Genomic DNA, 288,358 nt, shown 5'->3' with positions numbered 1-288,358 from the left:
CCCAAACTCTCTGGTTCCAGCTTCTCAAATGTGAGAACTCGCGGCTTTTTTCCCTGCACCAGTTTAAATTTGAGTTTAAATCCCGTAAAATATATGGGTTTATACTTTTTTTTAAAAAAATGTATAAGAGCTGAATGGTTCTGTTATGTGATATATCTTAACTCAGACAGGCTTTAAAGACAAACGGGTGTATTAGGAACATTTATTAGAGACACACACACACACACACACACACACACACACAGTCACAGGGCAAGGCTCTCTTTTCCTGTGTCCAACTTCTGTAACAACAACCACGTCCAAACAGCGAGTACCGGTACGAAACACGTTTCCTCAAACAAGACTCCAAAGATGAATTGGATGTGTTGTAATGTAAATGTAAACAAACGTCCTCTCTTCCTGTTCTCAACATCTGCTGTAGCAACAACAAACACAGACGCATTCAGATGAACGTCACCAGTTAACATGGTCGCGTGTTAATCCGAAACAAAAGCCAACAACGGTCGGCCATAACTCCCTCCCTACAGGATCTGGTTGTCGAACAAAGTTAATCATCATGTGTTGTATATCACGGGAGTGCCTTGTGCCAAGTGACTGTTGGTAACACTTCAATGAAGACCGGCCAAATAGGTGAAGTATTAAGCAAGTTAACGCTAACGCTAATTTAGCAAACATTGGCTTCAGGCCTATTAACTTGAAGTTGGATCTAGTATCTTAAGAATCCACGAAGGCAGTTATCAAATACATTCACACAAGAGTCTTTGTCAGTGTCGATGGTGAAATTAAACAATACAAGACAGTGAAATGGGAAGCTGTCAAGATGCCCCCTTCAAAGAAAACCGAACAAGACTGACAGTCACCCATTAGCTAACTAGCGAACAGCTAATAAACTGTCAAAAATGAACACAAGCCTTTGACAGTATTAGCAAGGGTTATACGGTGGCTAGTTTAATATCACGCACTTACTAGCTATCGGTAGTGCAGGTGCGAAATGCTGCAATAAAATGTTCGCTGAATGGAATATGGTCAGAGAGATTTACCTGAATGCGACTTTGTTTACAAATGTGCTGCTGGTCGGTCATACAGTTTTGTTTATCCAATAAACGCGGGCATGCGCGGATGGTTCCTCTTCTTCTTCTTCTTCGGCTGCACCCGAATGTTCGGATTTCACTGCACTTGCAGACTCGCAGACTTTGTGGACGCGTTCGTGGGAAGTCTTCCGGGTAGTTGCAGCCCACTATTTATCAAGCTTGCAAGGGCTCTTGAGTGGTCTGTGTGCACACTTCCCGAGAGTCCGCTAGAGGAGCAGACTAAACCGTACTTCAGTGATTTAATTATCCACAATTCAAATCAATACGGTCGTGAATTCTGTAGAACTGTCTTCCCTTTCCATCTTCCTCTGCAACGAATCCTTCACTACTTTCCTTTATTAATAACTTGGCCTCGCCTGGCCATATCATATATATTTAAATTAATGCAGGGTTGTCAAACTCATTTTATTTCAGAACCACACACAGCCCAAGTTGATTTCAAGTGGGCCGACCCAGTAAAATCATAGCATAATAAACTATAAATAAAGACAACTTCAAAATGTTTCCTTTTGTTTTAGCGCAAAAAAAGTACAAGTATATTCCAAAAATGTTCACATTTAAAGATAAATCTTTTTACAAAACATTATTGACAACCTGAAATTTCTAAAGAAAAATAAGTGCAATTTCAAAAATATTATGCCTCAGTTTATCATTTACACGTGCATTACAACTTCCAGATCACAGTGTACAAAGGCACAATGCATTTAGTCACATGTATCTGGGACTGAACAATATAGAATTTTACTTTATGATCAAAACAACTTGTCAAGATCTAGAAATTATTTTAAATTAACATTAATTTCCACACCACACCATACAAACTAAAGTGGGAATTATTAAGGAAGAAGGTTGAAAGTCCCCCTGCCTTGTGTAAATGTATACAATTTATAAAACAAACAAACAAACAAACAAAAAACATAAAAGTTGTGGCAATGTATTAATAATGGGGTTCCATCAAACCAAACTCTTTTGTACACTCTAAAAACAAATGCCTTGTTTAAAAAAAGAAAAAAAAAAGAAAAGAAAAAAAAGAAATAAAAAATGCAACAGTGCATCTTTATTATGTTATGACATCTTCTAGTGAAATTAAATTCAACCAATGCACTACTTACAGTTAGGGGAATAAGCCTTTTCTCTACAATCATTTTACATTTTTTAATTATAAATTACCACTTACTTAATAATTAGTAGCACAAACACAACTAGTTTTCAGTATTAATTCAAATTATTTCCAAGTGTTATATACTTAATTACCATAACTATGAACAGACATTTTTAAGTTGAAAAGGATTTAAAAATGAAGTTGCTCCAATTACATTTTCTTCAGTACCTTTTAGCTTTTTCATGTTAGTGTTCATGTAGCTTTTAAGAAATCAATTAAAAATAATAGCAGAAGTGTTAAGACAGTTAACTTTTTTTTTTTGCACTATAGTTGTGTTGTACTATATTTGAACACACGATTTTAAAATCTTGAAGGCTTTTAAATATTTAAAACCACAGTGCCAAAGGTGTAAAATGTGTAACATCTTGTTAACTCCAATTTTAAAATTATTTTATAAAACACTTGTAAACATTTTCTGAAACTATTTTAATTTTGCAGACAAGATTATGCAGCTATGCCACATTACTTCATATTACAGCACCTTAGTTAAAGAGGAACAACTCCTAAATCTGTGTGAACTCAGAAATGACCCACTATTGTTGATTGGCATTTCATTTCAAGTGAAGTCACTCTCCATAGAGGTCACTTGGAACCAAAAAACAGTCAAAAGGTTGGCCAGTTAAGCCCAGTTGGGTAAAAAAAAACCAGTTGTAACAAAATTCAGGGCTGCCTGAAGATGGAGAAATCAATCAAAAAACGCACTTAATTGGTTGCCAAACAATCAATATCATTGCTTTACATTTAAAAAGTACGGAAAAAAAAAAACATACCTGTGTTGCATCAAATAATGCAGGCCAGTGCTCCATGAAGTCCCTGATTGCAGGGGCCTCATAAATGATTTCTTTCCTGCGAAGAGAAAACGTCTTGGCCATTTTCTCAACATCTACCTGGCAATTATCCCATTTCGTCACTTCATGTAAGTCCACTCTCTCTTCCTCCGAACTCCCACTGGTTTCACCCTTAGGATGAGGAGGTAGATCATTTACTTAAGCCTTTTAAGGCTTTAAAATGTTTAGCAGGAGCCAGCTTCACCACAATTTCTGGACAGCCAACACCTCGAAGTTTGGATCTGAAGTTGTTCATTTTGTATTCATCCATAACATCCATTGAAAGATCCTCGTCCTTTGAGGCAGGCATATTTTTTGATCAGGGCCTCTGCTACTTGACTAAGTTGTGCACTTGATGGATAAGCAGTGTACTCATAAATGCCCTCAGCTAATCTTCCAAGAATGTCTGAAAGTAGTGAGAGGAGATCTTTGGTACGGAAAAGAGTACCAGAATAACTGAACTTTTTCATCGCCTGATTGAAGCAGAATCTACGCATCGGAAGAAAAATGGGGGATTGCAAATTCTGAGGGTCAACCCTTTGTCTGCTGGGCTAGGCTTTTCCTCATCAGTCCTGGAGAAATAGGCAATGTGTCATGGGAGGACACAGATGAACAGGCATCATCAGAAGGCTGGACAGAGCCATCAGTAGACTGAAAAGAACCATTAATGTTGCTTGAGAAAGAACTGTCTACGTCTGTTAAGGTCAAAGTTACAATAGGGGGTTCCTGGATATACACAACCTTGATAGTGCCCTTATCCATGATGGCAGTTGTCGAAAACAAAGTGAAAAGGTCATTACCAAACTCAGCATCCTTACAATGCGAACAGAAATCCCCAGAACTAAATGAAGTTCTCCAACTGTTCCAGGGATTCTAGAAGCTAATGTCAGTTTCTGGACATCATGGTCTGAAAGTATCGCCCAGAGATGGGCCGGTTGTGACATTAATCAATTTGTTAATACACAAACTGTCAATAAGTACCATAATTACAAAAGTCAGGAAAAATAGTTTTCCCCAGAGTTGAATAAACTTCGCACAGTGCCAGGCCAACACAACTTCTATTTTTTTGTTTATTTATTCCTTTAATGTGAAACATTAAGGCCACATAACCAATAACAGAGATCAACCATAACAACAGTTATGGTTCCAGTACTGTATCCAGTACTGTATTTGTGTCATGTACATCTTTTTATATCAGCTCATTACAGTAAAAGCAATCCTTTGGTTATTAGAGCACCCTGTAAGTGTTTCTCCAAAACTGGCCTACTGTATTTTGCTCCAGCAATCACATGTCAAGATTTAACACATTGTTGGCTATTTGGATACGTGTCTCACCATGGAATTTAGCTTGCAGTGCTCCCTGGATATCTTGTCATAGCACAATAACATCTACAGCAGGCAGTTATGTGACCTGTAAAACAGATTTCACAACACTGGGATCATGCTGGTTATATGCAACCATTAGCTGATGCTTCATGGAAAGTGACAGCAGAATATTTCAAAAGCTGTGGGTGTGCCTGACAACACGCTTAAAAAAGCTGTGTTTGCCTTCAAACCGCATAGTCCACAGTAACAATATTAGACCATAGGCCCTGATCATCTGCAGAGATCCTCATGGATATTCATATCCCGGACAAGCCCCGAGTTGTTACGACCAGGGCCAAGGGGAAACCCTGGCGCAACATCCAAATGAGACTCCCCTCTTCCTGTCCCCTGAGCAAAGCATTTTTAAAAGTTTTATTCAAAAACACATCTTGCACACAATCAAACATGCTTTCAGTTTGGCTGACAGAAGAGAGCCCACAGGAGCTGCAGAGCCAACCTTTAAACCCCTGGCTTCTAGGCTGGAACCAGTCAGCTCCCTGGATAACATACAATCAAACAGACCTGCAACCAATCACACACACACACACACACACACACACACACACACACATACTTACTTATGTCCACTTTGAGGGCGCACATTTCAACACCCCCCCTTAGAGGACACCACTTTCTGAATGGTTTAGAGAGATGCTGGCAAGTGGAATATATCACTGGGAGTCTCCAGATTATGAAAATCACTTGAGATTTTAGTTTTAAACATCTTTTGTCCATACAGAATTTTTACCTTGAGATTGAGGACAAATAATTTTAATGTCACATTTGGGGTCTTCAGCTATACACAAATACACAGACTGATAAATGTCACCTTTGGGTGCCTAACTTTCCTTTGGGGACATGACTCATTAAATGTTATTATTTGCATGCACGTTCAGCTATGTTCAGTGAGGAGACTATGTTATAATGAAATATAAAATTCAATCTTTGATCAAGTAACATTGGTCTCGAGTAGCTTCTGAGATATCTAAAGAAAACACATTAAACTCAAAGTAAACCCCAAATTATCTCATACAGAAGAAAGAAGTAGTAATTATAACTAGAATGTTCCTCCCGCTCCCTGTATAATGTTACATAAAGTCATCTCCTGTGTTCATATTTGTGGTTTAAATTCTTGCAGAATTGAAATTCAGACATCTGTGAGCTTGTGCCCCATTATTATATTATATTATCAATAGCAATCACACTACAGTATCAGTGCATCTGCTTTGCGTTGGGCCAAAGAATGCCCCTTAGCCGTGATATTATCCCAACACCCTGTCGTGAGCTATTGTATAATTAACACACCTGACTGCCCATCAGAAAAGAGTACTCACCCAGACCATGTAATAATGCAGATTAAGAGGTAGATTGAATATGTCATAGTTACACCACACTGAAAATCTGCATGAAATAATTATACACCAAACAGACTTGCGTTTGTTAACTTGTGTTTTAGTAACATAATGCATGGACATCATGTACAAGTGCCACACAGCTCAAATGGAATGTCCTTGAAAATTATAGGTTGCCACAGACTTGGCTAGCTTTCAAATGAATGCATCTGGACAACAGTCAGTTAACATACTTCTTAGACTAGACTAGTAGACTAGAGAATGTTCAGAGAAACAATTTCTTGGACTCGCTAGCAACATGATAATAGCAGGTTGTGCTCCAAACTACAACCAAAAAGATTAGCTATATGAAAAGAAAGAAAGAAAGAAAGAAAGAAAGAAAGAAAGAAAAAATAAAGAAAGAAGGGCTTCGGGCATAAACAAATTTAACATTAGCCTCTAAAATAAGATAACAGATACACTTCACACAGGTATACTTCAAAAAAAATAGCTAGCATGAGTCCTGAGAACAAGCCTTGCTCTTCAAGGCAGTGATCCGATTTCGAACATAATTTTTCACTCCAGTCCAGTTTCGGTTTTTGAGTGCATAGGGTTCTGCACTAATACACCGAATGCAGTCGACCTTTTGAGGTACCTTGCATGTGTGGATGAAGTGCTTCATATGTCTTTCAGTTGCATGTACCTCACTGTCTTCCCACTTACGTTTGGAGTTACCTCTGTTGTCTGCAAAGAAAAGATACAGGTGTCAATATTCCATTACTAAAAACATTTTTTGGAGTCCATCCAAAAATGCATTCACAACCTCTGCTTTCTTTTAGTACTCCTGTTCAAAGTGCAAGGACAACACCAAGGTAAACTGATCAAAAATAGAAGACCATGAATGCTAGATATTGCTACATAGTTTTTAAAAAAAAATTATTTAAACACAATCCAAATAGGCATCCCCGTTAAATTTGTTAAAAAAAAAAAAAAAAGCAGGCTCTCTGCTCCACCAACATTAGCCAGAGAAATTAGTGCCTTTTTGGGAGCAGAGCTCAGGTCCTGATGATGTCATATACTGTACAGACATGGACAGAAAGAAAAATCTTCACGATACTGACTGATGACTCTTAGGGGTTATGCCTCTATTCATAGAATCTGGAGTTCAAAGTGTTATAGTGTTACTACTTAAACTTAAGATTCTTCTCTAAACTCACTTGTTAGCTGCATTTGTAAACAGATATTTTGGTATCAAACAACTTTTTAACAGAATGTTTACTTTTAGATTGAGAACAAATCATTTTAATGTCACTTTTGAGATCTTCAGCTGTACGCAAATGCACAAACTGGTAAAAGTCACCTGTGGGTGGTTAACTTTCCTGTTAGGGACAAGAGTCATTAAATGTTATCATCTGCATGCACTTTAAGCTACAGTATGTTTAGTAAGGAGAGTATGATCTAATATGAATATGAGGTTCAGCTTTTGATTGTAACATAACGCTGCTCTACAGAGAATGCAGTGTAGATTCTGCCATAGTGCCCTTTCTTTAGGCTATCAAGGACAGACAAGTTGTCTGTTAGTGCAGTGGGCAGACACATTTATGTTATAGGTAGTTAGCAAGACCAGCAGTGAAGCGTGGTAAACAGTGGTAATGTCTGGGCGTGTTAAATTTATGGAGGGTCCCTCGCTTATCCCCGACTCTGGCTGCTTAAAGTAGAGAGTGGGACTTTGGGGAGCTGAGGCGCAAATCAATTAGCAGTGGTGCTGCGCTGCTGTTGAATGCATACAACATTAGGGGAAACACTGTGACTGTGTCCTGAGTTAATAACTACAGACTTAACAATAACAATAACAAGTTTTACCTCGAATCAATGAGGTCGAGACAGCCACATTTTTAGTTGGCAAACCCCATCAGCATCGGAGCTGGGAGGTGCCAGGAGGGACAGCTAGGAGAAACATTAGCTGCAGCAGCTGCTTAGCTAAAGCAGTCAAACATGCTGCATTGCTTCAGATTTATCGAACGTTGTATTTGTGTTTCATGAGGTTGCTGGTGTAATATGTTTTAGACATATATTGCATTTTGCTGCATTTTCATTAAATTTTGTAAAGTGAACCCACAATTTTGAACATTTTGCCCTGTCAGCCATGACTGGGGAGCACAGAATGTAAAAACAGGTGTCAGCTGCTCGCTGACATCAGGTGCCATTTTCTGCTGGAAAAGGAAACCGGATAAAATAAATATCTGATCAACCTTGATACAGCTGAAATTTAAAGACATATTGAGATAAAGATGCTGCATGACCCCATTTAGGCATGAGTAGCATGTGTATGTTTGGAACGACCCCAAAAGTGTTATTATTATTGTTATTCATATGATTATTAATATTATCAGTAATAATAATGATAATTAGAAGAAGGAGAATAATTTTCTATCTATTATAGAAAATTTAGTGTGCAAAAAAAATACATATCAAGAAAATAAAAGACAGTACAAAGGAAACTAAAACTCAAGTAAAATCAGGAAAGTATGTTTTAAGAAAGGACATAAAGGTGATCTCTGATTCAGCAAGGAATTTGTAAAAAAACAAAAAAAACAGGGCCAAAAAGTAATATAATAAAAATAAATGATAATTATCATTATAATAACCTGTATTTATAGAGCACTCTTCTAAATCCATGTTACAAAGTGTTTCATAAAGGCAGCAAAATTACTTTTATCAGATAGCCTTTCTTGATTATTATTACTACTTACTTGATGATTGTATTACTTTTATTTTGATGCCTTTATGAAGAAATGTCTCACATTGATTAAGAAGACTGCTCTATTAATAAAGAGGATAATGGTGATAATGATAATAATAATTATAATCATTATTATCATTTTATTATTACTTCTGGGGTCATTCCAAACACACACACACACGCTACTCATACCTAACTGGGGACATTCATCTATATATAATGTCAAAACATCAGTATGTAAGTCTGTCAGTGCTTTAGGAGACATTCCAAACAAAGATCATTGTCCTTACAGTATGCTAATACTTGGGCTGTCATAAGAGAAATACTGGACAATAATAGATACTAATATAAAAGGATTCAGCAGTGGTTTAGGTGGCAGGCAGACACACCCAACAATAAAAAATCAGAAAATACAAGCGGAAGGCAGGCTCTCTGTGTACACACACACTGTCATACAGGAATGAATGAGTAGGACCATTTTTGGAGAAATGTTCTACTATATCAGTAAAGAAATTCTTGCTCAACAGGTCTTTAAGTAGTATTTTATAAACTGGTCCCTACCTGTGGTCTGTCACTTTCTTCCACAATTGGCTGGCTAACATCAGGTGCCAGTTGCTGCTGGAAAAGGAAAAAAAAATGTATTTACTATTTTTATTACTTTTGGGGTCATTCCAAACACACACACACACATGCTACTCATACCTAATTGGGGACATTCATCTATGTATAATGTCAAAACACAATTATGTAAGTCTGTCAGTACTTTAGGAGACGTTCCAAACACAGATCATTGTCCTTACAGTCCATTACTACTTGGGCTGTCATAAGAAAAACACTGGACAATAATACATACTAATATAAAAGGATTCAGCAGTGGTTTAGGTGGCAGGCAGACACACCCAACACTTAAAAATAAGAAAATACAGGAGGAAGGCAGGCTCTCTGTGGACACACACACTGTCACACAGGAATGAATGAGTAGGACCATTTTTAGAGAAATTTTATGCTATTTCAATAAAGAAATTCTTGCTCAACAGGTCTTTAAGTAGTATTTTATAAACTGGTCCCTACCTGAGGTCTGTCACTTTCTTCCACAGACAGCTGGCTAAGATCAGGTGCCAATTGCTGCTGGAAAAGGGGGGAAAAAAAACGTATTTACTATTTTTATTACTTTTGGGGTCATTCTACACTCACACATGCTACACATACCTAATTGGGGACAGTCATCTATGTATGATGTCAAAACACCAGTATGTCAGTCTAAAAGTACTTTTGGGGTCATTCTACACTCACACACACGCTACTCATACCTAATTGGGGACATTCATCTATGTATGATGTCAAAACAACAGTATGTAAGTCTGTCAGTACTTTAGGAGACATTCCAAACAAAGATCATTGTCCTTGTAGTCCATTACTACTTGGGCTGTCATATGAGAAACACTGGGCAGTAATACATACTAATATAAAAGGATTCAGCAGGGGTTTAGGTGGCAGGCATAGACCCCCAACACCAAGAAATAAGAAAATACAGGCGGAAGGCAGGCTCTCTGTGGACACACACACTGTCACACAGGAATGAATGAGTAGGACCATTTTTAGAGAAATTTTCTGCTATTTCAATAAAGAAATTCTTGCTCAACAGGTCTTTAAGTAGTATTTTATAAACTGGTCCCTACCTGAGGTCTGTCACTTTCTTCCACAGACAGCTGGCTAAGATCAGGTGCCAATTGCTGCTGGAAAAGGGGGGGAAAAAAACGTATTTACTATTTTTATTACTTTTGGGGTCATTCTACACTCACACATGCTACACATACCTAATTGGGGACAGTCATCTATGTATGATGTCAAAACACCAGTATGTCAGTCTAAAAGTACTTTTGGGGTCATTCTACACTCACACACACGCTACTCATACCTAATTGGGGACATTCATCTATGTATGATGTCAAAACAACAGTATGTAAGTCTGTCAGTACTTTAGGAGACATTCCAAACAAAGATCATTGTCCTTGTAGTCCATTACTACTTGGGCTGTCATATGAGAAACACTGGGCAGTAATACATACTAATATAAAAGGATTCAGCAGGGGTTTAGGTGGCAGGCATAGACCCCCAACACCAAGAAATAAGAAAATACAGGAGGAAGGCAGGCTCTCTGTGGACACACACACTGTCACACAGGAATGAATGAGTAGGACCATTTTTGGAGAAATTTTCTGCTATTTCAGTAAAGAAGTTCTTGCTCAACTTGTCTTTAAGTAGTATTTTATAAACTGGTCCCTACCTGAGGTCTGTTGCTTTCTTCCTCAATTGTCTGGCTAACATCAATTGCTGCTGTAAAAGAAAAAAAAAATATTTTTATACATTTTGCGTCATTCCAAACACACACACACGCTACTCATACCTAATTGGGGACATTCATCTATGTATAATGTCAAAACACCAGTATGTAAGTCTGTCAGTACTTTAGGAGACATTCCAAACAAAGATCATTGTCCTTGTAGTCCATTACTACTTGGGCTGTCATATGAGAAACACTGGGCAGTAATACATACTAATATAAAAGGATTCAGCAGGGGTTTAGGTGGCAGGCATAGACCCCCAACACCAAGAAATAAGAAAATACAGGAGGAAGGCAGGCTCTCTGTGGACACACACACTGTCACACAGGAATGAATGAGTAGGACCATTTTTGGAGAAATTTTCTGCTATTTCAGTAAAGAAGTTCTTGCTCAACTTGTCTTTAAGTAGTATTTTATAAACTGGTCCCTACCTGAGGTCTGTTGCTTTCTTCCTCAATTGTCTGGCTAACATCAATTGCTGCTGTAAAAGAAAAAAAAAATATTTTTATACATTTTGCGTCATTCCAAACACACACACATGCTACTCATACCTAATTGGGGACATTCATCTATGTATAATGTCAAAACACCAGTATGTAAATCCGTCAGTACTTTAGGACATGTTCCAAACACACATCATTATCCTTAGTGTCCATTACTACTTGGGCTGTCATAAGAGAAACACTGGACAGTAATACCAACTCTGAAACCCACTGAGTACTACACTGAAAACAAATACCTTACAAAGTATAAGAGATTAAGTAGTACTTTATAAACTGGCCCCTACCTGAGGTCTGTCCCTGATATCAGGTGTCAGCTGCTCGCTAACATCAGGTGTCAGCTGTTCACTGACATCAGGTATCAGCTGTCCGTTGACATCAGGTGCCATTTTCTGCTGGAAACCAGAAAAAAATTAAAACAATCATAATATAGGTAAAATCTCAAGACACATTGAGATCAGCTTCATCTGAAAATGACAAAAACAACTATTATCAACATTAAACAAATTGTACCTGTCTGCGCCAAGGTCAGTCTGAATCCCCATAATTGTAAGTTATTTCTTCACCTGGGGCGATGTCTCTTAGGGCAAACAGGCAAAGATGTAGAATCCCACCAACATCAATAGCTTTTACCACGGTATTCAAGCACAAAATCTCCTTGGTTGAAAACCTCCACAGCAAGCAGTACTCGACCTTTAAAATTAGAAAAAAAAAACATCACGTGCCTTACATTCTAAAACCAGCTGTTGTAGACTTGACAAACTGAGTTGCAGGCGACAACATCAGCTGGTTTGAGTCAGATGAAGCGGGCCAGATCACACCACTGCAATGTTTACCTGCAGTGTTCTAAAATGGTTTCGTTTTGTTGCAAATCTTTGGGCTGAACTGGGCTTAAAACACCAAAGTCACACAAGAACACTAACTAATCGCTTGAGGCAGTGGCAAACTAGCGACTCCCATGTTCTGCAAGGTAAAAGACTTTAACTAAATATAACCATAATGGCTCTAAAAAGTTGTCTAACCCAGCTTTAAAATGTTAAAAGCAAATCCACACTGCCAGTATGAAGTAGCCTTGTGTAATTGAGATACGCATAGGAAGCAGTGATGAATTTTGAATTTACATTGTGTAATTCAACATTATTATTAACAGGCTCTGTACAACTGACACAAACACTACTTGCAAAATGTAAGAACTTACCTTTGTATGGGTTGATAAAATGCTCTGTGAGACCAGCCTTGTCAGTTTTCAGTTTAATGTGTTGTTCGGCATCCTGTTGAGGACCGACCCGTCTCAACCAGCCATATCATCTGTTTGACAGAATATTTCACGTATAATTAACATATGTGAGCCACCCAGTTAAGCCAACATACATTTTTTAGTTTCCTTTATACCAGGATGTAATTTTTATACTGATAGCTTAGTCACAAACTAATGCAGGCTTTTTACCCTCATAATCAAATCTCTTAAGTAGCAAATGCAGTGGATTTACCGGGAGGAAACCTGTTGTGATCCTAAGTGTGTAGCTCAAGGTGTTTACCCTTCCCTCACACACACTTGTTATTTTATTATGCACACAATAATAAATCTGTATATATAATAAATCATATTCCTAGCATCAAAATACTGAGTGAAGTTTAGAAAGAATTTAGAATGCTGACATCAGTCAGTATTTGTCAAATTTTAAGATACTGGCACAATAAGTTAAACAGTTAAATGACTGGGGACAGAGCAGATTGAAATATCGCTTTCTACATATTTACATATCTATTCACGTTGAACAGGTATATTGATAAAGCACTGGCATTTTTCTCCTGAAGATGTATTGCACTTACAGTAAAGAGCATAGTATGAGGAGATCCTCTCCTCTCTGTGTCTGAACTGTCAGCCCTGACAGAGAGGAGCAGAGAGGATGTAGCTTAAGGAACTACACCAAAACAATAAAAAAGTACATATAAAAGAACCAATTGTGTCAGAGGTTATAATTACTACTGTCTTTAATAACTTGGCCCAGGTGACCATTTAATATCATGTTAAGGTGTCCATCCTACCACTCCCTGCTAACTAATCTCAGGACAAGCAATTCCTGAAATTTAGCAACCCAGCTAATTTTACCTTGTCTTGTTGGTGGGTTGCTGCAGTCCAGTTATTCTCATGTTTGATAAGGCTATCCATCACCAGAACAACTTGCTAAGGCTTGTTTTCTACCCAGCTTACTTTGCAAGAGTGTAACTAGCTAGCTAACGCTAGTTAGCTCTGTGGATAAATAACAATTTATCTCCACCAACTCCACAGAAAATGGTCAGTTTAACGCTTTTCTATAAGTTCACTGTCATAACATGACTGGATGAACCACATGGCATAAAAACCTGATACATTTTCAAAAACGTAAAGTTTGCTTACCTTAAAGGCAGCTCCTCATGGCATCTTCCTGCTGTCCATCTGCAGCATGCAGCTCATGCATCCACCTAATGGGGGGGCGGGGCTCGTGCACCTCATGTAGGAGGTGGGGGTTGGGATAAACTTCACTTTTATCTTTCTATCATGACCACTTTCTTTTAGTTGATTTTGGATTGATCAATTTATTGAATGAGTTTGTAATTTGTGTTTAGTTTATAAATATTCAACAGTGACTATAAGATATGAATGAATGAATGAATGAATAAATGAATAAATAAATAAATAAATAAATAAATAAATAAATAAATAGTATATTACATAGGTACACCTTGTGTGTCCATTGCGATGGCAAAACTGGGTAGGGAACAGCAAGTGTGCCCTAGTGAGTCCTATCTCCTTAATGACAGATCTTCCTCTTGCTGACTGATCACTGATGATTCCCCCATTGGAGGCCTGGATGCTAATCCCATATGTTAATATCATGCACATGTGCACTGATGAAATGATGATGATGATTTTACCTGTACCTACTTTCACATAGCACATAGCCTACTGTATGTATACTGACTAGCTATTCAAATTTGCCATGTACAATTTCTAATCAATTTTTCGAATCAATTCAATTCAAATTAAAGCATTTATTGTTATATGCACAGTTAAAACCAAGTTTTAAACCCTGTGCAGTTAAATTCTTACTTTGCCTTTCACTCTGAATGCCATTCAAAATACAATAAAATAAATGAAAATATTTGGAGAGATAAAGAAAGAAAAGTATCCAAAGAACACTATAGTCTGTGTACAATATATACTTTACAATATCTATATACATTATACAGTAACAGCAACTAATATCTGTGCAAAGTCTGTCCTGGCAAAATCTGTCTGTGATTGTGCAGTACGTGTGGAATTGTTTGCAAAGTGAAGCTTCCTGTATGGTGAGGTGGGTTAAAGGGACAGTGGATTATAGCTACTGATCAGTCTGATGGCCTGAGGATAAAACCTGTCCCTCAGCCTAGAGGTCCTGCATCTTTTGTACCTTCTGTCAGAGGGCATACACGTGAAAAGGTTGTGTTGTGGTTTGGTGGAGTCTGTGATGATGATGTCCTGCAGAGATGGTAGGGGCACCCTGACAATCCTCTCAGCAGTTTTCACCTCTCTGCAAGCAGTTGCGGTCCATGTCGATGCAGTTCCCATACCGCACAGGTATGCAGCTGGTCAGCTCTCTGATGCAACTGTATAAGCTGCTGTTCTTCTTCTCTAACTATCAATACATAGTTTCTAATACACCTGTTGAATCACCTTACAGTATATATCTGATCATGGTAACAGCCAACAGTCTCTGTGTTGTGTTTTGATGTTGATGTGGGACTAATGGCTCACAGTTGGCGAGTTAACTCTAACAAAGAAGCACAATGTCCAATTGTGCTCCAATCAACAGCTCCAATGTCGATGTCCAATTACACAAAGACACTACTGATACAGATGGATAAGTACACATAGATAATTGCTCTGGATGTCAGTACAGCTACTGTCTATCTCAGATAGGTTATGAATATTTACAGGTTTTCATTTAACATTATAAAGTGGAGAGCTCATACCAAGCAATCTAACTGGTTGTTAGCCTTGATATAACACCTGTATATCATGGCAATAACATCTAATTCCTTTACACAATTCAGTATCACTCCATGTTGTTTAACCCTGTCTGCAGTGTTGGAGGAGGCTCCTGGGTGGCGGGCCAACAGGACTAACAACGGAGCTAGCAGGGTTGATAAAGTCAGGTGTTGTGTGGAGCAACACAACCAGAGCTTGCCGTCATGAGCCTTCTCATGCTGCTGGACAGGGACAAACTCTGCTGCAGTTGCTGAGACTATGCTAGTCTGCAGCTAAAGTTATCTGGAGTGGCCGTGATATCTTATGTATCTTAGTGGCAACACCTCTCTAGAGACACCCTGTCTGTAACAGCAGAACAGTCAACACAAGCCATTGTGCTTTATATAATTACTAGTGACAAATACACTTGATTGATTGACTGATAACACAGGTTATGAGGTTGGGTTGACTGCAGGGATAATGTTAAACTGGCAGGCTAGGCTAGGATAAGCTAGTTTAAATAGGAATCTGTCCATCATTTTAATATTGCAATACTTGGTAACCATTTGTTAAAGCAACAGCTGTCTTCAGGCCGTCATAAATTGGGATTATATCCCAGCTAAGGGGGGTTGTTCGACCTAATGCAAAAATTTTGCTGTAAGGAATAGTAACCATTTAAAAATCAAATGATGTATTTAATGTAACTTGCAAGAGGCAAATGTTACACTGAGAATCTTCATGACATGCCAAACCTCCTCAGTCTCCTTAGAAAGTATAACCACTGTGGTGTTTTCCTGACCAGCTGGGTGATGTCATCTGTCCAGGTTAGGTCATCAGTGATGTGTGACAGTGACAATCCAGCCAGTGACTGTGGTGTTGTTAGCCAATTTCAGGATAATGTTGTCCTTGTGTGAGGCAACAATGTCATAGGTGAGCAGTGTGTAGAGCTTTGGCTGAGTCCTTGTGGGGTGTCAGTATTCATCATCACATTGTTTGAGGTTAGATTTCCTCACTGGCAATTTCAGAGAGTGTGGGTTTTATGCCAAAGTTGTAGAGTTGGTTTGTGAGTTTGTGGGGGAAGAGGTAGATACTGTAGGGGGTCCAGTGACTCAGGTATATTACTCTGAATGTGGGTAAGAACCACTCCCTCCAAACACTTCATTATGATTGAAGTGAGTGCAACCGGCCTGTTGTCATTCACACAAGGGACTGGGCTCCTGTTGGGGACTGGGATGGTGGTGGTGCTTTTAAAGCAGGTTAGGTCTGTGGCCGGTGCAAGGGACAGGTTAAAAACGGAGGTGAATACTGATACCCCAAGGTTCATCCACATCTGTATTGCTAAACACATACCCTATAGGCTTAAAAACATATTTCAAGCTTGAGAACTGCATCTGCCATATAAAGATTCATATACCATTTGTATCTATTCATGTACATCTAGTGTAGTTATTATGACATTGAATTTATCTCTTTTGCTTCACATACATTTTTTTGTTAAATCTATAACAAACCATTATATGAATTACTATTTGTCCTAGAGCATCTGGGTCCATGTGAGAACCTTTAAAAACACAGCTAACTAACTGTGATTTATGAATGATTTACCGTCAGTGCCATTTATGCATACCAGCTGCAATGCTTGGTAGGTTTTGGAGAAGTAGGCTGACCATGGTAATGGTAGACACATGCTGCCGATACCTTGCAATGCATAGGAATATACAGTTACTCAACTAATTATGCTAACATTGGGTACGCAGAAGTGTGTGACAAGGATTAGGAATTCTAATTTCCTAAGTAGCTCCACAATTCCACTGAACATGAGCAAAGGTTACATACATGCTATTGTAGACACAAAAGGGGCTGAAATGGACATGTTCATTTATAGTATAACTATAACTCTCTCTCTCTCCATATATATATATATATATATATATATATATATATATATATATATATATATATATATATATATATATATATATATATATGTGTGCATATATGTGTATGTATATGTATATGTATATATATATATATATATATATATATATATATATATATATATATGTGTGCATATATGTGTATGTATATGTATGTATATATATATATATATATATATATATATATATATATATATATATATATATATATATATATATATATATATATGCGAGTGTGTATCATTTATACATATATATACATATGTGTATATATATATATAGATATATATCATAAATGTATAAATCTTTAATCATGCAAATACAGGCTACCTATAGCTCTTGACTTTCATCTATCTATCTATCTATCTATCTATCTATCTATCTATCTATCTATCTATCTATCTCTTTATTATCAGGCAAAATACAAGCCACCTATTAGCTCTCTATATGCCAATTCACATAGTGTTAGCATGTAGCGCTAGCATTAGCATGCTAGCGAACTCATTTTAACAGATTGTATCTATCTATCTATCTTATCAGGCAAAATGCAGGCTACCTATAGCGCTTGGCTGGCTTATCTATCTATCTATCTATCTATCTATCTATCTATCTATCTATCTATCTATCTATCTATCTATCCATATATCTTTATGATCGGGCAAAATGTGGACCGCCTATAGGGTCCTAGACAATTCCACACACTTCCACTAGGGGCAATGTAGAGGGATACACAGATTGGGTGGGGGGGTGGAGGGGGGGGCACACACACACACAGAAAATCTGAAATAAATCACTTTTAGGGACTAAGGAGATTTTTTGAAAAAAACACATTTTGGAGCGTGCTGAATGCAACTGAATTGAAATCTAATTGGGGACGGTGGTTTTGGTCCCCAAAGGCAAAGGCGTCCCCAAACAACTGGTGTGTGTGCTGGTGAAAGTCCCCAATCTAGACTTAAGTAAGAGCACACACACACACACACACACACACACACACACTCAGGTAACAGAGAGTGTTATTCAAGTAGAGAGACAAACACATACAACAGAAATGTTTATACGAGCTCTAGGGTCGTAACAAAGTATCCTTTACTTGTAACTGTTTTTTTAAAAAAAAAAAAAAATAATTTACTTCTAACTGTTTTTTTTTATATACAATGTCAACTGTTAATTGTTTGTTTACAATTCTAATTGCTGTCTGTATGTTGTGAGTGTAACTGTGTAATTTTTTGCTGCCTCTTGGCCAGGACTGCCTTGAAAAAAAGGTTTTAAATCTCAATGGGACTATGCTGGTTAAATAAAGGTGAAATAAATAAACTAAAAAAATAACATCTTTGCAGTACTTACAGGCATATGTAATCCAAACTTCATCAAGCAAAAGAAAGTGATGAACTTGCATGCTCGTTACGGCCACCATGCTGCTAGATAAAGGGTCTATGTTTATACTTGTCCACAAAGGGGTGCCAAACCACCCCAAAAGACACCAACACATTAATTGTTGCAAAACAAGATTGTTTAATGGCACACACACACACACACACACACACACACACACACACACACACACACACACACACACACACACACACACACACACACACACACACACACACAGATGGCAGCAGGGTGAACAGACTGTTGCTGGGGTGGGTATTGTCTTTCAGTATCCTTTGGGCTCTGAGCAGACACCTCACTTCACTGATGTTGCTAATGCTCTGGGATAGCATGAACAGTGTGAACAGGAGGGAGCTAAGCACACAGCCGTGGGGGACTCAGGTGTTGAGCACTAATGTAGAGGAGGCGCAACAGCAAATCCATTCAAAGGGTGGGATGTTGTTACATTTTCCAGTCATTTATGTGGGTGAGCCCGTATCGAATGCTGGGCTGAAATCAACGAACGGCAATCTCATGTAGCTGTTGTTACTGTCAGGTGTGTAATTTTCTACTAAATCATCGAGTGCTGTAGCTACCAATGTCTACACCGAAGTCTTGCCTTCAGTGTTAATGGAGGATTATAACCACATGAGGAGGCACAGACATTCTATAATTTCTCACAAATTACACACAGATTTATTTAAACTCAGTTTCAAAGTGAGTTGATTCAAATTAAACTTCTTTCTTTACAAGAAAAATTCAAATTTTTTAAAACCAAGCACGAGTATGTTTATTTTCATTTGTTTACTTGCAGATACTGATATTTCTACCACAAAAATAACTATTAGGTTACAGATGCACTGAATTGGAAGACAGGATTTATTTTCTTCTCTGCTTGGTACGATAAATCAAATAAAAATAAATATGAATAACCATAATTTCCTGTGTCAACAAAAAGCTTCCACATTGGCACTGTCTTCACATTTGACTAAATGAAACTTGACAAAATATCACTGAAATTTTGCAAATTAGATAATTAAATTTATTACACAGTCAACTTAATATCTCAATTAAACTATTGCACAGTCTCCACATTTGAATCACAATATAAATTAAACTATTTGGCACAGTCTCTAGCTTTCAGAATATGAACGTAAGTACTGTAGATTCTCAATGTTTCAATCAAACTAAATATCAAACTATTTCAGTCCGCATATCATGGTGTGGTCTCTGAACTAAATTTTTTTTGGGGAAAGTGAGAGGTGGGTTCTTTTTGAGGAACAGTATCATATCTGCATACTCAGCTGTGAGCAGCCTGTTTCTGCTTTCATTTGTGACACTGAGATGAACAGCCTTTCACTGTTAACACTACTGCATGGTGCTGAAAGGTATCTGCATGCCATTTTAGCCAGAGTAGCGACCACACTTTGTTAACCATCCAGTATTGCCATAGTTTGTCTTAGCAAGAAACTGTGGTCTCTCCAGGCTATGTCTTTAATTGTGCAGTGCAACCCACTGCAGCTCTGCCCAGTGATTCATCATATATACTGTCCAGACTGCAATTGGCCTGGTTGTCTCGCAGGTGGTTCATGCAGGTCATGATCCTCCTGCTCGTCCTCTTCTCCAGGCAGTCTCAGCAAGTCAAGCATCAGCATCTCTTTGGCAGTTGCAGCATTGGTGGGGCACAAAGTCACACACAGACAGACACAGTCACACAGTCACACAAAGCCACACAGAGACACACACAGTCACACACAAAGACTCGCACAGTCACACAGAGACACACACACACACAGCCATATACAAAGACTCACACAGTCACACAGAGACACACACAGTCACACAGTCACACAGAGACACACACACACAGTCACACATAGAGTCACAGACACACACACACACAGACACACACACACACACACACACACACACACACACACACACACACACACACACACAGACTCATCTGGGATCGAGTATCGTAGTGATGCTGTAGAGTGGGTTTTCCTCCACATCGGAAAATCACTTCAAGCTAAGGTTTCCCTCATAGTTTTGATCCCATGGTCGTCATCAGTCTCCTTTGTCAGAAATCTGTGCAGCACATTGACCGCCTCAATGACATCAGCGGCCATGACATCTGAAGAACTAACTTTTCGTGTTAACTCCTCGAACGGACCCAGAACAGTTAGTGTCTTCTCCAGCAGTGTCCACTGGTGAGCCATGAGAGTATCAGGGAATTCATATTTGGACACAAATATTTCCCAGGGCCTCTATCATTTAAAAGACACACTTTAAAAAGTACTATTCCAGGGGGTCTGTACATCTTGCTAGAGTCAATTGGCAGGCTGGATGATCTGTAACTGAATGTCTTCAGGGTGGAAGTAGGCTAGTGCCGAATGTTTAAAATGTCCAACTGTTTTGTGCCCAGTTGCCACCACATCGGCAACACTCCTCTGTGACAATAGGCCCTCACGAACCTTCAGCTGGAGAGTGTGAGTGGTACAAGGTAGGCTGGGGAGTTCAGCATCACTCATGGGCTTTATCATATTTTTTGCATTGTCTTGAAACACAACATGGACCCACCCCAGGTCTGCTACCGAAAGCACCCACTATGGCTCGGCTAGTATATGAGCACCGGACCGGCTTTGCATGTGGTATGACTTGATGAAGCGTGAACTCATCATCAATCCACTGTGCCATTAAACTGAGCAGAGACTTTGGGCGGACACTGCTGGTCCAAATGTCTGCTGTGAAACTGAAGGCTGAAACTCCATGCACCAGGGCGCTAACATGTTTTATTACACCGTCAAACAGTTTTGGCAACATAGCATCCGTGATGTAGTGGCGACTAGGGATTTCATATAGCGGTTCTAGTGTCCTGAGAAGAAGATGAAATCCTATATTTTCTATAGCCAACAGTGGCTGGTCATCCAGAGCAATATAATGAGTTAGAGCCTATATTTTAACTGCCCGTGTCTCCTGCCATTTTCTCTCACTTTTGTGAAACCTACGTTAATGTTGGCTGTTGTGGTCTTGCGGTCTTATACTCAGCTTTATGATGCATCTTCAGATGTTTTGTCAAATTACTGGTAAAAGACATGCTTACCTTTCCTCCCTTTGACACTTTAGCAGCAAAAAGCTTGTAGTCTGCCTTGCCTGTCGTCGTCCCTTATCTTGAAATAGGTCCACACTGCTGACATGGTCCTTGCTTTCCTATGCCGCCAGTTCAACTTTCTCCTAACCACGCTGATTCAGGTTCGCTCGACATCTCCCCTGGACACTTAAATCTGAAATAACAACAAGAAATGACAAGCCACCCTCTGATCGCAGTCTTCAGTTTCATGCAATGTAAGGCCTGATGCAATAAAGTGGTATTCATTGAGTTAATGTTGTGGTATCGGTGAATTTATATGATATGAATTTATATGAGTGCAGTATCGGCCCGATACCCAATACCAGTATCGGTATTGGTTCATCCCTAAAATACACTTGATTATACATATAGACATTAGACATATTCAATAGACAATACCATCATCATTATTGAAATTTGGTCTTGTTTTAACTTTCCAATTAATTGTTTAGCCTAGCCATCTCAGAAGATAATGGGAAATGGGCATCACAGTTGAACAGAACCATGGACGATGTCTTGTAATTTCAAAAATATTAAGTTTACAATAAAATAAAATTAGGAAAGTATGAGAAGCTGTAACCAGGTAGTGTCATTTTCATTTGAAAAATTACTGAATGTGATAACTGGAAGTATGTACAGAACATGTATTCACAGATTACATGTCCTTTTTGACCTCACTGCAGTTTAAGTGACTTCTTATTCTAAGTGTCTCTGATGAGCTCCAGCCTGTTGTTCAAATCAGCAGCTGCCTTATTAGCTTGTGATTTGTCAAAACGCTAAGTTGCAGCTCTTGTCATTTCCATGGGTCATACAAGTAGGCAGCGCTTGTGTCAGAGGGAGTATCTGAGCAAATCAGCAGATCCCTGAGTGTTGTCTGAGTGTTTGCACAACGAGTGGGATGGAAAGCGATGTGAGTGCATTTATTTCTTCACCTTCACTTACAGGATCAAGGTCATGATGCCCTCCTCCTGCACAGAGAAAAGCCTGTGCAGCTGTGTTTATGGTCACAAGTATGTCATGTATGTATGTAGCTTTTTATCCATACACTTTTTGAATGGATTATGGGAATTTACAGCCACAAACCAAGTGCTAGGAAATGTCATGTCTTTGCACAGCAACAGATCATCTGCTCACACACATCTAGTATATTTACGTGAACTGAAATGTGAACTGAAATGTTTCCACTTCAACTGAGCGCCATGACTTTGGACTGTGGCAGAACACCATAACATGTAAAGGAAACCCACATGAACTCATGGAGAAGATGCCAACACAGAGGCCAGGATAAAACCAAACTATAGTCAACTTTGCTGCTGTTCTCTCGGGGATGTCTTCCTTGAAAGCATAGTGTTGTGCTTAAAGCACTATAACAACTCAACTTCCATGTTTGAGGTTCTTCGACAACAGTGGCAAGTAGAGCCTTTTCTGTGCTTTTTGAAACCAGGGTACTGATGCGTGTGGGAGTGAAATAGTTTTGAATTCAGCAATAAATTTCAGGATTTGAGAGGAGGGTAAAAGTCATATGAGGGACAGTTCTCCTAGCCTGAGGTGTTAACATGACAGTAGATAGGATCTAAAGTGCTGTAAAAAGAGAAACTGCTGGCTCTAATATTGATGCCCTTTGATTCCCATGGTTCTTTGCTGGTCAATCATTTCCATCTTGAATGCAATTATGTTGCTTAGGAGCGTGTATTAAATAGCCAGTTAAGGTTATTCCTTCCTGTATGGTGCTGACATCTACATATGATGCCTTTGAGTTTTTTTTTTTTTTTTTACCACGCTGTAAAACCATGCTATGCCATATACACTCTAACAGAATGTATCTGACCATTGTTAAACATTAATCTTATCAAATAACCATCTTCCTCACCTGCTCTAACACTGTTAGCGACATTACTTCTTCGCAAACAAATAATGCAATTGTAAAGGGTAAAAAAAAAAATGTCAGTACATGTATTAAAAACATGGCATAAGAAGGTGTTTAAAAAGTCATAGAGACTGCAGTTTGGTTCTTGATAATAGTGCAATTCACATTTAAATATTTTAAATATGCTTAAAAATGCTAAATGTTAAAAAACAGACACCCCTCTATGCTTGTTTTTATTTTTATTATGTCTCAAATAGTGAGTAAATTAAAATTTCATAGTGCTCTACTTGTTAATGCAATACTAAGACAGGTCACTAGATGGAACATAGCGCTGGGGAGGAATTTGAAATGTTTAGAGGCACATGCCACAGAATAAATCCTGCAGTCAAGCTGAACGCAAGCCACGGATTTCTGCCTCATTGTTTGTACATACAGGTGGGTTAATATTCCTCAAACCCAGATGCATGTACCCCAGTATAAGGGATAACATTGTTGTAAAACCTGTGTGTATATTTAAAGTTGAGACGTTTTGCAGTAATCTATGGAAATAGAAATGTTTAGCTTTATACTGCCATTCTTGGCTAGCGGATCTGTTGCTAATGAGATGGTTAACATACGCAGGACAATAAAATTGCTTAAAGACAAAAGGGCTTTGTTTTGTTTGTTAACCAGTCGTGAAGGATGAATGCAGATGTTCTTTGGCTCTGTTTTCCTGTATATTTGTGTGAGTTGCGATGCAGTAACTTAAGAAGATACGTGAACACACTGTTTTGTTATAATGTAGCCTGAGTAATAGTAAAAAAAAAAAAATACATGTATAACATGTAGTACAGCTGATGAACACATTTGGACATTCATTTTCTATATTTCATGGTGCTGTTGTTTTCAACGTATTGTGGCGAGCTTGCTGGGAAGAAAGTCTTTGACTTCAGCGCAGACCCTGTGCAACTCACACAGCATTGTTTCAGGATCGCACCTTTATTCAAACCTTGGACACAAACACTTGATGAACATCACCACCCGCTGTATCATACTCAGTCATGGTGGCACACTGCAAAATCTCTGTCTGTGCCAATTAAACATCATGCATCCTCAGAACACAAAAGCTCAACAACATTAACACTCAGAACATGAACAGAGAGCACCAAAACAAAACATATCTGGAAGACAACAATCTCATGAGCACTTGAGAATTCGCTCCCATGAGTCTTTGTGCCATCAGCGCTCACCATCCGCAATCGGTACTCCTCCAGTCACCACATCGTCCCCACCTGAGGGGTCAGTCGTCCCCGACAGTGGATTGGGCAAAAGGGCGATAGGGTGAGAGTCTGTCTTGGTGCAGCACCACCACACATCCCAGGCCAGGCAGGGGTACCTGGAAAACCACAGCCGGTTCACTACTTCACCAGGCCCCTGCCAGTGGCTCTGAAGCTTTGGGGAGACGCCCTGCTTGCAAACAGGACAATACATCCATACCTTGTCTCCTGGTGTGAAGGCCCGCCCCCGGCACTGTGTGTCGTAGGCCCTCCTCTGCCGTAGTGATGGGAATGGCACTTTTTACTGTACTAAATCTCTAGAATTAGTTCATTAAAATGATTAATTCAAAAGATTTGTTCACCGAATCGTTCAGTTCTCTCCAACTCCCTGAACTGATAAGCAGCCAAATGATCCATCATTCAGTTAATAATTCAGCCATGAGGTTCACATTCACTTACTGAGGGACGGTGTGTTCAGGGACTATAGTACACAATCATTCGCAGGAGACGCAGTGCTGCTCTGAGTGGTATACCCCCTCCCCCCCGAGGCGGTGGAGGGTCTTGGAGTTCCCATAGTGTCCTGCCCCCACCGAGACGTGGACAATTTGCAGAACTTGGCCACTCTCCATCTCCCTCCTGCTGTGACAGGACAGGACAGCTCCAACCCCCACGTTGCCACTAACCACATGGCCCAGGAACTCGGTCTCTCTTGTCAGCAGGTGGCACTTGGCAGGATTCAACCACAGCCCTGCCGGCCGGATGGAGGTAAGTGCATCTCACAGGTTAAACAGGGCCCTGTCATTAGCATGCACCAGCAGGTTGTCGAGGTACACAATGCAGTGGCTGTGGGGTACATCTGCCAGCACCCTCTCCATCAGCCACTCAAAAGTAGCTGGTGCATTGCAGAGCCCAAATGGCATGGCACCGAACTGCCATAGCCCTTGCCCGATGGTGAAGACAGTCTTTGGTCTTGCGTCAGGGGCCAGCTCCACCTCCAAGTAGCCACTGCACAGGTCAAGAGAGCTGAACCAGCTGGACCAGCCAAGTCTTCATTTCCGGTGGCGAAGATCTCCACAAAGTCATCACGGAGGCATTTTAACTGGTGGCATTGCTGAGAGTCGAGGCTGTCCCAACTACACTGCCATAAATTATGTACTGCTGCAATTGTCTCAGCTGAGGGAAGTGGGGGGGGGCTATTGTTGTTTGGTGGTTGGAGCGTTGATCCTAGGCCCCTTTCCTCCCCCCCCGACTGGACTGGAGAGCCATGGTCTCCATGCCAAGGCTGATGGTTGCCTTCATCACATCAACACAGGCTGGTCGCCTGGGTGGTGTATGCCAATGCTGAGACTGGGGGGATGGGGGCTGAACTTGGGAGACTTCCTCAACCTTCTCCCCGTAGTCGGTCATCCTGATGTGCGGTTGGGGGATGGGGGGACTCTGTTGGCCAGGCCGCGGCGTGGAGATCACAACCTCAACCCATTCAGCTTCACAGAGAGCCTCACTTAGGGTTTGGGGCATGGCCACAACCGCTCTGGGGTGAGCCCCTACAGAAAAGCATGGAGGGTAAGCTCCTCTTGGGCGGCTGCAGGGAACCATGGATATCCATGTTGAGCATGCAGCGAAGGTGCCCAGGCTCTCTCCTTCTTGGCGGCAACAGTTGGCCAGGTACTCCCTGCTTTGGTTGGCGAAAGGTCGTCATCCAAATCACCTATCCACTGCCCTGCTCTTCTGATATATTTAGATGTGCTTGGCTGTAGCCAGCTACTCTTAGCTAATCAGCTCATGGCAACCTACTGAGCAGGCATTCATTTCCCAACAGAAACTCGACTCTTATAGGACAGGCCAGGGCTTGCTTGTTAGCATGCTACCTTCAGTAGACTTCAGTAGTAGAAGCTTTGAACAGAGTAAATGAGCAACTTGGTGTTTCTGTCGGCCATCTTGGGTTCACTCTTTTTTTATCCACTTGCACTTGCTTTGCAGTGGGTGGTAGTGTATGAGATGATGCAATAGCGTCCACTGAAGTGGTTGATGCACTATGCCATCAAAACTTATGCATATACAAGAAAACAGCTTTTAAAATAGCTGTACACTATAGTGACCTCTATGCATGAAAAGTGTATGCTGTGTCAGATTGCTGTCCTCTGTAGGTCAGTTCTCTTTTTCCAATAAACTTCACCACTTCCAACACCTGCCATCTCTTCCTCAGAATTTGGGAACCATGTAGCAGGCTGGCTATATCTGATTTAGATGCCCTCAAAACATATGCCTCGGCACAACCTCTGTGGATGTTTCTTCTTCATGTTCCTCAACTGTTTGAGTTATATGACTTTAGTCCTGCATTCCACTTATGAAGGGATTGCTTACAGTGGGTTTTGCAACACAGAGTATGGTTCCCTTCACAGTAGGTTTGCCACTTTCTGTCTGTGCCATCTTTGTGTTTAAAAACTCGCTGCACTGTCAGGTATTTTGTCTTCTTCTGAGGGTGGTAGAAAAACAAACCTCTAGGCTGTGACTGTCTGACTTGGGGTGCTTAAAGTAATTTAAAGGTCCAATATTATACTGTTTTTCATCAATTTCACATAGCTGTCAGAGGTCCAACAACATTGTATTTGATATGAATTGCCCCAAACCCATCCGTGGTCCTGAATTTCAGCTGTCTAAAAGTCGCTCAAATGAGCTCTACTGAGTTCTATTGAGAGCAGGCTGTTTCTGTGCCTGCACCTTTAAATTCTGTATATATATGTATCGCTATGGCTCGCAGAGATGCTTGGGTTAAACCATACCAGTTTGACCCAGAATTGGACCCAGAAGGAGAGGCCCCCGAAGAAGTACAGACTCTGTAGCTGCAGCAGGACGTTTCAGAATGGTTAGTGTGTCTGAATGATGTTAGTTTGTTCTATGTGTTGTTACAGTTACTACCATGTAGCTAATGGCTAACAGCTAGCGAAAGCTGTGTTTGCAGTAGAGTTCCGCAGCTCAGTGAATATCATTACTGCGGGACTCTACTGCACTTGTTCCCCTCAACAAGGAGGCTTCTCGGGTAGTGAGTTTTGTTTATCTTTTCAGACAAATCCGGCAACAATATCAAATGTTTGATACCTCGAAATATGTGCTGGGACCCTGTTTCCAGTGTTGCTGAAGTTTGGTGCTGTTCTGAGCATTATTTGTGGCTTTTTGATAGCGATTTATACTTGGACCCATTTGCTGCAGTGTATTGTTGTTGAGCGGTCATTTCTGAGGATGCTAAAACTACATAAGCTAGCGGTCCGCAAACTTTATCTCGCGAGGGGGGGTCCTACTTGGTGTCAAGGTGTGTTAGAACATGGATTAAACATACACCGGAATATCCCTTTAAGCAGGTTTCCTTACTTGTCCAGCTGAAAAGCAGCTAACTCTGGGTTACTCTTGAGTCCTTGCAAATCCTGCTGCTCCCTCCACCTCTGAAATGAAGCTCCGATATTTATCCTAGATTTCTTTCTGGCTTGGTCCAATTATTTGTTTTTACATTGCTTTTCTTTTTCAGTCTACTTATTTCTTCTCTTTGACGTGGGGCAGTGATGTTGCATTTTTCTGCTGTTGCCTGTCCACCATTGTTTACAGTTTGAGTTTGAACTTGAACCTATCTGACCAGGTGAGTGTAGGAACTGCACCTACACGGGGGAGGGGGGCTGCTAGCAGCGTAAGCGTGCCCCTTGGCTCTGATTGGTTGTGTTGATCTGGGAGCGGTGGATTCTTGCAGATCAAATTACAGCCACTGGGTGGACCCACAGACTTAATTTTTACACAGCTGACCTCTATCTTATTCTATTGTCAGATCGTAATGATCAATAGACAATAGCAATAATGACAATAATGACAATAATGATCGTAATGAACAATTTTAGCAAATATATAAAAAAAAGAAAATAGTTACAGACTACAGCTTTAACCATGACCTTGCCAGAGTATTCAACAAGGAGCTAGCTCTGTCGCTTCTGGCACATAGACCTATTGACTGTGCCATCGAGCTCTTCCCTGGTGCCTCTCTCCCCCCCAGCCACCTATACAACTTTCCAACAAAGGGGCGGCGACATTTGAAAAGTACATCAATGACTCCCTTACAATCGCTTTTTTCTAATGTGTACCGTGTGGTCTTTGCAGCACATTTTCTAAATGCTGTGCATGTGTTGTCAAGTTGATGAAGCTGTTTTCTTAATTTTCTTGTGTCCTATCTTTTTGCATGTGTTTTTTAAGTTGTAGTGCTGTGAGCTCTCAGGCCCACCGTAATAATCTGTCCTGCTTTTACTTTTTGAATGATGTGTATGAAAAGTCCTGACTAGTAAAATAGGATGCAACTACAAAAAACAATTACCTCTTATGTTCTCGGGTTGTGAAACGCTCCAGGTTACAGGTAGTGCAATTGAAATAGAGCTGTTATCATAGTCATAGGAAAGACTTAATTGTTACTGTATAACATCAAGTTAGATAAATTTCAGGGATATCCATTTGTATCTATTTAGTAAGCACAAGTGATTGTGAATCAATTTCACAATGCCAGAGCCCCAAAAAATGACCTCCAGCAGGCTACTGGTGTGCATGTTTCTGACCAAACTGTTATAAATAGACTCTGTGTCCACATCCTCTAGTCAGACCTTCATTCACAGCCCAGCACTGTGCAACTTGACTGCCATTTGTAAGAGAAACTTGTGCCCCTGACCTAACCACACACCTCCCTGCAGTTTCTGGTGTGGTACAACTTAATATATGAACAACTTAGGCCACCTCTTCCTTTTCATGACCTGGATTTCACATCTTACTGTGAAGTCCAATGGGTATTAGGAGCCCCTATAAAACCCCACAGAAACTGTTGACCCAGTTACTTATAGAAATGTCTGTACATTATTGTCCAGGTTGTACTTGGTCATGAAATAACATTTGTACTTAATAAACAGGGATCCATGTCACAATTATCTTCTGAACAAAGGACATGAAAATGAATTCATAGCTTATAGCACTTGATCTTTTTTTTATCAGCAGATTTGCTCTGTTTGCACAAATATCATTTGGATAAAATGGATTAAATGAGGCTATAAATATAATGTAATCTCAGGTCCCCAAGCTGGCATAGTGGGACACTGGTATTGACATTCCGCTGAGCTGATTTCATTAAATCTATAACAAATTGCAGTGCATATCCACCCCAGCCTCATTTTGATGCACAAGAATGGCCCTGAAAGAGGGCTGAAAATGTGGGACAAGTCAGTGTTGACTTTTTGACTTCTAATCGGAATTAAATGTCTGTAAATACAGGATTTATGTTTCAGCTTTATAGAATGAGAAAAAAAAAATGAAAACATGGCCAGTGTGTTTTGTGTGCCTGATTTCACCAGGCAGGCAGTTGTCATGCCAAGGGGTAGTAACCATGAAAACCCACATATTGTGCATTTTGCTAATTCCGTTACTCTGTGATGTGGAATCATTTGGCGCAAAGCATACGATTGGTGTAAAGCAGCATAACAGGCAGAGGGGAGGATTGCACCAGACTTAGAGGTTCTTGTCTCTAGGAAGGAATGCTGCTGTAGTGCTCTCATTGGCAGAGCCATGAAGATCCTAGGGGGTTGTGGGGAGTGCAGTGGGGGTTCGTGTGTTGGGGGATGGGGAAAAGAGGGGTGGGGAAAGCATGGGGGAAAGATGAAAAACAAGCCGTGGTTTCTCCTGCTTCGTTACAGCTAATATCCAGGCAACTGTAATTAAAGCTGCCAGTTTGTAGCATTTCTTTAAAGTTCTGCCATCGGAGTCTTCGCAGACTCTGTCTCATTACTACACCACTGCAAAGTACGCTAAATCCTTGTCTGCCATTAAAAAACAAGCATTTAATAAATAATCCCAGAAGAATATACTGACTAAACTGTAGCTTTAATTTTCATTTTGAAATTATACTAATAGTATACTAAAGTATACTCTGTAAAACTATTCAGGGGACCTGGAATATTCAGTGCAATAACAGTGAAAAAACAAAAAAATGCTACAAGTATGCATCAATAAGAAAACAAGATAGAAGTCAAAAAGGAGTCTGATCATACAGAGAGATTACTTCATTAATCTTGCAGCAACACATTAAATCCTTTGTCAAGCTTTGTTGAATTACGACAAGATCAAAACACCCAACTGCTTGGGTTATGTTGATGGTGAACGCCAGTATTCACTGGTGGGGCTGCTGAGCTGCACAGACCAGCTACTGTAGGAGGTACACATGTTCATCAAAGCAGAGGCAGCTTCAGCCTTCCATCTATTTCTAGTCTATCAAGGGTCAAAAAGTCTTAGAACAATGTGAATCTTGCACTTGTTTAGAATATAATACTATTTCAGTTTTGCAATTGAAGTGAAAAGTTGAGTCTTTGCAAACTGTGAATTTCAGAATATCTTAGTGCTTGTTACATTTACATGAAAGGCATTTAGCTTTTGCTTTAATGACAACATGCACTTAAGATGGCATGGATTTCACAAGTTTGTGTGAAACCTGACGACTCATTAAAATTAATTCCAACATGATTTCACAGTGTTCCACTAAAATAATTGTGATGTCCTAGAATGCTTGTCTTACTCAGTATTCAATAATCCTCATAAGTGTTCGAAGTGGTTGAGGTCAGCTGACTGAGGAGTCCACGACAGTCAGGAATCCTTGGTTTTCTTTGGTCTTCAAGCAGTTCTGTTAAAGCTTTTAGGGTTGTTTGGAGTCATACCTGCTTCTGAAGTCGAACATAAGATAACATAAGATGCATGGAAAAACTTGAAATCTTAAAAACCTGAGAATGGAGTTATTACGGCACAGTGCAGAGAGGGGTAATGTCATACAAGGAAAGTGAATGGCCCTGCGAAGCAACTGAAGTCACCTGTACACTGCAGTTCTATAGATGGGCCAGAGGCTCAGAAGCAATTAGCTCTGGATTAGTTACAGTGGTAGAATTATTGCATATGACAGTGGCAGTGGAAGACAGTGCAACTCTAAAAATGTCTCACTGGCTTCCCAGACGAAAAATATCTGTTCCTGTTGTATCTCAATGCATCCTCACGCATTATCATCAAGATACTGAACACACATTTATAAGAGGTAATCAAATTTACTATGGATTTTTCCATAGATGGTTGATCTGATATGACCTTTCACTAATTAGTTCCTTTGTTATTTGATTAATTTACAGTTGACCATATCTTGGAACTATGTATCAGATATAAATGCAGTCAGATCCTGCATTGTGGGTCCCAAAGAGCTGACAGCTGTGGATTCATAGACACAGCTAGCTTTGCCTTTACAACATCAACATCACATCAGCATCTGTAAAAACATGCATCCAAAAAAACCCATCCCCATCAAGTTAAAACTGCAAAAGCTGTAAAAACTGAAAAGTAGACCTGCCAGAAAATATTAACTGAGATTAAACCTTTGCAAAGAAATAAATAAATGCAGTAGGTACCAGCAAAACAGCAGCGCCTGGATGTAGGCTGTGCAAAATTAAATAGGTTGAAACCAACTGAAAATTGAGTCCATACAAAGTTTATCCAAGTAAAATTAGTAATAAAGTTTCCTGGAGCAAAAACCTGCCGTCTTTATGAAAAACAGATGAACAGATTGAAACCAATTTCTGCAAAACGAGTTAATTTAAAGTGCAAAAAAAAAACCTTCTCTATTCTCTATGAAAAGAGATGTGCAGTTGAATGTTACAAATGCTTTAAGTCTAGTTTCAAAAAGAGTAACCAGGCCTCAGTGAGTCTGTCTGTTTGTCTGTGTGTGTGTGTTTTTTTTTTTTTTTAATTATTTTGCTTTCCGAAGTTGTTGTAATCTGTAATCTAATGGCCAGGGGACGAAAGAGTTTCCAGAGGTACTTTAAATGTCAGTTATTTGTCGTTTCCTCAGTCCTCACCCCTTTGTTTGAACAAGAAGTCGTTCCTGTCTGCCATCTTGCAGGCCATCACAATTCTGTTATTTGTGCTCTGAAGATCCAGGATCCAGGATCCGGGAGCGACCTCTGAGAATTGAGGACATGCAGGAGCTGCCTTCATGGAAGTCTTTACCCCCTTGGTTATTGATTGGACACTGCAGTGGATCAGACTGATCTGACACATCACAGCATGACTGGAGTTTCAACCCCGAGTGAAGATAGATAACAGATTAAACTGTCACCATCAAGTTCTATATTAGTTTGTTTTCTGGCTCTCCAGTGAGTTAGAATGAGTCAGCCTGACTGTAGGAGAACAGAAGGACCACAAACAACTCACTTCTTTTATTAGAAACATTTTTTATTTTCATGATCTGTTTTAAACACACAAGACTGATCATTCCTGAGTGTCAGGTTTCATACATTGCATTTCAGTTTTGAAATGTTCTGAAACATTTAGCCTAAAAATAGCTTTCAGTGTCCAGAAGACACCATAATCACATTCTGCTTTAAATTAAGATTTAATCAGAATATGACTCAATGTAGAGGCAAATAATGAAAAAATATAAAATATTATGTATTATACATAAATTCTGCAAGTTGAAATGGTTCCCGTGCCTCCGTGCTGAAACAGTACACAGTGTAATTACACAGGACACAGTATAAATCAGACTGCAACTTGTTCTTCATGCGCAGCTGTTTGTTAAACAGGTAACAGACAGAAAATCACAGACCGAGTTTGAACGATAAGGTTGTAGGTTTACAACAAAAAAAAATCCAGATCCAAGTTTCTGCATCGCATCCCGATATGTCCAGTGAGTGATGAAGCTGTGATAATGAAACTGGAACTGAACTCAAACCACAAAACCAGACAGCAAAGCAGATACATATCCAGCTTTTAGATTTTCTCCTTCGAAGATATTTAAACTGGTATGAAGTACAAGATTGGTTGTAACGTGTGTGTCTCTCCGTTGACAGAGCTGTTAAAATGTAAATATATATAAATAATGCAATTTTTGCCATTAATTCATTTGACGTCTCTACAGATGTTAAGCCGACTGACAGCTGATCCAGCTGTGATGAGCTGAAGCCGTAATCAGAAATGGACATCTGGATGTGGTCCAGGTGGAGAACAGTTTGTCCAAGGTCCTTCTCTCTGTCACTGTCACCACTGTGTCCAGCATAGTTGTGTAAGAGTAAGATGAGATGATAAGACAGGATGTTCCTTTATTGATCCCCCTTAGGATACATTTGCGGGTAACACAGCAATACAGAGGGAAGGTAGCAGCACAAGAGTAAGTCTCAAAAATAGAGACAATAATAAAGAAGTATAGGAAGAATAACTATTTGATAACAATTTGAATAGAAAAATAATAAAACTATTAGAACAAAGATAAACATACTATATACAGTAACTGTCCTTGTATGTACATAACTTGTGCAAGATAATAAATGTGCCTGTGCAAATGTAGAGTTTCTGAGACAATAAATAACAACAAGAACAGTCTTTGTGACAGTGTCAGTGGTTGAGTCCTTAATCAGTGGAAAAAGGAGGTGTTGGGAGCTATGGTGTTGGTGTTGTGTAGTCTGAGCCCCACAAGCGATTGTGGCACATGGTTGGATGAGTCTGTGGCTGAACGTGCTCCTGAGTTGCCTCAGCTTGGCGTATAAATGTTGAGAGGGATTGTTCATTATATCTTGCAGCTTTCCTCTCATCCTCCTCTTTGTCACCACCTCCACGCTGTCCAGTTTCATCCCCACCACAGAGCTGGCTTTCCACACCAGTTTGTTCAGCTTGATGGCAACACCCCTCCAAATGCCACCTCCCCAGCACAGCGCTGCAAAAAATATGACACAGACTGATAGAACATTTGTAGCAGCCTAGTGCAGGCATTGAAAGACCTGAGCCTCGTCAGCATGCTCTGTCCCTTCGTGTAGCTCCACTTGTGAGTAGCCACGGCCCATTGTTGTCCTGCACATTGTTGGTTGCTGCACACTTGTTTGTTAAGATTTAACTAGATTTAACTGCCTATCTTCGTTAATACTTATGTACAAGAAGCCTAGTGCTGGAGTTAGAAAAAAAAGATAAAAAAAAGTTAAAAATAGGAAAGAAGGGTCAGAAGCAGCTGTGTCAGGCTGCCATTCACTGTGGTTATCCATCGATTCATGGATAAACCAACATATTTTGACTGATTCAGTAAGATGGACACCCTTACCCTTACTGGATCACTGGCCCTATACTTACAAAGCACCTGATTTCTCACCTCTATATGACAAACCCCAATTCCAATGAAGTTAGGACATTGTGTAAAATGTAAATAAATACAGAATTTAATGTTCAAGCTGATAAACTTTATGATTTTTTTTGCAAAATTCACTTTCGCATGTTTACCACTGTGTTACATCACCTTTCCTTATAAACGTCCCATATTATGAAAAACTCACCATCCGTGCTTTTTTGAGTGAGATACAGATTTCTGCCGGTGTCTCCCTGCAGTTTCCAGATGAGCAAGTCAAATTCGGACTGGTATCCGACGTCACTGGCTAGAACATTTGAATATTCCCACCCGCCACCCCCTCCCATCAGAGCATACGTACGGTGTATTGGCTAGAAAGATGAGCACACAATACGCCATCGTGTCCCAGCCACAGAGGACAGAAAAGCGGCATGAATTTAATTCATTTTTGAAGGTAACGTCCCATGTAATTTTCATGTTAACAAGTAAAAGATAGTAAATTATAACCAATATGAGATAGAGGAAGCAGTTATGTACTTTCCATCATAACAGTGTTGCGATAAATTAACAGTATTTATGTGAATAAAAGCTCACTGCGCTATTCCCCCCAGATGTAAAGGTCCGTAGTTAAATGAGTGACAAAAGTTAGACTGCAAAATGACAACCATGTCTGCCCAGTATTCACACTTAATTGTGGTATTTCCATCCAGCAGATGTTCTCTGGTTCTGTAGGCATTTGTTCACAATTGCCACAGGAACACCTGTTTTTAAGCAGAATTTGTATTATTCATTGGAAACTATGATAGCTAATCAATCACGTCGCGTTGTTGAGGGATGTCCTGTCATGGGTTTTTTGTCTTGTGAATTTCATGTTTTATTTTGAAAAGTAACTCTCCTCTGGTTTCAGGTCACTTGCCCTTCCTCTTGTGTCACCGGTCTGACGTCATCCCTAATGCTTGATTGTTTCCACCTGTGCTCCCCTCCCTCATGTGTAAAAAGTCGTTGTCTTCCCCTGTCTGCGTTGCCAGAGTATTTCGTTTGTCCTGTCGAATACGTCCAGCCTTATTCATAGCCTTGTATCAAGTTAAGTATTGCCATGCTTTATTTTCTGTTTTGTATACCTCTGAAGAAGAGTTGAGTTTTTTGAGTTGTATTTTCTTGGTCGACCTTTAGTTTTCAGTTAAGTAATTGGAATAGTGTTTGAGTTATAGTTGTAGTATAGAGAGAGTAGTTAAGTTTGCTAGCCTGTGAGCTTTTTCCTCTGTGAGTGATTTTGATTTATTAAATTTTCATAGCATTAGTTTTAAGTTCAGTGTAGTTTTCTTCTTTCCTTCTACAGGAGCGTTTTTTGTTCATTCTGTATTCTTGTTGTCTCATCTTGTCCTCTGGACCCAAAGATTTTCATAGCCTATTTGTTTATCATTCTGTCTGAAGGGATACAAATCCTGAAAATAAAACCTTTCATTTCTTTTGCCTATCTGCATCTGAGTCCTCTCTTTTTGCCGAGCCTGACAGTTGTTTCTTTTGTAATATATTTAAAGTTTATAAACCGTTGTAACTGGTTAAAAAAATAATACTGCTGGTAGAGAGGTGATGGGAGGCAACTGTGACTTACTGAAAACTACAGCTGAAAATTGCTGGCAGGTTGAAAATGCGAGCAGGTTCTCAACTGACTTACCTGGCTACATAAAGGTACATTTGAAAGAATAAATAACATGGGGTTACGCTTGTCTCTAGTAATGGCAATTACTAAATTGCATCCGCGTTACTGCAACTGAACACCAGTAAACACCAGCTGAGGTCAGGGTTAGGGTTAGGGTTAAGCTTAATAATGTAAACACTGGAGGCAGGAGAGGGGGGGCTGTTATCTGTAACAACATGTAGGAGACGGCCAGTAAGCTTTCGTTAGTCTATGCCAGCGGTACTCAAATACAAATCTTGTATCTTGTCTCTTCAAAATTCCTATGCTTCGTCTCATAATGTTGTTTCAAATTGGAAATCATCACCACAGTTATAGTCTCCTGGCATATTACGCATATGGGTCTTGTGCTGTTTGGAGGGAGAATGAATGCAAATTTTTCAGTCCATTTGTCTTGAATTGCCGATATTCACTATCCACTTTTGAATTTGTGAATTTGGAACACACCATTTTCGTGCAATTTAGGCTCCTGTCAATATGCGAACTGCTCCAAAAACAAAAGTGAAAGTTAAAAATTGTACTTGCAGCAGCGAGTGACCCATCTGTCTGTGTATCATTGGCATGGAGACAATTCCCGGCATACTTGTGCCGACCCAACCAAAACACATGGTGAAGGAATAATAGTTCGGGGGCCACAAATAGGTGTTGAGGACCACTGGTCTATGCAGTAACATAAAAGTAATGTTGAGGTAACAATCTTAACTACTAACCACTGAGAAACACCCATGTTCATTCTTGGCTGCTGACTTTCTTCTGGAGCCTCCTCTTGTTCTGGGTCGGACTCCGGCTCTAACATGTACGGTTCCACAGCAACCTGTTGTCTGGCTGCCATTTCTCCCACAAACTCAACTGCTGTCATGGTCACATGATGCCGCACTCATGTTTTCCATGAGGCAGGAAGAGGTGGGCGGCACAAATACCGTCTTTGGGCAGCATACGCGGTATCTCATTGGCATTTAAAGGGGAAAGGCACTCAAACTGGCCACCTAGAGCAAGGCTGTGAACTGGTGTTTCAAGAACCCTGCCGTGCTCAATCCTTCTGCTTTTTATGACTAAAGCATGTTACTAAGATTACATTTAGACATCAAGGAACCATGTCAAGAAGCAGTAATGAGCATGATATGGGACCTTTAACAACACCCAAAAAGCATTTGGGAACTGAGGACATTAATTGTTGAAGTGTTGTAAGTGAAATTTTTACCCATTCTTGCTGGAATGTACAACTTCAGTTGCTCAACATTCTGGGGTCTCCACTGTCGTATTTTGCACTTCATAATGCACCTCTTATTTTCAGTGGGAGACAGGTCTGGACTGCAGGCAGGCCAGTCTAGTACCCACACTCTTTTACTGCAAAGCCATGCTGTTGTAACATGTGCAGAATGTGACTTGGCATTGTCTTGCTGAAATAAGCAGGGATGTCCCTGAAAAAGACGTTGCTTGGATGGCAGTATATGTTGCTCCAAAACCTGTATGTACCTTTCAGCATTTAGGGTGCCTTCACAGATGTGCAAGTTAACCATGCCATGGGCACTAATACACCCCCATACTATCACAGATGCTAGCTTTTGAACTTCGAACTGATAACAATCTTGATGGTCCTTTTTGTCTTTGGCCAGGAAGACACAACGTCTATGATTTTCAAAAACTATTTGAAATTTGGACTCGTCATCCCAACTTCATTGGATTTGGGTTTGTATTATCAAACTACATCTACAACAATGAAATACTATTGCACACTTTATCATCACATATCTTGTGGAGATCATGTCACCCGAGAGTTCACGATCCAAGTAGTTGGCACATCAGTGGGTATGTCACATGAGAGGTTAGTGCAAGAATCACTGGCAGAACAGCACCTACTGATCATGGTGTGGTTTTGGACAGAATTGAATTCTAGATCTTTGAATTTGTTCTGGGTCCTAACCATGCTTCAGTGTGAACAATGACCTGGAGACAAAGTAAACTCCAAATTATCTGCTCACAATGCATGGATGTGTGAGCATGCATGCTGTCTCTGAATCTATAAGGTCAATGACTTAGCACTTTTCCTCATTAGTGAATGACAGGGGGACCAGTGCAGCTGGTGATGTGCAATTAAAAATGCTTTTCTGACATTGTGTTGTGCACAAAAATTGCATGTCGCAATGTTCTGTCTACTGTACTAGCTAAAATAGTACCCACCAAACAGCTTGAAGTCGTCTGATCACCTCACCCCTTGCACAATGGAGGGCGCCATGAAGCCCAGAAGGCAACACAAAGTGTCCATCAGCGCTACCCCATAAGCCTTCAAAGGTCCTTCCTGAGTATCTCTGATAGCACTTTGTTTGAGCCTTGGGTCTTAGGCTGTTATTAAAGATACACTGGTGAGAGGTTCACAGTCTTCAGCTACCAGCAACTGTCCTATACATATGCATGTGATTGTTAGCTTTGGCTATAAGGGAATTTGCCTTTCGGTATGCTGCACACTTAATGATAGATAATAGCTAGTGCGATTAGAAGATGAATAGCTTTCAACAGTGCTGAGATGGCTTCCCCATGTGTCACAGGTGTGCCATTCATTCTATGAAAACCTCTTGTTTCCATTTGTTACTGTTTACATTGCAGACTGTACACAATTAAACGCTTGCTAGTTTACATGCTGCAGTTTAAGCTTTGATTTCTACAAGCTGTGCTGAGCATGGCTAGGTGAGTTTAATCGTTTGGACTGTTGTAAATGTGTTATCTGGTAGTAACTGTATGATTGCATAACCTACTTGGTTGCCTGTAGAGATCCATCTACACACAGAGTGAGATCTGTTGTTATTGGCTGACTATGTATATTTTCACATGGATTCAGAAACCCATCTGTGGCCTCAAGACAGTCAGTTGGCGATCCATCTACAGGTATCACCATCCGCATTTCTTGGTTAACAGTGTTGCAAAGTTAGATTCTAAGTTCTGGTGCTGAGAGTACAACTTTGTGACCTGTTTTTCTAGCCTGTGTGAGTACAAACCTGGGGCTAGTGAAGAGGGCATGTATTTGATGAGATATATGCTTGAGCGTCCAATCATTACCTTTACTCCCACATACAAATGAAATGGTTTAGCATAGTCAGGGTTTCCTAGTGCTGGAGCTGTCTGCATGTCTGTTTTAAGGCACTGAAAGGCACCTTCTGTGTCCGTTGTCCACTTTAATTCAGTGGAGGCCTTTGTTTGACCTGCTGCTGGGATTAGACCTCACAGTGGGGCTGCTTTGATTGCATAATCGCAAATCAACAAACGACTATACCCCACCATCCCCAGGGAGACAAAATTTGTCCAACTGTTTGTGGTTTAGGAGCTTTGAATATAGCCTTAATTTGTGAGGGTGCTTTGCTCCTTTTGTTTCCATGTAGCTGTCTGCCTAGAAACTTAACCTTGGTTTGGCAGAACTGTAGTTTGGCTTTACATATTTTATGTTACTCTCTCACACTGTCCTTTGCAGGGATTACATGTCAGGAGATCGTCTACGTACTGAATCACTGTACTTGCCACATTTATGTGTTGCAAGTCACTGGATAATACTTTGTGGAGGGGCTATTAACATAGCCTTATGCTAGCCGTGTGTACGTTTATTGTTGACCTTGGTAAGTAAATGCAAACAGATATGGTGAGTCTGGATGCATTCTTACACTGAAAAATGCAGAACACAAATCAGTCACCGTGTACTATTGAGCTTTCTTGTTGCACGTTTGTCTCCCTCTGTCTGCCAGTGTTATTTCTCCCCTGTGCTCCCACTCGTTATCTCACCTGCCCTCTTCCCTCCTCTCTCTCCTCACCTGCTCCTCGTCCCCTCATCAGCGTGTCTGTGTATTTAAGCCCAGGGGAGGTACACGAGCAGGACTCACCCCTTGTTTCCACCAGATATGTGGCCAGTCCAGCTCCGCCTTGTCACATCTCCGCTACTGCAGTGGAGCTGATCTAGACGAGGTTTCACAGTGTTAACTTCCACTGGGTCCACTGCACTATGTACCTGCTCCGTCCCAGCTCCGGCAGTCTGTAGCGGATACACAGGACTTCTATTTAGGATGCCGGAGAAATTCAACCGAATTCGGCACCGAGCAGACTGGAAGTCACGCACTGAAACAACAACATAATGTAGCCTGGTGAAATCAGAATAACACAGAAACAGAAACACACAAACTATTATTTGTGTTTTTTTTCTGTGTTTTTTATTCTTAATACTCTTCAAAAGGGAGAGTAGTTTTAAATTAACAAACAAAAATGGACAACTTAAGGCAGAGTCTCATTTCAAAACTCATTATTTCACCTGTCTTGGTAAATGATATTCCTGACTGAAATGCATTAACCCTTCACATGAAGTGACTAAAGTCCTCAGTTGACTTAGGCTGTATCTAGTGCATTATTTCAGTTTAACACAACAATGACAAAACATGAATGGTGGCTCTTCTGTTGAACAGAATAAAAGAAAATAAACAAAATCCAGTTATTTCAACAAAATATGAAACGATGATGCATTAAAATGAAATGAAATTATACAGTACAGAAATATACACTTCATCTATGTGCTAACTCAGGTGCACATTATGTGGCAACAGGCCATCAAGTCCATGCAGCCCTACAAAACAAAAATAAACATTATTCTCAGTAAAATGCACAACTATTGAAAGTTGTCCAGCATGAACAATATCAAAATGTAACTCTGTAAATTGAATTTACAATACTTTCAATTTGTATTAGCCTTGCCTACCTCTTAATTATTTACTCCCTGACAGAGCACATGTACCCAAAATCTGTAAACATCCGAACAACTACGTTGCTATCTGTGGTAAACATTACATGTTATACTTTTATATCATCTCAAAAATGCTTATCTGTCAGCCGTTTCATACAGAAAATAACATTTTAAATCTATTTACCCACTCGAAAAACAGCCAACAGCCTTCCAGTAAACAGGTGAGTCTCTCTTAACAGATGCTGCTCATTACTGCCCGTTTCTAGTCCGCGATTCACGCAGTTGATCCTCTCTAGAACACCTTGTAACAGTCAATTATTGAATGTAGCGCCATTAGGTGGCGCCTCCTTTTGTTTAGTAGATAATGTAACCTGTACCTAGGAAAAGAGTAGATGTACTTCAGTTCCACCATGTGTAAAGATGCCGCCAGTGGAGATAAGACCCCTTTTTATTTTATTTTATTTTGTGATGTGGTGTAGGATCCTCGGCCTGTGTTCATCAGTGCATATATGCATGTAATAACTATTGCCATAGCGACCTGGCTTGGTATGGTCTGTGTAGTGGAATAAAAGTACGTGCGGAAACTCCACATGTGGCCTGCTGTGTCTTTAAGCTAATTGGAGCTGAAAGCAGACCATAACTTCACCACCCATGTCACAACCTCACAGTCTAGGGCACAGTGTCTTCTAGTGGCTTTAGTGTGAACTTTGTTCTTTCCACTTTAATAACTATAATAACGTCAGGCAAATTTTCAAAATAAAACACTCCGTGTTGATGCCAGCACAAAAATCACAAAGAGACAAATACAAGCTCTTCTACTAATCCTTTGGAACACTTTGTGTTGTTGTATTTAAAACACATACTTATAAATGCGGTAGTGAGCGATTATGAAATTATTGCGGGAACTCGCGACTCCAGCTGTCTGGCAGTGCTGTGCTGTTGCCAGACTCAAAACACAGCTGGTGGGGTTTGCCGGATGGTGGAGCAAAACCTGACCGAAGCCGGAACGCAGTGGACATGCACGTAGTGAAATCGTGGCGTGACAACTACCCAGTAAAAGATTTGGTTGAGGAAAAAAACGCACTAGTGGTAAAAGCCTAAAGTTAGCTAAGGTATAAAACCAGTGACAAGGAGAGAGACAAGGTAAAAAGAAAAGCATAAACAGGAAGCAGCGTCATTTTTTTTCACCATTAAAAATGCCCGCGGCCTATTACCGCAGTGTGAAAGAAAGGAGCCCCTTGTCCACAGTCTTGCCTTGTAATCCAGTTGAGTATTGCCAAGTTTTATTTTCTGATATTGTTCTCTTTGGTTGATAGAATTTTGTTTTCTAAAGTTTCTGGTTAGAGTTTGATTTTCAGTTTAGGTGTTTGATAGCCTTTTATTTCCTCCGTGTGGAGCGCCTTTTGTTGTACCTTTTGTATTATTCAGAAGAGAAATTTTCATAGCCTGTGTGCAGACCTCTTCGGAGAGATTTTGTTTTCCATTAAAGTTTTATAGCCTAGAAATTAAGATCAGTGTAGATTCCTCCTTCGGGAGCGTTTTCCGTTCTTTATGTTTTATGTCTTATGTCTTTATGTTTGTCTTGTCTGTTTGCCATAGTGTTTCATGGTGTTTGATTTGTCAATTCATACTGAAGAGTTGCAATTCAGCAAATAAAACCTGACATTACATCTGCTATTCTGCATCTGAGTCCTCTCTCCTTGTCCGAGCCTGACACCTGCATTATATCATTATATCATTATTATAATGTGAACATATTGCAATATGTCATTCAACCATCCAGTACTTACAATACAATCATCGAATGGCACAAACAATTTAATAAGATAAATAACTAGAGAGGGCAAGTTCTGAAGAACCTGCCAAGAATATATGAAAAATATGGAATATTTTAAAGTTTTTTGAAGAACTGATACTAGATGTGCATTGTTGTCTTTCAACACTTTGAATAATGCCTGGAATATATAAAAAGGCTTCTTTATTTCTCACTAACTGGAGGCTAACTCACTATAATGTCACTAAGGTTGACTATTGGCTTGGTTTCCCCATCAGCAGCTTTATTTTTGTAATATAATGTAACACCTAGTAGTCACATATACTTCTCTCTTCAGATGCACTTCAGTGATGCAACAGCAAATGCTCCTGTCCTCACCTCAGATAAGTCCAGTGATGCATCTTCTACTGTCTCCTCCATGTCAGCACAATGAGGTTAAAACTCATTAAAACCTTTCTGAGATCTTCTATGGGACAAGACCATCTCATTAGAGGAAATCGTGTGGTCTCTCATCAGATGTCTGATTTATTTCTGTGATATAGTTTTTTGTGCAATAGTCTTATTCATATTATATTTGTAAATGTGCACTGATGTCTTTAATATTATATTTTTATGCATACCTCATTTATTCTAAATGTATATTGTATTTACATGTATTATATATGATATATTAGTAACTAATATATTTGTTTTATCCCATTCTTTCTTTACTTCCATTTCATTTCTAGAATAAAGAATGATGAATAATGAAATTCTAACTAATCCTGTTGGGGAGTCAGGAGTTTTAAATTGAAGAATTTTATGTCATACTAAGTGTAATTGTAACTAATTGTGCAAGTTAAGAGAGAGATACATGTATTGTTTCTGGTGCATCGCTGCAGGTAGTGTAATTCGTGTTTTCCCCATTAGACGTATTTCACCTATCTGCATCCCACTAGCTATTAATCCGAATGCTTTTTCTTATGACAGGTCCTGCCTGATCCACTGACTGAGGTCCGTGCATCACTAACACATGGGGATGCAGCTCTCTCTCCCCCCCCCCCCCCCCCCCTTTCCATATGCAATCAAACAGAATTGTCGATGGCCGGCACAGATGATTGTGAAATCAGTGAGCAGAGGGTCCAATAACCATGGACCACATACCTGTCCCTCACTGAAGAGAAGTGCTGCTGTTTGATTTAAGTGCTCCAGGTCCTGGCGCACCTGGCTCTTAATGGGAATGGGAGATGACACTTGGAGTGGCTTAATTTATTTCATGCCCAGAATAATTAGCATGATCCGGTTGAAACTTAAAAGACTGAAGTTATGAAACTACTTGGTTGTTTGGCAAAGCTGAACAGCTCTGCATGCACAACTTGTTACATCAGCTGACATATATGTTTCAAGCTGTACCCATACAGCATTGTCTTGCCATTCACTCTGTGTGAGGGCTGAAGGTCTGCATTTCACCAACCAACACACTTTGCAAACACTTTGCATTTCAGTATCAATGATTTTTTCTGTTCCAGCAATTTCAAAACCAAACCTACATCCTTGGTCTTAAGTGCGCTCCAGAACAAATAGCACCCCATCCCTGGTAATGTAACTTGTAATTGCTCTCTTCTTGAGCCACACTTTTCAAACGCTTTGCACTTCAGTGTCTGTAATTTCCTCTGTACCCACCAATATCAAAACCAAACTAACGTCCTTTGTCTAAATATAGCCTTTTTGCACAAACCGCCTTACTTTGAGCCCAAATTATCATTTTTATTGCTATTGTTGGCCAGTATTTACTTCTAAGCCTTGGATTTTGATTATTATCAAATTATGAATATAGATGACAGAATTTCTTAATGAGGCTGTGTGACAAACTTTAGACTTATGAATCAGCCAGGCTATTGGTTGATATCAGTCTGTTTCAGATATGTAATTTCTCTATATTTCGGATGATAAACTTATTTTTACTCTGTAAAAATATCAAAATAGCTCCATATAAATCTGCATAAAATATCCAGTTACAAGCTTTTGAACAAAACTAATGTTTAAAGGAAATTTCAAAGATAAAGTCATGGCCCTGTTTAACACCACCCGCCCGCCGGCGGGCGATTGCAGATAACTGACTGTTTTCTACACTGCGCAGTGACGTAACTCGCTTCAGCTTTCATCATTACGGACATACTATACGTCGTTGGAAAGGGTAGAATCTCAGCAATTCATTCATCCAGTTGATTTTGCAGAAATCATGAGCACTAAACCATAAATCATTTATATTTACCAGCATAGTAAACGTGAGATACAAGAAACGCACGGCGACTCCCTACCTTTGACGCGGCCATAAAGCCGTAATATGTGTCCGATCCTCAATTATTTATATTCCAGTTGTCCGTAAGAATCCACTGATCAAAAGCATCGCAATGGTTTTTCATAAAATTATTCCAGGTTGTGAATATCGTCCTGTAAAGTCCATTTGTTTACCGTCTACCGACTTTGTTTGTCAAATAAAATCCAGACTTCGCCGGCCGTATGTTTATTTTCTCTAGTTCCTGTATTGTGTTGTTGGGTGTGCTTGTTTTCATCACTTTACTGGCTACAAAACAAAAGTGTCCCCATCTTTTTCCGTTCAGTTTTCACCCCAGCACAGCCCGTGAAGTACATGGAGCGCTCCTTGTTTAAAGGGCCAATCGGCTTTGTCTACTGTTATTTGCCGCCTTAGTACAGGGATAGCGTTTTGGCTATCAACATGTCAATCACTCAGGCTTCTAGCCAATTATTTTACCTTTCCAACGATGGTAGGCGTGCCCAGGTCCGTTTTGTACGAGCCGAGGAATATCGCTGCGTCTGGCAGCTAGCGGGCTAACTTTGCGCAGCAGACGCACTCGCAGCGGACATTTAAATTTTAATGGACGGCAGTTTTCACAGTTTACAATGGTGAAATCCACAAAAAACACTAAATATGTCCGAGAAGAAGACCTGGAATGGATCATGGCATCATCTGATGAAACTGTAGACAGTGAGTAGGACTCTGAGAGAGAGGAGATGTTTGCTAAGGGCCTCGACGACATCTTAGATCGGTGAGTACCGTTATCATTGATGATGTTTGATTTATTTATTTAGCCATGAGTGAAATTTGAATGAAAGTTAGTGGGAAGGGGTTCTTATGCTTACAGTGAACAGTCCAGTATACATTAGCATTTCATAAATGACGCTAAATGTTTAGGGCCCCAGGGGCTAATTAGCCTAGCTAGCTAGCTAGCCTCAACTACTCAACCAAAGCTATGTAATCCTTGTAATTCTGTCCTATGATGTAATTCTCTTTGAGCCTCTAATTCCTTTTTATTTAGATTTTTTTTTTTTATCAAGCTTGTAAACAAATTGAATTAGATCTTTTTCACTGACCGGACACTGGGAATATTCCCCCAATTCAATTATTCTGTTTATGTACGGTTACTTTCCTGATGTTTTTGTGTAATATGTAATATCATATATCTGTGTTTATTTATTTCCTATGTAAATAGCACCCTATTGAATTGCATTTATATATTTTTTCATTATATTTGGTAACATTTGTGCATTGCATTGTGTTTTGTAGGTCACAGTCTGAAGACAGTGACGTGGATTGGGAGCCTGAAAGTGAGACAGTCAGACGCCCAACCCCCTCTCCTGCTGAAGGCGGTCATCAGAAGTGCCAACGATCCTCCTCTGCATCCACCAGTGCTACCTCCCCCGCTGCGCACATACAGTATTAGTATATTGAAAGATAATAAAAGCCTTGTTTGAAATTCACTTCAGTATGTCATTTTTGTATAATGGTTACTATTCTGTAGTGTCTTGTCGCATGACAATATCTCAATATGGCCACCTAGAAGTGTGTGGAAACCCCTCCGACCACCCATCAAATGAATGTGTGAAAACATTATGTTTTGAATCATGGAGGAAGGCTTTATAGTCACCAAAATGCTTCAGTAATGTTTCCAGTGTCACAGAAGTGAGAAAAAGCATTTGGCACAATTTGGCCATTTGGAGACGTTTTGGAGAGGTTTGTGGACGCCAGTGACACCACAAACTAAAAACTCCATAACTCCCATAAGGTTAGGCCTAGAAGTCTGAAATTTCATCCAGGTGTAGTTGACAAGATGTAGAAGGTATGTGGTATATTGCCATATGCCTTACCTAAAGCACATCTGAGTTATTGTTATTCAAAAATGACCTATTTTTTTCGAAGAAAAAAAAATGTTTTAGAGCCATGTTTGAACTGATGTCATTTAGGTTGTGTGTATGGTACATGCTGGGTAAGCACATTGTCAGAAACTAGAGGTTCTCAGCTTTCAAGTGAAGTATCATACATCCATCTGGGACTTGTAGTTGTTGTGTTATAAGCTTTTCCATTTGGGTATGCTAATTAGGCGAAAATTACCAACAAAGGTGGGTGCGAAGGGGTTAAATTGAGTCATTTGTTGTGTGTATCAAGTGTCAGTGGAGAGTTTTAGTACCAATGATATTTTTCACCAATGACCAGAAATATTTCTGGGGGGAACTTAGAGTTTTTGGCATTTAATGGTAATGTATAAACAAACTGAATCACTTCAAATCAGAGTCATCCAGGGAGACAGGTAGTTAGGTCCGGCTATTACTCAATAGCATTGTGTTTGTTTGAATGAATCCCAAGAGGTTTCTCTTATGTTGTTGATACCAAATTAAATCCTCTTTTTGGGGTGTGCCGACAGACAGCTTCAAGTGGGACGGGGTTAAAAGCAGGGACCCCCCTTGCTTTGAACCCCCAATCTGGTTATTGGCTCTGAGCCAATGAAGTGGAAGACAATGGAGAGCTCGGGATGAAGCTAAAGGCCAGTTTCAGTTGTAACCTCTGCCTGACTGAACTCATTTCAGGGATGATTTGCTTTGACTGATATGAGCTGCTTGGATTACTGTTGGGTCTCTTTGTTCCTGCTTGGGGAAGGGGTCACAACAAGCTCCAGAGAGCTTAGCAGCACCACAAAACATGCCCTTTGACAGATTTAAATTTTAACACCACGGCTGTTGCTCATATCTGTACCCTGCACACTATTTTGAATAATCTGCTTGACTTCAGAGGAGCAGAGAAAGATCTGCTTCCCTTAACTCAAACAGGAACATCCCTGCGTTGAATGCTCATTTCTTCCCACAGATAAAAGAGAGTTGCTTTACATGGAAATTGTTGTTTGTGTGCTGGAGCCCAAGATTGCATAATTGTTTAGTTTTACAAGGGCAAATCAACCTTTTCATGTATATCAACCTAGTCCCTGATCCTTTTCACCCTGGACAGAGACAGTGTTCCAGTTTTCCACAACTTAGAAATGTGATAGTTGATTTCTTGTTCTACTCAACAATAGCGGAGATTTAAATACATAACGACATATTCTCTGTTCTCCCTCACCGCCATCACCTTGTTACTCCATAATGCTCCCTGCAATAACATTTGCGTTTTTAAATTGGATGTGCTTGGCTTGGTCCTGCAGCCCCCCTGCCACTGCCCCACATCAAATGCTAACCCCCGCCAATAAGCCCCCCTCGCTAAACACTGAGGAGCAACTGGAAATGTGTTGGAGAGGGACAGGGACTGATGAAACAGTACAGAGCACAATCAGATCACAGTAAACCCAGAACCATTACATTATATTAATTCTCTTTCAAGTCAAGGAAATTACAAAACTAAAAGTTGTGTGGCTCTGAGAGGCTGCAATGCAGAGTACATCCCTTTAATACAAAGATGTTGTACTTTTTGTCCCATAAACCATTGCGAATAATTCCTTTCCATTAACTACCAGCTCATAAACACTAGTGCAAGTTATTTTGACCCCTTTGGACACTTTTCCTTTTCCTTCCTTCCTTTATAAACAGCGTTATTTTTTTCAGTAATGGGTAATCTAAATAATTATTATTTCCATTGTTACAATGCTGTTTCAACTAGTGGTAACAGAGCCACCTCCGGCTGGCTTTTTTGCTTCACCAGCAACAACAAACTCTGCCTCGGCATTCAAGAAAGATGGCGTACGAAGAGCGAGACAAAGCTACATCTTTGTACATTTCGTATATGGTTTACATGATAATCATACAAACTAGATGCGCAAAGGCGCTCTTGTTTGCAGTAATTTTGGAGGAGAGATGCCGCCACCACCATCGTTGCTGGCGTCATCGCCGTCCGTTTACTTCCAGCTCACAGCCCTGGAAAAAAAATCTCGAGCCTGCACAAAACGCAAAATTTGAATCCAATCTGATGGAACGTATATATGCAGGAGTAATGCGACTATCAATCGAATAACCAAGGGGTTTTAATTCAACTATAAGAAATCCAATCCGGTCCATTTTAGTAAGACTGAGGTGTATACATACATTTTAAAAATCTGATCATAGTCGGTATAACCCAGTAATTTAGTCTTCTTGAGTGTCATGTAAACGCACAGAATGGACCTGCAAAGTTGTTTTTTGTTTTTTTTTCTTTGGTGAGGGAGAGGGGAGGGGTAAGACAACTGCATTAGTGATGATGATTGGCTAAGGTAGATTAAGAGTTCACAAGTCAATTGGCGGCAGTGTTCAGTTTACACACAACCCACACTCACACACACAGCAGCCTCACACGCACAAACTAGCAGAGGTAAGCTGCAGCAACGGCGAGTCCGGAGGGAAAGTTGAGGTTTTCACAGTGGAAGTACAGACACTTTAATATCCTTGAGGTAAAAGGCAAGAATGTACATGTGAAGTGTACATCATGTCCCTGAGCAAAGTGTTTGTCCACGTCCATTGTAAGCAACTCTAATCTAATGAAGCTTCTCTCAACAGCACAGGCTTCTCTAAAACTAGTGGTGAAAAACACCATTGTTGACACTGTTGATGATGATAGAGGGCCAGTTGTGGCTAACGTGAGCTCTGATTTTGTTAGATGAAAAAAAAAAAGTAATACCTTACTAAGTAATTCTGAAAAGTTTTTCCCTGAAGCCCCTGTTTGAACTATGTATTTATTTATTATTTATTTTACTTTTCCTTGATTATTTTTTATTATTATTTATCGTGGTGTGGTGTGCACAAGCAAAGACATGGATGGAGACAGAGAAGCAATTCAAATGGTATTTGAAAATTATTTGGTAATAAGATGAAAATCATCGTTTCTATCCTTACGTTATGGCAGTGGCACTGAATTAAGATGGAACTGTAGTAATGGAAACAGTAAAAACTCTTTTGTGTGCTGCTGTCAGCCTTTGAGAGCCTGAAGGGTTTTACTACATGCCTCACTGTGATGTACTGTTACAAGCACAATGCACATCATAGCTGGAGCTTTTGAAGCAATTAAATTAATGTGTTGTGCAAAATTTGTATTAGCTGTGATTTGCACCCCTGTGCCTGTTGATCAGGAACCATCAGAGACGAGACTTTTGCTGTGTGTGAGTTTGTACTAGCGTCTCCATTATTCTGCCTCTGCTTGGATTTGCTCTACTTATGCAGCCCTATTATTCAATTACTTAAAACCCTCTCTCTGACTCTATGCTCTGGATGGGAGTTGAGAGGCAACGGAGTTCCAACGATAATTAGATAATCACCCATGACCGCAGTTCTAGGTATGTGTTATAAACACAACCACAAGAAGTGTTCCCAACTGAAGGCTTAGAAGAAGTGCTTGTTTTTGTCTCTTTTTTGAGATTTTTGTGCTGGTGTCAACACTGAGTGCTTTAGTTTTGAAAATGAACCTGATGTTATGTTGTTGTTTTGGTATGTGACTTCCTGTTTGCTCTGTGCTTGATACAGTCTACTAGTGCTACCAGCTAAGTCCAAGTCACCCAGAGAGCCCACTCTAGCCAGCCATTCGTCACCACATGCTCACCTGCCTGTCTTAGTCAATTCCCTTTTGTTCAAATGAACCTTTAGTTTTTGCAAGACTCCTAGTGTCTCTGCATTTGGGTCCAACGGAAAACCAAAACCTCACAGAGTGCTGGTGTCTGTTGTTTCCATGTTTAGTCAGTCTGTTGTGGTTAAACAAAGGGGACCCAAAAGCAGACACACAGGCAGACAAGTAATTTATAAAGAAAGCAAAATTTAATAACAAGCGTTTAAAATCAAAATCCATAAAATACAAACACCAAACATAAAAGCTAAGTACAAAGTATAACCAGAAAAGGCAAAGTAGAAATCGGGAATAGCACAGGAATTGCCAGGAACACACGACGGGGAGATGAGAATGGGAGACACAGGAACACATGGTTAAGACTGAAGAGAACAGACAAACTGACAGAGAGGGGAATAAAGGACTTAAATACACTGATAGAACCAGGGGCGGTTCTAGACAAATTTTACTGGGGGGGCCAGTGTCAGGGGGGCACATTTAAAAATGGAAACAAATGATATTCAGACATTAAATACTTTGATTTAGCTTTACATTAAAATCATACAAATGTTTATTTTGTACATAAATAGTGCATTGATTGAAACAATGAGGTAGGGCCATCAAAAATGAGAAATTAAATAAAGGACAATGCTTCTGTTTTTTTTCCTCCATTATTTTTATCGAAATGCAACAGCCAAGGCTGATAAAGTTACATGGTTAACGTCACAACATTGTGTAGATTTAGCTAAGATACTGACATTCAGATAATTGTTTTTGCTTCGATGAGTTTGCTTCAATATTTAAACATAGCAAGACCAGACATTTACAAACTTGATTTTCTTATCGGAGTGAGGAACAACAGTAAGACGGTTACGTGCAACAAATTACTTTATGAGATGAAATCATTTTGCTTACCTTCGCCTCTTGCAACAAGACCTTAGAAGATCCTCTCTTCAAAACTTCTTGCTGCTGTTCTCATTCTCATTTCGCACCCGGCAACGCAGTGTTTGGATGCACTGGTCTAAATGCATTGGTCTAATTACTTTGTGTAGAATGCTGAGTCACAGTAGTTCTATTTTTGGCAATAGCGCATATAGCCCCCCATGTAGAACTGCCACTGGATAGAACCCAGGTGAGTAGCAAAAGGGCTGGGAAAATGGACAAAGGGAGGAAGTAGAAAGTAAGACATGACACAGCAGGAAATAACTTCAAAATAAAACAGGAAATAACAACGTAAATCTATTTGTGAGTATTTTTTAAATCAATTCAAGAGACTTTCTCAGTTCTAACTAACTGGAGAGAAGCTGGCAGGCTTTCAAACTCTGTGTGGGAGTGTTCTTACAGAGTATTAAAGGACACGTGTGAGCGCTGAGTTTCAAGGTCATTAGGGCCACACATTGCAGGACTGAGTTCTCCGTTCACACCCGTCCTCACCTAGCGTTAGTAACCAACATGAAGGCCGGTTTGACTGAAGACAGACCGGACACGTATTTGGTGGAATTTAGCCGTCATGATGCTAGTCATTAGAGAAGCTTTTCATCACATATTTTTTAACTGATATTAAATTAATTCTGAAACAATCTTTTTTTTTTTTTTAGGTATTATCTTATCTTAATTTTAAACGATTTATGCAGTTGTGTCCATTCAGGTTTGTGTTTACATGTGTGTTCACGATTCTGGCTAGAATTCTCAACCAAAGTATCACACCAGCTGGTTAGCTGTCGACAGAGCCCTAATTTGTTGCGGGGTCCACTTCGAGCAGCGGGTGAAATGTTCCTTTATTAAGCTAATGGCTGTGAAATGACTGAAGGGGCCTGGGGGAATTGGGAAAACTGTGGAGTGCCAGAGTTCAGGGAGGGAGGAGTCTGGAATGCGGTGGTCATCAGGGTTGGCAGCAGGGGGAGAGTACACATGCTGTGGCCACTCTGCCATAAGGGGATGACGAGCCACCGACAGTTTGCAAATCACTGCTTACGATATTGATTGAAATTAAACACAGGGTTTGTTCATATGCATAAACAAGATGTTTACATTTTATACACATTTGTTATTTGGTTTAGTGATTGGTGTAATGGAATAGTGATTTAATCTAGTCACCACTTTGGAAAGAAAATCTTTGATCATAACTCATGAACGCAGTTTTCATATTAGAATTGCAGTACAAGGGGGGGATGAATAACTTCAAGGGACACATTTTAAAGCTATGAATGGATTACACTTTTACACACTATAGCACATTTTATCAACTATATCAAAAAAACGCACCCCCTGTATGTGGTGCGTTTCACTTAATAAGTTATACGTGTTGAACAAAGCAAAGCAGAGACGATGGGCTAGAAACAGGCCGTGAACTTTTTTGTTTGCTTGTTTTTGCCACATGCCGTAAAGCAGTACATATAGTGTTGCTCATACGCAGGCTGACAATTAAAACAGGATCATGCCACATCTCCCCCTTTAAAACTTGGGGTAACATGGAGCAGTGTCACTAATTCTGAACACTTACAATACCTATGAAATGTGCTCTCGAGAACAGCCTGACATTTGTTGTCCACTTTCACCATAGTGCCCTTTTTTCCCTTTTGACCATCAAGTGCCTTATCTGTCCCTGTTTTTTCATGTTGTGCCAACAGCAAAACAACATAAACATATTTTTCAAACAAACAGTCCTAGTCTGCAAGGTATGGGTAGACTACCACTCCCTTATGGAATGGGAAGAGGATTATTTTGCCCTGTGTTGTTCTGCGTTCCTTCTAACTGGTAAGTTAACATGACAGCGGGTTTCATAACACATCCTGAGCATGTCGTCATGACTTTGGGTGATGATGTTGCACCAGCAGTCTTTGTGTCAAAAGTTCCAGGGCTTTGAATCCTTTGGGTGACAACACTGCTGTCTGGCAGAGTGGGGTCTGTCTCAGGTTGAGTCTCCACATTTCACTTGAAAATCTGTTGTTGCTGTTCCGCAGCTTCACCAGCTGTGAATATCTGGCCATATCTGATTCAAAATACTAAACAGTGTTTGGTTTTATACATTTCATGTCATGGTTTTGAGAGAGGGTGAGGACAAAAATGCAGCAACACAAGGGAGACAGGCAGGATGAGGAACTAAAGATAAGCTTTTAATGGAAAGGAAGGAAAAAGACGTGTAAAAAGGCAGAAGCAGACACTGGAGGAAACAGGCTCAGGTAAAACACGGGAAAGACACAGGAGAAACATATCAATCTGACAAAGACATCACGTGGCACAAAGACTACACACACACACACACACACACACACACACACACACACACACACACACACACACACACACAAGCGCTAATGAGGGGATGAAGTGGAGTTGGAGCGAGGCAGGGAAAGGACAGGTGAGGGAAAAGAATGGAAAAACACTAGAAGGACATGTTAGGCCTGCATATATTCATAAATAATATCTTCTGCATCAGGCTTTTTAATCAGGAAAAAGGAGGATTCTTAAAAATACTGATTTTGAGAAATCAAAAGTTGTTCAGGACAGTAGTCAGAAGTAGCCAGATAACCCACAACTCTGAGCAAGGGATGTGAGTGCATCTATTATATCAACCTCAAACATTATCCCTCCACCATTTAAACATTATTTTTTTTTATTGACTCACTGGCATTCAGTGTTAGGAGAATATTTATCTCTACTCTGTATTTCCACCATTTTTTCCTCCTAAGGAAACTCCTAAGGCTCTTAAAAGTCCTTCTCCCTACACTTAACACATTTTTACCTAAGGAGCTCACTTAGGGGCTAAGATGCTTTCTGAGTAACTTTCTTTTTGTTCAGAAGGATCTCGTCTTAATTTTAAGGAATCAATCTTAGAAAATGTCATAACTCTAAGATTTTCTTTTTAGAAATTCATCAGTCATAGTCATTTTTTTTTGCTGTTGTCAAGTTTGAGTTTCAAATAGATTTTAATTAAGGCGAGGCAGTTTTATTTGTATAGTACATTACATCCACCAAGGCAACTCATGTGCTGCACAGGATGAACATACAGCAACAGTGAAAGATTCAAAGGTGCAAAAGTACAGGCTGGAAAAACAAGAGACACAGAATTTAACAGTTAACTTGTGCAGCTTAAATCACTGGATGATGAGTGAATAAATACCACCATATTCACATTTTCATTGAGGGCATTTAGCAGACGCTTTTGTCCAAAGCAACTTACGATAAGTACATTTGTCACAAGAAAGAAACCAAAACATATCACCATCAATAGAGAAAAAAAGAAAAAAATAGTCAAGCCCTCATCTTAAGATTGTAGCTGCTATTTATCAAGGATACATTAGGTGCATATCCTTTTTTTTAAATATACTTTTGGGGCAGGGAGGGAGCTATGTCATGTGGGGTTGAGGTGAAGTCTGAATAAATGAGTCTTAAGTATTTTTGCAGATGATGTAGGGTATTTCCGCTGTGCTGACATTGGTTGAGAGTTTGTTCCACCCCTGATTTGCCAAAACAGAGAGAAGTCGCGACTTAACTGAGTGGGCTTTGTTTGCTCTCAGTGATGGCGGTACCACCGGCCAGCTGATGTAGTAGAGTGACGTGCTCACGCTGGGGCGTGTGGTCTGACCAGTGTTTGGAGGTAGACGGGTGCAGTACTGTTGATGGCCTTGACGGCCAGCGCCATCGTCTTGAATCCGATGTGAGCTGCAACAGGAAGCCAGTGGAGGTAACGGAGGAAGGGGGTCACATGGGAGAAACTGGGTAGATTGAAAACACGGCACGCTGTAACATTCCGGATATGCTGCAGTGGTAAAGTCGCAGGCTGGGAGTCCAGCCCAGTTACGTCCTTCGTGAGAAAAGCCTGGAGCCTGTGGATGTTGTAGATGGCAAATCTGCAGGATTGGGCCACAGCAGTGATGTTGGGTGCGCAGGACAGTCTGTCGTCAAGGTTTACATCCAGGTTCCTCCCCGTCAACAAAGCCAATACCATAACATCAGCGACAATGACTGACAGGTCAATGAGAAGGCAGTCTTTCCCCGGGACGAAGAGGGGTTCAGTTTTGTTAAGTCTGAGTTTTAGGTGATGCGCAGCTGTCCAAGCAGAGATGTCTTCCAGACATTCCGAGATGCGCATTGTAACATTGGTGTTGGAGGAGGATTGGGGAAAAGAGAGGAATAGTTGGGTGTTGTCTGCATAACGGAGGTAAGACAATCCATGTGATGTGATGACAGAGTCTAGTGATCTAGTGTATAGTAAAAAACAGAAGCTATCCTAATACTGAGCCTTGAGGGACACCAGTTTCCAGAAAGCAGGGTTTGCACAAGGAGCCATTCAATGTGACCTGAAAGGTGCAGTTTGTCAGGTATGATGTGAACCAGGTTAGAGTCAGCAATGCCAAATTCAGCTGAGTGGAGAAGAGGATTTGGTGGTTGACTGTGTCAGTTGTGCAATATTAAGATGCACAATCCAATTAAATAAAATAAGCAAAAAAACGAAAAACAAAAAAACCCCAAAAAAACAAATTAAATAAAGGGCAGTTTAAGAGGTAAGCTAATAGGATTTGTTGTAAGCTATAATAGGTTGGAGTGGGCAGTGTAAAATTGGCAGATTTTTAGCTTTGATTTTAAATCAGTCAGAGTCGAGCTTGTCTAATATAATCAGGGAGGTTAAGTGCTGCAAAATGCTGGTTCGCTATGCTTGTGTTCTGACTGGGACAACCAGTAGCATTCTCCCAGATGACGGTTTTAGGAAGTTCATGTGGCACAAGCGCGACAGAGCCAAGGACTGATTTTTGGAAGAGCAGCAAGAATTTGAGGTCAATCCTCGGAGGGAGAGGAAGAGGTGGAGAACGGTGTCAGGATAGGTGTAATATGGTTGTATTTCTTAGTTTTTCATTAGGACCCTGGCAGTGACATTCTGAATAAGTTTACGTGGCTGAGTTGATTGTGAACAAACCATTACAATAATCCAATCTACTGAAGGAACGATTAAAGGCATGGATAATTCTTCCTCCCTTTTACAGTACTCCTCTGATTCTTGACAATATTTTTTGAATGGTAGTAAGCAGACAAGGAGACTGTCTAAGATACTGGCAAGATTTCTGACTTGACTCTTTGAAGTGAGTGATAGGGAGGGACAGCAAGAGATGAATTTAGCTTCCAATTAGTTGGAGAGAATTTTCACCTCATGTGTTCATTGACTTGTTTAATGTAGTTACCAACACTGTGGTTTGGCATGCTTTAAAGACACAGAAAACTACCTCCACAACCTCATCCTTTTGCCAAATGAGGAATTTACATTTTCCGTAGCAGTTTTTGTCTATCGACTTGATCGAGTGTTGTTATTTTCTGCCCCATCGAGCTCCCTGGTGTGACAAGGGAATGAGCGAAGAGTGAGAAGGAAGGGGGGGTTGGAGAGGGTAGACGTGTGTACAGACAGAGAGAGAGCGAGGGAGAGGGAGAGAGAGAGAGAGAGAGAGAGAGAGAGAGAGAGAGAGAGAGAGGGAGAGGGAGGGAGGGAGAGGAGGGAGGCACTGCATCAACCCGACATACAGCAGCAGCAGCAGGCTAGGCTTAGGGATCTATTGTTCCCTGTTTTTTTTATTACTGACAGACCCCGCTGTCCCTCATTAAGGATCTAAGAGAGAAAGGCGAAACAGAGAGGACGAGGAGAGCAAAAGGAGCCCTCTGCCCCGTCCGCCCGGGATTACCTCTTCTCGGATGCACTGGTGTGGACAAAGCAGAAAGCACACACTTCAGTCTAGCTCTTTACCGCGTGGCCAGGGTTGCTTTTCTCCCCCTTCGCTGCATTGGGAACTACAGTACTTGACGTGCGGTGGCCATGGGGCTGGCCGGCAGAGCCGTGGGGATGCTGGGGGTTTCAAGAGGAGCCCCGCTCCTCTCTCTCTGGAGGATAGCGCTGCTCTTTCTCTTCATCTGGGAGCTGGATGCACAAACTGCAGTGGAAACTAAACCCTTGTACATCTGGCAAACAGGTATGGTCCATCCTGTCCACTCTTTCCCCACCTTGCGGGGGGGGGGGGGATGGATGTCCCATTCACTGCCACTCTTGCAGTCTTGATGAAATATTAATGTGCAAATGTTTGTGTACAAAACTGCGAGAGGGAAAGCTGGTGAACTTGCTTAAAGTGTTCTTTTTTTGTGTTTCTTTTTTTTCATTTATTTGCATTGATTGTTTTGCTCACTTATTATGATTTCATCATAACGTCCTGCGAAGAAACAGAACGTTCATTTAATGCAAAAGTTCCTCGGCCTTGTTCCTTGCAGACATGCATGTGGCAGAGGTTGATGCATTGGAGCCATCTTGCTACCGTGTAGTGGGGTAACATATTTACTGCAGTCCCTGAGGTGAATGTCTCTTTACCCCCAGACTGGGAGTTAGAGGAGCGGCCTGTGCTGGCCGTCCCCTGTTCTGCCGAGGCAGCTGGGACTCCTCGGCTGCCTTGCTCCGCTATTAGACTCATTTATCACAGTTTGACATGAGTGCAATTGATGAAATGGTGTGTGCGCTGGAGCTGCATGTGGCTCAAGCGGGGTAAATACAAGCACGCTGCAGAGGAGACGACAAAAGCACACTATAGTAGTTTAATACTAATGCAGGTCTTTGATTTGTAAATAAGTAAGCCAGCGGTGGAGGTTGATGACTTGCACCAGTGTGTTGTGAGTATAGTAGCTTCACAGCATAGGCAGCTGTAAGTAATAGGAGGCTCCCTGCTGCTGCTGTTTTGGGTGGTGCCTCTCACCAGTCAAGACTCATTCACTGTGAGAGAGCAGCACATGGTCAGAAGGACACAATACTGATGCATGGCTGAGCGAGCAGAGTGAAGGAGGGGGGAGATGGAGGAGAAGTGACGAGAGCAGGAGTTGGGGGATGGATCTCCCCGACCCATCGGGACAGGAGTGCCCCTGGATGCAGCTGGGGATCAATGTTCTGCTCACCACTGTCTAATCCCTCTCTGTTTTGCTGGATCAATGTACTGGTTACACTGGGATCCTGCAACCCCGCAACCAGTAGGAGCTGATCAATGGGTATAGTCCTGTCAATGCAGCTCAGCCTGTGTGCGATCAATGCAGGCTTTGGGTGGAGTCTGAAATGTGATCTATACATGTTAATAATCTTTTTTTTGTAAAACCCTAGTGTACAGAGTGCAATTAAAGCCCTCATAGCCCAACTGAAATTAAAAGTGTTAAATGAGTGTTTGCTAAGAAATCAGCTTATGCTCATGATGTTTGGTTTAAATTGGAGACTTTGATTAAAGTTGTAATTACCATGTATAAATAGAAACCTAATATTTATGTCTTTATATAAACTGCATCCCCTACACTGGTGTTGATGGAATTTTGCTACCACTGGCAAATGATCATAACTGATTTGAGGGGTGAAATGTGTTTGTGGGTAGCAACTAAAATAGTTCAACACTTTTGAATTGTATATTTATTTGCCCAATGTTTTGATTACCATAAGGAAGAAATTTGATTAATGAATGAATGAATTATTTCTCTTATTGACGGCATCCCCCACATTGATGTAGCACAGGCAGCTTGCATTGATACCATTACAATCAATGGTATAATTCTTTGGGAGAAATATCTGTGTTGCTGGGCAATGAAAATAGTTAATCCATTAGTCCATAAGCAGTTTTGTGTTAGTTTCCGCTATTTTTCAAGTGGACTGGTGTTACCCGATGCCTGACTCCATTGTTTTGACTGATCATTTGCCATTACCACATCATCATTTACGATGACGCTAGAGTGTTCAGGAACTGCTGATGACTCAGAAGCTAACATTAGCTGGGTGCAATACTAACCTAAATATTGAAAGTTGTAAAGGGACACATTGTTAAAGATGGAAAGCCAAACTGTGCAGACTAACATATAACTAACACTAACATATAACACATAACATATGTACATTACATTCCCAATAATAGTTAAGCTATTATATGTATATATATAAAATAATGCAATGTGTTTAAAGCAACAGCATGCATATTTATATTAAATGCTGCATCCATTTTTTCATTCCTGTGAGAGCAAAATTTAGCAGTTGAGTGGAACTGAGGGCTTATTGACTGGGGACCCATTCAGGACCAAAACCTAAATTTACAATTAACATTACATTTGGTCACGGAATACCAGGCAATTCAATCCAAAACACCTTACAAATCGGACAAACCCCCTTCATATTCTCTTTCAATGAACCTTAGATGATACTGGTTGTCTAACTGTTGTTTACCAGCTTCATTGTTCCCAACCAGTGCAACGGAATGGAAATCCTATGGTATTATGTGCAGTACCTCCCACCGTGTTAATGCACGGAGGAGATTAAGGGTAGAGAAACCAGAGCAGATTGGCCAGACAAAGTTAACCTAGATACGATATAGACATGTTTATGTATGAGTGTATCTCTTCTTGGCTTAAGTGTGTCGGCACTTGGCTCCCTGATGCTGGTTTGGCTCGCTGACAGGACGGCAGCGATGCCAACATGAATGGCACTGAACCGTCTTTGCATGTTGGTGTATTCTCGTCTTTGATGTGCAGTTTTTTTTGGTGAGGGCCTGCCTCCCTGTCGGAGCTGCGATCTTTCACCTCATGCTTGACACAACAATGCAGGCAGCTTTTTTACACCTTGGCACCTCACGTCTGGGAGGGAGAGGCAGGAGAAACAAGGCTTTTTTTGGACTTTTTGGAAAAGGAGGTTCTTTTGTGGAGTCTAATATATATTTTTGCCATGACAGTTTTGCTAAATCCACACGCAGCTGGTACAGATAGGTGGTTGAAATTAGCCACAGGAGTAATATGGGGGGGTGGAGTCTCAAGAGACTGCTGTTCCCAGCAATATGTGCAGATGCGCCAAGAGTATGATTTTACTAAATGCACGGTGGAAATATTAGTATTTAATCCATTTAATCATTCCCCTGGAGTACTTCCAAAGCGGATGTGTAACCAGGCCAAACATGCTAAACGAAACAGATGTCGGAGTCAGGGTCATGTGTGTCACATTACTTCCCTATGAAACTTACATATGTATGGAATTTCATCGCAGTGTGTAATCTGGCACCGTGTCTGATGTTTTTTGGCAGATGACTTGCTTGTATTGTCTTAGAGTTTGGAACACAGAGGCCACAGACAGATGGTCGAGGATTAGACTCTCGCTCTTCTCTGGTTTAGCATGTAGTTCTCTTGGGTTTCATGGAGTCTACTTGAAAACTCCTCCATCAGACACATTTCCAGCCTAATATGCGTTTTCCACGTTGCTCGTCCTCATTCAAGAATCTGGGGATAGACACGTATATAGGATACAAGACATCTCAGCTTCACTGGAAAGTCCATTTCGGTACACAGAAAGCGTAAAGCTTCCACATCATACTAGTGTGAATTAATTGCAAATACATTAAGGTGGTCACAGCTAAAAAGGGAACACCATGCTTTTGAAGCACTCACTGTTTCACTGAGTGGTTTTGGAACATTACAGTCAAGATGAACGTGTCAGAACCACTGACTGCATGAGGAGAGACAGAGGCATTGAAAGAGCAACAGAAAGCAAGCTGTCATGGGCAAGTGTGTGTGTGTGTGTGTGTGTGTGTGTGTGTGTGTGTGTGTGTGTGTGTGTGTGTGTGTGAGAGAGAGAGAGAGAGAGAGAGAGAGAGAGAGAAGGGGCATCCATATATTTAAAAAAAGGTGAGAAGTGAGCAACTTTGTTTGACATTGTGTATAATTAATGAAATTCACTACTTAGATAGGAATGAGGGATTTTTGATATTCAGCAACAATTATGAGAGGATGCTAAACAGAATGTGCTGATGGGTCTAGAAGGGACAGTAGTTGGGTTTTACACAAACCCCAAGACACACTTATTTGAAAAGGAAAACAAAGAGGAACTGAATTATAACCTGGACAAACAATTCTTGTCCGATATTCTGACTGCTCTAGTTACTCACAATGTTGGACTCCATTGCCGCAATGTAACTGTGTGTTCTGAATTCCACAATAACTTTGCTTTTAACAATTTCATCAAAATTAGAAGGGACGATAGCCAAACATACAAAAGTAAGTAATGAATGAGAATTATCCTTTACAATCCACTTTAAACAGCTCAAGGACTGAACCTCCCAAGGCAGCCACAGATCTTTTGCATACAGATGCAACAACTAAACAAGTCCTTAAGTTTTCTGAAAGCACTAGCCCCATTCACACTGCCATTTGGATGCGGGGATCCTGCGCCAGTTCCTTGCCTCCACCTCCTTGTGAATGGCGCTGATACACCTCTGGAGGTAGTATCAGAGGCGTGTCATTTGGCAACGTTATATGACCCAACAACAGTAACGTTGTAACTGTAACTGTCTTAACTGGCAACTTGCATGAAAATAGATTCTGCAGATATATGAGGAGAAGCGTCTGTCCTCCCGGCCGTCCTACCAACTCTTCGTCACATTTCTGCCCAAAAAACAGCATCTGTCACCGGCAGAAAAAATTTACTCACAGAGTGTTTGTGTAGAAAAAAATCACTGCAACGGTCAGCCCAACCGACCGAGATTTCAGTGAACTTTTGCCCAGAAAACAGCCTCCATCCCCGCGAGTGAGTCAGACAGCATTCAGTTTACTGATGGCGATTATGTAATGACACAGGATGTTTGGTGGGTCAGGACCTCAACCACTACACATTATAACAGCATCCAAATGATAATAAACTATCTGTGTGTTTAGACTGACAGGAGGACACTGGGGAAACACCTTGAAAACACACAGACCACACACAGAACCGTCATGCCTCTTTAGGAGGTGCAGCGCTGCTTGACTCTGTGTGAATGACCAATGGCGGAGAATTAGCAAACCACCATAGTGGCAATAATGTGTCTTCTCTGTGTGAAATAGGCCAGTGAAAACTAGGGCTAACCCAAAAGCTTGAAAGCCTCAAAGCTTCTACTATTACTATGGTAATCAAAGTCGAAATCAGTTCTCAAATGCTTCATCATTTATTCATTTATCTATTTATTTATTACAGAGAAAGCAGTTGTGTCTCCTGCACTGTAGAAGAGGCAAAGGAGATATATAGAGGGAGAAATGGTTTTTAGTCTTGTTTTATACTTATACAGTTCATATTAGCATGAAGCTAGCCAGACTGATCATTTTTACTCCAAGTACCACCATATGTGCTTCAGCTGAGCTGCTCAACACTGATGTCTTCCCTCGATCCTCATATCTCATTTGTAAATAATGGCTGCAAGATTAAGGAAGGAATAAAAACTTGCCCTCCCATTTTGCAGGCATTCAGACATAAAATCTTATAAATAACAGTGATTGTTCAGGTTTCCAACAGTCCTGAAAAACAGTTTTTGGCGTTGTATACTATACTGTATACAGGGTGCACTTGTTGGTCTTTTCAACACAGCAAACCATCTAGCGTACACCATGGGGCAGGACACTTCCTGGTACAATGGAAGACAACAAAGGTCTCTGCCAAGTCGCAATGACTGATGGTAATTGGTGGGGCAGCTCGCCTGTCCAGACCCAGTCAGCTTCAGAGAGACGAATGAATGGAGGCTTTTTAGGTCTGCATATACCACACACACACAAAACAACACAATGTCTTGTCCTCATGCAGCGTGCCGCTCTGTTCAAGTCCTGTGCTGCAGATGCTTTGACCATATGGCATACAAAAGAAAGAAGAGGCTTCAAATCACATGACCTGCTCTTTGTTCTTCCTCCAGTGTCCCCTTAGAATCATCCCCCCAGCACACACACGCACACACACACACACACACACACACACACACACACACACCACCACCCACCCCCCCCCTCAAGGTGACCTATAACCTCAGAGCTGAGAAGAGCGTAAAGCTATCAACTCTGTCTTCACCAGAAAATTATGATTTTTCTTTGCCCAAAAACATCGAGTCTCCTATTTTTATAGCAATACTGTTAATCTGCTACGCTTTGCAATGACAGATGTTGTCTTGTCATGTACACCTTGTTGTGCAAACTATAGTCTAACTGGTGTCTCTCAGAAGAAAAGGCTCAAGTGGTGTGCTGTTGTTACGGCACCACAAGACCTCAAATGGAGGAGACTGAGTTGGATAACTGGGCTAACTTTGGTACCAGAGACCATTGTACACATCCAATCTCCTATTAGCAGGTCACCTTGGGTACTTAGTGGAAATGAAAGTCATACTGCACTGAAAAAAAAACACTACCAAAAAAACATTAACTACATTTTGAGGTTGCATTTTTATTTTCCCAACTCTTCATAAAAGCCATGACTCTTGGATGTATTTAGATCATATTTTGCAACTTGGAAAAAAATCTACCCCACACCTATCTGGATTTATCTCTCTACATGACTTACAATGATAAAACTGATAGCCTATCAATCCCCTCATTTTGCTCTCCTAACATGTCTGACTGTTTTGATAAAACTCTCATGTGTGCGGCAGCATGTGCGGCTAAGGAGGACAAAACCTGTTTTAAGTGTAGCTGATGTCGAGCACTCCCTTTCAGTAAAAACATATGGATGTTCGCAAGTGATTAAAAGGCATTCGTTGTTTTGAACAGACACTTGAGCGTCAGATTGGCCTGCGCAGACAGAGCTGGAGTGCTATCAAGGCATGATGGAGGCAGGTGAAATTATTTCTGTTTTTCCTGGGATTCATCAAGTGCCAAATTGCTGCCATTATTCTGTGTGGGTTTGAGGAAGCTGCTTCCAGCTGTTCCATTCTGCCTGGCAGGTGGATGCGGGGAGGGATATGTGTGTGTTTGTGTGTGTGAGTGAGAGAGAGTGTTTGTACACTCAGGTGCCTGTACACACCAGTACTCCACAGGACTCAGTGCTGTGTCTTTGTCTCCCCCGCAGCCGTCTGCTGTCTTGAATCGTCCCTGTAATCCCCATTAACACCAACACTCTGTTATTTCTGCTTTTTTTGTGCTTGATGAGTAAAAACAAAAAAAAGGATGATCAGATACTTTAGAAACTCAAAGCCCTAACAAAAGCAGACTGACAGTGCAATTCATCTAGCACCCACCTCCTTGCTATTTTATTCTGTTTCTTTTATTTCTCACTCATACAAACGGCTACAGCAACTCCCATTCACTTAAACACACACACACATGCATGAACATGTGCACACACACACACACACACACACACACACACACACACACACACACACACACACACACACACACACACACACACACAGGCCTTGTGCTGAAAGTGTGTTCATGTGTGTGTGGCGTGCCTCATTACTCCCAGTGAAAGGGTTGACAGTGGGGGAGGAGTAAACTGTCAGCATCCCACCTACAGGCACTGGACATGGAGAGGCTAAGTAATTACATGGAAGTGGGGTTTGTTCAGTCCATGTGTGACTCCACTGCATGTCCACCACCTTGTCCGTTAACTGACAAAAGGTGAGCACAAACAAAATACACTTTGACTGACTGACACTGGCCTACTATTAGCAACAGTAAATGTCTCAAGAGCACATTCACCATATCCAACATATGACAGCAACATGGATGGCACATGGATATGCAATAAAAATCAAGGTAAATGTGGCACATGAATTTTAGGGACCAAAAGAACTCACAAAACACAACATAAACACTCAGATATGTTACAGAATAAGGAAGCACTAAAATAGCCCAATATCCTTAACTAATGTGAGTCCTGTAAAGTAAACAGAGTTCACTCCTTTGGGAGCACGAATGTACTAAATTACAAGGAAATCTGAACATTTAGAAATTTTGGCCTCATTGTTTGTACCAAAGGAACAGTTGGGGGATTGTCAGTAATATTAGGATTCACAATTTGGCAACCATGAATATCCCAAGCAAAATAAAAGAGTAGACTTTTTTAGTTCAACAATAGCTGCAGTCTAAAAGGCCCTTAAGTTTTGATGTGCTAGTCACGGATACATTTTAACATGATTGTGGCAGTACAGGAAATGTCAAGGGAATCACCAAAATCTTCAACCCAATTTTGTAAATGTCGGAAACGTATCTTTTAGGGCACCATTTAGCTCAGTTGGTAGAGCGGGCATCCCATGTACAGAGGCCTTTTCCTCACTGCAGCAGCTCCGAGTTCATGTCCCGGCCTGTGGCACTTTGCTGCGTGTCACTCCACTCGCTCTCATTTTATGTTGTTACTGAGCTGTGCTTATGGTCTGGTTAGGTTTAGGCACAGAATACTTGGTTGGGCATAGGAAAAGATCATGTTTTGGTTAAAAATACCTGTTTTCGTCACCACTAACACAACTAGAAATGTCCCAACGTCTTGCCAAAAATATCAGAATACACAGCTGCAAAATTTCCTGATGTCTTGTCTTGTGGTTTTCACGCTTACAGACGGTGAACCACATCTTAGACAGTGGTCACCAGCTTAGCAGCAGTTGAGCTGTATTACCACCAGCTTCCCCTCCACCTTAACACAGAAAAAAAGGGTTAACCCCCCCCCCCCCCGAAAATCTTACAACATTTTATTCTACCGACTGGACTTAATTTTTTTCAGGGTCATCCTCAAGGGACCATGAAAATATACAACAAATTTCATATTCATCTGGCCAGAAGTTTTGGTGATATCTCATTTTCAACCGAAGTGTTGCATGGACAGACGGAACAACTTCTCCATCCTTAGGCCACACTGACAACAGAGAAAAATCACTTGGTGAGTGGATGAGAAATCACCTACTACCTTAAGATTTTTATTTGATAATATTGACTAAGGCTTGGTAGGTTTAGCAAAGTCCTTATGATTCAATCTCTGGGGGCCATGGACCTCTGAATACATTATATAATGGTTACAGTATATAATGGTCTGAATGGTATTTCCAGTTTGACCCTCTATTTCCTTGATTTTCAGTCACTATAATCACTATAATAGTTGTCAGAGAAATTTGTTGAATCAAATTCACCAAAAACCATCAGCACTACTATCAAAAAGGTTTCTTTACCATCAGTGGTTTACCATCAGTAGTCAGTGGTCCAGAACAATACCAGTGCAGCTAACCACATTACAGTGATTAGTGATGACTTCCTGCTCTGAGATAAACCCCTGTTTCCCTCTGGCTAACTCATGCTCCCTGTGTGGCTGCATTAGCCCTGGGAAACGTGCTGGAGGATTGGCCTAAGCAGCATAAAGAGCTTTTCATCAACCTGCTTCTTCCTCTCCATGCCATGCCCTATTAGCACTCACCTCCAACTAACCCTCACCTTACATATGACATGAACACCCAGTCACTTTGCTTTCTCTTGGGTCATGTTAATTCTTAACATCAATTGCAAAAGTGATTCATATGAGCATTTTCCTTACCTACCTATCTTATCTGTCACAACAGTATGGGTTTGCTTAAGGTTAAAGTTGGACAAAGATTGGTAGTCATGGTTAAAACAAACTAATGCTGACTGCTGGTGGTAATGTGTGCAGGTAAGTTTCTGTCACCATAATTTCTTTTGGGTTATTAGAGGAAATTTACAGTTATTGGTAACAGTGCTCAGCCACATGATATATTGTCTTTAATGAAGGAATCATGCAGTAGGAAGCAATCAGACGTTAGTATGCAAAAACTGCGAAAACTATCTCCACACTGTGAGACTTTGCTGGCAGATCCTCAAATGACACACACATTGCGATATGGTGGATAGTACTGTTTTAGCTCTGTGTGATGTGTTATAAATAGCCAAGGCACTGACACAAGCAGAGATTCATGCTCGGGCAGTCAAGACTGTGCTGATAAACAAATACTATGGAAAGCACACATACAAGACAAGCAACCACACTCACAGAAAATCAGTGAGAGAGGAATAAAACAAACATGATTGATTGATTCACAGTTCAATTCGCCTTTATAAATGAAAGACCCCATTTTTTAATGGAGCGGAAATCCAAAAAGGTTTTGTATGGGTCATTGTGGACATTCATGCTCCCAGAAAATTAACCTTTTCTGAGTATGTTCAAACTTAAACGGTACAAACCCTGTCTGATTGAATGACCCCATGATCTTTCCCTGAGTGCCACCATCTGCACAAATGGTACATTTTTGGACTGTACACTCTCCAACAAAAAGCGATACTCTATAGTATAGCAACTTCTACTTTCCAACACTTTGCTGTTGTGGTGTGTCATGTACACTGTGTTCCAGCATGTTGGGGGGTTCAGACTTTGCTTTGAACTCAATTAAATTTAATGCAGTGAAGAGCAAGACGCAGAGACAGATGAAAAGATATGAGATGCAAAATATTTCTTCTTTATATCAGCAAACACCATCAGCCCCCCCTAAATAACAGCACTTTTAACTAGAGTCATCAATGTATTATTCATCAGGTCTTGGAGGCAGCGGCTCCCTGGAAGACACAAACACAGTTTCACCAGTCATCCTTGGCCTAATGAGGCCCTGAGGAGGCCACTGAAGTCAAAACACAGCCAGAGCCCAGCGAGTGAGCTTTCTGTTTCACGGTCAAAAGAGACACACTCACCCTTTAATAAATGATCCTGCAGTGGTAAATCTAAAAGGAAGAGACATACTCTCTCCTCTGGATGAGAGGTCAAATTCAGGTCCAAAGTATAAAATATCTGCTGGATCTCTGTCACAGCAGTGCGTCTTTTTGCAGAATCTCACCATTCACTGATAGCCCATTACATCAGCTAACTGAGAGCATGTTGTTGAGACAAACTATCTATCTATATATATATATATATATATATATATATATATATATATATATATATATATATATATATATATATATATATATATATATATATATATATATATATACACATACATTTCTATGAGTCACCACAGAGAGGCTGTTTATGAATCAGATGACTGTGATACAGTACAGTTCATTAAATGTTTCTTACAAACATTTTTTTAATGTATCGAGAGGATTTGAAAAGTAATTAACATGAATTTCTGCTCCTTACTTACAACCTACTACCTACAAGCTTTTCTGCTCCACTTTAGAGCTCTGGTGAAAGTGGTACAGTCATTTGATTCACTGATATCCTTGCCAGAGAAGATATTTGTGGTACGGTTCTCATTTTAACCTGTTAAGCCAATTTCCTCATGCCTACTGTTGCTTCTCAGAATGTGAAGCACATGTAGACTGACTACATGTCACTAGCTTTAAGGTATTACCTGGAGGGTAGCAGTGGTTGTCTACAGCTATGGATCCATGAGTAGTGCTTGTGATGATGTTAGCAATTATTCGATGAAATTCATTGAGCCTTACCTAGTTTAGGCTAAATTGTAAAGGTGTTCCAGTAGTACAAGAAAGTGCAATGTTTCTGAAAAGTAAGCGTTATTTCTGTCATTAACATAATAATACTAAAATGGAAACACCATTGGATAGATTTATTTTTTTATTTTCTAACAGTTTGTCCATATAATTACATTTGAAATAAACCCTGCACGAAATGAACAGTTGCAATCCTTGAATAATTTGGAAAACATTACATTTGGATTTATGCTAATATGTTATTTAAACATAACAAAAACACGTTTTCTTTCTTATTTTTCCTTTTTTCATTTCTTCTTCTTCTTCTTCTTTTTTTATTGCAGTTTTTCCAGAATTTTTTTATTAAATCAAAGATAACTTAATGTAATAAATCTTGCACCGAGCTAACAAATGAAATCCTTGCATAGATTTGTACTTTATTACTTGCCAGACATGTGGCAGTGACTCTGCTCTCATAGCCAAGCCACAATTGCTCTGATGGAGGTCACAGTTCAAACCCTAAGTACAGCTTCAAGACAGGCGTCAGCAAGCTGGGACCTGTACTCACATTTATTGAAGTTCACCGTCAGGAAAAATTTCTCACAAAGATAAACGCTTCCAGTAAGGCACATTACCTAAATTAACACTTTTAACACAGCTTTGGGAAGGATAGAGGGAGTTACCTCCAAAATTGTTCAGTCATGTCTGCTTTTCCTTGTGCCTCTCTGAAGTTATTTTAAGCTCACAAACATAGCAACTCTTCTGTCACCTCAAATTTGTCATTAATACTACTTGAAAATGGTTAGCTGTGCTTTGAGACAATAATGTATTGTATCAGTGGAATATTATCAAGAAAATAGGAGGGGTTATACAGCTGCTTTTCTTGGGACACATTTGTACAAGATTTCTGTATTTACTTAGGTCTCCTGGATATGATGCCAAGATGTCGATCTAAAACTTGAGCTCAACTGAAAAAGGTAGACCTGACATCATTATAATTTTGTTATTGTGTGATCATGTCAAAATGCTAAGTAAGGTGAAGTTCAGCTTATTCATGCAGTGAAGGGTCCCAGAATGAATAAGCTGATTGGTCCACCTTTCTGTGAGCATATGTTTTTAAAACATTTGGTTGAAAGCTCAAGACAAGTTTCTCCTCATAAGTAGAGTGTATTATCATTAGCCGCAAACTCTCTATAGTATTACTGCTCTTTTTACATCTTACCCAGCTTTCCTTCCAGCCTCATGGCCCTCAACTATCCACATTGCTTCTTCTGTGCACTGTCCAGCCTGTCTGCTAACGTCAGAGAGCCAACATTATGTCTGCCAATCCTTCCTACCTATTTAATTTGACCGCGCTATAAAGGATCTCTGACGTGCTTGTGTTTGTGTGTCTGGAGTGACATTCCCTGGTGTGTCTGTTTCGCACCACTGGCCAGCAAAATAATGGCTCGCCTGTTACTCTAACACACTGACACCACAACCATTGACAAGTACACATTTATGACAATGTAACCACACATCTCCAAACTCCTGCCTGTTTCTGTGTACCCTCTCTGCACACACACACACACACACACACACACACACGCACACACACAGAGAAAGAAGAAATTATTCTTTCGACATCATCATTTATTGCCAGTGTGTTCAACAGAAGGTCACAGACCAACAAGAGCGCTACCTTCTCAAATCTGTAATTTGTTAGCCTCTTGAAGTGCTAATGGCACGCAAACATGACAGCTGGATTTGTTAAAGCACAAACTGGTAACTGTCTTTCTGTCTATGTTTGCAGCTTGTGATGACAGCTGTAAAGTTAGAGTGCACTGAGTGTGGTCATTTGGCTGTTCTCCACATAGATAACATCTCTCTGTGTAAAGATTCACACAGAGCAGCACTGCTGCTTGAGGACATAAATAGATACTTGCCCTTCCATCAAAATGTGATTTTTTTAACCAAGATCCTTTTGGCATCGGCTGGCTTGTAGTGAAGTCTGCAATGGTAACTTCAATGCTGATGAGATAACTTGCTGTCTACACCATCAACAATCTATGAAACATGACAGGTTAGTGAGTCAGTCAAAGTCAGCAAGATGTACCATAATAACACTGGCAGTGAGTTTTGAAGTATTTTACACACACACACACACACACACACACACACACACACACACACACACACACACACACATTTTTGCATAGAAACAGGTTCTGTGTTCCATTTTACAGCACAAAGAGTATTGTGGAAACAGCCTCTTCTATCTGTATTAGATAATGGCAATATTATTTAATGACATCTCTATCCTATAAAATCTAGATGCTGTCTATCTCTCTCTATTACTGATGATTCCTGAGGCATCCGTCATTGTGTCTTGTATCAGGGGAGGTGGGATGGCCCACCCCCTTTGTCAGATTAGATCAGCCCTTTTATCTATATTGATCTATGAGGGTCTACTTCACAAATTGCCACCCTGTGCAGTATCAGTCCTTTGCCAAAGAAATTATACTCAAACACCAGGGGTTTGGAAATTTGTGAGAACCAGATTTTTTTTTTCTGTGGAGCTGTGATCTGTTGATACCTGTGCTGTTACCTTTTTGTCTGGAGAAAAAAAAAAATCCACAGTCAGATTTCTACTCATGTCTTCCCCTCCATTTTTTCTGAATGTATTTCCTTTTTAGGGGTAGTATATATTCAGTGATACGTAAAAAACACAATTGTGTTTGGCCTCGACATGTGTCAGCTCTTCAGAAAAACAGAAATTCGATGCCCAGATAGACGCTCGTGTAAAGCCTTTGGTTGCCACTGGCTACTGCCGAGAGTAAAAAATCCAGGTAGAGGCAGTAACGTAGTGACGTCAGTGACATGACACAGGGCAGCAGAACATTAACCTTCGGGTGATGTCACTGCAGCGTCAATGGACAGTTTGTTGGAGTGTAACCTGCGTGTCAGAATAGTTGTCTCAACACTACATACTGTAGACCTGCTCTATGAGGATTCTTTTTCTTTATATGTGGCAGCATTGGCCCACTGCAGGCTGCTGTATTTGATGAGCCTGGGTTGAGAATGGACAGTGCAATTTTAATCAACATGTGGTCAAGCCAATCGCATAAGAATGTATTTCATTAACATATGCAAATGTACCACATTTACATTTTTTTTTTTTATTCATTTATTATTTATGTGAAAAAATCCAATCAAAGCCAACAATTGTATTTCCTTTTTGCTATTACAATGTGTAATTCACTCTGAATTTGGCATGAGACGCTCAATCTTTTTCTTGCTTTTGCTAATACATGCATCATTTAAACTTACATAAAATCTTTGTACCATCTGAAGGTAATATCTAGTGGGATGTTTATTTCAGAGGTTTTCTGGCTCTCCTATGAACACTGTTGGGAAAATGACCAAATTCAACACCAATGTCAAATAATTAAGAATGTCAGCATACATACATGTTCGAAAGGGGATAAATAAATAAAGGTTAGAGTTGGGACACAGCAGTGAAAAAGAATGTAGGGTATTAAATCAGATCCTACTCTTCCTCTCCTTCACTCTTGGAAAACTGCTGCTGTTGTCACAGTCTAACAGGGATGACAGATGACATTGTACATAATGGTTTACCTGTGGTGGAGACAAAAGATATACTGATAATTAAAATAATTGAAATAATAATAGCGGGATGTAATAATATTTTAGGGGAATTCACCTAAAACTCACATAAGTTGAAAATGATTTGTCTCAGATCTTTCTCAAGATGATTTCATGAGTCTACATTTAAATTGCAGCACAAAATGTGATAACAGCAAATGAAGAGCAAATGGCCTTATTGTAATTAGCTTGCTGCAGTGTGCCATTAGCATGGACAGGGTCTCTTCATTTGTTCCTCTGGCTCCTCCCACTGTGCCGCTCGGCCCGGCCTCATTAAGAAAAACTGAGCATCAGCAGGAAGTCCATGGATTGAAGCAGTTGGGGGCTGGCCTCCCCAGGACTCTCACACCCCTAAATATTCTACTGTGTTGTTACCAGGTTGGACATAGAGCTGCTGCAGCATTTATGCTAAATCCGCAGTGACTGCAGAGAGGGGGAGATAAAGGGAAGAGGATAGGTTTGGGTGGGTCAGTGACTACTTTTGATCTTTTCCCCACTGATAAAGACTAGACTTAATGCAGAAATCTTCTGACTGACTGGCATTTAAAGCCAAACTGGCAGGAACTGCTCAGTTTAACAGAAAGGGGAGCTTATTACCAAAACCTGTCCTAATAACACTCACACTTCAGTATGTCTTAAGAGTTAAAAAAATACAGATATTTACGTTTTGATATCTTTGGGGCTACTATTAACATTGATACTTTAGATTAATGAAAATCTGATAACCATATCCTCAAATAAACGTAGCATAAACCAATATTTATATACTCCCCAGGAAAAAAAAAAATAAAAATTGCTGGCTCCTCACTCCCATAAGTCTGTATTGTGTAGCGCTTGCTCATATAGACAACATTGATACCTTCACCCCAATTTCTTTTCACTGCTCTCAGGTGCTGCTGTTTTGACGACCGTGGTGGCTTTGGCACAGATCTGTTTGTTAAAGCTTTGTCTTCACATAGATTTATTTTGCTATGTTGACATAATCTCACTGTGTGTGTGTGTGAGCTCACCACCAAGATTGCACCTTTAGACTACCATCACCCTCTATTGTCATATTTGTAACCGTATTTTGATTGTGGTAAAGCCAGAGATGTTTTTCCACATCGTGGACAATAAAGTTGTAACCTAACCATGTCTCTGGACTCAACCGGTGTATGGTTTTAATTGGTTCAGAGACTTTGAGTTATTTTAGAGAGGAGCTGTAAAGGGCGGTAGCTGCAGGCTACATTCAGATACAGCACATAGGAGACATAGGCTTGAGACCAGAGCACTGGGACAAGTTATGTTGTGATTATATTTTCTTGTGAATGCGACTATTATGTGCATGCACCAAGTAATTCTTATTGTGAAACTAAGATAAACACGTCTTCTTAAGCCTTTCCTCTGTCTGACCTGCTTTTAGGTTGTGACCTCTTGTGGCTATAGAGAAGGTCAGATGAGTAAAGAGCGAAAAGCCCAGAAAGCAAGGATGTTGAGCTGAATGGATGGGTTAAACAAACAGGACATTTATTCAGGAAACTATTGTTTATGTCCCAAATAATGGTGATTTCTTATTTGAATTAGTATTGTGTTAGTAGTCATAGTATTAATGTAGTAGTGGTAGTAACGTACATAACTTACCAGGCGCTCCTCATCAGAAAGATTGTATTGGTTGGATAGGCAGCCATCCCGAACGACTATAGTAGTTATTATTGCTGCAAAGGAGTAAGTGAGGAGATAGATGGTTCGGCCAAACAAACACAGGGGACTGCTGTTCATTTCCAGTGTGAAAGCATAAGTCAACAGTTCTTTTAACTTACATAACCTACACTTAAGCTGGTAGGCTGGTAGGCTAGTAGGGTAGTAGGCTGGTAGGCTGGTTGGCTGGTGGGCTGCAACAATCATAGTGGTTTGGGTATTGTTAAAATTCAGAAAAGATGGTTATGCCAAATACATAATGGTAAATGCTCACTTTTTAGATGAACAATGGATCACACAACCATGTGTTTTGTTGCTCATAATGATGATGCCAAAGACAGTTTTTCTCCAACTCTGCAGTTTCCTGCAGCTACACAGAGCATTTTAGCCTCTTTCAGTGTATTATTTTGGTATTCTGCCTTATAAATGGTCAATTCTCACAGTTCTCATCAACCTTATTTGTAGCAGGAGAAGGCTGCGTTTTTAATGAGAAAGCTTCAATAAATCCAGTCAAGTGTACCTGCCCAGCACCAAAGAGCTGCTTCATTGTTTGATTTAACCCAGCAAACTGCATTAGACACTATTCATTCTGCAATTTTGTAAGAAATTACTGGTATTTTTCAAAACTAATAAACACACCGACCAGTCCTATTGAACTCTATGCATTACATGCTTTACAGCCCCTATGTGCTGTAAGAGGAGCTTGTGTAAACAGAATGTATGAGCAGCTTTTCATCAGTTCCTTTCCAGGCAGATTGTGTTTTGCCCGGGGGTTCAATGAATATTCCATCCAAGAAAGTGTATCCACAAACAGTAGCAACACAGATTGTGTTGGCTCCTTTAAAGCCCTTACAGCATCTCGGCTTGTTTTAATGGTAACATAACTTTGTTAAAGCTACACAGGCCAAAGAAAATAAAATTGCTGATGTGCACAGATACTGCACATGAGACCATATATAATGATAATGAAATTAACTGAGAATTACTCTGTATTTAAGAGGTTAAAGGTTTTGCACCATCTCTGACTGCCACTGTCTTTTTTAAAATATTTTAACTTTAAAATATTCATAGTACTTTTCAAGTCTTTTTCAATCCTTCTGAATGTTATATACAAACAGAACGTTAAATATTCTAAAAATATTCATACATACGTACATTCAACAATAGCCATAGATCTAATTGTTCCTTTTTGTCATCGAAAATGGGCAGCAATTCTGGATTTTGTTTAGAATTAACTGTCAAACATCTCTAAACTAAAGGTTAGTTTGCGCTTTCAGTTTACTACAGTGTTCCAAATGACAAAAACCTGGAAAGGAAAGAACCTCACCAAAGTCACCGGAGATGAATATTCAGGTGAAAACCTGTCAAAGCCAGCGAACACAAATTAAGTTAGGCTTTTAACATAGTTAACAGTCAGACTCCAGCTATCAACAAAGTTGGATGTTTTGGCAACGATAAACAAGCTGAATAACACCGCTGATATGAAGTTCGCTGGACTTAATCAGCCTCTCCCAACTCTACCGTCCCTATCTGATGACTGTCAATGAGTTTCCCTAACTGAGGCTGCCACTGAATCACATATGAGGTGATTTGAGGAGCTGGAGCAGTAGCTTACCATCACAACCTAACCAGCAACTAGCTTGAATCAAAAAACTGGAGGCCCAATCCCAGAGAAGGTTGAATGTGTAGCCATTTTACCTATTGGCAGAGGAACATTTTGACCCACCAATCAAAGTGGGCAGTGCCCACCAGACCATACTTTTCTCCAGTCTTTCAGCTAAAATACCTTAACACTAATTTTGTGGGTGATGTTGATGACTCCAAACATTGGGCTAGCATGAAGGCTGTTCTCAGAGACCGTAATGTTATGTGAGACAGGAGAAAGCAAATGTTCCAAAGAAGGGTTACCGGAAATAGATAGAATGTTGGCAAATTTGTGCGAAACAAATTTGTCATACTGCCCTATATTACCATGGAAACCAAAATTCTTATAAAAGTTTTGGCTAACAGACTAAAAAAAACACATGTTCAAGTATTTATCTCAACCAAACCCTGCTTTAAGACTGTTATTTCAGAAAAAAGTTACATGGATTTTTTTTTCCTATTGCTCATTTGCAGCCACATTTTCTGAAGCTTTTGGCAAGTGTTCGGAGCCTGACTCACTCATTGCTATTCTTGAAGCACTATTTCCTTGTATCATGCAAATATGTATGAAAAAAACAGCTGTTTTTTTTGTATGATGATTGCAAAAAAGTTAATCCTGTGTGTGTGTGTGTGGAAAATGGAAGCTCCACCCATGTATAATAAGTGCTTGTAAAAATGTCTAACACATCCAGACAGAGATTTTATGATGAAAACAGAGGAGATGTGTTTGGTAAGATCTGCTATACTATACAGAGAGTTTTTTTCAGGGCAAAGACTTAATGTTCCGTGTCTACTGTGAAACACTTAACTGTACATACTGCTCGTTCTATACTCTTTTCTTTTTTTTTTTTCCTTTTTTTTTTTTTTTTTAAAAAGAGAAGCTTCCTTGAATTTATTTTACTTGTGACTATGGTTATTGTTGCTGATACCCTCTGGATGTGTGAAGAGCTAGTGATGGCTGTGAAATAAATGTGCAGTCTTTCCAAATACTAACCATGGGAAGAACCAGTGTGAATACGGCAGCTAGATTGAGATTTTCCTTCAGTCCTGTTAATATCTTGACCACTGAGGAATGACCGCATTATTAGTCAATTAGTCATTGTTCTTTATTGCTATTTCCAAAATTGAGTACTTCACAAGTTCTTTGGGACTAAGCTGAAGAGCAGAATGTTGTTTTTACAGGTTGTGCAATAACAAAAGAAAGAACCAAAGTGGTGCACTTTGCCCTTGCCCTGCCTCCAGCCTGCCCGCTTAGAGGCTTGATGTATAGAATAGAATAGAATAGAATAGAATAGAATAGAATAGAATAGAATAGAATCACTCCATTGATCCCAGACTGAGAAATTATTTTGTTACAGCAGCGGTGGATAGATGAACATCTGTGATGTATCCTAAATTTAAATTGTACCTCAAATTGCTTTGACATTTTTGGATGACAAAGGATGACATCTATGATTTACTCTCGTCATATTTGTTCCTCCATATAACCACACTGGGTTGATCTTTTGATGCCATGCAAGACATCTGCTCATAACATGGCATGCGGTAGATTCTTACACATACAGATAACACTTTGAATGTTTTAATTGACTGATTCCATGCTGCGCAGATAACAGTTCAGTAATACATAATGAATACTTATTTGAAACACATTTTGCTCTCCGCTTAACAAAGACACTGTTGTAATGGTGTTATAGATCTCAGAAAAAATAAAGGGAAGCAAAACAGAGAGTGACAGTGTCTTGCTGTGAAAAGCGATTGACCAAATGGGGTGTCAGTGTGATTGTGGCTTACTGACTCACTGGATTGCACCATGGGTTTATGTATGTTTCTGCATTTATGTGTTTTCATGTGCTTTGTCTTTGTGTTAACCAGTGATTAACATGTTTTGTGCATGCAGTTTTCCAACAACAGGTTCAATTTGGTTTAAGACACGCAGTATTTTATTATCATATTTCCTTTTACAAAGGTCCTGTGGGAGTCCTCAGGTTTCCATTATTCCCAGCCAGGTGAATATCACTGCAGGGCAAGGCAATAATTCCCAAGTCTGCACAGTAAATTATACTTTAACATTAAATATTAATGCCAGTTATTGTCTGACAATGGTGCCGTCTATAAGATAGATGTACTCATGGAGCCCAGATTTGTCATTTTACATTCTGGGTGTCAGCAGTGTGTCAGCACAAGTTTTCAGGGCAGAATGAACAACTGAAATCCCCAATTGTATTAACAGTCTTGTAGGAGTAACAATATAGAAGAACCTTATTGATTTATACAATTTTCTCTTTATCTTTGGTGCTATTGTGATCTGTTTGTTCGCTCATCTATACGAAGTGATGTTTTGTGTGTTTTTAGAGATGAACAAAGGTTTCTTCTTCTTGGTTTTGTTTTATTTGGCATTACACATGTATCCAAGGGGACTTCAGCATACTAAAAATAAACCTCTGCTCTTACTAGTGTACACAGTTGAATGTGAAGTCTACAAAAAATATGCCTCTTTTCAATTAGCGCTGAATGAAATAAGCCATTAACCAATTAGTCAATCAACAGAAAACAAATTAATTTTGATGAGTCTTTTATCAAGGAAAAATGCCAAGTATTCTCATTTTATTCTAATGTTTGGGTAGATCAAACAACTAGATGTCATTGGCTACAGCCCTAATTTCAGCACCATGTTGCTACTAGAACTTTGAAAAGCAGATGTCCTGGTGGAATAGTGATTTTTTTAGCTGTGGAGACATTACTGTATGTTTTGGATTCTGAACAAGATTACAAATAACATAAATAACTATAGAAACAGAGACTTATTATTCTTTGAATAATCATCTGGTATTGGCCTGATTTGTAAGACTTGATTTCAGCACCAGGAGCTGTCCAGAGGAGTCTAGGGTTACTTTGCAGTTCTAATTCATATGAAAGTTATTGAATATTAGAGAGTAAATTAAGGCCATTTTCAGAGGAATTTGTACAGCCTTACACCTTCACACATATACAGTATTTACAGTCGATTTATGAAAAAAGTTTTTATGACGATAATAATGTGAAAATGTAGTCAGATTTCATTGCTGGCTCAAATCATGTTAATTGACAGCCAGGATTAGTTTGGGATTTGCAAACCCTTGTGATGTGCTTAACCTTTATGTTATGTGCAAATGTGACCATACAATTGTTCCTCCAGTCTGCATTCTAAGGAACTCTAAGGAATGGAAGCATCAAATACGGATATACTTCACAGAGCTACTGTACTGAAACACACGTTTACTCAGTGCTGCATGTGAAAATCATGTACATATAACAGCAAAGAAAGAGCTTCCAAACAACTAGTGATTGAAATTCTTTATTGTGTTTTGTAAATCAGGACATTATTGATAAAAAGATATATAAATGTCTATAAATGTTTTGATTTGGCTCTTTTGGAGCAGTACTCATCATCCCATGACTTGAAGACAAAGCGTATCAGGGCTGGTCAGTGCTTTATCCTGGTCCTCAATGCTATCCATGTGGAAGCTTTCAGAATATAAAAATGTCTGAGTAGAGGTGCCAGAGAGCCGGTATACTGTAGGACATCTGCTTTAGCTGGTCGGAATTCTAATGTATTAGCATTTGATTTTTTTTTTTTTAATTGGATACAATTAACAATTTTCATAAATGTCAGTATTGATAGATGGCTCATATTCAGCCCTATCTATTTTTCACTACTGGAAGTACTTTTGACATTCGCAGCTACTCCCAGAGGTTCATTGTCAATATTGATGATAAGAGTGATAATTGTGTTGTTAAGGTGGTAGTAGGCGGATTTTGTAGTTGGCTTTATATGGCTGTTTAATTTGAGTCCACCAAGATTTCTGGCTTGATTTGTAGATGATATGGTCATAAATTCAAGATAAGCACTGCCATGATGTTTGGGGCCAAAAACAATCATGTCAGTTTTCCCTGTGTTCAGTTGCAGAAAATTCTGTTCCAAAAAAACTCTTGATCTGTTGATCGTCCACCTGGGTTGAAAGAAAATAGAATTTTTAATTAATATGCTAATATATAATAATGCAGTGATGTTGAGTTAACCATTTGGTTTATTTGAAATATTAAATGTAAAAAATGAGAAAGCAATTGACCAAAAATATTATTTGAAGTGTAAAAGTTGTATAAGTTGTGTTAACATAGCTACCAATCACTTTACATAAACTGTAGTACAGATCACATCAGGGTTCTGGACTATGGAAAGTAGTCTATGTAATGGCCACAAGGTGCTGGAAGCCATACTGCTGTGTATCTGTTAGCACCCCTGCTCAGTACATCCCCCTGCATAGCTGCAGCCTTTCACATATCCACACTAATTTTCCACCTTCATTAGGCCAAGCACAACTGTGCACATTAATATTTCAAAGAAGCCATACCCTAATTTGAATAAATGTATACACAGTGGTCAGCATGACTCATTTGAAGACATGCACATGCCGTGCAGGAGATGAATGTTGGTGAAGATACCGCTGAACAAATGAACAATTAAGCTTTCATCTAATAATAATGTTCAAGACTGTGAGATGAATGATAAAGCTAAATATATCATTGGCAACGCATCATAACCAAGATCCCTCTGAGTCCATGGTGGGCTAATCAACACCCCCCTCATCCCACCACCTCCCCATCCTAACACCCCATCTCCCCATCCTCCTAGCCCCCCCCCCCCCCACACCTCTCCATCCTCCCACCCTCACCTCCATAAAGCGCTCCCTTAGGTGCCACTGTACCCCATCTGCTCTGTTTGCTGCAATTAGCCTGAGCAGGAGGAGATGGTGCAGAAGCACGAGGTCATTTGCTTATTTTCCCAGAGTGATTTTGTCATTATCTTTCATATTCTCTTTTATATACCTTGCCAATAATACTCTGTGCATGCACATGAATTCCAAATGTGACAGTCATGTATGTATTGAATAGTTCACAGGCTTCCCCAACCTTTTATTTAAATAGACATGAACAGATGTGTTGTGGTAAGACAGATACACTGTAAACAAGCTGTATACTGCTGTATACCTTCATGCTGTGAACTATTCCAAATTATTTAAATCTATCATTCAATCGCTTTTTTGTTATTATTTCAAGCATTCACCTCATAGATGATGCTTATATTTTAATAATAATATAATAATAATAAAACCCTTATTGATATAATGCCTAAATCTCCAATAATAATTCCTTTAAAGTCAGTCTTTAACAGGGGCTGAATGAAAGATTTTTCATTAAGGGATGTAATCTCTTTGCCATCCTTTTCTCTTCTAACTGTACGTTTGGCTGCTCTACCACTTTTTGTTTCTGTTATGTGTTTGTATGTTTCTGCTGATGTAGTCTACCAACCAGTCTTGGCTCTTCCCAGTTCTTGCAGTCACCTGACTCACTGAATCATGATATGGACACAGCCAGCAGACTATTTAGAAAAATAAGTTGTTTTGCATTCATTCATTTCATCATTTCAGCACATACACACTAAATTAATGTGTTTGATTTGATTAAAAATGTATAGCACAGACAGGACGAGGCCACAGTTAATGGGGTTTTGGAGGTCCCCTAGAGGGCGGAGATCCCAAGGCACTGACCCAATTGGTCCCATGGTTAATCTGTGCTTGCACTGAGGTATCAGTGTTCTAAATGGAATGCACCCTAATTGCACACATTGTAAATTTTTACACAGAAGTAATTCAACCCAATCGCCAGAATAAATGATGGCAATGTCCATTTCAGCCAACCATGGATATGGTGAAACTTATCCTTATGAAACTTGTCTTATGTTGCAACTATATGTTTTCTTTTATTTCAATTTAAAATGTTATGTTATGACAACATTGTGTTCATGATTTGGTTAGGTTTGGACTAAAAAAAACACTTCATCAGTGTTGGGTAAATATTATGTTTTGGCCTATCTGATTCTGTCAGCACAAACAAAGCTGGAGACATCTCCTTAAAAACATACAGTTGTGTTGGCATGTACCTGGCTGTAAATGTCCTTCTATCATGTCTAAAATATCCCAATTTTGTCGCGACAGACACACCTTGAAATTCTCCTGGCATTTCGTTAAAACCATTCAGTGGTTTCATGCTTACAAATGTTGAAACACCGCCTCCCGCAAGTCAGGAGCTAGATGTGAAATGTGAATGTGACATGACACTTATTGTAGAAATGTTTTTTGCTTGCAATGCATTCTAGCACATGTATGTAGGCTATGCAACTTTATGGAACTCTAATGACCCAACAATCTCTGTCAAGACACCACACAGTGTGGAATTTCTTGCCTCAGTAAACCACAATTCCCATCAACACTGACTGGGATATTCACATAATACATGCAGCTAAAATACGGTCTTTCCTAACCCTAACAAGTGATTTTTGTGCCTTAAGAAAACGTGTAAGTGGTTTTGCTGAGACATGTACATTGCATTGCATTTATTCTGATGGTCAGGTTTACTGAAAACATCCATAGGTAATACTCATTGCATAAACCTGAGCATGTGGCCAAGAAAGTCCATGTACACAGTCGACATTTTAGTATTTAGTCCATGACAGGAAGCTCTGCTGATTATGATGATATATTCAATATAGTGATATATTGAGAATATTCGATTGAAAAAGAAAAGGAGGCTGTTCCTTTTAAGTCAGCTGAAAAATGTGGTGTTTCCAGCAATGGTTTGGAGCTGTTTTATTGAGCAGCAATAGAGAGCATCCTCACCCCTACAGTAACTATCTGGATCGGAAATCTGTCAGCAAAGGGTGAGAGACGGTTGAATAAGGTGGTGCCTACTCTATTAAAAAAAAAAAAAAAAAAAAAAGGACTTTTCCCACCCAGCAATAAGTTTTTTTCAACCACCACATTTCCGAAAAGCACATATCCTGAAGCCGTCTGCCTCCTTAACAATCTGAATTCACCCCAGGACGCTTACTTAGTAGGTCTTAAATTTTGGGCAGGTACCATGCACTTAAGGCACTTGATGCACTTTATCTAGTGGGTCATTGGTAGTGTGGCTATTCCCTTTTATGGATGCTAGTATGTGTGTGTGTGTGTGTGTGTGTGTGTGTGTGTGTGTGTGTGTGTGTGTGTGTGTGTGTGTGTGTGTGTGTGTGTGTGTGTGTGTGTGTGTGCCTGCGTGCGTGTGTTTGTATTTTATGAGTGCATGGTTCACTTGTCTGTGTTTTATTGAGCTCACCGACACTAATTCTATTCAATTATGTTGATAGGGCATTAAGTAAAATCTTTAAACAAGCAAACAAACAAACAAAAAACAGCAAGGTAGGAGGCAAAAGGAATACTTTGTTTCCTATATGGTGAATGAAAACAGTATTTGATTTGTAGAAAAGACAGTCGGAGCAGCAGTAGTGAATATTACATGACTGTTGTGAACTCACGATATTAAGAATTGTGGAAATGTCACATGCTTCTTATTGGTTCATGGCATCTAGTCACTAATATATCTTGATCTTCAAGTGTAGCCTCCATCCATTTCCTGCCTGCCATTCTATTGACCTTGTTATTGATTGAAAATGACACCCTCTGTCTTTTCCATGCACCCTAGTTAATAATTCATAGGTGATATCACACAAAAAACACATGCTAAGGCTTAGTTATAGCCGAGGATAAACCTCTTTTGGTATGGTTATTAATATCTCGACCGTATTCGGAGCAGATTCTTCAGAGCTGCTGGCCAGCACATGGAAATGTTTTTTTTGTTTTGCCAGGGGATTGGAGTACATGTGAGAAGCTCTTCTCTAGTTGCTATGGAGCTTTTATTCTGCTTTTGCTCTTACCACTTATAGTTTTTTAAATGTATTCACCAGTTCTCTACATGATGGCACACAACCACATGCAGAGGTAAGTGGCAGTGCTAGTAGTAAGCAGAGTGATTTTATTCAATGTTTAAGTGGACGCAGCTTTAAAAAGGACTTGAAGCTCATTACAACTTGAACTAATTCTGCCCGGTAACTGAAGTGTTTTTTTTAGAGTCCACTGTTGTTTACTATAGACGCGATTTACACGCTGACAAATTGTGCTACATGTGTATTCATACGAAGCTAGTGTGTACGTGTGTGTGTGGACTCCCCTCCCCCACATGTCAGTATGTAGCGTCTTTTGAAGAACATGCCCCACAGGCTGGCTGGCAGACAAAGACAGGGGATGACAGCTCTCCCCCAATGATGGTGGCACATGGTGACCAATTATGTTTGCTTTTGGTTATACCATACTGTACATACCACAAACACACACGCAGTGTGGGCATATACACAATGCAATACAGAATGTGACTGTTGTGTAGACAGCAGGACATTTTAAAATTATATGAATAGAAATAAAGGGTGATAAAGATACAGTCATACACCCATCTATTTCATCAAAGCATAACTTGCCATTGACATATATATATGTATATGCATATGTATACTTTGATCCTTAAATACATCTGTAAATACATATATATATATATATATATATATATATATATATATATATATATATATATATATATATATATATATATATATATATATATATATATGAGGCAACTTTTAAGTTTCTTGGTATAAAATCAGATCAGTTGTATCTCAGATAGTGATAACTGGGACAATCAAGACCACTCACTGAATCTGAATAATAATCATAACATTTAAAAGTACTATAATTTTTAGTGATGACTGATTTGTAGTTTTCCACTATGTAATCACATCTGACAGAAGATATCATGCGTGTGGATCAGCACTTGACTGCTGTGTAGCCTAGCTAGAATGTGGGACAGGAAACAGTTGTCTAAAAGTAACTATACCTTATCAGTTTTGTTGATATGTGTAATCAAATTATCTCAAATATTTACAAAATGTTCAAGTTTAGAGAAATCCACATGTTTGCTCAAGGTGCATTTCATTTGGCCTGTCTGCGAATAAAATTAAACATCAAATCAATAACACTTTAAACTTTGATTACTGGTGAAGATTTTGGCTTGAGTCATGTCAGATTTTCATCTACATTTGTGGTTGTTGAATAGTGTGTTCACCAACAGCGAAGATAGTTTGACTGAAGGATAATGTGTCTTTATTGTTTATTTAATGTACTTACTTAGTAAGTAGGGGAAGAGAAGTAGAGGAAGAATGAAGATTGTCTATGTTTATTTACTTATTTTTTTATTTATTTATTATTTTCCTTTCCTTTCCCTCTCCTTTTTTTATATTTACACACACACACACGCACGCACACACACACACACACACACACACACACACACACACACACACACACACACACACACACACACACACACACACACACACACACACTCTCTGACACTTAAACAGCCAGTGTCATTGCATTTCATTTGGGTTCATCACCATCCAGGAACAACACAACCTGATGCCTGCTTTGAATAATTCATCAGTTACAGTATGCTGCCAGACATTGACTGGAACAGGGGACAACTTTAGAGCAGGAGGACTGTGCTGGCAGCGGCTGGGCAGAGCTGCAAATGAGGTCTAATTTCTGCCATATTATACTTCAAGGTTCCTTCAAGGAAGCTGCTCTCCTACTTAAGTTACACACAGAAGAGCATCAGTGCTTTTTTTGTATTTGGGCAATAACTGTTAAAAAGGGGCTTTTTACTCCTGCCAAGGTTGTTGATAAGAACCTTAAGATAGTGTGTGCCTGAAAATATTCAACAAGGTGTTATATTTAACTTTACTGGAAAAACAACAACAACAACAAAAAACATTGTGTGTCATTAAAAAAGGAAGTAATGATCTCTCTGTCCAACTGTATAAACTGATTTATCAACCATGAAATGCATGATGTGATTGTTACTGGTAGACTGATTTACACAGCAAGTGCATTTTGTGTGTGCTCACTGACACAGTGGCCTTGATCCTTAAAGCTGATGATATGAGGCAAGGCGGTGTGTGTGTGTGAGTGTGTGTGTGTGTGTGTGTGTGTGTGTGTGTGTGTGTGTGTGTGTGTGTGTGTGCACCAATTTTATTCCTGTCATAGTAGGGAAGACTCTAAACAGAATTTTACTAACTGACACTGTAGCCCTCAACTTAAACCCTGGACAATAATACTACTTATAATCATATTACACTATTGCTCTTAGTGCTAACACAACTACTAAAACCTATCCATTCATCTGGCCGAAATGATTTATGTCAAGTAAAGTGATTTCAATCGGATTTCTGAAGCATTCTAAAGTATGTTTCTTTAGTTAAAACTACCCAAGGAACGCAAACTCTGTCCAGCATTACTGACTGTCTCCACACCTGGACAGACAGAAGGGATCATTACACTACGTAATTCTCGGCCTTACTGTCCACTACTAAAACATCAGTTGCCGCTGTCCTGTGCAGGACTTTGCCATCATTTACAAGCTAAATGATTCCTGTTTGTCAGCCTCTATTTGCCCAACTTGGCAGAAGTCATCAAATACCATGTCCCAAAATATCAGGAAAGTTCATTTTAATAACCTTATCTATGTAACTCCAGAGCCCCACCTTGCTGCTGTAAACCCTGCATTGAGATGTCTTGGTTCTGACTGATTCATGGTTAAAGAAGTATGTTCTGATGTGGCAATAAATGATTACAATGCAATAGAGAGAAGCAGGAGGGAAGGAGGAGTGGCGATATATCTAAAATCCTGTTTTTCTGTCTTTGTTTATAAATGTTGATGTGTTCATGTGATTTCAAAGAGTATGCTATAGACCCACTCAATTTGGAAAGTGCCCATGATCGATTGATTTCTCTAGTATTAATAATGTTGGATTGATGGGTTGATTGATTGATTAACTGATTAACTGACAAAGAGCCCAAGGCGTTGATCCATTCCCCAAATCCCCCATATCCCAATCTGACAAGCATTTGTGAGATGTGCAGGAACAAGTCTGATCTACAGGATACAAAGCAGGTGGTTAAAATGCTGGGGCTGATTAGCGTATAAGGCCTTTGTATCTTTTCAACAATTCTATACAACATGGAATCTATGGAGCAAATAATTAAATATATATATATATATATATATATTTAAATTAAATTAAATTAAAATGAAATTCAGTAAAATAAAAAAAAACAAAAAATCCAGCTCTTCCTTCATCCAGTACAACTACTACATTTAAAATTAATTATCGTAGGCTTCAGTCACAGGAGGAAAGAATCATATTTGTAATCAAATTTCACACACAAAGGAAAAACAGCCCAAGGGAGCACTAAACAGAGGGAAAACACAAAATGATTTGCCTTCTCCCTTGTTAGGTGATAACCGATAGCCTGTCAAACATAAACAATGAAATATTCCTACTTCAGGCCCTCTCAGCATTCACCTTTTCACACTTTCACTAATCACTGGAGTTCAAAGGAAGCTAAAAGCTCCATCAGCTCCATCTTTACAAATCCTCTCATTTTTAGGTTGTTGAAGAAGTCTGATATACACCCGGAGAGTCATGGAATTGTAAATGACTTCAAAGCACATTTCCATTCAGACACGCTCTTCACACTTGAAATGGCTGTTCTTGGTGTCGTATCTGAGCCCCTGGGTGCTGCTGCTCTCCACCCGTGCAGGGAATCCCCTCATATCATTGTCTCCACCCTGCTGTGCACACTGCGCCAAACTGCCCTTACCTCCACCTAGCAGGCAGACGAGCTGCTCTGATGAATATTCAGAGCTTTTAAGGAGGGGTTTAATGTTGATTCAGAGCAACTAAGGCACAGTGGGCTCATTTTGGTGACCTTGTCGTACAGTAACTGATCATTGGTATTCAAAGCACAGAGGACGGACACTTCTATCTGCCTCATTGTTGACAGTTATAATGAACCCCTGTCAAACAAACCTGTACAATCTCATTGATCACTCTTTTCTTGATTTAAAATTTATATTATTACTTTTCATTTTACTCTGTTGGAGCAGTAATTACACTCCACGTATTTATGATGTAATCTCTTGCCTTCTAACATCATAATCATTGCAAATTCTCATGGAAAGCCAACCAGTGTGAGCTGAATCAAAATAAAGTGAGTCCACTCCTCTAACCTTGCTTACCAGTGACACTTAGCGAAATGATTCAGCTAGATAGGGATGTGGTTTTGTTTACTATTTCTCAATAATAAAGTAGAGATCATTTCTCTCAAACCGTGATATACTGTAGTGGTGATGAACATCATGAACTATTACTGCTCTCTGCATTAAACTGAAGAGGTGTTTGTCTACATATTAGCAGAATTATAATAGAGAGGGGGAAGGCATAGAAATGTTTTTTGGAAGCAACACTTCCGTCTGAGGTAAGAGAATTTACAGCAAATTCTCAAATTGGGGCAGAGTCTTCAAATTGATTTCCATCAGTCTTAGATGCTGTGTTCAGGGCCAGTCTGGTATCAAGCTGTGTTCATTCTCAGCCTGCTAAACCCGGCTGAGCTAAGCCATGTTGCCCATGGTAACTTCCCCTGTGATCTAAAGTCTTTATCCATGCAAACTCTAATGCCACTCTACGGATAACTGAGCCATGAGCTACTGAGCTAATGGCCGCTAGCCACAGCCAAGGATGGCTGGCAAGGACAAGCAGTAGCTGGTCACTACACTGATATGCTGGCTCCCCATATAGTATTACCGATTACACCTTAGAGGGCTCAAGTACCCGGTATAGGATTTTAGTGGAAAACATCTGTAGGGGATGTTTAGTCTCAATGACCATTTATATTTGTGTCCCAAACTGCCAATGTACTAACTGTACAAACTGTACAGACATTATTCTTAAGTGGCAACAGACTCCGAGAGCAATGTGGAAAATAAATAGTGATTTCATATTTCCTTTGAAGGACTGCCATTAAAGTCGACATTACAGAGATCTTTTTAATCCTAGAGAATCCCTGATCCTGGTTTTATCTTGTTATGAGCTTTAATGATGACCACTCATGATCTCGCTAAAACCTTTGGCCTGAAAGACTGAGTAGTACTCCAACTGGTCTCAGTACTACTGTTCTTTATCATCTGTGCTCTCTGAATGTCATGGAAGGGCTCTGATGAATGCCTATGGGATGAACAGAATATTTGACTTTAAGAACAGTTTAGAATAAATACTTCTCAGCAATGTTGTGAATCATATATGACCCAAATGATCTCATACCTAAATAACAAACAAGGCTGTTTGTCTTTGCCTGCCAAAAATCCACATTTTCTGAACGGTCTCTTTTATGGTGTGATTAAGTTAGTACTTGGTTGAGGTTAGGTTAAAACCGTTTTCTATGTAATGTCATGCTTCTAAGAGTAAACAGTCATCATTCACATAACCACACAACTGTATGGCTACATATTGGTAAATTCTGTACAACCCTGAATTGTGAAAAACATTGCATTTCACAGGTTTGTTTGTGCCCCATTGTGACCATGGGCCCTACTTAGATGGTCTATAGCACATGGTTTATGGCGTGCTTGTGCATTTAGGGCATGTCCAAGTCCATTTTACTAGTTAAATGGCAGTTAATCTCATAGTCATGGATGGGTTTTGGGCAGATCATAAATGAAACCAATTCAAGTGTTGTCTCCCATTCTCCCTTTAAACCCAGGTGCACCAGGACCTGGCATGTTACAAAGTGGCACTGGTCTTGGCTGAGGGACTGTATGCGATCCTCGGCTGCTGGACCCTCTGCCCTGTTAATTTGCAATAATCTGTTCCATCAACAACTCTGTTTGACTGCAGTTGAAACAATACACTGATGTTAAACTGAGGAGGAGGAGGAGTGTTGCTGCTCCCCTCTCTGTGTGCAAAACTCTCAGCCTGTGGGTCGGGTGGGAGGGGTCATCATCCTGATCAATAACAGTTGGGAGGAGTAACTAAATAGTTTTTGTAGTGAATATTAACCAAACAGGGACTGTGTGATTAAACAATATTTGAAATTTCCAGCCACCTGCATAAAAAAGAAAAGGGGGAGATACAGTATTTATATCTTATGATCTTCACATGTAGCATTTGTGTGTATAGTAAGTTTACATTACAGCTCACTTAGCTCAGCTTTAGCAAAGCCACAGTATCTGGTAAGCAGTCACATGGCACTAACATTACAGTTTGCGTCGTCATTAGTTACACTAAAGATATGTTTTAGTAAACAGACAGTGCTAGATGTTACTTAGTAGTACATGCTGTGAGTTCATCTTTTAACTCATTTACAGTTGTCTCCAGTATTAGGAGACAGCCGTCTCCAGTGTTGTTCTCAGGTAGAAATGTGACATAGAGTCGGTAAGACAGACAGGATGACAAACTTTTCCGGGTATAACTGCTGTATGTTTTCCTCATGTAAGTTGCCAAAGACACAACCAGTTACTAAGTTACTGTTGTTGTTTTTTTTCTTCTTTTCTTTTAATGTTGCTTTGTGGGTCATTTCTCTTTTATTTGATGAGTGAAGGATCTGTTTAGTTGTCCGACTGTGAACACCATCATTTGAAAACCCCCCCGCGCTGCGTATCAGAGCTGCAGCCAAATTTCCCCCCTCTTCACATCTGAAACTTTCACACAGAGGAGGATATGGAGAATCAGCACATGATTCCCACACTCAAAGGGCAAGATGAATAGGGCTAGTGACTCAGTATCTTCCCTCAGGGCAGGTGAACTTATTACAAGAAGAGAGTAAGTAGCCTACACTTGGCTGCTTAGCAGTAGATATCTCTGCAATACAGAGCATAGGCATCTTGGATATAACACCAGATCTGTTTTCACACTCAGTTGATAGGGTTAGTTAATTTTTTTTTTAATGTTTCAAACTAAAACCATGTCCAGATCTTACAATACCACCTTTAAGGTCACTGACCAAAAGTCTTTTCGGTTTTGTGGGAGAAAGTGTTTGACAGAAAACAAACTCGGTCTCTTTGAAAGTCGGTGTGCTTCACTTCCATCCATCAAACTGATTACCACATTCTTACAATACATCATACAAAAAGCCATCTGGACTATGTTGATTTTCTCTTTGGTGTGTGATATGGGCAACAATTTACATACTTGACAGTATGGAACTGAATATTAGATGTATGTTGGACTGTTTTATCAAATCTAATCTTATTTTAAGTCAGCTATACTGCAAAATATTTGACAAAGGCTACTGTAAAACGTTTGATCAAAAGGCACCATACTGTTAGCCCTTCTGACACAAAGCTTCTTGTTGTCTTTATCTACATCTTAAGGTTTAATCCATATTCACATCCGATGTAGAGATGCTTAAACTTAATCCGCTGCTGCTGATCCTCCTAATCCTAGTCCTAATTTATGCCTTGTTAGTGCTACAAATCAGAATTTGTATCAGAATTTTCTCTGTATCTTCTTGTCCTTTGGTTAAAAGGAACATTTTCATCCCACTTTGAAAGAACAATAGTAAGGTCAGCTAAGTGTCATCAACAGATTAGTCAACTCCTAGGTCTGATTTAAATTGATGTATGAGGATGTCTTTGTGGGCTTGATTATCCCTGTCTTTTGATCCAAACAGATTTCCCCGGATTGCGTCTCATCTATTTGTGCCTTGCTGCGACACCGTCTGTACAACCCCTACAGTCAACAATGTATTATTCTTGCTGTGGGCTGGTGCCGATAGTTTAAATGCAACCGTGTTTTATTATCTTCTTGCATCCTGACAGGGAGGAGTAGCAATTTCCTGGGTAATGCAGCTTGTCAGGAAGAACGGAGTGGTGGCCACGAGTTAAATTAAAGAGGAGTCAGATTCTGATGACAGATAATACAAGACCTGAATGTGCTTTATTTACATACAAGTATAGCTTACATCCTGATGAGATAAAGGAAAGAATGGATACCCCCTAAGTCTTACTGCTTATATTTTCGATATACAAGATCCAGGTTGTCAGATAACCTTGATTTCAAAAAGTTGCAATAAAAAATCTGTAGTGAGTTGATGAACAGAAGTTTATCCAGCTTCTCACTCTCTCTGTACAACATCTCTGCCTGGGAGGCCACATGGTTAGTGAGGACATCTTTTTTGTTTTGGTCTCTGTCTGGACAGCTAAGGTGACAACCTCACTGGGAAGACTTCAGAAAAACCCTACCTGGTTGACATTTTTGATTGATTGCCTTTGTGGGGTGTTAGCAATTTCATTAGGTTTTGGCAAGAAAACTACTTAGTGTGGTTTGGAAAACATTATGGTTTGGCTTAAAATAAGAGTGTTACTTATGCAACTTCAGCAACAAATGTACATGATATATGGTGTACATTACTATTGCATTTGACTGCAGTTATGTTGTTGCATGTGATATATCTTTAATCACATTTTTAAAAGCCAAGCTGGCCTTTTTTCTCTGCACCCAGTTTTATGCTAAGCCAGGCAAAATACATCCTGTCTTTTATTCTTAAGACACACATAAGAATATCATGAGACACAGAATCAATCAATCTCATTCTCATAAAGAAAGCAAATAAGCACAATTTCCCACATGTTGTACTATTCCTTTGTCTTTAAGTTCTAAATTTATAAGTGACGATTTGCTTGATTTGCTACCAAATATGACACCACTCTCATGTGTTCTTACTACCATTAAGACATTTTCTTTCTTTCTTTCTTTCTTTCTTTCTTTCTTTCTTTCTTTCTTTCTTTCTTTCTTTCTTTCTTTCTTTCTTTCTTTCTTTCTTTCTTTCTTCCTTCCCCCTTCCTAAACAATCTGCTGTAATCTGATGGATGGTAAATGTACAGCTCTTAAGAAACTCTTGGCCTCCAGTGATTCATATTTGTTAATCTCATGAGCAGTTCATGCACACTGAAACACAATGTGTGGAAGGTATCTGAAAGGATCATTTTCCCCATTCCTTTGCACTTCCTGTAGATCTTGTGTCAGTGAAACAGCGTGTCCAGAGGAATAACAGCTTGTTTTTTCAGGTTTGAAAGTATGTTGGTTTGTTCAGCTATGGCTGTAACTGCACATCATGACAATCTAGTTCTTTCAAAATTAAAATGTAAAACCAAAAATGAAACCACAATGTTAAAATGGACAATTAAGTTCATTAAAAGCAACATTTGTGTTGTGCTGACTTTGAGTTTTTCCTCCAAGTGGAGTTAAGTAAAGTTAAAATATTTGGTTATTAAAGTTTGAATTATCAAAATTTTCACTAAAATAAGTGGTATACGGCATGCTTAATGTATCGAGTCAGACTCATTACCATGAACAATGGCCCTTGGGTCTCTTTTTGTGTAACTAGCTCTGACCCTGAATCTGACCCTGACCCATTGAATATTGAATATTGAAGCAATAGTCAACATAATATTGCATTTTCAAATTACACTTGCCACATAATACCTGTTCTTGTCTGGCAATACACTTGTGGTTTTCAGTTGAGACTGTGCCCCTCAATTGCCAGAATTGCCTCAAAACCCAAAACTCAAAACAGTTGAGCTGCACTGTGGCACTGCATTGAGGGAAGGGCTTTTTGAATGCAGATTGATGGGTGAGAACGAGCCGGAAGAGCAGGGCATGGACTGAAACCACTGTTGGCATTTCCAATGCAGCCAAGCAGAGTCACATAATCAGATAAGGACAAGTGGATTAGTGCCAGTCCTGACTGCAAAGCTGGTGACAACAGCCTCAGCCACCAAGCTTCTCCAACACACACACACACACACACACACCCTGGCTCTCTTCTTCTGTCCGTTGTTTTCTTCACCACACACTATCCTTTCTCCGTCATCCTCAGGGACTGTACTTCACCATGTTTCCAAACCAAATCCAATCATGTTAGCTTCTCCACTCCCTGGTCTTGGTTGACTAATGCCTTTTCATCTAAAGGGCAGATTTTCGCGAAAAAGTCACCCCGCTGTCTCGTCTTCGATGCCATTCATCGTCTTCCACTCCACACACCCCCTACATGCATCCTCATCATCCTCCTTCTCTTCCCCCGAGGCCACTATTTCTTTTCAGATCAACTTCAGCACAGCCAGGCCCTCAGGTGTCTTGATAAGGTCAGGCACCACTCAAAGCATGATGGTTTCTTCATATTTCTCCACTGCTTGGTGATCATCTATCAGCACCACAACACCCTTTTCCCTTTTTTTGGCCAAAACATGTCACACAGGGGAGGGGAGATCAGCCTGTATTCACTGTTAGGATTTTTTTTTTATTTTTATTTTTTTTTTATCAGCAGCTATTATTATTTCTTAGATTCCTACCACAGGCAGGCTAAATAGTATTTCAGTTCCTTAGTTTTACTTCTTATCATTTATTTCTGTAACTGCCAGTTAAAGCGGGACATGAAAAAATTCAGGACAATTTAATTTCTAAAGAGGAACACCTGATAGGGGCTTTCTATTCACAACATTCTCTTTGTCAAAACACCTGTGTTTTCCTCCTGTGTTAACAATGTGATGAGAACAAACAGTTCCTGCCCACCTCCGTCGCACAATTGCCGCTCACTGAAGTGAACAACAAACGAGAAATTCTTAACAGCTGGGGGACTGGCGGTTTCTAGGGTAGTGGTGGAGGCTTGGAGAAGAGGTTGGATAGCCGGCGAGATAGCAGTTGCTGCCATTAGGGGAAACAAACAGGGAGTGATTGTCTTCAGTAGAGCTCAAGCTGTCACAGCAGACATGGTCAGCTGGTGTGTTAATGGTGCACAGGCCTGAACGTGGGGTTAGAGAGATAGCTGGTGCCTGTAATGGGGTGTTCCTACATGTACTTACCACTATAAGCCATGAAGCCACAAAAACAGCAATAATCTAACCTGAAAAAAAAAACACTTAACACCCTGTGGATGTATGATCAGCAGCATGTTACGATACCAGCCCTCTGTAACCTCTAACCAAGGGCCATTGACTATTTGTAGCAAATGGACAGATAGTTCAACTATGTCCCTTGTGGGAGTAAATTAGGTTAGTTAATTCTGCTTGTAGAACTTATCAGTCCTTTATTAACAGAAACATCTACTTGAAATATGTGTTAATGCATCAATAAAATCCTGACATATAAAATAACAAGGAGATTGGGGTGTTGGTGTTGGCATGGTATCAGTGGAGTGCCTTTAAAGCATGAGTGGCACAAGAAAGTTTTTACACAGTTTCTTATTGTCCTATAAGAGCATACATTTCTTTCAGAGCAGGTATTAAGATCCGTCCTAAGTGATCTGATTGCAGGTACACAGCTCTAATTCTGTAAGTTCACACCTGGCTTTAACATGTGATGACAACATTAGTTTCACAATGTTTATTAAGGTTCTCCTCAACATCTCAGGTGGATGGTTATTTAAAAGAGAACCAGGGGACATTCTACATAAGACCTTTCTCTGTAATCCATCTGCCTGTTGTTGTGGTTTATTCTTGCTCAGATAGCAGTTGAGTATGCAGTCCTTCAGTGTGGGTAAGGGTTAGGTTAGGCTCTGGACTGCTTTTCTTAACCTGGGACCATGACTGTTGCCAAGTCCGTAAGCCCCTTTTCGTCTTATTGGTTTATGGAGTTCAAAGACCGCATGTAATTCCTCAAAACCTCAAATCAGAAGAGTTACTCAAACTCAGGCAGTGTTGATCTTGGGCAAAGCAGGTCCGGGATTGTTCAGGATGAGGGACAGAGCAAGCCCAGGAGAAGACATCAGCTGGACACTAGGTTAGAACAGTTGGCGACAAGGCAGCAATCTTAGCAGTAGTATATGTTTGTTCTCTTGTGTGGCTTTAGTGTTGTTGGGTTAGCAGTTTGTAATACTTAAAATCACTCAGGATAAATGTATTCTCTTCTGGCCTCAGTCACTCTGGCATGTTCAGTCAGATAACCATCGTCTGTTTTGACTTAGTAGTGCAGTGGCATGAAATAGACTTGTCTGTTTGTGTTTGCTTTTTGATGACTGTATTGGTGCCACACTGATGAGTTACAAGGAGCAGACAACTCTCTGCCCTCTGCGACTCTTCTAAGAGCAGTCAGCATATCAGAAAACTCAATAAGTGAATGTAAACAAACCTCCAGTTAATACAAATAAATATATCAGTTGTAAAATTTTTGTGACATATGTCTTCATTAGGTCAATGCCTAATGACTACATATGAGAAGTTTGTGACCTTTGTTAGTGACACTACAGCAGTGGTGCAGTACAACTGTATTTCTGTAGCTGCCATTAAGTGTGTGTGTTAATAGCAGAATGATTTGCCCATTGCTCATTTACAGAAAACTCTATCAATCTAATTACATTAATGTTCCAATCCTATATAACATTGTAGGAGCAGAGGATTCAGTTTATTTCTCCTGGGCCTACGTCAAGACGGCTTGTCTTCCTTTTCTTGATTGCAAAACTAGTAGATTTTTACACAGCCTGAAATTGTCTGCTGGATGTTTTCTTGTGATTTAGATTGTGAATGTTTTATTTTTTGTAGTATAGTTAATACTCTGCACATTTCAAGTCAATATACCACTCCTTTGCATTTTCACATATCCCGGTGAAAGTACTTGGACACTTAATTACCTCCACAGTTGAACTTTATTCTCCCTCCTTTCCTCTTTTTCAGAGTTATGCCACTGACAATCTTAAAGGTCAGGGTAAGCCAAAAAAAAAAATGGATTTAAGACTGAAAGGGCTGTAACCAAGAATAATTTACAGTGCCTATAAAAAGTGTAAAGTATAAAAGTATCACCTGAATATAATTTGTCTTTTTGACAAAAAAAACGTACAAAAAAATTGTTACGTCAACGTGAAAGCAGATTTCTACAGAGCAATGCTAATTAATAAAAAAGCATGTAATGTAAAAAAAAAAGTTCTATATTATTTTCTAGCATAGATATTAATCATCTTTAAAGTGATTCAACAAATTGATGTAGCAGTCTCACAACTGGAGAAAATGGAAATCACCTGATTGTAGTGAATGTGTCTCAAGTGATTGTAGTATGAAGACACCTGTGTCTGAAGGTCCAGTCACTGTTAATCGGTACTCCTGGCTACATTTACACCATGAAGACAAAAGAACTCTTCAGTTAAATCCATGATTAAGAAATGGAAGGAACATGGTACATGTGTAAATCTCCCTAGAGCAAGTTGTCCTCACAAACTGAGTGACTGTGCAAGTGGGAGACTAGTGAGGGAGGCCACCAAGACACCTACTGTATGACTCATGTGAAGGAGTTAAAAGTTGAGCTGGGAGAGACTCGGCATACAAAAACTGTTGCCCCGGTTCTTAACCAGTCAAAGCTTTATGGGAGAGTGGCAAATAGAAATCCACTGTTGAATAAAGCTCATTAAATCTCATCTTGAGTTCACCCAGAGGCATGTGGGAAATTTCAAGGTCAAGTGGAAGAAGGTTCTTTGGTCTGATGAGACCAAAATTGAGCTTTTTGGCGATCAGACACCAGACCCTAACCCCACCAGACCACATGGTGTTGGCAGCATTATGCTGTAGGGATGCTTCTCTGCAGCAGGCCCTGGAAGGTTTGTAGATTAGATTAGTTTAGATGAGATTAGATGAGATTAGATTAGGTTAGGTTAGATTCAACTTTATTGTCATTGTGCACAGCACAAGTACAGAGATGATGAAATGGAGTCCAACGGGTAGAGGGTAAGATGAATGCAGCATAATATAGGGAAATATTGGAGGACAACCTGATTCAGTCTGCAAAGGAACTACAGTTTGGGAAATGATTTATTTTATCAGCTAGACAGTGACCTAATAACTACACAGGAATGTTTGAAGACAACAAGGTGAATGTTCTTGAGTTGTTCAGTCAAAGCCCAGACTTAAAACCAATAGAGAATGTGTGGCTTGACTTGAAAAGGGCTGTTCATGCCCGATGCCCATGCAACCTGACAGAGATTGAAAAGTTTTGCAAAAAAAAGAATTGAGTAAAATTGCAGTGTGCAAGCCTGATTGAGATCTAATCAGTCAGACTGCTGTGATTGAAGAGAAATGTGCATCTGCTAAATACTGACTTGAAGGGGTGAATTCTAGTCACATCTGACAAACCTTTACACAAAAAAATCAGATCACTTTGACCCATCCAAACTTCAAATCCCGGCACCATGCCTTGTGCTAACTGAAAGGTCAACATCAAAAATAATCATCTTGGGGCCAATATCTTTTCAGACTTTTAAGGCAATCCATCCAGTAGTTAATTTTGGTCTGAACCAGAGTGGACTTACTTACTGACAACATTCTTATGTGCCACGATGATAACTTGTAAATGTGAAAGCATATCTTACATGATTGATTGTTGGTTTTTGGCCATGCAATCATTTAAGATCTTGATCTAAATATACTTTTGCTTAAGAAATGCAGATCTTTTAAAGTACAGTGTGTAATATATGGAGTATTTAGTGGCATCTAGCAGCGAGGACTGCAACACTCCCTTGATTGCCATTTTCAAGGTGTCACAGGAAAAAAAAAACATTATTGGCGACACATCTCAAAAAATATTCCTGCATTTCAAAATGATAAGCATTTATATTTCATATGAGCTTATTCATTTGTGCTCGCGCCCTCCAAGAACTCCCACTCCCCAAACTAGCTTACTTTCATTTTTAAAAGTTGCATCCGATCTGCCGACAGTCAGAAAATGGATCCTGAAGTGTTGAAAAAAAGGCTAGCAAGTGGAGATAGTAGTCGACAATACCTCAACGCAACCCTGAAAATCTGATGTTTGGGAGAAATTTGAAGTTATCGTATGTGTCTAATTTTCCTTTGGGTGCAGGTCGGACGTCGGTATCAATTTATAGCAGGTCGGCTCGGGTTTGGAATGTAATTTGTGCTACTGGGGTCAGATGCGATTTTAGGTACAGGTGGATGCGGGTTTGCAAAATATGACCAGTGCTGGATTCTGACTTACGGCTATGCGCTGTCACGGCTCCACCACTGCAGCGGACCTGCTCTGTCCCAGCTCTGGCAGTCCAGTCCCTGCTGGAGCAGATAGGCAAGGCTTTTCAACAAAGAAATAAATACAAGCACTTCTTCTAATAGTTCAGTTAGGAAAACTTGTTGTGTTTATAATGCATACCTATAACTGTGGCTGCGCGTGATTATATAATCATTGCGGAAACTCCTCGGTCTTGCAATTCTAACTGTCTGGCAATGCTGTGGATTAAAATCGCAGCCAGTGGGGGTTGTGGGACGACTGATGAAGGAGCAAAACCGTACTGGAGCGGGAACATAATGGACATGCATCCAGGGGAATCTTAGAGTTAGACTGCATTGGCTATCAAGTATCAAACCAGACCAGCAATTAATCGATGACCACTCTACTTCCTGAGCCGCAGCCATACAATGTTTTACTAAACAGGTGAAACAAATAACTGATATAGAAGAGGTGTTCCCATCATAAAGTTTCAAAATTGAACTTAATATTCAATACCAATTTGGATCTTTTGTGCATGAATGAACAGCATAATTGATATCAGCAGATCTAAAATGGATTCAGTCCATATGGATGTGTCGATAAGAATTTCACAAATACAACAAGAGATGGCTGCTGCACATGCAGTAAATATGTCCTTCTTAAGATTCTAACCCAGGCAACAAAAACAAGACAGAATACAAGTCAATACCATCTGTTCCTGTTTTGCTTCAGGTCTGTGTTACAATACCCAGAGCCAAACCCTGCATTTTAGAAGCAGCATGGCCTGCTCTGTATTGCTGTAGCGAAGCTGTTTTCCATGTAGCAGCGCAGCACTACAAATGAGCCATGTAATGCTCCTTCCTGAAAGGGATGGCTCCACTACTCTGTCAAACCTAATGACTGATGCAGGAACACTGCTGCTGCTACATAACTTTATCTAATAACATGAGCAAATCCTAGCTGTTTTATTATTCCGCAGTGCTCTCAGGTTACAATTTAAATATTGTTTTAACACCAGGTACTGTCATTGGATGAGTGTTCACTGCTTTTGTGGATATAATGAAATGCTTCATAAAGCCCTCACCGCGTGAGGTCTGGTCTTACAAATCGACCAAATCCAGCCACATTGTACAACTGTGTTTGGAAGGCTGATAGCGTGCAATCACGTAGAGACAGATCTGTTTTCTTGCTGTATCTTCAATTTGGCCAGCAGGGGGTCTTTAGTGACCCTGCAAGCACAGACCTCTGTCCTGCATTTCCACACCAGCTCTTCCTTTGATCATGCCGTCTGAAGATCAAAGACCAGAGACACTCAGCCAGAGTCCACACCTGAAAGCAATTCGCCCTGAAACAAACAGGAAGGATTGGACAGATGGAACCCGTCACAGTGATGAAATATAACCTCGTTTCCCACAAGTGAGGCAATGTCGATAAAGTTAAAAAAAGAGGGTTCTGCTTTCATTCAGGCTCTATTTGTCATCCTGAGTGACACAATGAAACAGTAGAAGTGGGTTTGATGTCTTCTCTTCCTTTCAAGTTTTTCCGATGACGTTTCACTTGGCTGTAAAATAGCAAGATTACTATACTATGCTAGCGTACACATGTATAGAGCAAGAGACAAGAGACAGGCAGCATCTTAACCGGGTGAAATCCATATTTCTTCCAGGTATCAGGCAAATTTGGGGTGATCTATTGACAAAATTGCAACTAAATAATTTAGCACTTTATGGCCAGTCAAGCCCTGTGACACTGAGATGCATCATCCTCTCTTGTTTTAGTCAAATCTGATGGGGTACAAAATTAAATTCAAGAGTAATCTAACTGTCATCATGCTATACAAGTTTGTTGAGTCAAATTTCTGTTTGTATTTACCTATATACACATTAGAAAACAAAAACTAATGAATTAATACACATCAAGTTAAAAAAACAAAACTTCATGTCCAGGAGGCTCACAGCCTCACAGGAAAGAAGTTGCTCTTTAATCTGGTATTATGTCAGTGGATACTTCTGTATCTTTGGCCAGGCAGCAGCAGTGTGTATGGACTGTGGCTGGCTGGTGAGGAAGGAAAGAAACAATGATGATGAAATCAACAATATGAGCGTGCAAGAAAAGCGCATCTGCACAAACAAAGTCATTAATATGACTGCATGCACAAGAGTGGATGAAAAAACAGTGAAGAATAGCCCAGGGGCAGGAGAGACATGATAAGTGAGTTAGCTAGCTAAGTCTGCAGTGATATCAGTAACAGATTGCTTTCCCTTGAGCCTGTAGGGCTTGGCAATTCCAATGTTGTGAAAGCTGCCAGGAAGAACTCTGTAATGCACATACTGGCACCACAGGCTTGGCTAGGTCCGTGCAGACACTCGGCCTGTCCGCTGTGAGCGAGCAGAAAGCAACGCAGACAGTCCTGTGCACATGTAAAAAGGCTCATTACGGCATAGGCTACTTGCGTAGGTAATGTCGCATCAGAAACATCAGTAACCAAGCTTGGTGGAGAACCTGGAAGTCCCAGATTCTACTGTAGTCCATTGCATTTTGACAGCATATATATATATATATATATATATATATATATATATATATATATATATATATATATATATATATATATATATATATATATATATATAGTTTAAGCACAAAATTAAGATATTGGTCAGGAAAGATTATAACAATACCAAGACATACTGGAGTGGGGCTTTAGATTTAGATGGAACTGTTGACAAGACCACTGTTTTGTGCAACTTAATGAATTTTTGTACCATCTGAGTACTTCAAGCTTGAAATATCATCTCCTTTTAAAGTTTAGAATATCTATTCATTCACTGATCAATTGTTCAACAAAATATAATTGCGTTGAAATGTTTTTGAGAGCTTAGGGCAAATATTGGTCTGCGCGATTAATCGTGATTAATTTGTCTTGTAATTGTAAGCTTGTAATTATTTTTTTTTAATTGCTTTACAACGCTATTTACTTAAAAAAGTGTGTCACAAATTAATATTTTTAACCTCATTCCTCAATCAACGATCACTATTCATTCCAATCAAATTTTCCCCCCTAAAACCATTTTGTGTGAAGCATCAGACAACATCCAATCAAATTCAAGAACAAACCATGAAATGGGTTATGTTTACTGAACGCCAGAGCCGTTGAATAGGCAACTAGCTGGACCGAGTTAAACAGTTTATGCATTTGTTTTGTTTATGCAACTGTGATGTTCTTGCTTCTCCCTCCAAAATGTTGGCAGGAGTGAAAGTACTGTAACTTTTGAATAATGACTAAATGTGACTTTAAGAAGTTACAAATAAAACGAAATAAAAAACAAGCATGATTTTTGTAAATGTAATAGATTACGAGAGTGCTGATGACTTGTGGAGGAGGACTCTGGACTTGACTCAGGACTTGCCTTTCTTGACTTGGGACTTGACGCCAGACTTGAGAGCAAAGACTTGAGAAGTACCTGTGAATTACTTTTTCCCACCTCTGCTTTACACTACTAAGTGCACCTTGAGTTAGGATTGTTATGTGTGAAAAATGTTTTCTTGGTCAAAAATGAACTTGATTTGTGTATGAAAACCATATGACGCTTGAGATTTCACAATTTCAGTTTTCACTCAATGATGCAGTACATGTTTGATCCAAAAGCAGCTCAGAGGGTCAAGGACTTTTGTAGCATTGTTTCTAAATGAAACACATTTTCATTGTCTCTGGTACCAGAAAATTCAATCATTTGTCTGCTGTTTATTTTTGGAGTAGGCCTGTTATTGGATTTCCAGCTGGAATAATAATTCTTTATTTCACTGTGTAATGGAAATATTGGTTCCATATGAGGCAATCCAGTAGTTAATGGTAAATCCCTAACCTTTTCACAGTCTCTTTATGATAGACATGTGTTCAGCACATGAATACAGATTGACTGCCTGCTGGTGCTCTCATTTCTCTCGCCTTTGCATCCAAAAAGACACTGGTGGGCTGCACATCTCACACTGGTTTCCATTATCCCTGTAAATGCCATTGCCAATCTCCTGTTTGGCACCATGTGAAAAGTAGGAGGGGGATTTGGATGTCTCAGGGGCAGCAGCGTAGGGTGTGTCCAAAAAGAGCCATGCTGTAATTGAGGAATGAAATCATTTCACACAGATCTCAATTTTCTTGTGCTGGCAAGCTTCAGAGGCCACAGGCCTGCTGAAAAACACCTTTTGGCCTCCGACTGTGGCCTGACAGCTATTATGTGGACTTATCTCTGATTAGTGAATATTAAAGGGCTTTGTGGCAACTGTAAACATACTGTTCACTTGCTTCAAAGGTTTTTGAATTGATTCACTCTATTTTTCGCTCTAATTATTTGCATCTATCTCCTGAAGTAAAAATTCAAATAAAACCAAGATTAAAGAAAATTGGATTTTTGTGTGAAACTCTGAACTGAAGACTAAAGCAGTGGCCTCTAGTAAGACCCTCAGCATTTAAAGCAGCTACAAGGAACTCTTTGTTGAATCCAGTGGCCTCCATGGACAAAGCAAAGCAAAACAAAATGAAATTATTTTTTTAGTGCCATACCGTACCATCAGACTGCAGCAGCAGTTTCTTCAGTCAGGCTGAGACCCCTCCAGTTATCCTCATCCCACCGCAATGAAAATAGTTTTCTTACTGCATATACATAGTCATTCCGGCAAAGTTGGAATCTTCTTTTTCTTGCGTCACTTGCATCGCTCTGTAAAACTAATGGGCTCCTTTTTAAGCAACATATACACTAAGGGTTTTTTTTTTAAGCGATCTTTGGCATGGAGAATAAAGCACAAGATGCTAGTGCATTTAGGGCGTGTCCAAATCCAATTTCCTCGTCAAGCAGTGGAGGATTTGGCCACAACTAAGGTGCATGGTGCAAAGGGGTTGTATTTAGACTCTGAATTAGTCATGGGTGTGATTTGGGTGCAAGGTAAACCAATCCAAGTGTTATGTCCAATTCCCTTTAAGAGCCATGACGGGGATGTGGCCATGGACTGCTGGACCCTCTGCCATACTATTTCAGAATCCCCTGTACCATCAACAGCTCTCTTTGACTGCATATGAGGAAACACACTGATATTTTTTCTGCGGAAGAGGAGTAGCACTGTTTGTCCCTCTGTGGGTACGTGCATCTCAGTTCGTGGATCAGGCAGTACGGGTCATAATTAGTATCATAGTGATCAATAACAGGTGGGACGAGAGGGGTGTGATATGTCCTTAATAAGGAAAACATTTGTGACGTGACCAGCAGCGGTCCTTCAGCAGCAGTGATGATATCTGTGTCTCTCCCTTAACATGCCCATCTTTGCATGAGGACCAGCTGAAATCTTGACTCGCTGACATGATCGGTCAGTATTTCACGTTAGTTAATGTTCTGCATTCTTCTACACATTGAAAGGTCACACACACCTTCAGTAAAATGGTTTGCCGTGAAGCAGCTGTCTTGATAAATTCTGAGATCCTGTCTAAAAATATCTATTTAGAAAGCTAAAGCATGCATATGTGGAAACGCTTTAAACAACTGAAAGTATCCTCTCTCATGAAATGTGTGTGCATGTTGTGAACCTGCCTGTGTATGCACATCTTACTTTCTGCATATTGCACAATTTAAATAGCAGGAAACACTTTTTTTTTTTTTCTTGGTCACTGTCGCTTTCTGCTGCCTCAAGATAGCAGACTGCCATCAGTACACCTGACCACACTTAACTTTAAGACCAACATGCATAAAAGGACTACAACTTGACTACATTGAGTGCATCATGGTGCCCCAAAGGGCTTTAGTTAAACCAACTGATAAAGCTAACAAAAATACGATAGCTAGCCACAGTTAATACAGTCTGCTGCCAAAAGGTTATTGCCAGCTAGTTGGTTAGAGGCTGGTTTTGTCTAAAATTGGCTAAAAAATCTAAAAAAAAAAATTAAATTGCTTGCTCAACACGACATCAGTATCTTGGTAAACTGCATATATGCCTGAATGGAAAGTCAGACAGGCATAACCACAACAACTAAGAGGGAGGGATAAACTGTCAATCTGAGAACCATCACCTGAAAAGTGCATTGCTGGGAGTGCGTACTTAAAACTTTACCAGTTGTCTCAGCAGAGGACGCTCATACTTTAATGATGGTGATGTTGGGAGTCCACTGAAAGATGTTCATGATAGACCCTTGGGACAGAGGATCATAGGACCAGTTGAGAGTGGGTGCTGGGCCAATTATAGCCTGCTCTGTCCTCGCTGTTGATGTTTTGTCTAGGACTTTCACTTTCATCTTCTTTTACCTCTTATTGACAATCCTTCCTTTTCCTATGCCTGAAAAGACTGCTTGTTACTGGGAGATAAAGTCATGTTCACGCCTCACATCACATTTACATGTATTAACGCAGCCTGCAAAAAAAAAAAAAAATGCTTCCCACAGTTTGTGCTAAATTTGGCAGAGATTAGTGGTCAGACACTAGACAGCACAGATTATTTTTAAATCAAGATCATAGTCTAGTCAGTATATGTGTTTTAGTTCGATTTGCTTGCATTCTATTTTATTTGCTTTTTATTCTGAAGAAATGATGATGATTTTGCCAAAAAAACAAAACAAAAACAAACTATTATTGGTATTGCTGATGGGTGTTTGTAGTGTAAGAAAGAAGATCGGGTATGATAACATCCCACCTTGAGTGTCACAGTGAAACAGTGCCCTCCATGCCTCCTTGCTATTTGATGTTGATCACTGTGAGTACAACCCAGCCTCCTTTAGCTTCTGTACTCACTATCAATCCTAACATAACCATGTCATTCAGCGGCATGTTCATGAATTATAGTGAACATCTGTGTGGAGCTGAGACAATACCGCCTGGCCCATTTAGATAGCTGGATATGGATGAAAGTCCCTGTCTAGCTGGCTACTTCTCCTCGCAGCATATAGCCTTTTGTCTATATTCTCAATTAGAAAATCAATTTATGGCTGTTTTGACCGCTGAACTCACCATCTCATCACTGACACAGTATATGCCACATTAAATGTTACATTAAATGAGCGGTGTGCCTCAGAAAACCTATTTTTCCTGCGGTGTATTTCCTCATCTCCAGACAAAGAGGATGATGGCAGTCAGTGAGATCTGTGACCGTAGCTGTCTCTTGTGTCTGGGGCAGTTTCTTGCTACCTCTATTGATGTGTATTGATCTGGACCCTCTGCCTGCAGCTGTAAGCTAATTCAACGTGCTCATTCTTCTGCTGACAGTTTTCATGGCTGTATCGTAACGTTATTGAGTGAAACCATAAAACACTTTTTAGTATGGCCTCTGACTGGTACTACAGTGAAAATAACTGAATTATCTGGTGATAGACAGTTGTGGCCCAGGTGTATTTTTCATGGCTACTCTCACAGGGAGTTTTATGAGTTTTAATTGAAACTGGCTCAACTCAAGGCTTATTGGCTGACTTCTTGACTGTTCATTTTTCTTTGCTTGCTTTGTTCTAAACTCCTTTGTGATGTTGCTATGTTCTCACATCTGAGCTATAACTTTAATGACTACATGCTTGTAATGCACTGGAGTGTATTGAAAATTAGATGAGCATTAACCAATTATTTCTCCTAACAGAATTAATTCTGTTTTCAGTCTCAGTTGGACCTTTCCCTGATCTCTCTGTTATCTTTACAGGTCCATGGGGTCGTTGTATGGGCAGCGAGTGTGGACCTGGTGGCAGCCAGAGCAGAGCAGTATGGTGTGCGCACTCTGAGGGCTGGACCACACTACACACCAACTGCGACCAGGCGGAAAGACCGGACAACCAGCAGAGCTGCTTCAGAGTGTGTGACTGGCACAAAGAAATGTACGACTGGCAGCTGGGTGCCTGGAACCAGTGTGTCCCAGTGTCGATGCGCAGTTCCGGGGTACAGCGCCCTGCTGTGTGTACCCGGGGAGAGGAGGGCATCCAAACCCGAGAGGTGGGCTGCGTCCAAAAAGCAAATGGCGAGCCTGCGGAGGATGCAATCTGTGAATATTTTGAGCCTAGACCACGTCTTGAGCAGGCCTGTCTCATCCCTTGTCCTCGGGACTGTGTTGTGTCTGAGTTCAGTTTGTGGACTCCTTGTTCTAAATCCTGTGGAATGGGTTTACAGAACCGGATCCGTTTTGTCCTGGCTCCACCACTGTTTGGAGGGTCAGCCTGCCCAAACCTGACTGAGTTTCAGACATGTCAGCTAGGGTCCTGTGAAGGAGAGGAGAGCCTCTACAGCCTCAGAGTGGGACCCTGGGGCCCCTGCTCTATCCCGCTGCCAAGACAAGCAAGACAAGCTGACAAAGAACCCCGAGAGAGTGACAAACTATCCACAGAAAGTGATCAACTTTCCAAAGAGGGCGACAAACAGCCCAGAGAGGACGAGAAATTATTCAAAGGAGATGACAAGCAAACCACAGAGGGTCTCAGACAACCCAATGAAGGCGACAAACAGTCCAAAGGAGGGGACAAACAGACCAGAGAAGGTGTCAAACAGCATAAAGATGGAGACAAAAGGCCCAAGGATGGTGGTAAACAGTCCAAAGATGGTGACAAACCATCCAGACTCAACAGAAAAGTGGACAAAGCACAAAGAAAACCAGACAGACCATCCCGACAGGCCGACAGACCAAAACGTCAGAAAAAGGCTAAAAACAAAGAGAAAAGACAGAAAATGCGGGAGAAAGTTCGAGAGCGGTTAAGGGAGAAGGGTAAGCTGAAGGATCCTGAGACGAAAGAACTTATCAAGAAGAAGAGGAACAGAAACCGACAGAACCGCCAGGGAGGAAAGTTCTGGGATCTGCAGGTTGGCTACCAAACCAGAGAAGTGAACTGTGTGCATAAGAATGGGAATGTTGAGGCCCTCAGGTAACTATCCTCATGCGTCACGTCACAGCCATTATTCTTGTCCATGGTGTTATGTTTAATGATGTTTCCATATAATACCTTTGTGTGAGTACATGGAGCGAGTTTCATAATAGTTTTGTGTCAAAATTAAGACTGGAATAATGGTTTTGCATATGTATTAAGGTTAAAGTAGGTAGTAAGTATTTTGGCATTAGACCTCTCAGGATTTTGTAATATTAGGATTAGGATTGGATTAAACAGGATTGAATGTTGTCAGTGGGGGGTCTGTGATTTTAAAAGGTTAGGGTTAGGTGACTAGGGGTTTTGTAGGGATTTTGTACTGCCTGCCTTGATTACAGTTAATACAGAAACAAATCCCAAGGCACAGGCTTCTTTTTCTCATGGCATAATTGTTAGCGGTGCTAGAGAGAGAAAGTGACAGTGGAAAGCTCTCTGTCTGGATCTGCCCAGACTGGAAGCTGATTACTATGTTATCCCAGCATTTCAAGCGTATATGTCTTCTAGTGCCATGCAAAACGAAACATAATTGTGGCCTAATAAAATCTGACTCTAATCCCAGTTAGCATCATATCAGACTGGTTTTATCATGACAAGTCACAAGAACATATCAACAAATCCTCCAAATTAAATGACATAAGTAAGATCCTCCACACCCTCAGGGCTACACATAACACAGAAGCTGTTATCTGATCTGACTGCCCTACTAGCAGGATGATGCTGTTTTTGTGTGCCCTCCTAAACTGGGGTTTAGGATCTGAGGTTCTGTTTAAGGTGCTTTTTGCAAGAAAAGTTGATTTTTGAGTCTCAATTCCTCAAATTATGATGCTCTGGATTTCCAAACTTGTCAAAAACTGAGTCTTTGGGATGGTCGGATGGGTTGGCCATCATCCCAAAGCATCAGGACAACTCAAAAATCTACTTTCCTTACAAATAGTACCTTAAATTTAAGCACAAATTTAACTTACAAACAGAGATTTAGAGGAAAATTGTGGTGTTCCTACAGCAGCTTGAGGACTTTGTCTGTCATTTTGGTGCAACAAATTATGTTGTCTTCTGAACCTCTGAAATGGTTAATTTGCTCTGCTCCAAGTCAGTGTTGTGTTATTTAAGTCAGGTCATTGCTCACACTGCTCAAATGCAACGGTCTACAATGTATAATTTGCAACATTAAATTTTAGTGCTCTTCATATTATGTCTGAGACCATATGGTCTTGGTTCCATTGAAATTTGTGTTGTATCATCTATTCAGTTTTGGGATAAAACTCTTCCCTTTGTCTAAAATGCATGAAATGCATGAGGGCTTTGGTGGATGGACATGTAGCTTGTCCACGTTACATGCAGGATACTGGAGTTGGCATCACAGGCATGCAAATAATGCATAATCTTGTTTTTAACGTTACAATATGTAAGAACTGGCCACCTGTTGAATTTGTACTCAGATGTACACATATAGGGGATTGCATGTCACCAGAGTAATTGCTAACTGCTGCTAACCGAAGCCGCTATTAGCTAGTTCGTTGTTTTAGGACTAGGAACTTGAATCAATGGCGAAGTCTGGTGTTTTCACCATTAGCACAGGAGCTTTGAACTGGGATAGGCCAGGTCCAGGATGGCATCTTCTCGCCAGCAAAGATAAACATGCATGTACCACGCATTACCTTATGTGACGTGTAGTGAGCTGGGCATGTACAGTATTGTCCTGTCATTTACTCTATGTACGAGGACTGAATTGCTGCATTTCACCCACCAAAACACTCAAAACAACCAGCAAAGAGTTATAGTACAGGAACAGAAGAGCATTTGTTTTTAGGACCTGGGCCAACAATATGTCCAGGATTTGTACACAGAGGCAATTAATCAATTTCAGTGGCAAAACTGTCCTCAGTGAGAAAACCCTTATGCCAGCTTTATACATTGCACAGCAGCAGCCTTGAATAAACTGTCCGCCATTTCTTATCACCTAATCCAAAAGTGTTTCTTGCCAGACTATGCAGGAGGTACACTGTGATAAAAATGGAAGCCATTTTTGCCAGTTAAAGAAAAGGATAACATACAAATATAGCTTGATGAAAAAACAGTCCCTCGATAAATCATAACTTTCTGGGGGAAAATGTCATTATCACGAGATAAAACTTAGAAATGAGATTAAAAAATTCAAAATTATTTGATAAATTTCATTATTATGATATATGAATTCAAAATGTTCCCACAGTAATGACATAAATCTGTTCAAATTATGAGTTGAAAATAATAAATACGAGATAAAGAGTCAAAATTATGTGAAGTAAATAATGAAATGAAAGTCATAAGTATTGGTCAAAGTCATAATTACGAGATTTCAAAAACGAAATTATGAGACAAAAATCTCATTGTCATAACTATTTACCTTATAACTGTGCTACAATAGTCATATAGCATACCAATAGCCATATTTGGCATTTATCTAGGCTCCTTTTTATAAATGTTTTGTCTGAAATGGGCTTCAACAGGAAGGATCATACCAGGCAATAATAAAACTATTTTATGCAAGACCTGTCAGTCACTTCTGGGTCATTGTTCTGCTTAAGATTTGTTGATAAACAAGATTTCCTAATTATTAGATTTTTTTTCTCTTATACCATCTCTTCCTCTTACTTTGCATAGCATTATTACTGATTTTCTTACATACATATATGTTTGATTTATTTGTGTGTTTTTTTAATCGCCTGTTGAACAGCTGTGTTGTTTATCTTGTTGACATTTTCAGAGGGCGGGATGTGGTTTGTGTGGGACCACTGCATGTTCCAGCTCACTGCACTGTCATTGCCACTCAGTAGCTTCAAATGTCAGTGCTCATAGCATGGTTGTTGTAAAACCCACAGTGGTAGTGAAACCCTGTAAGAATTCAGTTTTACTTCTGTTTTCTTTTTGCTCCTTTGTCACCCTCATTGCTCATTTGAATCTAATATTTAGTCAAAACTAGTTGAGATTATTCAAAATTCTGAAATTAGGACAAAGGCAACAACTATGTCATGTATTCCACTTCCTCAGAGTACATAAAATACAGCCTCTCCCAGCTCAGTAACACTAGACACACCCATCAAAGCTCCATTATGAGATCCATCCGAAAATGTATAGGCTCTATACATGTTCTTCTCAAGTGAGGTCAATGTCCATGTAGTGTCTGTGAGCCATGCTTTTTGTTTGGAGATGAATAGCCTCATTCTGTCTGACTGCTTGGCTCAGCTCAAATATAGGCCTCTGAGCAGCTTCCATTACACCCTGAGAAAGTCAAGGCACTTGTGATGCATTTGCTTTTAAAGCATGGGAGAAGGTCAAAATTCATAAATCATTCAAACCACAAGCTAATGCCACTCTTCCTTTTGCAGTATTTATGTGGAATATTATATTTGCATGACCCACACTAGGATTGATATCAGCTTTGGAGTATAATTCCAAAAGGGACCCACAGATCTATACTAATCTTTTGCACAGATGGCTAGATGCTTCAGAGAGGCTTAATGGGTAGTGATGAGGATATTAATGTTGGCCCAAACTCAGGATCAAGTTTATTTACAGTAAGAGCCATCACTATGGGAATTTCCAATTTTATCCTGTGGATAAACCTGCTAATTTTCCCTATTGCTCCTAGCTTTAGAATGATGATGAACTGAAAAATCCACCGTGTGTCTATCAAAGATTCTGTTCAATAAAACTTGTTTTTGACCCCAGGCATATGTTATTTATAGACCAAAGTTAGGAAGTTCAACCAGCTGCCAAAAGCTCACAGAACTGACTAACACTCATTTCACACAGTTGTCAGTATGTCCATAATTGTTGTGATTTTCACCTTATTGTGATGTTTTTCTTTCATGAGGTGACAGTCATGTTGGTGTTGTTGGTATATATTGTTGTGTTAATGGAAACTGACCAACACCAGTGGAGAAGAAAATCTACAAACGAGTAATTGACCAAATTCTTTAAAATGCTTTATATGAACATAGGTCACCATTAGCAGATAATTATGACTTCTGTTTATCAGAGAGAAAATGTAGTGTGACACTGATATAGCATTACATAAACAGTGGCTGGATTTATCTGCTAGGGGCAGACCTAGCCCTGTGAGCAATGTGTTTGCAATTTATGCAGGAGTAGTACATGATCAGATTGTGAAAAACAAACAAACAAAAAAACTTGAATGTGAGCTCAGTGAACATGAATATTTAGAACTGGTTATGATGCCATCACTAAGCCTTGTTTCACATCTCCGCTAGGATTGCAGTCCCATAACACTGTTGGGCTCAATATGGAAGTTTGAGAAAAAACAAATGAGCAAAATTGTTACAGCAGAACCAGAGATATCCCCTTTTTATTCATCTACATTACCCACAATGCAATTTATCACAGGCATTTAATTAGATTACATGCAGCTTCCTCTCAAGAGTTTATACTACTTTTTTAGGTTGCGTTTGTACTTCTTAGACCTGTAAATGCACTTTAATGTCTAAAATTGGTGTGGTTACCCTTTAACCAAGAAAACACTTGGCTTGTTTTGGAAAGAACTGACAAATGATGTATTTTCTTGAGTATTTGTGGCAAGAACTGAAATTTGAAATAGATATCCTGGTCCACAGAGGATGATTCCTAATCAGCAGTGGTCATATATTTGAATTTCCTGTATTGTCTGATTCATTTGTATGTATTTTTTTTTACATGGGAAAACTGATGACTCATGACCCATCCTTCTAACATCTAACTCAGGACAAGCTTTTTACTTTTAGATGACTGAGAATGAGATTATTTTTTCACACTTCAGAGACAAACTAGTTTATCAGTGCATTCAAAAACTACTTGAGTGAGTGTTACAAAAAACAATCATATGAGAACTGTGTTGCCACCTCTATGATTAAGGTTTGGTTGAGTCTTGCCACAAAGACGATTTCACTAAAAGCCGGTGGTCATAGTTAAAATAGATAAACAGTAAGTGTTGCTAGGAGAGAGGATGCTTTGCCAAGAAACTGCAACATTTCTCAGCGGGACACAGTGACTGCCTCTGACACTACTGCCCTAGCTTCTGACAGCGAGCAGTTATGTTCACACAACCACACAAGGTTTTTTGAGAAAAAAATCAATGTGGGTTATCAAAGGCCATTGTGAAACCCCTTCCCACTGATGTTGCAATTTTGTCCAATAATAATCTACTCTGTCAATTTAGAACCATTTTAATAGGGAAACAAATATTGCTATTATTTACTTTGTCTTTCCTGCCTTTATATACTGTTGAATATTGGCACTCTCCTGTGTTTTGACCACCCCAGCCTTCTAGGTTTGGCTGTGCATTACATTGCATCTTGCTGCGTATCTAAGGGTAAATTAGCATATGGAAATGTGAAAAAAGTATTTGGTGCTGGTGTATGACTAGCACAATACACAGAATCACTGGGCTACACATGTCGTTAGCAAAGAGCAGTGTACCGAATTAAAGTACCAGTCCAAATTAAGGTACAATTTGTTGCTGTAAGAGTAACTTGATAACAGGCCAACATTAAACTTGACTGTTGTCTTGTTAAAATGCTCTCTGCAAGCTGCTGTGTCAGCCAACGTTTATGTGGTAGAAGAAGAGAAGCATCACTCTGTAACATGACAGTATTTAACCATGAGTGGCCGGAGTGTTTCTGTAGTTGTGTGATGGCTTCAGCAATGAATTCGAACAAAACCAATGTGTCTTTTGAAATTACTTACTACTTTCTTGTAATTGATTATCAAAACTTTGAAGGAGTGACCTGATGCACTGAACAGACCATAGATCTTCAATGTTAAATTTGATTGCTGTACTTACTGCCACATCGCACCCATGTGTAAAATTACTACAGTGTTAATTTAATTGTTGTCTTAAAGAAAATGAAACCTTGTGCACAAGTTCTCTGTGAGGAATCAACCATCAAAGATGATTCAATAAACACCAATTTTTCAGTGATATTATTTACATTATACTATTTATAATTCTAAATTTTTTAAGTTACATATATTTAATTAATGAGTATCATATCTATATAAAAATATTATGTTAAAGATACATTGTGTTTGAATCCCCAGAAAGATATGTTCTGTCTGAAAAGTAAATGTATTTGATGTCACTATTGGTTTTCAATTCATTTTTTATCATCCACCCCTCATATCTTGGAACTTTTGCAGTAATTAAAGATGACATTTATTTATGGGAAACATTTATCTCTATATATAGTATTTGTAGTCTTCCTATCTTGTACTGCAAATACTGCACAACAATTTCTCTCATGATAAATGTGGTTGCTATCTTATTTTATAATCAGTAAAACAACATTTCTCAGTCACATTAACTTGGAGAGGATATTGTTAATAAACTCTGTTTTAAAACTCTCTGTAGCATTACAGTATTTTCTTGTCTTATGTTGTCTTTTTCCCTCATCTCCAGCCTGTGCTCTCAGGAGACATTGCCAGTCACCTTCCAGGCCTGCGTCATGACCAAAGATTGTGATGTGACTGAATGGTCTGAATGGTCGGCTTGCTCCAAGGAGTGCTACGACCCCAACGGGCCCAATGGACAGCGCACTCGCACCAGAAAAGTGAGCCAGTTCCCAAGTGGTGGAGGAGGTGACTGTCCAGAGCTGGAGGAGAAGGAGCCCTGCAGCCCCCAGGGAGATGGAGTTCCACCCTGCATTGTGTAAGTACTAAGTACTGGATAGAAGATAGAAAGCGTTATCTGTTTTTTTTTTGTTTGTTTCTTTTTTTTTTTTTTTTTTCTGTTGAAAATTTTACTTAAAGGACATTTGTAATGCTACTGAGCTAGTATAGAGGTGGGCTACAGTGGCATGCATGTTAACATGCTAAACCAAGATGTTGAACATGTGAAATATAGCCTGCTAAACAACAGTATCTTAAGCAATCATACTGAGAGTATAATATCAAGCTTATGTTAACATTTAGCTAAAGCAACATTGTGCCTAATGCAATTTATTTTACTAAAGATGATCCCACCACAATAATAAGAATGGATTTCTGAAATAAAAACCAGGGACATTTCCAGTTTGTTGGACAATATATCATTATGATAGTCTTTGTTATACGTAATGTGTTTTTATATCTGATGTTTTTACATTACTCTTACTGCTGCATTAATGTGTAATCTTACCACTATATCGCTCATGTTATATACTGTTGGCTAGCTTAATCCACAGGAATGCATCATATTTTTTAAGCTCGTTATGATTTTGCATCACTGTCCAGTGAGAACCACATAGAAAATAAAAGCAACCTGTTTTTTCTGGGCATGATATGACTGTGAGCAGCCCCCTCCGGTATCCAAAACTAGCACACTGTGTTTGAGACGTTAATGGGTGGGCTCTGCTACCTGGTCCTCTTTTGCCACATAGTTTTATTTCACTTAGCGGCCTGTCTTTAAGGTACAGTAAAAAATTAGGTCACTTTTGGGGAAAGCTCAAGCCATAGACAGGACACCATAATAGGGACTTGGTCACCAGACATCACACAGGCTAGCTTTTTTGCACTGGGTCTAAAAATCTTTTTTTTTTTTCATCAGAGGACAGTGACAGCTACATTACCCAGTAACCTAAAATGGAATAAAATGACTTAAAGCGTATGCCTTGCTAAATTATGTTAACAGTATAGGGTGAGAAAATGACAAACTCATTACTGCCAAGTACTCCAGGTTTAATAATCCTAGACAGAGTGAGGCTGGTTGGGTGATGTGGGTGAAGGGGATTGTTGGGGTTTTTGTGCATAAGTAGAGGAAATTGCTTGTGTCTGGCTCAGTGCCAGAAGGAACACATAAATGGACTATTCCATACAATTAGTATTCTAAAAGGAAGCTGCTGCACTGTTGGATTTCTATCCACCATGTTGTCCGACCATGACATCCCCACCATGCTGCCACTAAACCCAGGAGGGAATATCAGTTGCCTTTAATTTCTTTCAAAGTGAAGTTCAATAGCCAATGAATTATGGTGGGTTATAGAAAGGCCTGATGCTAGCTATAAAACTATCTGCTAATCTGCTAATCTCCCATATAACCCTTCAAGAAGTAATCTGCCCATTTTATTGGTCTGTTTTATGGGCAGAGTAGAATGAGTCACAATTTGAAATAGTAAATCAATGTCAATCTACTCTTGCTGCTGTCTGCACAGACCGGAAGTGAGGCAGGAGCTCTGTCCATGGTCCTGAAGTACTGTGTTGTTTGTGTGTCCCCATCTGGGCAATTTAAAGCCCCAAAATGCATTGCTCTCCCAGGGGCCTCATTGTCCTGCAGCAGTGCAGAACCTACTGAGAGAGAGGGACAGAGACGGGGGGCTCTTCTTATGAATATGGAGCCTTTCATTGGCAACCTCAAATGAATTCCATTATCAGTAGAGATGGAGGCAGGGTTAACATTTTCTGACCTCAGGGTGAAAACACACTGCTGCCAATTCACTAACCAGATACAAGCCCATCTATGAATGAAAAGCACAATCCCCATCGGCTTAAAGAAATCAGGTCTTAGAGAGCGCTCACTGAACCCTCTGGTTTAAATTGCGATATTGAGGGGTATCGTAAATAGACATCTGAGGTCAAAACATAAAAAAGTCTTTCTTACAATGAGAAATGAGAACACCAACCCTGGTCTCACTCAGGCACATACAGTCGTTTTCAGTGCCAGCAAAAAGCCAGACACACAATGTATGATCATGTTATTTTCCGTTATCAAAATTACTTTAGGGATTTATGGATACTTTCATTATTTATAAGAAAACAGATAACATGTGCTAATTTGCCATATTTTACTTTACTTTTAGTGTCATTTATCCATCGTCATAAGATCTAAGTAATAACATGATTATATATATATATATACATATACATATACATATATATATATATATATATATATATATGTGTGTGTGTGTGTGTGTGTGTGTGTGTGTGTGTGTGTGTGTGTGTGTGTGTGTGTGTGTGAACTGTGTAATTGAAAACAATGGGGGAGTACCAAGGAACACAAAGTCACATCAAGCATTAATCTATTTCTCTGCTTATTACGTGTATATGTTCTTGATATACAATATCCCTGTAACTCTAAACTGTATAGATAATTAAAACATATGATATACATGGGGCTGATTACTGTGTAAGAGTAACTCTTGTTGTGTCCACCTCTGTTTTCAGTTACAGCTGGAAAACTACAGAGTGGACAGAGTGCAGGGTGGATGTGCTGCTGAGCCAACAGGACCGCCGGCGTGGAAACCAGACGGGGTTGTGTGGAGGTGGGATTCAGACACGAGAGGTTTACTGTGTCCAGAGCAGCGCCGACACACCGCCTAACTTGAGCTCGCTCAGGAGCAAAGAAGGTGATTCTCCCAGCATGCATTTCTTCTGTCATCTCTCCTTTTCTCTTGTATTGATGCCTTGCAGACAGTATTTCATGGTATGAGCAGTATGTTTCAGCAACAAAACTGAAAAAATCATCTTTAAAAAACAGAAATGTAGCAGAATTTGGAGGTGCTACCAGCTGCTGCATCTATTTGCATTACTGTTGCATTAGCCACCTATGGTCAGTATAAATCCTGCATTTAGGTTTAAAGGCTTACACTGAGACTTATTTGTCCTCATGCAATCAACAACTTAAGGAAGATAATGAAAGAAAGTTGTTTTTTAACAAGACAGTTCTCAGTAAGTGCTATGTCAGTCCTGGAAGTGTGTTCCATGTCGTTGATCTGTTTCTGATTTTTGTGCACATCCAAGGATGGGAACCACTGAAATCAGTCTGTTGATCTTGAGATTACATCTCTGCTTTTCCAAATACTACTTGAATGTAGTGTTCCAAAATATACTGCTTTTATATCTAGCTTTTAGACTGCAGAGATATCTATATACCTCAATAAATGTAACACTGTGACTTCTGTTATGTCTATACTTAATCAGTGAAAAAAAAATCCCCGCATGGTGTGTGTAGCTTTGGCTCTGAATTGATGCCATCTGGGTGTACTTTTTATAGGTCACTAGGCCACTATGACTGAATTCCACTGACACACTGCTGTATCTTTCCTTATAGAAAAATTATAAACATTTTAGAGCACCTTTTCAATTTGGTCACTTTACTGCTCAATGACTGACAAAGCTTCATATTTCCAAAAGGATTTTTTTTGTTTAACTTGGCAACCCAAAACTTATCCCTTATTAACTATTTACAACGTATGCAGTGGCAACTTAAAAGCACATATGTGTCTAATGGTCAGGAGTGGATGGTTAAGTTTATGGTAAAGGAAATGATTTTGGTTAAATAATAGTGTAAATAATGTCTTTTCAATTTCAAATTGGGATCTCAGGTCTTTCAAAGACTTGGATTATGCTTGATATGCAACCATTTTATTATTTACTCATTTGTTTGTTTGTTTATTTGTTTATTCAAGTCCCCAGCTACTTCAGTTGTTTAGGAGAATGCTGCAATGCTGTTTTGTTGTGAAGCTTACAAAATGATTTCTGAACTACTAAACTTGAAGGGATATTCCGGTGTAATTAATCCATGGTCTAACACACCGTGACACTGAGTAAGAACCCCTCGAGATATCCAGTTTGCAGACCGCTAGTTTATGTAGTTTTAGCAACCTCAGAAATGACCACACGATAACAACAAGAAATCGCCATCAAAAAGCCACAAATACTGCTCAGAACAGCACCAAACCTCAGCAACATTACAAATACGGTCTCAGCACATAGATCGAGGCATCAAACCTCTGCTTGCTTAACTGGATTGCTATTGTAAAGTGAACACAACTCACCTCTCTCCTGCCACCGCTTCCTGTTGTGTGGAAGTCAATGCGAGTCGATTACCGTGATATTGTGCCGTCATTTCTGAGGTTGCTAAAACTACGTGGACTAGTGGTCTGCAAACTTGATCTCTCGAGGGGGGATCTTACTCAGTGTCACAGTGTGTTAGACCATGGATTAAATTTACACCGGAATATCCCTTTAACATGACTTTCCACAAGCATGGGGTTGAGGTTAATGATGACTGTTCATTTTTAGGGGAACCGCTCCTTCAGGATGAAAATGTTTGAAATATTATTATGTAGTCACGAGATAACCAAGTTTACATTAAAATCTGTAGACCCACACAGGGCCCCTCTACAGTTTCAAAGGCCTGCTTGTTATCCCCCTAACCACTTCCATACAATTTCAGTAAATCTTCCTGAACTGGAAAAATGGCATAAAACATAATTTCAATTTTCATATAAATGAAGGCTACTACTTAATCAGGTAGGATTTTTAAAAAAAACAAACAAACATCTGCTTTCATTCCCAAATAGTGCTTTATATTAACTTACTGGAATCCTTTGCAATCCAAAAAGTTATAACAGACCCACTGTATTGCAGCTGCATAGTAATCATTATATTAGACAGAATTCAAATTTTGCAGTGCCATCAGCTCAAAACAATGTTTGGGAAGATTAAGGCAGTTGGAATCATTATCTTGGCGACAGACAGCAAAGTGGGCATGTGGAGTAAATTATAGCATTTTTAATAGCTCATGTTCTGACACAGGTTGGTTTATAACAGCTTCAAAAAACATCTGTGAGTGCCATATCGCAGACAAAAAAAACCTGTTTAAGAGCTCTGGAATCATCTGCTCGGGCTTGCGTTTCACACGCACCAAAGGCATGTCATCTGTTTTGGCTCTGCTATGAGTCACTGATACCACCCCCTGCTTTTTCAGCCATGTATGAACCAGAAAGGAGAGTAAAGTGGCTTCCCCTCATATCTAATCTGGGACTGGGCTTTTTGAATATGCTAATGTGAGTGCAAAAGCCACGCAGAAAGGATAGCAAATGAAATATGAGCTTTCACCTAAATTGGTGGCATTACTGAGCACATCGAGCGTGGAAGTGGCCCGGTAGCGTGGCCATGCTTATCCAGCACTGACACGATAAGTCTCCGTCCATCTGGCATGGGAGGCTGAACTGGCGTCTGCTGCTAGAAATTATTCAGATCAGATGCTCCCAACCAGCCACACGCTTTCATCCTTTAGTGTCAAGGCTCCACATTTTGTTAACAGCAGGTGAGTCTCACACTTTCCACAGTTTCCCTTTACATATACTGTTAGGGTGGAAAAAGTGGTTACATCAACAGCCAAGCCTGCATTTTAACACAGTAATTGTTATGGAAAGTGTTTTTGGGTGGCAGTGGGGAGACATTAGTCGAGGCATCGTGACAGGTGAGAAGTGACTGGATTTGGCTTCAAGGTGTCACGATCAAAGGATGGTGGCAACTGGAGAAAAGTGAGAAGAGTTGAATGGGTGTGATGAATTATGGGACAAGCTCTGCCAGCTCAGCTGCAGAGACGCATCCTCCTTTTTCTCACGCTGCACCTGTCCTTGTCTCAGTCAGCTTCAGTGCGGTCATGTCTCACATAAACTGGCCAACTTGGACATGCTATGATGTAAATAGAAGCTTTCATTCATCCTGTGTATTCATTTGCACAGTTTCTTGCTCCCTTATTTTAGATGTGTCTTTGTTGGATACAAGTAATTTCCTCACTGCAATCTTACAGTGGAAGTTTTTGGGAAGTGATTGTGGAAGCGTGGAAGCGTGTCAGCTGATTGGCTGGAGGACTTGATGACTCTGGTCAGCTAACTGTCTCTATCTTGTAAACACCTTACACTTGCAAACAGTATCACCCAGGAGTAATATCTGGAGCCTGGATGAATGAAGTCATGTTTATGGTTATACTCTTCTTGCTTTAACAATGCTCGGTCATGGTGGCACTGGTCACCCACTTTACCGGTGAGATTATGTTCAACAGGAATATTTGTTTTTATTTGGATAATGGCTTGCACAGAGGCAGACTGGCAGGCAGATACACAGACTGATATATCACACACACAACACAAATGTGCTACAAACAGTTCACTTTGTCAATGAAGTGCCGATACCAGGCAGCTGAACTAAGGTGGGTCAAATACTGTCATCATAAAAAGCCTTGCATAAAAACAGTATAGTTGGTAGGAAAAATAGCAAATGAGACTAAAACACTGGCAGAGAAAGAACGTGATGAAATGAATAGGTAAAGAATGAACAAGTGGACTAAACAAAAGGATAGAGGGGTATAAAGGCAGGGGGGAGCTCTAGCTATAAGCTTTTATTTTCCTCAGTTATCTTTAAATCTTTTAAACTGTTACTGCAGCACCACCATTACATTAGCTGTTACAACTGGGCACTTTGTAATCATGTGAGGTTATGATATTTATGAATGGAAAACAGCAAAAGTCATTGTTAAGTGTGTCACATATAATTTGGAAAGTTCAGTCGACTTTTTGGTTCTGTGTTGAATCTTGAGTTATTTTCATTTTGAAATGTGAGCAAATGCGTATTTTTGGCCAAAACAGTACATAAGGCCTATATCATGAGCCTGTGACACAGAGCTGTAATAAATTAGTCATTGAGTCAATGTACATTCTTACAAAATGTAGGCCTTGCAAGCCAGTTTAAAACACATCCATGTATCCATAGTGAGGCTGATAATTCCCGAGCGACAGGTTTGATGTTACATCATTTCAGCTTTCCTTGAAAAGTTCAACTGCAGTATAGTTTCCGATGTTCAAAAGACATTATAATCACATTCTAGGATATGAAATGCTTATTTCACAACCAGAATATTAATGAATGTAGAGGCAATAATCAATAAATATGTATATTAATGCTGTGAGTTGAAATGGTGCCTGTGCCTCTCTGAGCCATCACAGATTATAAATACAGAGTACACAGTATAAATATAATGCAGCTTGTTCCTCGTGTGCTGGTGTTTGTTAAACAGGTAGCAGAGAGAAAATCTATGAGCAGAGATGCACTATAAGCTCACACCAAAAATCCAGCTGTTCGAGTTTCTACAGAGATCAGCCTCTGGAAAAATAGTGTTTGCTGTCCACTTTAAAGATATTTAAACATATATAAAACACAGGATTGGTTCTAATGTAGGGCACAGAGTGAAATAATGCACCACTGAGTACAAACTTGAAAAAAACAACAACTTTATTTTAACCCACACAATAATCAAGTCTAGGCCCAAACTACATTCCCTATAACCTCAATCATGTGATTATCAGAACTGATTAATAAGTAAATGTAATAAGTAATTCTGTTCAGAAACATCTTTTATTGTAATAGTATACAATCTTTTAACATCCAGACAGTGATCAAAATGTAAAATGATTTTGGAAAAAAAGGAAAACAGTCCATCATCTCTGGCAATGACTGGGCTGTAAAAACTACCCGTCAGTTTTAGCGGCCCATTGTTATTGTATGGAAGTCTACCTGAACATCAATCTGTCCTTACCTGCCCACCCTGCACTGGCTACTCCCATAACTCACTGCAAGTGACCACAGTCCAATCACCACACCCCTGTGGCGTAGGGAGCTCATTGTTTACGGACACGAATGGCAGAGAAAGTACAGCCACACCTTTCATTTGTGGGTGTTGGACTGCCATGCTTGTCCCTTGTTTCAAATCCTGTTTGTGATAGGATCCCGAGGCGCAGCCTTGGGAAGGAAAGTGTCCGGTTTAGGAAATTCAAAATTACGTCACTGCGTTTTGCAGATTATGTGTTTCTTTTGGCTTCTTCGGCCCCACAGGCACTGGGGCAGTTTGCAGTCGAGTGTGCAGTGGTGGGGTTGAGGGTCAGCCCCTCTGAGTCTGAGGCCATGGTTCTCTGCCGGAAAATGGTGGAATGGTGACTGTCATCTTTTCAGTGCATTCTACATATATGGCGGCCTTTTACCAAGACCACGCTAACGTGTTAATTTCCTGGTTCTTGTGTGCCAGGATGCTGTGGATGATGTCATTGTGATGAGCCAAGCATTTCTATGGAGGGATTCCGTAGCCTAATTAAGCGGATGTAATCTTACCATTTGCTTTCATGAATGATCAGCATATCCCACAGCGTGTGAGATAGGATAGTCTGGCAGCAATATCTGTGAACACACATCACTCAAAGTCTGATTAGTGGGATCTACCACCATCCAGACCGTCTTGATGTGATACACTCACAGTTGGAGAGCGATGGATTTACTCAATCCTGAACTGTTCCACATCCATGCAAAGATTACTGCTGACAACATCACTATTTATTACAATGTGTTATTGGTTTACTATAAGCATCTTTTTATTCTCCCTGATGTCACATATTTCACAGGCAGTTTCCCAGGTTCTTCTGAAGATTACAATATATTTAAAGATGATTCTGCTAAGGCTTCTCAGCTGTTTTTTCTCTACTGGTTCTGTTGAATGTTAAACCAAGTGGAGAGCAAATAGTGACATGCTGTACAACAGCTGGGCCAATGTGAAAGCCATGAATCCTTGGCCAGAAATGAACTGGGAGACAGGTTATTGATGGCAACTGGCACTTAGCAGCACAGGGTGGCGGCCTCTGAGGTTCCTAAATTGGTGGCTGGGAGAGCAGTAAGAAGACTAGACCATCTGGCACAGAGATACCTGGGCAAGGGCAGTCTGTGTGGAGAATTCCATTAATCAGCCTTTGTTATGGCTGTGGAGAGCTGCTCAGACTAGACGAGGAAGGAGGAGAACAAAGAGGCTATTGTCCTCGAAAAGTTCTTACTGGATAATGTGAATGAAAAGCTTTTTATAGGAATCAGGATGTCTGACTGGTCTGCTACCCTGACAACACGTGAACATGTTGCAAATTAAAATTATCAACAGGTCATTTGGATGATCTAATTCAGCATCTGTTAGCACAGTGGCATATTTACTGTTTACTGTTTTATAGCTCAGAAAATGATATGGTATATTCATTGCCAGCACTGACAATTTGGTGTTCGATGTTCTTTGCCAGTATTATCAGCATTTTTTTTGACTGGCCAAACTAAATGCATTGGACGCCATGGTCCAAATATTCAGCCATTTACTGGTGTGGTTGTAGGGATGGCAGTGTCAGTTGGTTGGCTAAGACTGAAGCATTTTGAAAGGGATTAAATGGAATGTCATGAAATTGTGTAGATATTCATGGTTTCGTGCCATCAGTGACAGTAAAGCCTACCCTTGAGTGTAATATTGTTATTATACAACTCTTACCAGTAAGTAATTGAAATACAAAGGATCATAAAGTGTATCCTTAACAGGATTAGAAATGACAACAGTCTGTGATTTGAGTTCCCAGCTGGCGATGAATGATGTACGTGTGTTTCTATCTGGTTTTTGAAAACGTTAGTGGAGCTTGCCCCCTAACTGTGTAAGGGAAAATCTCCCTGTTTAAGTTTGAGAGTTGCTAAATCTCGGAAGAATTTCAGACTCTGTGTGAATCAGATCTCTTTAATACATGCAAAATACTTGTATTTACAGCAAAATACATGCAGTGTGGAGAGAAGACCCAGTGTTCTCTGCAGTCGTCCAAATCCAAATGACCCTGTTTGTGTTGATCATGCCTTACCCAGGGCAGTAACCCTTAGATGTTTTAGTGGACAGTCAGTGTCATCATATGTACTTTTCTGTTATAGCCCAGCTAAAGAGAGTTCTGAATCATATGAATCCCTGACCTGTTACAACTCACAAACTCCCCACACCTCAGGTGTTGTGGTGAATTTTAGGACGGCAGAGGTATTGAAGGATAGGTGGTTGAATAAAAATGCATTGAATTAGAGAGTGATCAGATAGTGATGAAGTGGAGAAGGAGACTGAAAGATCAGTGACAGAAAAACTACAGTGTAAAGGTAAATCAATGGTATGGCCATCTGCATTGTTTCTTAGACAGCCTGAGTAAAAACAAAAGTGTAAATAATTGTTGAGATGGCTCACTTAGGTGCACTGGATGTGTTATCAATAGCTGGAAACCAGTCTGTCATTTGGACTCATGTTATTAAATCTGATTTACTAGTCCAGCAAGTAGGTCAACCCAAAGTAGTAATTGAGCAACACAGCCTATTAGTTTTCCCTGTTAAGTCAGCCCCGAGCTGATGTTAATGCTTTCTAGAGCTTGTGGGATTTCCCAAATTGAATGAATACCACACACAACAACTGCTTAGCTAGCTCAGTCTTATTATACAGTAACTGAGATATCTTCTAAAAAAAATGTTTTGCCACAGATCTATAATCATGTTGATTTAATAAAAAAAAAGACAAAATCATTTAGTCCAATAAATCATATATATGTATGTAAATATGTTTGCGAGCATCTGCAAATGCAGAAGTTCTGAAATAATTTTTCATAATAATTATAATAAATATCTAACTCAACAGGTGATAGAAATAGCCTACCAGGGGGTAATAGTCTGTACAAGCCCACAGAATGCATTTTGTGTAAACGAGAAAATCTAAGCCAAAATTGGCTTCTGTTCCAGCTCTGATGGCTACAATATTGTCATGGAATTGGTGAAGAAATATTTTTTATTTAAATATAGAGTAAAGTGTGCTTTTATGCTCGTTAGAGTGTGCTTTGAATGTCTAGTTAACCAATCACATTGCTTGGTTGGAACCACTTGTTGTGCATCACACTAATGACTTTAGCAATCTCAAACACACTGTTCAAGTGTGCAAAATGCACTAACGTGTAGCATACAGTGGAATATTCTCATGAGCATGGTAATTAATCAGTCTTCTCAGTCAGTCACATTACAGTCCTTACAACATCTACACAGCTGTGTCAGTAAGAATAGGACATGAAAAGATTCATGAAAGGGAGAGCAGGGTGCAGAAAGTAGAAATAATGTTTTTCTGAAGGTTCAGAGTGGCAATATAGAACATATGTGCCCAGGAGCCAGAGGAACATGGTTTTTAAAACTTAATTTGAGAAGAATTTTTACATTTTGATTTTCCAGACCTTTGACTTTTTAAATTTGTTTTACACGAACCCCTACAGCCAAAATATATTTTACCTTTACTTCCAGGCCTAGTTCAACACTAAACATTTAACAGCAGTTTTAGTAAGTTTTGAGAAAAAAAATACAAAATTCTCTGATTCTAGTTTCTTATATATTCATATTTCCCAGTTTCTTTCCTCTTTTGTGAAAGTGAACTGAATATTTTTGGGTTGTGGACAACACAAGATATTTGAGGGCATCATCTTGGGCTTTAGAAAATACTGAATATACATTTTATATCATTAATAAATCATGGCAATAACTGGTAGTTGCAGGCCCAAATTCAGTTTGATTACTATATCTGTTTTGAATGAACGTAAGATGGCAATACAATGTTGACATTTAATGTTCCTTTGAGCAACTTCAGCACTCCTGTTCCAACAAATCATACAGGTCCCTCTCAGCCCTTGGATTTCCAGTCAGATGCTGTTCTGACAGCTTAATAGAATGAAAGTAGTCCTGTATCAGTCAATTCAACATGTAAAATACTCTGAAAATGATTTGATATTGATGTAGATGGAACAGCACCTACTCACGCACTTTCGATGTATCACCCACTATTGTTTTACATGAGCACTCAAGGGCATGCCATATGCACACACATTTAAGCGACGCCATTAAAAGATCCACGTTTGGCTACCCGAGGGCATCTTGCATGTGAATTAGGCTCTGTCCTGTTTTGGTGCAGCAAAAATGATTCATCAGCCTGATGACCTTGCAGAGAGTCACCTACAGCTGTTTGGAGCAGAGCTCCTTGGAGAATCAAGCCAAATAGAAGACTTGCCTGCCCTACTGGAAAAATTACTTTGTAAGATGCACTTTAACCATGTATCACCAGTAGGCACGCCAAAGCACCTATCATACCAGTCTGTTTATAGAAATTAAAATAGAAATACTCTGCTTGGAACAGTATCAGTTGTCTTATTTGGTTTTTCCACAAAAAAGAAGAATTACCACATTGAAATAGCTTGAAGCTTGAAAAATAACTGAAACAACTTAAAGTCAGCACTTAAAGAGTTCATTCTGTGCTGTCTTAGATGTTCCTTTAACAGTAGCAGAGGTTCTTGTACTGCTGCATCGAGTGATGCTACAACATCCACCATTCCTCTGAAAACACCTGGGTTTTCCTTGGCCACATAGATCTAGGTCAAACGCACCACGGGTCTTTACGTGCTCTACATTGTCTTCAGATCCCCAGATCCATTCAACAAGATGAGCAGCAATATAAAGCACCACCCTCATTGCAAGTATTTAGCCATGACGGGATGTACTGTCTTACTCAGTCTTGCGTGTTATGTTTTTCTTTTTACACAATCGAACAATTTTATGTTAAAATACTCAACAGATGTTTACTTCATCCCAATTACAAGAAATATACAGCATATGTGGTTGATGTTTGCCCTTTACCTTTGTTTGATCACATTTTTGAATTAAAGTGCTACTCGTTTTTTTTTTTTTATACAATGTAATGAAACAAGAACATCTATCATAATCAAGAGTGGAGGAAATTCAACAAATTTACAAATGAAGCAGGGTTTTTCATAATTATTGATTTTTATTTATTTGAACTTCATTAGAAATTTAACACATTCAGGTCAGTTTACACAACACAAGCTGACAGTGATGTGGGTCGAGTGGATAGGGCACCAGCATTCTCCTCCTGAATCATCCTCATGATGGCTGCAGAGCCTGGGGTTCTTGGGACATGATTGTGTTCTCTAGATTTGAGATCTCACCAATGCCTTTCCCGTTGGCATTGTACGCTGAGATGTCCAATATGTCAAAGAATATCACCAGTGGCCAGTGTAGGGTCCTCCTTTTGCAGCTGTAGGCAGTCACCAGCTTGTCCATGTTGTCCACCCCTCCTTCCGTGACATCATAATCCATGATGCTCTCTGGTTTTTGATGCTCCTGGCCACAGATTCTTCAATCCCTGTACAGTGTACTCATGAGTACCACATTCTTGCCTTTCTTTGACGGGCTGGTCCTGAGGCTGGCTGCTGACAGGCTAGTCCTGTGGCTCGTCTTCACTTTGGAACTAGCTCATGCTCAATCTCGTCCTCTTCTTCAAAGTCATTGTCAAAAATGTGATCCTCACATTCTGAAGCCTCTTCCTCTACATCATCATCAGAAGCTTCTCTCTCCTCTAAAATCAATTGCAAGGTCCTCTGAGCAGAGCATCTTTTGGCCATCTTGATCAGTTGTAATAAGGAACCACACTGGCAAAGCTATATTTATTGTGTCGCACCCCCAATTTGCAGAGAGAGTATGAGAATATAATAAAAATATGAGATAAATGTGTATCATACAAGGCTCCTCTAACTCTCTACAAACTCCTACGTCATCTGTTCCAAAGTCCACTCCTTTTCATGCTGTTTATCCTCCGTCCAGTAAAAATCAGTGCCCAGCAAGCTTCTCTCGCTCTCTCTCTTGTATTACAGTGAGAGAAGCATGTACAACTTCTAACAACAAGCTACAGCCAACGATTTTTGCTCCCACTGGAAATACGTCACCTTCCAGTAACTTTACACAATACATTTAATCAACATTTTTATTGCAGATTGTACGAATGAAACCTCTTAAAACTTAACATAAGACGAATGCGGGGTGGAATCGTAAAGCCCCTAACCCCAGTGTGTGGAAACTAATTTATCTACCCACCAGGCAGAGCAGCGTGAAGTCAGCTGTTTTTCCTGTATCATAGGCTTACTGTATTTGACGTGTGTGGACAGTGTGATTTCCACACAGACCATATTTATTTATTATAAGGCGACCACATCACAAGGTCATCAATATTATGCTTCAGCTTTTTGTTTTTCAAAAGTACTGCGTAAAAGGTAAAGTAAAATGACTGGGGAATGAATGATTTAACAGGATGGAAAAGCTGTGTGTGCAGCACTCGTCTGAGTGGCTGACCCAGACATGTTTCAATTTCTTGAAGACGTCTCACCTCTCATCCAAGAGACTTCTTCAGTTCTACCTAACTGGAGGGGAGTTGGTAGGCTTTTAAACATTGTGTGGGAGTGTCCTTACAGAGTTAAGGACACTTGTGAGCTCTGAATTTCGGAGTCGTCAGGGCCACTCATGGGTTGTTGACCCAACTGGCCTTCATGTGGGTTGCTAAGGCTAGGTGAGCCCAGGAGTGAATGGTTTTTAATTTGTCTGGTGAGGGAACTCCATGCTGCATTGTAGGTGAGTGATAAGCAATGTCGTAGGCCACCTCCGCTGTTAAAGGATGGTTGATCCAGTTTGACATAGATGGATTCCTTTACTCCTCTTTCAAACCATCTCTCCTGTCTGGCCAAGATGTTCACACTGTCATCCTCAAAGGACTTATTTTTCACTTTCAGATGTAAGTGGACTGCAGAATCTTGAACTCAGGGGTTGACCCACCCGTGTTGTGCCATTCGTTTCATTAACACCTGGGCTTTAGGGAATAAATGTTTAATTTCTCTTGGCAGAGCAGCTTGGGAGTTGACGGGAGACAGGTTGATGACACACAGCGAGAGACCATGGGTCAGGCTCAAACCCTGGGATGCTGCAGAATATCCAAATATGGGTCACACACACCAGCTGATCAGGATAGAAAGATCTTCATTGACTGATTTCATGCGCTTAAACATATTAAATAAACAACAAAAACTTTGATGTAATGACTGAATGAACTGAAAGAACAAATGATCCATTTCAGAATAATATATATAGTGTATTCTCAAATTATAAATACTGATACATTAATGTTTTCATAACTATAGGGCTGCAGCAGGTAAAGGATGAACTAATTTTAAAAATTGTATATATACTGCCGGGTGGCATAATGTATAATAATATAACCTAGCAACAACTTTAGATTATTGATAAGAAATATAAATCAAGGAAGTAAAGTAAGCATTAGGGCTAATGCTAATTAAAGCTTTAAAATAAATGTAGTGGGATAAAAGTGTAATATGTTGTACATGTATGTTTTTTGTGAGGGAAGCACCATCTCTGGTGACACCCTCCAACTGAATTATTGACATGTCTACAGTTGAATCCAGGGAGACACCAAGGTGGTGTGGGGGTTGGGGTTGGGTGTGGGGGGTGTTCTGTTTTCCTTTATTTTACTGTGTTCTATTTCATTTTGCTGTCATGATTTTTCACAATATAACCTGCAGTATGCCATTGACATTTGTTTGTGTCCCTAAAGAACTGCGACCAATGGACAATGATCTGTGTCTGAGTATCCCCCCGAACACCACCCAGCTCTGCCACATCAGCTGTCCAGTTGAGTGTGAGGTGTCGTCATGGAGTGCCTGGGGACCCTGCACCTATGAAAACTGCCAGGACCAGGCAGCCAAAAAAGGTAAGACCTCACTATGAGAATCCTAATGTCACTGTTCCATAAAGTACAGTTCAACGGGTACATCTGGCTCAAAGTCTAACCTTAACCCAGGTTGAATGAGTCATAAAAGAAAAACATTTTTTATGGTGGCGTGGTGAGGATGAATAGAGGGATCTCACAGCCTGAAGAAAGAAGCTGCTCTGTTGGCTGTTGGTATAGTACAGCACTAAAATCAACTTGTTTTGCTTTGTCCACACAGGCTACCAGAATCAACAAAAAGTTCCTTGTAGCAGCTTTAAATGCTGAGAAGGCCAAGTGTGCCCAGTTGGTTGCACCACACCACAGATGCCACTAAATCTTACACATAGGACCTTTAAGGTTGTGCCTGTTACCTCCTGTTATGACACCTCTTTTTGATTGTTGGTACAGAAACAATAGCATGTGGTGCGCTAGCTAATGCGACCCTCCTCATTTTTTAGGGTAGGCTACCGGGATGTCACTTAACGGTTACACAGTTTATATTGTTATTATATTTCCCGCATGTTAACATGCAAGTCAACTGTGTACATATGAAACTTTAAAAAAAAATGACACTGTAGTCAGTCTTTTTGACAGCATGAGAGGAGGGCATATGTTTAGAGTTACTTATCTATCTGTTTGTTGGCTTTTGTGGCAGGGTTTGCTAGTTGAGCAGCAGGGTTGACATGGTTGACCCTTAATTATCCCTGGAACAGTGGCGTCCACCATGACTAATGCCGGTTGACTCTGCGTTAATGAAGTGCCTCGAATGAAATTCTCCTCCTTGCATCTTAATGATGGAGTCTCTCTCGCTAGCTCGCTCTTTACTCACTGCGCTGCCTCTGGTCCCCTCCCTCATCTGTTGTGCATAATGGAATGTGAACACGATCACACACATTGACATTGACGTTGAAGTGTGTGTAGGCTGACTTTAAATATCCAGAAGTCCATGGAATCAAGTTGTGCCCTCCTGGCTTCAAATGCTTTCATCCTCCTGACATGGAACAGGGGAATCATTTGGCTGTTGTTAGCACATGTAACTTGCTGATTGTTATTGATCAACAACTTGCAGAGGAATGCATTGTTCTTGTATTTAAACACGCTAGAGCAAAATTACATTCCAAATTTATAATTCACTTCACAGTTTCTAGGTGAGTTGCACATTTGTACATTGGAGAGACAAAACAACCTCTCCGTAAACGAATGGCACAACACTGATGGGCCACATCCTCAGGTCAAGACTCTGCTGTCCACTTTCATTTTGAAGGAGAAAAAATCATTCCTTTAAGGACAGCAATGTAAACATCTTCGCCAGAGAAGACAGATTGTTTGAAAGAGTAGTAAAGGAATCCATTAATGTCGAACTGGAATGACCATCTATGAACAGAGGAGGTGGCCTAAAACATTACTTATCACCCACTTTCAATGCTGTAATGAGTTCTCTGAAGCCCAGAGCTCACACGTCTCCTTAACAACTTTGCAACAACACAACCAAACAGATTTTAAAAGCCAGCCAACTCCTTTCCAGTTAGTTAGAACTAGTAGCCTCTTGGATGAGAGATGAAATGTCTTCAAGAAACTGAAACAAGTCCAGTTGGCTACAATACAGCACCTAGATTTACCATGACTGAGAACCTTCCTCAACATTCACCAAGTTTCAAACAATTTTGACTATAGACTGCATAGCACACTACTAAAATAAAATGAGTTTTCCACTGAGCATAGACCAGTCCAAAAAACAACAGACATTTAGAAGACATCTAATAAAGACCAGAATGAAAGTCTTTTTTAGACATCTTTTCAACGTGATATACTTCTAAGGTTTCTAATGAACTATTTTGGGACATGTCACATGTGACCTTCAAACCGCCAGCTGCAATTGATTCTGCCCATGGGACAGGCACTTCAAGGGGTATTTGACCTGTTATCAGATTGTAGGTTAATTTGCATCTAGACAGGCAACAAAAAGGTAACAAAGTCAAATGTAAGTTAAAATGTGTGATGCTACTCAAAATTTAGTAATACCATGGCACTATGCTGTAAAAAAAAAAAAATGCTGCCGTGTCTAAGGATTGCTCACAGGCAAAGATCATGTCTCTGCTAGCTGGGGGGAGAAAGTGAGATGTGCTGGTCTGAGGATATATGCTGCCAATTAGTGAGGTAGAGAGCAAGGCAAGAGCTAATGCGTGGTGCCTTGAACCCGATTACATCCAGCGATGTCAAAGGGAACTGCCTGTACTTATCAGTGTTGACTGGGAAATTAAGTCCGGTGTGCTTCTTTCTCTAGTACTGGCACAAAACCAAACCGAATATGGAGTCCAGATATGGCAGACTACTATGCTCCTCTCTCAGAGCCTCTCCAGCTGGTACATCTCAGACAGCCTTGCTTGAAGCTGACCTGGTGCATCCACTCATTGAGTGAATGGAGTGTCAGACCAAAATGACAAGTACTATGTACTATGTACTATGTACTATATATATATATGGAATTAAGTTTTAACAGTGTTCATGATATGATGTATGATAATTATGCTTTAAGTTTTTAAAACAGTTAATTGTACATCACATATAATGGATTACATGTAAGGGCGTTTTCAGTTGAAATGAAACGCCAATGCTGCCCTGCTGCCCTGCTGTCCTGCAGCAATGCCATTCATAATACACCCTGTAGATAGCAAGTGGGTGATGCCTGATAGAATTGAATTTCCCTCACCCCTCTCATCTTCCTTGAGACCCATCCCCTCCCTCTTCAGATAAAACGTCCATCAATGGTTCTAGACACAGGGCAATGCATGTTCTACTGACCAGCCGGAGTAAAAAAAAAAAAGGTTTGGAGGAGAAGAAAGAGACACAAATGTAATAGAAATGTGGTTTTCTGTCGGCACTCCAGGGCTCTGCTGCCTTATCGGGCTGGAGCAGGAGTGTGGATTAGGGGTTGGGTGACCTTGGCTTGGCAGGAGTTAACATCCCCCCCTTCCCAGGACCTTGGTCATTGAATCCCATGCCCTTGAGCAGAGCAGATGACACACATGAGAACAAACCCCAGTTGAATAAATGGGCACCTGCATGCATTAGTCACTTTAGATAAAAGCTACTGTAATGAGAGGACAGCAACTGTCACATTAAATGCAATATTAAAGTTATCATCAAATGCACACTCTGCCCACATGTGCTTACAGTTACGCATTAGATCCTGTCAAATTGCAGCAAGATTTTACAGAGCATAATTAGTTCCTTGTTGTTCTTCGACAGGCTTCAAACTGAGGAAGAGGAAGATCGTCAATGAGCCAACGGGCGGGACAGGGAACTGCCCCCACCTGGTGGAGGCAATACCATGTGAAGAGCCGAGCTGCTATGACTGGCTGGTGGTAAAACTGGAGGAGTGCATCCCCGATAATGAGAGGGAATGTGGACCGGGAACACAGAACCCACAAGTGCAGTGTGTCAACAGTGATGGTGAGTAGACCACATTTTACCAGAAAGCAGCCCATTATGTCGAGGAATTACTTTAATATCAAACAGTTTTTTGGTTCAAAATGACTACTTGGCACTCGATTTCCTAGAGATCCCCTGTCAGTCTTCTGTTGTCGTGGCACTGTGAGTCTCTCGCAGGCAAAATCTTGTCAGCCGTGACCATCAGTGTGACCAATCACTGTAGGCTTTACCTTACTTAATTTTCTTAAGAAATTAAAATGTGAATTTGACTTAATTTGCCTGAGCAATGTCATCCAAAATAACATTATGTCCACTTCAGAGCCCTTCTCCATCCGTCCGTCTCTCCCCTCTCCCTGTCTCTGTCTCTCTTCCTAAAAATGGTGGTGCTTTGTGGACCTTGTGTATATTTTGGGCGCCCTTGAGTCCTATACTTCATCTCCATGTTGCCATTGACTGAATGTTCTGGGCTGTGCTCGCCTGTTTCTTCTGATTTAATGCTGATGACTCAGAAGTTTCTCTAGGATCCCTCTCCTTTCTTTGTCTAATCAAAATTGATTGTCAACCGCCCAGCTGTGTGTCTGTTTATTCTTGGCAAACACCATCACAAGATGTGACAATGTATATTGTAAGACAATAGAAGTACATTGCAGCACTGTTTATACTGTGCTATTCCCTTAGCATCTGTGGGTGTAATAGAAAAGTGGGACAGTGTTGAAAATAAATGAAAACAACTGTTCATTGTCATATTTGAATATTATCATATGAATGATATATAATGAGTAGGATGATGTGCTTTGTTTTGTCATATATTTAATTTGCTAGACAGCTGCCTAAGGACACAGGGAGAGAGAGAGAGAGAGAAAGAGAGAGAGAGAGGGCCTGCAGCTTTGCTTGAGTTAGCTAGAACCATATTCACGCTGGCTCTCTTTAGATTTATGCTACCATCCACAAATACAGATGTTCGTGTAAAGAAACTTTTGAGAGAAATCGCAAACAGAAAGCTTTAAGGTTCAGGCATTGTGGCAGTGTTTGGATCGGTAAATGTAACAGCAGTTCCACCACATGGTGGGCCCTATAGCCCTGGCTCACTGCCCAACACTGTAATTGCTGTGTTTGTTGGAGGGAGATATTCCTCTATTGTTTGTGCTATTCTAGGCAATTTTAGTGCGTGCGCGTGTCCCTGTGTGTGTGTGTGTGTGTGTGTGTGTGTGTGTGTAGCTTTTTTCCCATGGGTTCCAGCTCAGGCGACTGGCTAAAACTGGGCTGTAAGACTGCTGGCACTGCCTGAGGGAGTGCTCTCTCACATACAAACTTACACATCCTCTGAGCAAAGGACTGTGCACCTGTTTTCTTGTTGATACCGCACCATACTAGGGAAACTGCAGGCAGATCAATACATTATTTCCCTTGCAAACAATAGTGCCTTTTTTGCTGTTTAGAATTAAAAAGAGCAGTGTTCTTTACAGATGTTGAGCCTTTGTCTCTATGGCACTTATCTTTTCAAACCATGCACCCAACTCAGTGTTTGTGAAGATAAAATCTCTTGCAAGCTTGCAGTTTCATCACATGGGAAGAAGTTAGACAGCAGAGTTTGTCAGCAAAAATAGCAGTATACAATTCTTAAGTGCAGTGTTTTTTAAAACTATATATCTATTGCTTTGGAATGACTATATGTCTTTATTCAATAGTTTTGGTGGAATGTCATATCAGAATTCCACTCATTCTTAAACTAATGAGGCTGTATACAAGGCTGGGTCTGTAAGTAAAAAAGTAGGTGAGACAAGATAAATGCACTCTGGTAAATCCATTCTAGAGTAGTAGTTCCCAACTGGTCTGGCCTCAGAGTTTTTTTTTTTTTTTTTTTCTGGCAACCATTTGTCTACTTTTGACCCATGGGTCCATTCTGAGGTTCAAACTCCAGTTGGGGTGTATCATTTGCCCAGTAAATACAAAGGAAACAAATACACTTCAAAATGTGTGCCTTGACATCAAACCAATCAAATTCCATTTCCCACCTTTGCCAACATCCATATTGCGAGATGTTGTCCTAAAGAATTGGGTTACTTGCTTCCCTAAAACTAATATTAGAGATCCTGGATAACCAGTAACCAGCAGCGAAATTATTCCCGAACTCTATGAAAAGAAGCACAAAGCCATTGAAGACGAATTGACTAAAACACAAAGCTTTGCGCTCACCAGGGACAGTTAATAATTATTTTTCTTTTTATTATACCAGAATCAAGCCAAGACACTTTTCACTTTTGAAAGTGCTTTTTTATTTGTATATAGGTATATTTGTTTGAAATTATACAATGCACCAGAAATATAAAACACTTTTCATTGTTGCTTGTAAGCAAAATAAAGAGAGAATTTTGGATAGCAATATTATAGCTTTTTTTTTCTGCTCACAAAAAATGTGTACTGAACTGAACCACAGAGCTAATGAGGGCTCTGGGGAGAATAAGATAGAAAGAGATTGTAAGACAGAGATGGGGGTTGTTCATCAGTTCCCATATTATGCTCATAATCAAGGTCCCCATTCACAGGCTACACTGCATGCTGTTGTAGCTGCAGCAATTACCATCTACCTGCCTACCAAGCTGACCTATTCTTGACAACTACAATTATTTTCTTTACTCCTTTTACCCTGAAAAATTAAGACAAAAGTGTCCTTGAATGATCTTTTATTATGAAGCAGGATGACATCTCAACATGCCTGAGATGTGAATTAAACATGTTTGATGTTCAGATTTACAGTAGTTGAATAAAATTGAAACTGCTGAACAATCCAGTTGCCGGCATTAAAGGAATTGAGCCAAGCTGTTTGCGACACATGACACAAGTCAATTTTAATTTCATTACCAATGTTATAGTTTCACTATGTTTCATGTTTAAGATAGAACACATTGTTATCATGTTACATTTTTACTTTGAAATAACAGCTTCAGAATCATTATGATTTTACAGTGTCTTATAATAGGGTGCATGGGGTTTCTGTCACAGCTTCCTGTTACAGGATGACTGTGTTACATACACGTTTGCTTCAAGATGCAAGCTTTCAAGACATAGCACTGTTGAGACCTAATGAGTGTTGTTTGCAGTTAGCACTTACATTATATCTGCTAAATTATTTTAGACAGGAAATTTGTATTTGCCACAGAGGTATTGTACCCAGAAACTGCCAGGGGTGCCACATTGCACAAAATGCCAATTTCTACATAATGCTGTTTTAAATTGAGTTTAAATTGACATCATTGGTATTGACTTGGTTACAACTATAGCTACGGCTATGGCAACTGTGTCTAAATATCTGAATACTCCTAACAGCTCCTAGGTTTCTAACAAAATTTGAGAAAATGTTGGAAATCCAGACACTCCACACTGGTTTTGAATGGAGTTCAGGAATATAGCTTCACTGTAACTCTCAGCCCTTAGATTTTTAGATGGAGATAAATGTTTATTGAAGCCTTGGTGATAATAACAACCAGAGCCACAGCTGTGGCTAAGACCATAGCGATAATTGTCTAAAAATCAATAACAAGGCTAATGCCCTTGTCAGCACAAGTACAGCCACAGTCCACTCACCAGAATAAAATGATGGCACATTTCTGCAAACCAAACATATGTTCACATTTATTTTATGTCATAGGGACTATACTTACATTGTTTCAGTACAAGTTCACTATTTTCTGTATAAAGTATAAACCCACTGGCCTTTTAAGATAGCTGAATTTGTGTCAACAAAACCAGGTACTTTAAGCCTAGAGATGGAGTATTCCTAATCCTGCTCAAGTGTTTTGTGCAGAGATTAGAACATTTGCTACAAAGACTTGTGACTCAGTTACCTTTAAAGTACTAATTTACAGCAACGGTAGAGGTATGCCCACATTCACATACTTCACATTTTATGTCATTTGTCAATGCAGAAAAATATACCCAAATTATTTTTTGAGGATTTTGTTCAAACAAAGGCCATTTTTATACATAAAAATACTAAGACAGGAAGAAGAAAAAACTAAAACTAACGTGATTTGTTCAGTTATCATTACTATAGACTATGGTGTCAACATTTTTTAAGATCAAGAGGAAATATTCTACAGTATGACTTATCCTTGAACTCATCCTCACATACTCATCACTTCATCTTTTGTCTATCCCCATCTATCCCTCATGCCTTGGGGCACTCTATATTACCTGAATCCATTCAAATTAATTCAGTGTACATCTAAATATGTTGTTTCAGCTCCAGCCATAAAAGATGGAATTTTTTCTTTCTTTCTCACCTTCCCTTCGTCTAAAAGGCACTCAGCTAAAGAGGAGGTACCTTTTATGGCACCCTGTTGAATCAGAGTTATTGGTAAATTCGATTAACACAGCCTTCTCAACCCAGTCAGCTTGGATTTACTCTGACTTTCTTCCCCATTACCTCTGACTGTGTGAGAACCAATACCCCCGGATGTGGCAGAATTGAGTAGGGGAGATGTCAGCCTCTGTCTGATTCATTTCCATCAACAGGGGTTCCAGCAGTGGTTTGACTTAAATAGGTGTAATGTTAAAAAGAAAAAGAAAAAAAAAAGAATTCCCTTTGTAGTGCTTCATGCAACATTAATAGGAAATTCTGTGTTGAATTTGGTTATCAGTGATAATAAATGAATATCAGAGATTATTATTAATTATGATAAATAAAAAGATCCAGTTTATATTAGATCACCTTGGGGCACCACCCTTGAAGAAGTGAACAGATTGCCAATTCACCAAATCAGCCTCATAAAAAGGTACTAAGTGGTCAGTTTGTTACTCTGAATAGTAATTACCAATTACTAAACAGCCATTTTGGGTGTCCAATAAAAAGAAAAAAGCAGAATGCTGAATTGTAGTGCTTTTGGAAACAGACCTTTGGATAAATAGAATTATGTCAGCAATGAAACTTCCATTTTAGTCCATGCTTCCAGTATTAGTTGGATTAAGCCAGCTCACTTCAAAGTTATTTAAATTCTGTCAATTAAAAAAAACAAAAAAACAAAAGAAAACACAATGGCACCCTAAATAAAGTGGATACTGTACTGTACTTGATCCTGGTCTCTTGGCTGGATACTCACCTTTAACATTGACTGATTACTTTCATTCATACTTTATTTTGTGACACACTTTAAGTATTGTAAATGTGCTTTTGTCAAATCAGGTGAATATGTGGAAAGGCAGCTCTGCCGTGATGCCATCCTGCCCATGCCAGCAATCTGTGAGGTGCCTTGCCCAAAGGACTGTGCCCTCAGTCCCTGGACCCCCTGGTCTATGTGCTCCCACACCTGTTCTGGAAAAAACACAGAGGGCAAACAAACCAGAGCTCGCTCTATCCTTGCCTACAATGCAGGAGAAGGTAAGAAATCATACGTCCTGCTTTAGGAAAACAAGGAAGCAACCAAACTCCCTGAATCTGTAGATCTGTGGACCATTACACAATGGTGACCTTCAACTTTTTACAACTGACCCTTACCTTAAAGAACTAATTACCTATCCATAGCCGATGAATACGTTTAGGCTATGAGTATTTGACCGTAGACAACTGTGACAGGCTGCCTTTGTTTCCCCTATCCACTAAGACTCATCTCCTGACCCCCTCCCTTCTTGACCCATCTCATCAAGGTAGAAGCCTCAATTTAGTCTCTTGGTGGCCACTCACCCCTATGCAAGCTCTTGGTAAGGGTTTATAACCTGGTCCTTGGATGGTTAGAGTGTAACCCTACCTATCATACTACCAATTTTGGTGGTATGGTAGGTAGATCTCTACTGTATAAAATCTATCATTTATTAAAGCTAGGAGGCATCAATGCCCAAGCCTGCTTCCAGACCTGATGGGTTGAGTTATCTAGTCAGAAAGAGGTTTTACATATGTACCCAATCTGCACCATCCAAAAGCTCTCTTAGATCAGTAGGCCTGCTCACCAAAGCTCAATGGTAGCTTTTTAACCCTAACCCTCCCTAACCATGACCCAGCCATTCACGAAGATTAGAACCCTTGTAGTGCAAGTTTTAAAAACACTTTAACCATCTCATTTGCCTTTCTTCTCTATACAACAAAGGTGAGTTGTCAAAGTGAAATTAATCATTCTGTGTTCCTTTACAGCAACTGCTAAAGTTGTGGCATGGGTTACAGTGATGCAGGGTAAGAAGAGCAGAGAAGGATGAGACTGTAAAAATAAAAGCTGTGCTGTAGTCTTGCAACCGTTCAGCATTGTCAAACTTCATTTTACAAAATGTTCACGCATTTTACAAATTCACAAGGATTTTGCCTTTACTTCTGTTCAAGGTCCTTCCCTGCTGTCGTGGGTCAATCCAGTCTTTGGTACATTCATATTTGATGTTCCTAGATGACAGTGAGAGATTTTTGCTGATGTAATGTGTAGTCTCCATATGTTTAAGTAGAGGGTAATAGAAATGTGGCTACCTTGATCTAATCTCTCCCGACTGATTTCCTTACCCAGCAAAATCCTACTACTTGTGCGTATGAGCATTCTAAATGCACAGGCTTTTAGTGCTCTTATACACAAGTAGGGACTTTGAGTATTCCTTAGCATTAAATAGTTTAAGCCCCAAGGTGTGTAGTGGATATTTAAATGGTGTTGGAATGATGCTGAACTGAGTGCCTCTTGGTTAATGCACAACCCCCCAAACTGCCAATCACTCTGGGAGAACGGAGCCTTTCTCACCAAACCTCGTTATGAGGTAACTGGAGGCTGCACAGATGGTTATCTTGTGGCTTGGCAGCACATCAGAATTTTATCTTCAATGCCCCTGCTGTCAATTTTAACAGCTTTTGCAGTCAGCCACGTTTTAGCCATGCAGTCTTTGGCATATTCAAAACAATTTAGCATCCATGCTGGAGTAATGCGGGGCCTCACACTTAAATGATTTTATTTATGAATGGATACCCCTACTCCGTTGTGCATGCTCGGTTTCTGGGGGTCCTCCATGCCAGAACACGATGCTGTGACCTGTTTACTAGCTAAGTAGCCTTTAAGAGGCTGGTACTGCTAGATTGATGCCTATCGACAGATAATGGAGTCAGACAGGTTTATGTGGTGTGCTGAATGAAGAGTTAAGTCACATAGATGACACAGCTACACAGTATAAGATTGAAACCTGGATCTTTATCTTTATGATAAACAGTTCAGATAACATTTTACTTGTAAGGATTTCTCACTTAAGCTTTTATTGCTATGGGAATGACTTTAAAGCAGAATAGTGAGAGACAAAATATTTTTGAGAAAATGACGGAAATATGTCAAAATGTCCAAAAGAAATTGCGTGAATGTAATACAGTGTTGGTGGTAATGCACTAAAAAAGGATAAGCAGTAATATCGTCACAGTAACTGTGTCCAGAAAAGTGTTATGACCTGAAATCAAGTGTTTGTAAATGTTTTTCTACCTGGTCAGGGGCTAATACTGATTTACATTTTTCAACTTTTTTCAATTTGGATAAGCCATTCATACTTTGATTGGTTAGGTTCTCTATAGTTTGATTAATTTAACCAAAACCATAATAACTACTGAATAATTCATAAGCGTTGCCAGCATAGTAAGCAAAAGAGACTACCTACCTGTGAAGTGGTCATCAAGTCTTAATTGTTTCCATTCCACAGTAATAACTTACAGTAATATGTAGAGTAAAATACTGTTTATAGAGTAAAATGTTATTTACAAATGGAAGTAACTGGTAATACTTAATAAATTACATTGTGGAGGTATTTGCCTAATGCTGACAAATAGTCTTGAAAAATTATCCTGTACTTTATATTTACTATGTAGCCTACTGACTGTTTTCAATTAACAATTAGCTGCAGACTATAATCACAACGACTCACTCACATGGAAGAAAATATAATTATTTGGGCAGTGTGTAATGGTGTTGGTTTAACCTAATTATTCAGATCAGGACAGTTATTTTATAGAAGGGTTTTTTTTTGTTCCCCACACAGCAGATAATATGTGGAGATGATGAAGTATACACTGTTAAAGAATTGTTAACTGGACCGCACAAATGTAGCCTAATCTGCAACCATTTGCGCTGTGCATTTGTCAAATACATGTTGAGTTTAATTGGTAGCACTTAAATATTTATTAATCAACTAAATAATTAGCTGGTGCACCAATGAAGATGTGTCCTTTGTGCTAATGAGCTGCAGGCCTGATAAATGATTGCCCTGATGAAATCCATAATATCTTTTATAAATGACCCTGTGAAGGACATTTGCCCCTGTGCTGTTACACAGGTCAGCCATATCTTCTATGTGAGGCTCTTCCACATTTCCAATTCAGACGCTTTGTCTCTGACTGAAAGATGCTGTTCACTGCCTTCTAAGAGACTAACAGCTGACCTCTTCTCCCAAGGTGATGGTGGCTGCTAATGACAAGGTTTTGTGGTGAAGACGGTCACATGGTCTACACACCCCACCTGGGTCCATAGCCATCCTTCTGGCTATGTATAGACACTATGCCCCCTGGGTCACCTTATCTCTGTCAATTCTCGAGGCTGGTTGTCCTCCAGAGATAATGTTATCTTTCATGCTGATTCAGCCCTATATTGTCTTTCAACAATCAAAAATCCAAGCTAAAAGCTAATATATAGGACTGCACAAAGGCACAAATGGCAAAGTATAGCCAATACCTTATTGTCAGTCTATTACTCTCAACGTTTTGGGGCTTTGACAGGAAACATATTCACATTATCTAAGATCACTCTTTTATGCCTGAGCATACTGTAGGTCTACTGGGGCATTTACAGGTGTGAAAATTGTTTGAAAAGGAACAAGCCGTATTATCATTATCATTATGATTATTTACATGAGTGTGCCAGACATGCTGTCTCTTTGTCTTTATACTTAATGGGGACTTTAACCATTTCAGTGCCTTTCATTAAGTTAAGGTAAAAACAATGCAGTCAAATTGAAATGTAAAATATGACAGCAAGATCAATTATATGAGCTATACTTGAGAATATTAATGAGAGACACTGTTTATATACAAGGTCTACCAAAGATATCTCTTATAGTTTTTTGAAACGGGCGATGTCGTTTGTCTCTACGAAAATTTGTTGACATACATACATTTTCCTGTGATGGGTGGTAGATACAAATAAAAGATTGGCAAAAGGCAATCTCAGTGATGGGGCATCAACATGTTTGAGAATATGCAATATGAAGTGGTCCCTAGTTTAGAACCTTATACACAAATAGCCAGACTTATAATCAATTTGAAGTCACTGGAATCCAGTGAATCCTGGCAAGAACTCCCATCCAAACCGGGATGTTGGCATGTACCAGTATTGCCCTTGCATATTGAGATTAATATTTTGACTGTCAATGTCAAAATATGTCAATGCTCCTTGTCATGTCTCCCCATTGAAGACAAAGAATAATGGAGTACATAGGCTTACTCCTCTCTAGGCACACTCGAACCCAGACAAGTTCAAGTGTGCCGAAACTACATTTTTTTTAAGGTATATCAGAGTAAAAAGAAATAAACAAATAAATAAATGGCCATTTTATGACATTCTTGGCTTGTGCCTGTGTGCTCCTCTAAGTTAATTATTTTACTTCCAGAGCACCTCATATTCATTTGGAGTTTACTTAGTCACACCCGAAAGCGCCTAGTATCATCTCCTCTTGCCTCTGCAAATTATTTTTGCTTACCTGGCATTTATGTAAACATCATGGTCATTACACATTATTGTGACAACATGTTGTAACTCACAAATACAGAAACGTAGTCAGTGGAACTGTAATGCTCTATTTATCACTCTGGCGTCAGTTTTAATAATATGTAATATGTAACATATAGTGATTTGGTTAAATTTAGGTCCCAAAACTGCTTGATTGAGTTTAGGAAAAGACTACAGTTTGCATTAAAATAACTACGTTTACACTTGTGAGGTAAGTCACATTATGCGAGTGTGGGGCCCACTGACCAGGCTGGTGTATTTGATGCATTAGGTTAAATACTCTCTTTGAGGGATTATAGGGAAAGAAAATCTTAAATGCTAGAAATTCTGCTGCTACTTAACCACTGCAGCCGCAAACCTGATATCTTCATTGTTTGTTATTAAAGAGAGATTCAAGGAACTATACCCTTGGGGCCAAAACACAATGGACCATGTTTTATTACAACTCTGACAGGCCAAATAAATCTGAGTTATCTAGAGATTGAGTCAAGATAAAGCGTAAACTGGTTCCAGATTGGCTCGACACAGACTTTTTGAGTCCCTTGGATCTGTCTCTGCCTTGTATGATTCTAGACTACCCATATATACACGAAAGCTGTCAACATGTTTCCCATCTTGTATCAGTGCTGATGTGATTTTCTTTTTTGTCTACAGTACAGCTAAGACGTTAACAAGGGTTTTTATAATATGATTTCTCAGGTGGAATCCAGTGCCCCAACATCAGTTCACTGCAGGAGGTGAGGAACTGCAATGACCATCCCTGCACTGTGTACCACTGGCAGACCAGCGCGTGGGGGCAATGCATAGAGGACTCCTCCATCCCAGCCACCAATACATCTGTGGGCCAAACGCGTCATGACGAAGCATCCTGTTCAGTGGGGATGCAAACCCGCAAAGTGATCTGTGTGAGGGTCAATGTGGGCCAGGTTCCTCCAAAAAAGTGAGACTCCACATAAGTGCATATACATGGATTTCAGCTGTGACTAAAGGCTGTGCATGAATGCCATTTCACCAATGGTGTATACACTGTAAGGCAGCACCACTGCTATTTAATCGGTGTCCAATGATTAACATGTTAACAATGAGATCTTTATGGGGGTTGACTTGTGGGTCAGATTCTAGAACACTAACTACCAGCATTTGTAACACATCCTCATACCTAAACAACTGAATAGGTGGATTGCCAGTGACATACATATATCACTATGTGATACAGTTAGCTGGGTTTAGTCAAGAAAACTACTTGATTAAGTTTAGGAAAACACTGTGCATTGTGTTAAAGTGATTCTGTAAATTCACTTATGAACATACCAACATTACCTAACTGAAGTCACATTGCAAAAGTCCAGGACTTCTATTCAAGAGACACCTATTCATGTCCAGTTTGAAACCATAAGTCAGGGGTGAGCTTTTTTCGTAATGCTTTGATAACACACATAAGAAAGCTTATTCACAACTACAAAGACATATTTCAGTAGGAAACATCCAATCACTGAACTAAGAATAATTTTAAATGACCCCATAATTGCATTTACTTTTAGACAGTTGAATTTTGGATTCAGGGAGGATTTTGGAGTGATTTGGCAACTTTTGTGAAATGTTTCATATCAAGAAAGCGTTTTTAATTTGCAACAGGTCTGAGTTTTGCATCTGACTGGTTTATTTAAGTGCTGTATTGTAGGCAACTGGACTTTTTTGAGTTTCTTGAAAGGGGGACTGAGAGGGGGATTGTCTTCAAGAAACTGAAAAAAAATGTGTTGCCTACGATACAGCACTTAGATTTGCTATGACCTGGATGACTGAGAACCTTCGTCAGCATCTGTGTGGTTTATTCTCTAATGGCAGTCATGTAGAAGACTCATGGGTATAGTAATATCTGGAGTGACGTACCAAACAGACACTAAAAACGTGATTTATGAGAATCAGAGGTAAACTAATTGGAATTGATGGTAATAACATAAACTTACAGGATATGACATTATCTAGGAAATGTTTTGAGTATAACATTTATGTCAGTTTAGACTGAGCATCAACAAGCAGTTTCTGAGGAAATCTAAGTTTGGAAAAATATACAGTGCTAAAAGTTCTACATGGGTTTCGCATGACTGTGTAGTTTTCCTACACAGTCACTAGTAACTCCTCAGGTGATGACATCATTTACAGTGCTCTGTGTCTGTGTACGTAAACGGCAGCCTTTGTTTTTGGTTGCAGATTGTTTGCACATGGCACGTTGTGCTATTTTGCCTCCTGGTTAGCCTGATGTTGCTTGTATCTGGCAGAGGTGTTGAGCTGATGAGCTGATGAGCTGCTGGTAGACTGTTTTTAGGCATCAGGGTCTGTTTCCCCCCTCAAGGCATCTGCTGGGAACATGAATTATTTATTTATTTATTCAACTGAATGGAAGCATTATTCTGGCAGCAAGGCAGCACTACTTAGGCAAACCCTGCTATCCCCCATGCTGCGTATGGAAATGACTATCGCTTTTCATCCCTGCGTTCACTCCCAAACCTACCGTTACATGCTCAGCAGTGAGCCTGCTGCCTTGGGACACACATTTCACATCAATGGAGAGAGGGGCAACAGCTTTCACCAGCAGCACCAGCTGTGGCCAGGATGTGAGACCTGCCACTGGTGAAAACAAAGTGGCATTAGCATGATGGCAAAGATGAAAAATGTATCAGGTGATTATTTTGGGTCGTTGTTCAAATATGGTGGGTTGAGTTGTACATTTTTTTCTCATTGTAAAACGTGTGCATGTATCATATGTATTGTTATAGAGCTTCTTTTCATGAAAATTTTAATTGGCAATCTGCCATGGGAATTCTTGGCAGTGCTCATTTTCTGATTGGCTCTATAGGGAAGAGTTAAGTTTCAGTGCAGCTATGCAAATACCTACTGATGAAAGGAAATGCCGACTTATTAAGAACATGATTTCCAGAGTCATAATTTTCAGTTTTCAGTACTTTGAAGTGCAGCCCATCGAAAACAATTCTGAAACAAGATAGTAAGTGTGTACTTGGAAAAACGCATTAGGCATGTGTACAACTAATAGTAATGTGTTAATGTATCTAATGGTGCTGCCAAAGGGACATTAGCATTGACGGGTTTACACTGAGATTTTCATCTAAAATTCTACGCGTCCACAATCATAATGACCAGGAGAATGTCACTTTTACAAAGGGCATAACAAGGGCAAATCATACAGACCTGGATGCATCTCTTTCCATCTTGTGTGTAATAAATACAGCTAAAGTTGTGGTGTATAACAATATGTTATAATGATAGTGACATGAGGGATAATTTCCATGAACAAATTATCTTTCTCACAACAGTAATGTTGCACTTGCAGCTGTTCTCTCCTTCTATTCATTCTGCTTGCGCACAAATTTGACAGCTGCATTTGCACTAGAACGAAATGCATCCTCTTACATGACGAAACGTCACATCTAATAAAAACAGAGCAAAATACTGGCCCTCTCACCGGTAAAAAACAAAGTAAGTAAAAAAATAAATAGATTTTAAAAAACAATGAAAGCAAGGTGTTTTGTGCTTGTTACAAGTTTAAAAGAAAACATCTGGAAATGGAGCAGTTGAGTGTGTTCTGAAATTTTGAGAAGAAATCAGTCAAATATACTTGGTTAGAGTTTAAGTTTATGCATTGGTGACCTATGTTGTAAATGGCCCCAAAACCATTAACTACACCTCAAAATTAAAGTGGTATTGATGCTAATTAGACATAAAATACAGTCCATGTGCATTGGACCATTTTGTTGTTGGCTCTGTGTTAGTTTTGAACTTTAAATATAAAGGAACCATGATGTTAAATCCGATAAATCTGCGGTATTATCATGAATCCCTTTATTTACAAGGTTTTGTGGTTCTATCACAACATTACACTGCTTCAGTCTTCCTTTGTCCCCACCCAACTTTTTGTCTTTCTTTCTTCCCTTTTATGCTTTCTTTCTTTCCTCTCTGCTTACCTTCTTCCTTCCATTTCATTCTTATTCTTTAAACACAACACACAAGCAAACAAACAAACAAACAGTTGTTCTTAATAGTTATGTCTATGTTTTTTTAACCTTTAGCCTTGCAGTCTCTTTCATTTCAAATCTATTGAGCTCCTTTAGATTTCCAAGGATACTCTGTGTCTGTTTATGTGTGCGTCTGAGCATGTCAATGATGTACTTGCAGGTGTCCAGAGAGTCTGCGCCCAGACACCGTCAGGCCCTGCTTACTGCCATGTAAGAGAGACTGCATCGTCACCCCGTACAGCGAGTGGAGCCCTTGCCCATCAACATGTCAAGCAGGTAGCTTTGGCGCTTTGTTGGCTTTATTTTACATAATGAGGCTGTGCAGAGTGTCAAACGGGCCCAACGCAGCAATGTTAAGAGAGTTAGCTCATCAAAGCACCTGTGTGACTGTGTTTTCCATTTAATGAAGCATTCAAAATATGCTCATCATTATTTCAGCACCAGCAGACAGACAATAAAACCATCAGGCACATGGAGGCAGAATACCAAAAAATTCAAATTCTGGGTTGTAGCATCTTTAAGAATGTTATGGAAAGGCTGTTGTTCAAATCAGTTTTAATATCATGGTTTCTATCAGGAGATGGGATAGTGGAGATGGGAAGCCTTTTATTCTTTGTAGACATGTATTGAATAAGACATATAGTGACTCTGCCATAAGTGCACGATGGAAGCGAAGATCCATCCAAACAACTAAGGGCTAAGAGACTCATGATGAGTTGCAAGTAGGTAATTCTGTTGGTTGGTAATCTTAAACCTTTAATGCATGAATTATTTAATCACAAAGTAAGGACTTATTTAGTGTTTGCATTTTTTTCAATCAAAGCTATTTTGAAGGAGCTGCGTGAATGTCCACTGCAGTGGACAAAATGCATCAGTAGAAGAAAGAAATAATATTTATATTTACAATATTTTTATTCTCAGAAAATAGTGAAAAAAACTATATTTTTTCTACAAAAGGTTTGTGAGAAATACTTCAATAATATTTTTCTTTCCATTTTTTTTTTGCTATGCAGCTGAAAATCACACATCTGTCCTCTCTGGTAGACATTATGCACCAAAGTATATTCTCCCTATTGGACCGATACCGGATCTTGTCTTGTTTTGGCGTGATGTCTTGTGTGGGCACAATTTATGAAAGGGTTAAGATTATAGCAAAAACAGCAGCAGGAAAAAATAACCTCTATTAGTTTCTTTTCCAAAGAAACCATACTTCCATCCTGAAACACTGCCTCCAAGGTGCATGTACTTAATGGCATACTGCAGATATATACTATTGGTTTCTACGGATGCACACAACCAAATGCTGTGAAGAGAGACTGAGAGACTTGCGATGCACATGCAAATGTATAGTCAAAAGCAACTATATCAGAGGACTTAGATGACTGTAATAGACAAGTGGCAGGCCCAATGAACTTTAATATGACCACTTTATGTTCAAGATTGGTATCTTCAATATGACACGCATAGTAATTTGCATCTCTTGCCCTTTGCTATCTGCACACTTTGCATTTCTCTATGATTTGGTGAAATGGCAATATGTTCCGTATCATCACCACTGTCTGTAAATGATTGTCCAACAGGAACCACTAGGCTTACGTGAACTGTAATCTGATCTAATAATACTGATATAGATTGCAACTTCCTGTTAGGTCAATTACCTCTACCACCAGTGGAGTTGTACTGGATACCACAGAGGAGATGATGGAGGTGGTATTCAGTATTTCACTTGATTGTATTAGCCTCCCCTTGAAGCGGTCATCACAGTACAGGGCGAGCAAATCAGTGAGAATAGATATATATTACAATTAAAGACCAACTGGACTTCAGTATATTTGTCTACAGTTACAGTTGCCAGTATATTTCGCTCACTTACCAATGCATGTACGTATGTGTTTTCTTGTGTGTTTGCTTAGGTGGTAAAACCAAGAAGAAGCAGTCCAGGAAACGTATTATCATACAGTCACCAGCCAACGGAGGACAAGACTGTCCTGAGGTGCTGACTCAGGAGAGAGAGTGTGAATCTCCATCTGTCTGTCAAGGATATAGGTAACAACGGAAGGACCTAATGTCATGTCGCAATGTCATAGAAGGTGTGAAAATAATCATGGATCTGCCCCTTTGTATGAATCTGAAGCCAATAAAGGGACAGATCCATGATATTTCTTAACGGTGGGGTGAGTGAGAAAAAACGATACCCAGTGAGCCTCATTCCCTGGTCGTCAGTGCTTGACAACTGGGAATGAGACCCAACAGTTACATTTTGCAAGCAAGCCACAAACCCAAAGCATCAGTGTTTGATGAAGGTTCTTTCAAGGTGAACCCTACTGGTGTCATTTTTGAGTCTAAATTAATCAAAGCCTGTGAGTTAGTTCAGGGAGTCGACTTGAGTCCAACGCTGTACTCACATGGCATATTCTGGCACCTTTTTATTTATGGCTGGCTTATCTGAAAACAATGCTGAAATTGGCTGTTACTGGTGCTGTTCAATCATATAACATGTCATAAACCCACCGTGACTTCAGCCTTCACCGGCAGGCATTCACTATGTTTCAGGAAATACAATTTTTCTTACTCCCCGCTTCATGGTGTAACAAAATCAGAGATTAGATGTCAAATTTCAACACTGTATATTTACATTATAAACACTATATATTTACATTATAATCCATTTTGCATAGATTTTGCTGACTGAAATTTCAATTGTTGTCCTCCTAGCAGCTATGATCTAGGAACAGCACAGCACACGATTATCATCATGTTGTTGGCTCAATTAAAGGCTGTTGTAAAAGATGTGGTGAACAGTGAGTCTTCCATAGTTTTACCTAGCAAGGCATTGAACTGTCATTCTTGCTTTCCATCACGTTCAGGGATTTTGAAGTACGGTAACGGTTCACCCCCACCTCTGATTTTCATGCTTCACTTCTAGATGGAAAACCCACAAGTGGCGGCGATGCCAGCTGGTTCCATGGTCAGTTCGTCAAGACAGTCCTGGGGCTCAAGAGATCTGTGGGCCGGGCATGCAGGTTCGGGGTGAGGACAACCACACACACACACACACACACACACACACACACACACACACACACACACACACACACGCTATACCGAAGGAATAGGCTGTTTGACAGAAAAACATAGCCCACACTTAAACAAAATATTTTTGGTGGGACTTATTTTAGTACTGCTTTTTCACTCTGACAGACAGCTGCCAGTCATCTACTTCACATAATACACTGACTATCGATAAGTACATCATACGACCCTGCATCAAAATACCTGAACTATCACTTTAAGACCAGCAGGAAAGTCTTGTTACAAGCAATATACTGTAGTTTTAAGATGACTTGCCTTATGACTTAGCCAGAGTGAGAATTCAGGCAGATAACTGACTTGTTATCAGTGCACACACTCAGACTCCCATTAAAGTCTGAGAGAAAGAGACATTATCTGATTCCAATGATGAGCATCCTGCATCTTGGGAGGCTCTTGTCATTATGGTACCATTACCTGTAACATTATACTCTGAGCTGGAGAGACACAGTTCAATACAAGCCTCTTACTATTCACCCACTTGGTCAATACTTGCAGAAGGCCAAAGCCATCTTACAAGCCGTTTCTCTAGTGTGTGTGAGCGGGCGTGTGTGTGTGTGTGTGTGTGTGTGTGTGTGTGTGTGTGTGTGTGTGTGTGTGTGTGTGTGTTTGAGTTTGTTCATGTGTATGGCAGTGAATATTGTTGGTATAAGAGGGTGCCTGAGGATGACTATTGGTGTTTTTCATTGTTAGCATATTACTGTGAGGAAGATTTACTAAGAAACTGTTTAAGACATCTAACTAGTCAATGGTATTAACCACACTTATAAGACTCGAGTCAGTGTTAATGTCATATTTCACGGTATAGGAAAGGGTAAAATAATTGATTGATCATATTCACATATGAGATGTGTATCAACTTTGACTCAGACTCTATTAAGAATGGTCAACAATTGATTTGCTAAATGTTATTTGTAGCGTGATGTTGATGGAACAAAACTGGGTAGTGGAGCACCCAGGCACAGAGTTGTCTTGAAGTTCATATTCAAACAAGGTAGCGCTCTCAAACATTTGGCATGACAGCGGATACTTCGGTATATTTTGCCAGATGGCAGCAGGGTGAACAGACTGTAGGAGTCATCTTTAAGTATCCTTTGGGCTCTCTGCTGACATCTCAGTTCATCGATGTCACTGATGCTCTGTAGACAATGTTCTGGCCGCTTTGAACCACCCACTGTAGAGCCATCCTGCTCTGGGCCATGCACAAACCATGCCAGTTTGTGATGTTTCCAGTCAGGATGCTTTCTTTTGCTCCTAGGTATAAGTTGACCAAAATCTTGCCACAGAATTTAGCTTTTTTACATGATGACCGAAGTTCTCACTGATGGAAATTCCAAGGGACCTATATCTGTTCACCTGCTCCACCAAAGCTCCACTGATGTACACAGGGCTGTGTGTTTTTGCCTCCTTTATTCTAAATCAACAATCAGCTTCTTGGTCTTGCTGATATTGAGCAGTAGATTGTTCTCTCCTCCTGATATCAACTCTCACTGTTGTTTATAATGCAGCCGATGATGGTGGTGGTGTTTGGAGTGAAGAAATGGATGTGGAGTAGGAGGAGGGGGCTGAGCAGACATCCCTGGGGTGGGTCCGATGTTGAACACTATTGTAGAGAAGCTGTGATTGCCAATCTGAACCTTCTTAAGCTCACCCAGTTTGTGAGGAAGTCCAGTATCCAGTTGAAGAGTGTTGCACTTAAGTCCAGTATGTTAAGTTCTCCAATCAGCTTCATGGCTGAGATTGTGTTGAATGCGCTAAACTCAACAAACAGCATCCTGTTGTGGTTGTTGTAATTCTCCGGTTGTGTAAAGACTGAGTGAAGGGCAGTAGGTATGGCATCCTCTGTTAGTTCTGAAAGCATTCTGGTCAGCGACCAAGCTGGCAGGGATGTTGTCTTCGATGTGCCAGAGAACCAGTTTCTCAAAGCACTTCATCAGGATGGGGGTGAGAGTAACATGGTGGTAGTCATTAAGTACAGGAATGATGGTGGCTGTTTTGTCTCCACTTGAAATTTGACGTACAGATGTCTAACAGGACAGAATGATGAATTAGTGTAATGATGTCCTGCAAAAAATGTTATGGCCATACTTCAACACCATAGTCCTGGAACAGCAACTTGACATGTGGGCGGAGGCATCCCAGATAGTAACGTTTACCAGACATCCTCACTAGTCCCAAGTATCAGAGCATAGAATCACCAGATGTCAGCCAAAAGTGAACCAAATCATTCTGTTTTGTGTAGGCCAGATATGGGCATACAGTAATACTAGTACACTGCTACTCTAGTCTATGTCTTACAACATGGCTTGCAATGTGTAGTGCTGAACTGTACTGCTAACACTCACTTACTAGCTTACACTACACTACATTGAGAGATGAAGTCAACCAACATCATTTACAAGTGAGAAAATAGCAGCAGTTGCTGTTCACATTTGGAAACCACTGAATCTAGGCTGTATTTACCACATACAACTTTTTTTTAATATCATTTATTAGTGTTTGGATAGGACTAAGTGTGCCAGAATAGAGTGTCAGACCCTAAAATCTACCATGGACACATGGATGACTATTCTACTCATGCACATATTGACAATGACCCACCAAATGTCTCCATCCTCATTAAAACTCAATTTGCTTCTTTCCGCTATAGCTGTTTCATGCCGAAAGCAGGATGGTGGGCAGGCAGACATTGAGACTTGTCTTAAGTTTGCCAGCTCCATGCCGCCTATCACACAGCCCTGCCAGCTACCCTGCCAGGAAGACTGTCAACTCAGCACTTGGTCCAAGTTCTCCCCCTGCACAGCTGATTGTGTGGGCGTCAGGACCCGCAAGAGGATGCTAGTGGGTGAGTGACATACTTTGAATTGTACACAATGTCCAGACTGCCTTTGGAGTAAGATGCATTAAAGGGTGTGAAAAACTGATAAGCATTTTAAATAAGTTGACTTAGAGGGGTCAAAACTGTCCTTCAATTGATTGTGAATGCTCGAAGCATCAGATTCACTCCATTCAAACTTATACTATCTCAAGTGGGTTCAGTGCTTATCTCATTGAAATCATTCATAATTTCAGAGATATTTTATTTTTGACGGACATTTTGCCCCATTCAAGTAGATAGATGGATCTTTAAGAAATCCCACATTTGACATTTTATCACAGAATTGTTCTTCAAAAGTAAACTACTCATCCAAATAGAAACTACATTTAGACTTTGAAACATTCCACAAGAGAGCTGATTATTATTCACGATATTATTCATCTTTCAAATCTTGTTAAAACTTTTCAAAATATTCAACTCTCGTTGAAGCTTAGTCATATCTTAGTTATAATGTAAGTCATTAGAAATTACCTCAAGCCCACTAATTGTCAAACTCCTCTCACTCCTTCATACATTTACATAGAAACTCAAAAATACTAGGACATTCTCACATCAGCTTAAGTTTTTTATGACATGCCTACATTGCATAGTCACAATTCAAAAATTGGCTCAAGACCAGCCGTTTGTATAAGTCCCAATACACTGAGAGGAAAAAAAAAAATATTTGGAGGCAGGCAAACACATCCACAATTGCTCCACTAGCCACATTTTTGACAATAAACACACCAACATTTCACAGTGTGTGCCATCACCATGGCAACTGATAACAATTGGGCCAAGAAAGAGACATATTTGCTAAGTTTAAGTGCACACGGACAGAAAAATACACACACACACAGACAAATATTTACATTTTCTCGGTTTTTGATATATGATGAGATTTATTCAACTTTTCAGTCCCATTGTGAGAGTATTTGACTTATTCTCACTGTTACACCTCTTCATACTCCATCAGCTGCCTGTTGAAACAAATACATGCCATCATTGCAGTTTGGCTCACAGGTTATAGTATATTTTTATCCTTCATTCAACTATTGGGATGCTTCATAGTTTGGTGTGAGCTTTTCAATCAACCCTAAAATATCTCACATCTACATACTTTCTGGTAGATATTCAAAGTTATTATAACCAGCAACGCACATTTAGCATCAACTTTTCAATTAACCTTAAAATATTTTACATTTTTCATATATTTTTGCCATTATTCAAAGATTTTACAGAGCCAGCTTTTCCACAGCCAGCATTCACAATCACCGGTTCTTCAGAACTTGATTTCCCTATTTTCATCTAAACAGAAAGCTGCAAATCCAAGCATCTTCGACTGTGCAGCTCTTGAGCAGCCTCAGTGTATCAGCTGAGGGTTCCACGATGCAGCTACATTTTAATCCATTACATTTATTATGTTTGTTGTTTTTTTTTTTTTTTCAGGGAAGAGCAAAAAGCGGGACCAGTGTAAAAACAACCAGTTGTATCCCTTGAGTGAGACACAGTACTGCCCATGTAACAAATACAACGCCCAGCCTCTGGGCAACTGGTCTGACTGTGTTCTCCCTGAGGGTGGCCGCATGGAGGGTCAACTGGGCATGAGGGTCCAAGGTGACATCAAGGAGTGTGGCCAAGGTTATCGTTATCAGGCCATGGTATGCTATGACCAGGACAACCGAATAGTGGAGACCTCTCGCTGTAACAGCCATGGTGAGATTCCCATTTTTAAGTTGCCCACCATCTTTTCTTATGTTTTAGAAACAGCTACAGTAATCAAAAACACTGATTTAAGATCAGGAAGTTTACCTCAAAATGCTGACAGTGAATTAACGTCCAGTGGTAAATTCAAACCAAAAAATTACGGAAATCCAGTTCCTTTGAATAGAATTTTTCCATCATAAATGCTTGAAACGAATATCTGCATGACATGTAGAGGCAAAATGGAAATAGCAGGGATCACTGACCATCTGAATGCCAACACCTGGTAAATGACTTTGTCTAACCTACTTTTCCTGTTTCAAGTGAGATTACGTGTCTTTTGGAAGAACAGATGAGACAATTTTCTTGAAAATTAATACATAAATTAATAAAACAAAACAAAACAAAACCAAAAAAATAAAAATAGTATTCCACATGAACCAATTGTCCTGGAGGCCTTACTATGCAAGGGGCACCATGTGTCCAGCTGTCAATCAAAGACAGCTGCTTGATTCACTCAGAGAAAATTGAGGTTATTTTATCATTGAAATATTGTCAAATTTAAGTAAATTAGCACAATACAATAAGATGGAGATCCAAATTATTTCTAGAAAGTATAAGTGATAGTATATACAAATCTCTTTGATTTATATAGCCCAAAATCACAATCACATTGCCTCAATGGGCTTTACAATCTGTACAGTGAACAACATTGTCTGTCCTTAAAACCTCGATTCAAGTGAGGAAAAATTTGCCATGTTGATGGAGAAAAAAAAGGCTCTTTTAGCTGGGTAAAAAGAAAAAAAAATAGCTAACTGCTCTCTGGCAAACACCCAGTGGATATAAATGGTTACTTAGTGGGTGATAGGGGTCACACAACACATATGCATACATTCCCATGGGGATAAGTCAACCCCCATCCTGGGAAAAATGTGTCCCCCTATATTGCTGTAAACACAACCTCCAGTGTTTGCAGTAGCAATGTAGCTTTCCCTAGCTGGCAGGATGACAGAGTGTTTGTTTAACAGGGTTACAGTACTACATTTGATGACCTCTTCAGTCTGCTCTTTCATGTAGTTGCCCCTCCAAAGCTAATATTAGATTTTTGCTACTGCAGATTTATATTTTCAGATGAGTTCAAAAGACTGGTTCATCAAACCTCATATGTACCCAATGTTCTCAGAGACCCTCTGCTGCTGACAGACACATTGACACCTCCCATACTATGCACTTTGGGAATGTACAAAAACAAGTGTGGAAATACTGGAAATACATAATTGAGAACAACTTTACAGCTAACTATTCATAACTTTTTTGCCAGCAGTCCAAATCTGTCAGGCCACTTTACACTGAGCTTATGTTAAGATTCTCTGAAACATCCCTTCCTTTGGAGAAGAATTCTTGAGTTTCAAATCTCAGAATAAATTTGTTCGGTCTGTTTGCTTATTGCGGTCATTCTATGCCTCTATTTTTTCAATATGGACTGGCCACAACATGCGGACATGCAACTCCACCCATGAAGCAGAGATCTGATTTCGCCTTGATTGGTGATTTGTTTAAATTCATAATTTAATATCTATATTCAATTTATCATCCAGATCATTGGTGTGGATGTTTTATTATTGATCTGATAGGATGCAGCATATCAAAGTTAAACATGTAATGTACAGGAACAAGGTACAATGGGTGTTCCTCAGGGATTGGTTTTAGGCCCCATCTACAACAACACTCTAACAACAATCCCAAATTATAGCTTAAATGTTAAATATGTCCCATTTTTGCACCAATGAAAGAAATAACCAAATAAAGGCATTGATGCATCTTCACAAATACTCCAACACATTTCCAGCTCTGCTAACATCTCATTTACATCTCTGTTTTTTCCTTGTCTGTAGTGGATCATGGCTCTATACTGAAGCGTTTCTGTTGTTTTGTGATTGGTTACAGGGTACATTGAGGAGGCTTGCATCATCCCCTGTCCATCTGACTGCAAACTGAGTGAGTGGTCAAACTGGTCACGCTGCAGTAAGTCCTGTGGCAGCGGGGTCAAAGTGCGCTCCAAGTGGCTCAGAGAAAAGCCATACAATGGGGGAAGACCGTGTCCTAAACTGGACCATGTCAACCAGGTGAGAGAGATCTCACTTAAAGCTTTGTTTCAACAAAAAGATTACAATGTAGTGTTTTTCTGTTTGAGGTTGCTTATTTATCACTTTTGATAATACCATCTAATTAAATCAAATTTGCTGTCTGATTTATGAGTACAGCTTCTGAATGACCCTTTATTTTATCACTCTTTTCTTTTCTTTGATGAATGGATTCCATCCACAGGCTCAGGTAAGTACGCATTTTTATTTACATCTATCTGTGGTAATACTTTTGGAACTTGACCCTCCTTTTCCTGAAATATTTTTTTTACCTTTTTTTTTTTTTTTAAAGTCAAAACTTTTTTTTAATCCAATAAGTAATAGTCTGTTTTAGATTGGATTTCAATCCCAGGAATCATCATTAATCTCAACAAATATTCTTGCTCATAACTATAGATCAGTCCCAGAGCTTAAGGACATCAGCAATATTCAGTTGCTTTTTGGTCGTATTTCCTACTCAAGCTCAGGCAAGTAACAGCTGTGTTCATATGTTTCAGGTGTATGAGGTGGTGCCATGCCTCAGTGACTGTGGCCAGTACATCTGGGTGGCGGAACCCTGGAGTGTGTGGAGGGTCAGCAATGTGGACCTGAGGGATAACTGTGGTGAAGGTGTTCAGACCAGGAAAGTCAGGTAAGATGAGACAAACCATGTATATAGCGCCAGGCTTACCTCAACCTGTATTCTTGTGTTCTCATGGGCTTTTGTAATGTCATCGGTCACACAAGATTTAATTCAGAGTCTGCATTAAGCCATTTAAGTTTCAAACACCTATACGTGAAAAAAAAACACAATTTACATAAATACATACGATCATTGTTAAAAGTTTACATACACCCGTAAAAAACATGTACATCATGGCGGTCTTCAGTTACAATGATTTCTACAGCTCTTATTTTTCGGTGATGGTATGAGTGGAACACAAACTACTTTGTCACAAAAACATGCATGAAATTTGGTTCAGCAATGAATTTATTATATGTTTTCTGACGATGTGACTAAAAATATACATACAGTAATTCTGATAATTGGTTAAATGTCCCTTGGCCATTTTCACCTCAATTAGATAGGCCTGTGGCTGAATTCTTTTGCATCCTGCAAATCAATTATCTCTGAAACATCCCTTCCTTTGGAGAAGAATTCTTATGTATCAAATCTCAGAATATTGTAGACATTCATGGTGGCAATCAGCCTGTGACACTGCTGACATGTTATGGAGGCCCAGGTTGCTTTGTTAGCATCCTTCAGCTCGTCTGTATTGTTTTACTGGTGTCTCTCATCTTGCTCTTGACAGTACAATGTAGATTCTCAGTGGGGTTCAGGTCAGGCGTGTTGGCTGGCCAATCAAGCATAGTAATATGCCATTATGAATCTATGGGGTATTGTCAAGAGCAAGGTGAGAGACACCAGACCCAACAATACAGACAAGGTGAAGCAAATCAAAATCAAAGCAACCTGGGCTCCCATAATATGGCATTTTTTTGTCCACTATTGCACTGATATTTTTGTAAAACGTTTGCAACGATGCACATGAGAAATGGTGAATATACTGTATGGGTAAATTAATACATACATAGCTTTAATTATGTCAGTCTTTACAGTAATGAATAACAAAAAAGGTTTTAATTAAACATTGCAAAGTAGGGAAAATACTGCCCCCCATTTGTTTGAAGCAGGTGGCTCTGAATTACAAATAGGTCCTTCAATGGTGCTTATTAAGTAAGTAACAGAGATGGAGTATTTGGGGAAATTTTCATATAGTTAATTGAATTTGAATGTCCTGTTAAAATCATTTGTAAATGATTTGGGCTGTTTCAAGATGATAAATTAGTTGAAATTTGACTGTCTTGCAGTTTCTAAATTCAGTGGTATTCTCACATATGTCCTAGTGTTCCACTAGCTGGTCCCAGGCCAGTCAGTCTGTAATTAAATCTATTGAATGTCTAACAGTCAGGCTCTGAAACTTCCTCTCCAAACGCATCAAGATGACCCTTAGTTAAACAAGCCTTCTAGGGTTGGGTATTACAAATTACCATCCTTTACTTAAACTGTGATACTTCCATTGGACAACTTGTTTTCAGTTTGTCTATGTATATGGTATCTGTCCCCTCATATATATAACTAAAAAAAGAGTTAACAAGAACTGAATGACAGAACCCTAAATTAGGACTTTGATTTACGTCCTGTTTGCTCACTCGCTGCATTCTTCATCCATAAATAGAGAGTATTGGTCAATAATGGTCAATAATCGCAACCCCTGTTTCTCCAGATGTATGCTGAACACTATAGATGGGCCCTCTGAGCAGGTGGAGGACTACCTGTGTGATCCAGAAGATATGCCTCTGGGGGCCCGCAACAGCCAGCTGCCCTGTCCTGAGGACTGTGTGTTATCAGACTGGGGAGCCTGGAGCCCATGTCCACTGGTAAGCATGATGCATCATCTTATATTACAATGCTACTCCTCCATACAGTGCTTTATATTTGCAAAAGACGTCATCAGACTGTGAGTATTTTTCATGCAATTTTGCCTCTCATGGCTAGATGACAGGAAACAAGAACAGTGAGATGGCAGTCGAAATGCAACAAAAGTACCTAGCCAGAAATCAAACCAGGGACAATATCATCATAGTATATGAAGAGCATCTTCACCAGTAGGTCACCATGAAGCAGCTTTCACTGTCATGTGTGACTGAACTCAATTTCTACACCTGTTTACTTGTGGGAAGTATTATGAAACTGATGCAAGCCATCGGTTGCTTTTGTTTGGTGATCAAACAGGCAGAAATTAATTCAAGATTTAATTAAAATCCTGCAGGCAGACTTACTAAATTTGCGGTAATTTTATGGTCCTCAACAATTGACCTCTTCCTTAATTTCTATGCACACTGTGGTCTTTCATCATTACCCACCACTGAATTACACTCTTTTCCAAAGCATAATTCATACATACATTCATAAAGGGCAGTTTGGGGTTCAGTTTCTTGCCCAAGGACACTTCAACATGCAGACCAGGGGAATCAAACCAGCAACCTTAACAAGACACTGGCGCAACCTCGGAGCCACAGTTGGCATGCTTGTCTTAGATGTTCCCCAGCCACCACACACCTGAGTCAAACGAATGGGTCATTTATCAAGCTTCAGCAGAGCTTGCTGACGAGCTGATCATTTGAATCAGCTGTGTTGGACCAGGAAAACATCTACAACATGCAGGGCAGGGGGCGCTGACAACCATGTTTAAAAAACACTAATCTATGGTAAATCTTTATGACCGTGAAATATTATGACCGTTTTTTTAAATAAGACATTAACACAGGCTGTTTGCTTGTCATTTGTGCTGATGCTATAACAGTATGGATGAATAAGTCACGGTTCCTTTTTCTGCTCTTCAGCCCTGCAATGGGAACACCACACGGGAGAGAAGTTCGTACCCAATTCGCCAGCCTGGAGAGGAGAAGAAATGTCCTCCGACTAAAGAGACAGAGCCATGCAAACTCAACAGCAATTGCTTCCATTACTCCTACAACATCACCGGTGAGACTGAGAGCAAGTGTTTACTACATGCAATTATCAGAGGCAGTAGAAGTAACAGGAGACCAATAAATAATTCATTAATGTTGTTCGTGCGTGAGGTTGAGTGACTCTGTATGTTGTTCTTGCTGATGAAATCTCCCTGCAGATTGGAGCACCTGTCAACTCAGTGACAGAGCAGTATGTGGAAATGGCATCAAAACACGCATGCTGGACTGTGTGCGGAGCGATGGCAAATCTGTTGACCTCAAGTTCTGCAAAGAGGTGGGTAGTGTAGCATTTCCTGTTAAAGCCATCCTAGACTTTTCTTGAGAAATACTGAGTAAATAGCACCCTCTTTTCTCTTGCAGCTGGGCTTAGAGAGGAAGTGGCAGATGAATGCTTCCTGTGTGGTGGAATGTCCCGTCAACTGCCAACTGTCTGATTGGTCACCATGGTCTGAGTGCACCCATACCTGTGGGCTGGCAGGTACAGTAACGTGCTTATAGTTCTAGCCATGTGTTTCCATGCCACAGTAACCAACTTTTGATGTTGTTGATATTGAAGTGTCTCAACAAAACAACTCCTGAAAATGAGGGTTTCAGTTTGTGTCCAACTCTGACACAATGTCATGCCGGTTAAAATACAATACATGCCATTATTAGGCTGTGAAAAGAAGGGATATTTTCTAGGGGAATCGAAAACTGCCCATGTCCCCATGCAACCCTACACCACAAGGATGTGAAAGTAAAGTGACTTTTAACGCAGTCTTAGATTCATAGCTCACAGTGAGAAAAACACAGTGCTTTCTTGCTGTGTTGTGTACAGAGGCTTGCTGAAATGTTTGTGGTGTAATCTGGTGGTGGGGAACAGGGTTGGGGGTTGTCAATATGGATGCTTGGGAGTTGCCCATTGAGCTATTGACACCCAAAGAGCAACTTATCCTACTCTCTCCAGCCTGGATGTGGAACTGGCTCACAAGGCTGTGGAGAGAGTTCAGTTGGATGGAGAGGGAAAGTGGCAGTTCTTTGATGTGATCCAGAGGAATGGAGTGTCTAATGGATGAGAGCAGCTGGGACAAAACTGTCTTTACATGGCAATTTGAACTCTTGGGGTTATGACTTTTGGTCACAAAAACACATCAGCAACTCACAGATGCTGATGGAAATTACCTTGGGAGAACTGAGACACAGCCATTTTTTGTGTACCCTGATGATATCATTATCTACTCTCCAGAATGGGAACAGCACTTCAGGGAGCTTCAGGTGGTCTTTCATAAACTCAGAGAAGCCAGGTTAATCATCAACATGAAGAAGTGTAACCTCTTCTAAACCTCCCTCTATGGGTCACAAGGTGTCTGCGAAAGGTATAAAGGTGGATCCAAACAAGACCAAGGCAATTTCCTAGTACCCACTAACCTTTTGTTATATTTGCTAAAATTGTCATTATGATCTGACAGTAGAATAAGATACAGGTTAGCTGTGTAAAAATCCACTGTCTGTGGCTCCACCTAGTGGCTGTAATTTGATTTGCAAGAGTCCACTGCTCCTGGGTCAACACAACCAATCAGAGCCAAGGGGAGTGTCTGAGAAGTGTCAATCATTCTTGTACATAAACTGCTGTAGCCCCCTCCCTCGCAATACTGGGCAGTGCCCCTCCCCCCGGGCAGTGCCTGCTCTCGCCTGGTCCCAGCTGAAACTCAAACTGTAAACAATGGCGGAAGAACGCATTGTAAAAAGAAAGAATTGGACTGAGCCTGAGCAAAAATTAGGATAAATATTGGAGCGTCATTTTAGAGGTGCCAGTGTGGTGGGATTTGTAAGGACCACTGCTTGAAATATGTTTCATTCTCTGTTTTAACCACAAGGCTATGGTGTCGGTGGTTACAGTAATACTTGCAATTGCACATCGTCGTACGATGTTGCAGTCGAGCTATATAGCTTGCTCCTAAACCTAGCATGTTAGCTTGTATGCTAACTCCCGTGTTTAGTAGGGGTGTGGAAATCAATCATTTTAACAATGCATTGCGATGCGGACATGGACGATTATGCATCGATGCCGTGACACACCATAATCGATTATAGCCTGCTAACATAACTTGTTGATTTTCGGGCTGCGCCACTACAAGTTTCAACTCTCTCTCTGTTCTACTCTTACCGCCGGTTCACAGTAACTACAGTGAATGCGTCTCATCTGACTGACGTCACCTCATTCTTTGTGTGTCATGGCTGAGGAAAAAGTCATAACTAGTTCACGTAGCATTTTAAAAGCGGCCGGCTGGACACATTTCAGCAGACCCCATCCACGTGATGATGATTACCTGAATGATTACCTGGTAACTCCGTCTGCCATGATGTGAGGAATATTGTCTCTTACACAGGTTACTACAGTGACTTGGTATGAGACACTCGTCATTGTAACTTAGTTGTATTGGTCAGAAATAGAACAATCAGGGCTAATGTCGCTGTTGTTATTTTGAATGTGACATCTTGATTATGTGGAGTCCTCTGTTACCATTGTTACAAACGTTCTCTTGCACAGCAGGCTCCTCTGTGGGGAGGGCCATTGCAGGCAGAGCTGCAGCGCAGCAAAGAGGAAGAAGGAGGGACCTGGGAGCTGTGCTCATTCAGATATTCTGGATAAGTCTGCTTTTTTTTGTCAAAACTCCACACTGCAGCTTTAAGGCTGTCCAGTGGGTCTTTATCATGTCTGGCTGGAACAATCAGTTTGTCCCAAACTGCTATCCTGCCAACCTCCTGGTGCCAAAAAATTCTGCAATGTCATGTCTAGATCACCTGTTCTCCTTATGCGGATCATCTGTTCTCCTTCGTGTACACTCTCCATGAAACGTAGCACATCAGTCGGCAGTCTAATCCCAAGAGTCTGGCTTGTCTGCACTGCAGGAATGGAGGTAACGCCTGAGCATCTGGCAAAGAACACAGGGCTGATTGCCTGATTGAAGAGGCCTTACTCTATGTAGAACTGGGGACCCCTGAGGGAGGACTGCTGACTGTTCTGGTGTGCAAAATGCACAAACAGCTACAGACTGAGAAAGTGACTTGCGTCTTGTTGCACCTGAGTAGTGAAGGTGACGCCAGACACACAGAGAGTGAGTGGTGTGGTCAAGACTCCTCACTCTTTTTTGAACTGGGGATTGGGGAATACACAGGTTGCGTCCGAAATTCCATGCTATACACTTCATACTCAATATGTGTACTATCATTCAACACACTTTTGAGTGAATAACAGTAGTATGCATCTTTTCAGATGCACTGTTTAGAGCAGAAATGATGCACTTCCTGAGAGCCTCTTGCCGGTTGAGACGCGTATGTAAGTAACCCATGCTAACCTCACCTCTACCGGCAATCTGCAATAATACTCTTTTAATACATCTAATAATAATAATCTAATAATAAATCTTTGTTAGGCAGCCAATAAGAAGCCACACAACAATTACAGTGAACCACAGGCGAACTCGGTAAGTGATGTTGTTGTACTGGACTGCATTATATTAACATTATATTATTATAGAGGTGCCGGCAGAGGTGAGGTTGGCATGGGTTACCACGGTGATGCTGTCCACCATTGTCTGTTGTTGTTGTCGTCACCGCTGCATTGCATTGTGGGATATTTATGCTGGCATAGTGTCCAGTGCTTGCATACTTTAACATTTACCGGAAATAGTATGCACCTCACGCACTATTGGGTTCATACTAAGGTTTCCAACACACTAAAAAAATCTTGCATACTGTTTTAGCATACTCAATAGCATGTTAGTATGGAATCTCGGCTGCAGCCACAGAGAGCTACTGACTGAGAAAATGACTTGTGGTGTTGTGGAGAATAAAATATTGTTTGAGGGTTTTTTGCACTGTATTTTCTCTTGCACTGCCCTTCTAATACACTATGGAGATCATTGAATTGCGCTGTATTTGTGTGCTTTCTTGATGTGTTGTGTACTGAGGCTTGCTGATTTTTTGGGGGCGTACTCTGGTGGTAGGAAAGCAGGGTTGGTATGAGTATCAGTCCCTTGTAAGGTTGCTGGTTTAACTACTGACTTGATTCTGTCAGACTAAGACTCGAACTACAGCATTAAAGCCAGTGACTGCTACAGGCTTTTATATCTTAATACCCTCTCAAATGTGGTTGATCCATCACTGCTGTAGGCTGGCAGCACTCTTCCATCAGCTGTGTGCTAAAGAAAGTCAGTCTCTCCAAAGGTAATGGTGGAAGCTACAAATGCTTTATGATGTGAGAAACAATGGTACCATAACCCTAAACCAACTGAGAGAGGGATAATAATCTCCATGCATGTAATTCCATAAGATCAGGTTATTGATTGTCGGTCCTTAAAGTGTGTGCTCTGGGGCTCAGGGAGCACTCTCCTCTTCAGGAGTCCTTGAAAAGAGCAGCAGCCAGAGGCAACAAGAGCAAATAGTATGCAACAAATACAGGCTTTAGTCATGGTAGTAACCTTAATCTGTCCCCAGGCAACAAGGATTTATTTCTTTGTGTGGACAAACAGCAGGTAGGCCACAGGAAGAGACGCCTCCTCGCTTTCCTTTATGTGTTTGTCTTTATCTCCAGGCTGGCTGCGAGGACGTACTTTCCTGGAGAAGCTAATTTCTGATCTGGAGCCAGGAATAGCAATGAGCTGGATTTTTTATTTCAAGCAAATGGACATACCTGGAAGCAGCAAGGTGCTGTTATCAATGAGGTGGTGTGAAAACACATCATCTTTCCTGGATGTGTCCATCCTCTGTGTGTGCTGATAAAAATGGTATTGTGTGTTCTTTTTCCAAACACTGATAGTGACAGCTGGCACTGGCCTTCTTTTTCCCAGCGGCCATCACTGCCACCCACCGCTCGACCCCAACCAATGCCATGTCCCCTGCAAGGAGAGCACCGTTAGCATGGGAGTTGTAATGGATGGTGATTACTGATTTCTGTGGTGCACGGTGCAAGCATGTTCTGCAAAGCACCCAGTCACGATGCTGAAGGTGGTTAACTTTGATTAGAGGGTTCCTTTGAGGTTTGCACAGGAGAGTAAATGGCCAGACTGTTTTATTTTTAAATGTTTTTAAATCAAGGGTGAGAAAAGTATTCATCAGGCATTTCATTTTGATTTTGATGACCAAACCCCCCTTTATTAATTTGTTCACTCAGCCAAGCTGTGATTTTATGCTCCAATAAAAAAAATGATTGTAGGCAAACATTGGATCCAATCATAGGCGATTGTAGGCTGTTATTAGTTGTGCTCAAGCACATCTTGATTTCATCTCAGCACCTACAATTTTAGAATAATTAGCCTATTATCAGTTTTCGTTATTATATTTCCTGCCCCCTGAAAGAAACTGGATACATGTATATCAATATACGTATGTTATATACCTCATCAATGTGCCCTCATTTAAACTCAGTGTGTGTCCAGTTTGTTGTAATCTATTGTGGCACTGTCTCTCCTCCTCTGTACGTTACTGTGGATATACAGCTGAGACCCAGGGAGAGACAGGTGAAGTTAAGATGACTCAAGTTAATGAAAACTCAGTATGTTACTTGTTATCTTGTTATTTCTGCCTTTGTTTTGTTATGTATGAGGCAACATGAATTTGAAAGCAGAAAAGTAAAAGTAAAAACGGCTGAGAATATTTAAAATTTCACACATGGCTCCAAATAGATTTATATTTATATTTATATAGATTGAAAATAGTTTCCCCTGTAAAACAGCCAGGTTCAGGTGAAAAAAAGGTTTTGATGTTGACTAACTATGTTTATTTGTGTCGTAAATGCTCTGTTTGCTGTATTTATTATCAGATTTTATGTCACCTTCTAGCTGCATGCAGTAGGTTTGTGTGTGATTGTCAGTGCAAAAAGGGAAAGATGAGGATGGAGAGTAAGAACAGTGAGAGAGCATGAGCAGAAAGAACCAGATGAGAAAGTGGACAGATAGGGAATATTGTTCTGGAGGCAAAACAGTAACTTTTCAAATTGTAATTCTATGCAAGCTGAGCAACCCTATGAGTTTGATCCTATAACTGCCTCTTGATCCAATGGAAATTTGTAATTTGTGTATCATTAGTCATGATAAAAGCCTCTGTAAGCGTATGGTTTTGGTTTAACAGCATACTAAGAATAAGATTAAAAGAATTCATGTTCCCCCAGGGGAGTTTTAATTTCTCCCTGCACTCTAAAATACATGCATCTATTACAGTATATGTTAGCAGGTTATTTAACATGACTGTCATGTTTCGATTGGCGAGGAATTTGTCATACTTGACACTAATCTGCCATTAGTGTCGTGGGAGGATTACTGTGTATTTTCAACCCTCTCATCAATGGGTAGCTATAGTGAACGGTGAATCACCACAACCGAGTGGAAGATGTATGAAAGTGCATATTTCTGGCATGGAAAACAGGTTGTAGGTGTCTTGGTTTGAGGCTGGAAATGTTGTTTTAATTCTTCCATTCGCGTTGTCCCTTAGCGGCGCGAGGACAGTAAAAGTCCATGCATCTACCATTGCCACTGCAGTATTTGTATGTTTACAACATTCAGACTGACTGCTTTACATGCCCAAATTATTTACAATGTTTGACCCCTTATTCAAAAGGCTTCCTCAGTTCTAACAAACTGGAGGGGAGTTTGCAGGCTTTTAAACCCTGTGTGGGAGTATCCTTACAGAGTTGTTAAGGACACGTGTGAGCTCTGAGTTTCAGAGTCCTTAAGGCCACTTTTGGGTCCTTTACCCAACCGGCCTTCATGTGGGTTGCTAGTACTAGGTGAGCCCAGGTGTGAATGGTTGTTAAGCTGTCTGGGGAAGGAACTAAGTACTGCATTGTAGGTGGGTGATAAATAATGTCTTAAACCACCTCCTCTGTTCAAAGATGGTTGTTCCAGTTTGACAAAGATGGATTATTTTACTCCTCTTTCAAACCATCTGTCAGATGTTCATATTGTTGTGCTCAAAAGAATGATTTTTTCTACTTCAAATGTAAGTGGACAGCAGAGAGTCTTGACCTGAGGAGTTGACCCTCCTGTGTTGTGCCATTCGTTTATGGAGAGGTTGTTTTGTCTCCCCAATGTACAGATCTGTGCAGTCCTGGCTGCAGTGAACAGCATAAACTACATTACTCTGTTTATGCCTGGGTGTTTTATGGATGGACAAGGTTCTTCCTCAACGTGTTGGTAGGTTTATAGTGAACTGAGATATGATGTTCATTGAAGATCCTCCTGAGTTTCTCAGATATTCCCACAACATACGGAATGACGATGTTGTTACGTTTTTCTTGTCTCTTCCTCTCTGTCTGCTCTGGATCTTTGATAGAGGTGAAACATTTCTCCCCCCACTTTCACAGTTTCATCAGTAATTTTAGCATCTGCTTTCATAGCACAAAATGGCAGGGACTTCCTGTTGATGAGCTTTCTCTATTTTAGTACTACATGAAAAGGCAGTATAGTAACAGATTCCTTCTTTATGCACAGCCAGGTTTAGACAGTCTGATCAGAGTTCAGAGAGCAAGCATGATGGCTCGCACACTGTATATGGTTTTTGTGTCTGTAGACACACGCTGATAAAATTCTCTTGTTGATTCAACAGTCCTGCAGCCACCAGATGAGTGTGGGGAGCTGGGAGACCAGTTGGGATGGCCACTGAATAAGAACAAAGAGATGCACTGTAATTCTAATAATGTGTTTGGCCTCTGTCACCTCCCAAGATAAGCAGAGGATGTTTGTGAACACACTTTTATAAACTGAATTTCTTTTATCATCCACCACTGCGTGAAGAATTTCTGGTAAAAATATCAGAGAAATATGTATTATTATTCAGCTCAATGACATGACCATTTCTGCTGAAAATGTGTCACCTGAGCATAATAGTTAATGGGTCCTGTAAGCAGCCACAGCCAGTGAAATATTCAAACCAAATACTTCCAAGGAAAGAAAAGAACTTTTTTTTTTTTTCTATTTTGCTATTGTAGTTATTTGATAGTAATTCCTCATGCTGTTAGATAACTGCTAGACCATGCTACCAGTTGTGTGCTGAAATCTGAGAGCAAACTTTGTTTTCCCTCCCTTTAGTTATAACAACCTCAAACATTTCTGTGTTTATATGTGCAGTATTTATTCAGTTTGGAAATCGCACATTCTCTGGAGCATTCAAGGCGGACTCAACAGGGACTAGATTGCACCATTGCTTCACCAAATGTGTTGCTCTAACGGGCCTTCCACATTCGCTGAAATTTTCTCTGTGGCAAAAAAAAACCAAACAAACAAAAAACATTCATGCTTTTGGATTTCCACGCACACCTGATGGTGTGTTCCAGCAGTAACCTAACAACATGAGAAACTACATTTAGATAACTGCAATAACAAAAAAAAAAAAAAACAAGAAAATGGCTCTGACACTGTAATAGCTTGTCCCAGCACCACTGAAGATAGACTCAGCTGCCCAGATAACTGCTGCACACAGTGTTTTCATCCTGGTAAATCAAATTTCCCAGCCATATTACTTTCACTTTCATGCAGTACTGTTGAAAAATGAAAAGCTAGAGCATGGTAGCCTAATAATTATTAAACATGCTTTGTGTGGGAATCACATTCTCTCACACACATCAAATACTGCCCTGTGTTCACTACATCATCACAGGGAATTTCCTTCTATTCATGGACTCCTCATCACAGAGCCATTAGGACCCGGTCACGGAACGGGAAGTTTTAAGAAGCTTCATCTGTATTTGATTTAATCTTGACTTTTGATGACTGGATCAGTAAGTACACCTCACTGCCGTGCTGCAGGGGAAGTGATGTGATGATGTCACAGCGCTGACTGAAGATTTGAGTTGGCCAATTGTGGAATAATTATTGCACATGCTACATGCACAAATATGGAAGTGCAAATACACATGTTTCCACAAAAGTGACCTTATTGTCTAATTTTGGTGGATTTAAAACTTAACTTATGGTTTGGTGCCTTTGATGCTCTGGTTATGTTATGTTAGCGCTATGGACATTTTTACTGTGCTGAATTTACTGTGTGAGCTAGGGGGATTTTTCTTCCCTCAGTGTTTTTATCAGGGCTTTGTTAGCATTTGAGCCAGCCAGCTTATATTTGACAATCGCCAGTGGTGAAAGGCCCGGAGGTCACCTTGACAGAAAATATAACATTCAAATCCTTTTACACATCCATTTTCTTCTCACTGCTCTGTACTGACTGTGTTCCTGATCTTAACAAGGCTTGAACTATGGACAGGTCAAATTTTGCATTCCAGTCCTCATGAATACATTTGTCATTTTTTTCCTATTTTTTTTTTATCTGCCTTTCTGCAGGCAAGCTGTGGAGGAGGCGGACAGTAATCCAGGCACCCCAGGGCGACGGGAGGCCATGTCCATCCCAGATGGAGCAGTGGAAGCCCTGCCTGGTGAAGCCCTGTTACAGCTGGAGATACAGCAGCTGGTCTGAGTGCAAGACTGAGGTCAGTAATCCTCCACCCTACCGTCTGCCGGGAGACTGCTTTAAGTTTGACCAAATTTGACCATATATTCTCCAAGCCTCTCTACAATACTGAAACAGTTACATATATTATTAAGAATAGATAAATAAATACAATCTAAAACATTTAAGGCCACCGCGTGCCTAGAGAGAATTTCTCCTTTAAAACCTGTTTGCGTGTGTTTCAGCAAGCCCATCTAATCAGCCTAGATCTGAGGAGGCACTGTCAACTTTGCTGTCCAACTCTGAGGGAGATGTGAACAGCAAGAGTCAATAAATGCCTTATCTTAAAGCTGCGGTGTGAAAACAATATTATTGGAGATTACAACAAATGCGAAAGGCACTGCAGATGGATAAATGTTTTGTTTGTGTAATGTTTATGAATTGAAAGATGCAGTTTTTTCTTGTAGACTGCTGTAGTCTGACTATTGGAAGGACTTTCTGAATTAAAGGGGATTTTTAATGATTAAAAGTAGGCACCTGCATATCATATCTGCAGTCATTTTTTACCTTCAAATCAGTGACAGTTGAATTGCAATCAAAATATGAGGCCAGTGAAGTTTTTACACATTTACTAAAGACAAAAGGATAGCATTGACCCATACATGTATTTGTTTTCTGTTCTTTCAGGGGGCGAGGTGTGGAGAAGGCCTGCACTTTAGGAATGTCTCGTGTTTTGTGTCGGATGGTTCCGGTGACCAGGATAGCAGCCTGGTGGATGACGAGCTGTGTGGAGACCTGGAGCCCTCAGTAGACGGAGATACACACATGATTCTGCAGGAACCCTGTACTGCCCCATGTCCAGGTGAGAAGACAAAACAGACCCTGACAGTAGGGAGAGAGGCTGGTCCCAGACCAGTTAAAATACTAGCAGAAAAAAAGTTTACAGGTACAGAATTATCCCTGCAGTAATACTCACACCAAACAACCTAACAAGCCAAATGATCAAAACTTAGGTACTGGAGTTTTGGACATTGTTCTGATTGGCCACAATAAAATCACACTCAAGGAGCATAGTCATCCAGTTAATGTGCAACATGGGTAAAGAGAGGTCTAACAGGCAATCAAGAGGTTAGACAGGGTAACCCAAAGCATTTTGAAGAAAGAAGAAAAAGAAGGCACTGACGCAAACTTCTGTCATTTTTGTTTAGTCCAGGCTTTAACAGTGATGACAAAGACCTTCCAGTTGGAAGCAATTACTGTTGAGTGTGTTTGATTGAATGAGCTTCAAGAGCTCCAAAGTGCGTCACACAATGCAGCACTAATGTTAACAGGTGGGAGGAGGGAGACGGGCAATACGAGAAGCTCTCACAAAGCTGATGATGAATGCCTGCGACAGCAGTCTGCAATTGTCCCTGTGTGAAAGGCATTCAGTTTCTCGCAAGCTGCTGAGAAAATAAAACTGTGGCTTTAGCTACAGTAGCGTAGTGTAGTGTACAATATTTCTTCAAGCATACGTGCACGTTACAGCGAATGCTCAAGTTTTGATTGTGTTTGAATCAGCCCTTTAATCAAGTTACGTAACATTATGCAAGCATTTTCCCACTGCAGTTTATGTTACACTTACAGCATTTATCAGCCACTTTTGTGCAAATAGACTTATAGTAATTCATACATATATGCATATACTGATGGCGGCGGCTGGCATGCAAGGTGCTGACCAGCATATCAGGAGCAGTTTGGGGATCAGTATCTTGCCCAAGGACATTTCACCATGCAGACCAGGGAAATTGAATCAGTGTCCTTTTTCTAACAAGATGCTGGCTCTACCCCTGAGCCACTGCTATGCTTTACTCAGCACATGTGCATTTTTATGATTATACTGTGATGAAAAGACAATCACAAAATCACCAAAGGTTGCCAAATTTCCTAACATAGTCAACATCTACAAGTCCAGCTCTTTGTCAACATCCTCTTTGGTCTCTTCACCTCTGTCACGATTGACGTAGAGGCTGCTAAGCCCGGTTTCGTCACCTGCTCGCTGGACTCTGGTTCTGGTGACCATACATGCTCTCTTCCAGCGCGGCTTGTTCCGTAACTTTCTCTTTGCATTCCAAAGCTTCTGCTGTAACGATTTAAACACCAATGATGCCCCTGCTCTCAGATGGCTGTACAGCTAACTGAGATAACGAGGTAACAGCAGCGACAGTAAACAACACTTAACAGCTACGTCAAGTCAAGCTGTCCAGTAATAACCATTGTAAATCATAGAGAGTTAAATCAGAGCACCCGGAGGACAGCAGAGAGAAAAACTGAAAATATTTTCACAATAGATATGATCAATTTTTCTCTGAAATAGTTATTTACTTCTTACAGGAGCTGGAACCTGCTCACCCAAGTAACATTATACAAGAACAGGCATTTGGGGGGGAAGAGTGGGAATAACAGAGGCACCCCTCTTCTTATTACTATCAAAATATTTAACATATTTAATGTTGCTTTAATTGACTCAGTGGGGACCAAAAGGTCAAAGGAGGACTCTCTGATCTGGTTCCTGGTTTGTGTCAGTTCTAACTTCTAAAAACAAAACCATTCACTTGGAAACCTATTTAATAGAAATGAGACAGAAAATGTAATTAAAAACTTCTAATCTTAATTACCATAATTCTTTTTTTTAAGAAGGGCAGTTTCATGATTAATTGAATGTGTAGAAATGTGCAGAAGACATGTGATCTATTTAATAGAGAATCATATCATGTGCCTGGGCACAAGATCATAATCAAAAGTGGGTCAGGATTTTGGTGGGAAAATATCTAAGGGTAGTTGTTTTGATTTTGACTTCCTTTAGTGTGTGCTATTGACCTTTGTCTATCACAATCTGATAGACAACCTGTCTAGCACAGTCATTGTGCTAAATTGAATGTAGCACAATGATGTTTAGTTTTGGTTGCTGAACTCCCAATACGTTTTTTTAGGAGAGTGCTACCTGACAGACTGGACTGTTTGGAGTCCATGCCAACTAAGCTGCGTGGGCGGGGATGACCTGGGTTTCGGCTCGGTCCAGGTCCGATCCCGAGCTGTTGTGGCCCAGGACCCAGAGAACCTGTTGCAGTGTCCAGAACAGGAGCTGGAGGCTCGGCCATGTACAGGTCAGTCTGGCAGAGTTCCGCTGGAATTTATATGAAACTGAACTGATATATTGTAGGAGTCCAGCTGTTATACTTACAACATAAGCATTGTGATTAAATCTTTGTTCTTCCCATAGAGGGCCAGTGTTTTGAATACAAGTGGAGGACGGGACCGTGGAGGGGTTCATCTCGCCAAGTCTGGTGTCAGCGCTTTGATGGCCTAAATGTCACTGGTAAGCATAACAAAATGTGTTGATAGTTGTAGTGCAGAACACACATTCTTTTTGCAGTCCAGCAGGTCAAAAGCCACCCTTCTTACAGGAGTGCTCAGGATGAGAAGCAGTATTTTGTCCTAACAATCACAGTCAACTGGCACAGTTTATCACCAAAATCCAGCAGACATTAAATGTCACCAACTATCTTCAGCACAGTGGATGAAGGTAGAGATTTAACTAGCTTTAACTGCCTTAAAAGAACTGGACAGACTGTTGGATGCACTCAGAGTAGGGCAGTCAAAAATCATGTTCAATACAAACTATACAGAGATTCACGTACTTGGTGGGCAAATAATGTAACTGATGTATGCCTGAATACCAGTAACAACAATGACATCAAGTACCACAGCAAGGCTATATTACAGTGTTAATTTAGCAATTATCATTTTCTTCATTTAGAATAAATGTATAGATGGTACACTAATTTTTATGTACTCACCAAAGATCTTACACATGGGTTTTTGTGAAAACTTTGGGGCCCAATAAATGGACACTTAAACTCTATTGATTTTAGAGGAAGTCCCTGCTTTGTGATATCTGGCTGGGCCATTCTTTCCCATATGTTCCGTTTGGGCTGAATCTGTGGTGTATCTATTTCTGTCTGGTCTGGCTTTCTGTGGTTGTGTTTAGTTTAGTTTTGTTTTTGAATGTGTGTTTACTAGATGGTTTGTAGTTGTAATTTTGTTTTGTCTATATGATCTAATATGCGTATGAGTATAATTAGGGCTTCTTCTTAGTGCCATACATTTTTCTGATGTGATTAACGTGATGACCCTCAACCCACCCTGTAGTTTGGGAAATCAGAAAACCATACAGCAGCAATGTTGTGGATTTCAAGCAGAAACAAACCTGTTTGAGTAGAAATGGATAAAGAAAAGAGTTTATTTGAATGGCCAGTTCCGCTTCAAAGCCCTGCCAGATGGTTCTCTCAACAAGAGCAAAGTTATTAACATTTACTGTTGATGTGAATTGAGGTACCACAGGAGTCTGTCGAGTCTCAAATACCACTTGAGCTGAACAGTCCTGGGAACAAAGGTTGCTCCCCTCCTCTGTGTCCTGCAGCCAGGGCAGTGGTGCCGGGCGGCGTCCCGAGGGGAGCCACTCAAACACTGAGACAGGGCGTGGGAGGGGTCCTGAAGGATCCTGCACTATGTCCTTAGTGTTTGCTGCTTGCATGCAGTGGAAAGTGCTCTGACCGACAGGCCAGGCGTCATGGAACGTGTTGTTGACCAGCACCTTCTGTGATCTGTCGGCATGACGTCTGTAATCCACAGGATCAGCTGGTTGTCCAGGTGGAAGTGAGTGGAAAGTTTCTCCGCTAGGATGTGTGGCTGTAGGGTGTTGAATGCGGAGGAGAAGTCTGCCAACAGCAGTCTGGCTGTGGTGTTCAAGGTGTTTGTGTACTGTGTCCATGACGAGTGTTTTGGCATCATCAGCCCCTCTGCTTACACAGTATGCGAACTGGAGAGGTCCATCAGTGGGTCAGTTACCATGATGATGTGTTTCTGTATGACCCTCTCCATAGCTTTCCCCACGAGAGATGAGAGCCACAGGCCTGACGTTGTTCATAGCTTTACCAGGTAGCTGGTTGCAAAATGGGTCACTACAACTTGCAGGCTGATTAGCTTTGTTTAGTTAACCTTTACAAGTGTAAAGTTGGCTACTACGTTGTGTTAGGATTACTAAGAAATTTTACATTTTTACATACATTTACATCAGTTGTTGCTCGTTGGGCTTGAGGTTGCCATGTTATGCTTTCAGCATATTGTTTGAGCATGCAGTGAGGTTTCGGTTAAAAGCTATTTTACATTCATCCGTTGAATGTTTTTTCCTCTTTGCTTTGACAGATTCATCCAGGTAGCTCAACACAAGAATGAAGAACTAGACAGTTTTTTTTTTTCTAAACCAAATCCAAGGGGAATCTATCCATGCGAAATCAGACCCATTGCTCATGAATATGTGCTCAGCTTGTGTGTCCTGGTTGGTACATATGAGCCCCCTTGCATTTTTCGTCCCTCTGTGGCAGGGCCTTGGCTGATCAGTAGCATTTTCCTGCTGGGACCTGGCAGAGTTCTTGTCTGGAATGAGATCCCCCTCCATGACATAGTGAACCCGGGGGTGACTTGCCATGCCCCTAAGTGCCATGTATGGAAATCATTTTTAGTGGATCACTGGAGTAGCAGTGATTGTGGAAGCTGAAGTGGTTTAATGCACATGAAATCTTACTTTATCATGGGCCTACAGTTTTTGATGTTTATGATTGCGTGTGTAAATTAATGATTTAACAGTAAGAAAAAACTGCATGTGTCGTTAACTATTATGGTGTAAGAGCTAAAACTGTTGTTTTCTACTGTAGTTACAGAAATATAATTTATGGCGCTGTTAGATTGCTGCTAGGTGCATGGGCGTGGAAAGCCGTGCGGCATCCTTTTTTTTTTTTTTTTTGCCACACTGAAAATGTTTTGAATGCCCACAAGTATGGATTAAAGCAGAATGTCCTAGGTTAAATGGTGTGAATTTTTAAAGATGATTATATTGAAATTTTTTTTGTGTATTTTGGATTCGAATGCTCTACTGATCGCAGGATTTCCAAGCAATCACTCATCTTTTCAAGATATTCCACTAACACAATTGTGTATTATGCTGAGCTAAACATGTTTGCTAACCGACTTTAGATGCTACATTAACTTTCACATCTGGCATACCTGGATGTGTTTTAATTTTCTCTGATCATGTAGCAACAATTTAGAAAATATTGTCCAGTGTCTTTCTACTTTATAAACAGCCCAGTTTTAGGCAAGGGCAATCTGTCTGGTGAAGTACTTCCTTAAAAAAAAAAAAAAACCCAAAAAACCACAAGAGTGAACATTAGGTTACTTATTAATTAAATCTATTGGTATAAAAGTATAATATTTGCCTCTGAGATGTTGTGGAGTAGAAGAATAAGGTTTAGATTTACAGAGTATCTATCCTGTGTATGTTTTTATGAGGGAAGCGGCATCTCATGGCAACAACCTGCAACTGAATGAATGGGCATGTTTACAGTGGAATCAAGGCACACCCACAGGAGGTCGAGGGGGCTCCTAGTTGCTGAAAATTGACTGGGAACTGGCTGGAAGTCCACTGGCACCCAAAGAGCTTTTGGTTGGGAGAGGAGATTCAAGTTTGTTGTAACTGTAGTCTTGACTCAAGTCAAATTCTATGGTGTGACCTAAATTGATTAAGATTCCACTGTACAGCTCTGACACTAGATGTCTTACGCTTTGCATGGCAAGGTGATAATGGTAATTAGGTTACCTAAAACTGTCTCCTGAATAATGTTAGAATCCACAATAGCTAAGAATTTCTTGACAGCAAAAACATTCCAGGACACTGCTGATATCTTTATTCCCTGGTTCCACAGAGTCATCAAACCTCCTCCGGTATACATTTTGAAGACGTACTGTTTGGGAAAATGGCTTCCTCTTGGCATGGAATTTGCTTTTATTTACTGGTCCTGCTTAATATAAGCCTGGGCTAGGTGAGCATATAACAGTCAGTCAAAGTTAAAGTGAATGAGAAGTGTCAGTGCTGCCACTAATCCAGATGGTGTGCCTATGTGCTGCTGTTCTGATTGGCACACTGCTTCTTTTTCCTTTTAGTAAATGTTTCCTCAGAAGTGGGGTGTTCCCCTCATAAATATTCATCCTAAGCGCTCTCCCTGAGTGTGCCACCTAATAAATATTCAAGAAGCTCTGATAGATTACCATGTTTTTGCAGACGTGTTTTCCACTGACTGTCTGCTGGTTGGATCAATGTCATTTTCCCATCTGTCTACATTATCCATCTTATTTTATTCCAAGTGGGAATACACTCTCCATACCCTATATAGTCTACAACTCAGAAACCTTAGATGAACCTAGTTACCAAGTGAAGGAATAAAATAAAAAATGGAATTCATAGGCAGGAGTGGAGTGACATTTTTAAACATCTAGATCTGCCTTTAGTATCTTTCCTTCATTTTGTGGATGTACTGATTTACTCTGAAGTGGTGAAAGCAAAGCTCTTGCCTTTGCCTCCAGGCACTTTGTTTCATTGGAATAATAGGACAATATCACCGTTATGGAACCTTCAACATAAAAAGTCCTGAGTTGTAATGTGAATTATATTTATGTATGGAGTGAATAGTTGTGAGCCGATTAATGTTCCTTGTTTGATGCCATTGTCCCCCATTAGAGAACTTGATTTGCGGCCATTTAGGCAGTCTGGGCTCTGGCAGAAAGATGTGAATTAAACAAAATGGAATAGTATCATCAAACCGATGAAAAGCAGCTTGTTAAATAAGCGTTATCAAAAGTCTCACAAGTCTTTGGGAAGATATACAAAGACGGCAGTGCAATTGTGCTCTTTTTAAAAAGAGTTTTTATTCTAAAAGCAAATCTAAAGCCTGACTGGGCTCTAAAGCCTGGAGGTCGTTATTATCCTTCAGTGACGAACATAGTGGTGAACAGTCCAGCATAGATGTAGGCTAATAGTTGTTTTAGTCACTGTGTGGCATTTGTGTGTTACCACATGCAGGTAATGGTACTGAATAATAGGCTATTGTGTCAAACCAAGAATTACTCATGCCTCCTTAATGGGTGTTCAATCACTACTGGTCCGTATACTCTCAGCCCTCATGCACTGTGTCTGCCAAAGGATGAATAAAATGTGGGGATTGGAGTGGAATTTTTTTTTAGAGCTTTGTAAAATGTGCTAATTATCAAATTGTTGCAGCGTCCCTACACACTGAGCTGAACTGAGTGTTGATTACAGATAGACAAAAACAGAGATGGCTGCAGCTGCTTGTAACACTCGCCACCTGCAGCTCAGCAAACTTGAGGAGTGTGTGGGAAACAGTTGGGAAACCGGGCCACAATTTTTCCTGTTCATGGATTGTGTTTAAGGCTCTAATATTGTTATTGGTTGAATACAAGCAACCACTGACTGACACTGCGTCTCTCCTCACAGTGATGCCAAGTTTTGATTTTTTTCGCAGGTGGATGCCCGGTTTCAGCCAAGCCGATGTCTGACCGATCTTGTGACCCACCATGCACCAAGCCACGCTCCCTGTGCACAGAGGTGAGTTTTGGATCTAGTGATAATAAATGCAGCATCCACTTTGCTGCTCTGCTGTCCTGGATGGTATTTTCAGTTAAGCTCTTTGATCAGTGTCTGAGTGTTTGCAACCACATGACAGTATATCTAACATACTGTATACTTAGCCATACTGGACCCTTGTCTTTTGACCAAGAATTACCCCTGCTATTCTGAGCAAAACTGATTTGATTTTGGTTGCTAGTTCAGTCACCTTAAGGGAATTTAACAAAACCACCAATGTTGATTTTCACATACAACTACTAGGAACTACATGTACTTTTGCCTATACTGTCGTAACACAGTTACAACTGTACACAATATAGTACATTTCCCATTAAAAACACAGAAATGTATATACAACTTCTATCAATCATCTTACAAGTCAGAAGTTTGGAGCCCAGGAGCTTTGTCTCTAGACCTCCAGCATGGCTCAGAGAAGGAGCCCAAGACTCCCTGTTTGGATGAAAGCAGTGCAAAGTTTAGCTATAAGGAAACAGAAAAAAAACATACTAGAAAAGAGAGAGAGAGAGAGAGAGAGAGAGAGAGAGAAACATTGAAGGAAGAAAACACATTAATATGAATCTCCTGGTGCTGGCACCTGTTGTTAAGTTTTTCCTGTAGCCTCTCTTAACACACCTGGACCAAAGCATTGCCAGTGAAAGAACAGCTGCTGCTGTTTTACACACTATACTGACCGTATTTTCCCCTATATTTTAAGCATAAGGTTTTTACAGTGCAAAACAAGCCATAAGGCACTGCACATCAAAGAACAGAAGATTAATTGTGTCAGTTTTAGCTTGTGGTTGTATGATTCAGAGATGCGGCTTCTCGAAGGAACAAGAGATGTCTTAAGGATGAGAGCAGTTCTCCGCTGTTTGTAGGCACATTATAGCAGCACCCTCACGACCGTGTAAAGTGATAACAGAGTGCTGAACCACACTTCTTTTCCTTTGTTTGCCACTAAGGAGAAATAAATGATTATTTCCTCATTTCCACTGTGGATGCTATTGTACATACGTGCGCTGCTGTTTGCATGGCAGGGATTCCGAGGCTGATTATCCCCCAGAGATTGTTGAAGAGCGGGGCACCCCCTGCAGGGTGATGAATAGAGTCAGGGATGAGAGGAGGACGTGGAGGAGGGGTGGCTTTCCTCCACACACACACACACACACACACACACACACACACACACACACACACACACACACACACACACACACACACACACACCCTACACAGTCAAATGCACACCCTGTCTGACAAAGCAGACAGCAGCATCAGATACTGAGTGGATTTTATAATGAGATTGTAAGGATTAGTCATAGCTTTATCAAAATTCCCTGTGATTTGTCAAAAAAATCTGTATGGATTTAATTTTAGCATTAACATAAACAGCCTCTACACTGCTTTGAACTTTTTTCATTCACAGATCAGGGGCTCTTTATGAAAAACCAATCAAGAGGATAAGAGAGTGACTCTATGCACTGTCTGATTTTGCCTCGTTGGTGATATTTCTCAATCATCATAATGTTGCTAGAGGACCATCATTACAACTGCCCAACCACATTTTTTGTAATGTTATAGCTTTGTGACTAACCCTAACCCTAAACCTTACAAAGCACAGAATGTTTTTGCCTAAACCTAACCAAGCATTTCTGTTGCCTAAATCTAACCAAGTATGGTTGTTCCCTGAATGTAGCCAAGCAGCAACAGAAAACTGAAACAGGGGAAATAATACATTATCTCAGTACAAAAATAATACATGAAGAGTTAAACAATATGTTTCAAATAGGACACAAACCCCAGTCTCCTGAGTGTGAGGTATATACTTAACTCTTTCAGTCACAACAGTGTGCACCAGAAATTGAATTTCTCCCAGTTTTGAAACTTGGAATGATAGTCCTGGAGCAACATTAATTATGATTTTCCAGAAACAACACCAATGTGATTTGCAAGGCTTTGATATCATAGCAGCATGACATTTGTTAGTTGCAATGCTGGCCCTGAAACAAAACCAATATGGCAATAATGACTTTTGGGATGATTTCTTCATGAATTTCTTTAGATTTGAGACATTAGACCTTGAGTTGGCACAGAATCCATGCCAGTTCCATTAAAAGAGGTCTAATATGGAGCTATGTAAAACCTCTTGAAAGACAATGTACGTTTATTCCTTTTCAAAATAGAGAGCCATTTGGAAAGGCAGTTGAGGACAGTCAACCCAAACAGACATCGTCACAGGCCTTAAGCAGAGACTTATACTTTGGACCCTTTGAAAGTCTTACAGTCAGTGCTAGACTGTAAAGGATTGCTCAAATCCTTCTTCATTGTTCTGAAAAGATTGATTAATTGATTTTAAAGCAGGAGGAGGAAGATTTACAGATGATAATCATCGGAGGTTTACACGATCCAGAGCTGACTGATCGTCAACAAGTTACTTAAGATTTTCATCGTAATCTTCTCTTCCCCCCTGTGGTTTCTCTTCATCCGTTCTTGTTTATTTACCCTATGTGTCTTGGTTTCTTCTTCATGTTTTGTTCGTATTTTTTCACAGACCATCATTCAGGTTGCACAAGACTTTAGTGGTCACGATGAAAACCCTGCGTTTTGCTAGTCGCCACTGGGCATTGTGGTTGTAGGGATGTTAGTGTTTTACAGTTATTCAGTCCACCATGCTTCGGATTGATGTCTCAATAACTATTGAATAGATAGCCATGAGATTTAGCACATATTTACATGTTCCCCTCAGGATGAATTGTAATGAATCAAATGAAGTTCAAGAAGGGCATATTCACATTTTATTTAGACTCACATCACATAGACTAACACAACTAGTGACAAATCTGTATAGCTGCTTTCCTAGCCAAAGATATTTAATCTACGGCCTTAATCTTTTAAACATACCAAGCTGAAAAGTTTTACAAAAAGTTTAAGTGTCTTCAAGAATAAGTATAACGCTGATTTGTCCCTGTCAATGTGTTTAATCTTTTTTTCTATTTCCTGTGTTAGGCGGGAGTGTGTGGCTGCGAGGAGGGCTATACTGAGGTGATGACATCTGACGGCCTGCTGGATCAGTGCACGGTCATCCCGGTGCTGGAGATCCCAACAGCAGGCGACAACAAGGCAGATGTCAAAACCATTCGAGCTTTCAGCCCCATACAGCCTGAAGCCAGCTCGCCTGGAAGGGCGGGACGCACCTGGTTCCTGCAACCCTTCGGCCCAGGTGAATAGTCTGTGACATCTGACAGCTTTTTCTTAGTGACTGCCATGATGACTGTGGATTTGTAAGACACATACCAAACCAGTATCAGTATGATGTACCAAAATTAAAATATGATCAAACTAGAAGGGTGTATATTTTGGAGGAAATCTGTGTGATTGCTGAGAGCACAAAATTATTGCTTATGAAGTGAAATAAGGAGGATTGGAAAGAGGGGTGTTAATCAACAGAGTTGATGAAGTATATCCTATGACAGAAAGAAGAGAGGGAAGGAAAAAGGAAGGGCAGAAGGATTTCAATTTTGATTGATGATAAAATACAAAACGTGCATTCTCTATCATTATATTATTACTTATTTCTATATACAGCACTCCAGTTAGCATATTTAATGAAGTTGATGTACTCACATGATATTTACATTTTTTTTTATTGTATCCACATGGGATAAATGCAAGACATGATGGCAAGCAAAGGAATAAAGGGATAAGGGCACATCAATAGGAAACCTTTAAAGAAAAAGGAAGATGGGGGGATGGAGGCGGACACAGAAGAACAATGACAAAGGAAAAACAGCATTATTTGGGAATTAAGGAAAGCCAAAAAGGGGACGAGACAGCAAAACATCAATAAAGAAAACAGGGAGAACGGTAGGACATGATTACCATGGGTCCTTGAAATCCTTGAAAGTTGGTGAATTTTAAAAGTAGGTAATAGAGGAAGGAAGAAACAGGAGTAAAGAAATAAGGGAAAGAAAGAGCAAGCGGTGAAGGCAGGAATTGGGAAGAGCAGCAGACAGAACAGAAAAGTAGAAGACATTAGGCAGAAAAAAGGATTTGTTGCGGTCACACATTTTAAACTGAACTCCTTCTTCCATTCTGTACTGTACACTGGTGTTAAGGGCTCTATGTTTTCCATTAATGATTCAGTGACCAACTGGTATTTCCTCACCATGGAAGTGTGGCGGAGAAATGTGTCTGATTTTCACCCAATGTTTATGTGTATAACTCAGATCTCTTCTTTTCTCCTTACAATGTGTAAAAGTGTATTGATAGTAAGTGTGTGTTGTGTGCTTCTCTGTGCAGATGGGAAGCTGAAGACCTGGGTGTATGGAGTAGCAGCAGGAGCATTCGTTCTACTCGTCTTTATAATCTCCATGACATACTTAGCATGGTAACTTACATGTTATTACTGGATGTTCCTGCCGTGTGTTTTGTTTCTGTCATCGCATCGCATTCATGTCCTTCATTCATTCAGTGAAGTAATGGAGATCATAGTGACAAGGAAATCTTTTAAAACACACCATGGCCAAGGCTCTGCCTCTAAGATACAGTGTAAGGACGGATTAATATTGATAAAGTGAAGGACCTTTCAAAAATATAAATGACAAATTACAGCGGATATAAGTATAGTTGAACTGAGGAAAAAAAAAATGTTAAAAATTTGACCAAGATGCAATTATAGATTTGACTTCATTAAATGTAGTAAGCCAATTTGTCAGTTACTACAGCTGATTTTTATTATTTTTTCACAAATTTTACTCATACACATCAGTTTATTCATCATAATGAGAAGTGTCTAGAGTACATGGCTTCTTTAAACAGTTGTATACATTATTTTATTGTTCTAGTGGGGCTTGCAAGTCTGACAGACTGCCACTGATGGTGTCAAAGTGAGATCACCGGGATTACCCATCTGTGAACTTGGGACTTCATGTTGTAAAATTGATGTTATTAACTGAGAGTTTGTCTTTGCCTCTATTATACTGATTTTGACGTCACCCCTAACAATGTGACCAATGGAGTTCTGTTGTAGACAAACAAAGTTATGTTTTCATTCACTGTTTCTCATCAAACACCCTGTCTTAACTGTAATCTCGCACATTCATTTGGAGGGTCCACTACATTATGTGTGATTCCAAACCTATTCTCCTTAAGCGGAAGCAAATTAATAAGCCCTTTAACACAGGTTGCAGGTTTATAAACCACACTCCTCAGCTCAGTCACCAGGATAAAATGTTTGCAATTATTTCTTAAAGGGATATTCCGGTGTAAATTTAATCCATGGTCTAACACACCATGACACCAAGTAAGACACCCCCTCGAGAGATCAAGTTTGAAGACCGATAGCTTACGTAGTTTTAGCAACCTCAGAAAAGACCACACGATAATAATATATTGCAGTCTATGCCTCCGAGATGAAACCGCCATCCAAAAGCCACTCATAGCCACAAATAATTCTCAGAACAGCACCAAACTTCAGCAACAGTACAAATAGGGTCCCAGCACATAGTTTGAGGCATCAAACATCTGCTAGCTTAGCTGGATTTCTATTGTAAAGTGAACACAACTCACCACTCTAGCAGCTTCCTTTTGTGGGGAAGCCCGACAAGCCGATTACCGAGTGCAGTAGAGTTCTACAGCTTAAGGATGAAAATGTATAATTATTACTCCATGGAAATGCAATCAAAGTTCATATGTGTCCTGCTTGCCAGTTTATAACAGTTATAATTGAGAGCTGACAGGGAAAAAAATGGAATTGAGCATTTCTAACTTCAGGTATTTGGAGAAGACTGCCACAACAACACTGGTAGGCCAGTGACCACAGTTCAAGACAACATTTTAACATTTCTAAGCACGGCACCTCATTTGTGGTGACAAAAAAGTTATTGATCAGAAGTTGGGACATGCACAGCTATGGTGGTGCAGTAGTATTTAAAGGCATATTCTTTTCCCAACCCTCCCCACGTGGATTTTGTGCCTATACCAAATGAAACCATGCGCACAGCATAGGTGTAGGATAAAATTGAAACTGAACCTAAAGAAATTTATAGATACAACATGAAGCCTCTCGGGTAAATAAGATGGACAACCTCCTCAGTTGGATGGTTACATAGAGATATATTGTTCCATTTTGTGTTTCTGTGAGACTTGACTCAGAGAGAGGACCCCAGATGAGGCCATAACAATGGTGGGATACACTGTTTTCAGAGAGTTGGTCAAGAGTCATGGTTTTGGTTTAGGAGGCAATGTAGCGGTAGGCAAGTTGTTTTATCCAATCAGGAATTCCAGCGCACAGTAATCCTTTCAGCTTTCAGTTTTCCTTTCATCAGATCTAATTTAGTTATTTAATATTTCTGTCCAACCCCTGAATATATGAATATCTGTGTCAGCACAAAAATGTGGCAAACTATGCCGGCTCCTTATGGTGGATTTAACCTGAATGTGACCTCCATTACATCACTGCTTGTGTTAATTCATTTCACATCATTCTTTATTTTTCTTTGAGTTTCCTCATTGTTTGTCACCATCATTTCTTGTTTTTTTCTTGTCTCCACCTCCACCCTCACACCCCGTGCTCAGTTACTATGGTTGTTGCTTTTGCTGCAAGTCGAGATCTAAGGCCCCATCGGATGGGGTTTACTGGATGGACCCAAACAGCTACACTATGCCTTACATCTGTCCTGCCTGCCAGAAACTAGAGCAAGAAGAGTTACAGCGGCACAGCCAAGTCCAACAACAGCAGCAACAGCAGGAGCAGCAGCAGGAATATGAGACTCTGCTTGAACAACCTCCAGGATCACAACAGCCAGAGCAGCAGCAGCCACAGCCAGCCACACCACATCACTTTGAAACTCTCATCACTTAGTCAGGGCCTCACCTCACACCCTTGTAACTCATCCTGTGCCTGATATTCATATGTGCCCAGACACCTCCAGTGCCTGTTAACTCATTTCAGTGGATTACTTCCTGGAGGTGAGATGTGCAGACTACATTTTAGAGGTTTGCTCATGAGCAAATAGGCTAATATTCCAGAACATTGACCTATTCTTTTAAATATTAATAGGGCTAAAGCTACTAATGTCTGGCATTCGGTCCACATTAGTAATTTGTTAGTACATAAATGCATCATTCGCATTAACAATTAAGGAAAATACATTCAGTACACCCAGTGTTTACTCACAAATTGTAATCTTTGTCTGGCAGCAAAAGCTTTAAAAGCAGCAGGCAGACGAATCCTTAACTGAAAACTGTTGTTATTGCTATGTTGGTTATATGTGCACTACTGCCGCGATAGACTTAAGGTGGCAAAATGAAAGAGAGTTTGTGTTAGAATGTATTTTGTTGGTTTAAATCCTATTGACTCTAAAGGGGGCCAGTTAAATACCCACCAGAAGTCTACCAAGTGGTATAAACTAAACTCAGCAGAAAAGATGTGTCGGTCAAAGATCGGTGCGTAAGAGTTTCTCACTGTTAAAACCTTGGGATACACAGGGCAGTCTTCTAGGCAAGTCATGATGGTTTTTTTGTTTTTTTTTTCTGTCCTCTGCTGCCATCTTATGGTCATATATGAACATTTAATTTCACTAGACTAATTTTCTTTCACGGCTGTCGTCATTGGTTCCAGCAGGAGAAGAAAACATTGTTGAAAATAATGTAAAATGTTGCCAACTGGCCACATTTTAAAGTCTGATGCAGTATACTGTATGTAAACCTCATGAAGCTGCCATGTTTACAGTATATAAGCAGTTTTTCAACAAATCTGAACAATAGATAACTAGAAGGGCACAAGGCCAAAGGTGATACATGTTGATGTTGAACATGTATTTCCAGACATCCAGTGTTTAAATTATGTTCAATTGTATTTTTGTGCCTAGCTAAATGCTTAATTAGGATATGAGTAAGAGTATCTTTCCATAGCCATAGTTTGAGGAAAAAAAAAAAAAAACATTGCTACAATTGTGCCTGTTCTCCGATGAAACCATTGCCTCCAAGTGCTTAAAAACATTTCTTTATGTGGTTTGTGCAACTACAAGTATCAGCTACCCCAGACGATTACTGATGTTTCCCTCTTCCTTATTTGATCATCATCACTTTCAATATGTGACATTAAGATAGAAACAGAGAACATAAATCTTAATGGATTAAGGCTCACATTGACGCACAATTTCCCTCTTAATAGGGTGATGTATTCTGCAAGACATTAGGTAAATTAATATGATAATAACAAAAATAATTTGATAAGTAAATAAGACATAATAAAATAACAGAAAGTAAATCAAATTACTTAAAAAAGTTCTTGTAGCAGGCATACATATGTGTATACATATGTATAATGTCAATATGGCACAGGGTTGTGTCTCCTTCCAGCAAAATGGCCCTTGGTTTAAATCAAACTTCTTGCCACACCTGTTTGTTTACCCTGCAGTCCAAAGAAATACAGCTCTAGCAATGGCACTGCAATGTATGCTTGCTTTACTAGTGTTTGCTTCATGAAAGAACAAACCTTTGATTTGGAATTATCAAGCAAGACCAAGTATGTTGATAGTATTAGTAACTGCTGGAATAGGTGTGTGAGAACAGCAGTGTCAGAACAGCTTTAATATGGCAAATGGTAAATGGACTTCTCTATAGTGCTTATCCAGTCTATTGACTGCTCAAAACGCTTTACAACACTTGTTAGATTCACCCATTCACACACAGTCATTCATACACTGATGATGAAGGCTGCCATGCAAGGTTCAGTATTAGGTTCAGTATCTTGCTCAAGGACACTTCGACATGCAGCTAGGGGGAGCTGGGATTCAAACCAAAGACCTTCCGATTATTAGATGACGTGCTCTACCTAAGCTACTGTCACCCGATATACAGTTTTATTGTGTCCTAGTTTTGCCTTCAACAAGCTATATTTATATTAACCTAACAGGGACTGTTCTCTGTCCGTTACCATGACAACGTTTCTTATTTGTGAACCCAATTAACTAGGTTTTGCTCCTGAACTTAAACTGTTGTGTTGCAAGACTATAAAAACACTCATCTGAGTATTCTGGGGAGACAAACAACATATGTTTTCTGCTACAGTGTATTGTAGGCTATTGGACTTGTTTCAGTATCTTGAAGATGGTGAGGGGTGAAACGTCTTCATTAAATTGAAACAGGTCTAGTTGAATTACCATGATCTGGATGACTGATTCTTGACTGACTGAATCTTCAACATATTTTGTTGTCAAGTTGGTAGGACTTGTTCATATCTGACCATCGTACCTTAATGAAATGACAGAAAATGAACTTGCCGTCGGGAAGGTAAAATTACATTGAATATTCCAAATTAGTTATCGGATGTGATTTGGAGTGGTGTTTACTGAGAAAAGTAAGGGAATGTGAAAACATCTTGACCCAGGATGTTTCCATCTTTAATCCTTTAACAAAGGTTAAAGGAAAACTACGTTTAAACACTCGCGACCAGATTCGCTAACATTCTTACCCTGTTGTTTGTTTGTTTGTTCTGCAGCAAAAAGCCAAAGAGGCCGCAGCGGCGGCAGATGAACAACAGACTGAAGCCTTTAACTCTGGCCTACGATGGAGATGCTGACATGTAGAAGTCTTCCCGCTGACCACACTGACCTACAGACATTCGTCCTACTGCAGGACACCCAGGGTTTTTGTATGGAAACCACATGATGTCAGGGCTGCCGCTGGGCATTGTTCAACCTCCAGGTGGACACCCTGGGAAGATGATTTCTGACAGAAAGAGAAACCTCAAAGATGAAGACACTGAATCCATGTCATTAGCAGCCTTGATGTTCCCGTTCTCTTTTTTTACTTTCCATTTTCATACTTTGCTTCACGAGAGCCTTCATGAATTCTTTACCCACTTCTGGAAGTCTGCCTTTGCTTCTCTGCCATCTACTACTGCCAGAAACATTGAAACCAGTCATTGGAGAGGTTCACCCAAAAATAGAGATTTTGCTCTAAAAGCACAAATCTTAATGGTCTTTTTTTTTTTTTTAATTAATTTTGTGACTGTTGAATGGGATTGCAAGAACAGATAAGGCCAGAGAAGAAAATAGATAAAAATAATTTCAAGAGCCACCATCACTTCTGCCTGCCTTTCCCTTTGATTTTTCAGGCATAATTTTGCACTATATTAGTGCAGCATGATATGTACTTACGTCTAGCTTTGCCATAGGAAACTGCCTCTCTCTAAATACAAGATGGTGTACAGTCTTGTGCTAGAAATGTAAAAAAGTAGACTTTTTTTGCAAACAGAACTCACCAATGTTTGTTAATATTTTTCTTCTATTACCTCTTCTGTGCTCTATGATGGGACGCAATGTAAATAAGACTTTTTCTGTGGGCTCAACTTAACCTTTCTAGTATGTTCAGGTATGCGTCCCAAACTCTGCCTGAGTTTATTTACGATGTCTGACTGTGGCTTAAAATCATGATCTTTTACTTTTGTAAATTATTGATACACACCATCATCAACTCAGACTTCAGGAGATAACATAAAAAAACCCTTCCATTATGAACACTTTTGGCTGGGATATGAGAAGAAGAAAAGTGAAAACAGAAGATGGAAGATGATTTAACATTCACTCTTGGTTACAAGTTATTCAGATGCATAAAGTCAGCTAAAATACCCATCATAGCCTCTTCCTGGCTGCATCCCACTGCCTCCTTAACAAATCCTCATTGTTTTGCATGTCTTTAAAGCTTAAATGTCCACACAACTGGCCAAAGGCTGGATAAAGTTGGGGTGCCTGTTGGATTGTCAGTTTTGGAAAGTCACAGAAATAGTGAGACACAGTTTTTCCAAGTCTGACATCGCAAAGGGGGGTGTTAGACACTGCTTGACAATCTTACAAGCACAAAATTTTAAGCATACTATGTTTATGGTTGAGTCTCATTTCCAGGTCTGGGGCTGAGGCTGAACAATCAACATCTTCCTCCACCTTTAAGGGCACCTATCGGAAGTGCTTGTTGGATGGTTCAAACCCTTTCATAAACCCCCTCCCCTAATTCGTTTCCAATTTGGGAGTATGTTTCCAACCATTTCCATAACTTTCCCAAACCAACAATCTGACAGTCATACCCATTTATGGTGATGATTGGTCAGCTGTGTAGAGGTTAGAAACTTCTCTCTCCTTTCTTTCTCTTTTCTTTTTCTTTCTTTCTTTCTTTCTTTTTTTTCTTTTTTTTTTTACTCAGCTGTCACTTTTCATATCTATAACAGAGTACAGCACTATGAATGCCTTACAAAAGAGGCTGAAAATCTGTGCCGTTATTCCAATATATCACATCTTCCTCCTCCTTGTGATGGTCAGCTTTTATTTAAGCTTTTCATGCATTTGGGATTGTGGCCATTTTGTGAACAGTTATTTAGGAACACTTTTGATTTGTAAAGGATGATCTTATTCTTTCTAGTATAACCTGGCGTGAAGAGTTTAGTGAGTCGGATGGACTGTATAGGGCTTTTTCCACTGCACTATCCAAGGCCATTTCCCCTCTTAGCCCCAGTCAAGGGATCTGGTAATCCCTGGCTGTTGAAGCATTCACAGTGGCATGATCCTAGTTCATTCCAAAATGGGCTAACCCTGACCTTGCCTAAGGGCTAGCTGACTCTTCTCCCGGAGTTTGTACTCTTGTCTATGAAAATCAACATGTTGCTAAAAGCTGCATGTGTGAAATGGGCCCAGCGAAATATTGTGTAACCCAGGGCTGAGGATAGCCTAGAATGCCCAACAGACCCAGTTTGATGATGGTTATCTTTTAAACGCCATCAAGTTTTTGGTTCCAAATGTTAGCGAATATTGTTTTTTCCTTTTACAGAAATCCCTAAAGTCTGCAGTTATAGATTAAAGTTGTTAATCTGTTATTATCCAACCCACAGGTCTTCACGAGATACCCTAAGTTAATTAACTTAAACTGACCTCAAATCCAGTCTTATGTATGCTGTAGTACACCCGGAATCAATTTTCTGTAGATATTTCAGATGGAAATTCCTCCATGTTCACAGCTACAGAAAAGTAAAACAGTTGGAGTTACAGGTTTTATTCAGTGTTAAAGTGTTAAATTACATTCCTCTAAGTAACCTCTTCAGTCAAGTAACCCTGAGAGACAGTGTCAATGAAGAACTGTGGTGGTCTCCCTGTCTTAAGGAGCGTTCAGCCGTTAATGAACTATATCACTCTGGTTGACTTTCATTGTCCCAAGATGGGGTAAAGTCCTCTCTTTTATTGAAAATTCTGTTCAGGGCGAAAAATTGTATTGGACTATTTTGAAACTGTACAATTCTACCTGATTTAAGCTGAAAGTCCAGTCACCCAAAGTGAACACTGTATTACTTATCACTATGAGACATCATATCATTGCCAGAGAATGGCAGTTTAATATTCTGTGGAGTTTGTTGCTAGTAAGTTAACGGAATGTTTATTTTATATTTCTTGGAATATGAGTTGTAAATAAAGTGCTACATATTTCTTTTTTTTATTTATTGTTCATGTACCATAATGTGTTTCCTTTTTTACTGCACAAGATGTTAAGCAAAAACAAACAAAAAAGAAAAAAAATGGAGACGTGAATGGGGAGTGGTAAAAGCGACGTTGATGAAATTGTGAAAAACAAAGTCGCTGATGAATTCTGTCTTTTTCCTACTATTTATTTATATGTATTTGACTAATTGCTGATAATAAACAAGGGAACTATTTAAACGTGTTGTTTTGGTTTTTGGAAGCCTCAGTAGACATTTTTGGAGTCCATAGAAGGTTATGAGTCTTTGGCTCAGTGCACAGTGGTGAGTGATGTTGCCTTCACAATTACATCATCTTGGGTTTCAGACCTGGCTGGGGCAGGGTATGTTACTCTGCTAAGTGAGGGCCTTTCTGTGCACATGTTCTTCCTGTGCACGCTTGGGTACTCCAGCTTCATTGCTCAAGCTACCCTTGACTTGCCAGTACCAAAGACATGAACACATTTGGTCCAACCACTACAGGGCTCTGTGAATGGAGAGTTAGCATTGACAGCTAACAGCATGGGGTCAGAACTTTACACTGTGTTTTAAGCATCTTAACATGCTCCACATCTCATGACGGATTGACTAGTTCGGTCTAGCTACTGCAGGACACGGATGTCAACAAACCGATATGTGGCAACTTGCATAAACACACTGTTTAACTACTTTTTAATTCATTTTGAGTCATACACGCTACAGTTCTGTGTTGTAAGGTGTCTGCAGATGTTGTATGACTTTTTGGGTGAGATTTGGAGCATGTTAAGATGCTTAAAACACAGTGTAAAGTTCTGACCCTATGCTGTTAGCTGTCAATGCTAACTCTCAGTTCACGGAGCCCTGTTATGGTTGGACTAAATGTGTGCACGTCTTCGGTACCCGCAAGTCAAGGGTAGCTTGAGCAATGAAGCTGCATGTTTAAATCGACTGAAGTTCTCCTTTAACAAAGAAACAAATCAGTCCATATGATAAACAAGAAAAAAATAAATATGTTTATGTATGCAGATGTTAGGTCATCTCACATCAAGGCTGTTATGAGCTTGACTCCACAAGCTTGCATCTTACATGGCTTGCTGGATAATTTAATGTTTAATGGACACACACACACACACACACACACACACACACACACACACACACACACACACACACACACACACACACACACACACACAAACACTCATATGTATATATATTTACAGCTGTTCCTCAAGTTTCCAGTAGATAATTATCTATTAAATAGCATTGTGATAGTGTGAAACATGGCGACAGAGCAAAGCAAAAGTGTCAGAAGTCATATTCTAAGCAAAGAGATACCAGAATTTCCCTGTGAATGACTGGAAATAAAGGCTTATTTACTGGTTAATTCAAGTTAGGGATTTATAGCAGTACAGACAGGTACATGTAAGGAAAGGAACAGGAAAGAATATGACTCTAACGTTGCAAACCCAAGGTGAAACATGGTGGTAGGAATATTGAAGTCTGGGGCTGTTTTGCCTCCCTTTGGAATTGGACACCTGCACAAAATTGACTCAACCCCGACCAAGGAGAGGAACCACTCCATTCTTCAGAGACATGCTACAACCTCTGGATTGCATCTTTGTTGGGAAGGATACATACTGTAGCAGTATAATTACCACAGTCACATCTCAAAGCTTTGACAGTACTTCCTGAAGACCAAAGCAGCCCTGACTATCATGGACTTTCAGAACAGAAGATGTTTTCTAAGTGGTTTGTTGGGCGACTAGACTAGAGCATGGACACTGGAGTTAAGTTACTTAACAAACAGCACATCGTCAGTGTAATATGTAACAACTGTTGCGTGTTCTGCTCTAAAGATAACACTGAATTCATAATGATGATGATCGAGGAACATTCAATAATAGTTGCTCTTTGCTGGAAATGTATAATGTTTCCACATTGTATAACTGTGTATAAATCTATAGTGTCACCACCAGATGTCAGTAAAAGACAGCTAAAGGTGTGCAGTCTGCACAGGCAAGATTGTGGTTTGATGATTCTATGATGCACATGAAGCATGTAAAAACCTTTAAAAACAAGGTTCAGGTAATTTTGTCACATTTTTATCACTTTTCTGCGCGGGCTGCCAACATTCATAGAGGTGGGACAAAAGTCTCAGTTTTGCCCTTTCACAAACTGGGATACCAGGTGTGTGTATAACTTCCAGTACTTTACAACAGCTTAGTATTTAGCCAGACAAGGGAAAAGTCAAGGCAAAATAGCCTTTGCAATGAGGAACATATGCAGGAATGTGGCTGAAAAGACCCAAAGAAACGCAGTAGAGACACACACTGAGGTCAAGCATTCTTACTGGCTTAGTAGGCTGCACAGAAATGTTCCTTATTCTGCATTAATTTAATTTACCACACTGTGTTTTGGGCTCTGGATCCTGAAGGCACCAATTCTGTTCCGATGCATTAATGTAGATAGACAATTAGGTGTAATTATTCTAGTGCTCCATTGGTTAAACCGTTGTCCCCTTCTTGTTGAAGTAATGTAATTGCCTGTATCATCAGAGCCCCTGATTATGATCGGATGTTGGGAAGTAAAACAGAGACAGGCTACATGGTTTTGGTCCTCTCATTTAATCAGCACTTGACATAATCACGTCCCTGTCTTCCAATTAAATTCCCCCTGCCAAGAAAAGGAAGTCCTACCAGCTGCCCTAATCAATTAAGTCATGTTGTGAAACCCACTTCAAACGGGTGACTTTGCTGTGACCTCAGAGACATCAAGATCTGGCAAAAAAGAAATGTGATTAAGGATACTAGGTCAAACACTAAAGATCATCTACGCAGCACTCTTTGTTTCTAAGTTCTGTTCCCCCAAGCCCGAAGATAAAAGATGTCTCCTTTAACTGATTATCTCCTGCTGATAAAATAAAGTACTGCCTCAATCAAGGAAAGTGGTGGTCTGACTTAAAACGGGCTTTGGGAAACTGCTGCAGTACAGTTGTGTGTAAGAGAGGAAAGCCATGGAAAAGTGTTTAAGTTTTTTTCCCAAGTTTTCTGCCTTTATATCAACCATAGTCAATGACAAAAATAGTATTTTTTCACGGGAGTTAGTGGTGAGAAAGTCCTATGATTTAAACACCACACAGCAGACTAATCTAGTAATATACTGTCCTTATACCAAAGGAACAGAGCAGAATTTCATGTGGGAAAAACAGAGGGAATCTGCAGGGTTAGAGCAGGCAGGGATTTTGTTTGTGTCTCTTGCTTGTGCCCGATCCTGTGGGTTTTGATGCAAGACTTTTTACAAAGAATGTCTGTGTTAAGATCTATAGCATATACGGCAACTTTCCTGATTTGATTCAAACGGAGGCCTTTTGCATGTCATTGATTCTCTCTCTCTCTCTCTCTCTCATTTCCTGTCACCTCTGTACTAACCACCGTTTTAAAAAATGCACAAATACTTTTAAAAAGAAGGCTATCCTAAGCACAGCTTCAATTAGGTTTACCTTTTTTTCAACAATGATCATTGATCACAACCCTGTTTTTTTATTGTATTTTTATGTGTAGTTTTGTCATTGTGGTCAAAATACGATTGTACTAAACACGTGAAGACCTGCACCACTGCACCATACCTAGAAAAAAAAAAAAAAAAAAAGGAGTCCACTGGGACAAGAGAACACTAACAATCAGAAGAGCGAAAGGCCACATGGACTCAAATTATCAAGAAGAAATGTTTTTTTGTTTTCCAAAACTGTCCATTGTAAACATCCATCACAATTTAATGACCTGTACCCTGGTTCAACTTCAACTTATTGATCCAACCTACATTGTGCACACAAAGTCAACATCATAGGTGCACACATGTTTTGCGGGGGCTCTATTAGGAGGAGCAGGTGGGCAGAGCCTTTGCTCAAAGCCAGCCAGCGCTGGAGGAGAGAGTCAGGTGCAGAGCCAGACGTGGAGGAATAAACTTCCACAGTGACATTATATTATGCTGTACTTTACCTCATGAATGTAACGCAACAGAGAAGACAGGAAGAACCAAATGAACCAAAGAACCAGAGTCTCTGGTGAGTGCTGAATTTAGTGAGAGGTTGATAGACACACACCCTCAGTGTTCAAGAAAACTGGCTATTTTGGGCAAATAAATGCTTCAAGTAATGCAAGGTAATGCAGGTGGTGAACACACCATCAAACGACCACCATAGCTGATGAAAATCTATCTGACGTGGTGACGTGAACAAAATACATGACTAAGGTCACATCATGTTTTGGACATTCTCAAGCAGAAATTATACATTTTATGTCTTTGATCTGGGTAAGTGTTTTGCTTAAGTGTCTAAAAGTCACACTACTTCCAGGTACTGAGCATTGGCGTTGGTCATATACATGGGGAGAGCAGGAAACAAGTTGGAATAAAACTGATTTATACACATTTTTACTTCTATACTCAGGAATTGCTCAAGAATTCTTCATTGCGGACTTCCCAATGGTTCTGCCAAATAAAGAAATAATTCTATTCATTTTACACTACCCAAGTTAAGTTCTGAAAGTTTTTTTTTTTTTTTTTTTTTTTAAATAAGTCTCAAATCTCTGGCTGTCTTTCACTTGAAGACTTGTATTCACACCCATCAATAGGCCAAATGGAAACTTGAGCTTCCGTCCCCACTCCTCAATGCTGAAGCCGGCAGTCATTCTAATTGTGATGAGGAAGCGATTGATGTGCAGCAGCTGCATCCTGTGACCGACGCTCTGCTCAGCCATTTGTCTTTGTCAGCTCCCCCTCAGCCCGCCCACCCTCCACATCCTCCAGAAAAGCACTGGCAGCCTCGACTGTGACTGCAGACCGCCAGGCCTTTTGTCGCCACACATGGTGTTAAGCGCACCCTTGGCCCTTCTGGTCAAGCCCAGTTTGACTCCTATCCCTCGCCGTGGATGTGGAGTGACACTTCAAATGGCAGCTGGTTGGGCAGCAGCCACGGCAAACCTGCTGCCACCGCCTCATGGCCATGCCTGAGGGCCCACAGCAACATCTGCCCTCACAATCGGCAATGGAGCTGAGCCAGCCGAACATATCCATGCCACCGGGCGCCAGCGTCACTCAGCTGGGCAATCATCCTCTTCCTCTCTCTTGTTTCTATCTCTTACCCCTCCTCTTTGTAGCCCAGTGGTAAGCTATTAGGAAAAGGCTACCCTGTAATTTTCTCCCCCAGCACTGAATGGGCACAAAAGGTGTGCCTGGAAAATTAGCAACTTGACCTCATGATTACACTCTATCAATGAAAGATGATCTGGTGCTGAAAAGAGGAAGGAGAGCAGGTGTTTGAGAATTTAGAAATGGCTTCCCTTTCTGTAATTTCTCCCCTTTTTGTAATGGTCGGCAGGCTGTGTTCACATCACTCTTGTGAATGGTTCTCTTTCTGTGACACTGATACAACTCAGCAGCACAGTTCTAACTCTCTGTGCTTCACTGATGCTCTATAGTGCCCTTGAAATGCAATGAGACTCATACTTCCCCACTGACTGTCTATGTTAGTGACTGGGAGCACATTCCAAAGCATTAGTCAAAGCACTAAATGGCTCCTCCATTTTTATCCACACTTGTATTATATACATTTTGACACTAGCAAGGTCATACCATCCTCAGATTAAAGGTGTCTGTATACTCAGTGTCTGCACTAGCCGGAGTTGTCAGACTTTCACATTCATTGAAGAGACCATGAAAAAAAAGGACTGCAGGAGTTAGCATCAGGAGTGCTGCAAGAAATCAGTTTGAAGCAGTCTAGTTAAGCTTTGAATTAAACTTTAATTAAATTAAATTTTGAATCGATCGCCCTCTGGTTCCCAAACCAAGTGCTCACGGACTGAGCCACTACTGCATCACATCTTTGGACGGGAGTTCGATATTCCCACGTGTCCTACCCCACAACTCAACTATTGCTGAGTTGTTTCCGAACCATGGTCTGTAAGAAATAGATTTGAAAGCCAAAAACACCTGTTTCCATGACTGCTGAATTTAACAGCGAATCCCTCATGAATTCAAACATTTTACAAGAATTTGTCATGGAAGTGCTCTGATTAATGAATACTTATGGTACTGATTTTGAAACAATAGCCTTCAGGCTTGTCTTTATATAATTTTGTCTCTCTCACTGCACAAGCACTTCCACAAAGCACCCTGCCAGAAAAAAAACAACAAAAAAAAAACTGTTTGGACACACACTCTTATGTGGTTACTATTGTGTCTTTTCTAAGTTGATTGCATGGTTAAATTGATTCTACTGAATATACCAAAGTTGAGACCAAACCTACGCTCTTGCTGGTGACATTGCAACTGGACAATTCGGCAAAACGCTTGGATTAAATTCTTTGATTATATTTTTTGCTGCTGTTGTTTCTTTCTGCACTACCTGTGCATGGCAACCACAGTGTGGTTAGGGTTGGGGAAAAGATATCGTTACAGCAAATAAACTGTGATGAAGGTTATATCATTTGCTCATGTTAAGGTATGGTTATTGCAACCATGTCATCAAACAAAAATATTCAATGGATGGTTCTGCAAACCCTGGATTATGTCTAATGTGGCTTGGTAAACGTTAAATAAAGATTGTGGCTACAGGAAGAAGACACTGACTACTGATTACAGGTCTGTTACAAAACAGAAACTTTGGACTCTGAAAGTTGAATATGCTACTTTTTCCTGTATTTGCACTAAACATAAATCATGAGGTACTGTACTGCATAGATGTATTCCTAGGAATACTTGGCTAAGTCCTTCAAAGTCCAGACTCTACTGGCCTTTGCAAAGCTGACTTGCATTTGAGGGAAACCTGCAGCACTTAGGCACTTAGTTCAAATATTGCAAACTGGCCTTACCGGCCAACTAGGCACAATCTGGGTAAATCTTTGATCAACATGCGGGAATGTTGAATTAATCCTGAATTACGGGCCCTTTATCTTACCAGAGACCAGATTGTGCTTCACTGCAGCCACAATGGAAGTCAGCCAGACTCGGCTGATTTATCTCTGCCTGCTCTACCACTGCATGCAATGCTGGGCTTGTGAAGGCTATCTGGGCCATTCAGAGCAAGATCCCATCAGCCCCACTGGCTGAGTTATGGCTACAATGCTTGACCACTGTAATGTTGTAGCAATGAGACTGCTGGGGATTTATTAAAGCACAGCACCTCCTGTCTTTTCTTTTCTGCTCACCTCCGCCCCTTCTGTTCCTTAACAAAAAGGACCCTATCTATCTATCTCCAAGCCAGGAACACACACTCACCTTGTCCTGACTCTGCTGGCATCTAGAGTAGACACCCATCCACCCAAACACACACACACACACAAAATTCATTTTGGCCCCTTCCTATTGTACACATTTGGATGTGCAATCTTACTCTTAGACAATGGAGTTCTCAGCATTACTAACAAACAACAACAGCCTACCAACTGGCATTTCCAGGGCTTTTAAGCACACCTCATGGTCTTCATCAGTGAATGGGCCTGGTATTGGCAAAAACACATGACTTTCCGATACTGCAGAAATATCCACTTTACGAAAAACACTTATAATAACCATCATTAACAAATGGTAAATGCATAGTTAATCAAACGTTACATAATAGTTCCTCACTGTTAACAATGAAATTATTTATAAACCATATAATTAATCAAATGTTTACTGTAAAGTTGCGTGGATGTTTATAACACTTTGTAAATGGTTAATGAATACTGCTCAGCTCATCTATGAACATTATTTGGATGACATCATGAAGTTGAAACTGATGTTAACACATATTTGTATTGGTTTAGTAAAATCATTTATAAAAAATAAAAACATTTAATTTTTAAACAGTGAAATAACTAATAAGCTAACCATGAACATACCATTTATTAACCATTTATTATAAAGTTTTGCATAAATTATTCTCATCCTGGGCTGGAATACCAGCAAGGCAGTGTGGGAAACTGTCCATGGGCCCCAGACTCAAATGATAAAATCACAAGGTGGCTAATGGCTTTTGAGGGACCCCATGGCAAAATACTGACACCATTAATTGTTAATATTATGCTTACATGGCAGATGTTCTTAAACAAACATACACGGTATATAACTAGAATGGCACTCAGTCGAGTGCATCCCCTCACCTAGGACGAACAGTCCTCAAAGATGAAGCCCTCTAAATACACCAGGTTATCTCATGTAATGGAATATCCATAACATGACATATGCTCATGTTTCATCAAGATCTATGTACAATTCCGAGAGAAATTAATTATTTAACTACATAAGAATTTCTGTTCTGAGCCAAGTCTCATCCTCCATCCACATTTGGTTGAAATCCATCTGGTGAGTTTCTGGGAATATGTTTGTTTGGGGAGGGCTCAGTAATGGCCCCGCAAAACAAATGAAGAGATCTGCTGGTTTTATTGCAGAATCTTTAAGATGTCACTTTCTTGTTGATTGGGTGGTAATGCGAAGAACATTTTGATAATATCAGCTCCAAGGGCATACTTTAAGCAGTTTCTCTGTTAGGGATAAAGCAGGTAAAGATGTGTGTATTTGTTTATACCTCTAGGTGGAAAGTCGTCCCAATAAGCAGCTGTTACTAGGCTTAAACGTCTACACTCTGATATATGTCACCTCTTCAAAATGCTGTGGACCCACTGTTCTGCTCATCCAGATATGCACAGATCATGTTCATGTCATTTATGTAAATTGCTGGTGCAAATTAATCTATTTTCAAACAGCACACACATGCAAACCCTGCCACTGACAAGGCAAATAACTCTAAAGAAACTGAGTGTAAATATCTGCCTGTAGCAGAATAAATACCCTCAGTGAAAAGGATAAAAACATTTTTTTTTTAATAATAATCTGATATGATGACAAGGGCTGGAGTTTTAATCAACAGCTAAGTTTCCTTCTGTATTGTACTGCAGCAGCCTTATTATCCTGTGTTGTTCTGAGACGCTGCCACTTCTGGAAAAGTCAGAGCAACAAGCTGATGCCTCTTGAAAAAACCTCGATGTGTTGCGCTTGCTTTGGACGGACAATGCATGACATGATTTGGTAAGGCGGGCATTTTTTTTTTCAGCTGAGGTTCGCCTCAGTTTATGCGTGCTGGCACATGTGAATTTGCATGAAAATACGTACGACATTGTTGTATGTACAGCAAGATGATTTTTTGGGGGGGGGAGGGGGGGTGTGTATTGGTAGCATTACTATCAGCAATAATACTGTAGGGTCTGACAGTGATAATGAGTATTAATATATTGAAATTACATCATGAACGGCAGCAGTTGTGCCGTATTTGGTCAGGTTTGAGGCTCTCTTGTTTGGGGCCGGGTGGAGGAGGAGGGGGCTGCCTGGAGCTATTGGCAGCGGAGTTCTGAATGTCAGCTCATTCATCTACATCAAGCGCACAAACCAGCAGCCAAGGTGAAACGCTTTTTCCTCGCGAGCGTCTGTTTCAGGAAGAAGAAGAAAAGACAGAGAGAGAGAGAGAGAGAGAGAGAGAGAGAGAGAGAGAGAGAGAGAGAGAGAGAAAACTTCGCTTTCTTGGCTGCGTCTTGGACCAATCTCCTCTCGTTTAATTCGTCTTTTCCTGCCTTTTTTTTTTCTCTCCCCCACCCCCCATCTCGTCCCTCCCCCTAGAGCGAGACTCTCCGGTTGTGTTGTAGGCGCGTGTTATAAAGCGGAAAGCCCCGCCGTTCCCTTCAGATCTGAGCGCTCCCACCGCTGCGCGCACCAGCTATCAGACAATCAGGACGTGAACCTGCTCACAGCTATGACCCCGCTGCTCTCTCTACCTGGATTAACTCTCAAGTAGGCCTGTTCGTCGCCCCTCCACCCCCCCCACCCCCTCTGGCATCATCACTCCACAGCAGCAGCAGCAGCAGCACCAGCAGCAGCAGCAGCAGCAGTAGCCTCCTCGCCGGCTCCTCCGTCCTGCGCCCCAGCCTCCCAACTCTCAGCTTTGTTCTGCGGCCATGGGGTGCGTTGTGTCCTTTTTGCCTGGGCTGCTGAGGGGCTCGACCGTGCTGTGAAGCGGATAGCAGGTGGATTTATGGTCCGCAAAACTGCGACTGCCAGCCGAGGGAAATTAGTGGAACTTTGAGCTCCTGGAGGATGCAGGTGACGTGCTGGTGCGCCGTGTTCCTCCTGACGCCCGCACTTTGTCTGGTGAGTTACGCACTTCTGCCTCAACCCGTTCTTCCAGCTCCAACTTCTCTCTGCCCCACGCTGTTTTGACACAAAGTCTACAATAACTGTTCGAATTGGTCTTACTCTGAGCGGACTTTAGTCGGCTGAACTTGCGCGTTTTCAGACGCGCGACTGCAGAGACGCTGGTCGGTTACTCCAGTGTCCGGCACCGTGCGCAGAAAGTGTGTAAAGCGCGGATTTAAAAACTGAACCCGCTAACCCATTGTAACTATGTTATGGTAATAAAAACTAGACGAAAGAGGTCATTTTCCGTGCGCGAGAACACTGTGCATAAAATTCACTTTACTTTATACTGCTGAGAACATCGGACATTTGCGCGGGGGGGAAAAAAAGAATGGTAAGGTAAGGTGAATGAATGATAGTTTTTTTTTTTTTTTATTCTTTTTTAAAAATGTTTTATTTAATTTAATTTTCTAGACTATTTGTTGGTGGTCTGGCGCCTAAAACTGCGATCTTTAACCGGCACGGGCAACGGAATCGTCTCACGGGGGCGCCATAACAGTCCAAAACTCCATGTCCATGGTCTGGCTGCGCGGACACCAGGGTACACTCTTGGAAGCAGGGAACACTGGGACCCAGTGACAGAGGCTTCGAGCCTTAACTGAGTGCTTCTTTTACAAAGTGTAAATGAACGCGGACTTGTATTGTCTTCGGACTTGTTCTTGTGTTTAAAACGAGTCCTCCAGATCATAAACAGAACCAGCCCGCGGTTAGATGAAACATTTGATGAAAGGCAGAAGTTGATTTATTCTTGAATATAAAGCTGAAACACATTGTAAAATATACAGTTTAAGCAGTTTGGTATGAGTGAAGCTTTGGGACTGGCGGACAGGGTGAGGCTTTACTGTCCGCCAGTTTACTGCCAATTCTTTGAATTTGCTTCAAAAAGGACGGTGTCACTTTACACTCCCTCTTTTCAGCACAAAGAAGCAGAAAAGAAAGAAATGTACCCTTTTCCAACCGTTTACACATCGCGTGTATTCTAGTTTTTAGATCGCCAAATGATTTGGAATGTCAGGCCTGAGCAGAGAGGAAGACCAAATCCCGATCTTCCCTAATTAGACACACTATCAAGATCCTGAAACTGCTCTGCTTAATTTCATTTATTTTTGACGTGCATAGTTTGCATATTACATTATTCTGTTTCTAATTTATGCAATTGATCTCAACTGGTGGATTTCAGCCAACTGCCAACAGGTGCAATACGGGTACGAATGCCACTGAGAATTGTGTCAAAATGTAGGTATTACGCACAACTGGTAATTCTGCAACTTTCCGCATTTTCCCGTGTATTATGAATACGTTCAAACCCCGCGTTCTGGCAGTCTGTATCCACAGTGGGTTTTAGTGTGTGAACGTGTGTGACTTCCTCATTTCTCTAAAAACTAGAAACATAGAAAGTGAAACACACAGCTGGTGGATGTGGAGCTCTCCAAGGTGCTGAAGTCATTTAAACACACTTTTCCCTTTAAATACACGAAGAAGCAATACTCTGTGAGGAGCCAGAGGTGGTGGGAAGGGGCCTAACTAGAATTATTTTACAATAGAAAGATAAATAATCGTTTTGAAATTCAAAGTGATGTTTTGAGGCTCGGATGGTTTGACCTCTTTTTGACACCAGTCTCTGCGTGTGACATTTTTTATTTTTTCATTTTTTATTTATTTATTTTTTTTGCCTGCAAAACTGGAATTTCGGCCACTCTCCTCACTCTTGAAAAAAGGAAAGGAAAGAAAAGAAATCTCCGAATACCCCCTTGTTCTCTCTTTCTGAATTAAAACCCTGAAAAGCCTGGTGTCATTTATAGACACCATGCATAAGCGTTCATATCGTGTCAAATTCCGTGCTGTCGAGGGAAAGGTGTGACTTTTTTTTCTTTCTTTTCTTTTCTTTCTTTTTTTTTTTAAATACAAGCGCACGGCTGAAGAAAATCCTCTGCTGCTTCTCCACTAAATCCTGTCCGCCGTGTTGTCTTAGTTGAATTGTGTAGCTGGAGGAAAGGAAAAAAAAAGAAAAAAAAAAGCACAAATACAAAGCCACCCCGCCTAGAGTAAACCGATCTCATTGTGTGGCCCGTTAACAGTCAGCCTTATCCACGGCAGCGGGGATTAGGGCTGAACTTTGATGGTTTTATTTCGTGTTAAAGGCTCTTGTCTCTGCTTAAGCCTCTTGTCTGAGAGCCGCGCCTTGACCCCGATAACAGGCACGGCTCAGGTATAGACAGCATTACAGTCCATGGCACAGAGCGGGGACGAGCACCTATGGGTCCAATATTTAATTAACGCGCGCATTATTCCTCCGCAGAGCAGATATCCATCTGGGATTTTTTATGATTTTCTTATTTACATTATAGCACCGAAACCTCTGGTTATTAAACTGGCAGCATTTAACATGGATTAAAGGTGAAAGGTGTGTTCAATTCAGCCTGGTGCCTTAGACTTTAGAAAAAAAAACGCTGTATGATGCTTAAATTCATGTCAAACTGTAGGGGAAAACGATGGAATTCTGAAACCATATTATATTGTTGTTTTGAGATTATTTTAGAAATCTAAAGAAACAGGAACAGGAATAGTATAGTGTTTGTTTTGTGGTTAGATTAATCTATCGGCCTGTTTGTACTGAAATAATATGCAGTTCTTTAATTCCCAACAGCTATTTAATTAAGCCTGAAATCCACTTATTTTCATCTGTATAAATACTACTTTTATTTACATGTGTTTTTATTGTTCATATTCTCAATATACATCTCTGATGGGTCTTTTATTGTGTTTACATCCTTGATACACACACCTGAACATGCCGCTTTTGTACATTTTAGCTCTTCCTCGTATTGTTGTGAGCTGTGACATTATTTGCTGCTTTAGCGGCTGTCTTTCTGTCGTGGGATCATTACATTTGTTTCACATCAGTTTGGCCTTTCAGTCACAGATATGAAGTCAGACCACAGGAGGGATTTAAGGACCGAGGCACATTGACTCTGCTGCATTTTTAAAGAACTGGCAGATGCGCCTCTCATCCGGGCCTTGGTGCCACATTTTGACTTGCGGGTCAGGCGATGAGGTGTCTGTGGTTTGCCTGCACCCCCCCACCCCCCCGACACCCCCCACCCCCCACCCCCCACTGGCAACAGTCATAGCACTCACATTAAGATGTTATTATCAATGCAAATGGGGCCAACACTGTCAAGCGGTCTGCACGCTGGAGAGGAAAGAAAGTCTCGCACAGTGCGGAACCTCCCCAACAATGCCCAACACGACTGAACAAACACACACATAAACATAGACACATAGGCTACACGCGGTCAGACAAGTGCATTGCATGGCTGTCAAGTGAGAGCCGTGGAGAGCGCGTTCTGTATTTTTCAGCCCAGATGTTGACTAAGTGAACATTTCTCTCCATTCCGTGTTCAACCTTTGTGCTACTTTTAAAGCTTTTAAAGCAGCATGGAGGCGTCACTTTGGAGCTATTCAAGTCCGGCTGCTGGAGAGAGTGAAGAACAAAAGGGCCGAGGGTTCAGTCTCTGAGAACAACAAAACGCTGTGATCCCCATGCCGCCACTGCCACCGTCTCAGTGGCCTCACCTCAGTTACCCAGCGCTGTCAAATTTGCCAGATTCCGCTCAGTGACAAGTGGCTGCCAGCTGCGGTGATTGCTTTCATATACGTCTTGGGGGGTTCGCAAAATGCAGATCAAGCAATGCCTTAGGGAATCCAGTTGGAGGGATAGCAGTGATTTGGACAACAATGAGAAGGTTCCACTGGTGCTAAAAGGGGTTTGTCTTGATCTCAAGGAGGTTCCATGTGTCACTGAAGAAGGTGCACAGGTCTTTAGAAAGTGTCATGGGAGGTTTGGAGTGTCTTAGAGGTCGTTCGGGTGATGCTAGTCCTTGAGAGTGTTCCGAGAGTCATTTGGTTGTTTTTAAAGGTCCTGAAAGGATGACGCGGGTCGCCTCCAGCAAAATGAACATTAGAACAGTTTAATTCAAGCCAAATGATTATACTTAGAAAAGGTGACGACGAATTACTATAATTCAGGGTTTCTCTTTCACTGGCGCTCGTATTTTATCATATCGTTTCTACATTGATACTGTTGTTGAATTCATTACTGGGTCAATGAAAATGCATGCCAGGATTAACTCCCAATATCCCTCCTCCATCCATGCTAGCACCCTGACAACCAGGTGGAGTCACTATAAAGCAGTAAAAATGACACGATCCTGGGAACATTGTAAGTTGTGTTTGTGGAACACCAAAGGTGCTGGTGCTGAGAATTGAACCCCAGCCCTCAAAATACAAGATGAGAAGTGTTTAAATTATTACATTTTTGTTTCTATGTAAATCGTGAAATCAGACATTTTTTCACATTTAAGACATACACAACAATGTGCAGGCAAACACACACACACACACACACACACACACACACACGCACACACACACACACGCACCCTTGTCTTCATTTCATTTGTTCTGTCAACAAACAAACAAACAAAAAAAGACTATCAACTGAAACATTATATCAGACTTTTAAATTTTGATATTGTTAACGGGTTTAAACATCCAGTATTAATCAGGTTTTGACTATTGTTAATGTCTTAGTTAGTTGGGCAGTAATTAATGATTATTTTTCTACTGATTATACTTTTGATTTGTTTTAATTTATTGATGAATTATTGTGTCTGTTAAACATAAAAATGTGTAACATAGTCTTTACAATTGCCCACACTCAAATGTGTGAAGTCTGAACAATGTCTTCAAATTAAATGCGTTGTCCGACAGAGAGTTCAAAAGCCAAAGATGATAATGAAAACGCACATTTGAAATATTTTACTTGATGAATCAGAATCACAAATCAGAACCTGTCGGTCAATTAATCTACTAACAAATTGTGTTGCTGTTTCACCAAAAAAGACGAAGAAAAACTGCTCTTTTATATTCAATACATACTGCTCATACGACCACAATTCTGAATGAGGAGAGTTAATGAAATAAGCATTTGATACAATGAAGTCAAATTGAAGCTGAGGGTTTTCACGTGCGAAGCTGACCTTTGACCTTCAATCGGAGCGCCGCTGTGTATCCCAGCAGAAAGATTAATGGTGCACAACTTTGGAATTGACACATCAAGGTGGCTCGGTCTTGTTGTAGTGCTTTATATTGCGTGAACTGTTACCTCTGCGTAACCTCTGTGAGGGGCCGAGGACTTATCAGCAGGGTGAGTCTTGGGCTGTCTGATCTGAGCTCAGCCTCCCCAGGTGGCCGCACGCTCCCACAAACAGTCAAAACAACACACGACCTTGGTTTGGCCATAAAGCCAATGATAATAGCGCCTACTGCAGTGAAAATAACCAAATCTTTCTTCACTGCATGCATGATTGCAGGGATGACTATGGAGAGCCAGAGGGGGGTGAATGAGAAAAATCTGCCTTGAATCTTAGATGGTGTTAAATTGGAGAGGAAACTCCCTCAAATATTAACACAGCAACTACGCAATCGGACTTTGCAGCTTGGATGCTGATGCTGTCAGTGTGTCTGTGTGTGTGTGTGTGTGTGTGTGTGTGTGTGTGTGTGTGTGTGTGTGTGTGTGCAGATGATATATTTGAGGCAGTAGGCATCTGTGATTAATGACCACAGCCTCTATTCTCTCCTTCACGCGCTGCTCCAGATTTTCAATCGCGTTCACAGTTCAGAGGTCAAAGCTGGAGCTGATTGTTGAAGGGCGTTGTTTTCAGAAAATCCAACCCGACCCAGGTTTGATCCTGGGTCCGGTTACACCCCCCCCCAACACACACACACACACACACACACACACACACACACACACACACACACACACACACACACACACACTCTCCCCGTGCTTCCCTCTCCAACGTAGAACAATCCGTTTATGGCAAAGCGTGCGGTACATTGATAGCAGCACTTTGAAGCAGCCCGGCGAGAGGAGTGTCTCAGAAGGCAGGAGGCGATTAGATAACCTCGTCCAAACTGCTTTGCATCTCCAGGTACTCCTGTGACTCCGGAGTCTGCCGTGTGCTCAGCTCGTCGCAGCTGAAGTGATAGAGCAGACCTCTCCAGCACTCGCGCTGATATCTGCATTCACATGAGATGATTCAATAGTCTTTTTGATGCCACTCAGCACCCGCCTCCGCTGCCTTTTCCATGACTTATCCTTTTTGATGAAGATTTAACATTTAAAAGCTACGAAATAGCAGACGTGTATCTAAAAATGTAGCAATTTATACTTTTTTAAAATGTTTTGAATTAATAATTAATTAAAGAGGCTCATTTTTAGTGACTACCACAGATCATTTTTTAAGTTCACAAAGCCTTTTTAGTGTACTTCTGTTAATTGTTTTCATACCTAATTTACAACCCACGATACAACTGTTTTGTTTCTCTTGATTTGCTGCCTGAACAGCAAAAACCGGCAGCAAAAAAGCACAAATAAACTCACTTTACAGCAATAAGTTGGCTAACATAGATTTTACAACTAGCTTGTGAACAACCAACGTTTTTAGAAAGCTGAAGAGCAAGGTATTTTTCTCAGGGGTTGGTGGTGCTCAAACAGTGAGTTATTGGACTTTCATTCATTGGGTGGACAAATGAAAGCTTTAATATGTAGCTTGTCAATGTATGCCAAGAACAAATTCCTGATGGTTTCAAGAATCCTGGACTGAAGACAGTTAAATGCAAATATTCAGTTATAGTCACAGCATCACCGACTGGCTTCAGGAACTGACAGTTCACACAACTGATGAACTTATTCTCCAAGCAGGTTGTTAGCATACACTTTAAAATGGTCTTAAAGAAAAAAGGACATTCACAGTGCCATATTGTAAAGCTTGTCAGTTTTCATCCAACACATGTTAATGACAATGTGTCATTTGCCATTGATCAGGAAGCTGTTGTAACGTCAGTGTACATTGTTGAAACTTCCCAAAAAAATGTTTTCATGTTTGACCATAGTGATACCCTTACCATATTCACCTACCGGATAGAAGTCTTTTCGTCACGTCTTTTGGTTACTGACAACAGGTGACTGTCATTCGATGAGGTCTACCTTTGAGACACTTGAACCTAACATGTAACCAGTCCTTGTTCTCTTGCGCAACATAGTGTACACAGTAGGTGACACTGAACTGTGTGTTCACCAGGCAATGTTGTGCCACAAGCATCAACACGTCCACACATGCTTGCGGCTAAAATTGATTTTAGAATCTACTCCTGCCATCTAATGATCATTATTATTAGCAAACATTTGTGCATGAGTGTGTTTAATAGGCGGTGGCTTCACTGGCGATTGGGTCCATTTGACACATTTGGTCTTATCGGAGTCTCTCCCTCACTGATTGGTCTCCAAAGATGCTTCATGAAATCTGCTCCACAGCTTTCCTCACACTATTCTAACTGTGATATTTTTTTCAGTCCTGTTTTAGCTATTTTTTTTTTTCCATTACCATCACCAGCCTCACCCCCACACCCGGCTGCTTCTCCCCTCGTCCCCTAATTTGCGTAAAAAAAATAGGGATGAACCTGCAAGCAAGCCTGTGTGTTCCTCATCCACACACCTTTTAAAAATCATCTGATTAAAGTTATTGAGTCCAATTCCCAAAATTTTCTTTAAATGTCTTTGGCTACTTATTTTTGTTAGTTTAAAAGAATCATCACATTTTACTCTGAGTTCTTTATGTATTTTGACAGCCATTGGGAGTCAATAGGCAAGAAACAAGGACATCCTTAACCTGGGTTCTTCCACTGGAATTTGAGTGGAAAAGTCAATTTAATTTAATTAAACAGATATTTCTCAAATGTCTTTTCAATCTGTTCAGCACATTCTCTATTAAAATAACCAACATACACCCTATATCCAGTAATGGAATGTAACAAAGTACTTTCAGCAACTGTACTTTTTTTTTTTGAGGTACTTGTGTATTTTGTTTTTTCTGCAACCATATATTCCACATTTTAAAAGCGGTTTTCCAGTCTATTGACCACTCAGCTGCTTTAAAACACATAGTCACATAGTTTGGAGAGAACATATTGTACTTTATTACGCTCCTCTACATTTATTTAATATGTTATATTACAGATTACATGCTGCCTCAGAGCCACAGTTGTGCATTTTTTAATTAATTTAATGAATCTGTAAAAATAAGAAAAATAACTCCAGTACTCCGACATTCAGCCAGGCCATACTTGTAAATATATTAATAATTTCCTGTTACTTGTATTTTTAAAGTTTTATTTGATGCCACAAAAAAATACTTTGGATATTTAAGTTTGATTCGAATTGCATATGAGATTGTTTAAGACTTTTACTCAAGTACTAATTCTATGGAATACGTAACATTTTAAAAAAATATGACATCTGGGTACTTGATTTGGATAAGTAAAATATTTTTCACTGCCATGATTCTGTAAATTGATGTTCTCAGAATGTGCTCAGTAATATGTACAAAAAGTTATGATTTTATAGGGACCTGACACCCTCACTTTATCTAAATGTGATCAGTTTTCAAGCTCTGCAAATGATCCCCACACTGCCCTCATTTTCTATGCAGAATACAGCTACCAAACATTGAAAACAAGTACTGTGCGTGGCAATAAGGACATGGCAGACAAATTGTTATAATATCTATTATCTTTATGATTTTAAGAAGATATAGCAGAGGTGTAAATTTACCCTTATCTTCATCACTGTGTGTCAGCATTCCAGGTACACAAGTTATGTCACATACAACACACTGATTTAAATCTATCATTGAAAAGATTGGAATACTTGATCAATCCTCATAGACACGCTGAAATGTAATGATCCCTTTCGTATTCGATTTTTTTTCATCAAATTCTCCTCAGAACTATAAAATTAGAGAGACTCTCATTTTCTGGAATTTTCCTATGTTGCGAAAGATATTTCTTTAAGGTTGAAATTGAGATTAATGACTCCACTGTTTTAAATTGCATGACCAAGCCTGGTATATACTGAAGAGATAAGTGTTTCAGTTCCAGCTACTCATGCTGAATTAACTCTGGTGTGAAGATACTGTATGAAAAATAGTGTCTGTGCCCCGGTGCTGACTGGATAGGACGCAGGCTTTGGATTTGGAGCTGTAAAGTGATGGATTGCCTTGCTTTCTAACCTGATGACGGGCTTGACTGACCAGTGACACAGAGTAGGCTGCAATGCTGTACTCCTCAAGGGAGGAGGCGGGGGAAATGGTGGAAATGTAGAGGAGGTGTGTGAGTGCTGTATATGTGAGTGTCGGCCTCCCTCCGCTGCGTCGGCAGTGATGGATCTGCCATCGCAGCTCACGTCTTCTGCACAGTCCGACAGTCATGGCGCCCACTGATGGGAATTACCAGCCATGTCCGTTATCTTCTCCTTTAGATCTTTCCATGCTGTTAGGTTACAGTGACTGGCCATGCAGGCACTGTCATCGCGATCCAGAGACATGTATGGATGACTTACAAAAAAATCAATGAGCGATGAACACTCATGTGAGCGCTTCAAACCAGGGTTTTGTCCCATATATTGGCTGACAATATTGGAGTGTTTCTGTTGCAGAGAAATTGTTACAGTGGAACGTGGCAGGATTTTTACTTAACAGTGTAAAAGCTGCAAATAAGTCAGCTTCGCCATGTAGGAAGAGCTGTGAAAGAATTCTATTAGACTTTGTTTCTTGGAGAATAATATCAAATGCTCTTAATGACCTGTTTCATGCCCTAAAATTTATCAAAAGCCTGGAAAATGATCTGTACCAAATGCTAAATTTATTAAAAAATCTCTTGTTGGTGAACTTTTTGCAATACATCCAGTAACATATCCAGTATCCAACCAGTGAAGACAATTAAAACAAACAAACAAACAAAAAAAAACAGTACAAAATCAAGGTTATACTTTTTGTACCCATAGGTAGATTTAGTTTGCAGCAGAAGACAATGCCTCCATCCTATCACAGATTATAGTAAAACACGCTAAAAGCTCCAATAATCTGGATTTAAAACGGAATAAACATAAACATATTTAGATAAATAGCCTTGAGAATAACAAAGGAAAAAAAAACTAATTTAAAAACTTAAAAACAAAGCATCATACATAGCATCAGTGTTTGTGCTACCACTTTGACAGCTGCTGAAACAAAACTGGTTTTGCATAGCTTTGCCCCACACCTTGGGACTAGAAACCTCTGATCAAACGGAATCACCATCACCATCACCTGACAATTTTGTCTAATGCCACCAATATGTCTTCCAGAAATAGTCGAATACAATAAAACATCTGAAGTTTAAAGCTGCTGTGAGCATCGTCACCATTTTTAGCTAACATCCTGTCCGGTTTGCAGTTTGTTATCCCTTCCCTCCTCTCTATGTCACCTCAGGAATGCAGAGTGGTAATCACCAGACACATAGCAGCGTATGGGAGGATCGCGCTGTTTGTGCGTTCTTGTGCAGACAGGACTGCTTCTTTATGGAGTTCTCTATCCTGATTGGACAAAGTAGGCAGGGATGCCAGAATAGATATTTTCTCTTTTACTGCATGATCAGGTGGAGAGACATGGGTTACTGACCAAACACTCTTAGTAATAGAGATATACTAGTTTCTTTACAAATCTGTTACAGTAAAGTACACGAGTTTTAGGACATTTGAGGATGTCATCTTGGGCTTTGGGAAACACTTATCGAGATAAGTGAAGATTTTTTATTATTATTTTTTTTTAAAATCATAATTTCCTGCAACATACCACAATAAAGTCACATCTCATCACAGTTAGTTTAAGTCCTGGATATTCATTCACTTTTTACTGCTATAATCAGAAAAAAAACTCCAAGACTTGCAAGCTCGTGTAGCTAGTTACTTTAAAGCGGGCTGTTATAAATATCGCTATATCCATGTTCGACATCTGATTTCCTTCTCAGATCTTCATATCAGAGCACAACACAAACTCTTATGACTGTAGTGTATCTTCAAAGCAGCAGCTCTCTCCGGATCACTTTCAGACGTTGTGGTAACGTGTAAACCAGATGGATGGAGAGAACATGTGAGATGCGGAACACAACAGGAAAAGGAAAAAAGGAAAAGAGGAGGGAGGTGAGAGCTTTCTATGCTCGGCCTGCTTTAGGAGTACAGTACTCCAATTTGTCGTCAACACCGACATGTCTGTCAGGCCGGGTTGTTTGTGCTGCTGCTGTCACTCCGAGCAAACAAGCAGATATATAATTCAGCCAAGGAGAAGCAGGCTGAAAATTGTCAACACTGATGGTTTTTTGAAGAGTAACAATGATAAAGTCTCTTAGGGTTTAACAACAAACTGTCAACCTGTGTGTTTTTCCTCTCCGCCTCCTTGCTCATAGATAGGAGGAAAAGTAGACAGAACACAGAATGTCAACAGCTGTCAACATCTGAGGTACAAGATTTTTTTTGTTTTCTTTTGTTTGACATGCTGAGCGGGAAATCTCAGGAAATGTGTAACCATACATGTTTCAGTTCAAATGGTTTCATACAGAGTAGCATTAAGTTGATTTATTGCGATGAACAGGGGTCAGTCTTATGTTTAAGTTCTTTCCCTCATTATTGTTATTGGAACCCCAACCCCAGCTCTCCATAGTTTGACAAGCAGTGTTTCACCCCAAAAAAGCCTTTCCTCACCAAAAGAATGGCATCATTTGTATGTCTAAATACCTTAAAATTGTTTTCCTGACAAGCAACAAACCACAAGCATGCAAATCAAGACTTTTGCTTCTTAGAGGGAAGGTATCTGAGCTGTGACATGGAGGACCATCAACAGTCAATGTTGGTTAACCCTAACCTGAACAGTTGGGCAGCCTTTATTTTACAAGCCAAAGCAAGTAAAATACCCACCAATCCATTAGATAATAGTGCATTTTAACGTGTCAAGGCGCAGAAATGAAACACAATGAATCATGATCATTGCCCCACACGTTGTTTGCCTTAATGTTGAAAGTGCCAGACATTGCATGTTTATTATGACACAAGGCAACAGTAGCTTTTATTTTGGTGCTGTCCAACATTTATTCAACTTTTAACTAATTGTTCTCAACTAACTCTTGATTTAAATATCTGTTTCTTTAGCTGGTATATGCTCCACTGTCTCTAACTATGTCTGTCTGCTGCAGGTGGGTGTATAAGCTTGCTTGTTGAAATGTGTCAATATTGTTGATAGCGTTCTCATTATGCATTGTTGTTTAACACACTGTTAATATGAACTTATTGATAAGTGCAGCTTTAAATGTATAATGTATCCATATATCAGCTCAAATTATCCATAACAAACAAACCCAACCTTTTTTCTTTAGCCTGACCAATGTTCATCTTTGAATCTTTGGTCAAAATATGTTTTATAAATCATCAAGATTTGTTTGTAATGGTTGAAATATCTTTTACCCTAGAACAAATAATTCACATGAAAAAAAAAAAGAAACATAAAAATCATCAAGGTACAAGTTAACAAGGCATCAATATTCTCTCCCTGCTATAAAATTAGCTTCCAGCAGCATAAGTGGATCATTTTTATTATTGCTCAGGCAATCGTCAATTGAAGTAAATGAGTCAGTTCCTGCCAAAAGTAATTGAGAAAGAAAAATGTTTTCTTTATTTCTTTTAGTATAGAAGTAGAGAAGCACTGCAGAGAGTGGAGTGGCTGTATAGTCCAAACTAGTCATTTCCCTGCTCTCATAGAATTACATTTTTGGTCTGAAAGTGAGTAAATAATTGCTAGAGTTTATTAGACATAAATTGCCGTGTCAATCAGCTCACTCCACCGGATTAAATGGGCTGCAGCTGATTCAAATTTCTTTTTTTTTCAGGATACATACCCCAGGGGGCGCTGTTGGGCACTGTATCAAGAATTATGTAGTTAATGATAACTACATTAATTTCACTGCAAACACACTTAAATGCAGCTTATCCTGGTTCACTAATCAATACACCACAGGGCAGACCTTTGTGTCCTTTTTTTTCTATCTGGGGCTCCATGATGGAATTGACCAATCACAGTCCTTATCAGCTCCCCTATGCTGCAAATGACAGGGCCTCATTACTTACAGCAGCCCTGAAGATTGAGGTTGTATTGATTTTCAGAAATACAATTCTATTTTTTGGCCTGTGGATGGTTTCTAGTCACAGCGGAGGGCGAAGAAAAGAGCCTTGAGGAGTGTGTGTGTGTGTGTGTGTGTGTGTGTGGTTGACAGCTGTCAATCACATGTCAGTGAGATGAGAGTCATCCTTTAGAGAGGCGTCACATCGGTGAAAGGCAAGGAGGAGGAGGCCTTCTATTCCTCCCTTATCTCTCTCTCTCATTCACTGCCTCTCTCTGTCTCCTTGTTTGGTTCGCGCTCCCACCGACTTTCTATTCTCCGTATACTCTCCTCAGACTCACGTGAATAACTCTTGTTATCGAGCTGACCCTCGACTTCAAACGCTCCCTTCCTGGGACTCGGATGTGCTCCTCCTTATTGTTTGCCATTTTCCAGATCTACTTCTCTCTTATCATTCCAATGCCATCAATTCATTTGTCGCTACCCCAGGCACAGAAAATGAATTTCGTGCAGAGTGCAATATACAGTGTAAACATGCGCCAATGCATGTCCCTGTTTACCTTCAGCCCTGTCTGTCAAAACAGTCTGAAATCAGATCGGCACTGTAGAGAAGGGATTAAAGTATCAGGTCTATTGCAGGTGAAGAAGACGCTGTCGCAGACGAGGAGACGTTTCTTTCCCTTAGTCAGCAAGTGTTCAGTGAGCATCACCTTTATAGCAGCACACGCTGCTGCCATGTGTCTGTTTGCCTGCTAGCATAAAGCCTGTTTGATTTATTTATCAATGTTTTGTCAGGGCAGCAGCTTATGCTGCAATTCAAAACAGACATGCAGCTTGTGTGCAGTTGAAATTCCATCAAGTCTGCTATTCCTATGTACATTATACCTGCATCGCAATCACAATCAAACCGGTTTTGGTTCATCAGTCTGAAAGTTTAAACATAGACAGATGATTTGCAAAGGATTTTGGAAAGGTACCTTCTGTTAAGAACAAGGAGTTTGTTTTATAATCCAACAGAACATGACATTCATCCCCCCAGGCAGTTGTCATTATATAAAGTACATCCTAGTTTGGAAATTCTCTTATTAGAAACTTGGATGTCACAAATAGCCTGGGCGTACCTCCTATTTTCACTGAATAGATACTTTTCAAAAGTCACCCTTAAATTCACAATGCAGATCAAATGATCTATGAAATACTTAAAAAAATGAAAACTGCAAGCTTCAGCCATTTAATAATACCAAATCTCTCATCCAACCAATTGCATGAAAAACTACATTGATCTCACATTTCCTGAAGAGATTATTTTTTTTTTTTGAGGCATCTTCCTACCTCCCTATAAATCATATTATCACAGGCTGCTGTTTTAACTTACATTTTACATTTACATTTAAGGCATTTAGCAGACGCTTTTGTCATACCTACATTTGTACACTGATGGCGGTGGCTGCCATGCAAGGTGCCAACCAGCACACGTCAGGAGCAGTTTGGGGTTCAGTATCTTGCCCAAAGACACTTCGACATGCAGACCAGGGGAATCGAACCAGTGACTTTCCAATAACATGACCCTGGCTCTACTCCTGAGTCACAGCTGCCATTTTAACTTGATGTGTATTTGGGGAATTTCAGATGAAACCTAGGAATCACAGTGGAATCGGTGCTTCTTAACACCAGCTTTACAGTGGGCACATTTTGTCACTTTAGTTATCTTTTCATACTCAACTTCCAATTTCCAATCATGGCACATTTGATCAATCCCTTTTTTAAGTCTTTCTCCTGTTTTAGCCATAATGATGGTGTCATTTGCGCACCACATGTCTTATATATCTGTTATTACCACATCCATTTGGTACCAAACACCCCTCGAGGACATTTATAAATAACACAAATAATAATGATGGAAGATTTCTCCTGAGTATGTATTTCTTTATACAAATATTACACAGTAATAAACACATTTTAGCTAGATGTGCTAAGTAGGACTATAAGATGTGGTAAAGCCAGAAAGGTGTAGTATTGATTTATAGTTTAAAGTTGCATTCAAGCAGGGCTGTTGCTGGGATTTTAAAAAATACAGAGGTCAGGACATTTGTCTGATACAGCCTCACCAAAATAGAAAATAAAACACACAAACTCATAATTATTGGGTTACCAGAGTCAGCCTATAAATGACATGTAATTTTCATGTAATTGCAGAACATAAACTCCTCCTCAGGTTGTGTGAAAGCCCCAAATTAGTAGGAACAATGCTGAGTACATGAACCTTATGGGAACTACTGCCCTAACATAGAGCAGTGTCTATTTCTTTTTCTTTCCTCTAATTCGAGTTGATGCTTTAAGTAAGAGCTCTCTTAGAAACAAAACATTTTCATTTTGCAATGTGAAACCTTCTGGTCAAAGTTTCAAATCAAGTGAAATCAGAAACAGCAAACCATGCTTACTTGTGGGCTGGATTTGTTTTGTGGATCGTGAACACAGCACTGTTTTCCTAAAGTGTCAACATTTGCCTATAAACAGAACAAACTAAACTGATTAAAACAAACTATCTCGGAACTATTTTCTATTTGATTAAAGGAAACATTCTGGGAAATTAAGAGGAAACTGCAGCTCACTTAATGAAGATTACTGTTAAATTTCCCAACATAATGGTCTGAATTTAAGTTGGTCTATAACTAGTACATTTATTCCAAATAGTACAATTTTGAGGTAGTTGAACTCTTCTTGAGTATTACATTACATTTTGGACTATATATATATATATATATATATATATAATATATATATATATATATATATATATATATATATATATATATATATATATATATATATATATGCAAAAAAAGTATATATATATATATAATAAAAAAAAGCTTCATATCAGGTCTGAAAATTTCCTGGCCAATAATCATTCATGTAAATATACCTATGATTTAACTACTTGTTTTTTTTTATTCAACTAATATTTAGATAATATCAGATACTAAGACTTTTTGCTTTACTACTATTCATAAGGGTGACTTTCACTTTTGTTGAAGTAATATTTTAACACGATACCTTTACTTTTACTCAAGTGTGACTTTTGGGCACTTTGTAGCCTAGTCAAATTGAAATAAAGTTGAAGTTGACAGAGCTGGATCAAAAGTTGTTGGAAACGCTGGAAACAGGCCTCTGTTTTTTATCAAATCTAACTCAGTATAAAAGTTTGTCTCTGTCATTCTGTGTGGCTCTCTGTCTCTCCCCTCGTCTCTCATTCCGTGTATGCTCGAGCGTTTATCAAATCAATTACTGCTGATGGGAGTTCCTCCTAACAGGTAGTGAGGTGTCTCGGCACTAATTCATCCTGTCGCTTTGATGGATTTGGTCTCTGAGCATGGGGCCTGCAGCTCGGGGAGAGCGTGGCCGATCTGTCAGGCCTCACAAGCCATTACTTAAAACATTAGCTGCTCAGGACACAGAGAACAGCTCCACTGTGAGCAGGCATAAGAGGTTTCAGTGTGACCGCTGTGTGTATGAGAGGAGCAGAAACTGGACAGAGGAAGAAACCCTCAGACCAGCCGGTGCAGGAGAAGTTGCCTGAGTAGCTGTGATGCATGGCAGATGGAAAACTTCTGAAGAGGTGCTCTTTCTGCAATCACAGGATGCAAAGATTTGTTAACAAGCCCACTTCTTAGACTTACATCATTTATTTAAGACTAGAGAGACAAAGTACCTTCCCTGGTGTTCCCTGTCGGACCTCATTTTGGAAAATTATTGTACAGTAGTCAGTAGCGAGAGACACATTTCTTTTTATATATCTTGTTTGAATTCTGCCAACATTTTGCAAGTCAAGAAAGTCACAGTTTGTTGTAAAGATAGAAGTACCATTAAGTGTTTTTTTTGTAAAACCACCCAGTGAACTACTTCAGACTACTACTATAAGTATATAGAAGGGTAAAATCTCACCAAGGCACAACATAATGACAACCGCATTTATCTTAAAGGAGAGTTAGCCAGTTCTGAGCTCTAGCTAATACAGGATCGGCTCTTTGGAGTTTGGTTATGGGCTTTAGTGAATGTTAAACGAGACAACATAACTTACATGACTATTAGCTTTGAGGTCTTTCTAGTTACATGTTTTTAGTCATATTGAGTACTTGATAAGCTGTATGAAAGCAAATAGTGATCCCAGTCCCAAGTTCGAAAATTATCTTTCCAGATGGAAACATCATGTTTTAAATGTATTAATTAATGATCTGTAACCACTTACCATTTGCATGTGGCTGGAATCTGATGACATTTGTTGAGTCACGGGTTACACCCTGGACAAATCAAGTCAATCAAGTCAATTCACATATAGGGACAAATAACCTTTTGGGATTACATTTACACCTATCTGGAGTAGCCAGAGAGAACCAACACAGGCACAGAGCGGCTCCAGCTGGGTTCCAAAACCCAGGACCTTCTTGCTATAATGCACCAGTGCTTACTATGGCGCCGCTGTGCTGCCCTGGTTTCAATTCACAGAATGACTCAAACTGGACCAAAAAATTATTTCTGTTTTGCCATTTACTGCCATACATAACTTTTTTGAATTAGGGCCGCATGGTGGTAACTTAACCTGATCTCTGATGATACAAACAGACACACTCACCACTTTCAAAGTTGAACAGTAAAGCAGGAGTGTAATCAAGTGTCGTGAATTACTGCACCTAGACAGTAATAAGTCCGAAAATTACTGTTTGAGTAATGAGTCCAACATTGTATAGAGCTGGATGCAGTATTGCTGTTGCAGGATCTCTCCTGTAGTTGCACATTCTCCAATAAAACCCCAGTTTATATCTTCGGCTCAGCTAAAATTTAAAACTATTTGGCTCTAAGTTTCAAGTTAATGGCTCAGGCAGTAAGCCATTCCAAAAGAAATGCCGTGGAGTTAATTGAATGTGTTTGCTCTTGCAGATTTCTTACAGTCAGCATAAATGCAGAGTTCAGGCTGCAGCAGAGCAGGAGGGGAGCATAAGACAGGAAATACTGTACTGATAGCGTGTGTCCGCACCTGAAGACCCAGATACTGAGCTCACCCTGTCATCCCGCCGTGATTGACAGACCAAAAGCCTCTTTAGCCTCTGGCGTGTCAGAGCAAAGCAGGCTCTTCAACACTATTGTCGCCATTTGACCATAATTTCTTACAAGCCCCTCGCGCTCGCCTGTCTGCTGTTACTCGCCGGCAAAAAAAAGCACCTGCCAATCATAAATCATGTCCTATCATTAGTAAGACATTAGCATGAATTTGTCTACTAATGTATTCATCACTCCAGAAGAACGTTTATGTATCTGGCTGAATGTTTTACACAAGGAAATGTTTTTAATCATTAGCCCGAGGATTGTGTATAATTAATCATGCATTGAAATTTTGGCTTCTGCTCCATTATTGAACTGTAATATCCCCATTCTCACTGTTTATTTAGCTTATTATGACCAAGCAGATCGAACACAGGCACACACACACACACACACACACACGCACATACACACACACACACACACACACACACACACACACACACACACACACATACACACACACTAGCAGAGCTCCACCAGAACTCCGTAGTGGGTTATGCGAGGATGGAATTGGCTCTCTAATCCCCCCCTTTTTACAAAGTTGGACTAAATCCCCAGTGGCCATGAGCAGCTCTCCGTCACCAGGAGAAATACCCTGTACAGCTAATGCTGCAGCTGTTCCAATGACTGTGAAATACTGTGGAAAATCGAGCAGTTTAACTCTGCAGCATCACATCAGACAGTTTTGTGCCAAATTCAAGTAGAGGAGAGACATTCTGACTGTATGTAGTGTGTGTGTGTGTGTGTGTGTGTGTGTGTGTGTGTGTGTGTGTGTGTGTGTGTGTGTGTTTGCATGTGTGTTTGTGTGTGTGTGTGTGTGTGTGCCTGCCTGAGTGTGACTAGTTGTGGATGAAGCAGGCAAGGCATGCTGAAGGATTGTTGCAGGTTATGTTATTGATAAGTTCCTTACCAAAGATGAGTTATTTCACCCACCCACACCCCGTCCCCTATTAATGAGAATGATAGTTCTTAAGACCTGTCCTGTCCGATCAGAGGACTGTGATCCACACATCACATTACACACACACAGATTCACCGCAGCACTCCTCCTTCTCCACTTAGATAGAGCATTTTGCTCATATACAGTCAGATGAAATGAGAAATTACGCTCTCTCCAGAGGGAGGAGGACTGATTCCTTCCTCTGCCCAGCCCTGCGAATTTTAAAATCCTCCTCACTATACACATGCTGATTACAATGCCATCCGTCATGCTGAAAAATGGCAAAAAACTTGCCCTGTCTTCACCCAAACATAAAGTAAAACTTAATCAAATGATGTAAATGAGATGTAATAACAATATAAATCATAAATCATGTTATAATGTAAAACTCATTATGTTTGTACAATAGACTTATTATGTTCATACAAAAAAAAATGATGACATTTGCACAGTAAAGTTTTCACGTTATAATGTGATAGTGTTGTTTTTTGTGACAGCAATACACTTCCGTAGTTTAGCTGAAAAAAAAAGTTGATCAGTGTTTCCTGCAACCCAAGATGGCATCTAACTCTATATTCTTGTATTATATTCTCTTGTTTGTAGAAGTATATCCTGATTTTAGTAAGACATGTCCCAGTTTTCAGATCAGCTATTATTTTAGTTGGCTGTTAATGCAAACTTAACACCTCTGCGGCGTTAATGTTCCTCTTGACTATTTCCATTCATTCTACTCTGTTTTTAGGATTGGATATCAAGCTACTGTCAGTGAAACAAAAAACAGGGATGCTGCATCCTGCATGGAAAACTTTCATTCATTACTCAGGGTATATGTCTTGTTCTATTTAGGTGGCTAATATCTAATAGTGAGTACAGTTTGATGCAAAACTGACTACAGTGAGTGCTCAGGGTAATAAAGGAGTAAGTCATCCAGTATAGCTCATGGATGTGTTTTAGAACAGACAACAGTTTTTGTGAAAACAGCTGAGCTCTATGGCACAGGGGAATAACACACATCAGGCCTTAATGTTAAATACAAATACACTGGCACACACTCTTTAAGGCCCTCTTTCTCACACATACAGTCATGCATATACAATATACACAATCCAACCCTCTACCTCTCTGGCTTGTACAATTAGACGCTGCCTTTGTCTGAGGATGTCAACCTCAGCTGTCCTCTGTGATTAATGGTACACAGCGTCAGGCTGAAAGGCGCTCTGTGAGGACAATCAGTACTTTAAATGGACATTATTTCTACAAAAGCCCCATCGCGCTGATGGACAATGGGCAAGGTCTTGACACAGTCAAAGTCGACGTGTGCACCTTTTGTTCAAATATCAGTGCTTGTTTTTGGAGCGAGAGCTTGACAAATGGAGAGTTCAGAAATGCGGGTGATGTTGAAAATGTGTTGTTGTGTTATTGTGATCAGCTTCATGAATGGTTGGGCATGGTATTGCCAAAGTATAAGGTTAGTGAGGAGGCAACACACTCCTGCTCTCATGTAAGAGACAGCAGCAGGGATGTAGCTCATACTAATGCATCTACATACACTTTTGTCATTCTGTTGCTCTGCTGGTGCTCAAGCAGGAGTAATGGCAGTAAGTCAGCCAGTCATTGAGGTGGTCCAGCCATCTGTCTAACTTTGGTAAGTAAAATATCTTAGTGAACTATTGGCAAGATTGTCTGTTTACTGGAGCTATTCATGATTTATCGGGGCTAGATTCAAATGTTGTACCACAATTTAAGCGAAGATTCGTAGCCCATAGAGGATGAAAGCCGGGTTTGAGTATGGAGAATGTGAATCTTACTCAGGTCAAAGATTTTCAACCTTTTTGTGTGCTTTTCGTAGTCTACAGGGAATTGTACAAATGGGGATGATAGACACTTTCAGCGTTGCCTCAGCAGCATAGCTCAAGAAAACGTTGCAGATGGTTTCAGATGCAACTCGTTATGGATTTGCCATCACAGTGGGTGTTGGAGATGCCCTTAGAGGATCATACAAGCACTTCATTTGAATTGTACTGAGGTGTGAAAGACAATTTTGTCTCATTGTTATTATTATTATTATTATTATTATTATTATTACTGTTATTAAGGTATGTATATATATATATATATATATATATATATATATATATATATATATATATATATATATATATATATATATATATATATAAAACCTTAATAATAATAATAGCTTAATAATAATAGCTAAGACTACAGTGGTTTGCATATCATTTAGTGGCAGTGAGTGAGCAACATCATATGATGGATTTATAACAGAAGTAAGAATGTAAGAAATATTGTGACTACTGTGACACTGATGAGGGCTTGTTCCAGGGAATAAAACATGAATGAAAGCTTTTAGCGTGTGGTCATGTTGGTGATTTTGTAAGCGGCCTTCCTGTTAATTTAACACCTCATTGGTCAGCTGAGTATGTATTTCACATTTCTCTCCTCATTTACATCTGTGGTTTGTCACATTCTCAGGTAATTTGGGTATTTTTTTCCATGAAATCTTGTCACAGTGTCATCTTTTCTAAATGCGACCAGTGCGCACCCCACTGCCCCAGACATACCCACCAGGCACCCAAAGCCCATCTGAAATGGATGGGTGACTTTTTAACAGGTCTGCTATATGCCATCCTTGACAGAGTGCTTTGATACAACGATGTTGCTTGGCCACTCAGTCAGTTCAGAATGGCTGAAGTGAGCACAGATCTGATATGGGATTAAAGGGCCAATTAGTCCTCAGGTAACGGATAAAAGCTCATATTCCTCCGCTGCTTCACTTTGATTAGGTGCACAGAGAAAGACAGACATGGCATGAAATCCGGAGCGTGGCATTCACTTAGCAGCCTCCACCCTCTGGCTTCAGACACGACACAGGCCTTTGATTTTCCCATTAGCAGCCGGAGTAGAGGAAATACTACCTAAACCTACCGGGCTTATGATGTTCAAAAGGGAGCAGTGTGGATGGCATATGCTCCTCCTCCCTCCCCCCAGCACAGGGGCTTCAGTCAGCCTGATAAGAGCTAATCTCAGGCTAGCTGCTGTTCATTTACGGTTAAGCTTGCGCAGAATCCACATTAATGTTGTGTGGTGGCCCTCGTAACCACTTCTGGCCTCTTAGAGGCTGCAGCACTGAGATGCAGGTGAGCACTTGGTCGGCTTCATTGGAATGAAAATGAACTCCCTCCACAGTAGTGTGTTTAAGAGCTGCAGCTGGGCAACATGCTTTGAATAGGAAGCAGCTGGTGTGAATTTAATTGATGGAGTGATAATGCTGGCTAAAAGCCATGAATTGACTGTCATTTTGATTCTATTAAGAAATAAAGCTGGGGGAATGCTTTTGAGATGTGATTTGAGAGTATTTAGCTTGAAATGTTTTCATGAATATCATTTTTACTTGATTTCTCATATTTCTACCAATTTTCTTGTGACTATAATTTGAACATGCAGCAGTGAACAAAATGGTGCTGCTTAGTTTATGTGGAAATATTTATGAGAACACAAATATCCTAATTAATATCAATCATTGAAAGATAAGCATGAACAATATCAATATCTACCACTAAAGCAGCCTTTTTGATTTTGGTACCATTTGAATAATCTAAACATGAATAGTTAGTATTAGAAATTAGAACATGTACCGACTTTTGGGATGAAACAACCAAACACGTGGTTATTTTGCTCGTAAGGTTTGTAGATCTAACAATGCAAATCAGCATGAGTGCATTCTACTATCTCTCCTTGGCATTGTTTTGTTCTATTTGAACAGCAGAGGGCACAATCATACTGCTCAAGATAACTGATGCGTTCTCATAAGATCCTCTCAACTCCACCTCTTATTGATTGGCTTCGTTGGTTTCATTCCCAATGATTGACTAAAATTTTCAGCTCACACAGAAGCTCCATTACTGTTTTTTTTTTTTTCCCAGCAGTGCTTGAGCTGCAGTAACACACTGACATCTTCACACCAACACACTGACCTCTGTACTTGTTCTGCGGAGCCGATCTTTGCTGCGAGAAACAGCCAGGCGGTGTGTTTACCGGCAGGGAAACCACAGCTCACTACAGTTAGGAAATGATAATGTGCCAGTAACCATGACAGCGATTTTTGTGGCTCTGGTAGTCCACTGGAAAACAAGAGGGAGGGGGAGGGCAATTGGTGGGACCTGCGGCCAAATGCTTGTTTTCGGCTAACCTTCTCTTGATACACACCTCTGGGTGCCCTGGTAGACCTGCTGTACAACCAGAGGCAGGAAGGGATTGCTGCTGGCTGCTGTATGGTTTTGTAATTCTACATAGATAAATCATTCATTGACAAAAATATATGGCTACCTTTTACACATGCTTAGGACATGGCCAGCTCCTTTCGTTTTACTGTAGAAAGAAAAGAAGAAGTGATTAATTGAAGAAAGATAAATTGCAATGTCCAGTTAGACTTTCAAAAAAAATGTTTGCATACAAACAGTTCTCATATTATGACTATGATAAGCGGAACAAGCATCTGCTAACATGAGTTGTTCAAAAACGTTCTTTTTAGAAAACTCTGTGTACACAAACAAGGTTTTCAATGCTTGTGCTCATGTGTAGAGACCCTGGTGATGCTACGAGCAAAGTTTCATGTTGTGTCAAGCCTTCTTAGTGTTTTAAAAAAAAGGGATTTTGATGCCATTACTAATTTGCCCCTAGCACTCCCATTTGAAATGAGTTTGACCCAAAAACGAAAATACAGTAAATCTTGAAACTGCCTCTTTCATCGTAATTATGCTTTTACATGAAGGTTTGATTCATTTACATTCACATAAAAGCCTTGGTTGCGTTTTGGCAAGAGTTTCACTTTAATTACAAATCATAGTGTTCGTGATAAACATTCAATTCTTGTTAAATTTGACCCAAATCTCAGTCTACAGATAAAAAAGTCAACTGTATGACCCATCCAGCCACTCATCTGATTTTCTCTCTCTCTCTTTTTACTGCACTGTAGGACGCTTCATGAAGTGGTGCTAGAGGGGTCTTTACAGAATCAAGCGTAGGGCCACTGACCAGACTGCTGTATTTGATCTGTTGGGAGTAAGATCGGGCTGGCTGTACAGAGGCACAGCATGCTAACATTTGGTATCTAGTACTAAACACAAGGTACAGCTGAGGCTGATGGGATTGTCAGTTTTATTTGGTTATAGGAATGCCTTCGTGACAATCAATGACAATGTTGGCCCTTGAAATCATAGAATCAAGACTTTATCCCTAAATGCCTGCACCAAATTTCATAGTTATCCATCAAATAGGTGCTGAGATATTTCAGTCTGCCTAAAGGTAGTGGATGGACCATCTAGCCAAGCGACATTGCTTGCACACAGCTGAATGCACCATTACATAGCTAATGTTATAGCCCCTAAACTGAAGGGACCCAAGGAAAAAAAAGCTTTGTTTACCTTCACCACAGTGGTTATGTTTCTACCCTTGTTTGTTTCCTCAGTTTCCTTAACATGGTGAGATTTTGAGGCATTGTTGTACATTTCTGTTATGATGCATGGATTTGATGGAGGTTCATTTAGATGGCTGGCAACTATGAGTGAGTACAATTTGATGAAGTTTTAAGATCCTATGTCTGGTGAGCTCAAATTATGGTTAGGCACTTATAGAATGTCATGATATAATTTTTCAGTTAGGAATTATATGTTTTTTGTATTGTTTTTAATAGTGAACAATGACCACATTGCCAACAATGCTATCAAATGATTTGCACGAAATATGAGACTTTATTAAAGTAATGCTTTAAAAGCTTATCTTTTTTATGCAATGATGTTGTACAGTTTGTTTGCTTTGGTGTTTCTGTCATTTGCTTTTCGCAAAAGTAATCATTCTGTGAAGGTTAGAGTTTTTCTTTTTATGTAACTGTGGCTAATCTGCACAGGCCTGTAGTTATGCTGGATGCTGATAGCAGTCACACTGCATTTTTTAATCATGACATATTTCGGTCTGCCACACAGGCCGCATTAAGTTTGTAATTGTCTCTGCCTTGTGCCCACATTGCATCACACTTGTCTTGCTCTCTGACACTCTAGTAGGTTGACTCCACTTATTTCTGCTTAACAAGATTACATGAACGTAAATGCTTTGGCTGGATAACGAAGGAGTATAGAACATGGTTCTGGATGTCTTGAGCCCTCCAAACTCCCTTAAAGCGTTTGGAAAGACATGTATATTGCATAATGTCCACCGTCTATGTTAGTCCTTTAATTTTCTGCATTTGAGTGTTCAGATGGAATGTTCAGCTGTGTGGAGGTACACTTTGAACATAGTGTAATTCTGCGACAACTAAGCGGGGTTGAAGAATTTCGCTTTGCTATGTCCCGATCCCCTTTCTACAGAAGAGAGTACCTATGATTGTTATTGCTTCTAAAATGTTGTTGGATCTGGTCATTTAACAAACGCAACTGACACCTTTCTTGTGTTGAGCATTAGTTTTATTATAGCTGTCCTTAAGAAACTGAAGAGAGCTACTCAACTAATACAAGGAAGTCAAGTGTAGTACAGTAAAATGAGTGACAAAGTCTGCATGCTGAGGATGTTTGTGTCCTGTGTCCAAACAAAAGTCAACAGAGAGTTCTGACATAGTTACATAGCATCACATATATCATTAAGGTCAGTGTCTGGCAATCAGCCTCCTTTGTCATTTAGATTTGTGGATGATGGATAATATATATAAACAAACATTTGACTTATTTAACAGAAAAACTTCAGTTATAACAGATGAAATTAATGGCAGCTCTATGTCCCATTTACTGTAAATGGAGTAAACTGTGCATGTGAGCAGGCATATACAATATTGGGTATGCATTTACATAATATCCTCTTCTTGTTATGACAAGTCAAACATGTTGACCATTGATGATTCACTCCATCAATTGTGGAAAACATGAGTGGAGATTTTTCAGAGAAGAGTTTTTTCAGCTGTTATTGTTAATTGGGCCACTTGGAGTCAACAGAACAAACTGTACCACAACACTGGCATATTACCATTTCCTAAAGTTCTTCTGGCAAACAGTTGTCTATTTATACATCAAGCAGTCACAAAATGATACTTCAGTACTTCATGTTTGGGTCAACAAATATGAATTCCAAAATTAGCTCTCCTGTGTTGTTTCCACTCACTCTTAAGAATGTAAGAATAACTGACTCCTTAGCCTGCCAGGTTCGCCATGATATTTATTAGCTAGTTGCTTACTACAGTGGTTCAATCTGAGCTTTTTCACTGGAAACAGCTACCTGCTGTTGCTGGAAAAAGGGTCAATGAAAGCTGTGATATGCTATGTTCATATCTTAGCTTACCAATAAGACTTTTATATATCTCATTGGGGGCACAACACTATTGTCATGATCAGCATTTGGTGTAACGTGTTACAAAAACAACACGTTAGAGTAAAATATTTATTTTAGTGGTAACCAAGTAAAATAACGTGTCAATAATTATGTATCAGTAATAATATTTTACTGAAGTTATATCACATAATGCATTAATAAAAGCAAAGAGTTTATTGTTATTTTTTTAAGAATCCATGCACACTGCGCATGACCATATTTATATAGGCTATGTGTGTGTTAATATAGCCGAACCTTTAAGTTCTTTGTTCAGTCTCTGTGTGACTGAAATGAGCCATATCTTGTAGGCCTAACGAGGGAGCTGTATCCATCCGCGAACTTTCATTTACATTCTTCAGTCACGTATGTCCATGCATTTCTTGTTCTGTGGACAAAAATCAAAAGGCATAGAAAAAAAGATTTTTATCTTGTCATGTCATCAATGTGGAAGGTATAGTTCTATTTTGTTTTGTATGACTAAGCCTACAATCAAAAGGTATTTGTTCCTATCTCATAACATACACTGCCTGAAAAAAAAGAGTCATCACCTGGATTTAAATAAGCAAATAGATAAGAGCCTTCCATTACTGCAGTGATTAATATGTTTCAGTTAGCAAAGTTATTTAACCTTAACTGATGTAGTGAGTAGCTTTTTATTTCTTAAACATGCATGTCAGAGGACATACCCGAATTGAAAAAAAAAAAAAAAGGGACACAGTTTGCTAGAGAGCATAAAGATTGGACCCACATGAAGGCTGGTTGGGTCAACGACCCACAAGTGGCCCTTGTAGCTCTGAAACTCAACGCTTACACGTGTCCTCTAAGACTCTGTAAGGAAACACCCATGCAGAGTTTAAAAGCCTGCTGCTCCCCTCCAGTTAGTCAGAACTGAGGAAGCCTCTTGGATGAGAGATGAAACATCTTCAAACATCTTCACAGCACCTGGAAGAGTGAGAACATTCATCAACATCTTCTTTACAGGTTATTTTGGTAAAAGTTACTAAAAAGTATAGTTACGTAATGTATTACCTTAAAATTAACATAACTAGTGTCAAGTAATAGATTGCATTTTGAAAGTAACTTGACCAACGGTGATCATGATACTAGAACTTAGATACAATACCAAAAACATTGTTATTAGGTACAATTTCCAGTACCATGTTTTTTCACCTCAGTTCGTCAAAACTAAAGCCGCAATCAGCACTGAGCAGGTTTGGACAAAATGTGTGACATTCTGTCCACCGAGTTTTGAGGTAAAAAAAGTTTTGTATGTGTGGAAGCTCAAAATGCTTTGAAGATATATTCTCAACCTGGGCCTGAACATATCTACTGAGTTTTATAAAGACCAATGAGTTATGGCAAATTAATTATAAGTCCCTCCCCATGTGAAGATAATTTGATAGATAGCAATAGATAGAAATCTGTCATAGAGGCCCATCAGGCATCTGATACTTTTTAGTAGATAAAATTGAGCTGGAGATGTGTGTCTCAATTCAATTCAGTCAGACTTACAATGTTTAGGCTGTGGCCTTCTGAAAAGTGAATTTGTAGTGGCACCTCTGTATATTTCATGGAAAGCATCTGCACACCATTATGACTTACTATGCCAGGTTTCATGTGTCTAGCGTGTTCCTGCTCACAAGAATTTCAGCCATGGTACGAGACAAATCATTTTGAACCAACACAAAAACAACCCTAAAATATAAATTAAGAAAGGCTATAAGATGACAATCGAGATATGACTTTTTTTTTTTTTTTTGGCTATAGAAGAGAACAGCTTAAACTCTGTGGTAAACTTTGAATATTACACTTTTAAATACTTTCTCAGATTAGGCCTTTTAAAAGATGTTTGTTGTGTGTGTCAACTTATTGTTGGAAATACCGATACTGCAGATGAGTATAAAAACACTTTCACATTTTTTTATGGATTATTTTTATTTCATGCATTTCAATATGTGGATACTTAAGACCACTACACAACACCAGGGCCCAAAAAATAAGGTTAATCCAGCCATGCCTATATAATCATAGTAATATTAGGAAAATCAGAATAACATAAAATTATCAAAAAAAAAAGTTGAGCCAAGTTATTTGTGACCTCAGCTCTTAAATTGATCACATTTTATCATAGGTTTGAGATGAGGTCCTCTGCTGTCAGTGGAAGCAAAAATGGTGCCTCATTGGATTATGGGTTTAATTTGATTCCAGGCAACAACTCTGCATAGCAATGAGACATGACGTGCTCCTGTGGCTCTGTTTTTTTTTTTTTTTTTTTACCTCAGAACCTCCTCATACAGACCCCAGTTCAGCTCTAGCACACTCTCTATTCAGCTCTCAAAATCTGTACTCTTGAGAGAAGAACAAACTTCATTATGTGTGTAAGAGCAAATCAAATAAAGCAGCAAGCTGCTCTCAATCATATTGCTGAATATATATTTTGCATGTCCATGGGTCTGAGACGTCTGGGGTCTGACACCAGGTATTTGAAGGAGGGTTGTTCCAACTAAACCAACTTTATCAACCCTGCAGTGCCGGTGTAAATCTTTCCCTGACAATACTTTGATAATAATGATTGGACAACGTGACACCCTATATGCATTCCTGTAACTTGTCAATACAGTATAGCAAGTTACAGGAAGGCAAAGGTGCTGTCACAGGGCGGGGAAGCATTTACATCTCCAAAAAAAAACAAAAACAAAAACAAAAAACTGTCAGCTGCCAAAGTAGTTTCATGATATCAAAGACAGACATATGGTTAATAAGTCTCACTCTTTTCTTGTCTTTTTCCATTGTCTATAGTATTGTTGTACTGTATTTCATTGTTCATAGCTTACCATTTGCTGAAAAATGTGCTGATCTCAAGGGTTGTTATCATTGCCAAATGCACAAAACCCAATTGCCAGAATGAAGGTTTGCAATGTACAAGCAATGCTGGATGAAATAGTTTGACCTTGTAAAGATCCAAGATCAAAACATCATCTCTATTGGAATTTTATGGTATGGTGTGCAGGCCTTGCACCTCTGTGATGTGCTAATAACAAGCCTCTGTGTCAACACATTTTGAAGAATTTTCACAACGGTAGGTAGCCAATGACAAGCCATGAATGTTAATGAATGTGACAATGTGCCAAGTCATTTTTCAAACAATAGCAGAGTTGATAAACAGCCAAGTCAAAATAATGCATATTTACACCAAGTTATTATACTACTACTATGCTAAAGCTAAATTAATGATCAAAATAAATACACTAATACCACAGCAAAGTGTTTGAACAACACACTGAGAAATAGACACAAACTCTACATCCTGAACTGAGTTTAGACTTCCCATTCTATTCTCACTGTTTTTGAGATTCGGGAACATTTGTGTTTCTCTCTGGGGACTCAAATAAAACACACAGAACAAGCAGTTCACTAAGGAGAAAGTAATGTAGCTTCAGTTGAGCACTAATATAGAAAATAAGAACACTGATGCCTCTATAAAGCAAATGAGAACATCAGTGAAAAGATTGGCTATTAAACATTATGCGTTCTTTGTCACTGGCTCAGATTCTGACCTAAGTCATAACATTAAAAAAATTTGTTATCATGGAGTGCTGAGGACGACTCTACTCACAGCCTGAAGACAGAAGCTACTTCGCCCTTGTCATCTTTTGTCCACAGGGGCCACCATAGTGAACACATATTAAAAGTTCCTTGCTCCTTTTTTCATGTAGACTATTACCTGATTGACAAAAAGTGTAATAACTAGGTATTTGAGTGTTTGTATGTATGGGTGTGTGTGTGTGAGATACGCTTTGTTCTCACTTCGTTATTTGTTCAATATACATTGTCATGTTGGAGTGTCTTTGTCAATGTTTTCTGCTGAATGCCAGCCAGCAGAATCAGTTTCTCATAAAAAAAAAAAAAAAAAAGTTAGTGAATAGGGAACAATTCAAAAGACGGTACCACAACTATACTTTTACATGGTAACCCTAACAAAATCAAGTCCATACATCTCAGTGTGCATGCCGGGGATTTCAACATTGACCTTAACTTGAAATCAACAAAATGATCCGGCTGAATGTTTGAGACATCTTGTCATCCTCGTTTCAACCAGCTAAAACACTGTCACAACGTTAATGTGTCACAAACATCATTTTGTATAATGTATTCACTCATAAATTGAAAGAGAGAATATTTCTAACATTGAGACCTTGAGACCAGCCACAGAACGGAAAGAAAGTACTACAGTCCTGAACTTAAGTGTGAGGTTAACCATCAGATAGAGAACACAATGTCGTGACAGCAAAAGGGGAACAGCAGTATCTAGGAAAGTTAACATCTCTATGCACACAAGTCAAAAGTTAATGAGTTGCTCTCTATTAGATCCTCTCAGAGATTAACATCACAGAAATCAAAACATTAATTACATGAAGTAAAACAGCCTTCGCAGACAGCGCTATAATTAACAGTTAATTTCCATTCATTCCAGCTAATGTTGATATGCATATTTATCTTATTTTTGTAATTTTTTAATGGCTCATTGTTTGTTATTCTCTAGGACTGGAGAAGCTGCAGAAACAGCTCATTATGAATAATGAAGCAAATAACAGCGCGCATTTAACGCATACTGTACTTTGAGCTGCATCTTTTCTGTGGTGTGAATAATTCAATGCGATCTGTATAAGTAATAATCCTTCATAATGCATCTTTTACTGCAAGGAGAAATAGACAGAAGGTGCATAAGTGGTTGCTTAAAAGCAGCCGAAGCGACGGTGGGAATGGCAATGGTGGCGTGTGCTGGGGGAGTTACTGCTCCACTTACTTTACAAACTGAAAATCTCATTAAGTGTGACACTGAAGATTAGTTGAGAGGGACCAAAGTGGAAAGAGAATGAACTCACAAAGGGGCTGTGAGGAGGCTTTGGCTTTGTTTGCCATCATTAATTCAGCATTGAACAGCTCAGGGGGAAGCTCCGAGTCGCTGATCAGAAGAGCTGCAGATATGACAGGCGAACAGGTGCCCTTTTTCCTCTCCAAACACTTTTCCCTTTTAGCTCCCTTCCTCAGGTCTTAATTGAGGTGATTTGTGTATTTGGGCCATCTGCGGGCTGACAAAATAAAGCCGGCTTTGATTTATGGCACCTCGAGACATATTAGCTCCGGAGTTTCACAAGCAAGTCTCAGCTCCACTTGTAAACAAAAAAAGATAATGAAAGTGAGAGGCGTTTTTATGTTTTACTAGAATTTACACATCAGTTATTAACCAATATTGAATCGCACAGCGCATCGGCCAATATCAGAATATCAGTTGATAATGGATCTATCATTCCCGCACTACACCTGACTCGGTCATTGTAGAAGAAAAACTGTAATATACAAATTACAGTTGAAGCACAACATGCCCTCTCTTCAGAGTTCAGTGGCACCGGTATATTAAGTGGCGCTCCACACCTGATGTGAAAGTTTTTTGTTTTTTTTTTTGTTTAATTATAAACTAATGATTGTTTAAAATGGAACTTGTGAAGGTGAATCTGGACCATTTTGAGGACCTCCTGCCATTTTCTCTGGCATCAGTAGCAAACATCAATTTCAATTTTTTTCATAAATCACACATGCGAGACATCACACATATGACTTGTTGACTTATTTCATATACTTCCGAGCAGATGTCCATAAAATAGTCTGAACACACAAATATTCTCCCAGGAGAATGACACTTTTTATCACAAGCATGGCTGGATAAATGTCTCGACTTTGCACCAAAAACTTTGGTTTCAACCTACAAATGTTGAAACACAGCCTCTGGCTCGGTAGCCTTCTTTCTGAGCTGTATCATTGACATGATTTGATTTTAGATGGCCTGTATTACTGCGCCTGCATAAATCTGTGACAGTTTTGTTAACAGACATGCTTAAGTTGATGATGGCAGAAAAATGACAGCAAGAGCTTATACTTATATGACAGAGACACACGTATGCGCAGTCTGCACATTTGCTCTCACGCAGAGAAAGTTTGCTCTAATGATGTGTCTAACAGTCTGCTTAAATGACCATTAGGCACTCAAGTACAAGGGCAAACTGTGAGATTCCAGCAGCGCTTAGTAGCAATGTGGTGCCAAGCACCAATAGTTTTCCTCACATTGCGTAGTGTGGGTGGTGATAGCTTTTAGGGGCTGTGTTTCATGGCCTGTTCTCATTGAGGAACACTCCATGAGATGTGGACACAGGGACTGAGAGCAGCCCTCAATGCTTCACTCACGTCTCAATGTGCTCCCCAATGCAGATGAGCACACAAATAAGCAAGGGATAGTTTGTAATGTGTTATCCACAAAGGTCACACATGTAGAAATTATTTGGGCATATCTCTCCAGAGTGGCACTTACCTGCAATTGACTTTCAGTGGACAATAATTCTTGCGCAGTGACGCTAAGAGACAAGAATAAGGGCATTAACACAAAAGAATTGATACAAGATTCAATCAACTCTGAGTTTTTCTCCATGTGCCTATGCCAGGTGCCTATATATGTTTGTCTGTGTGTCTCCTGCTAGCTAAGTTATTTAAAACATACTTGAAAAAATATTCACCTTCAAAGAAGTGTCAATAAGTTGCCCGATATCTTAACATTGTGTACGTGCAGTGAACAAACACACAACAGTATTATTAAATGGAGGCAAAATTGAACTATGTTGACTGAAAACTTGATACAATATTATTTGGATAGGAACAGCACTCATATGGCATATCATTGCACACCTCTGAATCAACCAAGGGTGAAAAAAACAAAAAACAAAAAAAAAAACTAAATATGAACAAAAACTCCTACAGACGCTACTCATCATTTGATAAATTCATCACATTATTCCCTTTGTCTTTTTCACATTTCAAAGTATTTTAAAGTTACTCCGGATATTCAGTTAACCACATTGTGACCAAAAAAACAAACAAAAAAAAACTGTTGTTGTGAGGATAATGGATCCTGTATCAAGATGTGTCAAATCATTTCAAAAGGACTTAGGGCTCTATCTCAAGCGTGTTGCAAAGCAGCTCACAGCGCAAGTGTCATTGCCAGTTTCAGACCAATGCAGTTGTCATTTTCACACCCAGTGCCCAGGTTGCATAAATAGCAAATGCCCCTGGGTGTGTTGGACTTCAAGTGAGGTGTGGTCAGGCACATGGTTGCCACACTGCTATCTTGAGGCAGCAGAAAGGGACAGCGCCATAGACCAACAAAAAACTGGCCTAAAGTTACAGGTGCAGTATTTTTTTCTACTATTAAAAGGATGCATTATTCAGACAGTAAAGTGAGCCTATAATGGGCGGACACCATGATTTTATGACAACAGAGTTTTTCAGTTATTTTAAACAAAACTAAAAGCTGAATAGGGAACTCTCCACAGAAAAAACAGAATTACACTTTTAGCTTCTGAAGTAAATATTTTCAGGATTCATCAGAACAGCAGCTTCATGCCAAACTATTTTACTGTATGAATCTGGACTGTGTGTGTGACCTTACAATGCATAGAAGAACACAGAATATGAATTATCATGAGATACTAACCAATCCTGTTGGCAAACCAGGATGCAAATGCATTTCTCAGCTGTTCCTCGTTTCACAAATGTACATGTTCATTTAGAGATACACATCAACACATGCACGTTTCTGCATCTGAAGGGTGTGATTAATATTTTCTACATTTGACACATATTTCATTCATCTGCATCCCATCCCACCTATTGATCAGAATGACCAGTTTTATGATCCACGGACTGCAATCTGTGCGTGTATTTTCTAAAGTGCAGTCAAATGGAGTTGCTGAGGATTGTAAGGGCCATTGTTTAAACGCTCCAGGTCCTGCCACATTTATACGATCCCATACACATTTCACTTAGCTGCTGGACATAAATTAAAACCTGTGAAGATGCTAAAACCTTTGTTATGCTTTTAGTTCAGAAATACAATTATTCTATGTATGATAGTCATTAATCAATGCTAGATTAGGTAGTTTTTATTAAATGATCTTGCCAAGGGAGATACACACTTGTATAAATGGGAGTATTTGGGATGGATGGCATCTACAATACAGATGCACTTATCAAAATGACAAAATGAAAAGGACGTGTGGGGGATTGGACTGAGTGTAGCAGACTGGGAAAGGATCTCCACCAGCAGCATCTGCTGAGCAGCCAACCAGTAGGACAAAACCTCACCGAAAGCGCTGTACCCGCACCAGGAAGAGGCAGGTATCAGAGTTAAGCTGACCTGACTTGGACCAAATGCTGTTCCATAACCAAGCCCTCTTCATGCTCATGTCCGGTCGCAGGAGAATAAAGTGGATGAGGTGTGACTCGGGCTCACTCAGCGATGGGAAATTAGAGACTGCTGTGTGCACATCTTCACAGAGACATGGCTAATCCCTAACATCCCAGATCAAGCTTTTGTCCTCAATGGGCGGACCTGGTTCACAGCCGACAGGACACAGGACTCCAGTGACGGGAGGAGGGTTCTGTGTCTAATTAATCTTCATGCTCAAACACAGTTAAAGAGAATGGACAGTTCACCAGATGTTGAATTGCTGATGCAAGGATGTTGACCATATTACCCGCTCAGAGAATTCACCCGTGTTATTATTGTCGCTTTGTACATTCCCCTAGATGCAAGCTAAAAAAAAAAAACACTGCAGGGATTGTTTGATGTCATCAGCAGCAACATGACTAAACAAACAAATGGAATTTTCATTGTGGCTGGTGATTTTAATCAAACTAACCTCAGAACTGTTTTACCAAAATTCTACCAGCATGTCCAGATCCTCACCAGAGGAAGAATTATCCTAGACCATGTACAGTGTATAAAAATGTTCTTGGCAGCAGCAAAGCCCTCCCATATCCGTAATTTGGTCTTTCAAGTCATATTTATCTGTCTTTTTCTTCCTACATCCTCAGTTGATAAAAAGAGTCAAACCATAATTTAAAGCTGTTAACGTGTCGACAAATGAAGCTACATCCACCCTACAGGACTGTTTCGAGTGCACAGACTGGCAAATGTTCAGAGATGCTGCCACTCAGGATAAGACCATCAATCTCGATTAATATACAGTGCCTTTAAAAAGTTCATGCCCTAGGATGTATTCTACTTTTTTTGTTTTTATGAATGGAATCACAGTCAATACAATTTTTTTTTGACAAGAGTTTACAAGAAAAACGTTTAATGTGAAAGTGAAAACGGATTTCTAATAATGTCAGTTAGTTAACAATGTATTAAGTAAAATAAGAATGAATCATCATTCCTTATGTTGCGGGAATATCTGAGGAGGGCCTAAACATAATATACCAGTTCATTTTAAACCTACCTAAACACACTGAGGCAGAAACTTGTCCATCCTAAGGACAGAACACCCAGGCATACGCATAGTAAAGTATGTTTTGCTGTTCAATGCAGCCAGGAATGCACTGAGGAGAAAACAACCTCTCCATAAATGAATGGCACAACACAGGATGACCAACTCCTCAGGTCAAGACTCTGCTGTCCACATCTTGGCCAGAGAAAACAGATGGTTTGAAAGAGGAGTAAAAGATTCCATCTATGTCAAACTGGAATGGGAACAGAGAAAGTGCCCTACTACACTGCATATCACCCACCTACAATACCGTACTGAGTTCCCCCTGAGACAGCTTAACAACCATTCTCACTTGGACTCACCTAGCCTTAGCAACCAACATGAAGCTCGGTTGAGCCAAGAGGCTCTAATGACTCTGAAAATCAGATCTCACATGTGTCCTTAATGGCTCTGTGAGAACACACACACACACACAGGGTTTAAAAGCCTGCGACTTCCCTCCAGTTAACTAGAACTGAAGAAGCCTCTTGTAGGAGGTGGAACATCTTCAAGGAACAAGTCCATTTGCCTACGATGCAGCACTTGGGATATAAAATAAGTGATTGCATACGTATTCAGCCCCTTTAAATTGACTGATAGTTGACAGAATTCAACAGAGGTCCAGCAAATTGGTGTTAGTTGTCTCACAATTTGTGAAATGGAGATCACCTCAGTTCAGTGAATGTGTCCCAAGCGATTGCATACAAAAAAACACGTGTTTCTGGAAGGTCCAGTCACTAGTTAATCAGTATTCCTGACATGAAGGGGGAGAATACTTATAACTTACTCAACAACGACTCAACTGTGACGTCTACTCCACCTCCAGACGATGGGCCACTGTCAGTCACCACAGCAGATGTGAGAAAAATCCTGCCGAGAGTGAATATGAATAAAGCTGCTGGTCCAGATAATATACCTGGCCATGTACTAAAAATTAAAAAAAAAAAACATATGTAGGTCAGCTAGCTGATGTTATTACTGACATTTTTTAACATGGAAACAGGGTGGTTGCCATTTAGCTCAGAGGCCTTGTCATTGCTGCAGCGGCTCCGGGTTCATGTCCTGGCCTGGGGCCCTTTGCAGTGTGTCAGTCCCCCTCTCTCATGTCTTTAGCTGCACTGTCAACAAAAGCTAAAAAAAAAAAAATGGAGACTGTTCCCTCCTGCCTCAAGACAGCCATCATCTTTAACTGTACCTAAAAAAATCTGCTGTGTCTAGCCTTAATGACCCCCATCCTGATGAAGAGCTTTGAGCACATCAAAGACAACATCCCTGCCAGCCTGGTCCCTCACAAGTATGCTCTCAGAACCAGCATATACATAAAGGATACCATATCTTTTGCCCATATACCAGTGTTGCCAGAGCATGCAATTGCATATTGAGTCTAAAAAACAATGCAGCAACTTAACTTAAGGAAACTTAAGGCTTGAACATATGTGATTTGCAGAAACATATATAGCCAAAACTTTTTTCTAATGCTTGAGTTGGTAACTTGCCCAGCAAATTATATTTTGAACACCAAAAATAGATGCACAGTCATTGATAACTGTGATAAATTAGAAAACGTGTAAATAGTACACATGTGGCCCACCCTGTAAAATGAACATCCTCACAGGCCTTTATGTTATGTTCACTTATGAGTGCTCAGCCTGTGAAGGCTCAGTTTTGTTTTACATTCTGCTGAACTGAAGGTTCATTGTCTGTATGTTCAGGGTCACGCCTCCTCAGTCCTCCTCTTCCTATATTGTTAAGCTAACACCCTCAAATTTTCCTCCCTTTCTCTTCCTCCCTTTCTGTTTTCATTCTCTGGAGCTTTCACAAGTCTTCTTTTTCGAACACCACATTGTGTTCAGGCCATCATTCTTCACCCATCACTTTATTCTGGCCCAGCTTTGCAGCTCCCTCTGCATGAGTATGACGATTGGAAATTTTCAAAAGAGACAGAGAATCTGAAGCTCATCTCATCTCAGATCTTTTGTCTTCAGTCTCAATGTAAAAAAGCAAATGAAATGGTGCCACACTCATTACGTGAAAAAAAAAAAAAAAACAAAGGCTGGGATGTGATTACGTTAGACTCTGTTTTCTGCTTGTCATGAAACTAGAAATACCAATATGGTTAGTGGTCGTATGTTCCTTGGGTTTCTGTTTTGTTCACAGTTTACAATAATACAATCTGCTCTTGCAGGCCATTTGCACCTCCAGTATCTGGGGTCTAAATTATCATCGAGCTCAAAATACAACATAGATCGCGATGCAAGTGCTGTGACTTGATTTATTGTCCCACTCCTCAGCTGTTGGCAATAACAGAGCCACATCAATTATACCTGTGCGTTCAGCAAAAAGCGACAAGTTAATTACAAGAACAAATAAAAGAATTTCCAGGAATTCTTCTTAAAATAGCACAGGTCAAAGTGCCACAGAGTACATCTTTGTAGATCATTTTCATGGTGTGTTTTCTGGATTCAAACGAGGCAAAATTATTCTTGAAGATGGGGCTTGAGCTGGATTTATCAGCATGTTCCAGCTGACATTGGTCTCAATGTGGTTCAGTGTCAAAGGGAACTGTGCTTTAATCTGCAACCTGAATTTTGGCCGTTGGGGAGCCAGAAAGGAATTATGTCCTGCTTTGGGTAGCCCCTTGCTTGTGCTCTTGTTACCTATCTGAGCGTTCAGACAGGAACTGGAACATGCTGTTAAATCCAGCTCAAGTCCCATCTTCAAGAATCCTTTTGCCTCATTTGGATCCAGAAAACACCCTGAAGTTTATCCACAAAGATGTACTCTTAGCCGCTCTGACCTGTGCTATTTTAAGAAGAATTCCTGGAAATTCCTTTATATTTTTTTTGTAATTAACTTTTCACTTTTTACTGAACACACAGGTATAATTACATTGTGATGATATCCCACATCTGTGAGAATTTTACAAATATTTAACCTTCAACTTCCAATCATTCATAATACCAAGACTAATAATTCAAATAAGATGTGCTGTTTTGTTGTTATGTATTTTCTGCAATTTAACACATCTTGTTTTTTGTTTAGTTTGTTTCAATGATTTCTTTATGAATTATCCATCCTATGACAAACATAATTAAAAGTCAGCACTCAGAGAAATCAAGGGTAAGACAGGGCAGTTTAAAGGACCTGATAATAGCTCACACCTGAAGTTATTCTTACTCCCCAACAATACAGGAAACTAATTATCATTTATATAAAGATTATTTAACCTCATCTATTTATTTATTTTTTCTTTATTCTCATTCCCATTATAATGACAAACATACAGTCTAGTTGTTAACAGTATAAAGAGGGTTAACAACTAGAGCATCACTGTGTAATCATAATGAAGGCTTTTTTAACTCTAGATATAATCCTAACACTATGCTGTAAATAAAAATGTCAAATTCTCACTTTTCCTGTCCTTTATTGCCCACTCGAAACATCACAGTATTCAGACTAAAGGTGCATGGTATGCATGTTTTTAAGGATTTCTACCAGCATGCGCATTCTGTGGATGTTTATACAGTCAGGAACCTGCGTGGAAGGTGGCCTAAGTACATTTTCCATGTGTATGAGTGGTTAATATATCTGGCCCTTGGAGTTTTAGACTGGAGATTTCACTCCGTCTATTTCAGCGATTAGCTCTGTTAAGCATGTTTACTTCCTGTTGAGAAGTGATTCTGTCCAGTTCACCTGATAAATAGCTCAGTTTGACTGAACAAAGGAAATCTCCAAACTTTGGCCAGACATATAAGTACGCCTGTATATGTGAACAAAGTTGCACAGTACAAAGCTTTTTGTGGCTCCAGTAGGTACCGTGAGAAGTCTGATAAATTGTCTTTAGTGATATCACTTGAATCTGTGTCGGCTGAGGCTGGAGGAAACAATAGTCTGGGGTTGTGGAGTTAGAAAGAACTGAGCTCACCAGACTTCTGTCACATGCTCCCCAGCTCTGCTTGCTGCTATTGTCTCCAGATTACATTGTCTGCTACTAAAACATGCATATCTCTATATTGCTGGTAGTGGGGTAGCATTGTTTATAATGTAGGCACCAAGCTTTGACAAAGGAGAAGAATATACAAAATAAGGAACAGAAAGGGCTCTTTTTAAAGGATCTATAGTGTTTGGTTGAAAGCGCATGGTGCAAATGCATTTAGGGCATTTCCAGGTCAATTTTGCAAGTTAGACTGCAGATAATCTGGGTGTAAAGTAGGGCACATGGCACAAAGGGGTTGTATTTGGACTCTTCATTAGTCATGGGTGTGGTTTGGGTGTGAAGACACCCTTAACAAATAAAAAAAGATCTAACATTAACAATAAAACCAAGGTGCAGGTGCAGTTGCTTATTGGTTAGCTTAAATCAACCAGGACCACTCTCATTAGTCAACAGTTGCGTAACGTACAATTTAAACCAATCAGGGTGCTATCTCCTATTACCTTTAAGAGCCAGGTGCACAAGGACTGAGAGCATTTTAAAATCTGCACTCATTTTTGCTGACGGACAGGAATGTTTGCTGCTAGAACCTCTGCCATCTCACAATCATCAACAACTCCATTTGACTGCATATGCAAATATACAGACGCTTAACTGAGGAAGATGAGGCGCGCTGCTGCGCATCCCTCTGTGTTTGCGCAGATCTCAGTCCTTGGATCAGGTGGGATGGGTCATAAAATGATCATATGTTTATGACATTACCTGTAGTGATCCTCCAGCAGCAGAAACAAAATGTGTATCTCTATGTTAACATGCGCATTTGCTGCTAAAGGCAGCTGATAAACATCTTTGATTGGTTTGATCGGTTAGTATTTCATGTTCATTTGTGTTCTACGTTCTATGACACATTAAAAGGTCACACACACAGTCTAGATTCATATAGTAAAATAGTTTGCAGTGAAGCAACTGTCCTGATAAATCCTGACATTCGGTCTAAAAATAGTTATTTCAAAAGCCAAATGTTTAATTCGGTTTTCCCTGCAGAGTTTCCTCTCAGATTTTGGCTGGTTACTTAAATGTGCCACACTATTTGTTACAGCGACATCACTATGCATGGAAATGTTTAAAATAACTAAAAGCAGCCTCATAAATAAGTGTCTTTATGTTGTGAACCCGCCTTGTGTAAGGGCATCATACCATCTAAATACTACGTCCTTTAAATAGCTTTTGACATTACTTGACTCTACAGTGCTGTCATGTTCTCCTGCATCAAGATAGCATTGGGCTATCTCTACACCAGATCATGCCTCACTTTAAGACCACCGTGCCAAGGGATGAACAGGGGTTGGTCTGAAACGAGCAATGAAGCTTTGCATCAGGCGTACGATGAACCCCAAAATCTCTGGTTGCCAAATCCATTTTAATCCATTTTATAAATGTAAAAAAACTCCATCAAGTGTGACAATGAATACTGTCAATTCAGTGTACCACTTTTAAGTGATGGTGGGGTTAATTTGTCATCCAGGCAGTATCGATTGTTTATACTTGTTTTCTAACATTGCAACATAATACAAGCAGCAGTAAGGGATGGATGTCGCTCGGCTGCAGTGAGCTGCAGTAAAATGACAAGAAGCTATAATTCACAACTTGTGGAATGCTGTTGTAAGTCCTGCCTACTTTCTGCCACAGCACACGAGTGAATTTCATCAGGTGAAATCCACTCTGACTAAGTCCCAGACAGTCATCAGACAGTTTTCATCACACAACAATACACACACAGTGACACACTGTGGCAAATCACCTGTGACTGGAAACAGCTTAGACATTACGAGGAGGAGTGTTTTATAACAGCTGGAATAAAAACGAGGTCAAAAGGTCAGAATTATGAGAAGAAAGACAGAGAGGGAGAAGATGGAGTATGTAAAATCGCAGTGGAGAACAAATTTGCGTTCAAATTACGAATGAGTCAATGGGAGCTGAGCTCCCATAAGGTCGAGTATGAGCTCCTATAAAAGCAGTAAAATCGCACATCTGTAGGATCACTAATAAATTACCCACAACCATTATGTTTAACTCCAAATGGAGATTTTTTTTCAATGTAATTAATATATTTTTTTACATTAATGATATAGACTAACAGATTTTTTTTTTTCGTCCAGAGGAACTACACACAATATATTCAAGTCAGTGACCACAAAAGTGTCTCTCTCTGGGATGTGCATGGTCATACCATTTCATATTTAATTAACTGTTGATATGATTCACTTGATACACTTGTTGCAAAAAGTGGGGTGTGTGTGTGTGTGTCTGTGTGTGTGTGTGAGTCAAGGACACCACATACTGAAATGAAGTCACTTGTAACAGCAATATCCCCGGACTAGCTTACATATCTCACGTGATTTTAAGAGTTGTTGCATGAGAAGAAACTTGACAAATTTTGCGAAACAGCTACAACTAAATTGATTAAATTAAATCATCAGTGCCGTCTTGGAAATTCAGCTTAAACACACAACATGTTGTGTTGATGTTTTGATGATGTTTCTTATCTTGTAACAAGTGTTAAAAGTGCTGCTTGTTTAGAGTGCATCCCGTCTGCCTCTGTGTCTGAAGTGCGTCTCTCGTCCAAGCAATATTTTGAACACATTGTCAATCAACTGATTTCACCATTTACACAAGTGTTGTGTCAGTCGCGAACGTGTCGTTTGAACGAACACATCTTTTCAGTGAACGAAGTGAACGGGATCACTTCGTGGACTGATTCGTTCCTTTCTCAGTTCAGTTGAGCTCAGCCGCGATCATGCTGGCCGGGAGTGGAACTGCCGCAACTCGTTTGCGCTGTGATTCGTTCATGATTCACGAACCTACTGCAGGCAGAGAACTGACGCTGAGGACGTGCTTCTCGTTCAGGTACTGTGCTGAAAATGGCGCTGTGTCACTCACCCAAGGCAGAGGAGATGATTCACATGACGGAATGACGGATCGTTTAGCTGCATCAGGGAGTTGGAGAGCACCGAACGATTCGGTGAACAAATCTTTTGAACGAATCATTTTTGCACCAAATGTCTTAAAGAATATAACATAGACAGTAAACATATACAGTTTTACAAATTCAGTAAACAGTAACTAATATAGGCTACTTCTTGTTGTCCGTGGAGACTCTCGTAAAAACTTTGTGTAAAGATCTCATTGGTTTTTTACAAAGATGTAGGTGTACATTTGCCCAAAACAGGGAAGTGAGCCAACAAGACGAGTGTAGACAAATGTAATGCTCTGTGTGCTTGAAGCTGCCTACTTGTGAGAGTATCACGAATGATGCGATAGTAAAAGCACAGAGAGTTTTAGTCTATTTTCAACTTGTTTGAATTTATATTTTTTGCTTGAGAGGATCCTGAGAATGAAAAACATTCAGAAATAGGATAAAGGCAATGTATAACACAGGTTGGACAGCCATTTTTTTTTTAAATTTATCTGTTTATTTGCTGCGCCTAGAAGTTTCTCTGTCGACGCAGTCAAGAACGTGAGAGATTGGCGAAAAAATAAAACTGAGCTTCAGTGTTTGTCCGAGGAGGACAGCGACAGGGCCAGACTGCCTTTTGGAGGACGGAAGAAGGCTAGCAAGGAGCTTGAGATAAGCATGCGGGGATGGGTGATCAGCAAACGGGCACGCCACGAGAGAGTGTCCCGCAAAATGATCAGGGCGATGGCGAAACAAATGTACACCACCCTGAGTGACAGCAGAGATGAGGAGTTTGCCAAGAGTGCAGGTTGACTAAATCTTTTCCTCCGCCGCAACAACTTCAGTTGCAGAAGGATGCCAGAGAATTCACCGAGAGGCTGGCAAAGTTTGTTACATTTTCATCCTGGATTTTTGAGAGGAAGGAAACACCTGTCCCTAATTGTCGCCTGATCCCAAATAAACGTCTGGTCTGTTAAGTGATTGAAACAAATAAACGCCCCGGCTATTATTTGGTATGTTACGGTATGCTAACTCTCCCGGCCAGGGGAGAGAGACATGCACGCCCCTGACGGCATCTGGGCCCCAGTGCAACTACACCGGTTGCAGCACCGATACTTACGCCACTGATCTTTCTTTTATTCACTTTCAAAACAAATGTATATCTTGAAAAAACACAGAACAAAGTAATATTGTGGTTTCAACTGCAAAACTATTTATGGCTCATGTTAACGTTATCTTTTACTTAACTTTCATGCATGAAGTTTTTCCTTGTACTCTCCGGTCCAGCCAGACAGATGTTTCCCTTCCGTCTTTTTGTCAGTTGATCAGCAGTCATTATCTATCCAACAAAATAAGTAGTAATTTTGTAACAGACCATGGATGATATGCATTTCATGTCACATTCAAGGACGGTTTAAAATGTTCGCACTTTCAGAACTCCTGCTCTTAAGCCACAGAGGACATAATACAGAACCTCTAACTAGCTGAACTGTACTCCATATGACATCCAATCTAAAATCAGTACAGGTACAGGTGTTCCTTTATATTTGTCACAAGGTGTGTCATACTTCTATCAGCAATGAGTTACTTTGTTTTCCATCTCCCGGGTATATGAATTGATTTAATGAATTCACTAATATATTTGTTAAACTTTGGATTGAATGGTTAAAAAGCGTATCTCTCTGACTTCAGAAATGAATGTAAAAACAAGGATTGAGAGGCTCTACAAAACATTACCGAAAACTTTTGGAAGCAGTCAAACGCCAAAGTGCTTAACAGCATGTGCAGAGACTGTAGCAAATAATTTGTGTTTGGACTGAACTGACAGAGACTATAATGCTTGCCTTGCCCAGCAGTCTTCCTTGCCTGGGGGCAACCAACTGGCTGTCTGGCCAGTAGTCAGGTATCTGCAAGGCCTGTGCTGGCTGTGGTGCTGGCCATGTTTACCAGATGCACTGTTCCCTCAGGTGAGCACACTACAGCTGGCAGCTCCTGGATCCTGCAAATCCACTGGCCCTCTGCCTGAAACATGCTGGATGATGCCTGAACCTGAGAACTGCACAGATAAATATGTCTCTATGCGCTGCATAGAGCCCACCCACTGGACTAGACAAACAGCGAGCACAGATAAACAACCACAGACTGCACACTTTATACTCAGTGGCAGTTGTATAGCCCCGCTGCAATTAATTGTGATAAAGACACTCTAGTTTTTCAATGGCTTGATCATTGATATATCAATATCAGAAACACTGGTGAAGGAGTGGTGTGAGTTCCCAGGGGAACATCTTTGATCTTACTGAAGTAGTCTTTTATGCACAAAACGAGAATAGATATTCTAAATATAAGAATTTGAAGAATATTTAATCTGCCCGATGGATGGTGGAAAAACATCTTAAATCTGAATGAAAGCTGAGCTGATTTATTGTTATTATTGAGAAATACATTCAAATGATGGTTGGGGTCTTGTGGTGGGGCTGTATGAATAACTTATCCCTAGTCAATGCTTTCCCGTAGTAGATGACCGTCAGTTCTCCCCCTGTATGGAGAAGCAGCGGGTAGCACCTGCAGGAAGCAGAGCATACACAAGACGTATTTTAGGTACCTAAAAGATGCGGCACCTAAAATATATATACATATATAAAAGCTTCAGTGTAAGCTGTCTTTTGAACATTTTTGGCACTTTCCGTTGCCATCAAACAGCCCAGCACTCTTATTGTTTCCTGTGCACGAGCACAGTTGTACCTGCCACCCACCTTATCATGCACACATGCACAGCTGGATTTGTGTGTAGGAATATGGATGTTGTACAGCTGAGGGAATGTACACACATTCTCAATTTGAATACATCCATGTTTTGTGTACTCGCTTTTTACGAAATATGAATGATTAACTTTTCCTGAAATGTCCTTGTGGAGTTCTGGCACCTGCTGCACATTTCATGGCCGTACAAATAATCAAACCAAGCTAAATTTGTGGCTCGACTGACAGGGTTTTGAAGATGCCCCAAGCACAATTGGAACAGGATTGTTCCTGCGTTCAGTATTACCAATTCCATCGTCCACCTAAGCTGATGAGTGCTTGTTTCATGTCATGGACAAAAAGCAGAGCAAGAGCAAAATATGCATCCTTCTCTGTGGCTGGGCTACAAAATACAAGCAGTGTTAGGAGACAATCAGGTATGAATTCAGGTTTGCAGGAAACTGTACTCAGTATTGCTTTATTTTCCAGTAATAGCCAGTTGAAGTTAATTTCATTACTTTATGTGCAGTTGAAATTGTAGCAGTCCGACAATATGACAATTGCGTGCTCTGGTTTACTTCAAAGTATTATTTACTATATGACAGCATAATGTACTGTAGGCTATACAATGCATGACATTTTGTGAAGCTGAAGAATATCACTGCACAAAATTGAAATTTTCAGGTAGAGTGCAAGTATCTCATAACTGCACTCAAGTTCTGTGCTTTAATTTACTTAGTTACTTTACATCATTTAGGGCAATGTATGGCTCATGATCATTTGTTATAGTGTGGAATAGGGATGGAAAAGCATACCTATTCAGAGGGGCCCACCATCATGTGTATGAGTAAACCAGTCCCCAGTTTTTTGGAGAGTGATGCAGACTCTCTTATACACAGGTATTCCACTCACTGAGTTTCATACACTTGTATCCTGCCTACAACCATTTGCTCCTACTAAATCATCCATGCCAGTTGTGGACCCAATCCTAATGCTCTATGAGAATAAGACACACTTTGCCAAGCCAGGTCAGCAAAATGCACAGACCGATACATTACACAGAACTCAGGGTTCCTGGACTTTTTGCATGCTGGAGATGAGGTGATGGGGGACCATGGTTTCACCGTACGGGACCTGCCGGAGGAGTGTAGGGTGAGCCTAATCATGCCAGCATTCACACGCAAAGGAAGCCAGCTGACCAATGAAGAGGTCACTCATACATGCCGCGTTTCTAGTGCCTGCATTTATTTTGAGCGGGCTATAAGATGTCTGAAGATGTACAAGATCCCTTCCCAAACAGTGCCAATTAACTTGGTATCAAAGATTGGTAAAATTCTTAAACTCTGTGCTGGCCAAGTGGATGTAAGAGCTTTTTTCAAGTCAAAAGTGATGACATCAGTATTGCAAATACATGAAAAAAACACTTAGTTACAGTCACTGAGAACTTGTAATTACTTTATTTAATTTCTGTGTGCAATGGCACAAATCAATAACCTGTAATGGCTGTTTCAAAAATTGAAGATGAAATAAAACATGTTTGTGTGGAAGAAAAATGTGAGTGAGTACAGAAAGCTCAAAACTCATCTTAAGTAAGATAACATAATAGTTCAATTTTCTATGTAGAAAAAATAATAGTTATTGTGCCCTGGAACTGGTACACTTAGAATCCAGACAAATTAAATCAAATTTATTTATATTTTTTTTTGTGTAAGAATGTGTTTTTCACACAATGTGTCTGGACTTGCAGGTCTTTGAGATCCATATCTTTTGTTTCTAATAAAATTTCATTCAAAATGCTATATTTGCATTAATGTTTTTTTCCTGAAGGTTTAGCCATCGTTTGTGCACTGCTTCTGATGTTTGTTATGTGCAATGTTACTCCATTTGATACCAGTTATTCGCTTACTGCACTTTCAAAAGACGCGTGCCGTGTCGTGTCTGATCTATGATGGTTGAAAGGAATAAGGTGGATATGTTGGAATGCATCCTACCACCAATTTGTGTTCGGATCTAATGCCTGATTTATCGTATTGTTATGTGCCAAAGAGCTTCACTGTTGTCCAAAAAATCTGAAAAACATATTAATTAGCCAAACCGTTGCACTGTGTGACATCTCCATCCTTCCATTAAAATTTTTCGGATTAAGCAGGATTAAAAAATGGCAGCAACAACTTCCTACAATCCTCATCAGAAAAATGACCACACAAGTCAACTGTGACAGCAGCTCAGTACGATCCATGTTTACATTCCTTATTCTGCAGCCGTAGTGTTTATCACGGCAGAAAAAGAAGAAGTGAAGAGAAGTTGTATGAAGAGCCAAAAAGTCCATACCAGGAGGAGATCAGAGATGCATGGTTGGGTCAAACATCTACCAAGGAAATAGCTGTCCTCCAGTGTGAAGAGGGAAAGACAGTTTGGTTAACAAACATAGTCAAGTTAAGTCACATAAACAACATATCTGCAGTCATGTATGTACTTAGGTAGGTTTGTCAATTAAACTACATAAATACGCAGTTAAACCAAACGAGGATGTTTTCCTACCAACAGATCCAAGACTCTTGGTGGCCCCAGAGGCCATTCATTGCTGTATAGCAATCACTTTATGGTAATCCAATTAATTGCAAATTTTACTGACAATACGCAGCAGTAAAGTCTACTCTAAAAAAAAATTAAATAAATTAGTTTAGGCATTCCCACCCAATTTACTGAGCACTTCAGGGGTTTTGTCCTGAGAGGGGCTCAGAGCTCCTTTTAAAACATTTATTACTGACATCTATCTGATAGTTGTAATATTACTTTTACTTAAAGTGGTTACAGGGCACAATTTCTTGTGCTTCTGTACTGCTAGCTTGAATAATATTTTTTACAGTTTACTACCTGTGCAAAGACTGAAGCAATCAGACGAATCCCCTCAAAGCAACCGCATCTAAAGCGCTTTGTCTTGTGTTTTTAGTTCGTTTTTTGTAATAATTCTATTAATGGACCATGAAAAAAGGGACTTTTCCAGATCCCTTTCATAAGCATGCACATTATCATAAATCCAATCCAGTGTAATCCTCACCCTTCGTCAACCAGGGTATTCTTCAAGATGAGGAGGCCACCTCGCCTGTTTGAATAGAAAATGATTGCTGAGTGTGTCTGCCTCATGCAGCCAAGTGCTCTCTGAGTTTTAATCCTTGAGGCTTAAGATAGATCACCTGAGACCCTCTTCAACTCCACCAAGTGCGCTGTGAACTTCAGTTAGCCTCTGTTTGTTTCTTCCTTTCTGATTTTCCTCTTGTTGAATACAGAAAACATATTCTAGGGGGTGACTGGTTTGTTATCTAACTGTCTGTACTAAGTGTGCGAATAGGTTTGAATGTACGTGCCCTGTTATATTTTTTATTTCATTGCTTGGTTCAGATCAATGCAGTTGCCTTTTTCACTCCCAGTACCCAGCTTGTGTAAACAGTTAATGTAATTGTACCCACCTGTGCACCCCTGGCTGTGTTGGTCTTAAGGGTGTGAGGTGTGGTCAGGCGCACTGATGGTGTATTGCTATCTTGAGGCAGCATGCCCTGCGCCAAAAAGCATGTCTGAAAATCAAAAGCACAGTCTGTTTCCAGCTATTTAAAGGGTGCATTATTCAGCTATTAAGGTTCACGCCGTGCATCTGCTCTGATTTAACAAAACAAATAGTGTGGCACATTTAATCAGCAAAACTAAAAGCTGTAGTTATAAACTCTCCAAAGGAGGGTTAACAAAATTAAACTTTTAGCTTCTAAAATATGTTTAGACAGAATCTCAGAATGTATGAGGACAGCTGCTTCAGGCCATTTTAAATTACCATTTACAATGGTTGCAGGTGTTAGCAGCAAATGCACTACTTACTAAAAATACATATATATATATATATATATATATATATATATATATATATATATATATATATATATATATATATATATATATATATATATATATATATATATATATATAAAACTCTTAAATGGACTCATATTTCTATTGCGCTTTTCCAGTCTACTGACTGCTCAAAGCCACTTTACACCAATTCATTCATACACTGATGATGGTGGCTGCCATGCTCAGCTAGAAGGAGCTGGAATTTAAACCAGCAACCTTCCAATTACAGCCGCTCCTATGAGGTGGGTAGCCTTCAACAGAAAAATCTGTGGGCAGTTATGAAGTAAAGTAGAGAGACAGGAAACAACAAACATACACATTTTTTTCAGAGTGAGTGAGTGACGGACAGAGTTACAGGATTGGTCCAGGCAGGGGAGCAGCTTTTGCTCATGGGCAAAAAAATATGTGGGAAGCTGACTCATTTCTGGATTTTGTGTGTTTGTTCAGCTATACATATGACAAACATTCAGTCAAAAATTGTTGTTCAGAAATTCACAGAGTCAGTTTTGGTGTACTCAGAGCATCCTCTGTATGGAGGATATTTTTAGTAATTCCAAGTCTAAATAGAAATGTAAGATGAAATAAATACAATTCAAAGATTATTTTACTACCTAACTATGAGTAATTAGGTCATAAATTACCAAACAAAGAAAACATAACTTGAAACATGCAAAAGCTGAAAAGGAAGTACTCAAATAAATATGAATATGTAAATATGAAATTGTAAATATTAATGTAAGTAAGACAAGGGAAATGTGCAACTCAAAATGGGGAATAGTTGGGTCAATGGGTGGACTAGGTAGTTTTTGGGAAGACATTTTGAATGAGAAGATTTCAAATTAATGAATGATTTATTTTCGAACTAAACAAACTAAATAAACTGCCTCTTTTCATTTTCATGAGTGAATAAACTGAATATACAGTATAAACTGACTCTAAAAAAACAACAAAATGTCATGCTGACAACTTCATTTATATGTCTTGGGCCCCAGCACCTTTCTTGCTTCAAAGAGCATGGGTCAGGGGATCTTGGCTTATTTATTTAGTTGTGAAAATGTCTGAGTTTGTATTATTAACTAATCAATAATACATACTAGATTTGTACTCTGAGTTTCTGAATTGCTTTTTTAAAACAACATAGTGCACCTTGCACTGTTAATTAAATCAAGGGGAAATAACCACTAGATCTCAGCAATACATATTTTTTTAGGCTATAGCTGTTTTAATGACTAAATTATAAGGCCTAAAAAAAAAAATCAAGAAATGTATCTTCTGAATGTAATAATAACTCATTCCTCAGTTACCACCCTGTCAACTGTTTTTTTCTGCTGCTGATCTGCACATGAGTATTTCAAATCAAGGAATTCAAATCATAAACTCTACCTCTGACTACCCCTGTAACGAACTGACCATCCAGCCATATACCAGGTTTTGACCTAGTTTTGTTATTCTGCTACCAAGTCTGTGATATAGTTTATAGTACAGACACTGTCTCCATGTAACAGTATGTGAAAGGCTTTCTGCATGTCCCCATGGTGTTGAGACACAACTGTGAGGCAATTCAATTCTGAGGGCCAACTGATTGGTAGCAAAACCTTATTTTCAAAGTATTGATCCTGGGGGCGACCCACAAAATGCAAAAAGCTCAGCAAGACAGATCTGCTGTCACGTTTTACAGTACAAATCAGGCAATCAATGTCACATACCTCCAAAGGGGCCTGTATGGGCCCAATTCTAGTCATCTGTGTGAAATAGCGAATACCCTTGGGTTCATCAATCATCAATTCAAGGAGCACTCTTTAGTTAATAGTCCGGTCTTAACATGCTGAACGGCCACTGCATTCATCTATGTGAGCTAGCTGATACTCCCTATTTGACAGATCGAGGAGATGGGAACAATATGTTTCTCTATTCTCTTTCGCACTCAGCTTGATGTGCTATTATTCTCAAATTGAGTCTGTCTGCTATCATGATTTGAATTTAAATCTTGAAGCGAAGATTGATTATCTTAAACCCAAATGGAATACATTTGATTACTCAGTTTTATAGAAAACTGCATGCCGGACTGTGAAAGTCTATGTTCTTTGAAGTAATATCTTGTGACACACCATTTCACCCAATATATGTATGTTTTAGTATGTTTTAGTATTGGCATGCTCTTATAGGGCTTCAATTCCTCCCCATCCCACAAGTCTTTTAAAAATATGTATTTGGTTACAGTGTCCTCAGCTATGAAGACTGTTGACTTCATATTACCAATTAGGTGTCAGGAAATTTGGGGATTTAAAGATGTTTCTGGGTCGTATTAAATTCAAACAATGTTTTTTTTTTTTTCATTAAGTCATAATCAGTGTTAAAGTGTTTTTTGTTTTTTTTTCAGTATGCATTGGCTCTTGTCTCTATATCTTACCTATATGTCACTATAAGGCTAAACACAAGCTAAAAGCTATTTTGAAGGATTTTGGTCTTTCGAAGTTTGTAACTTCTCGGACTAAAGTCATTGCTAACTAGTGCTAACTAGGATTCTCCCAATGAACAGTTCTGGAACGGGGCCATATGCGGCTTCCAAGAACAATGTAATACAGTACAATACAGTATCAGCAAATGCTATTTATGGGGTTTCCTCTTTTTACTACCATGTCCTTTTTTGCTAAAGTGATCCCTCATTGCTGACTACCTTTAGCCTATTAGCAGTCCTATATGCTAACTCAGCCCTAAGGTGCCAGGGGCCAAATATGGCAAGAAAACCACCTTAATCCCTGACTGGTAGCTGGTATTCTGGGCAGAGTCAGCAGACCACTAGTTACAAGTCCCTCCTAGCTGCTTCTTTTGACAGTCAATATGTAACTATGCCAAAGTAAACAACACCTACCTGTTTCATGGGAACTTTAAACAGGTGTTTTCACTTATTGTGGCTTCTGCTCAGGTTGAAGGTGGGAAGACCTATTATTAATATAATTAAAGGTGGAGTGTTGTCCCTTGGTGCACTATGGAGAACTTCTGTGATGAGCAGGTGTCTGTCTTGTTTGTGTGTTGCACTCAGCCAAAATTCAAAACGCTAATGACATAATACACACTCCTGTTGTTTTATGCTATTCCACTGATTGACAGCTGGCGATAGTAACATGCCGAGAATCGCGGTGATGACAATGAAAACCTTGTAATTTGGTATTCCTTTATAGGAGAAGCACAACTGCTACATTTCAAACGAAGAAAATATGTATTAATAATTAACTTGTTTTGGACTACTACTACTACTGTATGTGTTGAATTGTTTGCCTGCCTATTCACAAATTTCACATTTTTGTATGTTCTACTGCCCTGATGTGCATTGACAAAAATACCTTGGTTTTTGGACAAATCAAATGGAGACCTGAAGAATAGCAGCTCTCCATAAACAACTACAAAGGTTATAAAAAGCAATCAAAGTACACAGAGCAACCAAAACATTAAAAGGACTATCAGGTGAGGTGAATAACATAAATCATCTCATTAAAATGCCATGTTCTGGAAACGTTGGGACACAATCCATCCAAACACTGTTGTAGTCCGGTCCTTGGGCCATTCCTGAGGCATAAGGGGTGCACTACCATTGGGGAGTGCCAGTGTCATGTGGGTGTATACTTGGTCTGTAGCTGGGATTTACTGGGTGTTGCATGTCATTTGTCATCCACATGAATGCCAGGACCCAACAGAATGCCGCACTCCAACCAGATGATCAGTGTTATTCATGTCACCTGTTGGTCCTTGTTTTTTTTTTTTTGTTTTTTTTAATGTTGTGGCTGACTGGTGTATGAGCAGAACAAAAACATCAAGGATATCATCCCATTACACACATTACACACAAGCTGACATATGTTGTTTCTCTCTTCTGCAGGTAACAAGTGCCCACGCCTCAAAGTCAGATATTGTCAAGTCAGGAAGCCCCAAATCCACACTAAAGCATATATGGACAGAAAGCAGTAAGGATATGTCCATCAGTAGGCTGCTGTCACAAACTCTACATGGCAAAGAGAACAGCACAGCCTTGGACCTTCGCTATGATACTCCGGAACCCTATTCTGAGCAGGACCTGTGGGACTGGCTGAGGAACTCCACAGACTTGCAGGACTCACGGCCGCGGGCCAAACGGCGGCCAATGGTCAAGACGGGAAAGTTCAAGAAGATGTTTGGCTGGGGGGACTTCCACTCTAACATCAAGACAGTCAAACTCAACCTACTGATCACTGGTAAGATTGTGGATCATGGCAACGGCACCTTCAGTGTCTACTTCCGGCATAACTCGACAGGCCAGGGCAACGTCTCTGTCAGCTTAGTACCTCCGACCAAGATAGTGGAGTTTGATGTGGCAGCGCAGCAGTCCGTTATCGATGCCAAGGACTCTAAGTCCTTTAACTGCCGCATAGAATATGAGAAGGTGGAGAAGGGTGCCAAGAACACGCTCTGCAACTTTGACCCATCCAAGACCTGCTACCAGGAGCAGACTCAGAGCCATGTCTCCTGGCTCTGCTCCAAACCTTTCAAAGTCATCTGCATCTTCATTTCCTTCTACAGCACCGACTACAAACTGGTGCAGAAAGTGTGCCCTGACTACAACTACCACAGTGACACTCCCTACTTCCCTTCTGGCTGACGTTCCAGTACACTCACATACAAAAAAACGGATGTGTGGAGCACAGACTCGGGCTTCTACCCATACCAGAGAAATGTGAATGTTAGCTGTACTGTCCCTAAAAATGTCCATAACAGAGTGTCAACCATCCCAATTTATTTCACAATTCAATGTTCTGAAATCTGCAAAGAGAGCAGTTACTTGCTGCTAAATGGTGGTATTTAGGGCTGTTATATGCTTAGAAATTACCTATAAAAATAATGTTATTTATCAGTTAGGATTAGGTTATTTTATCTGAATTATGTTTTGCCCTTATTGCTCCTGTTGGGATTATCATTGTTGCCCTTTGTTGTTTGTTTCATGTTTAGTTCACACTTCGTTTCAAACTAGATGTTGTTTGCTCTTTGTTCACATTTTATTTGTAAAACTTTGCCTCTTAGAGCATATGAACCCTTTGGACTACAACATATGGACTGGCTGACCCTGCTGTGCTATTTATGCTCTGCAGTTTATCTTGCATAACTGGAAATCAAAATTAACTCCTCATTTCAAAAGAATTTAAAAAAGAAATCTCAGACTTTTTTTTACTAAACCCGCAAGGCAGCTGAAGAGGACAGTGAAGATCCCTATGAAAAATGTAACTATGTGGGGAGGAGCTGGAACTGAGCCGGCTTCTCCCTCGGGCAAGTCAGTCAGAAGAGAAAAAATGTTCACATGGTCAGATACTGTAACACTGTCACTCTTCAGCTGTCATCAGAGTGTTCCTGCTAGTGCAGCTAGATGTTGAGATTGTTGGGTAATCAGTTCATTCTCGGCTGACTTATGATCTGATTACCATACTGATTGATCAGTTGGCCGTTCGTTGGGGGATGGGGCTTGCTCATTGTCACTTAATATATCAAATGTAATGTATTGAATTATATATCTTAGAGCCTAATTTGTATGAATGGTTTGTATTGTACATAGTTTATCCGAATTGCGCTGCTTCTGTACATTCCCTCCAAGAGCTGTGTGTTTACCCTCTAACCGCTAAATCATCTTGTTCTCTCCATTTATGCTTGTTCTTGGTTCCTCTAACAAAGAAAAAGATGTTGCTGCCCTAGGTGTGAATTTCATGAAAACAGCAATCCTGTACAGAAGCTGTAAAACTGACTAAATATATTAAAAGTACTAATTGAAAGTTTCTTTATTGGGGGATGGTGGGGTGGGGTCGATTGGGATGGGGTGGGGGGGTCGGCGTGTACATATGAATTAAAGAATACAGAACATTTTATCAATTGAATGTTTGTATGTGTGAGTTCTTCTCTGTAAATCTTGCTGTCACTATGCCTGTCAATTGGTTGAAGATGAATAGGCTAGGACACCAGTGTGTAGTAATATGCTGAATTGCAGCGGTGTCGAGTAATACACTGAATAATAAAAAAAAAACAATAGTGCCCCTCTAAAGATCATACACCCAGTTTGCCACTCAACGTCGAGATTGATTTGTTTTTAAGGCATGTTACATAAGTCAGCTAACAAACATAAATGTTACATACTTATGTCATGGTCTTTTCCATAACCTAACCACATTTTTCAGTACCTAAACCATAACAGAGTGCAACAACTCTGACAGCATTATCAGTCCAAAAGTTGTCATGATAATATATACAACTATTTTTCAAGATTACCTAAAATTGTGTAGGTAATGCATCACTTGCATACTTTCATGAAAAGGTTTGGAAGACAGAATACAGGACTTTAACACTGGGGTAATAGTACTTTAAGTCAAGTTACGTATGTGATACTTCTTCCACCACTGCCAACAGGATGGCACAGACATATATTCTCACCTCTCCAAAACTCTGTGTAACATGACGCACAGAGTGGAAAGGCCCATGAAGTATTTCAATCTTCCATCATAACACAATGATCTCACTTTGAACTGACCTTGTTAGCTTTCCTGACACAACTGATATTGGACACACTGAGATTGTGTATAGATAGCAGTACTAGGTAAGATCTATAAAGCTTTATCATTTTGTCCCCAGTTCTCACTTTTTTTATTTGTTTTTTCAAATACGTAGAGAAGAAGCAGAACTGCGCGTCAAGAATGTATAATCTGACTATATCTGAATTGTACCATCCCCCTTGTTACACTCAGTTCAATGATATGCAGACCCTTGTCCTGAGTTCTCACAAGACCTGCCCTTCTCGGCCTCTGATTGGAGGGCTTCATTGGTTGCTTAATAAAAATTGTTAACTCACACAATAGCTGTTGTAGTAGCAGTCTGTTTTTGGTGGCTTTTGAGCTGTCTCTGGGTCACTCATCCTCCAGAGCCGCTCTTCATTGCAACAGTGTCTCTGGGCTTGGCTGCCATTGGGCTGCCCTTCCACTACTCCACCACCCAGCTTGTCTCAACCTAAAGCTGGTAAAATATCTGCTCAACTCATATCAAACACAGCAGGCCTCTCTGAAACCCCTTAGATGATATCTAACTATAACATAAGAAAATAATGTACATTTCACATTGAGAGAAGACATGCCACATCTATTGATATAAAAAAAAAAACAAAAAAAACAAAAAAACGTCCAAGATTTTGATGAGCTGAGATGCGTGTGTTAGGCTTAAAAAAAATGTTAAATCACTTGTCTTTATCCATGCCAGGATCAGTATCACCATTTGTTTGTTTGACAAAAAAATGACAAGAACGTAAAGGTGATTAAGAAAATGCATCATTCATTGAAAGCCAATTAATTCACATAAACCTATAAAAGCACAGTATTTTTTCATGAAGAACCACATATACAAAATATGAGGAAAAATACATTATATTTTAAAAGTTAACATATCAAGAATTAATTTAAATTAATTAAATTAACATTCATTCAGAATGTCATAACACTTTTTAAACTATTAAAATTTAACCATCATGAGTAAATCAACTGTAACTTTCCTGGATAAAAAATATGCTTTGATATCAACATTGTAACATTAATCATATCAGAATCCTGTGTCACTGATTGTGACATGTAACTCCTTGGGATGCTTTGTAATTGGCCAGTGCCCTTCCCCTTTCTGTGACATCACCCCCATGAAGTTATGTGAGTTCATGCACATGGAATACTTCCTAAACTTATAGTACAAGACCTTTTTAACATTTTGTTAAAAGAGAAATAATAACACTTAAGCTTAAGTGAATTCACCCAGTGGGTAGTCAAGTATTAGGTCAAGTAGAGCAGTCGAATAAGTTCAGAACATCAGATCACTTTACTGCTGTAAAGCAGCTCTTACAACCAGGGATAGACAACGATAGTGACATATCACAATACCACAATATCTAGAATCTAGAACAGTGTAACGTCTCATATCACAATATGAACACTGCCATATATATTACCCAGCCTTAATTGGGCTCTTATAAAAGCTCACCTAATAAAAGTGTTGAAGTTTATGAAAAGACAACAATTCAGGATGTACAACCCAGCAGCAGGCACAATAACCAAATATTTAGTATTTGTCTGCCGCTATCAGTGTTTAAAATATGTTCCAGACTCAACAGCACAATATCCCCGATGCTCAAATGTAGGGTTGGCTATTTGTCAATGCTAAAAAGTCTGCCCTACATTTTATAATTCAATACGAGGTACTTAGAGCTAGTTATCTTCACTGGTTTAATTTATTTCGGTACAATGTTAAATTGTGTTTTTCCTCAAAACTGAAGAAGTGACTGGATGACTGAATTAATTAAGTATTTGGTATGCATTATGACAAATTACACAGCCTCCATATTCCTCATGTGTATAGTGTACAAACAGTCTATGTCAACAGCCTGTGGAAAACATCACAATGCCTCCACATTCAAAGTGGCCCAGAACACATAAGCTCCATGCCTGTCTATAATTACTTCTTGGATCTTCTTCTGATTTTGCACCATGTGTGATTGAGCAGATTTCATAATAATTCAGCATGCCAGAAAGTTGAACACATAGAGGTGAACTTGTATTTCAGTCCCTGGGAGATGTGGAGATTGGGATGCGAGGCTGATAGCGTCTGTTCTGGGACTTCACAGTGGCACCTGCCATCGAATCCTCCGACTCGGCAGTTAGGATCAGCAGTCGGCTTTAAACAGATTAGGGGCTCTGGGGGAGGGATATCCACAGCCTTTAGCTGGCTCACAACTTATCAGTAATTAAAGTGGATGCCAGGTTTGTGTGTTCATTGGCGGTCCATGGAGTGCTTTTATAGCTGTCCTCATTAAGGAGCTGCCTCCAAAAGTTTGCCCTCAATGCTCACTTTTAACAAGCCAGTAGGGATTTCATAGTATATGGCTAAATATCATCAGTGTAGAAGCAAACACATGAAGAAACCATTTCTGTTAATTCTATATGTAATGAACATGGAGCCATTGATTTGTTAACCTTAATGCAATGAGTGTAGAAAATGCTGTGACTGAATTTCCATGCAGACTCATGGGGGATTGTTATATTTTACATGGACAATAATAACTTCTACAGTCACTTTATGTAAATAGTTACAGTTGTACAAAACATTTTTATTCCTCATTTTTACTACAGCTGTACAAAACATTTTCATAACATTTTTATTCCACATTTTTATTTCTACTGTTTCTTTGACATTGCATGTATGTTCAATGTATGTTCAATGTTTGTTATTGCTACTGGATGCTTGAATTTCCTCCGGGATCAATAAAGTATCTATCTATCTATCTATCTATCTATCTATCTATCTATCTATCTATCTATCTATCTATCTATCTATCTATCTATCTATCTATCTATCTATCTATCTATCTAATGAATTAGGTACAACTGAAATGAGTGGCACAATAGCTGAATGAAAGACAACTGTGAAAACGGTGGGAAAACTTAAGGATACAATGTATAGACCGGCTGATACAGGTGGTAGAATGGTTGATGAAAAGTACAGTGATAATAAAACTGGCAACTAACTAATGAAGCTTTCATTAAACTAGAAATGATCCTACAGACATAAAACATATGTTTGAGTGACTCTTTTTGTGTCTGATGTGTATTACCAAATCTTTGGTTTAAGGTTTTGGAAAAAAAGATTGTGTACATATAATTAGTTATATGATACAGTATAATTGCACATGTCTCTGTTTTCTCATGATAACATGGTGAATGTTATTTGTTTTTACAAGAATACAAATCATTTATCACAGAATAACAAATGTTGTTGTCCAGCAAAAACAAGAACATTTTCTTAAAATTTGGAAATTAACTCTGATATCTAGCCTAGTGGACAATAACATATTTGCTTGGGGTTTATGACTGGAAAAAAAAAAAAAAAAATCAATTCATTTTCATGTTTAATGACAGTGTTTTCAAGATTATTTTTTAATTACCAACTCAACATAGGTGTCATCAATTCCTTTTGCCTTAAAAACATACAAGCATCAAAGTGTTGGTAAATCAAATATCTTTTTCATAAATCCAAATTTCTGCTTAGAAAGTGGAACGCTTGATAAATTAGGCCCCTGGAATCAGATTCCTTGCACTGCTCAAACATCATGATATCATTTATTATCATTAATATGTTTGTTCTCTCCAGCACTTTAACACCGAGGAATGTAATGCAATTTGCATCAATTTGCTTAAGGTTTTAAATGTAAAGTTGTGGGGCATATTATTGTTTGTATTGTTTGTGTATTTAATTATAAATGAAATATTTTTATAAGCAAACATAATACAAAAAAGGCAACAAAAAATAAACATGGATGGAGGTAAAAATAATATGCCTTTACATCAAATGAATGCTAAAATAAAAGAAATAGATTAGTCAATTTGCAGTAAATTGGCACTTTAATTTGACTTTTTTTTACTCATCTTGCTCAGCATGTCATCCATAAGACTTAAGACTAAGCATCTCCAACTATAATTTATAGAAACAATGTGTGTGTAGTACTGGTCCTGCCACTGACACATTTTAACCCCCCTCCTCTCCATTTAGCAGCAAATAATGTTATTTCATGTCAATATTTCCCTGCACAGGTTGTATTCCACTCAGCTGTATGATGAATGCCTGTAATAACTGCAGATCTGATATGCAGCCTGGCTACCTCTTGCTCATGATAAGGGTTCTTCCCATGAGAAGTCATATCTGTGAAATCAGGGCATCAGAACAATGAGTTTGGGATCCTGCCCACAATAAGCCATCTTTGCCAGTCCCATCCTGACCTAAACCCCACTTTTCCCCAAACAGAATTTCTGCTTTAATCAAAAGTGGAATGGAAAAAGGACCCTGCATGCCTCTGGGATATTTTTCCATTAACCATTTTGACACATGACTGACTGTGGGGGATTATTGGTTTTTGAAGAACTATTAACAGCTGTACATTTGCATTTTAATACAGTTCTCCTCAACTTACAAATGCAATTTGCTTCTCAGCTTTGTTGCCACCTCATTCCTTCAACAATTCAGACTAACAGCAAAAAAGCCCTCCAGCTTTAATCATTTTAATTGCCATGAAATATTAGTTTTCATTAATCACTTTTGAATCTTCACAATTAGACACCTGCCATACAACTCCTCTCCAAACTGTTGCTCGTCGCTTACTGCAAGGTCTTGGATGGTCTACATGGAATTCAGAAGATGTAAAGAAAACTTCATCTTGGTTATGACAAGATGTTTACTTGATTAAAATGCTTGCTGTTCCAGCCTCTTTTTGTTTTGTTTTTAGAGAAACTCCTAAAGATAATTTCAGGTACAGAAATACCCAAAAGGTAACACTGGTAACAAGGACACTCTAAAAAAGGCATTCAAAGCCACTGCTGCAATACTAAACCTGAAGTAACCAATATGATTACAGACATGCTAAATTTATTCAATAATAACTCAAATGTCCTGTTTCTACTTCCCATCCCCATCTTGTCTTCGATTGGTAGGTGAATGTTCTTAGAGGTTGTTTGAGTTCCCTGAAGGTCTCTTTACCACAGTGACAAAGTTCGACTGGATTAGTAATTAATCTTTCTTTGAATTCTTGCAGCTCTCAGGCCTACAAAAAGACAGACCATCTAAGTATGTGCATGACATTTTGAAAGGGTTAAAGTAAACTAGAGGGTGGGCATTGGTTGCATGCTTAGCATCCATTAACTAAACATCCATTAATTTTGACTGAAAACATTACATAAACAAACAGACAAATTCCAGAAAACTCATCCTGTTTCAGGGAAATCTGCCTATGGTTTCTGCTGATTTAGAGGTCAGAATTCACCTTATGTCATCTGTAACCATGAATGTTATCAGCAAAAGGCCAAGGCCAATAGTAACACTGATGCACTGTGTTTGGACAGAATGTGTATCTTCCCTTTTCAAATACACACAATTACAAAAATTGTCATGCTGCTCAAAACTGTGTTAACTGACCATGTCAAAATTAACATTACATAATTTTTAAGAGAGTTTAGAAAGTGCTTTGACAGAAAGCAGGACACTCAGAAAGATCATATAACAGGATAAATGCTACAGTCAAGCCAGACAAGGAGAAGTTAAAACAAAAAGGAAATAAAAGGGGAATACATACATGCTTACATACATAGATATATAGATACATACATACATACATACATGCATACATACTTATACCTACATACATACATACATACATACATACATACATACATACATACATACATACATACATACATACATACATACATACATACATACATACATACATGCATACACGTATTAATGCACATATACACAAACATAAACAGACAAAGTAAACAACACCAGTCACCCCACCACAGTTCAATGGTTCGCCAAATGACCCGGGTCCTGAAATTCAAGGGGGCACCACCTGAAGCGCATCAACCATCCAGACACCACTGCAGACCAGGCACAGCCCCCCATTGCCCAACATTCTAATATGATGATTCAAGTAGCCACTCTATTGGATTCTTTGTTTACATTTGCATGTAAAAAGGAGAAAATCACATTCAAGTTAAATTTAACAAACTTTTTATTTTGAACCAGGCAGCTGCACTCATAAGCTTTTAAAAATTTAATTAAATAATGCCATGGTAGGCCTACCTCTTAAATCTTTAAACACGCTCAATCTCAAAATGAAATACTAACACAGTTTGTTATTGCATTCGAAACTCTCACAGAGTTGATGATTGTATGAGATAATTAATCGTAAGGTGAAGCCGTTGGCCAAAACACTGGATTCTTGTTCAGTCACTCAGGCTCACAGCTTTGATTGTATTATTCCTGTTAAATGTGGCGATGCTCACTTCTGTGACAGGAGAGCTCATTGCACAACGGCTGCAAGATGCTCTCCTGTCACAGAACTTGACAAGTCTGTATGATCATCAGGGAAAAAAGATTGTTTGGAGGCACAAACTTTTCAATTCCCAGTTGTCGATGGAATGTACTGTTAAGCTAAAATAAGGCTCACAGGGTCTGCTGTACCACTGCTGGAGGTGAGTGGTGTTTGGCACATTTGTTCCTTAGTGGGCCACCTTTTCTCTTGCTGAAATTTGCTACCAGGTAAATCAAATTGTAGGTACTTTCAAGTGTCTTCATGAGATTTATGAATCCTGGCCTTCCCTAGCTAGCAGGAAATGTTCCCGCAACATTGGCTAACATTCCCTACAAGTTCTTATTATGTCTTATTAAAAAAACATTTTTATCTAATGTTCAAAGAACATTTTAAGGATGTTTATCATTGCAAATAATGTACCTATAACGTTAAATGTTAAGAAAGGAAGAATATTTTAGGTAAGGGTAGCATAATAAGCATAATTCCAACTAGTGACAATCACAAGCAATCACAATCAATAACTAAAGGATATTCAGGTAAAATCAAACAAATCATTTTATAGCCCAATATTAAAAATCACAATACATATTCTACAGCACAGGCTACATGGGATGGATTTCCTACAGACTGAGCAAATGGAGGAATGCAGGAAAAGCAACAGAGTCGGATCCCTCTCCAGTGATTGAAAGACATGTAATATGTATGTAAAATGCCAGTATGGACAATCTGGGTGACAAAATTAGAGATAACACAAGTGTTTTACAGTATGTTTTACATTATTATGTTGCAAAAAAGTTAAGGTTTAGGTTTAAAGTGCACATGTCCGGTGGCTTTGCCAGTTTTCGTTGATTTTTTTTTGTCTTATTGGTTCTAGCAGAATGTCTAGTGGAGAAAGTACAATTAAAAAAAATGTAACCCTAATCCTTGTTCTAACTAAAATAATATATAAATAATTCTGTTGAAAGACTTTTGAATATTGATGTTATCAAGCTTTTATATGTGTTAATAGTCCAATTCCAATAGTTAAGGGAATTATCAGTGATCCTAGTGAGGACATTTAAGATGAAGTGGGAATGTTGTGATAATGTTTTAATGTTGAGATATTTTAATGAAAAGTTACTGCAAAACATTTATAATTCCAAGAACATCAAACACTTTCATCTAAAAATGTTTTAAGAACATTTGGGCATAATGTTCTAACAGGGCTTTTGGAAACATTTTAAGAAGGTTATCACTAAACATTGTTGTAATGTTTTTAGAAAACGTTATTCTTCTGGAAACTTAAAGAAAACGTCCCTCTGAGAACACAAAACATTTATAATTCCAAGAACATTAAACACTTTCATCTAAAAATATTTCAAGAATATTAGGGCATAATGTTCAAGCAGTGTTGTCACTGAATATTTTAAGGAGGTTATCACAAAACATTTGTGTAATGTTTTTAGAGAATATTATCCTCAAACATTCTGAGGGAACTTAGATATTTGGGGCGGCTGTAGCTCAGCCAGCAAGTAGAACAGGATGTCTAGCGATTGAAAGGTCGCTGGTTTGAATCCTGGCTCTCCCGAGCTGGGTTGTGTTGCATGTTAAAGTGTCCTTGAGCAAAATGCTGAACCCCAAATTGCTCCTGATGTGCAGTTGGCACCTTGCATGGCAGCCTCCACCATCAGTGTATGAATCTGGGTGTGAATGGGTGAATTTGGCAAGTACTGTAAAGTTCTTTAAGTACTGGAAAAAGTGCTATATAAATGCAAGTCCATTTATCCAATAAGTCCAATAATCATTTACTTTATCTCACGTGGAGCAAGTTTCAGAATATTTTCCACATACTCCATATATCACTAACCCCGAGGCAAGACCCAGTCTAACTTTAAAAGACATCATCAAAATCATAACATCAATTCTTAAAATAGACAGGGTCCAAATGGAAACAAACTTGGATAGTGGAGGCAGGGGAGAGATTTTTGAGTGATACCAGAAGGAAGGTTTTTGTAGTTGTTCTTAAAAAGATCAGCTCATGAACATGCCTTTTTCCAGGTCGGGGTATGATAGTATTGGTTTGATCTGGAAATGGTTCTTAACTCGAGAAAACAAGATGGACAACTTTTTTGATTTGTGGATTAAAGGTGGTCAGAATCCAATAATGAAACATAATGCAACTTCATGGAGGACATGGAAGTCGTAAGCCCCAGCTGTATTCAGGAGACAGCCAGGTGATCAGATTAGCATCAGTCACTGACCAACCATATCCATTCTTCCAAATTAGGTTGTCCATTTAAACCTAAACTGTCATTCCCTGATCTCTCCTTCAACACTGCTGCACGCACATCATTGCTGCCGGTAAGCTTGCTACCACCACCCCAGCCTCCACCTGCTTAGTCTGAGTCTAAAATGGCTTTAATTTATCTAGTTGCTTCAACTGTACTCCTGCAGGGAGGTATGCATCGTGCTCCCTGGAGTGACTTAACATGCTGTTTGCCAAATCTGGGGCGCTTTTGGAGCAGGGCCTTCAGCGCCAAGCCTAGCTGTATATTGTTTGTTGCAATAAATAGTTTAATCAATGACAAGAGTGTTCCTGAATGAATAACTCCTACATTTCTGGCAGCAGGCTTTAGGTTAACAGATAATGGATCGATGGTACTGAGTCAATGAGGTCAATGTTTCATTGTGAAGAATTGAACACCTTTCAATTTTTTTCCGTTCAAAATTTGATAAGGAGAAATTAGCAGTGTTTTTTTTTGTTTTTTTTTTTTGGATATCTCAATCAGTCCACCTTAGTATTTAAAGTTTCTTGAAAGTCTTATTTTTGGTTTCTTGTTTGACCACAAAAGAGGATGAGAACAAAGATTTTAGCTTCTTGAACCATCTTGCAGGGAACTGAATGGTTAAGGATGAATAACAGTCTAGATTGGTAGAATATTTACCTTCAGCACCTCAGCCCTTCCCCACAGAAACAACAGCAAAGACAACCATCTGATTATCCTCATTTGACCTGGGACATTTATGTGTTACATTTTGGACATGGGGGCTACAATTATTGAACCCAAGTATTTCCCTTCCATTAGGTTTCCACATACAGTACACGGTGCATTGCCCAAATCAGTTAATAAAGGCTTAAAATACAGATGGGGCATTTGTCAGCCCAAAAGGCATCAGCTAATACTTGAAATGACCAAGGTTGGTGTTAAACACCATCTTCCACTCGTCGCCCTCCCGAATGCAGACAAGATGGTGGCCGTTATGAAGGCCCATTTTGGTCAAGATCCTCACATGAAGTGGTGCGAAGGAGGGATCAATCAAAGGTGGAGGGTATTTATTTTTCACTCTGATGTCATTGAGGCCTCTGTAACCACTGTAGGGGTGATGGGTCCCATCCTTCTTGCCCATGAAGAAAAAAACAATGCAGAAGAAAAACGAGGAGAACCTGATCAAGTGAGTAACCAGCGAGCTGTTGACATAATTGGTGCACCAGGGAGAAGATCAATAGCACAGTCACATGGGCAGTGAGGTGGCAGAGACAGGGCTAGTTATTTACTGAAAACTTGAGTCAGGTCATGGTACACTGGTGGCACCAGGGACAGGTCAGGAGGTTTAGAAAGAAGGTGGAAGATACCTTGGCAGGTGTGTCAGCATAATGGAGACAGTGGGAATAACAGAAAGGGGTTTCAGCTAAGAATGGGGGCTGCCAGTAAATGTAAGGATTGTGCAACCTGAGCCTGGCAAGACCCAGTACCACTGGTGAAGTGGGTGACGGAATGACAAACAGCTGGTGGAGCTCACAATGGTTACCAGATATGGTTAGGATAATGGGCAATGTGTGATGTGTTATGGTAGCCAAACACTGTCCATCCTGTCTTGTGGACGTCAAGGGCTTCAGTGGGGATTACTGTTTGGTCAACCAGAAGTGAAGAGAAGTGTCATCAGGGCCAGAATCCACAAAAACATGAATGGGAAGAGACTCAAATGACCACTGGAGGGATGCAGGAAGATTTATGTGAACAAGAGAGCTGGAAATAGGGAAAGTCATGCTCACCAATGCGCTCTCTCTCACTGGTGAGCTGGGCCTTTTGACAGGCCACAGTAAATGGATAACTGGTTCAACACTTGGCAATGACATTCTTCTGGGGTCAAACAAGTTCTTCCCGTCTGCTTTTGTTCCTCCATGTCAGCAGGGGGAGCTCTGGGGATCCAGGAGTCAGAGGTGCTGGCAAAAAGTGGCAGCACTGAAAAAACTGATGTGCCTGATATGTCTACAGAGAGGGCAAGGAGGTGGTCATTGTGGGCTGGGACAAGGAAGACCTCTGGAATGTCTGAGCACAACAGATCTTTATGGAGTGAGGAAGAGGTTGTTGCCCAGGATGAGGGCTGTGAGTTCAACTTTCCAGCGGGGCAGATAGCCCACTCAGGGACGATGCTCCACCACTGGAGCTGGGTGGGCCAGGGGCTCTGATAGATCTCAGTTTAAAAAAAATTTCACCTATGACAAGATTTTTTAAGTGGTTAGGAAACAATCTCGACCTACATGAGTATATGAGACCATCAGCAAGAATTGGGTATTTTTATATAATTATTGTAGCTAAAATTCAAGGTAAAGTTCACCATAAAACAAAATTGCAGTCATTATCTGCTCACCATGCTGATGGAAAGCCAAGCTGTGCAGTCCTCGAACAGGTTCCCAAATTGATTTGAAAAGATGGCATTTACACACTCAACTAGTTCAGACAGGGTGCCTGCTAACACTTTTAGCTTAACACACACACACACACACACACACACACACACACACACACACACACACACACACACACACACACAAACACTATCAAAGTTTAACTTAAGTCTATTTAAGTTCCACAGTATATGAGAACATAACTATAATTATATATATTTTCTTTATTTTCATGGATTCATTCTGATGAACAAATGGCATCTGATTGTTCACCATAGTGGCCCAGCATTCGACTACAAACTGCTGCAAGTAATCTCCTGTCTATCTAACCCCTTTCTTGTCATCACTTCAGCTGACTTATCAAAGAAATGTAAAAAAGTCCTCTATACCATTATGAAACAAAACATTATATACACCTTTCTACAAACCTCTGCTTGAAATTTAAGGTCAGTCAGTTGAAACATGACTTGGTCATGACATGGAGTAGAATCCTTTTCAGTTAAAACTGATTAAACAAGATTATCACTTACATACCCAGCAGTGAACACCTTTAAGTAGGGTTGGGCGATAAAACAATCTTTTCCACAATTACATGAATGATAAATTCATGACATTTTTTATTTTTTCACAAATTAGTTTTTTTTTCAATTGCTTAAGCACGATTTCGAATAGAGGGCCCGGTTTTTCAAAACACTACACACAATTAGCACAACCATACACACAATTAGCAGAACATCTCACATCCTTTGAAAAATGAAACACTCTTGTAAAAACTATACACTACTTTATAAAAATGATATTTTGTTACCATATGAAAACACACGTTTCATAATACTTATTTCTGTCTGAACCAGTTACACACTGCTGCGCTTAACCTAAAAAACTTTTAGCAATTCTACTCCTCAGTTATTTGAGTAACGTAAGTGAAGTACACACAGAAAGTGCAAATATACAATACTAAAGGGGGAACTGACAAAAAAATAAAATAAAATCCAGCAGGGAAAATATTAGGGATTATCTCCTCGCCGAGCTGGATCACTTTGACATGCAGCTCAGCTCAGCTCAGGGATTTGAACCACTAGCCGACCTGCTCTACCTGCTGAACTACAGCTACCCTCAGTTCCATATACTACTTCTAAAATGTTTGAGACATGTTGAAACAAGCAATTTGTTGTACATATTTGTCATTGTATTTATTCAGAGTTTAACGTAAAGCTATTTGGTTAGTTGGTTCTGTTGAAGGTTTGTCATCTATTTATTCTGATAATAACTGTATTTTATAAACCACAATAAACCCTTTGGTTTGTTTTGGGCTCTGTCCAAGAGAGAATACATTTAAAACTGTAATTCAACAGTATTATTATTGTTAAATATATATTGTGATAACTATCAACATGGATCAATATTAAAAAAAAAAAACATAGTGTGATAACACTTTTGGCCATATCGCCCAGCCCTACCTTTAAGTAGCTATTTTGATTTGAGGTTATCTTTATTTCACAAATGATGGCCATATGATGATAATAGGGGCACATCAGTGTCGATCAACAGAATTAATGTTCTTGGCAAACTTTATCAAAGTTGTGAACCCTCCCACTCTCATTCCCCAGTTCCATTAGACCTACATCAGTGAGTCTGAACTGACACCGAGATTAAGGTTACCTTCATATTTAATCATACAGATTTCCCAAGGGACTCAAGAGATTTTTGAGGGGCTTCTCAATGGGTGTTTATTATCCTTATTAAAAGTTCAATAACACTATTGAAAACAATTTAATTAATAATGACTGTGTCTGAAAGAGTACTGCCTCAGGGCCTTGGAAAACATCTGATGAAATATGTGGCATTTTAATCTAGGAGAGCTAATTACCTGCTGAAGTACACACCCCTCTATGTCACATCCCTTCCAGGTCTTATCTTTTTGACCTTTCCCTTTATCTTTCCTCCTCTTATTTTACACACCTCCTGCCATAACTATTGGAAACTGCTCCTCTTTATAAACTTTCTGCCTGATGTTCTCAGCACTAAAAAAAAGTCTCAATATTGGCTAGGGGTTAATAGAGTCACATGCAGGCGGCCATTTTCTCTACACATCAATGTGACCTCAGGGGTCAGGCTTAAGTGTTTGGTAATAGGGGGGATTATTCACAAGTGCTATGGAGATACTTAAGAAAGAAGGCACTTTTCAGCACTCACAGTGAAATTTTATTAAGTTAAAACTAAGTTCATTATCTGCTAAGCCCATGAAATCATAAATGATGATGCACTCTGTGCTGACATTTGCCATAAAATACGTGTGCAGCCACAACAGCAGCAGAAGTGAAATTTAAATAATATACAGAGCTAAATTGAAATAAGAATGCTTGTGTAGTGGTTTGGACTTTACTGCAGCTTGTTTTATTGTTGCTGTTGTGTTTTGGTCTTCAGTGGTGCTGAGAGAAGTTGGGTGTTGTTTCCTGCTGGCCGGAGCATTGAGCCACCTCACGCACCTGCAGCACACTTGGGAGCAATCAGCCTCTCTACTGCTGCCAGGTTATTATCCCCACCTCTAGATGGCACATGGTCAACCTAATGTTTCCAGTGGTTTCCCGTCACTCTAGTGTTTCTAGTAGTTTTTGCATACAGATGTCTTTCTGGGTGACTTGAGTCGTCTCGCAATCTATGGAAAGAGGCTGCTCTCTAATTTGATGGTATAGCAGCAGACACTTCTGTAATATCAATCTATATTATTTTTTATTAATGGATTTGAACTGTTGAATTGTATCTTCCAGTCATGACACTGTAACTGTTGATTGGCCTCATGTTGATAACCCAAAGTGTTGGAAATCAATATTGATTATTGATTAAAATGTTTTTATTAATTAAGTTAATTATTGTAGTTAATTAATGGAACATAGGTTACTATGATTCATTAATGAACACAGAGCACCATCCTGAAGTCAGGGGTCAAAAATCAAATGATATACTTTTCGTCTCAAAGCCTGAAATTAATGAAATTGTCCATATAAAATATCAATAATTAGATAAGGGGAATACTGAGTGAATGTGTGATCTGTTGTGTTAAATCTGTAGGAGGAGTTTGTTAAAGAAAGAGGCATGGAAATTGGTCAAAATGACCTCGAAATTCAAAATGGCCAACTTCCTGTCGGACTGAGGGTATGGGTCCAAGAGGGTTTTTTATGTGTCTGATCATGATACATACTGGTCAGTGCTCAGGCCCTAATAAAAGTATAATGACGACAATGATAATGATGATAATGCTGATAGTAGGACTGAAGCAGGACTGCAGCAGCAGGGCCAACCACTATTCATGGGAACCTGCAAGATTAGACAGCACAGAGACTCCGGGCAAGAAGCCAAGTCAGTGACATGATCATCATAGGAAATCAGCTGGCAGTCTAAACTTATGACAGCCTGTGCATTCCCTAAGTGTAGGCTTTATCAAAAAGGAATGTTTACTCTTATGGATAGAAAGGGTCCCTGCCTCCTGAACTGACATTGGAAGATGGTTCCACAGGAGAGGAGGTTGATAGTCAAAGGCTCTGCCTCCCATTCTATCTTTGGATACTCTACAGTGCGAGAGGGGTAATGGGGTACTATTAAGTCTTTAAGATATGCTGGACAAATTGCAGGTCATCCAGGTTTTTATGTCTTTATTACATGCCTGAAGTTTAGCTAACTGATAAATGTTGTCTGGCAGGTATACTTGTGTATCATCTGCATAACAATGGAGATGAATTGAGTGTTTTCTAATGATATTCCATAAAGAAGGCAAAGTGAATAGTATTGGTCAGAGCACTGTGAAACAATGTGACTAAATTTGGTGTGCAGTGAGGATTCATTGTTAATTTTTTAACTAAGAATGGTCCGATAGCACAGAGAGAAGACCCTCGCCAGATGCAATTAAGAGATCAACTGAACCAATGCTGTTTTGGAGCTATGATGCACTTCAAAACCTGACTGGAAATACTCTCATAAGCTAATATTATCTAGAAAGTCACAGAGCTGACTGGCAACTGTTTTCTCAAGAATCTTATAGAAAAGAGGGGGCCATTAAATATGGGTCTATAGTCTATATAAGTGTCGACTTTTTAAGAAGTGGTTTCAATGCAACTACAAGACTGTGGTATATATCCTGTTAATAGGGACAGATTAATTATGTTGATATAGAAGTGCTAAGTGAAGGTAGAATTTCTTCAACATTGATGGTTTAGATTAAGAGATCACTGAAGTCAGATGGTGAAGGTCAAGGGTAGAAAAGAATTCAAGATGTATGTCTGGTTTTATAACTGTTTCTGAAGTTTCTATGTCAGAGGCTGAATTGATACCATCTGAGGTCAAAGGTGATGAATTGTGTAAGTACAATTTCATCATTAAAGAAGCCCATAAAGTCATTACTTCTGAGTTTTATAGGGATACAGTCATCGATAGAAGTATGACTCTCTGTAATAACTGGAGTTATTCACATTTTACTCTAGTCTCTTATGCTTTCTTTTTTTTTTTTTCTCAGAGGGGCAATATAGTCAAGTGTCATTCACAGAGAACTTACAACACTATCTTCAAGATGACAAATCTTGGAGAGACTATGACCAGAGTCTACTGCTGTGTTGGAACATGACATTAAATAAAAAGCCAAGGGAACAATTTCCTTAAATTTAGCTACACAACTGTCAGATAGACATCTAGAACATATATTTTTGCATTGTGGCTTGTTACTATAGGCCAGTAATAGGAATTAAAAATGTATAATGGTCTGATAAAAGAGGATTCTGTGGAAAAAAGTCTTCAATTTCAGTGCCATATGCCAGAACAAGGTCGAGAGTGTGATAAAAACAGTGAGCTGGTTCTTGTACACACTGACTGAAGCCAATCAAATCAAATAATGAGGTTAATGCAGTACGAAGACTGTCATTATAGTCATGTCATGATTATTAAAATCACTCACGACTGTTTTTAAGGACTTGACCAAAACTCTGAGAATTCTGGAAGTTCAGAGTAAGGATCTAGAACGTGGCAAACAACAACAAGCAGGACTGGCTGTATTGTTTTCCAGGTCAGGTGTGAAAGACTAAGAGTATGGCCTTTTGGCAAGTTATCGATTTTAGTTTCAGGATTGATTAATAGGCTTGAGTCAAATATGGCTGGAACTGCACCTTCTCTACCAGTGTCTCAAGGAATGTGAGTATTGATATGGCTGACATATTCATCATTACACAGTCAGATTTCAGTGATACAGAGGAAGTTAATATTATGATCTGATATTAAATCATTTACTAAAAGAAAGATAGAGCCGACGGTTAAGATTTTTAACATTTTTAATTCATTCATTTAATTCATTCCTATTTTTTGAACAGTTGTAGTCAAGTTTTTATGTGAAACTCCTCTTTTACTGGTTGATTTAAGTGGTCAGGGAACAGACACTGCCTCAATGGGTTTTTGGGTGGGTAAATGCTCTAAAAGAAGCATAGAGGAGCATGTAGGACTGCAGCTCTGCATCCTGGTCTCAATTCTGGGTTTCTGGAGTTTGACATTGTTTTAGCAAAAGGACGCACAGACCATTCATTTTAGTGACTTCTGAGAGATGTAAACAGGAGTCTCTACCGCCGACATGTATTACAATTTTACCATATATTACTCTTAGCGTGCAGTTTAAATTTGACTCAGTATAGCCTGCTCTGACTCCAGGAATGTATGTGACTCCGGCTGCTCTCTAACTTAATGTTTCTGAGTTTTAGGCTCCCTGTAACCAGAGTTTGTGTCTTAATGTGTGTGTCACTTAGTGGAGAACACCCATTAAAGACATGAACAAGACATGTTGGTGATGAACTGTTACCCTGCCTCCCTGGTCCCCTGGCTGCTGGGGGGATGGCTAACAGAAGTTATGGCAGGTCGGTCCACACCATCAATGGCGGAGCCGTGTCTCCATTTCACTAACCCTTGCCTTCAAAACAAATACAACATTTACTACATTTGCCAGTATCACTAAAGCAGTCAGAGGAGTAGCTATACATGGTCAAAATAGTTGAGATCCATTTACTCCTGTCTAATATAAATACCAGTATGTACACACATGGAGACGGTTGAGAGAAAGTTGAGAGGCATACACTCCTGCCAGACACAAATACAAGAAAGGGACATTATACATAGTCCTGAGATAATTGTGAAACATATTAAAACTTTGCCTGCTTCATGGTGTTTGCCATAAATTCATTGGAAAACCATTACATTAAAGGTGTGTTGAAATCGGAAGTTCACTGTTTGTGAAAAAAACATGGCCGCGACGGTCAGACCTCCAGACCAAGACTTTAGTGAACTTTCCCCAGAAAACAGCATCCCTCCCCTCAAGTGACAAGTCAGACAGTGTCCAGTTTACTGATGCTGATTATGTAATTATATAATTTAAAGCGAAAAACGTAACTTTGACACTTTCCAGACATCATCATCATGCTGTGTACCGTCACACCTCGTTAGGAGCCGCAGCTATAATGTGGCGTCTCTGTGTGAAAGGGGCTACTGTTGCAGTGCATAGTGGCTCCAAAGGATGAGTGAGTGACCCTTACAGGAACAGCATAACACCAGGAGAGAGGCTTAAGTGTGCTGGTTTGAAGAGATCGGAGTGTCACTACATCTCAGACACTGCTGTAAACAGACATTACCAGAGCTATTGTGTGAACAGTTTCAGTCAGGCATGGAGAACAAAGCCAACAAAGCCCACCACTCAGAGATGGACAAGGGCGGGTCTTGTGAGAACTCAGCTGGGATCCAACATAATATGAGTTTGTCTTCTGGGGCAGAATGATTGCATCAGATCAGATCAATATAAAGACAGATGTTAAATCCATTAACTTTATGAATAAATTAACAAGGTGATTTGTTGTTACTCCCAAAACGGCATCAAGTGGTTGTACCTACAGATCACAGAAGAGTGGGCTATTTGCTGTGGCAGAAGACTGCACTTTCTGAGTGTCCTAAAATATTACAGCTGTGGTTCACATTTTCAATAGCTGTACCAGATCCTATTTAGTAGTAGCTCTTAAATTCTTAAAGTGGTGAGAGTATTCATCATCTTCTTGCAATATGTGTATTAGTGCCTATATCAAAGACAGTGGGAAGAGTTTATTCCCCTCTTAACATTCAAATACATATTGCTTTCTAGTAAAGATTTGTTTTATTTTGATGGGGTAATCAATTATAACAATAATGGGGGGCGATGGGTGGGGAGTCTGGGTGACAAGGGTAAAAGAGCTATTTGGATTTTTAGAACCATACTCCAGGCTTTCAATAAAAGGATTAATGTAGCCTCTGGTGCTGCTGTTCCAGTTGGAAAAGGATCAATCGGAAAAGGCAAAAGCGTATTAAAAGGATTATAGATTAGCAATTAGATGTCTTCTGACGGGGGGTTAGGAAGTGCTCTCACATAGTATTTTGAGTCTTAAGGTGAGCTGTGTGACATCTGGCACTGTGGTCTGCTCCCTGCCTCACACTACATCTTCTCTTGGCTTGACAGCCAGAGGTTCATCTGAGTCAAATGACTGTCTGCTACTCAAGAATGAATGTCTTGTTTCTGAAGAGCTGATTTTGAATTGTGTCACTTATCAACCCTTTGTATAGAAATATAGCTTAATGTTTCTCTCTCCTATCTTTCATATTGCTTCACTTTGTAGGGCAAAAGTCTTTCATTCATTACATAATGATTTACAGAGAGACATTGAAATTTTCATATGTTGTTACTAATAGTTGTGACAGGAAACCTCTTGATCCTAACATTTGGACAGTGTGGGTAGGTTTTGACAGACAGTAATTACATAAAAGTGAAACTTGCTGTCAGAGCAAGTAAGGCTGTGTCAGGATCACAAACAACCACATGCTTTTCCCTCTTTTTTCAGTATAGACGAGAACAGTAGCCATAGCCGAGGGAGAAAAAATTAAGCTGCTGCAAGATAAAGTCCAGAGATTTTAACATAATTCTAAGTCAGTGCATTATAGGTGCACTGTAAAAGATCTTTGTGAAAGTGAAGTTCTGTTAAATCATGACATTAAAAAAGCTTTGGAGAAACAATGAAGCAGTGTGTAATTTCCTGTCATATTTTGTAATAAGCAATTATATATTGTACATATTGTAATTTTAACACAGGAAAATTGTAACACAATATAGTTAAATTTTCAACATTAGAGGGTTAAAATAATAGTTTTTTTTGTCAGTTTGTCAATTTCAGATTTTTAGGTTGAAAGAAACCATATTGTATTTTACAGATTCATATGTTATATTTTACAGAGATAATAAACCAATTGAATTATTTCCATTCTGGGACACTTCATGAAGGCAGGCTTCAAATTCAGACCTAAGGAATGTCAGTAGGAGTATTAATACAGCTTTCAACAACAAAACGGGTCAAATTTGTAAGGATTTATTAAAAGTAATGATTTTTATCCCTGCAAAATAATATCTGTTTGAATTTTATAGATGAGCTCGCCTCATCCAATCACTGAATAAAGGAGTTTGATTCTTTTCTCTCACTGGACCAATTATCGCGGGACTGCCCGGCATGTTGATGTTCAGTGCCAGCCAGTCTGCGCCACTTAGTCCGCTGGCGCGTGGAGCTGTGTGTATGACGCAGACGATCATGACATTTAGCACGTTAGGTTGGTTTCGTTAGGTTGCTAAAAATGATCATCTGCTGTTCTTGTAGCAAAATGCTTCAAACGTTGAGGGGCTATGTGCTGCAATGTAGAGTTAACAGGAATGAACCCTGCTGTTTTTTCAGATGTGCGTGGTTGAGGCGCGGCTGTGGGACACAGAGAGGTGGAGAAGGCTCAGGAGAGCAGTGCCAGGTGAGTGACTGAAGAGCTGGCACCTGGTCGCTGTCTCCTTTTATATGCAGTACCGTGCTGGACTTAGACTTGTTGACTGATGGTGCCGCGTGAGCGGTAGCCTGTTACAGCAGCTCTTGCTCACTTTTGAGTTTTTTCCTCTTTTCATGTTTCTTTTTGTACTTTTTTACTGTTTTAAATTACTTCTCTTTGTAGTTCTCTCTCTCCGGGCAGTATGGAGACCAGACTTGTTTTTTTCTTAATACTGCTTTTTTCACCGTTTTCCACCCTGTCCAGGGAGCCTGTAAGCGGCCCTATTGTTTACATTAGGGATCAGCTGTTGGCCCTCAGTAGCACTGCAGTTCCGGTGCCCGATGTCCCCCGCGAGTTGAAGAGGAGGAGACAAAGTGCCGTGCCGGAGCTACTCACAGTAGTAGGAGAAGACGCTACAGACCCGTCCTCCTGTCTGTCATCATGGGGAACATGAGTTCTCTCCCCAACAAGTTGGACAAGCTAACTGCGCTGACCCAGCATCAGAGGGACTACCGTGAGTGCAGCATCATGGTGCTCACAGAGACGTGGCTAAATGCGCTGACCCTGGACACGGACGCTAATCTGGATGGTTTTCAAATGTGGTGGGTAGACTGGCGGCAGAGAGCAGTAAGAGGAAGGGAGGAGGGCTGGTTGTGTTTGTTCATGACAGATGGTGTATCTCTTGGCACATCACTGTTAAAGAGCGGATCTGCAGTAAGGGCATCAAACTTTTAGCGGTTAGCATGAGACCGTACTACCTCCTGAGGGAGTTCACACAGGTGATTATGTTTGCTGTGTATATGCCCCCAAGACACAGCACCCACGGGCACTCTTCCTCATCTCTGGGGACTTCAGTTATGCCTCTCTGTCCTCCGCCCTGCCCACATTCACACAATATGTCTCCTGCCACACCAGAGACAATAAAACAATGGAATTATTTTATGCCAACAGCAAGGAGGCATACAACTCATCCCCCCTCCCTCCCCTGGAAAGATGTGTTCACAACCTGTTGCATCTCCCGCCTGTTTACAAGTCCCTTGTTAACAGGCAACCAGTGGAAACCCGCGCAGTTAAGACATGCCTTGACTGAACAATAAACTGGGCTGGATCATACTGCAGCGACATACAAGGTCAGAGCAGACTCCATCTGCTGAGGACACTCAGGTCCTTTGGAGCACAGGGGGCACTCCTGACTTCTTTCTAAGACTCTGTGGTGGCATCAGCCATCTTCTATGGAGTAGTCTGCTGGAGCAGCTGCATCTCTGCAGCAGGCAGGAGGAGACATGATAAACTTATCAAGAAGGCCAGCTCCATCCTGGGATGCCCAGCAGGATGATGGACAAGCTGTCATGGCTGCTGGTGCAGGAGTCCCACCCCCCGCAGGTCACTTACATATACATGACTTGGATCGATGAGCAGGGTGATAGGAATGTTTTTCCTGGTTAGCTGACAGGGACAAGGACCCCTCTCGAGACAGGATTCTCAAACCACACCTCCGGCGCATCTGGGACCCTCACCAATTAAAATGAACACCAGTTAAACCATCACACCGGCAACGACTGTACGTGGACATTTCGTAGTTACGCAGGTTTTAAAGCACATTTTTATTGGGTTCACAAAGATCCCTCTGTTACGACTAGCACCATTAAATGTGCCATTTCACTGTGTGTTTCATACTGTGAAAGATCTTTTTTCCCATTTAAAAGATTATCTGGTCGAGGGACGACCTGTGGCATTTCCAGTGATCGGTTGGAAAGATACATTCGTTGTGAAATCATCATTTATTGCTATTATGTCAAGGAAACATAGAGCAAATTCAGTGGATAGCATCAGTAAAATGTACAGGGAAAATATTTGTCAGTCTTCTGCTGTCAGTGCATGTGGAGATGCGTCATGGTTCGGTGTCTTGCATTCTGACTTCATGATCTTTTGTGTCTCTTCTGTATTTTCAGTGTCTCCTCTGTGTTTTCCCCCTCCCTTTCATTGCATGTTTGTCTCCCTCTGTCATTGTTGTCTTGGGCTGACCTATTTTCTGCTCAACGGCCAGGCTCCACTCACTTGTCCTCTTCCCTCTCCTTTCACCTCACCTGTTCCTCGTCCTCGCGTGCCGGGCTTTCTCCATTGCTGGCGTGGCTGACACCCAGGCCAACACCTGCCAGTGTCTCTCAGTTGGCGACCCGGCTTCCAGTAGGTCCCAGTCTTCACCCTGCTGTCAGCCTCCCAAGGCTCTAAGCTTTCGCCCCCCAGCCTCCTGAGGGTTCCAGCCTTTGCTGCTGGTTTCCAGAGGGCTTCCGTCGTCGCCACTTCCGCTGGCTTCCAGTGGGTCCCAGCCTAAGCTGCTTCTGCCGACTTCCAGTGGGTCCTAGCCTTCGTCCCTGCCATTGGCCTCCCAAGAGTCTCAGCCTTCTTCCCTGCCGTCAACCTCCCAAGGGTCTCAGCCTTCACCCCAACCTCCACCCTTCATTTGGACTTGGAAAATGGAATTGGAACTGGAACTTCTTAAGGTTGCTGCCTGTATGAATTGGTGACAAGGTTAAAAGGCTTAAAGATATTGTTGATAATATTTGTACACAAAATATTTAATTGCCTCAGGTTTTTTTCTTCTTTTCAAAGAGTTTGGGGAACTTCAAATAATTTTAATTCAAAATGATGTGGCTGTATATTTTGTGATGGATATACATAAAGCTGACTATCATTCTGAATACTATCTGTACTCAGTGGCAAAACAAATTCATGGTTGCAATGTCTTAAAATTAATGACTTGAATTGAAACTGTAAAAATAGAAATGCTCAAAACTATTTTGTTAAACATTATTTAATTATGTTTTTCTTTTTATCATTTTAGGACGATCTTGTTATTTTTCAAGACGGTTAATGCTGAGTCTGGATCGAATAATTATACAGAACAACTTCCCTTCCTTTAATTCTGCCCTGCACATGATGTTTGGGAGCTATTATTGCTTCAACATCCACTTCCCATCATAGCTGGCATCAACCCTGGAGTTTCTGCAGAGGTGTGTCTTTTTGCATGGGTTTTATCCATTTTCACTGTATTGACCTGAAACAAGTCCAAATTAGCTGCTGCAGTGGCTTGGGGTTGCAGAACTTGTCATTTTACTATTTTACTTTTAAGTGTGTGGGTGTATATGTTTTTTGTTCCTTTGGTAATGTAGATACTGTATTTTATTATTAATTGTTTTATTATTAATATAGTTGTCTGTTTCCCAAGGTTTTTTTTCTCCATTAGCCCAGAGAAGGGCACTAAAGTGGAGAAAAGAAACACATCATTCTTCACGTGAACCACGGAGTCCTTACCTTGATTCACAAACTTTCAGATAATGAGTGGCACAAAGTCTGAATATGGAATAAATATGGACTAAACAGTAAGACTAAAGAGTAAGACTACAGAGTAAGATTGTAATGATGTGTGATGATGTCTGTATCATTAAATTAAAGAGAAGCAGGGCCCCAGTAACAGGAGCAATATGTTCTCATACCTTGATTACTGAACAGATCAACTGCCAGTGATTCCCAAAGCAACATATAATCATATTTGTCTTACAGCCACACCGCCCTGAACATGCCCAAGCTCATCCAATCCCAGCAGCTGAGCAGGTCCTGGTTAGTGCTTAGATGGGAGACCCACTGGGACTCGCAGGTGCTGTAAGCTTACTCTTTCTTACCTCAGCCACTTAATATTTTGCCATTGCCTCCCATCATGCAACTGTAAGACCCGGTGATTAACCACTGAGCACACCTGCGCTCAGCCAGCGTGTCATGTATCAAAACAGTTTACAAGGGCAGTTGTGATTCTGAGAAACCTGAGATTTGAATTGTTGGAGACAGTATAGTCACAATTAAAATTATTTCTTCAATCCCTGCTCTTGAATCTGTGCAGTTTTGTTTACTGAATGTAAGATCACTTGCTAACATGTCTTTTATGACTATTACTGACTTTTTTTTTAATCATCACAGGGTCTAGGATAAATTTTGCCTCCCTCATTGAGTCATCTCCCCCAGAATATACATTTTTCACCAGCCAAAAAGGGGGGATTGCATTAATACACAGAAATGATTTTGTCTGCTCTCCAGTCTTGCTTGGCTGTTTCCCCACCTTTGTGAGTCTTATTTTTATTCAAAAGAATAAATTGTCTATTTTGTGTGTTTTTGAACTACAGACCTCCTTATGATTTAATTCAGGAGTTTTCATACAGTAACTTATATATGTCAGTTTGTTTCAATATGACAGAGATCTTATTCCAGGTGATTTTAAGTTCAAAGGAACATTGGCCTTTCAGATGAATATATATTTTTTTTTTATAAATACCCTTTTAACCTAAACCATATTCTTGTACTACATTACATGTCAGAGGTGGTATTACATTTTTATTCCACAACATGTATTTAAAAGCTTTAGTTAGTTTAGTTAGCATTAGGCCTATTGGTTACTTAGTTTGTTTATATTCAAACCATAATATAAAGTTGTAACTAGGTCATGTTATTATAAGTTAAGCCACCCTGCAGTACTAAACTTATCAACACATTAACGCGTCAATATTTATAATTCACAATATACTAAAGCTATATTGTTCTAAAATGTGTTTATTCAGTCATGAACATGAAGACAGTGTGTTTATTTAGTTTGTTTAGGCATATGGAATCTGTCAAAAAATTGATTGTTCTCCTCTGAATAAAAGTTCCTCCCCAAACTATGTAGTGCACCTTTAATGAGTAGGTGTACCTTTACTTTTGTGGTACTTTTATAATGTCCCTTGCATAAAAGTGGGCTGTCTATTCAGTAGAAATACAACTATTTTTGAAACTGTTATGCTACATAACCAGAGAAAACAGAGAAGGGGGTTTCTCCAGCTGGTATCAATCAACATGGTATTACAGTTAAACAGGCTACTCCACCATGTATCTTAAAACATTTTAGCAGACAGACAATGAACAGGACGTGGTTCATGTTTGCTCATCACTGCCCTGTTTTACAGTTTGGTCAGAGGTTTTTAGCCTCAGTTTTCATATTACTTATACAAAATGGTGGGGACTTCCAACCTATGAGCGTTCTCTATTTTATCTAAGTACTACACTAAAAATGTTCCTTGCAGCATGTTGGGGATTGAATAGGAAGTGTGGTAACAGACTCTTGGTAAAGATTTTATTTTGATCGGAGTTTAATTTTAGAGAACATGAGAGAGCTCTCCTCTGTCGGATCTGTTTGTGCTCTCTGTATCTGTGAACACATGTTGACAAAATGCAGGACAAACTTTTGCGGTCAGATGAATGTGGGGGTCTTGGAAACCTACTGAGATGTCCATTGAGTAAAAACAGAGAGATGAACTATAATGCTAATGATGTGTTTGCCCTATATCACCTCCCAAGATACACATTTCAGGACAAACTCCAACACAATCCAGTGAAAAATAAGTGATTGGTGAGGCTGAGAATACACATAAAACAAATCACTTAAATGCTGAAATTTAGCTCAGACAGCCAAACTTAAAAAAAGTCATAACTTAAAAAGTATTTGGAGTACAGCTAGGTGTGACCATTGGAATGACCTGCATGGAATGACCTGTTCATGTTTGTTGGTTTTCTTCCTCTTCGTTTACCTCTGAGTTTATCAAACTATGTGAAGCATCCCAGCCGTAACAAAGGGCACACACTTGATCTTGTACTCTCCCATTGTTCCTGTGCAGATGATGTGTGGTTAATTTTGCCATCTCTGATCACAAGGCAGTTCTCTTCGAGGTTCCACTCCACTCTGCCAAACCCAAACCCATCATACTGATTCACTCCCTGAATTTACTCTCTCACTCTCGCTTCTGTTAATGTTTTACTGCCTAAACATGATGTCATAGTAGAGTAGCTTGTCAGTGTTTTTAACAGCATCTGGACAAAGACTGTAGGTCATCAGTCATTCAATCTATTTGTTTTTGTATTTTTCCAAGTTGAGGAGTTCGATAGTTCTTTTACCCTAGTCAGATATAAAGGGGGGAATTTTCTTCTATGCCATGGTTGAATGAGGATTTAAGGATTTTTAAAAGACAATACAGGAAGGCTGCTTTTTTTAAAAAAAACATCTATCGTTCCCTTACCAGCGTCAAATCAAAGGAGCAAGGTGCACATATTTCTCTGAACGGATCACGATGCAGGGTCATAATCCCAGAATCTGTTTTCAAGCTCTTAACTCTGTCACTGTTTCCCCACCTGGCCAGCCAGTTAAGTCTTCCCCTTGTGCTCCCTTCTTATGTGGTGTCCAGCAGGTGACTATTCTTGGTTCCCTGTTCTCTGTCACACTGCAGTGAGGGGTTTCTCATCCTGGGTTTTTTTGTCTCGCAAATTTCCTGTTTTATTTTGAAAAGTAACTCTCCTATTGTTTCAGGTCACTTGACTTTCCTCATGTGTCACCGGTCTGACATCTCCCCCTGATCCATGATTGTATCCACCTTTGTATCCAAAGGGACGTGTCTCCCTTTGTCCTGTGCCAGAGTATTTTGTTCAGTTATGTACCCCAGCCTATGACCACAGTCCTTGCCTTGAACGACACCAAGTGCCTCCATGTCTGTAAATCTGAATCCTTGGTTTCCTTTTAAGAAGGGTGATTTTTTTATTGTAATTTTGTCAGCTGTTTAGAAGCTAGTTTACGTTTGATGGCCGTTTTGCTTTCCTCCGTTGGAGTGTTTTTTGTTTCATAATTTTTTTTCAGCTCTATAGTGCAGCGTAGATTAAGTTTATAGCTGTTTCTTCTTCCTTGGTTGGAGTGTTTTTTTGTTTGTACATTTTCATAGTATTTATCCTCGAAGAGTAGATTAGTTCTCAGCCTTTTTCTTTGCCTCCGTTAGGAGTGATTTTCTGTTTGTTTCTTCTTGTTTTGAGGTTTTCCTCGTGTTTTGTTTTGAGTATTGTTTTCCTTGTTCTCTGTAGTTTCAGAGGAGTTAGAGATTTTCATAGCTGGTTTGTTTGTCACTCTATCTTAAGAGAAGGTAAGTGATTTTCAGAATGAAAGCCGACCTGAACTGTTCTCATTCTGCATCTGAATCCTTCTTTTAGTCCAGGCCTGACACATACATGCTACCCCTGGAGCAAATCCCGAAATCAAAAGCATTGATTTCCATTTCTACGTGGATGACACCCAACTGCATACCCCATAAAACCTGGTATCACCAATGTTTCATGCATTATGTCCTGTCTTGACTTATATCTGCCATCTGCTAATTCCCTATGAGCTTGATCGCTGGTTGAAAACTTCAAGCAGGGCCCTACTAATGGTTCCAATATTGTGGCTTGTCACTAAAGGCAACTGGGCCTTTGCTGTTCAGGCTCCTCAGCTGTGGAAGTCCCTTGAGATCTCCAGGCAGGCAACGTTGGTATCTTCCTTAACTCTCTTCTTAACACCCACTTTTATCGTATGGCCTTTTCTTATCTGATGGTATTTATTGTAACTCTTTACATTATTTTATTGTGTTTATATTTTACATTTTAGATGAGTTCACTTGTATTAACTATTGTTACTGTAAATAGGGATGCGCCAATCCAATATTCGGTATCGGTCCAATATTGGTGAAAATCCCTTGACCGGATATCTGACGGGGGAAAATGTGTTCCAATCAGACTTATTACCCTTAAATCTCCCATAAATTAATAAATAGATTAAAATTTTACTGTGCTAATAGCAGTGCTGCTTGCTAAAGTTTAATGGCTCACAAACAGGAAAAAACATCACTACAACAATGGTGGTGATGTTAAATATGAGAAATTGAGAAGAGCAGAGTCTATGTCATTTTAAGAGTTAATGCCAGTCATGTTATAAAAGCAATAGATCGCCTTGGAGTTACTTCTTTGGGATGCTTCGCACGCATACTCAGCAACCTGTTGTGAACGAGGAACTGCTATCACAGTGTAAGTGATGCACTGGTTGTCAGTCACTTCAAGCACTGGCCACTTGCATATTCACGCTTGGAGGACATTCAAGTGGAGCTGAATAAGCCAAAGGGCATTCAAGTAGAGCTGAATATGCAGCCCAAACATCTACAACTACGTAAGTATGAGGTGGAACAGTGCATATCACATGATCGCGTACCTCCTTGCACAGGCGGGCCCTGTGTGCGTATTCACAGCAACATTGACTGTAAACCAGTGGGGGATACAGGAATAGACAGTTGCAACTCTAGCCCCTTTTGAGGAGTTGACAAGGTAGGTAAGCTCTGCATCTGCCACAACATTTGATGTCATCCCCAATGTGAGCATCCTTAAACGCAGTCTCACTTGAGAAACCGAGGCTGACGATGGAATCAAGACCATGAAAGGCACCCTCCTTGGGGCTGTGAACAGACACTTCAAAGACGTGGAGTCTGAGCCATTATATTCAGTAGCGATGCTTCTGGATCCAAGAAGACAGGTATGTAGGGTCTCTTTTAACCTTATTCTTATGATTTGTGTGTGTGTGTGTGTGTGTGTGTGGAGAGAGAGAGAGAGAGAGAGAGAGAGAGAGAGAGAGAGAGAGAGAGAGAGATTTGCACATCGAATACTTTGAATATTTTATGTCAAGCAATGTTGATCAGAAAGACATTAATCACTCGATATTAAAGGTAGGCTAATTTGAGAGTACAGGAGCGTATTATTATTCCCGGTATTTCACAGATGCAGATATCTCAAGACATGCAAATTTATTCTTTAATAACAGAGGTCAGAAAGTTGGAAGATGTGTTGAGGAAAACCAGATCAGAAACATCTGAGACTGCAGAGGGAACCTCATCTGAATCAGCAAACAAGACTCCACAGTTGGAACCTCCGTATCCCTACGCATTAATGCAACTAGGAAACAGGTGATCTGCAAACAGCGAAATACAGTGCGAGGCCCAGTTGCTGGACGAGGGGTTTACTTTCGATAAAAATGAAACTTAACCGTTGACTGTTGAACCTCCATATCCCTTTGCCTTAGCGGAATACAGAGGTTCTACAGTTGAGAAAATGTAGTGCCAAAAGAAAGGCGGGTCTGACAGATTTTTTTTAGGTGAGCCTTGTTGTAGGTGGTTAAATTTTGCTTTTTCTCTGGAGCTGTTCACTGCAGTACAAAGCTGAGCGTCTGGGCTGGAGCGGCTCTCTACTTCTCCAAACTGAGGCTGCGCTGATTGGTGATTACGGTAGGGAACAGATCGACTATAGATATATACTTTACATGACCCCACTTCAAAAAACACAAATAGGAATAAATAGGAATAAAACCGAAACCTTGAAAATGTGAATTGCTTAAAGCAGAAATACGGTACCTTGGGAGGATTGTGTTAGCTGGAAATAGGATGGACCCAGCTGATACTGCTGCAGTCACCGCACTTAACTCACCAACAGTAACGGCTGTTTGTTTTTAAGAGCTGTCTTAGGACTGTTGAGCTATTACAGACAATAGATCAAAGATTGTTCACTTTTTGCCAGTCACTTGTATGACCTGGTTAAAGCACTTGGACAGACATAAACCCCACAAAACTCAAATAGCAAGTGGCAAACTAAACAGAACACCTAAGGACTTCCATCCAGTACACCCATAGAGTGGAGGGATGTGCATCAGTCAACCCTGGAACAGTTCATAGATTCAGCCTCCTGTTAGACGTAGACAGATTTTATTGTCATACAGTGTGCAACAAGTGAACACAGAACGTAATTTAATTTCAGGGACTCAGCATAGAATTAAAATTTGAAAGTATATAAAAACGATACCATCTTTGACCTTTACCTTTATTACACCCCATTCTTCACTGTGTACAGTGACAATAACTCACTTACCTATGTACCGTCCACTGCCAAACTGCATGATACAGGGTGCCAATGGGTGGCAGAACATGCAGATTTCCATTTCATAATCAAATACCGCCCTGGCAGGGAAAATATTGGTGTAAACAGATCCAGAATGTCCAGAATGCCTCTAGATATGGAAACACTCATGGGAAGAGTGTTCAGAGGAAATCTCATATGATGTTATTGGAGCAGCTACACAAGCAGTGGAAAATCAGGAAGAATCCTGTGCGTCCTGTCAAATGTGCGGCCGTAAATGAAGGCACACCCCTAGTAAGGAAGGTGTTGAAGGAACTCTATGATGAGATGGGCCATCAGGGAGTAGACAGGACTACATCACTAAATTGGGACCAGTTTTACCAGCCCTATATGCAATGACAGACAAGAGGACTATGTCACAAAGAGACGTGTGTGTGTGAAACACAAAAAGCCAAGCCATGGTACAAAAGCACCACCAACAAACATTGTCACTGTAGCGTGGTGCAGAGTGAAGCTGCCCTCTACTACACATTTAATTTGAAAGTCCTCCATTTTGTTCTGCAAAGAGCAAAAATATGTATTTTATCATCACAGTTCGCCACAAACACACAGTAACTTCACACTCAAGTGTGTGTTCTCATTCTCTGAACGTATTTACGCTTCCCTTGTTCTTGAGCACAGGGTAGTGAATGCGCCCTCTGTTGGCCGGAGTTAGACACTGCATACTGCTAGATAACGCTACATTCTTCAAACAATAAACCAACCTTTTCTCACCATAAAATACACAGATCATTTCCACCACACTCTGAACATGAAATGTGCTAAATGGAAATCATGTTAAATGTTAAATGTAAATAATAATAATGTACCCCTGATGGCTCTGTATGCCACATCACCACCCAACCATTCAAACTTGGCTCTGTCGATGTCTTGCACCTCAACAAATGCAAGGGTGGTTATGAATATATTCTTGTCATCATTGATCATTTTATATGTTTTGCACAGGCATATGCCACAACTTCCAAATCAGGTAAAACAGCGGCAGACAAAATATTTAACAACTATGCATTGCGATTTTGCTCCCTAACAAGAATTCATCATGATTAGGGAGATGAATTTGAAAACCAACTGTTCACACAACTGAAAATGTACTGTGGAGTTGCTGGGTCAAAAACTACTCCCTACCACCCCCAACAAGCAACATCAAGCAATCAAGGCTGTGCTCACCTGAAACAGCAACTCCTGTGTGTACCACCATAACTCAAGAGCCTGAAATGCACCCTATCTGAGGAAAACGTGCCACCTGAGCAGGAGGAAGAACAAGGACTGACAAACCAGGAGAACTTACCAGAACTTGAACTACATTGAGGACCTGCCTGTGGATTGAGCATTTGCTTACGCATATTTTTCCTGTGTTGCTCTGTAGGAGTCAGTGTGGGTCGTAAGACAAACAGCTTGCACATGAGGAATGGAGGAACCAAGCACATGAAAAGAGCAACTCACCCAGATTGTGCTCTCTTGCTGGGCATTCTCGACTTCATTCCA

The 288,358-nt window shown here is 39.9% G+C and overlaps 3 protein-coding genes across 4 annotated transcripts in view; 2 read left to right on the top strand and 1 right to left on the bottom strand.

The window, feature by feature from the left end:
• The window catches only part of LOC119017032 (transmembrane protein 106B-like), a 13,116-nt gene extending 11,793 nt beyond the window's left edge, over positions 1 to 1,323 (bottom strand). Inside the window, exon 1 of one of the 2 annotated variants that reach the window (XM_037093419.1) lies at positions 1,041 to 1,323. The gene's annotated coding sequence lies outside the window, so the exon portion shown is untranslated. Of the gene's footprint in view, positions 1 to 966; positions 990 to 1,040 lie in introns of those variants that run through there. The other variant, XM_037093420.1, reaches the window with a different exon arrangement.
• A 56,299-nt stretch (positions 1,324 to 57,622) lies between these two features.
• LOC119014932 (thrombospondin type-1 domain-containing protein 7A-like) lies at positions 57,623 to 191,232 on the top strand. The gene is made up of 28 exons (XM_037090385.1): positions 57,623 to 58,046; positions 106,694 to 107,900; positions 114,334 to 114,582; positions 117,075 to 117,256; positions 129,958 to 130,113; positions 133,363 to 133,566; positions 138,728 to 138,922; positions 143,964 to 144,204; positions 147,456 to 147,571; positions 149,209 to 149,341; positions 150,222 to 150,325; positions 153,036 to 153,230; positions 154,692 to 154,958; positions 156,894 to 157,072; positions 157,275 to 157,280; positions 157,588 to 157,721; positions 159,358 to 159,511; positions 160,478 to 160,619; positions 160,765 to 160,880; positions 160,967 to 161,084; positions 169,921 to 170,066; positions 170,714 to 170,888; positions 172,999 to 173,172; positions 173,289 to 173,384; positions 178,444 to 178,526; positions 181,554 to 181,767; positions 182,847 to 182,934; positions 188,053 to 191,232. Exons 1-28 carry the CDS (start codon positions 57,893 to 57,895, stop codon positions 188,138 to 188,140), a joined length of 5,316 nt encoding a protein of 1,771 aa, XP_036946280.1. The 5' UTR covers positions 57,623 to 57,892; the 3' UTR covers positions 188,141 to 191,232.
• A 9,504-nt stretch (positions 191,233 to 200,736) lies between these two features.
• On the top strand, positions 200,737 to 256,423 carry nxph1 (neurexophilin 1). Its single transcript, XM_037091132.1, has 2 exons — positions 200,737 to 201,213; positions 254,500 to 256,423. The coding sequence occupies exons 1-2, from the start codon at positions 201,160 to 201,162 to the stop codon at positions 255,253 to 255,255; spliced, it is 810 nt and encodes a 269-aa protein (XP_036947027.1). The 5' UTR covers positions 200,737 to 201,159; the 3' UTR covers positions 255,256 to 256,423.
• Positions 256,424 to 288,358: the final 31,935 nt, after the last annotated feature.

This window comes from Acanthopagrus latus, chromosome 3 (genome assembly GCF_904848185.1).
Source record: "Acanthopagrus latus isolate v.2019 chromosome 3, fAcaLat1.1, whole genome shotgun sequence".
Classification (NCBI taxonomy): Eukaryota; Metazoa; Chordata; class Actinopteri; order Spariformes; family Sparidae; genus Acanthopagrus; species Acanthopagrus latus.
This window is presented reverse-complemented; position numbering and strand designations above follow the sequence as displayed.

Bases quoted from the DNA above. Each gene is read 5' to 3' on its own strand.
- LOC119014932 (XM_037090385.1), top strand. From the start codon at position 57,893: ATGGGGCTGGCCGGCAGAGCCGTGGGGATGCTGGGGGTTTCAAGAGGA. The intron at 114,583-117,074 runs GTAAGTACTAAG...CTCTGTTTTCAG, and splicing joins GGAGTTCCACCCTGCATTGT to TTACAGCTGGAAAACTACAG. The intron at 154,959-156,893 runs GTGAGATTCCCA...GATTGGTTACAG, and splicing joins CTCTCGCTGTAACAGCCATG to GGTACATTGAGGAGGCTTGC.
- nxph1 (XM_037091132.1), top strand. From the start codon at position 201,160: ATGCAGGTGACGTGCTGGTGCGCCGTGTTCCTCCTGACGCCCGCACTT. The intron at 201,214-254,499 runs GTGAGTTACGCA...TCTCTTCTGCAG, and splicing joins TGACGCCCGCACTTTGTCTG to GTAACAAGTGCCCACGCCTC.